This window comes from Tiliqua scincoides, chromosome 2 (genome assembly GCF_035046505.1).
Source record: "Tiliqua scincoides isolate rTilSci1 chromosome 2, rTilSci1.hap2, whole genome shotgun sequence".
Taxonomy (NCBI): Eukaryota; Metazoa; Chordata; class Lepidosauria; order Squamata; family Scincidae; genus Tiliqua; species Tiliqua scincoides.
Genome location: NC_089822.1, coordinates 156598608 through 156886965, shown reverse-complemented (window position 1 = coordinate 156886965; position 288358 = coordinate 156598608). Strand labels below are relative to the sequence as shown.

Sequence of the window (288358 nt, the reverse complement as noted above, 5' to 3'; positions counted from 1 at the left end):
TTGATAGGATTGGGTCCTGAAGCAGTTACCTCAGCCATAGATTGGTAGGACGCACCCATCTCTGTCCGCCATCTTGCCTCCACTACTTTTCTTTCCACTCCCTGATTGGAAATGGAAGGGGGGGGCAGAGAGGAGAAGGAAATGTGGAGAGAAGTCTTGAGAGGGAACATTGGAGAGTGGGAGGAGCAGAGGCTGGCACATCATTGGTTAAGGGGGGGCAGAGCTTGGCATTCCACCTCAGGCACCAGGAGGTCTTGAGCTGGCCACCTATTCTGGTGGGAATATTACAGGGCTTTGCACTGGAGTCCCTTAAATTAAGGCTCTGTCCTGGGTTACATGTATTAATGCAGAACATAACATTATTTATGTTGCTTTGGGCACAGCCCTTTTGTCCCAATAACCTACTGTTAACTAAGCAACTACATGTTGGTTAATGCTTCTTAATGCATAAAGAAGCAACTTAATGCTTCAGTGCTTGGTTTTATTTTCAGCAAACAGTTGGCAGATTGAATCAGAGCAGATAAGAGGGGGCCTTTAACCAAGACCCTCATTGACACTAATAAGATCCTTTTCCTTCTGCAAATTGCCACTGCACAGGGAGACAAAGTGGGTCAGGACTATGGGAGGAGGTTGGATTAGAGCCTCCAACCTTCTGCCATGGTTCGAAACCCTGGGGACCAATTTGACTGCTTTTCACTATTTTGAAAAGCACAGACTACTAAACCCTCACTTCTTGTAATGTGTGGTTTGACCTTAAGTCCAGGTACCAATATGTGACTTCAATAATCATTCGTTCATGCTCTGTTTACCCCAGCTTCTGTCCTTCTTCCTGTTGTCTCCCCTGTGTCAATGCCTAGGTTGTGAGCAATTCAAGGCAGGGACCTGCCCTCTCATCCCTTGTCAAACCAGCACCATGTACGTATGCAAAGTACTAGTCTGTCACCACTGCTGATTCTAGGTCAGAGAATGATTGCCATGCATCCTTGAATCCAGAATCTCACACTTTAGAAATGAAGATGGTATAAGAGGTTCAGTTCAGTAGTCCCAGGTGGCTTTGAGGGGTGACATCTGTCTTCTCTGCAAATAGGTTACAGGGTGATATGGGAATAGGACTGTACACAGTGATATATAACCCATGCCTTGCATGCGTCAGTTTGCCAGAGACTGAACCTGAATTTTCTGGTAGGTAAGTCTGAGAAAGTTTCCTGTCTGAAACCCAGCCAATGTTGACAATGCCGAACTAGATGGACCTATGGCTTGACTAAGGTAGGTGTTGTGTGGGTTCAGGTTCCTTGTTGAGGAGTCTAAACTTCTGGCAGTCAGACATCAAACTCCTTCCTCTGAGTAGCCTGAAGAATGATCTCCCAAAGACCAGATCCCAGACTGTGCCTTGAGATCTGCAGGTTCCTCAAGGCAGACTCCTGTAAAATCTCCTGCCCCCTCCTTCAGAATCACTGTCCAAGGCATCTGGGAATATGACACCAACATGGCCAGACACTAGAGAAGACCAGCTCTCTGTATGATGGTTGTGCCCCATACAGTGATTGTCACAATCAGGGAAAAGAGTCGCCATAATCGTAGTGAATGGTTGATGTTATGTGTTTCTCCTTCCTCAAATGGCCTAGCACTGAAATCAGCATTTTTCTTATTGCATTAGTCCTGTAGATATTGGCACATCAGATCCACAATTTGATTGCAACACAGTCTCAAAATGAATTATTTAATTTAACCTGTCTCAGTCATCAGATGAAAGAAGTGGCAATTGTTCCCATCGTTAGCAAATTACCTCGCGACTCAATTCATTTGTAGGACTATTGTGTTTGTGTCACAGCTCCACAGACAGGAGGTTATGAGTGGATATGTTGTGACTGTGGTTTTCCTTTCACAAATTAATGATTGCAAATTAGTTGTCTAATAGCGTGCTAGTTATGCATGGATGGAGGCAGGGGAGCGATGGGGATGTCAGCCTTGCTGGAAGTTTCCAGATGAATCCCATAATATAATTGCCTGAGGCAATCTAGCTTTCCTGCTGTATAACTGGAGACCCCAGGCATTAAATTGTAATCAAACAGTGCAGAGACAGTTTGGTACTGTGGTAGACAAATGGTGGGTAGGGAATTCCAGTGAGTCATTGTAAGTGAACTTTGAGATCTACTCTGTAGGTTTTGGGGTTTGACATTTATGTCCTGAAAAAAACAAAAAAACACAAAAAACCAACAGTTACAAGACAAACTGTTAAAAAAAAAACAACCTGTTAAAAGTCTGTATTCTGGGGTCCTGAGAAACTGCAGACCAATTTTCAATCTGCTTGGAGAGGGGGGCACTGTAGTTTTTCCAAAGATGGTTAGACAAAGCAGGTTTTCTGGCCCCATCTCAACCAGGTTTTAGGCCAGAAAATGCTTTTATAGCTGTAGTACGTAGGATTATCAATTTATATTTCTTCTAAGGGGTCTGCACCTGTACATGAACCCCTTCTTCAGCTGAGTGGCATGCAACTGGGTCATGATGCTGTCTCTGTATGTTCTGCAGTGGAATCATTTCAGTTGTGGAATATTTTCATAGATGATCAGTAGCTGTTGAGGGCTGTTTTACCAACTACTGATGAAAGCGCTGCTACAGAGGTTAGTTCTAAAGCTGGCGGATTTGCAGTCCAGTACAGACTTATATAGTATAGCACAGACTTCCTTACAAATGTTAAACTGGCAGACTTGCAGAATGGGCATACATTGACGTCAATGGGACTTACTCCCAGATAAGTGCGTATAGGATTGCAGCCCTAGTGTATAGCCTCCTTCAGTGACTTTGAAGCATACCTGATTATCACACGTAGCAATCTACATATATTTTGCATGCTTTCCCACACTTTCTTTTTGCTCATCCTTGTCTGTAGGAAACTCCATCAGCTTGAAACCAGAATGATTCTTTTTAAGTGCATTAGAATTTACTCACATTGCAGATTCTCCTACAGAAAGTATTTGTGGTTTTGCCCTACCCTTTCCCTTTTTCTCAAAAAAACAAAACAAAAACCAAAAAAAACCCTACACACACCATATTAGCTATACTGTTGTGACATAATGCATATCAGATTGAATTTGTCAGGCAAAGCTTCCCAAAGCACAGGGGCTGATTCACTCTGATTATCCTGATTGGGTATTAAGATGCAGCATTTACAGGAGAGAGCAGCAGACTTCGCACTGACCATCTGAAAGCAGCAGGGGGAAAAGGCACACAGTAGGAAGATATTGCTCATTACCAACCCACCAGAAAGATGTGTAATGGATTTCACTGGGAACAATGCCTCCTCTAACTGAAAAGGGGGACAAGATATCAATCCGAAACAAAGAGACACCTTATTTCACTGCCAGCATCCAATGCAGTGGTGAATATCAGAAAAGAATTATCATCATGACAGTAGTAGCTAGAATATGACAGTATAAGGGGATTTTAAAGGAACAGTAATGGATAAACATTTACTGGTAAGAAGGTAGATCGAGATGTCCAGTGGTTGTAAACTATCCTGACAGATTGATTAGCTCCATCATCAAACCTAGGTTTCTTAACGTCAAGGATGTTATGTATGATCTGGCTTGGTTCCCTCAGGGATTTTATCTGTGTGGTCAAGCTTTGGATTGTCTCCTAGAGATTGTGTGAGAGTGGTGACGGACTCTTTAGACTGCACTTAGAGTATGCACTGGATAAAGAACAGTGAAATTTAGAGGTATTAAGGAATTGTTTTGTTCTAGACTCAGTTTGTCTGTAACTGCCTGCTTGCACTTCTTTGAGGAGTCACATTGGGTACTGTCAACACTCAAGCAGTTTTCAAAGCCTGCCTGACCTTTCATACTTGCATTATCCAGACCCCACCCTCACCTCTAAAATCTTTATATGATGTAACTCTTTGCCTACCCTTTTACAGTTGGTTTAACTCAGAGCCTTGCTGTAGTTCTCCTAGAACCTGAATTACATGTTACACAGCATTAGAAGCATGGGAGAGAAGCTTCTGAAGATGGACTGTATCTGATTTTGTGTAGTGGTGCCCTAGTCTACAAATCTTGGCCCTGGCATAGGAGCAGAGCTGGAAAAAGGGGGCTCCCCTCACCCTATCACCACAAGAGCACAATTGGCATGAAGTGAAAATTACTTTCTTCCCTGAAGGTTTGATCCATAAACTTCTGCCCTATAGCCAGGCCCAATCCTGCAGGCAATATAATAAATGAATCTATGATCTCTTAGATTTGCAATCATACGCACCACCAGCTTCAATTCAAAGGGCTTCTGTGTCTTAATAATGGGCACAAAAGAAAGAGCTTTAGCATATTCCATTTTTACAAACATAAGCTTTCCTTAACGTTTTTTTTACAATGCTACGTTCTTGAATGCTACAATTCCAGCCTTGCTCCAGAGAAAATCCTCTCTTCTGTCCCCTGCAGTTTTCCTGCTCAAATAAGAGTAGAGTGATGGGTACAAAGTTAGACAGGACTCCTGTACTACTTTAAATGGCTGTGTAGATATAGAAGATGGAATTTCTGCTGGGGCAGCTTTTTTCTTTTTTAAAAAAAAAGTATTTTATTTATTTATTACAGATACAGGTAAGGAAAATGGGTTAGACTTTGGGCAGGTACTACACAGCTTACACATGAGGATATGGCCCTAGATTACAACATGCAAAAAGAAAAAAAGAAGAAAAAAGCAATCAAACAACTGAAAAAAAACACAATCTTCAGTACAAAAGCTTTCATATTTGCCATTATAAAAATTTAAATTTATCTGAACACTCAATATTGTGTAACTAAAATTATCTATCCAATCATAAAAAGGCTTCCACTATTTTCTACTCTCCCTAAATCTCTTTCTTTCATTCTTTCTGTTAAAACTTCCATTTCTGCTATTGCATAAATTTTGTCTATTAAATTTTCTCTTGTTGGCACATCTGTAGATTTCCAATTTTGCGCAAACAGTATTCTTGTCGCTGTAATAGTATGTACAATAAGGTATTTTCTATATTGGTCTTTAATTTCTGATGTCACATTTAGGAGGAATATTTCTGGTTTGAATGGTAATACACAATTCATGATCTCTTGCAAGAATTTATGTATCATTTTCCAGTATTTCTTTGCTTTTTCACATGTCCACCATGTATGATAAAAGGTTCCTTCAACCTCTTTACATTTCCAACACTTATTTGATGACCCAGAATACATTTTTGCTAATTTCTCTGGCGTTAAATACCATCTATAAAACATTTTTTATAAATTCTCTTTAAAAGACACTGCTTTAGTTATCTTAATATTTATATTCCAAATTTGTTTCAAGTTGTCCATCGATATATTATATCCAAAATTTTTTGCCCAGCGCACCATTGCATCTTTAACTATTTCATCCTCCATTCTTATCTCCAGGAGAAAATTGTACATTTTAAAAATATAATTTCCCTCATCAATCAAAAATATTTTATCAAAACTTATATCTTCTTCATAAAAACCTATTTTTTGTCTTCTCGTAATCTTGTTCTTATTTGCATTTCGTTCCACTAGTCCAATTTTATTCCTTTCTCTTCTAACTCAAACTTACTTAAGATCTCTCCTTTAATATTCAGCAGATAGTTGTATGATTTATTTTGGACTTTTTAAATCCAGTTCGGATTAGTTGCTATTTCAAGCGGTTTTATCCATCTGGGTAATTTAGAGTATATCTTGTATTTTATCTGTTCCCATATCCAAATTAAAAATCTTCTTAAAATGTGTTGTCTAAAATATCCATGCTGTTTGACTTTATCATAAAACAGGAATGCGTACCAGCCTATTTGTAAATCATGTGCTTCTAAAATTAAAATTTTGGAATTTGGTATGAATCCCCAATCTTTTATTCAGTTTAGGGCTGCCACTTGATAATATAATTCCCAGTCTGGTAATCCAAATCCTGCTCTTTTTTTATCCTCTTGAAGTAATTTCCGTCTTATTCTCGGTTTTTTACCTTGCAAGACGAATTTTGTAGTAATTTTATTCATTTCTTCAAAAAAAGTTCTCTTCAAAATGATCGGAATAGCCTGGAATAAAAACATTAATTTTGGTAATATTTTCATTTTCAATAGAGCTATTCTTCCCATTAGGGATAATTGGAGTTTATTATATTTCTCAAAATCTTTTTTTTATTTCTTTCTTTAATTTAATATAGTTGTCTTCCATTAATGTACTTGTCTTTTTGTTAATTATAATTCCTAGATATTTTACTTTGTTTGTTATTTGTAGTCTAAATTCTTTTAATCATTCTATATCATTGTCTTTTATATTTTTAAGTATCATTTTGGTCTTCTGGTAATTTATTTTTAAACCTGCCACTTCCCCATATTCTTTTAAGTCTTCTATCAAAATTCTATGGAGTTAAGTGGATCTTCCAAGATAAATACCAAATCATCTGCAAATGCTTGTAATTTGTATTCTTCACTTTTAATTTTAAGTGGTTTCATCCTGTTACCTTCTCTTATTACATTATTCAACATTTCTAGTGTCAAAATAAACAACAGTGGTGAAAGTGGACAACCTTGTCTTACTCCTTGTTAATCTCTCTCGTCAATTCTGCATTCACTCTTATCTTTGCTTTTTGATCTGTATATATTCCTTGTATCATCTTAATAAATTTTGGACCAAAATGTAATTCCTGAAGACAGTTAATCATAAAGTCCCAATGTAAATTGTCAAAGGCTTTCTGGGCGTCTAAGAACACTAGGGCTAATTTCTTATCTGGAAGTGCTTAAAAAAATTCCAATATGTTTGTTATAGTTCTCACATTGTTTTTCAATTGTCTTTTTGGTAAAAAAAAAATAAAAAATAAAACTAGTTTGATCTGGGGCAGCTTTTTTCACTGCTGTCTATCAAGCCACAGACACCAAGGCTAATGGAATCAAGGCAACTTTCAATCTACTTCCCAGGAGGACTCTATGTTGAAAGTGTAAATGCCTCCACCGAAAGAAGCCTATCATGTTTGAGGAGCAATGACCTCTTTATTGTGGTAGTCCTGTGACATCTATTCCAAATGTTACAATTATCACTTGATGATGCAGTTAGGAATCACCTTTCCCCATGTGAACCTTTGGAATGTCCTCTCTTGGAAACCCCCACCTGCTCAGACTTTTAATCGATCTATCTGCAGTTTTCAAATGTTTCTAGCTTTCACTGTATTTTTATTGTGGCACTCGGTATTGTTTTATTTTGTGATGTTAATTCAGTTTATTGTTTTTGTTTTAATTTTTGTGAGCTGTCTTGAGTTATTTTTGACTGGAAAGGTGGGAAACTAATTTTTTGAAGTAAGAGAAGTCCTGTAATTGTGCAGTGTTTCAAATGGTTCTTTTTGATGCTGCTTATTGATTGTCTGCAGGTTGCTTTGGATACAATTTATGATAGAAAATGGGGTACTAATTAAATGAATATATTCTGTCTCTGCCTCTGGAGTGGAGCAGTTCATGATCTCATTCAAGGAAGGAAGAACGTAGCTGGTTAACATGTGCCACCAGCAGCATTTTCATGCACTTTTTCTTATCTGCTATGCCATGTATGCTCTCGTGGTTCTTCTTGATGGCTAGCCATGCTTGGGGCTTTCTCAGCCTTCTTATTGGATGTTTTAGTCACACATTTCAATTGATAAAATCCACAGCACTGGCTCTGCCTTTTATGAGAGAAGCTCTTCAACAAATGTCAAGTACAGAGTAATATACTCAGGTAAAGGCACAGAACCAGATGAGGACCACATCCTCATTATGTCTGTACTGTAGCATATACAAAGCAGTTCAGCAAGAGGGACAAATGATAACATGGTTGTCTTGGTAACAGCTTCCAGAGGGAAAGGTGTATGAAGTCTGTAACAGCAAAATCAGCAAAGAGTCTTGGAGGATCTCCAAGGCTAATAAATGTATTGTGGCAGATGGTTTCCTAGGTTGAAGTCCACTATCTGGGTGCATGAAGTTAATCCTCAGCTGGTTGCATATGCACATGTGCATAAACACACACGCACAGAGTAAACCAGGAGTCAGGGTGGTGTGGTTTGGGAGGTGAACTTAGACCTGGATGATCCAGGTTCAAATCCCCTCTCAGCCACAAAGCTTCCTGGGTGACCTTGGGCCAGTCACTTTCTCTCAGTCTGACCTATCTCACAGGTTTGTTGTAAGAAGAAGGGGAGGAGCAGCTGTGTAAACAGCCCTGAGCTCTTTGGAGGAAGGGTGGCATAAAAATGTGAAAAATAAATAAATAAACCATGTGTGTGGGGAGTCAAAAAAGCTATGAAATCCGGGAGGTACTAGTCTGTAGTGATGTTGCATAAAACTTAAATGCTGAACTTTGCTGAAAGAGAAAGATGTACACACACAAGATAAACAGTGCCCATTCACAATGGCACTTGTAGGTACTAACACTATCTTCCCGGCTTTGTTGTGCTAGCTTATCTGTAGTGGGAGAGTAAACATCACACACACACTCCACTAAAATTGAGTGTTGGGAAAATGAGAACAGTCAAAAAATTATTTCTTTGCCCAGTATAAATAAATTAATCTGTGGAACTCCTTACCACAGTATGTGGTGATGGCATCTGGCCTAGCTGCCTTAAAAAGGGATTGGACAGATTTCTAGAAGAAAAGTCCATGGTGGGCCATGATGGGTATGTGCAACCTTCTGGTTTTCGAAGTAGTCTATCTGAAAGCAAAGGGAGTGGCACCAGGATGCAGGTATCTTGTTGGTTTAGGTGCTCCCTGAGGCATCTGGTGGGCCACTGTGAGATACAGGAAGCTGGACTAGCTCACCTTTGAACTGATCCAGCAGAGTTCTTTTGTTCTTGCCCTAGATGGGCTCAGTGATAAGAATGAGAAAATACTGGTAACTATAGTTCGACAGTTTCAGACTGGAGTTTTCCTTTGAAGTGCCTTTGCTGAAGAATAGAGCAGAAGGGTGTCATTCATGTCAGACTGGAAGGTGGTTCTGCTGACTTCTGAAAATTGCTGTTTGCAGGAGAGAGGATGATCTTTTTGATCATCTAGTCCAAGCTCCTTGCAGTGAGTCATTCAAGATGCATAATCAGCAGGAGGTGAATTGTCTTCTTTCAAAAACTGAGTGGGAAATAAATATGTAGCCACCTTCCTGAACACTTTATTCCAAGCTGGTATATTCTGGCCATTAAAGAAGAAAGGAGCTTTGTTGACCTATTGATCCTTTCTTACTTTCCAACCCTACTAATTGCTGAAAGAGTATGCCCAGGCTTAATTAGGTACCAATGCATAGCTGCTGCGCTTGCTGCAGATATATCCATTGGACGGGGGACGTGATATTCATGTTCCTTTATAGCAAATTCACCCACATCAATAGCTCCTTGTTTAAACAAGCTAAACCTGTCCCTTGGATTCCCACATCGCAATCAAAGAATGTAATCTGTAATCGTGTGTGTGTGTGTGTGTGTGTGTGCGTGCGTGTGCGTGTGCGTGTGCTGCTTCCCGTGATGCAGTTCATATGAATGTAAGAACTGCTTTGTTTGGTCATACAAAAAATCCATCTAGTCCAGTTTGCTCCCACACTGGCCAGCCAGGTGCCCCTGGAAATCTCACCATCTCCTGTTACTTGTCCCCCATAGCTGGTAATCACTGCACTGTAGTTAACAGACATATCATCCATGAATCTGGCTAATCCTTTACACTAGGGGCTATTATCACTTCTTGTGGCAATTGGTTCCATATGAAGTAGTACTAGTAGTAGTTTAGAGTGTGAAGCAGTGCTTCCTTTTCTTGTCACTCCTAAACCTACTGTCCAATCAATTTCTGTGAAAGATCTAGCATTTTAGTGTTTGAATTCATTGTTGGAAATGCAAAGTGGAAGACATAGTGGAAGGAGGAATTGGTAGCAGGGTGATGAACTAGTTGGGAAACAAATTTGGGGCCTATTTTGTATACTAGTAGACAATAAGCACCAGCAAGAAAAAGCAGCATATGTGGGATTTGCTTGAGCACACTATCAAAATGCCCCTGGGGACTGGGGGATAAGAATAGGCCCTCAGTTTGGCTGTACTTGTCGTAAGAGGCGACTAAACAGTCACCGGGTAGATGGGACTCGTTAGCCTGGGAAGGCAGCTCATCTGAGAGAAGGAAAACTCTGATCCCAAACTTCCACTGCCTTGAGGCTACATCCAGTTAAAGAAAAGGCTTCAGGAGTCAACCTCGAGGCAAAATCCAGAGCCGGAGTCCCTGAGGCAGTTCATGGCTGAACACAGTCACGTTCTGGCAACTCCTGTGACGCCGCTGGAACCAACTATATTGGCTTCTGCCTTTCCATTGGACCATTTCAACAATGTGGAGAGGGGGGATTTGCTGCATGGGAAACAGTCTGTCCTCCATACCTACTTTACCCAGGCTTCGCGCACTGGAGAGGACACTCTGTTCCAGAACCACTATTCAGAGCGCGATACCATAGTCTTCCGAGACTGAAGGATGCCAACAACTATCAAAAGCAGCCAGGTGATCATCTCCTTGCTCAGTCAAGCCTAGATATTTCAGCATTGGTAGACAGCTTATTGTGCCTGCAGCCAACCTTCTGCTGGGATGGAAATTGACCCTCAGACAGATGGTTCGTCTTGATGAGTGTGTATTCCAGGTGAAGCATCCTGTGATGAATCCCTCTGAGAACAAGTCACAGATCAGCCTCACATTTAGCTTGCCATCACCCAGCTCCTCTGGGAAACTTTATAGTGTCTGAGGACCCAATTCTAGCCAATATTCCAGTATTGATGTTCCTGTGTTGCAGGGGCAAGCATGACCTCCTCAAGGGAAGGGAATGTTTGTTCCTTTACCTTATAGCGACATTATGGCTGCACCGGTGCTGGAAAGTTGGATTGGATTGGACCCCAAGTCTCCTAAGCAGCATGCAGGCACAGATGACTGTGCCACTAATACTCAGTTTAGGCAAGTGCTGGTAACATGTTCTCTCTTTTGCATGGAAAAGCCCTAATATCACCTCTAAGATACAGTAGGACTGGAAGTGTAGCTGAGATGGCCAGAGCTCCATAGCATTTATGGAGGTAATGTACATTCTTATTTCAAAAAGGAATCTATCATAAGTCAATTTATATAGTGGTGGGAGGCAGTTAGTACTAAGGAGGAAATATACAGTACTTAGTAAGTAGGGCAATCCTGGCCTAAAGCCTGGCATCTTAATACTGAAATTATTCCTGTCTATTTGTATTGAACATGTGAGAACAGCAGCACACAACAGACATCTTTTAATCAACTCTTTTATTGCTAATAATTCACTGGTGCATGAAGCATAAGGCCCTGTGCATGAAAAGCCTGGTGCATGAAACATAAGGCCCAATCCTATCCAACAGTAGTGTTACCAAAAAGGCTGCTTTGTTTAGGGGAATTAGTATATTAGCCTTTTGGAAACTTTTGGGACCATAGGCTGGATACCAAGACAGCATTAAGCAAAGAGATCCCTTGCCTAGCTTAAAGAAGAGACTGGGAGGAAGGTAACTTTCAATCAAAGGATTATATTTTTATTGCAAAAACACACAAAGGTAAACATAATACACATGGATCATTGATAAGTATAGATTTCTAGTACTCAGGGCTTTTTTTCTAATGGAACGCGGGGGGACAGAGTTCCGGCACCTTTTTGCAGGTGCCCCTCCCCTCCGGAGGCATTCCAGGAGGGCAGGGAGCAAAACAGAGGCAGAATAGACAGGCACAGGATTGGACTCTAAGGCTGCCATCCTATCCACAGTAAGACCCATTCACTAAAGTGGACTTCTGAGTAGACATGCATAGGATTGGGCTCTTAGGCTGCAATCCTAGGCACTTTCCTGGGAGTAAGCTCCATTGACTAGAACAAGACTTACTTCAGAGTAGACATACTTAGGATTGGGCTCTTAATCCTGGCAGAGATATATATCTGCTAAGGGCAGGTGAAAAGGGATTCTACGTGTGTACAACATGCTGTCCAGCCTTGCAAGAGATCTTCCTCATCCTTCTCCCACAAGCACGCCCTCCGCCAGCCAGCATTTGCAGCTCCCCTCCAGCAATGCACAGCAGCTGCTCAGGGCAGCAGAGAACATACAATTGCATGCCAAGCGCCTTCCCAAAGACACAGAGTATTCTGATAACTGAATTAAACCATATTTAATCGCTTGTTTGCAAATGTAGCTGTTTCTATGTGCACCTAAGGACCCCTCTCATGTAAGAATTTCTTTTTTGTTCTTACTCCCACAGTTGCTTAGAGTAATTTTACTACATGGAACTCATGTAAGCCATTTTTTGGAATCCATTCACTGCTTCCTCTCCTCGAAGTAGTGCCACACGACATACTACATGCTACAAGTGCACCTGTACAGTATTTTTCCCCATGTGTAGAAAACATAGCTAGGGGGAAGGGGATGTGGAGATTGACAGCCCAATCCTATGCATGTCTACTCAGAAGTAAGTTCATCTTTAGGGGGAAGCACATAAAAATATTTTATTTCTCCAATAAAAAATGGTTTAAAAATAAATAAATAAATAAATAAATAAATAAATAAATAAATAAATAAATAAATAAATAAATAAAAGATTAACAAGTTGTGAGTTCCTGCATCTTTTTTTCCACAAAAAAAGCACTGCTAGTACTTATGTATAGTGTACCTAGCTAGTGGTGGCTGCATGTGCTATGTATTTGGGTGCATCCGAAAAGGAATCAGAAATGGATAGGGTGTAGGGAAGTATTTAGGGGTTCCTTAATCTGCTAAACCTAGTTGCTGACTAAAGATGGGGGAGAAGGGAGGAATAGATAGGGAAGAAGGGAGGGAGTGTAGACGCCAGATATATTACCTGGGGGGGGCAGTTGGAGGAAGAGTCCCATGTAGGACCACTCTCGCAGGAGAGCAATCAGAGAGAGAGAGAGCATGTGCTCTGAGTTCTCTCTTATAAGAGTTTTCTTTGACCTGGAAGTTGACCTAAACTGACCGGAAGTATCCCAGAGCTTTGCACATGCTCAGTTCACACACGATGGTACACGTGGAGTATGTGATGAACCAGAAGGAAGTCAGCCTACCAGCCAGGCTGACCTTCTGGGGGGAGGGAGGCAATCTGCATAAGGTGCTTAAGAGTACAACAACAGAACAATAGACCTTTTCCTCTGGTGCAGGCTTGTTTTGCAAAATCAGGAGACACAGTGATTAGGTTATACATTGACCTGCAAGGAATTGGGGGTTTGTGTAATTCATGTGTTTGTAGCTTGGCCATGGCCCTTAGAAACATGTGCTGGGGGAGGAGTGGCCTGCTTGCTTGGTTTGTATGATCCAAAATAACATAACCAGATATAAAAATCACAACTTGGAAGGGAAAAGGGGATTTTCACGTAACAGGAGTGCCAATGGAATGCACATTCTGCCAGCACAAGCTACCACAAAACAGCCATAAAGCACTTTGCAGTAGTGCAAGCAGCTGGTGCACTGGTGAAAAGGCTGGAGCTTTCCTATGTGCGCAAGCAGACATCAGGAGGCCCGCTGGATCAGGTAAGCCTGGCGCACAAGGTGGGGAGGGGCAGAACAGAGTGGGGGAGGACAGAAAGGGGAGAAGATGGGTCAGGGGATGGGCAGATTGGATCTGGGAGGGGGCGGGTTCAGCAGTAGCAGCACCTGCCAAATCCAAACCCTCTTCCCAGGCCTGATCCACTTCACAGGTCAGCACTAACTTGTGCTAGCACTAGTGATATCGCTGGTGCAGGTCCGTGTTGACCCATAGCAGCTGCTGGGGCTTACCCCGGAGCAAGGGGACAAACGTCCCTTGACCCTGAGTAGACCTCCAGCAGCCAAAATTCCCCCCACAGAATATGATACAGCAGAGTCTGCACCAGTACCACTGCATTGCTCCATGGGGTTTTTGGGTAGGATTGGGCTGCCCAATTAGTTGGAAAAATCAAGCAGCACAATTTATCTGCAGATTGTCTGTAGTTCCTGAACCATCTGAGCCTCGGATTGTTGAGGCTTCTGAGAGAACCCAACTATTTACCTACTGGAACTCTTCCCCCAGTTCTCTTACAGGGCATGCTCATCCTGCGCCCTTCTGGGCTTGCCTCTTAAAGAGCGGAGGGCAAATGAAAATGTGTGTGGATGAAAGTGTTTGGAGAGGTCATGAAAAGAAAAGATGGATTCTGGGGAAAAAATGGCTACATACGTTTATTCTTTGTATATTCAAGACATAAAATCTCATTGATAAATTCCCATTTTCACTATGATTACATTGGCAAACAACATTTAACACAACATACTTATATAACTGCATGCTTTTTTCCTGTATTTATTCAGTTCACGTCTTCCCTGTGAGTCCTGAATTCTGTTCAGACAGAAAAGACACTTGAGCATGTTCCCAAAATCACCACCCTTAAGAGCTGTGCTTAAGTCTCATTTGGAGAGTTGTTGATGAGTACTGGATCACAGCTTCGTAGGAATGTCTTTGTTTCAGTTTGCTTCGACTGTGTAATGTTGAATTATGCATATCCACCTGAAGTTTAACATCTAAATATACACTTGGGAAAAGGAAATTAAACAGGTCCCAGACCCAAACCTCTTTTTAGATTGCTTCTAGGTGACAGCTTCCTTCACTATGCTGGTTGCACAGTTAAAATGTGGGACGGGCATTCCTTGAGTGCCAGAAGATACTTGCTGCCCAACCATCATTTCTCCAGGCTTGGGACACTACTGTGACATGGGTTTGCTTTCCCAGAAGGCCTTGAAAAATGAGCAGAGTCTTTTTACTTCTTCAGATTCATTCATGGAGGGCACAATCCTAACCTTCTTTCCAGCACTGACATAAGGGCAATGTAACTCTGAGGTAAGAGAACAAGCATTGTCTTACTTTGAGAAGGCCTCCGTGACTGCTCCCCAACTGCAGGACGCAGCACATGCCTCACTGGCACAACTATGCCAGTGCTGAAAAGTTGGTTAGAATTTGGACTTTAAGATCCTTACAAATTCAGCAGCCAGAAATGCATCTATAAACAGACAAGGAAGTGTGGAACATATTTATTATCATTTATTATACATGAGTTGCAACTGCTCTTTAAACACCGAGTACTGTTGTGATGATTCAGCTCCCCTTTCTCTCTTCTTTTCCCCATAAGGAAAGGCCTCAGTTTAAACTATGCTCAGAAAAATGCTTCTCTGGTGGCTTGTGAAATCAGAGTCGTCACAGAAAGACCCCATGGTCAAACAGGCAGGTAATTTTGGGCATTTTCTCTATTCTTCACCTGGTTTCCTCAAAACAGTCTGCTGGAATTGGCATGTCGCAGCTGATTAGGCATCTATACCCCAATGATCAGGTCAGAGGGCAGGTAAGGATGCCCAAGGTAGTTGTAAAGTATTCTAACAGATAAACCAGTGACATAATCAACTCTAGATTTCTTAAGGCCAGGCCTGCGGATACTGTGTTTGTTCTCTTAGTTTGGCTCCCTCAGAGGTCACATCTGTGTGGGGCCACACTCTCATCTGCCTCCTGGGAATTAGCGTGATGTGCTGGACTCCTCAAATGGACCTTTGGAATAAGTGAGATTTTGATGCGTTGTTTTGCATAAGTTTGCCTGCAACCCTCTACCCACCTATGGTTGGTTGAACTCATTGAGCCAGACTTCCTTGACCTTAGGTTCTATGCTACAGTGTAGATTTATGGGGGAGAATGTTCAACAGAACTGGGTGGGAAGCTTCCAAAGAATCTCTCTCTCTCTCTCTCTCTCTCTCTCTCTCTCTCTCTCTCTCTGGCTTTGACTTTGTAGTGGCAAGGCACTACTTCCATTATCAAACATTGTTGGCACTATATACACTTTTGATGGTAGCCATTGTAGCTGTACAGTTGGAAGAATATTGAACATATCTGGTAGTATCCTACTGGGACACACTTGTTCCATCCAGCCCAATGTGGTCTACACTAACTGGTAGCAACTCTCCAGGGCTCAGGCATTCCCTGCCCTGCCATCTGAGACCCTTTCTGTAATTGCCAAGGATTTGAACATGGGACCTTATGCAGGTAAAGCACATGCTCCAAGGTCTGTTCCTTTCCCTGACATTCAGAGTGGAGAGAAATATGTATAATTTACCTGGTAATATAGAGTGAATTGGGCTGCCATATGAGGGAGTGGAAAGGACATGGGGTTAGGTTAGTTAGTGGTTGCATCTTTCTTTTCTTCCTTTGTCATTTGCCTTCATAAACATTTTGTTGTTGAATCTGCAGGCATGCAAGACTAAGGGCGTAATCCTAACCTCTTATGTCAGTGCTTTCCAGCACTGGCATAGCAGTGCCAAAGGGGTATGTGCTGCATCCTGCAGTTGGGCGTCACTCACGGAGGCCTCCTCAAAGTAAGGGAATGATTGTTCCCTTACCTCAGAGCTGCATTGCCCTTATGTCAGTGCTGGAAAGCAGGGACATAAGGGGTTAGGATTGCGCCGTTAGCTCTATAATGGCAGATAATACCAGGACAATCATGGTACCAATGATGAGATGCTACCAAGTGAAGTAGGGCCTGTTCTGTCATGAGGCAGCTGCCTCGAGGTCAGAATCTGGACACCATTCCAAGGTGCCAAAGTGCTAGCTAATGAAGTATTATAATTAGTCTTTACAGGTTGATCCTCATTATTTGCGTGGGTTCCGTTCCAAGCACTCACATGGATGGCAAAAACCACACTATAGCAAATCCATTTAAAAAACAAAGTTTCTTTGCTCCAGTGTTTTAAAAACAGCTGCATCATATTGGCTCCTGTGCTTAGAAAATGTAGAAGAACTTCTGGGACTCCAAGTTCTTCGGAGTGCATGTCACAAGTTGCCACACAGAGGGTCTCCACACTCCAAGAGCATCCTATACAACTGCATGCTCTGGGAGGATAGCTCACTGTTTAACACATTCCTTGTTTGTTCTAAGACTGACTCTAGCAAATATCTCAAGAGCTGAACACACATATGGAAATCAGCCTATATAAACATCCTCAAGCGTGCCTCAGTGGTTTTCCCCACAATAATGGATTTACAGCCCAGGTCAGGTTTCTCTAGAGACCTAGAGAAAGTGTCTCTCCTCCCACCTCACCACTCTCAGGCCTGGAAATACTGAGAAAAGAGGTACACCTCTGCTGCAATTACTGCACCTATTCCAGGCAACCAACCATTTAAACTATACCACCTGTTTTGATCCCTGCTAATCTAGTATGTTGGTTGGACTAAGGGTCGTAGGCAGAGTCACCATGAAACTTGTTATGGATGTCACTTGTTGCAGGCTGCCAACTTCTCAATCAGCTCCTGTTCCTGTGCTTTTAACAATAGTAAAAAGCTTCCCCTGTTTATTCCTGAGCATCAAGTTGCTGTTAAGACACACCTGCAAGTGCCTGTTCAAGAAATGACTGCAGTCAAGTGCATGGAATCACTCTGTCTGACTCCAAAACACATCCTTTTGATGCTGGAAGTAGCCTTATTTCCACCAATTCCTTTGCTGAATTTTTTGAAACTGTGTGGCCTTGTAAACAAGCCCAGCCTAGTTTCGCCCCCAGCTGCTCAATTGTGTGCCACTTCTTTTCCTCTCCTCTCCTCAGTTGTTCTATAGCAGCTGATTGAATCCTTCACATCCTTTTGAGATGATGTAGGGCAGGGAAGCCAATCTCTCCCCATGTAATCATTGTATATATGAGAACATTTTGGTAGGTACAACTTGTACCAATTGCATTGTCATGTGACAAGCTTTAACTGGCTAAAGTTCCCCCCTCATCTGCGCAATTTATTAAAGTTGCAGGAGCCATAATTTTGAAAAATTGGCCACCCCCACTACATAAACGTCAATTTTAAAAAAATCAGTATACACATGGAGTAGTATAATTACTGCTGTGGAAATATAAAGCTGTCCTACTGAGGCAGAAGCAGTCACTATTGTCTGGCTGGCAACTGACAGAGCATTGCAAAGTTTTCAGTGGAACTCCTTCCCAGCACTGCTACTTAAAAACCTTCAACTGGAGATGCCAGAGACTGAATCTTCGATCTTTCGCATGCAAAGCGGGCGCTGTCCCACTGAGCTGCCGCCCTCCATCTGTTTATGAACAGAGGCTCTCAAACAGCTGTATGACAGGCAAACCTCGAGGCATCTCCTTGCTGGGGAAAGCATTTCCAATTGAGTGGCAGCTTCCACTGTTCAGGGCTTGAAAGTCACAGCTTTCAACAAGTCCTAACCAGGCTCTAAAGTGGAAGCCTGTCACTTGTGTGCTTCGGGGAGGAACCATTAATGATCTTTCTTGAAACCCTAACTCCTCTTCTTACTTGAGCGTCTTTCATTATGTTCATCCAAGTCATCATGTTCACAATGTCCATGATTTACATCTCCAAATAATGGACATTGTCGGAGGTGTTACATTGCTGAGTTGCAGTTCATATCCCTAGCCACAACGAGTAATGACATTCATAAATCTGTACTCATTTTACTGTGTGCTTGATTGGTTAATCCTCTCAAGGCAGAGGCTTGCACTAGACAGAAGCAACTTGGTTCTGTGGAAGCCAGAAAGCTGTCATTTCCCATTGTTTCATGGCCATTTACATATCTGTACCCCTAGACTGTTTGATGTTTGAACGATGCTTTCCACAGCGGTGGCAAGCAAGGCAGCTTCAGCGTGACTTGCGCTTGCTCAGCATTCACGTTCGGCTCTCAACTCAGTTGCTTGGTTCTATGCTCAGACATCCTGAGCAATACAGCGTTATGCACTATACCTCCATGCTCAGCAGTGTTTGCAACCTCTCACCATGTATGAGACAAAGTAATGATCTAGCAATGAAACATTTCAGACCTCCGTTAAACACTTTGTCCTGCCCTGTGGCACTGCTGGCTTTGGTGATTGCACATGCCAACGCCAGACATTGCAGTATTCTGCAGGGAAAGCTTTTCATCATCTTGTGCTGGCAGAGAAGGACAACTAGTGAACAGCAACTGTCACAGGCAGTGAGTGAGGGGAGAAGTCCTCCAGAAACTGAGTCTGCTGAGTGGATTCTGGCACAAGCTTCAAGCACACACTGGCCTCTGTGGTGCTGTGGTTGTTATTGACCCGGAACTGCTCCTTGGCTGGATGGATAGCCACCATGAACTGACGCTTGAAGGTCTCACTCAGGGCAATGTATAGGAAAGGGTTGAGGCAGCTGTTGGCGTAGCCCAAGCTGATGGCAAAGTTGTAGGCATAGAAGAAGGCAACCGAAGGGGTGTCGATGCTGAGATGCACCAACTGGAGAATGTAGAAGGGAGCCCAGCAAAGAAAAAATGCAGAGCAGATGGCCACAGCCATCCGGGTGACCTTTTTGGTTCGCACCCGGAGACTCCTCTGCGGTAAAGGCACTACGGTGGTAGCCATGTGCTGGAGGATCTTAAAATAGACCACACATATGATAGACAGAGGGATAGCAAAAGCCAGCATGAACTGATAAATGGTGAACCAGTAGATATCAGTCTCTGGGTTGGGCAGCAAAAAAGCGCAGCGCACAGTCCCATCCTCCAGAGGCATCAGCCCTGCATACATCCAGACCGGGATGATGGTCAGGAAAGACAGGAGCCATACCAGGCCAATCACCAAAGCAGCTACACATGGTGTGCGGATATAGGTGGACTTCAGAGGGTAGACAGTGGCTAGGTACCTGTCTAAGGTCATCACTGTCAGGATATTGGTGCTGGTAATCTGGCTGTTGGTGTCCAGAGCCGTGATGATGGTACATAACGGGGCTCCAAAATACCAGGCACCGTTACCAAGGAGCTGGTGGATGAGGAAAGGCATGCCCAGCAGAAAGAGCAGGTCCACAATGGAGAGGTTGAAAATGAAGATATCGGGCACTGTCGGTTTGCACCTCAGTTTCTTCTTCTTGATAATGGTGTAGATCACAATGAGGTTCCCCACTATGCCAAGGAAACAAATGATGCCAAACAGGCTAGGCATGATCACATTGGTGTAGGGAGCCGATCTTTCCACAACTGCTAAAAGCAAGCAAAAAAAAGAGATAAGAGTGAATGCCTGTGCACACTGTGTCCAATTGAGTTGATGCCACTTGCACTTTCTGTGCTAGCAACTGCATGCCAGAGAGAAATCCATCTGGTAAAGCTTGGCTAGCTATCAAATGCAGGTTCCAAACAGGAAGGACAGATGTCATAAGACTATAATCTTCTACACAACCATTAAATATACAGGAGACCCTGTCTTCTTGGGCTCACTCCCTTAGAAAGTTGAAGCTGTAATAAGCAGAAAAGGGGTGTGTGGGGAGGGTTGAAGAAGATGCCCAAGGGGCTTTTCTTTCCAAGAACAACACTGGAAGAAGAGAGAATAAAGCCCATGTCTGGTATCATGGAGCCCCGTGTTTTCCTTACTAGAAACAGTTGTGCTGCTGACACCAGTCAAGGCGCAATGCTCAAGGAGCATTCTAGATTTGCAGGCCTGTTTTTTCCCCCTTATATTAAGCAATATTTTTTCCCCCTATATTTCCCTATATTGCTGGAAAATTGCTAGCGAGCTTGCTAAAGAAAAAAACCCTGAAAGAACACAGCCGGTTGCTTTGCTTACGCAAGGAGAAGGCAGGGGGGTTGCTAAAGAGCTGCATTCATAAAATCCAGCAAAGAGAGTTCCATGTTTCATCACCTATTGATTTGAAGATAAAAGTGTCTCAAAAGCAGGCGCTTTCAAGCTAACAGAGGCAATTTTGGAATGGGTGTTTCAGGGAATCTAGTTGTTTACATAATGTGTTCTCCTTCCAAGATAAAATAGAAAAATACATTTTTTTTTTCTGTTTCCTCTCTAGCTTGTTTCAGTTTATACCAAAACAGAAAAAGGAGCCCCATCTTGGCCCACGTCACTGCTGTGAGGATTAATTACCTGCTCAAGCTTAAGCAGGGCCCATACTTCAGTTGTGTGTGAACCGGAATCGCTCTCTTCCAACTAGTTATTCATCCAAAGGAAGTGCCCCAAGGCTTATTACAATGTTTTGATTAAATCTCGGTCATCCCAGGCCAAATAGAAAGAAACCTGTAGTTTCCTAGCTAGGGTTCTCAAGCCCACATAACCCCAGTCAAACTGTTCTGAATAGGCCTCCCTTGCTTTCTCAGTACCTGAAGGGCAAGGTGATTAACACACAGCTACCTTGTTCTCCATCCGCCCATACACGTACATACACACTCATACTGCCCACTGGGTACCAGTGTAGTTCTTCTGCTCCCCTCCCCAACTTCTAGGAATACTGAAGATTATAAGGAACATTTTATCAGCTGGAAACCAGAACACCTCTTCAAGCACAGCAATCTGTAATATTCCCTGCCAGCTTGAAGGCCCTTAATAAAGATTAAAGGAGTAAAGGCGCCTTCTGGCAGCCGTTGTTCAGTTACAATCTTTCCTCATGGAGAGTTTCAACTCCAGATGCTACCACTTGCTCTTTCTGTGCTAGCAACTGCTTGGCAGGGAGAAATCCAACAGGTAAAGCTTTCCCACTCCACTGTGTCAGGAAACCTTCACCTGCAGAATTTCCACCTGCCAATCAGTTGTTGAAAACATAGCATCCCTGCTAGAAAAAGAAGGCAGCAGCCCTCCCTCCATGACCTCCTCCCTAGTATGTTTGGTGGCTTCTTACTTGCCCTTTCTTCCAGACCCTTTAGCGATGGCTGGCACTGAAGGACAAAGTGGCTTTAACAGCTGCACAGAAACTTAACAGTGATGGAAGGTCACTCCTGCTGTGTTGTTCAGAGATCTGGACTAAGGTGGCATCAGTATAATGAGGATGCCCAGCTCTGCTTTTCTATTTCATAGGATCCTGGAGATGGCAGTGATGACTGGGCTCAGTGATGGACTGGATGCAAGCTGACAAAATGAGGCAATCAGCATATTCTCAATTTGGGGGTGGTCCTGGATCCAAAGATAAGGCCAGATCTAGATGTGAATATGATCTTTCAGAGGTAGGAAGTACTACTCCATCCAGAACAGGCTGTACACCCCAGTCTCCACTCAGGTAGTGGCTGTGGTTAGGAGTGCCTGGGCAAAGCTCCAGTTGGTGTGCTAAGTGTGTCTCTTTCTGAGGAAGGCAGATCTAGCCTGTGTAACACATCCCCTAATCACAGCTAGACTAGATAAAGTGCAATGCACTTTATGAGGGGCTACTCTTAGAACAGCGTTTGGAAATGTCCACTGGTCACAGAATTCAGCTGCAGGAGTTCTGATTGAGGTTCAGGCCTGGGAGCATAGAAATCCCATTTTGTACAATCTGTACAGTGACTGGAAGGTTTCCAGGCTCAATTTCAGACATTGGTCTTTTATATATATCCTAGCCTGAAAGTTCTTAATGAGTCCAGCATTCTTAAAAGACGGTCTCTCCCAGGGATGCAACTGGCATCTGATGGTTGGATCCATTGCTTGACGCCACCATTGCCAACTCCCCTCCCCCCAAACCCTAGAAAGTTAAAGAAAATGCAGCCTTGCTCCTTCCCACACAATCCTTTTTGACAAAACAGGAAGTGCTGGACATACTGGGAACTCCCAGCATGAAAACGTTTCACACTTTCTGTTTTATTTAAAAGGCACATGAGTGTGATGAATGCCCTCTTTCAGAGATTTTCAACATTTTCCAGCTCATGGCACACTAACAAGTCACTAAATTGTTGAGGCACACTACCAGTTTTTTTTTTAAATTACATTAAATTAATACATTACAATTAGTGAGTTCAATTAATTAATTAAATTCAAAGGAATTGAATGGACTTTAAGCAGCTTGTGTGCAATGTTTACCCTTGCTAATTGGGTAAGAGGCACTTTTTCAAGTGGGTGCTCCTTTTTTTAGCAGGGGGAGAGTAACTGGCCCATCTCACCCCAGCAGTGTCTGTTCTAGTGGCTGTCTGCTGGTGTTCTTTTTGCGTCTTTTTAGATTGTGAGCCCTTTTGGGACAGGGAGCCATTTGGTTATTTGATTTTTCTCTGTAAACCGCTTTGTGAACTTCTTGTTGAAAAGCGGTATATAAATACTGTTAATAATAATAATTAATAATGTTACAGGTATTGAGGCAGGTTGTGCCCAGAAGGTCTGCCAACTTCTGAGTAGCTCTGTCTTTAAAGCTAAGCGGGTTTAAAGCTGTGTTCCTCGTGCAGTGCAATTCTAAGCACGTTTGCGCCTCCTTGTGAGTTGGCAAGGCTGGCATGTAGAGTCGCACCGGCCTGCAGAGGCTGGAATAAGGCCGATGCAAGACTCTGGGGTGGGCAGAGAGGAGGCAGGGAGGAGATGGGAGGGAGGCATTCCTAGGTGAGGGAGGGCGGGCAGCCCTGGGGGTAGGCAGGTAGGCAGGTCAGGAGCAAGAGGTGGGGCTGGGACCCAGCAGTTATGCCAAATCCCAACCCCCATTTCCCTGGGAGTTCGGAGCGACTTCAAGCTGCTCTGCTGTCCTCTGACTTGTGCCACCTCAGGAGGTGGCACAAGTCTGAGGAGACCCATAGATGCAAGGGTGACTTACCAGGAGATAAGGGGAAAAGTTTCCCCTTACCTCTGGTTGAGCCACTTTGGGCCCCTATCCTGCGCTGGATATAGTGCAAACCTCTTGGCTTGCCTGTTCCAGCGCAGGGTAGAACTGCGCCCTTAATGTTTCCAGAAACACAATGTGCTCCAGCAACGATCTCCTCCCTGTGGGAGTCTCCCACTCACATCCCCCCAGGAAGCACTTCTTTGGCCAACGTTACTCCCTGCCCTTTTCCTTTCATCAGGTTTACAGCTCTACCGCATTTACTGAGCACATGCTGCTGTTCAGCTCTTTGTCAACTGAACCAAAGAAGCAAATGATCATGCTTTCGTTTTTGCCATCCCTCCAACAACTCATTACCAAACGAGACCTGCACCCCACCTGACAAGTGGTCACAACAGCAAGAAGGGAGGCAGGAAACAAAAGCTCCAACCGGTTTTCTCAACTCAGCTTCGGTAACCGAAGAGCATAAAACCGAAGAGCATTAAAAAAAAACACAAGAAGTTTAGAGCTCTCACTCTTTCTCCCTTCCTCTTCCCTCTCCCATTTCAGGTGTGGGGAGAGGAGAACCTTCTCCCCCCCCCCATTGGAGAGGGGGATGAGGAGGAGGAATAGGTTTCAAGCCCAAGAAACTGGCTCAAAGTTTGTGAGTGAGATGCCTTTGCCAAAGCTGTGGCTCTGAGCCTGCAGTCCCTCTGCGTTCTCAGCTGGAGTGCACCTGAGTGAGCGAGAATCTGTGGCTTTGGAGAAGGCATCTCACTCACCCCCTGAGCTGAGTTCTCAGGCTCGAGAACTACAGCTCCCATCACAGTCACCTCCATGATGCAGCCCCATTCACAAAATGGAGGCACTGGGTACTCCCATTTATTTTCGACTCACTGAGAGGGAGTAGCTGCTGGAACACAATGGGCAAGTCAGGATGGCCAGGCTGTCAACCCCAGGAAGCATGATGTCTGTCTCCTCTGGCCCCATGGCACACCTGAGGCCCATTCTCAGCACACCAGTGTGCCACAGCACAGCAATTGAAAACCGCTATGCTATTTGATTCCCCCATTTATTTTTTTGCATATGTTTTCTGTATTTGGGGATGCTTTTAACTCCCCAGCAGCTCCTGCAGAGGATCTGCATTTTTAGAGTTGTTGGCAGGTCCTCCTGCAGCATCCCTGTCCTTTCTTTGGAAGCTCCTTTATTCCCCAGCTATCCTGGATGGGAATGCAGGGCCCGTCTTCCTGCCTGGGGCAGCTGTCTTGCTTAGAAATAGAGCTATCAGGGTAGCAACCTGTTTGTTTAGATCCAAGGGGTGGGACAGAGAAGCCAGGAGAGTTCCACTACTCTGATCAGGTAACATGATGACATCATCCCAGCAAGATGGTATATTCACCAACACACAGGAAACTTGTTCTCTGCCAGTGGCTAAGTGACTCATTTGTTGGGAGCTCAGAGAGGAGCTCTTGCTCACCTGCAAGTGCAAGGACTGGGGCTTCTTTGAGCAATGTAAGTGGCTTAAGGTAGCTAGAATGCAACTAGAATGTATTACAGAATTACTTTATTTACTTGGTTGCTACTGACTCCAGCCAGCATGCAAATTTCCCAGGCATAGGGAATGGGGTTTGTGGGTCGAGTTCTTTTAGGTTATATCACAGCTCCATCTCCTGGGCATTACTGATTACTGGATCCATTTGATGGCACCTTTTCTTTATCCTTTGTGGCCAAGCTCAAGCACTTTCCATCAGCCTGCTTGTGCTTTTACTACTCACCTTTCTTGCCCCGTATTGTTCAAATCCCTTTTTGTTTCAAGTTTTAATAAACTAGTTATGTTTGCACATGTTGATGCCTAGTTAACGCTCACCAGTAATTCAGTGAATTGTCATGTCTCTTGGTCCTTAAAATAGAACTTTGGATTTGATTTTTAATAAGAATCCCTGGGGTTCAGGGCTGGGAGGGGTTTTTCCCAGATGGCATTCCTCTTCCCAATCTCTTTAGTCTGGGATGGTGGCAGCAGAGACAAAGTTCTTCCCCATTCAGGTGCTGATCCAGTAAAAGGAAAGTGAGGAGCAAGAAGGGGTGTGTTCACACTAATCACTAGGCACTACTCCCCTTGGCCCTCCCTTCTCCCAGGACCCATTCTTCCCTTGCCCTGTTTGGGTAGGTAATGTGATAAAACCTTCTTAACAGCAGTCCTCACGTTATGAAATTCCATTTTGAGACTTATCTGGCTCCCTCATTGTTAGTTTTCTGCCATTCGGTGAATACCTTTTATTTTGGCAGATGTTTCACTTAAGTTGATGTTCCCTGTGCTGTGTGTTGGCTTTTTTCCCTGCACTCTTCATTATTTTTATTTGCTAGGTTTCTTATTTTGAATTCTTCTAGTTTCGTCATACGTTTTCATTTCTGATTATTTTTAAGACTACTATATTTTTTTTGTGCCCTGAACATAATGCAAGCTGCCTTGAGCACCCTTCAGGAACAGACAGATGAGTCACAGATGGTAAATAAATTTCTCCAATCATAAAACTGTTAAAAGCATAGGTGCCCCTTGAGAAGACAGCTGTACAAGCATGTGAAATGCACTTTTGTTCACGCAAACACTGCAAGTTGAGCATGTTCCAAAAAGAAAACTAGAAAGAATGAAAGAAAGAAGATCCACTCAGGAGTATGTCTGCTAGGAGAGCTAGTTGTTAATGAGAATTAAAACCATCACCTTTGTATAGCAGAGTTCCTAGGTTTTTAACAGCTGCTTGATAGGGAAGCATTTCACCTCACTGTACTGTATTTCCAAACAGAGACAAGCTGCAACTCTGAAACTCTGCCTATTGCATAGTATTTAAAAACATATAGCTCTCGCCAGAAAAGTATTAATCAAAATCCCCATTTTGTCATAATTTTTTTAGAACATAAAAGAGCACTGCTGGGGCATACCAAAGGTCTGACTAGTCCAGTGTCCTGCTTTCCTGCAGCGGCCAACCAGTTGCCTCCAGGAAGCCCAGAAGTTGGATCTGTATGTAAATAGGGCTCTCCCAGCAACTGGTATTCAGAGGCATCCTTCCCCTGAACCTGGATAGCCTGTAGTCATCATGACTAGTTGCCACTTATAGATCCGGCATTTGTTTAATCCCTTTAAGGTCTTCTAAGCCAGTTGTCATTGCCACTTGGGATAGTTAATTCCATAAATTAATTGTGTATTCTGTGTGTCTGTGTACCCACTAATGGCCCAATAGTGTTTGGGACTTATGCCACCAGAATGATCATTCCACCTGCCTAAGTCCCTTTACAGCTGTCACAGAACACAAGGCACTCAGCATGGCATGGCCACCACTGCAAGCAGCGAGTGGCTGGGTCAGTGCCAGCAGGCTGGGGATGCCTGCTGGTGCCGGAAAAGGGGGTGGGGGGGAGGTGGGGAAGGCTAGAACGAGGTAGGGAGGTGGACTGGGGAGGAAATGGGGCAGATGGAGGATGACAGATCAGGGCTGGGAAGTTGCAGCGGTGGTAGTGCACATTGCTATCCTATCCCCCTTCCCAACCTGAGTCCATGCAGATTTGCATCAGCAACAGAACTGCTGCAGGTCTAAGTAGACCCAGCGGGCCAGAGCAGGCTTATCCCAGGGCAAGGGAACCTGAATGTTGGCAACCTTCAGTCTCAAAAGACTCTGGTATCGCGCTCTGAAAGGTGGTTCTGGCACAGCGTCTAGTGTGGCTGAAAAGGCCAATCCGGGAGTGACAATCCCTTCCACACCGGGAGCAAGTGCAGTCTGTCCCTGGTCTGTCTCCCTGGCTATGGGCCTTCCTTCTTTGCCTCTTAGCCTCAGACTGTTGGCCAAGTGTCTCTTCAAACTGGGAAAGGCCAGGCTGCACAGCCTGCCTCCAAGCGGGCCGCTCAGAGGCCAGAGTTTCCCACTTGTTGAGGTCCATCCCTAAGGGCTTCAGATCCCTCTTGCAGATGTCCTTGTATCGCAGTTGCAAGGGAACCAATGTTCCCTTATTCCAAAGAGGCCCTGGAAGCTGAAACGCCTGCATGGGATACAGTGGGTGCCATCTTGGCACAGTTGTATCACTTGCATGGAGAGTTAAGTAGGATTGGGCTGCCCATCATGCTTTTTTTTTCCGAACTAAAAGGCCTCCAAATGTTGTCACCTTTCCATGTAAGGAAAGTGCTCCTGCTTTCTGAACATTTTACTTGAGCTCCTTTGCACCTTTTCCATCAGTTCAATATCCTTTTTGAAGTGACCAGCAATGTATGCTATACTCCAGCAGTGGCTGCATAGTTGTAGGGGGGTATTGTGACATTGGCAGAATTATTTTTGATTTCTTTCTTTGTGAGCTGTAAGAATAGCCTTGTGGAATCAATCGAAGGTCTATCTAGTCCAGTATCCTGAAGGAATCCCACAAGCAAGGCCTGGAGACAACAGCTCTCTCTCTCTCTCTCTCTCTCTCTCTCTGCACTTTGCTTCTGAGCAACTGATATTCAGCAGCACATTGCCATTCCCAAACCGCATGCATTAAAGTGTGCATGACTTGGAAACATCCGTATACCACTCCTGAACCATCCCAGTTCTGAACATAACAGAATAGCTAATGGACATTAATGTCTAGAGCAGCAATTTTCAATTTTTTCAACACGTGGCACACCGACAAGGCACTAAAATTGTTGGTGTGCCACATGACAATTGTCAAGGCACACCATCAGTTTTTGGACAATTGACAAGTTACTCCATGCAGCTGGCAGGGGGCTCACACCTCCAATGGCCCTATAATAAATGGCTCTCCCCCAACTCCCACAGCACACCTGCAGACCATTTGTGGCACACCAATGTGCCATAGCAGTAGTGGTTGAAAAGAGCTGGTCTGGAGTTTGAGCATGCTTGTGTCAGGAAGAAAGTGGGCATTGTGAGATGCTTGTGTTCCAGATGCATACAGATCTTTCCTGTCTCGTCCCACAAATTCCTTTTTCATATGTTACACTTTCACATCCACTCCATTTTCCTTTTTGTAATGTACAACTAAACCCTCAAGCAGCTGTGGCTGCAGCACGGGCTCTGTAAGATTACCAGGCATAAAAGAACAAGGTTCCCTTAGTAGCTGAGCTGATTGGGGGAATATTCCAGGCTTCTCATGGGAAAGCTGCCTTTCCTGAAATTCCCTCTTCTTCACACATTGGTGTGGACCAGGGGGCTGATTTACTCTCTATGGTCCCTAATGGCAGGACTAAAATGGGTTGAAACTACAAGGAAGTAGATTTAGGCTAAATATTAAGAATGTTCTAACTATAAGAGCTCTCTCCCACTGGAACAGTCTGTGTCATCCAGTGGTGGACTCTCCCTTGCTGGAGGTTTATCAGCAGAGGCTGGCCAACCACCAGTCAAGGTTGCTTTCACAATCGTGTGCATTGAATAGGTGATTGAACGAGATGACCTCCAATGTCCCCTCCAACTCTAACCATCTATGGTTCTACGATCTGAGTGCAAATCCTGTTCCTCTCTAAAAATCTAAATCCCAAAAAATTTTATTCACCTACTAAATGTTTGTATGTTGGGTGACTGTTGAAGGCATGGGAGCAGTGTCAAGTTGGCAAATGGGCAGCAGCTTGATACCGATGACAGCATGTCATGTTTTATGCATCTGTGAGTTTCATAAAATGGCACACATCAAAAGCACAGTCATCAAACACTTCTTCACCTTCCCTCAGTTCCATCTGTAGTACAGAAGGTGTGCTTAGGGCAAATGCTGGTAGATTTGGTCACAGACCCAAGTGCCATTAAATGTGCACAGGTGCACATGCACAGAGCTGGACTTTTGTTCCTCGCACACGTTTAGCTAATGCAAATAGTTATTTAACCAGAAAGAAATGTTAAATTTTAGCACTCTCCCAACAAAACTAATAGCCCAATCCTACCCAAGGCTTACCCAGAGTGTGCAGCACTGCTCAAGGAGTGTACTCTCAATGCTACAGGCTGACCCTGCACCAGACAGCCTGGGAGACATAAGTAGAGAAAAAAAATTTCTTACTTCTCCATAGGCTGCTTGGTCCCCAATGGGTCTTCTCAGACCTACACTAGCTCTCTGGCTGAGGAGCTGGTGTAAGTCTGTGGAGCTGCTAGGGGCAGGTTCAGGAAGAGGGGATAATATCTAATGTGTGAAGCTGCCTCCAAGATCCTCAAACTACCCATGATCTACCCCTGCCACAACCTTACCTGCTTCAGTGGAGGTTCAGTGACCTGCTGCTGCCAGGTTGGGGCTTACTGGCTTCTTCACCATCATTAGTGGGCGACACAACAATAGAGTGGCAGTATCTGGTTAAGATTAGGCCATTAATTGCGCTCTCTGTCTAATCTCAGTAAACCTGCCAGTTCCACTTTTTATGCTACTAAAGGAAATGAAGTGGACCAGGAGCCACAACTTATTCTATCCACGGAGAGAAGTATAATGGACTTATTCAGGGTGCTTCCTGATGGAGGGATTTGGGGAGGTATAATGTATATTCATTCATCAGATCACAAACCAGAGCAAGGTTGTGATTATTAATCTGATCCCTGTATTGCAATTTCCTTGTCTGTCTGGGCTAGCAGAATTCACACTGGTGGCCCAGTCAAAATGAGTGATCATCATAACAAAATTCCATGGTCAAAATCTCTAAGAGCTGCTTCTCACACTACATTTTCTGCCACACTACTCTGTTTTTTATACCTCTGACACTGTTTCAATTTTACCAAGTCCTTTGTTTCATAGGCAGCATGATCATAATCATATCTACCCAGTTGCAATCAATGAAGTTAACCCTAAATTAGTCTACTCAGAAGGAAATTTCAATGGTACTTTCCCCCTCCTAACAGCCCAATCTTATCCACACTTTCCTGGGAGTAAGCCCCATAGACTCTAATGGGACTACTCTAATGAGTAGACATGCATAGGATTGGGCTCTGAGTCTGTTTAGGATTGCAGCCTTACTCCTAAATGAGTTTAGGATTGTAGCTTTATGCCCTCAGTTTTCCCATCCATAAATCAGACACAATATCGATCATTTCAACTGCAGAAAAAAGTCACTTGTACACATTATGTTGGTGGCATCATGATCAAAGTCATAGTTGGCAAATTTGATGTTGAAAAAAAAAATCTAAACCATTATTAGGTGTGAGTCATTTAATTCCTTAACCTCCCATTTAAAGCTCATTTTAAAAATCTTTTTTTTTTTTTAATGTCACCCCCTTTGCTCCAGGAAAAGGTTTTTGAGTTCATTGCCTTATTGCAAATTATTGACGCTTATCTTTGGCTCAGGCAATATTCTAAAGATGATTTCATGAACAATAAATGGGTCGCCTTTGCTAATCTCTTGCTGTAGTTGGTATAAATTGCTTTTAAACAGGTGATTGTCTCAGAAACATTACCTGTGGCACAAGATTCAATTGTATATGTAATCGGGTTAAGAGGAAGCCTGTAAGCAGATTGGAAAAGTTTAATAAGTTGAAGGCCCTACTAATTTTAAACATGATCAACTGGAGGCTAAAGACGGTAACTGACGGTTCTCCGTTAACACAAACCCCTGGAAGTTATTAAATAGGTGGTCCTGTCGCTGCTGCCCGGCTGTGCTCCGCACTCCGTCTTCCATACAAAGCGCCCTCCAGCAGAGGAGCTCATCTCAGGAGCTGTCCGCGGCTCGTGGTGCTGAAGTGAGACCGTGGAGGCAACTTGTTGCACGTGCAAAGCGGGGGCGACAGGGGCAGGTGTGGGTGGACCAGGCGGTACGTGCGTGATTATTCCTAAAAGCCGGGCTCGAATGAAAGTCTCTGAGCTATTCTTTAAGGCATACTAGGAAGTCGAATAGTGTGTGTGTGTGAGAGAGAGAGAGAGAGAGAGAGAGGGAGAGAGAGCACTTGTGCCTCTTTCATCAAATGGGGAGAGGCTGAGAAATGGGATGCTGAATTTGGATTGAAATTGCAGAATGGTTGTTTTCAGCTTTTGATTGATTGATTGACTGACAGACAGACAGACAGACACCAATCTCCTCGCAACTGGGCAACAGGTCTCATGTGGGAACAAAAGAGGGGATGACCCAAGATTGCTCACCCCTTTTCAGAAAAGTTCTCCCCTTGTCAGTTTCAGCGAACGCCCCCCCCCCCCCCAATCCATCCCCGACTTACTCGATCCGTTCCTGGCTGGGTAGTCAGAGGCATTCCTGGGGAAAGAAGCTCCGGAGCAGTTCTCCACGACCATTTCTTCCCTTCAGTGTGTGCCCCAGGAGGGCAGCCCAGTCTGCCTGTTGCAGGGCTTGGGAGCTCTACCTGATCTCCAGCATCGGCTCCAGCTTTTCCTCTCTCGCTGTGGAAAGCCCTGCGGAGCCCTGGATTGGGGGGGGGGGCGGGACTGGGGAGACGTTCCGAGGAGAGGCGGGTGTCTCCCCAATGCTGGCGGTGGGACTGGGCTATCTGGCCTTGGAATCCCACCATCGCATCTTGGCCCCGGCACGCCTGCTGATCTTGCGCTGAGCCGTGTCAATCGGGAGAGCTGCTCAGCCGGGCTGACCAGGCGCGAGGGGTGGGCGGCTCGCACTCCACCTGCGGCAGGTGAACAGGCAGGCTGCAGCCGGCAGGGAGGAGGCTGGCACCTGCAGCCCCTCGAGTCAGCCCCTGGCAGTCCTGTCTCCGTGCAGCAGGTACTGACAGCGAGGAGCAGCTGACTCCATCCGACACGTCACTGGCGCCTGGGCAAAAGAAGGGGGTGGGCAGCAGGGGGGGGCACAAAAGGTGGCGGGGGGAGCGTGTGTCCTGACTGGCAATGGGGCAGAGCGGATTGGAGGCTGCTGGGGGGGGCTGTTTGCAGAACAAACCCCCGGAGTTTATGAAGGACCATTAGCAAGGAAAGCGCCCTCTGGTCTGAGTGGTCTGTCTGCACCGACAAGCCTCATCGGGAGCCCTTGGAGACCTTCTCTCGCAAGGAAAAAAATGGGCAGCCTGAGGACGAGCGAAGAGCCCGATCTATGCATGTCTGCTCAGAAGTAAGCCCCGTTAGAGTCAATGGGGCTTACTTGCGGGCAAGTGTGGCTAGGACTGCAGCCAAGACTCCTTCATGCTCGACACACTTCAGAGATTAATGCAGCGGAAATGTCCCAAGCAGTTCCCCTGACTGCCCCTCTCCGTTTTAATTGCTTCCAGTGGCCAGCTTCCAGCACCTGGCAAGGAGGCCAATGGAGCTTCTATTACCGTGATTGTTCTCAGAACTAAAGTCTCCTCCTCCTCACCACCACCACCAGGGACAAATATCCCTGCCCAAAACCCATTGCCCCACCCTCCAACTCTACCATCCTCAGGACTATAAACGTCTGGCTCCCTTGAAAGACTCCACTCATTCCCTCTTGTTATCCCTGATTCCTGGGGCTCCTTCCCCAAACAGAGACATAGTTCCATTTCTGTCTCAACTTTCAAATCCCTTCTCAAAACGCTTCAATTGTTGAAGCCTTTGGTTTACTCAGCATGTGGTTGGTCTGTGGAACTCCTTGCCACAGGATGTGGTGATGGCGTCTAGCCTGGACGCCTTTAAAAGGGGAATGGACAAGTTTCTGGAGGAAAAATCCATTACGGGTTACAAGCCATGTTGTGTATGTGCAACCTCCTGATTTTAGAAATGGGCTATGTCAGAATGCCAATGCAAGGGAGGGCACCAGGATGAGGTCTCTTGTTATCTGGTGTGCTCCCTGGAGCATTTGGTGGGCCGCTGTGAGATACAGGAAGCTGGACTAGATGGGCCTATGGCCTGATCCAGTGGGGCTGTTCTTATGTTCTTAGACTTCACCATCAGCTAAAACAAAGCATAAGTACATTCTGCTGTATTTGCTCACATTCATTTTCTTAATCATTCCCTCTTTATCAATGCCTTCTCTCATCTCTCTGTTGCAGTTCTCACTGTTGAATTTTAATTTCTAAACTCCTTGCGAGTAGGGATCTTCTTTTATTTTTTGCTTCTGTTAAGGACAGTGTTATTATTTATTTTGCTATCATAGTATTTTAAGAGATGTTATTGCTATTGCCTAAACAATATATTATTTATTCTATTATATTGGTACCCTGTTCTCCAGTCCCCAACAGAATTCCCAAACCAGTAAAAGTGTTTAAGGTTCCAATCCTATCCAACTTTCGAGCACTGATGCAGTAGCAATGCAGCCCTGAGATTCCTTTATCTGGAGAAGGCCTCTGTGATTGTCCTCCCACCACATGATACAGCTCATTGGCATGGCTGCTTCATTGCTGGAAAATTGGATAGGACTGGGCCCTGAGTCCTGTATTTATGCCTCTGCAACACCTTCTGTACAGATGGCAAAAGCAAAGAATGAATTACAGCCCAATCCCGTCCACACTTTCCTGGGAGTAAGCCCCACTGATTCTAATGGGACATACTTCTGAGTAGACATGCATAGTATTGGGCTGTGAGACATCTACATTTATTTAGAATCATAGACTATAAAAGTTGGGAGGGATTTGTTCTGCCAAATTCCCTTTCCAAACTTGGCCTAAAGAACTTGTGCCCACTTTAAGCTAATCAGTTCACCTCTTCACTTGAAATAGTCCTAATTCTGCAGAAAACGGTGCTGGGTACTGCCCCACCACTAGGGTAGCTCACCTGTTCAATCTGCAGAGGTCCTTCTTCCTTCTCTCTCTGACCAGCAGCTTCTCTAGGCACAGTAGCACCCCCTCAGCTCTTGGGCATAGCAACCACACAGTAGTCTCCAGTGGTCACATTTCCAGTGGTCCACACTTGCCCGTTCTCCAGTAAGTTAGCAGGTCTGTTAAACAGCCAGCAGATCCATCAGTCAGTCCATTAGTTTGTTGGCCAGGTCGGTCGGTCGGTCGGTCGTTCAGCCAGCCAGTCCTCCAACCTTCTGCTCCTTCTACTACCCACAGCTTCTCCCTTCTCCAGGTTCTGCTTTAATCCTTGAAGACCTTGATGCCTCTAGTGGCCACAGCTGTGCAGCATACCCACTGCTAAAAGCAAAGTTTTCAACCCCATGTTTCCCAGATTGGTCAGAGCAAGGGGCTACTGTTGACACCACATAACACCTATCCCCTCAGGTATCTTGTGCATTTCCATTACAGGATTTTGGAGTCATTTAGTCGAACCCCCTGTTCATTGCAGGTGACTGCTACCAAATCCCTAACAGGTGGCTGTCCAGCCTCTGCTTGAAAACCCCCCATCAAGGAACAGCCTACTATTACCTTAAGCTGTTAAAACACTAGAGAGTTCTTACAATTAGGATAGTCTTCCTCATGACCAGCCCAAGGCACCAATCCTATCCAACTTCCCAGGGCCAATTCAGCCATGTCAATGGATTGAATTCTACATTCTACAGTCTCGGAGGCCCCTTCAAGGTAAAGGAACATTTATTCCCTTACCTTGGAGCTGCATTACTGGAAAGTTGGGTAGGATTGGCCCTCGGTCTACTGTAGTTTCCACCCACTGGTTCCAGTCCTGCTTTCAGGAGCCACAGATTATACATTTATTCCTTCTTCTATGACTATCATATCTTCCTTCAGTGTTCACTTCACCAGGCTGAAAATAACAAGCCCTTTTAACTGTTCCTCAGAGGACTTTGTTTCCAGATTCCTTACCTTCTTTGATGCCTTCCTCTGAATCCATAGCAGCTTATAAATCTTCTTCAAATACGATACCCAAAACCAGAAGCAGTATTTCAAGTGAGGTCTGACTAGTACAGAATACAGCAGTAGTATTACTTCTCATGATCTGGACTTGATGCCTCTGTTAAAGCAACCCAACATTGCATTCGCTTGTTTTGCAGCTGCATCACATGGCTGGCTCATGCTCCGCTTGTGACCCACTAAAATGCTAGCACCCATTTTATATGCACTGCTGCCAAGCCAGGTCTCCTCCCTCTTGTACTCTGATCCTTTGTAATCATGTGCAGGCTTTTACATTTGTCTCCATTGAACTTCATTTTGTTGGCATAGGCCAAGTGATTGAGCCTGTCAAAATCATTTTGAATCCTAATTTACGTCTTTCAGGGTACTGTTTTAGCTGTTCCCCCCTGTCACTCCATTTCATGTCATCTGCAAATTTCAGAAGCATTCCCTTTAGTCCTTCATCCAGTTCATTTATTAAACTGTATAAATCATGGATGTCGGCAAGATTTTGATCTAAAGAACTCCATGTTGAGAAAGGCCAAGTTCTATACACCTTTGCTTTCATTAATCATTTTCTGACAACCGACATAAAGAGGGGGGGGGGAGAGAATTGGCTAGAGAAGCAGTCATTTCATTCTCTGGATTGCAGCATATTTGTCTCCTTCTCTTTCACACACAGAGAGAGAGAGAGAGAGAGAGAGAGAGAGAGAGAGAGAGAGAGATCAAAACTGGCTTGGCATAAGCTTATTGATCAGGTTGTAAAGAATATGCCTGCAACGTTAGGACAGCCGACAAATTACCCACTTAAAAAATTGTGCACACATGGGCTCCTTCGCCTGTTTACTTTCAGCCTTCTGACTCATGCTCAGGGGCTCTCCGATTCTGAGGTAATTCTTGTTAGCGCCACCACATTCATTCCTGACGTGATCGCTGACGTCCCCTCTGATAGTTCCTTCCTACCCAAGCACAAGTAAGACATCGCCTTACACACGGCAACCACGCACAATGTGTCGATACTGATGCTAAGAGCAAGAATTTTTTCTACCTGAGTGGATCACATGCACCATCTGCTCCCTGAAGAGCCTCTGAACTGCAGTCCAAATCTGGAAACACTGTTGGGTGAGGGCTGCTGAATTGGAGTTCATCAGCAGCTTTGACACAGTTGTATCAGGCCTTAATTATCTTGGATCACATCTGTCCTGAGGCAAACAAAGCTAATGGTCTGCAACACTTGATATCATTTTGCACAACTACCCCCCTCCTGGGTACAAACACAGAGGCAATATAGGTATGTGTTAGACTTTTTCTTTATTTTTGGCATACGTATCACCCTGTTCCTCAGATCATTTTCCTATTACCCAGGCACAGGAATCAACCATAGGAGCCAACTTGCATTTGAAAGGCAACATTAAAACTAGTGCCTGGTCTACACAATGAAATAAGGTGGTCAAATCTGAAGTGGCAGACTCAGGAGGAGGAGGAGCCAACAGTGGATGAACAGACACGTCCCCAGGAGCTCCTGGGAGACAGTTTGTTTTCCCCCAAATACTGCAGGTCTGAAGAGGACCTGAAGATCTTTGTTAGGAGAGACAAGATCTTCATCCTGCAGATATCTAGGAAACTGAAAGCCCGACTTGGGGGGGGGGGTGCTTTCTTCTCAGAGGAATCTAACCGTTTGTGACAGTATTGGGGGAGGTGCAGTGATCTGCAATCCAGCTGCTGGCTCTGTGCTGAGATGCCATATGGAGAAAAAGTGAAGTGAAGTGTAAAGTTTAAGCTGGAAATTTAAGATAAGCAAGTGTTAATATTGTCCCCGGCTCTGATTGACTGATTTGGCTAAAAGCCCTGGATATTTTGGAGGCGTTAACGAGAGACTTTTTAAGGAGGTTGAAAGTGCTCTTTTTCTCTGTCGTGGAATAAATTGGTGGTGGATTATAATTACAACTATAACTTGGCTGTGAACTAAAATCCAGAATTATTCTTGGACATAATTGGATATGAACATAATTCTCATTAGATTTGAAAGAGCTTTGTTTTCTCTGCACCAGAGGCAGTGAGATTGTTTTCTTTCATTTTGTTTTTCTCTCCCTTAACTGCACTGGACTGTTATCTGCAAGAGGTATGTAAGGAATGCGGATGGCAGAGTAGTAATGATGTGGTAGAAGTGAGGAGGATAATATGTTGTAGACATCTAGTGGACTAGAGAGAAATTGCAAAATGGACACTGTTCCAGAAATGTGGATACAGAAAATCTTGATTAATACGGAGAGATGAGAACTTCCATGTCGGGCTTTACCTCCTAACAGGGAGGATAGGATTTGGCAGAGCAGGGATCCCACCCCCTCCTGGGTTGGTCACAGGGTGCCATAAACATGCTTTGCAGCTCGTTTACAGCACCCAGCACTGCCAGGCCACAGGAGTGGGCCCTGAGTGTGGCATACTATTATTTTTTTATGTTCCTCCAAGTAAATACAGTCATCCCAGGCCAAAACAAAAACCAATAACCTACCACATCACAAAGAAATGTTCCATCCTAGTTTGCTCCTGGCTGTGCTACTTTTCTACTTGCAGGGAGATTTTTACTTATAGTGAATAATTTTAAAACAGGATCTCTCACCTGCAGTGTGAAATTTTACAGTTCATTCTACCACCTCAGGACTCTGCTGCCACTTTACCACCTCATTCTGCTGCATGTGTAGAACAGAGTTAAACTACATGTTGCGCAGGAGATATGTGGTAAGCTCTCTGGGTGCCTTTTTCTGTTCTTAGTAACAGCTAAGTCTGGGACTTGGTGTGTGATTTGGATTAAGGCTCTTTTTCACATCATGTAAATCACAAACATCAGCAGATTTAAGAGTAATTTCTGGGTTTAATTTCAGATTTAAGAGTAATTTTGGATAACTCTTACTGAGGTTCTACTGCGCCAGTGGCCACTCCAGAGTTGAGCAGAGGTTTGTCCCTGGGTTTCCCAAAGCAAAGCCCAGATCTCTATCACTGCATTGATCCACACTGCTCCAGGCTATTTTCAAATAACCAGTTATCTGCCCATGACAAAATAAGGCAAATTGTGCAGCCAGAACTGTGTGGGTGATTATCTGCTTTCTAATCCTGGAAGGGCAAACCCAGCTATCCTCCCTCCCCCCCCCCCCAAAAAAAAAACTTAATTCACTCTCTTTTAAGTGTCCTGGTTCATAACCATATTATTGTCATTATTAATTCTCATTATTGTAGTATAATGCTGTGCCATCGAAGCAAATCTAATTGTGTTGATGCAAGTGAAGAATGGAGCTCAACATCAATGTAAGTCCAGCTGGCACCCAAGTCATGGAAAATTGTTCAGTAGCAGCTAAAGGAAAAGTTGCTTTTCTGTGGTTTTCCAAAGAGCATTTTGACAGTCCTGGCCCAGCTGCAGAGTCTTACTCACTTTACCCTGGAGGAGGAAAGTGATAATTTTTAGAAACAGATACCAGTTTTGCTGGGGGGGAAAAAAGAAGTCTGACATTTAAAACTCTGCAAGATTCTTAGGCCAAGCCTTATGTTTGCATTTACATTCCTGAAGTTATTATTCATCACAGCTACAGCATTAAAGGAAATGAATTATTGCCACAACTCAGATATTGGGGTCAAGATAGGTTATTGAACATCTATTCCAAAATGGGGATGCCGTAGTTTTCAATTACAATATCTGCATTTTGCTAGTATTTAATACAGCTCTTTAACAGCCTAATTACCTAATTTCCCTCTTGGTGATGCAGCATCATCGTGGGAGAATTTTGGCTGCTGGAGATCTCCTGGGAATAAAGGGACATTTATCCCCTTGCCCTAGGGCAGGGGTGCCCAAACCCTGACCCGGGGGCCTCTTGTGGCCCTTGGGAGCTCCCAACCAAGCCCTCAGTCTCCAATGAACCTCCAATGAACCTCTGGCCCTCCAGAGACTTGCTGGAGCCCATGCTGGCCCGATGTAAGTTCTCCCAGCATGAGGACGACTGTTTGACCTCTCACCTGAGCTGTGGGACGAGGGGTCCCTCCACTACTTGCTGTTTCACGTCTGTGATACAGCAGTGGCAGTGAAGGAAAGGCTGACCTTACTTTGTGCAAGGCCTTTTATAGGCCTTGAGCTACTGCAAGACCTTCCTTCATTCATAAAAGTTCCATCTCTAATAAATTCATTTATGTAAATTTATTCAAATTTTAAATGTAAATTAATTCTTTTTTCCTGGCCTCTGACACAGTGTCAGAGAGATGATGTGGCCCTTCTGCCAAAATGTTTGGAGACCCCTGCCCTAGGGTATACCCCAGCAGCCACAATGGGTTAACTCAGACCTGCACCAACACAGGTAGATTGGATCCGGAAAGGGGGAAAGGGGGGAAGTTCAAGCTGGCACCACCAATCCTGTCCTCTTCCTTGGCCCAATCCATCCACCCCATCATCACCCTCCCCTCACCTCGTACTACCCCCTCCCTGCTCTCCCCCCACCCCTGTGCTGGACTTACCTAGTTTAGTAGGCTTCCCTTCAAGCGCTGTTGTGCCCAGGAAAGCTTCGGCCTTCTCACCGGTTCGCTGACTAGAAGAGCTGTTGCAAAGTGCTTTATGGTGCTTTTGAGACAGTACACACTGGTGGAATACGAATTCGGCCAGGCAGTGCCAGCACTACTATGGATTAGGATTGGACCGAACTTGGAGATCCTCAACATGCATGCCTATGTTCAACAAACATCAACGTGCATGCCATGCCTCCCAAACACAGGGACATATGCTTCTGAGCTGCCTGAATCCCCCTCTCCAAATGTTGCTTCTGCAGAGATTCACGCACTCTCCATGGATGAGGGGGTGGGTGGGTATGCCAACCCCTCCCCTCCTTTTATTTACAAAGAGAGTGGCATGCAGCCTCCTTCCTCCACATTGCTTCTCTTCCAAATGAATGGGAGCAGGGAATGCTGGGAACCCAGCATCCTCTGCTCTGGTTCATTACAAACAGAGTGGCATGATATGGCAAGGATGCTCACTGTGTTCTTCATATGTAAAGGGAAGGGGAGAAGGGGAAGGGGGACAGGCGCCAGATAGCCTGTCCTTACCTCCTTGGTGCTTTGCAAACCCCAAGTATGTGGGTAGAGGTGATCTGTAGTCACAGCAGCTTTTCCCCTCTTTCTCCTGAGCTGAAAGGAGAACGCGGAGGCTCCTGCCACCATCATCTTCCAACTTGCCATTCAGAAAAGGATCGCCCACTGGAGTGGAGCTTGAAGAGAGCAATGGACAGATGGGCTGGGGAGCTTATCTGTTCATCACCCCTCCAAGGGTGCCTAGAGGGTCTGTTCACCACTCCTCCAAGCACCATTGCAGGTCATCTCAGAGCAAAGCCAGCCCTACCCAAACCTATTCTTTTCCAAGTCTCATCATGCATCCACCATCTGCTGAAAGAAGAGAAGTTTCAATTTTGTCCCATAGGAGACACAGGCAGGTCCCAGTGAGGAATAGTGCAAGAAACTCAGCAGCAGCAATTTCTCCCACAGTGCATATATTTCTTGTAATTAGAGGTGCAATCTGTGGGCTGCAACTTGGCAACCGTATGGCTGAAGAGTTGCCAGGAAGTTTCCACACTTGTCTTCTAGGCATGAAAATGCCACAAAATATGTAAAGCAATAGTACCTATTTATTGATTATATTTGTAATTTATTTTGTGTTATATGGTATTTATTATTTTAATAATGTAAGCTGCCTTAAGTGTTTTTGGTTTTTGTTGCTTGTTGAATGGAAGCAGTGGCAGTTAGAGGTAACCATTTGATGTGAAACAGATGGGGAAGGCAATTGCAGTAATAGTCTCAGGAGACAGCTGAACAATTGTGAAATGACATCACTGAGTATCACACACAGGGTCTGAACAACATGAGCCAAGTCAATCTGTTGCATGATAAGCAAATGCAGCAGGCCACAGGGGACAGATTGTTCTTGTAGAATATTTGTGACCTAGTACTAAAAGATGTCTCCCCCAAGTACCTCCTCTTCTGAGATAAATGGTATCGGCTGTGGCAAGTCAGAAGCCTCTAGGGGAGAGATATTGTGAATACTCAAAAGCTCTCACTTTTTGAACTATATACAAGGGAGAAAATAAACTCAGCTAATGCTTGTTATGAAAGAGTAAGAATCCTAGTACTAAAGACATCTAAAGCAGGTCTATCCAGGTGCACGGGATGACCACATCAGGTGACACCCCCAGGGAGGGGGTGACACCACTAGTGGCCTAAATTTGGAAATCTTTTAGAAAATTTGTATTTATGAATAATACCATTCATGTTATATATCATTGGAAAGGTAACGTCATGCAGAATGTAATGAAAAAAATCATGTTGAATGATCTGTATCCTATTAAACATTATGGCCAATTAACCAGAAAAAGAAAACACAGTTGCCTCATGTAACAAAAAGTGGATTTCCTTAACTCAAAACTGACCAATGAGTCTGATTGTTCAGAGGGCCAATGAGGCATGATTATGACACAGCAGGGAACCAATAAGGTGTTAGTATGAGTCAACATTTCCATGTATCAGAGCTCATACTAGAACTCGTATTCAGTTGTGTGAGTGCCATCAAGTTGGCCACTGGTTTTTTGCTGATTACTGATTGGTTGGGTGACCTGTACGCTTATATTTTCAATTAAATAAATAAATAAATAAATAAATAAATAACATGTTATACTGTTATAATATAATATTATAATTTATTCTGTATGGTCTGGTCCTGGAGGAGGTCCATCATAGGGGTGACACAATGACATACTTGTGGTGGTGCAAACCCTAGTGACACTTCTGGGCCCACCTTCTTTGAATCCCAGCTCAAATTATGTTACATGAGTGGATGGAGAGCTAAGGAGCCCCTGGAAATCCAAGATGACTCTGGGGGCGCTTCCTCCTCAGGTGTGGCTTTCAGTTCAGTGCTAGTTCATATGCTCAGTTACAGCAATTCTAACTCTGCAGCTGCTTTCCCTGTTCTGAGTCTGGAGCCGTTTCTCTCCCATCTGCCCACTTATGAATGATTTTGCCAGTCTGATGAAAAGAAGTGCAACAACCCTGCATTGAAATCATAAAAATGCGTCCTGAAGGAGACGTGGAATGTGAGAAACACACCATGTCTCCTAAATTACAAAGAAAATTGAGTTATTAGCCACATTGAAAAACTTGCTGCAAATGAAAAGATGTAATACTATAATTAACAATCAAGCAGAGTGCTGCCATCTTGACAGCCTAATGAAGTAGGGTAAAGAACACTAAGAAAGATAACAGATAAAGAAAGCAAAAGGAACTTACCTGAATGCGGGGGGGGGGGGGGAAGAGGGGGGAAGATTTCCAAAGATGCTGGGCAGCAAATGTTATCTCTGGGAAAACAATCTGTTCAGTTTGACACAGGTTTAACTGCAACAAAATAAATAAATGCCTCCCTTTCTCTTGCATTTAAGTGGTGTGCTGATAGCTGCATTCGAAATAGCCAGACATGAGATCCTGTTTGATACTCCAGATCAGGACTAAAACAAAAACTGTGTCATGCACTGCAGAAAGCAGGAGAAAGGCCCTCAGAACAGTTTATTAAGGCATATCAATATCACACCCTCCCCCACCCCACCTCCCCCATGATAAACCACATGGCACTTTGTCATGATGTGTTTCTTTTAAGCCATTTATACAAATGTTGTTTTGCTGTTTTGATAGCAAGCAACAAAGTCCCATTAAGTCCGCAGTCCTGATAAGTCACCATCAGAAACCTTAAACAATGGCAATGCTGCTGTCATGAAGAACTGAGAAAGAACACAACAGCATGGTTTGATTTCTAGGCTGCTACACTTGATAACAATCATTATTGTTAATAACAGGAAACTGGTGTAGTGCAGTAAGTAAGAGACTGAACTATCAGTTGGGATGTCCCAGGTTCCAGTTTTACCTCTGCTATGAATTCTCCCTAGATGGCCCTAGGTCAGTGATGGCAAACCTTTTAGAGACCGAGTGCCCAAACTGCAACCCAAAACCTACTTTCTTATTGCAAAGTGCCAACACGGCATTTTAACCCGAATACTAAGGTTTTAGTTTAGAAAAAACAACTCATACATTAACATCTTTTACCTACTATTACTTATAACCCATAATGAACTTTTCCTCTAGAAATGTGTCCAATCCCTTCTTAAAGGCATCTAGGCAAGTTGTCATCGCTGCTTCCTGTGGCGAGGAGTTCCACAGACTAATTACATGCTGGGTAAAGAAATATTGGCAGGGAGGGGGTGGCTGCAAGACCTTGCCACTGCTCATTTTCTCAAACAATAAAATATATATTTTTTTAAAACCCCACCCACAGAAGTGGGCTCTAAGGCTGCAATCCTAGCCACTCTTTCCTGGGAGTAAGCCTCATTTACTCTAATGCGGCTTACTTCTGAGTAGACATGCACAGGAGCAGGCTCTAATCTCAGTCACTCTTTCCTGGGAGTAAGCCTCATCCACTGTAATGGGGCTCACTTCTGGGTAGACACGCAGGATTTGTCTCTGGCTGTGCTGCTCACCCCCAGCTGCGCCTGTGCTGTGGAGGAAAAGCCTCTCCTGGCGCTGAGTGGGGAGCTGCTCACGGAAAGGCGGGCTGCAAAGGCTTGCAATGGCTGAGGAGGAGGGCAGCTCAGCATTGGCTGGTGGTCAGCCAGTGAAGGGCCCTGAGCCATTCCAAAGGAAAAAGCCAGGAGCCTGCTGGATGCTGATTGGCTGAGCCTGCTGGAGAGTTGGGGAAGGGAAAAACAGGGACCTTAAGCCTGCAGAGCGGGCAAAATTGAAAAGGGTAAAAAACTCGGCGCAGGTGGGGGCAACGGAGTGAAGGGAGAGGAGGTTAGTGAGCTCAGGGGTGGAGGGAAGCAGCCCGCCCTCCCCACACAGGGTGTCTCGGAGAGAGCCTCCATTTTCTTTAGAGCGACAGCAGTTTCAGCGCCCCTCTCCAGGCTGCCTGGCTCAGCGCGCGTGCCCACAGAGATGGCTCGGAGTGCCCTCTCTGGCACGCGTGCCATAGGTTCGCCAACACTGCCCTAGGTGATACACTTAGGTGATACTCTTAGATAGCCTTAGGTGATACACAGAGTGGATAGAGAGATGCTCTTTACGCTCTCACACAACACCAGAACTAGGGGACATCCACTAAAATTGAGTCTTGGGAGAGTTAGGACAGACAAAAGAAAATATTTCTTTACTCAGCATGTGGTTGGTTTGTGGAACTCCTTGCCACGGCATGTGGTGATGGCATCTGGCATAGATGCCTTTAAAAGGGGAATGGATAAGTTTCTGAAATAAAAAGGCATCACAGGTTACAAGCCATGATGTGTATTTGCAACCTCCTGATTTTAGAAATGAGCTATGTTAGAATGCCAGATGCAAGGGGGGCACCAGGATGCAGGTCTCTTGCTGTCTTGTGTCCTCCCTGTTGCATTTGGTGGGCCTCTGTGTTATACAGGAAGCTGGACAAGATGGGCCTATGGCCTGATCCAGCGGGGCTCTTCTTATGTTCTTACTTCCCAGCCTCAAACTTCCCCATATGTGGAATGACCATCATAATACTTGCTTATCCTACAGGGTTGTTGTAATGGCAACATCAAGACATAAAGCACTTTGCACACAAATGCTAACAGCCCAATCCCAACTAACCACTGCGCAGATGGTGTAAGGACGCTGGTGCAGCACAAGTCAAATCCCATGCTGGCAGCTCTGCCATACCCCAAGGGAAAGAAGGCATAAATCAGGGGCCGCAAACGCGAGCAGATGGGGAAGGCGCAAAAGAAGCAAGGCGCAGAGGATAAGAGAGCACCACCGGCACAGTGACAAAGCCACGCACCCACAGAGGCAGCTGCACAGACACCGAGCAGGCAACTGAGCGGCGTGTGGATTCCATGGGGCTGCTCTCAGGGAAGTGCACATAGGTCTGCAGCCTGGGAGCGAGTTAGGCAGCACTGATGAGGGGTGGGAGACAGTGACTGCCTGCCCGGTGTCTGTGAGGGAGGACGATGCCTGCAGTAGTGTTTTAGTAGAGTTGTGGGCACGACTGCCAGAGTCCTTACTTGCCCCCCTGGGGTGGGGGCTGCAGTTACCCTGTGTGGAGACCACCCCTTGACTCACTTGCGTGGCACTGCTGGGAAGGACAGCCTGCAAAGAGAGATCTGAGAAGACAAGCAGTAACAGTCTGTCTCTGTGTGCATGCGGCCTGTGTTTTGTGCAGAATTATGAGTGTGGTTGTTGGTTTAAAGTGGGTGTGTTATTCCCCCATGTCGCATGCCCTGTGTTCTGAAAGTGTGGGTGCGGGTGCTGGGCTTATATGGTGAGGTGGGTGTGGCTTGATTGGCTGCCAGAGTTATGCTGTATTCTGTGCTCCATGGGGTGGGGGATGGTTTGGGAGGTTGGTGGGTGTTGTGCTTTTTGGGTGCTTGTAATGCAAGCACCATCCACCGGGTAGATGGGACTCGTCAGCCTAGGAAGGCAGCTCATCTAAGAGAAGGAAACTCTGACCTCAAACCTCCACTGCCTTGTGGCTACATCCAGTTCTGGAAAAGGCTTCAGGAGTCAACCTCGAGGCAAAATCAGGAGCCGGAGTCCCTTAGGCAGTTCATGGCTGAACACAGTCACGTTCTGGCAACTCCTGCGACGCCGCTGGAACCAACCGTATTGGCTTCTGCCTTTCCATTGGACCATTCCAGCGGCGTGGAGAGGGGGGATTTGCTGCATGGGTAACAGCCTATCCTCCATACCTTCTTTACCCAGGCTTCGCGCACTGGAGAGGACACTCCAACTTCGCCATACGGCGTCGGCACAACACGGGAAGCAGCAGTTTACCGGTTATAAGTCTTTGCTCGATTGGCGTAGAGCATGACGCCAGGGGCTGCTTCCGACGGTGGGAGAGATCATTGCATCTCATTGGGCAGCTACCGCCCGCCTTAAGCTGGGCAGTCCCCAGCCAGTAAGGTGTTGCCTCGCCACGGTCCGTTAACCTCATGGGGTGCGTGGGGTTTAGGGTGAAAACCGACAAGCGGATCGACAACTCTGCACCATGCAACAGAAAACAGAAAACTACTGCCCTAAAGCTGGGCACCTGGAACGTTAGGACAATGACACCTGGCTTCTCTGATGACCTGCAAGAAATAGACGACGCACGCAAAACAGCTGTCATCGACATGGAGCTGAGCAGACTGCAGATGGACATCGTCGCCCTTCAAGAGACTAGGCTGCCAGATTCCGGATCTGTCAAGGAGAGAAATTTCTCATTTTTCTGGCAGGGAAAACCACCAAACGAAACCAGGGAACATGGCGTTGGCTTTGCGGTCAGAAATACCCTGCTGAAATCCATCATCCCACCTACTGTGGGAAGTGAAAGAATTTTGTCCCTGCAGCTCCAGTCATCAGCAGGATCTATCACTCTCATCAGTGCTTATGCACCGACTCTGTCGTCTCCAGCAGAAGCCAAAGACAAATTCTATGATGACCTGGCCACCACTGTCAAGAAAATCCCTGTAAAAGAGCCATTGTTCATCCTCGGCGATTTCAATGCTAGAGTTGGTGCTGATAACAGTTCATGGCCCACTTGCTTAGGTCAGTTTGGCACTGGGAGGATGAACGAAAATGGCCAACGCCTGCTAGAGTTTTGCTGTCATCACGGTCTCTGTGTCAGCAACACGTTCTTCAACACAAAGCCCCAACATAGAGTCTCTTGGAGACATCCAAGATCAAAGCACTGGCACCAGCTCGACCTGATCCTCACCAGACGCTCCAGCCTTCCCAGCATCAAGATCACACGCAGTTATCATGGTGCTGCCTGCGACACTGACCACTCCCTGGTGTGCAGCAGAGTGAAACTGCAAACAAAGCGACTGTATCACACGAAAAAGGAAGGAAGACCTCGCATTGATACCAGCAAGACCCGGGATCAGAGAAAAGTGGAGGAATTTGCACAAGCGCTTGAGGAATCTCTTCCAGGCCCGGCCGACGCAAACGCATCCAACAGATGGGAACATTTCAAGAATACCGTTTACAACACCGCCTTGTCCATATTCGGCAAGAAGACCAACAAGGCGGCAGACTGGTTTGAAGCCCACTCTGAGGAGTTGACACCAGTCATTGAGGAAAAGAGGAGAGCTCAAGCAGCATACAAGGCCTGTCCCAGTGAGCGCAACCTGCAGGTCCTCCGAACTGCTCGCAGCAAAGTCCAACAGACTGCCAGGAGATGTGCTAACGACTACTGGCTCCAGCTCTGTTCCGAGATACAGATAGCAGCTGACACGGGCAACATCAAGGGGATGTATGATGGTATCAAGCAGGCCCTAGGTCCAACACAGAAGAAAATTGCCCCTCTGAAGTCTGCCACAGGCGAGGTCATCCAGGATCGGGCGCAGCAGATGGAACGCTGGGTGCAGCACTACTCTGAGCTATATTCCAGAGAAAATGTAGTCACCGAAGAAGCACTGAACAACATTGAGTGCCTGCCTGTGCTGGAAGAGCTTGACAGTGAACCAACCCTAGAAGAACTTCACGTGGCCCTGGACTCCCTTGCCTTTGGCAAGGCACCTGGAAAAGACAGCATCCCTGCTGAAGTCCTAAAATGCTGCAAAGAGATCATCGTCACTGAGCTGCATGAAATCCTCTGTCTCTGCTGGAGAGAAGGTGGAGTACCTCAAGACATGAGGGATGCAAACATCATCACGCTGTACAAGAACAAAGGTGACAGGGGTGACTGCAACAACTACCGCGGCATCTCTCTCCTTAGCGTTGTAGGAAAGCTGTTTGCCCGAGTTGTACTAAAGAGGCTCCAGGTACTTGCAGAGAGCGTCTATCCAGAATCGCAGTGTGGATTCCGAGCCAACAGGTCCACCACTGATATGGTATTCTCCCTTAGACAACTGCAGGAGAAATGCAGGGAACAACGACAGCCACTCTTTATAGCCTTCATAGATCTCACAAAGGCTTTCGACCTGGTCAGCAGAGACGGCCTCTTCAAGATTCTCCCCAAGATTGGATGTCCACCCAGGCTCCTCAGCATCATCAGATCTTTCCACAAGGACATGAAGGGCACTGTTGTCTTCGATGGCTCCACATCAGACCCTTTTGACATCCGAAGCGGAGTGAAGCAGGGCTGTGTTCTTGCACCAACCTTGTTTGGGATTTTCTTCGCTGTCCTGCTGAAGCAGGCCTTTGGAACTGCAACAGAAGGCATCTATCTCCGGACCAGATCAGACGGAAAGCTCTTCAACCTCTCCAGACTGAGAGCAAAATCCAAAGTCCAGCTGAAATGTCTGCGTGACTTCCTCTTTGCCGACGATGCAGCTGTCACTACCCACTCTGCCAAAGATCTCCAGCAGCTCATGGATCGTTTTAGCAAGGCCTGCCAAGATTTTGGACTGACAATCAGCCTGAAGAAAACACAGGTCATGGTTCAGGATGTGGACTCACCTCCCTGCATTACAATCTCTGAGCATGAACTGGAGGTTGTCCATGACTTTGTGTACCTTGGCTCAACGATCTCCGACACTCATTCTCTCGATACCGAGCTAAACAAGCGCATCGGTAAAGCAGCTACCACGTTTTCCAGACTCACAAAGAGAGTCTGGTCCAACAAGAAGCTGACGGAACATACCAAGATCCAGGTCTACAGAGCTTGCGTCCTGAGTACACTTCTGTACTGCAGCGAGTCATGGACTCTTCACTCACAACAGGAGAGGAAACTGAGCGCTTTCCACATGCGCTGCCTCCGACGCATCCTCGGCATCACCTGGCAGGACAAAGTTCCAAACAACACAGTCCTGGAACGTGCTGGAATCCCTAGCGTGTATTCACTGCTGAAACAGAGACGCCTGCGTTGGCTTGGTCATGTCGTGAGAATGGATGATGGCCGGATCCCAAAGGATCTCCTCTATGGAGAACTCGTGCAAGGAAAGCGCCCTACAGGCAGACCACAGCTGCGATACAAGGACATCTGCAAGAGGGATCTGAAGGCCTTAGGGATGGACCTCAACAAGTGGGAAACCCTGGCCTCTGAGCGGCCCGCTTGGAGGCAGGCTGTGCAGCATGGCCTTTCCCAGTTTGAAGAGACACTTTGCCAACAGTCTGAGGCTAAGAGGCAAAGAAGGAAGGCCCATAGTCAGGGAGACAGACCAGGGACAGACTGCACTTGCTCCTGGTGTGGAAGGGATTGTCACTCCCGGATTGGCCTTTTCAGCCACACTAGACGCTGTGCCAGAACCACCATTCAGAGCGCGATACCATAGTCTTTCGAGACTGAAGGTTGCCAATACATACATATCAATATCACAAACCAACATTGGTTTATACCACTTTAATTACTATGACTTCCCGCAAAGAATCTTGAGAATTTTCAGCTTGAGATACCTAGTCCCCTTCAGGTATTACAATTCCCAGGATACCCTGGGGAGAGGAAGTGACAAAGCACCTTGAGGACACAATCCTATGCACACTTCCCTGAGAATCAACCTCTTTGAACTCAATGGGACTTATTCCAGAGTATACTTAGTACATAAGATTGCTCAGTGATTGCATAGAGTAAAATATATCCATTAGGACTGAGTCATGACTAACTTTCTTACAGCCCAATCCTACCGAGAACCTAAGGCAGCAGATCTCCCAGTCCTCTTATGGTGGCAGAACTGTTTATGCCACTGTTGTGCATGTCAGAGCCACTGCGGAAACAGCTGGAAGCTCCACATGCTCCCCCAGCATAGACCCAGACTGCATTGCAGCAGGTAAGGTGCTGGTGGGGCTGGGTTATGGGCAGGTCATGGGCAATTTGGGGGAGGTTCAGGGCAAGGACTGGGAGGAGTAAAGAGCAGTTGGGGCTGGAGGCAGTGGATCCCAGTGGCAGCACATAACACCAGAACCAGGGGACGTCCGCTAAAATTGAGTGTTGGGAGAGTTAGAACAGACAAAAGAAAATATTTCTTTACTCAGCGTGTGGTCGGTCTGTGGAACTCCTTGCCACAGGATGTGGTGATGGCGTCTGGCCTAGACGCCTTTAAAAGGGGATTGGACACGTTCCTGGAGGAAAAATCCATTACGGGGTACAAGCCATGATGTGTATGCGCAACCTCCTGATTTTAGAAATGGGTTATGTCAGAATGCCAGATGCAAGGGAGGGCACCAGGATGCAGGTCTCTTGTTATCAGGTGTGCTCCCTGGGGCATTTGGTAGGTCACTGTGAGATAAAGGAAGCTGGACTAGATGGGCCTATGGCCTGATCCAGTGGGGCTGTTCTTATGTTCTTAGCAGTGTGTGCTGGGATGCTATCCTCATTTTTCTGGCCCGATGCACCCCCTGCCTCTCCTCAAGCCAGCAAAGTAACTGGCATGGCTCCAATGAGAACAGTTTTTACGCTCTTCTCACAGGCCATCTTATCCCACCATTGTATGCAGCATGTGCTTCATCAATTCAGTTGCATTGTGGAAGGTGGTGGAGGCTAGAATTGGGCTCAGGTGATGATTAACTAAATGTAGCATACAACCCTTAAGTTTTGTGCTGGAAATGCACCTGAAAAGTAGGCAAATATTTAACGAGCTTTGCCAGGGGTGGGCAAACATTTCAGCAGGAGGACCACCTCATCTCTCTGACACTGTGTCGGGGAGCCAGGGTAACAAAACATTAATTTATATGTCAATTTTGAATACATAAATGAATATATTAGAGCAGTGGTTCTCACACATTTAGCACTGGGACCCACTTTTTACAATGAGAATCTGTCAAGACCCACTGGAAGTGATGTCATGACCGGAAGTGACATCATCAAGCAGGAACATTTTTAACAATCCTAGGCTGCTATCCTACCCACACTTACCCAGGAATAAGTCCCATTGATTGTCATTGTTAAAAGGATATACATAGTAGCTTGTTAAAAGTACAGGTCAGTAACATTTCCCCAAATGCAGTCACATGCCACGGTAGTATCAAGTCTAATATATTAAAAATAAAATTTTGAAATGAATGGGGACCCACCTGAAATTGGTTCATAACCCACCTAGTGGATCCCGACCCACAGTTTGAGAAACACTGCATTAGAGACTGAACTTATAATAATAAATGGATTTTGCTGAGCTTATTTATAATACACATGAGAACTATAATACAGGCATGTAGAACCACATGTGAACTAATAACTGTTTGCCACACACCTCTTGGACAGTGTAAACATACAGACCAAGCCAGACCAAGCCAGAAACACATGGAGACATAAGCAGTTGCGGGCTAGTGCAGGCACCCACAGTCTCTGATGGGACAGAGGCTCACTGGAGACTGGGGGTTCTCTGTGGGCCGGATTGGAAGTCACTGAGGGCCACAAATGATCCCCAGGTTGGGGTTTGCCCACCCCTGAGCTGTACTATTGAATGGTGCTCAATAGTGAGCAGCTAGCTGCATTCTGACTATTTTATTATTTAGTTAATCAGTTGCTATTCTCTCTGTGAGAAACCTGCACAGCTTTGAGAGCAGCCCTAGAATTCTGTCAACCGCTGCTGCGTTGTCTGCTTGCATAGTTCAGTTAATTGTCCTATGTATACCATTTGCATTGATACAAAGGAAACCAAACCACAGCTCTTGATTGCACTAATTTTGCATTATTCTCTGAGGACTGATGATCTGAAATACTAAACTCAGCAAAGCATACAGGACAAAGCTTGTGTGCACCGAGCCTACAGGAGACAGAAAGACAACTATGGCTCCACTATGCCATCTTCAAGTCTCTCAAAAATCTGAAGTCACTCTTACCTTCCTTAGCTTCCAGCAGCACATGGTCTGCTGCACCCTGTGCTGATTTTCTGGAGCTATGAGGACTAGAGTCCAGCTCTGTGCATAGATGCCCTGTGAGATGAGTCACAAGGGTCACAGGTTGAGGCATCTCCCCAGACTGTGAAGGCCTCCCAAATACTGCCCACTCAGGCTGATGACCCCTCAGGTCCATGGCCTTGAGACACTGCCACAGTGACAGGAACCCTCTGATGATGTGAGGTGCTTCTCTACATTGGTCAGATGCAATTGATCACCCACCCACGGGCCAAATGCATGCCTCAGTTCCACTTTCATTAACCTCTAGCCAGCCAGTAGATGGTGGCTGACTGCCTAATGTACAAATGGAAGAAAATACAGCAGGGTAAGGCAGGGCCATGCCTGGGCACCCATTGCCCAAGGCTGCCAGGAAGAATGCATGCCACCCTGGCATGCAACATAGACACTCACCAGGATGAGCAGCAGCAGCAGCAGCAAGGCACTTGCCAGTGGCATCACTACCAACCGCTTCGGGGAGCTATTTCAAGCCAATCAGACCCAGGGGCAGGAGGGAGGGAAGGCTGTCCAGTGGTAATGCTTCACTCGTTGTACTATCCTCATGATGCCTTGGCATGGAAGATTTCATGCTGGATCATCAGCTACAGAGTGAGGCGCTGGAGTGGCTGCAGGCGATCCACTCACCACCCCAGTGCGGGGTCCCTCCAGGTGCGGGGCCCCATTTGGCCAAATTGATTAAATTGCCCTAAGGCTGGCCCTGCCAATGGCAAATACACCCACACACCTGGGTGCAGTGCCACTGTGAGTTTCCCCAACTGCCTGGCCACTGTCACAACAGGTCCCACCCCTGCAGCCTCAGCCATTGAACCACTGTGGTGCCAATACAGTGACTGGCGGTGGCGCTAGGGTGGCATTGTGTTTTCTGGGAATGCCAGTGAGTTGCAGGACACCCTGTGCCAGCAGAACATGTCTCAGGCTCTGCTATCTCCCTTCCTCTTCACCCTTGCTGGTTGAGCTTAGGATATGCGGGGGGGGGGGAATAGGATTGGGCCTCTAGCTTTCTTTACCAATGAATCATTGGTGGCCCTCAGTGACTTCCAATCCGGCCCACAGAGAACCCCCAGTCTCCAGTGAGCCTCTGTCCCATCAGAGACTGTGGGTGCCTGCACTAGCCCGCAACTGCTTATGTCTCCATGTGTTTCTGGCTTGGTCTGGCTTGGTCTGTATGTTTACACTGTCCAAGAGGTGTGTGGCAAACAGTTATTAGTTCACATGTGGTTCTACATGCCTGTATTATAGTTCTCATGTGTATTATAAATAAGCTCAGCAAAATCCATTTATTATTATAAGTTCAGTCTCTAATGCAGTGTTTCTCAAACTGTGGGTCGGGATCCACTAGGTGGGTTATGAACCAATTTCAGGTGGGTCCCCATTCATTTCAAAATTTTATTTTTAATATATTAGACTTGATACTACAGGACTTTCTTTACTACAGGACTGCCAATGCAAAGGTGCTCTGAGACAACCTAGCAAATTAATCCCCTCTCAACTTCTCATTATCTGAGCCGACTGTCTGGTTAATTAACTCTAATGGTCCATTCAAAGTGGACCCAGATAATTACCTCCTCTGTCTTGACAGCCATCATTCCAGCAGCGTAAGCCTGGAATGGGGAAGGCTGAAAGCTGACTTGGCACCTCTGTGCTAATTTGCCTCCAGTCGATCATTTGAGGCACTTTCTCTTTATCCTTGGCTTTCCCATGGTTCATTAGAGCGAGCCAAAGGCCACAAGAAAAGCCTCCCACAGCTTTGTTTTCCCATGCTCAGCTTAGACCCAACAACAAAGTAGCAGGGAGGTCCATCTCTTGATTATAAAGTCAGGGGGAGATGGCTGGGCGGGTTACCAACATTGTTTCTTTTTATAATTAAAAAGAAATATCAATTAACAGCTCATACATGCATTTAAAACTTACCTTTAAAAATATCCATGATTAACAAGCATACTTTAAACAAAGAAATAGCAAAAGAGGAGCCCAAAGAAGTCGCAATCACAATTTTTTTTTTTTAAAGAGTTCAGGGATATGTTCAACTTTCCTGCTGCAGTATACAGTAATCTTTCATCAGTGTTCCATAAATCCTGTCAGATCACATCTCCTCCCGTCAACCATAGCTTGCAGAAAATGCCAGCTTTTCCCATTTAATGCCCTGACAAATTTTAAGCAGCCAAATCCAGGATAATTACCGCCTTCCAATATCTGGCATGGCTAATTTGTACAGCTCCCAATGAAGTCATTAAAAGCATTCCTTCTTGTACAGTTAGCCTTCATATAAATCCCATCAAGATTACCGAGGGTTGTTTTCTAATTCTGTAATCTCACTAATTCACTCTACAATCACAGCCCAGTTAATCTGTCACAGATTCAGAGGATCCCACCAAGCGCAATCTCTAAAGCTAACTGGGCAAAGAGGCACCTTTCAAAGTTGTGGTTCTCTCATATTTTGGAGGAGGAGAACAACCGTCCCTATTTACCAGAGCACAGTGTCTTTTCCAGGGGTTGTTTGTTGGTGTGGTTAGTGTCTCTTTTGCATCTTTTGGCAGATTGGGAACCCTTTGGGGGGCAGGGAACCATTTTACTCAACACACATACGCACAAACACATATGTCCTTGAAATGTCTGAAACCTTTCCCATCCCCCAGAAGTGGATTATCTATTTTCTGCCATTCTTTTAACATGTTCCTACTCATCAGAAAATAATTTAAGCTGCTCCTTTACATGGGAATCTGAGTGGACATGCATAGGCATGCACTGTTAATAATAATAATAATAATAATAATAATAATAATAATAATAATAATAATACAGGTATTTATATACCACTTTTTTGGTCTTTATTCAAGGCGGTTTACATAGGCAGGCTTATTTAAATCCCTTATTAAATAGGGATTTTTACAATTTGAAAGAAGGTTCTTTCTTTCAAGAACCACTACATTCAGGTGTTTCATTCCGATCTGGCTTCACATTCTGGCCTCCATCCTCCCACGCTCAGAGCAGATGGAATAGCTCGGCTTCAGCTTGCCAGCTGCTTCAAGGTCGCACGGTGCCGGTGGCCTCGAACTGGCAACCTCGTGGATGTTATCTTCAGCCAAATGGAGGCTCTACCCTCTAGACCAGACCTCCTGCCCACTGTTAGACTCCAGTCCTTTGTGATAGTTTCTGTAATGGCCCAATCCTAACTTTTCAGGGTCAATGCAGCCACAGTACAGTCCTGAAGTTAGGGAACAAACATTCCCCTACCTTGAGAAGGCCTCTGTGACTACCTCCCCTACTGCAGGATGCAGCCTACACCCTGTTGGCAAGGTTGCACCAGTGCAGGAAAGCTGGGTAGGACTGGGGCCTGAGTCTCATTGAATTCCACGGGACTTACTTTTGAGTAGTCAGTCATAGGATTGGGTTGCAAAAGAAGATTTGAACTACCAAACCAAGGGCAAGGAAGCTTCCTTCTGTAAATAAGAAGTCTTGCCCTAATGAGGAGGGGAAAAGGAACATAAACTGTGGCAAAAGAAGTGTAGGAAGGTGATATGGGTGGCCAAGAGAGACTATGAGGAACACATGGCCAGCAGCATTAAGGGGAATAATAAAAGCTTCTTCAAATATGTCAGAAGCAGGAAACCCACCAGAGAAGAGGTTGGCCCTCTGGATGGTGAGGGAGGGAAAGGAGAGATAAAAGGAGACTTAGAGATGGCAGAGAAATTAAATGAGTTCTTTGCATCTGTCTTCACGGCAGAAGACCTCAGGCAGATCAAAAAAGACATAGTGGAAATGGAAAAGGTGCAAAAGAGAGAGACTAAGATGATTACAGGGCTGGGGCACCTTCCTTATGAGGAAAGGCTACGGCGTTTGGGCCTCTTCAGCCTAGAAAAGAGACGCCTGAGGGGGGACATGATTGAGACATACAAAATTATGCAGGGGATGGACAGAGTGGATAGGGAGATGCTCTTTACACTCTCACATAATACCAGAACCAGGGGACATCCACTAAAATTGAGTGTTGGGCGGGTTAGGACAGACAAAAGAAAATATTTCTTTACTCAGCGTGTGGTCAGTCTGTGGAACTCCTTGCCACAGGATGTGGTGATGGCGTCTAGCCTAGATGCCTTTAAAAGGGGATTGGACAAGTTTCTGGAGGAAAAATCCATTATGGGGTACAAGCCATGATGTGTATGTGCAACCTCCTGATTTTAGAAATGGGTTATGTCAGAATGCCAGATGCAAGGGAGGGCACCAGGATGAGGTCTCTTGTTATCTGGTGTGCTCCCTGGGGCATTTGGTGGGTCGCTGTGAGATACAGGAAGCTGGACTAGATGGGCCTATGGCCTGATCCAGTGGGGCTGTTCTTATGTTCTTATGTTCAGATACTGTCCCTCCTAACCAAGAACGGCCCCTCCTAACCAAGGAATTAAGTCAGACAGAGGTTAAAAAAGATGTTTCAGACCTCATTGATAAATTAAAGATCAATAAGTTACCGGGCCCTGATGGCATCCACCCAAAAGTTATTAAGGAATTGAAGAATGAAGTTGCTGATCTCTTGACTAAAATATGCAACTTGTCCCTCAAAATGGCCACAGTTCCAGAGAATTGGAGGACAGCAAATGTCACTCTGATTTTTAAAATGGGAAGGAGGGAGGACCCGGGAAACTATAGGCTGGTCAACCTAACAACTATACCAGGTAAGATGGTGGAATGCCTCATCAAAGATAGAATCTCAAAACACATAGACAAACAAGCCTTGCTGAGGGAGAATCAACATAGCTTCTGTAAGAGTAAGTCTTGCCTCACAAACTTTTTAGAATTCTTTGAAAAGGTCAACAGGCATGTGGATGTGGGAGAACCCGTGGACAATATAAATCTGGACTTTCAGAAGGCGTTTGACACGGTCCCTCACCAAAGGCTACTGAAGAAACTCCACAGTCAGGGAATTAGAGGACAGGTCCTCTCCTGGACTGAGACCTGATTGAAGACCAGGAAACAGAGAGTGGGTGTCAATGGGCAATTTTCACAATGGAGAGAGGTGAAAAGTGGTGTACCCCAAAGACCGGTGCTTTTCAACCTCTTCATAAAGGACCTGGAGACAGGGTTGAGCAGTGAGGTGGCAAAGTTTGCAGATGACACCAAACTTTTCCGAGTGGTGAAGAACAGAAGTGATTGTGAGGAGCTCCAGAATGTTCTCTCCAAACTGCAGAATGGGCAGCAAAATGGCAGATGCGCTTCAGTGTCAGTAAGTGTAAAGTCATGCACATTGGGGCAAAAAATCAAAACTTTAGATATAGGCTGATGGGTTCTGAGCTGTCTGTGACAGATCAGGAGAGAGATCTTGGGGTGGTGGTGGACAGGTCGATGAAAGTGTCGACCCAATGTGCGGCAGCAGTGAAGAAGGCCAATTCTATGCTTGGGATCATTAGAAAAGTTATTGAGAACAAAATGGCTAATATTATAATGCCATTGTACAAATCAATGGTAAGGCCACACCTGGAGTATTGCGTCCAGTTCTGGTCGTCGCATATCAAAAAGGACATAGTGGAAATAGAAAAGGTGCAAAAGAGAGAGACTAAGATGATTACAGGGCTGGGGCACCTTTCTTATGAGGAAAGGCTCCGGCGTTTCGGCCTCTTCAGCCTAGAAAAGAGGCACCTGAGGGGGAACATGACTGAGACATACAAAATTATGCAGGGGATGGACAGTGTGGATAGGGAGATGCTCTTTACACTCTCACATAACACCAGAACCAGGGGACATCCACTAAAATTGAGTGTTTGGAGAGTTAGGACAGACAAAAGACAATATTTCTTTAACTCAGCGTGTGGTCGGTCTGTGGAACTCCTTGCCGCATAATGTGGTGACGGCATCTGGTCTGGATGCCTTTAAAAGGGGTTTGGACAGGTTTTTGGAGGAAAAATCCATTATGGGTTGCAAGCCCTGATGCATATGTGCAACCTCCTGATTTTAGGAGGTTGCACATACCTCCTAAATGGGCTATGTCAGATGCAAGGGAGGGCACCAGGATGAGGTCTCTTGTTATCTGGTGTGCTCCCTGGGGCATTTGGTGGGCCGCTGTGAGATACAGGAAGCTGGACTAGATGGGCCTATGGCCTGATCCAGTGGGGCTGTTCTTATGTTAAACCACTTGGAGCTAACAGGGACAAAATCTGGGCCTGTGTGTGTGCCAAGCATGTACACTACCACTAAGCTACAGTTTACCATATGAGGCAGTTCAGGAGCAAGGGTGAGATTGTCTATGGATCAAACTACCCATTACATGGCAGGTGTGAGTAACAATCTTCATCTCTCCATCTCCATTTTTGTTTTTTAATAAAAAGTAGTTATGGAGAACTGTCCAACTTAGCAGAGGAATTTTTTTTTTTTAGCCCTTTCACCTCCAGCCATTTTTCCACTCTTCCCAGCCAAATTGCCTTCCATTCCACTGAAGCTGTCAGGAGACTTAGGGCCCAATCCTATCCAATTTTCCAGCACCGGTGGAGCCACAATGCAGCCCCAAAGTAAAGGAACATATGTCCCCTACCTTGAGGAGGCATCTGTGCCTGTCCCCCAATTGCAAGATGCACCACATGACCATTGGCATGGCTGTACCAGCCCTGGAAAGTTGGATAGGATTGGGCCCTGAGTCAGCTGCCAGGTACTGTCTAATGGGACCCTAAAAGAACAGGAGACATTCAGCAGTGGAGGGTGGTAGAGTTGGAAGAGTGACAGTAGCACAGAGGGACATACCATCATTTCCTGTTGCCTGTGACTTTCTTATATCATCTCTGTAACCAACAGTGTTCAGGCTACACAGCCAATTACAAACCAGAGCCCGCAAGCACGCAGGGTTCTGTTGTGGCTGAATTGCTGTACCGACAGTTCTGCTGGCCATGGCAAATTCCTCTGGCTGTGGGTCTCAGCAAGAGGGCATTATGTAAATCTATTTCTCTTTCTTTTCTGGAGGTCGAAAGCTCTAAGAGGCAACAGAGAAAATGATTTCCATCTGCTTACTGTAGAAAGAGAATTCCCCCATGAATGAAGGGAAATGTAGAGAGCTCTGGCTTTTACAGCACACCAGGGAATGAATGAGTTGAGGAATGCAAGTTCAGCTCTTTTCGCATCTTTAGAAACAGTCACTCTGCAGTTAAACACAATTGTAGGTAATTAAACCCAGCTCCTGGTAAAGAACATTGGGAGGGTGCTCTGAGTACCTCCCCCCTTAATTCTGTTTACTTCTCTCATTCCCTGAAATGCCTTCTTATCCCTTCACTGCCTGAGCATCTTGGTCATGAAAGAGACAAAAAATAATTTGCAGCACACAGCTTACTGCAAAACCCACATTCTGGGCAGCTGAAAAGAGGAAATGTAGTTCTAATGAAGCCTCACTCTCTGGGGTAGATTGGAGAGGAATCTGGAGGCTTTCCAGGTAGCCTTGTTAGTCTGCAGGATCCGCTTTGTACATGTTCAGTCTGGGGCCTGGGCACAGTGAGCGCCTTGGGCAAAACTATTCAATCAGGGCCCAGTTCCGAGATGCTGTCCTGGCAGAACAAGCTCTTCAAGCAGTGCCAACAAAGAAATTGCTCCGGTTACAGGCAACGCAGGACCTGCTTAAGGCTCCTCATTGCCGAACACGCAGTCTGGCTCTTCATCCGAACCATTTGAGAGACACCTTGACACAAATCTCAGCTTCCTATTTTGTGAACAAAGCCATTGTGAGCAGAACATGCAGTCCAGCTTCCCTGTACTCACAATGATTGTAACCAAGCAAGGCCTCCAGAACAGGTGCAGGAAAATCCCAACTGCCATGCAGTAATGATGCTCCCACGTAGATGACCAGCTACAATGGAAGACAGAATGCCTGCACCTTTAACCATTGTATGGAAGAGGGAATTTTGGCAGATGCAGCTCAACATAGAAGGGTTTCAAAAGCTGCACCTGCCAAAATTCCCTCTTCCATACAATGGTTAAAAGTATAAGCACTCTGTCCCCCTTTGTATCTGGTAACCCTGCTCCCATGAGCCTGCTGGCAGACACACTCTCTGCTCCAGGGCATGGCTAGGGTGGGTTATTTGTCCTCTGAGGAGTGTAGCATCACACCAGCACAAGCAAAGGTTTGTTAATTGTGATTGTCCTCACTCCTACGCCCTTCCCACACTCCTCCACACTCCTGTGAGCCATCTGAGGAGTTCCACTGCTCTGCTGCCCAAGAGCCCAAGCCTATGCATGTCTACTTAGAGTAAGCCCCATTACAGTCAATGGGGCTTACTCCCATGTAAATGTAGCTCGGATCGTAGTCCAAATTCCTCCTGCTGATGCAACCTGAAACCAGCACAGCTGGATTGGTGCAAATGGTTATTTTGCGCCTGCTCATTTCTCTCCATTGTCAGAGAAGCAGGTTGTTCCTTGAAGTTTTTTTTCATCCATAGGACGCCTATAATAAGGCAGAGGATTTCACATCTCCCTTGGCTGGTTTCTGTGGCTCCCCAGGGAGCCACTACTATAAGGCTAAAAGAAAGGATAGAAAAAAAGAAAGAAAAAACCTCATTGATTCAAAATTAGGGAAAGCCTCAAGGCTCCACCCAGCCCAGGCATGGCTGGCAGCAGTATAAAGGTATATTGCATGAGAGCACTCCCTTCCTACCCATAACAATCCATTTCCAGGGTTTTGTTAACTAAGAAAAAAGCGAAAGCTTTGCATAAGTAACATACACCCATCATTCAGCCCAACTGATATGTATGAGAGACTGATCTGTTAAGACCTCACAGGCCTTCTCGGGAAGTAATCTGCTTCCCTCTAGATTGATAGATGGAACTCATTTCAAGACCTAATCAAATCTGCATATTTTCTCTGACAGAATGGAAGATGACAGTGACCAGAACTTGACAGGTGCATTACTGGAGTCCTCTTAATGTGGGTGGAACCACCTCCCATAGATTCCCGTGTTCTTCTTCCTTGGTTTCAGGCTGTTTAGTGCATGCACCTGATCTTTTTCCACTCCAAGGCCATTTTTGCAAGTGGCATATGCAACGCAGATGCTCAGCATGTTTACTCAGTAGTAAATAGATCTTTGCTCTTTCTACAGTTGTAAATCAAATTCAAAATATCTGCATTTTCATGTCAGTGACTGGTGTCCAAAAGCCAGTTGTGCATGCCCTCCTATATCTCTATTGTGCTTTGTTTATGATTCAGTTAACTGGTTCTGTCATGTTACTAGTCTTCCTTTGTCTTTTTAGTAAGTATAATTTAATGTTTGTATCTTTTGCTGTAAGTATCTTTTGCTTTTGTTTGCACTTCATTCAAGCTGTATGTCTTTGAACTTTCTTGAAAAAAAATTCATAGCTAAAAGGAAAAAACAATAGTTGCCTGGAGAATACATTTTTAAAAATGTTTTCTAACACTTTCAGTCTAAAACTTGCATTTTATGAAGTTCTTGATTAATTGTACACAGTTTCAGTTGGTTGGTTGACTGATCATGTATTCTTTGGCTTGTAATTATTCACCAAAGGATCTCCTCTATGGAGAACTCGTGCAAGGAAAGCGCCCTACAGGTAGACCACAGCTGCGATACAAGGACATCTGCAAGAGGGATCTGAAGGCCTTAGGGATGGACCTCAACAAGTGGGAAACCCTGGCCTCTGAGTGGCCCGCTTGGAGGCAGGCTGTGCAGCATGGCCTTTCCCAGTTTGAAGAGACACTTTGCCAACAGTCTGAGGCTAAGAAGCAAAGAAGGAAGGCCCATAGCCAGGGAGACAGACCAGGGACAGACTGCACTTGCTCCCGGTGTGGAGGGGATTGTCACTCCCGGATTGGCCTTTTCAGCCACACTAGACGCTGTGCCAGAACCACCTTTCAGAGCGCAATACCATAGTCTTTCGAGACTGAAGGCTGCCAATACAAAATTATTCACTAGCATTTGAATATTTCATGAGTCATTTGATTTAATTGGATGAATCAAATTTATTAATGGTAGGACATGACTAGCTACTAAAGTCCCAGCTTGCAGTGTAGCCTTTCTGGACCTGAAAGCCCTATACAGGGCAACTTGATTCTGTACCAGTGATGTCACTGGTCCAGATCTGAGTATCCACATTGGGCAGGCTGGGGCTTGACACAAGGTATGGAAACAAAATCCTTAGGAGGAGGAGGTCTGGTCTAGAGGGTAGAGCCTCCATTTGCCTGAAGATAACATCCACAAGGTCAGCAGTTCGAGGCCACCGGCACCGTGTGACCTTGAAGCAGCTGACAAGCTGAGCTGAGTGATTCCATCTGCTCTGAGCATGGGAGGATGGAGGCCAGAATGTGAAGCCAGATCGGAATGAAACACCTTGAATGTAGTGGTTCTTGAAAGAAAGAACCTTCTTTGAAATTGTAAAAATCCCTATTTAATAGGGATTTAATAAAGCCTGCCTATGTAAACCGCCTTGAATAAAGTCTTGAATAATGACTAAGAAAGGTGGTATATAAATACCTGTATTATTATTATTATTATTATTATTATTATTATTATTATTATTATTTTTATTATTATTATTATTATTATTATTATTATATGTTCCCTTACTTTGAGGAGACTGCCAGCTGCCTCCCTGCCCCTGCAGCATACAGCAGCAGCCATTTCTGCGCTGCTGTACCATGAAACAGGCAGGATTGGGCTGCAAACCTCTGATTCAAAGGATAGAGACACCTCCACATGTATCGGTCCCATTCACACAATCACTCTCCCCTTTTTCACAGTAGATGAATGGTGAGGGTCCTATGTGCAGTAGGTAAAGGTGTGGAGACCAAAGCTCTTTCTCACACCCCATTGTGTGTAGGACTTACTGCCAAGGTTGTGCATGCCAGTTGTGTTAAAGCTTTTAAAGATGTCTTGAAGCAACTTGTATTCAATATAGAGAGGAGCAGGAACCAATATGTGGAGGGGTAATATAAAGGGAAAAGAGCTAAGAAAAGAGAGATGAAGTGTATGCCTAACAGAGATGAAAAATAAGAGGTTTGAGATGGCAGGAAGACCAGAGCATAAGAATGGAAGAAGCAAGTGTCACTGCCTCAAGTGTACCTGTAATGTCCGTGGCTGGGCTGGCACCCATGTCCATGTGCCAGCTGCAAGCTCAACCCTTGGAAAGAGGTTGCTGCCATCAGTTTTGAGCTAGCCCTCTTGTGCAGGATTTGATGGGGGCTCTTTCTCCATCCCCACTATACCTGTGTTTGCATGTGATGCCATCCTGGAACAACTTCAGGTCAGTTTCTGGAAGACAGAGGAGCAGGGCTGCTCAAAGCCTGAAGTCAGCCCTGCAAGTGACAACACAAATGTGCATCATTTAAAACATTGCCAGAAGCTACTTGTGGCAAGTGGATAACCCAGCCCTTGGGGACCCTCCTCCCATGGCTGCCTGGGAAAAGTCACTTTGTCTTCCAGTCACTGCCACTGACTTGTCTGACACCTTTGCAAAACGCCTGCGACAGTTCACATCACATTACTGGTGCCCTCAAGCAGACTAATTGCCGAATGAGAGAAGCCATTATATGCAGTCCATGTACAGTATAATGATAGGTTTTGAGAGCTGCAGGCAGCCTTGTCTGGGCCAGCGATCTGACGCAAAACACCCAGGAGCTGCTGAGATTTCTCTGGGTTTCCTTTTATTGTGTCAACAGCACTGTTTAGGGCCAATTCCCACTTTACACAACTGACTATTCCCATTAAAGGGTTCGCCCGCTGTATGGACCCCTTCACTTGCTGCCTGGTAGCTCCTTAGCATTTCCGGATGATGACATCAGACATTATCACCAGACTTCCAGGAAGGTCAGGCTCTGAGCTGCATGGAATTTAGTTTTGATGGCTTTTGAGCTGGGCAGCCGCCTGGCTTCATAGCTTAAAGGTAACAATGATGACCAGAATGCTTCTATGTACAGTAGTGTAAGGGAAAGATGGATGGCAAGATGGGGCACAGTATCTAGCGGCTAGCAACTAGCACTCCACTCCCTGTTCTCTGCTTTACTCTCTTTTATTTGGAAAATTGGGAATCAACTGGGAAGGTAATTCCCTGCCACCACCCAAAGTCAGAAAGACCAGGCAGAGGAAGACTTCCTTGGGAAGTATAGGAGAAAACCCCCAAATCTACTGTGTGCCCTGAAAAACAGCCAGTAGATAAAGTCACCCATTCCCTCCTGACTAATCTGAGACCAGGTTGGTAAATCATAACAGTAAAAGAAGCTTGATAAAAGGCAGAAAATCCAAACCAATGAAGGGAAAAAATGCAATGGATAAAAACAAGAAACTGATTGAGGAGAAAAGTGGTGGGGGGGACGGGGACTGAGGTTGGCAAAGGCAATTAAAATTGACGCAGTGTTTCCCTAACCCTAGTTCTTCACGCTGTCCAAGGTCCTGGTTCCAGAATGCACACTTGCAGCAAGATGAGCAGGCAAGCCCTGAGAAGCATCAGCTGCTTCGGATGTCAGACCTGGGCAAACATGCAAAGGGATGTGTGTGACCTCACTTGTTCTGACCTGTTGGCCGTTTATAACCTGTTTCTCCTGCAGGGTTGGGTTACTGGAGTGGGGATCACCTGGGCTCCTGAATTTCCTGCTCCTGAGAATCTAGAGAAGTAGGTTTGACTGTTCCCTGCACAGGCTCAAAACCCTTTGTTTATTGGTAAGCTGAGGAAGAAGATGCTCATCAATGAACAACATAATTAACAGTGAGAAGATTCTCTCTCCCAACGCGTAGGTACTACACATATAGAGGACCTGTCCTGGGAGCAGCAGATGGCTTCAGGCTATATCATGTCCTTCTGGACAGTGCAGAAGACTGTAGTTGTGATTGGCAGCCTGGTTCCAAGGAAAGGCTGATCCTAGAGACAGATATCAAAGGCATTAATTGCAGACATGGTAGTGGGAAGCTGGCAGGGGCAGCCAAGGTCAAGTGCCAGTCCTCCTAGGAACATCAAGTAGCTCAGCACCCACTGCCATTCTGACCTTTTGTATGCAGGATAGAAATGAAACCTCTCTCAAAATGTTGCCCTTTACCTGTTCACCTCCAACCTACTAGTACAGGGCTCTATCCTATCCATCTTTCCAGTTCTGATGCAGCTGCGCCAACAGGGTATGCGCTGCATCCTGCATTGCGGGAGGGGCAGTTACAGAAGCCTCCTCAAGGAAAGGAAATATTTGTTCCCTTATCTCAGGGCTACATTGTGGCTGCATCAGTGCTGAAAAGTTGGATAAGATTGGGCTCACAGTATAACTAGCACTATATTCCTTGATATACCCTTCCTCTAAGGTTATCAGAATGCCAAACTTTTCCTAGTGGCGAAGACCAGAAGTGATTGTGCGGAGCTCCAGAAGGATCTCTCCAATCTGGCAGAATGGGCAGCAAAATGGCAGATGTGTTTCAATGTAAGTAAGTGTAAAGTCATGCACATTGGGGCAAAAAATCAAAACTTCACATATAGGCTAATGGGTTCTGAGCTGTCTGTGACAGATCAGAAGAGAGTTCTTGGGGTGGTGGTGGACAAGTTGATGAAAATGTTGACCCAATGTGCGGCGGCAGTAAAGAAGGCCAATTCTATGCTTGGGATCATTAAAAAACGTATTGAGAACAAAACAGCTAATATTATAATGCTGTTGTACAAATCGATGGTAAGGCCACACCTGGAGTATTGTGTCCAGTTCTGGTCACCACATCTCAAAAAGGATATAGTGGAAATGGAAAAGGTGCAAAAGTGGGCAACTAAGATGATTGCTGGGCTGGGGCACCTTCCTTATGAGGAAAGGCTACGGCGTTTCGGCCTCTTCAGCCTAGAAAAGAGACACCTGAGGGGGGACATGATTGAGACATATGAAATTATGCATGGGAAGGATAGAGTGGATAGAGAGATGCTCTTTACACTCTCATATAACACCAGAACCAGGGAACATCCACTAAAATTGAGTGTTGGGAGAGTTAGGATAGACAAAAGAAAACATTTCTTTACTCAGTGTGTGGTTGGTCTGTAGAACTCCTTGCCACAGGATGGGGTGCCAGCATCTGGTCTGGATGCCTTTAAAAGGGGATTGGACAAGTTTCTGGTGGAAAAATGCATTATGGGTTACAAGCCATGATGTGCATGTTCAACCTCCTGATTTTAGAAATGGGCTATGTCAGATGCAAGGGAGGGCACCAGAATGAGGTCTCTTGTTATCAGGTGTGCTCCCTGGGGCATTTGGTGGGCCTCTGTGACATACAGGAAGCTGGACGAGTTGGGCCTATGGCCTGATCCAGTGGGGCTGTTCTTATGTTCATAAATTGCTCTTCCCACCCTCCACCATTTTATCCTGTGAGGTAGTTTACCAGCCCATGAGGTATAGGTGAGAGAGAGAGAGATCAAGAGAGATGGAACAAATTTACCCAGTAAGCTTCATTTCATGGCTGAATAGGAATTTGAACCAGGTCTCCCCAGTCATGGTCTGTGATGACTATACTGGTTCCCTTCCTCCCCCTTTCTTCCCACCATCAAGTTTATGGTTGTCATGACCCACAATCTGAGAATTTATCACATTATGTGATCCAACATGGCGCAATGTGGCCAATGACTTGGGTTGCATGCTGGTATGACCAGGAAGTGCTTTCCATGTTGTGCCCCATAATGCAAAATCTTGTTGAAGTGTGTTTGTTCCTCTGTCACTTTCTGTGAGCATCACCCAGGGGATGATACATGATATCAGCATATTGCTCTGAGCAGTCAGCCAGGCAGGATCCCTCCAGACTTTTGTTCCCTACAGGGATGCATGGACCTGTGCTGTCTATTGAACATACTGGTGGGATGTTTACTCCTTGCTGTGTGGCAGCTTGTATGATATAATATCAGCCATCTGAGAAGTTTTTTTGTTTTAAATGATGAATTACTTCTCTTCATAGAAGCTAGTCAATGAGCTTTCAAAGAAGATCATAGGGGAGGAGAGGAGGGGGAGGAGAAGGGATGTGGCAGGGTTGCCGGCAGTGAACAGAAGAGTCACGATTTTGGAACTCAAGGGGACCTCTACATGGTGTGTTCCCCCTCCCATTGAAATCCAAGTGAAAGAAAAGTAGCCAAAGTTATTGTCTGAATTTCCAATAAATGCTTCTGACCTTTGCTTTGACGACTGGTTGAAGCGGATGTGTAGAACCTGTGGGGCTTGTTAACAGGCAGTTCTCCCCACACACACACATACACATACACTTTGCCTCAAGTGCAAAGCCCAACTGACATCAAAGCAACAGAATGTCTAATCCTGTTTTGAATCAGTGCTGGTTCATGCAGAGAATGTTAAACAGGGAAGCCAGCAGCAAAGGGGGGATTATCTTTAATTTCCGGAGAGAGTGGGCTTGCCCAGAGGAGGCAGAGCAAGAAAGAAAAGAGTGAGACTTGGAGGAAAAAGGACATGGCTTTTTGCGCAGGCACATGAGTGGTGACAGAAGAGGGAAATCGGAAAGGCACAGAAAGAGAAGGCAACATTGGATGGGAAGGTGAGTGACAGCATCTCAAACAAAGAGGGAGCAAGAGCAGGGTCCTGGAAGCTCCGATTCCAGCACTAGAGGGAGTCTTTCGGAGCTGCCCACCAGCCTTCTTCACTTTGGGTCAAAGCTCTGTTCTACATCACCCTGCTAATGGAGCAGGGGCCCCCAGTAATGGTGTCATTAGAGGGGTGCATGGGGGGTGTGCAGATCGTACCAGGTGGCACTCTCAGGGAGGTGACACCACTAGAGGCCAAAATTTTGGAAACCTTTTGGAAAATGTGTATTGATGAAGAATAGCATTGTGTTACTGTTGGAAAGGTAATGTCACGCAGAATGTAATGAAACAAACCATGTTGAATTATCTGTATTTATCAAACTGTATGACCAATTAACCAGAAAAAGAAAACACAACTGCCTTATGCAACAAATAGTGGATTTTAACTCAAAAATAACCAATGAGATGATTGTTCTGAGAGCCGATGAACTGTGATTATGACACAGCAGAGAACCAATGAGGTGTTAGTAAAACACAGGTCTCATTTCCATGTATCAGAGCTCACAGACTCTTATTCAGTTGTGGGAGTGTCATCAGGTTGGCCACTGGTTTTTTGTTGGTTACTGATTGGTTGGGTGACCTGTACTGTTATATATTAAAACAAAGTTAATGGGGGTTACATTAACCTAGTGATGCCACTGCATTTATTATTATTATTAACAGTATTTATATACCGCTTTTCAACTAGAAGTTCACAAAGCGGTTTACAGAGAAAAATCAAATAACTAAATGGCTCCCTGTCCCAAAGGGCTCACAATCTAAAAAATTTAGACTGTGTGTATGCTATTGTAATCTGGATAGTCCGGCATTCACTTACTTACTTATTTGCATCCTGCCTTTCCTGTGCTGGAACAGATGCCCAAGTGACTTCCAATTGTGTTTTGTTTTTTTTTTTACACTTTTCAGAGGCTTGAGGAGCCCTGTGGGGGCATCCCTGGGCTCCCCGCACACCCAGGACGCCTTCCCTGGCACAGTTAAGTAGAAACAAAGCCGCTTCATTGTAGCGGTGCAATTCTGAGGATTGTATTGCTGCCATCTGCAGGACACTCCCCTTAAGAGGGAATGTCTTGCTTCTGGTTCCCCTGATGGGTCATGACCCACCAGTTTGGGAACCACTGACCTAAGGCATTTTGGTGCCTGAGACACATCTAAACCATGTGTCCCCCACCCCAATGGTAAAACTTAGAATCATAAATCCAATAACTGACAAGTTATTGCTCTTTTATGATACCCCAGAACTGGTTATGTGGGGTGGGCTGCCTCATTCACTCTATGGTAGGACACAACCTGAGCTCAGTTGAGCCTGGCTTTGCTACAGTAGGGACTAACAGGTCAGTGCTTTGCAGGGTCCCAGATATTTCATCTCCAGGCCAAATAAAATGTGTGTACAAATGTATGAGCAAGAGGCAGGCTTCCAAATGAGGAAATCGACACTTCTGGAGAAAATCACAAATTGGAGGGGGGGGGGGTTCTGAAGGAAAACAGAGGATGGGTGAAAGAATGAACTACCTCATGCTCCCATTTCCAACTGAGATTGCCCCCCCCCCAACTTGGCTACTTTGAAGGGAAAAAGGTTTTTTCAGTTGGAAGCCTTCCTCTTGCATCCACATCTGTGCACATGTCTAGTTTGGTCCTGTCATCTTGCTTTCCATGGTTTAAAAGCACTCCTGCCCCAATCCTGTCCCTCACCATTAGCACCAATGCAGCTATGCCATGGAGATGCGGACTGCATCCAATGGTGGGGGAGGGATCAGGAGGCCTCCTCAGAATAAAGGAACTGTTGGGGGAGATGATGCGCAATTACTATTTTCAGTTAGTTAAGAGTCCACATGAAGTAGACCAGGTATTTTCAACCACTATGCCTTGGCACACTGATGTGCTGTGAATGGTCTGCTGGTGTGCTGCAGAAGTTTGGGGGAGGGTCATATGTTAGTAGGGCCATTGGAGGATGTGAGCCTCCAGCCAGCAGTGTCAATTGTCAAAAAACCAATGGTGTGCCTTGACAAATTTAGCGCCTTCTCAGTGTGCCATGAAATGAAGAAGTTTGAAAACGGTTGAACTAAGTGACCCTTCTCATGTAGCCAGATCAAACCTTAAATGCTTTGGGAAGATGTAGTGTCTGTTCTATTCAGTGCCACATCTCAGAAATAAATTGCATCTAAATGTTGTTTTGTGGCGCCACGGTAATGTCTGGGATATGGGGCCTACTCTGAGAATTAGGATCATCTGGCTCACAGCATGTGCTCCTTCAGTGTTGGCTGGTTTCCTCTCACTCAGTCGACATACTCACTCATTCAGGATCTCTGTTTGCCCAGTTGGTAGCTGAACTGTATTGGAAAAGCAAGTAGGAGGATGTGGTAACCTGGGGTGTGTCAAAGCCTGAATGGACACTATCAAATTGCCCAGTACAAAATTCAGTTTTGGAACAGCAGGTGCTAACACAGGTGCAATTCCGGAAAAATGAAATGTTTTGCACCAGCTGGTTTCGAACCTTCAGATTTGGAGGGAAAGAATCAGCAGGAAAAACAAGCATATAAATAAAAAGGAGCCTGAGCAGTGTTTCATGGTCAGAGGAAGCAAGATCTCCATGTGTTTCTGCTTTTCCATAGAATGTGTGGGGCTTTCCCTTCCCCATATGTGCTCGTATTGTTCCCATGTTCATTCTCTTCCATTGCGCCCATCTCTACCAAACAACAACCAACAACTCCAGATTCTGCAGGAATCCAAATTGTGCAACTGATATTATTTCACCAAAATAGATGTACAAGTCTGTCTTCTGCCAATTGTCTGCTCTGGCACAGATCTCGAGTCATCCGGAGGCTCTGAAAGCCAAATCTGAATCTATAAGAACTGAATCTATAAAGTTGATTTCTCATAAATAGAAGTGACTTTTCTGTACGCTGTGCACTAAGGGCTTATTGCTACAGGTCCAGCTGGCTCAGCCAAATAAATAAGTGTCGAAATAAAACAGCTGTTTCCTGCCCTCTGTAGACCTGTCTTGACAGGCACATCTGCATATCTCGATTCAGGCACAGCCAAGACTAGAATGCCCTTGATTTTGAGAGATGAATGATGGCCCTTCTGCGCTGAGATTTTCGGTGATGCCTCTAGATTTAGCTCTTACCAAACACACACCATCTAGACTGCATTGATGTCATCCATACAATAATAACAGTACTAACATTACTTGCTTAAAAAAATTATATGTACAGCATATATAAACTGGCCATTTAAGAAAAAGTTTCTTATTATTTTGTCATCAAGGGATTTAGTATCTGACAAAGCAATATCTATTGGATTGCTAATCAAAACGTAAGTGTGCTTGAAGCAATACAATTCTCCCTAATGAAGAGCATGAGACCCTGGTCGCTTTGTTACTCAAGTGCTTGCCTGCTCTTATGAGCCCAAACAGAATCTGAAGGAAGATATTGCTCCTACCCCTTGGAGAGTGTTTTACCACAGTGAAGCTTTTCATCACAAGGAGCTACACATGAGCACCTGCTAGTTGCTGTGCATCAGCCATGCTTGAAGTGACAGCTTACAGGACTACTCCGAAAGCTGCTAACTCTAGCCCTCTACACCCATTCCCACACCCAGGCATTAGAAACTCAGCCATTCCTCAGCTAACTTAGCCTACTCAACCATTCCTCCAGATTCTAATATTTCCCCAGATGTTTCCACGGTTTTTTTAAACCTATCTTGACAACCATAAGGTCTTGAAACTTGATGAGTGTGTGTGTGTTTACAACAAAAGATGGAATGGTCTTGGGAAGTTGAATTCTGTACTTCTATATCGTATTCCCTGATTTTCCTGTATTTGCGTATAATGACTAAATGCATGCAGTCATACTCATAAGGGCCTACATGCTGTGAGGATCAAAGCAGCTTTCCAACATCAAGCCGCTAGTAGGGTTATCATCAACTTTTGAATGCACACACCTGAAACTATCCCTTTAATGGCAGCAAACAACAGTTGATCATGTTTAGTGAAGTGGCCTAAAAAGCTTCACCTGCTGATCACTGCACATTAACCCTTGTTCAGGATAGAAGCAGGATAGACTGGATGTTTTTTTCTGGCCAGTTGGCCACCCTAATCTATGGCAGCCTTGCAGGCAAGGAACAATTGACCAGATCCAATTGATAGCCACTCACCACTGCATTGGTAGGGTTATCAGATACAGAGTGCCTATAACTATTGTATAGAGGAGGGAATTTTGGCTGGATCAGCTTAACATGGAAGGGTCTCAAAAGTTGCACCTGCCAAAATTCCTGCTTCTATATCATGGTTAAAGGTATAGGGACTCCATCCCCCTTTGTATCTGGTAAGCCTATGCATTGGCAAAATTGCACATGTGGTATAATGGACATCCTTGCCACTGATTTTGGGAGGGTTGCCAAATATGTCCAGTAAAAGAAAAGAGGAAGTGGTTTCTTAGTTTTGGAGGCCAACCTGTCAACAATATTCTAACCCAACAAGCCAGCAAAACCACTTACAGGTTGAGACTAATTATTCCTGTGGGTTCTGGATACAAAATCAATTTAAAAAACAAACTTTCTTTGCTCCAGTGATTGAAAAACAGCCTTGCTGACCTTTTGACTCTAAGAGTCATTAAGAAGACAATCCATCAGCACTTCACTCAGCCCCTCCCTTCACCAATGCAAAATGATCACCTTTCTTTCACCTGCTGGGGGAAGGGAGGGGTCGGAGAGAGAAGGATTGATGGGTTGTTATCCTGCTGCCCTCTCTCTCTCTCTCTCTCTCTCTCTCATTAAGGAGGCTGTTGTTAAAGGACTGTTCAGTTTTTTAAACTGATTTTAAATTGATGCATTTTTCCCCTTCTCCAGGGATCAGCACATTCTTTCTCATTTGCACAGGCCATTCGTGTTATGTAAAATCCATGTATAAAAAATCTGTGTACAAATAGGCTGGACCTGTACTCAGTTTGTGGGGAAGAGGGCCTCATCAGATGATTTCTGAGAAGTTATCTCTGGCTACCATCAGTAGTTCACATTTTCAAAAATCCCAGACCTTCCATTGAGGTGAATGACAAACCCAAACCCCCTGATTTGCAGTGCAGCTTGCTTGTGTGCTGAGGGTAATCTCCTGTGCAGAATTATCTCTGTCACCCTCCTTGCTCTCATTCCTTTCCATAATGTAAGCAGCCTTCTTATGCTATGTTATCTTAAAGTGAGTGCTTTTCAGTGCAGAGTTGGGAACAGGATCAGCATTTCTTGCCAGTGTCCTTAATCTGTCAAATGGCTGAGTGGTACTTCTGGTTGTAGTCATAAGAAAGCAGTTTTTATTTCAGTGGGGGAAGGCTTCCTCATCCCTTTCTCCAATGCAGCCCATGCCTTCCTCGGGAATCACTGCATTTCTGTACAGGAGTGGGAGGGATGGCATATATATATATATGAAAAAGGTTGAAAGTCATTGGGATAGATAAACCATGTCCAAATATTGGCAGCATATCACTGGGCATAGTTGCCATTTTTTAAAACTTTCCTGTGCACTTTACAGCAGGCTGGCACACTCAGAAATCAAGGTGAAGCTTTCACCATCATTTTATCTCCACTTCAGGGAAAGCTTCAGCTGTTCAATTTCTGTGTGCCAGGCTATAGTTTATAAACCATAAACTATACCAAAGGAGGGAAATTAAAAAGAAACCCTGTGACACTGGAGATGTAGTCAGAAGTTGGTTTCAGTCAATGCAGAGATATCCCACTGAGTAGCATATTCAGCATAGAAGAACTGGGTTCAAATCTTGTCTCTGTTGGGGACACAGCTTTCTATCTATACAGCAGGAATAACTGGAAGATACACCAGAGGGAGGCAAGCAGAGATAGTGCCAAGTGTGTGAATGAGAGAAATTCCCTGGGATATACATCTAAGGCCACAATCCTAATCAATTTTCCAGCACTGACATAAGGGCAATGCAACTCTGAAGTAAGGGAACAAATATTGCCCTAGCTTGAGGAAGCCTCCATGACTGCCCCCCAACTGCAGGTTGCAGCACATACCCCAGTGGCACAGCTATGCCTGTGCTGGAAAATTGGTTAGGATTGCACCCTAATTTAAGGAATGCAGTTGTGACAAAATAAAAGAGTTCAGTCCCCAAATGAGGCATTGCCAGGGAACATGGATGAGGCATTTCAGGACAAATGTTGCTGCCAAGTCACCAGCCTTCATGCCCATCGGTTCACTCCTCCAGCAAATTTCAACAACGCAAAAACAGGCAGCTCAGAGACTGAACTGCAGCTCTAGGACCCACTTACACGTTCTTTCAAAGCATATTTAATAGGCGTTGGACTTCATATTATCACCAGTATTTGCCATCAACCATTTCTTACCAGGGAGTTGGTGCGAAGGCTCCTCAGGCTTTACAACGATCCATTTCACACCCAAGATGTTGTTTTAAAGAGAGTGGTTCATTATTTGCTTCTTTGACAAAATCCCCAGTCACACCTTCCTGTTGGTTAGGAACAGTGCCTTTTTTTTTTCTTCATTTCAACTGCATCTCATGTCCTCAAAGATGGTGGGCATGGCTTATCACAAGCTTTGTATTAGGGTGACTATCTTTTTGTGTGTGTGGAAAATAAGAAAAACAACCACGTTTTTGAAACTTAGTGAAAAACCACTATGGGCTACCAGTTTATCCAGAGTTAGGGAACCCTGTGCCAGATCAGGTTGATTTTAGGAACTACACAAGAGATCTGAATTTCAGGAGAATTCCTAAGCTTTTCCCCCAAATGTTCCCAGTTCAACTAGCTGAGGGAATGGAAACCCAGTAGCTCACACTAGCAATGCAGCCAAGAGTAACTCTGGTTCCCGATCTTGATCACACTCTGCAGTTAATACTAGCAATTAATGTTTTGCTAAATCATCTGTGGACCTAAAGCTCAGTGACAGATCACACGCTTTGTGAACAGATGGTCCCTGGGTCAATCCTTGGCATCTCCAGCTAGGGCTGGGAAAGACCCCAGCCAGAAAGCTCCCACCATAGACAGCTCTGACCTAGATAGACCAGCGGAAGGATGTCTATATTGTTCTGCCTGATATACTGTACCATACAGGCAAGAGCAGAATGCTGGCTGTCTGAGAACTCTCAGAGCAGTAATGTCAAGCAAGTCACACATTATTTCCCACTAGGTATATTTCAAAGTTTGGGAGTAAAACTTTACTGACAGTGACATTGCTGGTAATGTGCAGAAATGCAAGTGTGCTATGGATATTCACCTCTAGATGGCAACAGTGACCCATCAAGATAGCATCTCAGTGCCTAGCACCATAGAGCCATTCTGCATAAGAAAGTCTTCCTAGACAGTTGAAGGGCAGGGGGCGGGCGGGAGGAATGCATACATCAGCAAATGCTGTCATGTGTGAAAATTGCATGAGTGCATATTTTGCAAAATAGAATCTGAGCTACTCCCTCCCTCACGTTCATGCTCAAAGGTACTGAGGCTCCACATCTCCGCCTCACTGACAGCTGCAGGTGAATCTGGTGTCAGCAAGACTCAGGAGAGTGGAGGTGACGAGTGTTATCTCACAAGGCGCTTTCCTTACAGTACTTCCTCTGTTTCTTTCTCCTTTAAGAAACTTTAAGAGAGACAACTTCCTTGTGATCACAGACTACTGAGTTTTACATAGCTGAGTGATTAGGGTTACCAGGCCCTCAAGTGGAGATGGTGCTTCTTTTCAAAATGTTCTGACTTACTGAACAGGACATAGCTGCTGCATCTCCATCTTGTTCCACCCTTGTCCCCTTCTTTCTCCTCCAATGGCCAGGATTCTCATTTTGCTAGAGAAGAAGGGTGGTTAAAGAAGACAAGTGGAGGGTGGAAAGCACTGCTACAGTGCGGAGTGCACAGGAGCAAAAATGTCAGCGCCATCTTTGGGCAAGGACCTGGCAGCCCTATGACTAGAGATGTCCTGCTTCTCTAGATACAGTAATAAGCTCAGACAGGCCTCTGGATTAACTTTGCTCCGATTCTGTTCTTGCTGGGAAGCAGAGGATTGAATGATCACATTCAGCAAAGAGAATCAAACCTTGCGTCACAACATGAGTGAAGTCCTCCTATGCTGGAACCACAGCCTGCGATGTGATGCATTGGGGTCTGGGTATGAGTGGGATCAATACTACAGTTTGGTCTGAAGAGGCACCAAAGTACCTACAAGTATTCATACAAGTGGAGACTGATGCTGGCACCCTTCTGCTCAGACTGTATTCCTGTTCTTGGGAGATGAAGCTGCTACAGCTGACATTTCCTGGCCCTTTCTTCACTTGTGATGTTTTGTGTTGCTGTTTATTATTCTTTTGAGGAGTGTAATTTGTGAAATGAGTCAGACATCATGTTCCATTATCATTTATATGGCATTCTGTATCAGTGGTGCATCTATAAAGTACTCATTGTGTGAACTCCAGGACTCTTGTTAGACAGAATTCTGAGAATTTCATCTTTCCACACAGTAGCGCATTTACTGGGGCTGCCAAAAAAAAAAAAGGCCCTTTATTCTAAAACACTAAAAGGTATTAGAACATACTAGATGGCTTGTACCGCAGCGTACTTCTGCTCCATAAAACCACACCACAATTTTCTGGTCATGTTTAAAATATTTGATCTGGAAACTTGTATTGTTACAGCATTCACTTTGCTGCCCAGGCCTCCACCCCCCAGGTCTTGTGGACTGCTGTTTTCATTCCTCTGTTTCTTTATGTACATGGATGGATACCCCTGGATTTTGCATGGTGCAGTGCAGAAATATTGCCGCTGACCATCAAAGGGGACATGGTCACCTCACATTTCCCTTCAAAATACTCCCTCACAGGGACCATGAAGATCAAGGCTGGAACAAAGGAGTTATTGTTTCTGATCACAGATAAGAGGAATGAATCAATTTATAAATGTGTGCTTATGGGTTTGAGGGTCACACAAGCCTGTCAGATTATCAAGCCAGAATGTTCATCAACGTAGTTCATAAGCATCTCATAGACATGAATGTAGCCAGCCACATTCATTTAAATGGAACAACATACTGCAGGGGTGTCAAACATAAGGTCCATGGGATGGATCTGGCCTGAAGAAGCTTTGTCTAGCCAATGTGATAGGTGGTATTTCCCAGCACCATCATCAGCTGCTTTCAGTTGCTGAGCTGTGAAGTGATGCATGGGCAAAAGTGAGGTGTCACTGCAGAAAGGGTTGCTCTCAAGATGACTGGGCTCTCCCAATGCCACCCTTTCAGCAGCACCACTTCTGCCAAAGAGCTGAGAGTGAGAGATGGAAGAGGTTTAAGAAGGCACGGAATGGTATGGGGGACCAAGAGAGATGAGAAAGGGAAAAGCTGCTGATGTGCTGGAAGAGCCCCAGTTATCACACAAGCTGCCCTTTCAGCAGTGCTGCTTCTGCCGAGGCGTCACTTTGCAGGCCACCTCTTATTTGCCGAGCTGCAAAGTGATCCTCGGCAGAAGCAGCACTGCTGAGAAGGAAGCCTGTGTGATGATTGGGCTCTCTCATATCTTGAAAATATGATCAAGAGTTGCATATTTTCTCTTCTGTCAATTGCAGCTAATGAGTTTCTAAATGAGAAAAAAACAGCTTACTTCTGGCCATCACCTGCATCAGTTCCTGCTTCATGACATCACTTATGGCCCTCAGCAGGTGCCATGAATGCTGTTTGGCTTGCTGTATGCAACAGGTTTGACATCCCTGACATACTGGGTCAGATCAACACTGGCTTCTATCTGGTCTCTGGCAATGGTCAGTCAATATTATAAAGGAAATTGCAAGACAGGTATGTGGGGGGGGAGGTGCAATCATAAAGTACTCTGATTGCTCATTCCCATTTTACCACAGGTCAACTTTCAGGGACAGTCTAGAGTCCACATCACACATTATGTAGCAGCAAACATGCATCTGGTACAACACGTACACACAGTGAAGAGTCAAGGCCAATCCAGGCTGCTTAATACATGAATAATACAAATCTCTGGTGAGTGAATGCATGCATTATATTTTTGTGTAACCAAAATATGTAAACTGTGAAACAGACTTGAGGATATATCTATGAGGGGGGTAGAGAAGAAGGGTCGTACTCTACCCATTGAGAATATATCTATAAAGACATTCCTGAAATGGTTATTCCCCTCTCCCAACATTTACTGTCAAGATAATTCTAGAGAAGTGCTTTCTGTATCCACAGTTCTATTCAGAAAGGCATATTTTATATTAGAGCAACTGCCCAATTAAGTTTTGCCTTTGAAGTCGTGCAGGTGCCAGGCTGCTATAGGTCCTGGAGCAAAGCCTGCACTGATCCCCCTTTTGAAACTCCACCTGCTCCCATTAAGTCACACTGGGCACTTCCACTATCCCCACTACTGAGGGTTCAAAGGTTGGCCCAGCTAAGTGGCCCCTCTGATGGGAGGTGAGCCCTTGGCCAGTGCCTGACCTGGATGACCTTCTAATACCACCTAAACTTCCAAGTCGCCTTGTCTTGTCACTGTTCCCTGTTGATTCATCCACCCACCCACTCACAAGTCTCCCATGATCCACTGGAGGGTTCCAAGCCATTATTTGAGAACCACTACTCCATGGAATATGACTAAATATTTTTTGGAAAGAATTTTCTCATCACCATGTTTTGTTGACACCCTCACTATGATAATACAAAAACCAAAAGAAAAAAAATGACAATAAAACATTCCTACCAAACAAGCTAAGCGTATAACGACAAGTCTTATTTTAGAACAGACAAAAGAAAATATTTCTTTACCCAGCATGTAATTAATCTGTGGAACTCTTTGCCACAGGATATAGTGATGGTATTGGGCCTAGATGCCTTTAAAAGGGAATTGGACAGTTTTCTGGAAGAAAAGTCCATCACAAGTTACTAGCTGTGATGGGTATGTGTAACCTCCTGGTTTTAGAAGGTTACTTCAGATGCAAGGGAGAGCACCAGGATGCAGGTCTCTTGTTGACCTGTGTGCTCCCCAAGGCATCTGGTGGGCCAGTGTGAGATATAGGAAGCTGGACTAGATGGGCCTTAGGGCTCTTCTTATGTTCTTATTGTCCTGAATGGCCAGTCTGCTTGGGCAACATGTCTTAATTCTCAGAGACAAAAGGGCAGAACTACACGTTATGCAGCATACACCAGGTTCCCAAAATGTGTTTCCCCAGCAATGGTCATGCACAGACCAAGGATGTTGAGAATGGATACATAAGTATTTTCAGGATTTTCGTCAAAATTATCATTGTCAATCACATTCCTTTACAAACCAGGCCAGTTGTCAAGGTGTCTCCCTTTGAGATGTCCTGATTTTAATACTTGGCTGGCCTTGATTTTGATGCCTGCTTTCTCCACACCTCTTCAAAACAGGCTAATCTTCTCCTTGGGGAGCTGCAGAGTTTAATTAAGATCCTTAAAAGGACAAAGGGTGCCACATAAACTCAGAACATCATTATAAATGTCACTGCACTTTATATGCTCTGGCAAAGTCAGATAACAAATAACAAGACCTTTAACTTTGTGATGTTTCTAAGCAAGTCTACTTATAGATACAGCCCTTCAAAATAACAGCTATAAAATTGCTGACATTTATAATCAAACACGCATAATGATCTCTTTATTAAGAACTGCAAAAGGCTGGGTGTTCCTTAGAAACTGTGATCCTGTTCCTTCCTCACCCATTCATTTTTCCTTACAATTCAGATTTCTCAATAAACCCTAATTCAGAATAGCGTCTTAATATTTAGACTCAGAGAAGGGCTGATTGTTTCCCACTAAGACCAAAGTCGAAGTACTTGGCATTTCACAGAACTGGCCCTTATGGAGTAAAATCTGATCATAAGTGAGTCATTTGATTGTCTGTTGATATAATCTAGCAGTATCATGCAGTGAAAACTTCTCAATATTGTTAGGAAAACCCCTATCCTGAGACACTGCAAGGAAGAAGCTGTAGCTCGGGGACCTGGAAGGTACAATTTTCAACCTTCAGCCTTCTAACTGAGCTGGGATAGAATGCTACCTGAGAGTTACTACCAGCCAGGCTTGACAGTATTGGGAATGTGCAGGGATCTGTTGGAAGGATATAAGAGACAAATATTCAACCCTATAAATATTTCTGAGAGCCTAGTCCTATACATGTCTACTTAGAAGGAAGTTCCATTATAATCAATGAGGCTTACTCCCAGGTAAGTGTGGATAGGATTGCAGCCTAAGAAGTAGATAGCTTTCATTTGGAGATATATTAGGACTGTTCCACATGCTCACCAACCAGAGATCCTCCACACACAATACAGAGTGGGCATCACCCAGGTGCCACAGTATGGGACCCTCCAAGCAGTGAATATGTTGACCAGACCAATGGCCATTCTGTGTATGGAAAAGCAATTCATCATCACATAGCAGTACTACCTTTTGAAATACACATGATGAATTCACCAAAGCCATAGACCAATGAATGGGGACCCCAAAGGTAAATAATTCCTTTGCTTCAGAACATTGCTGGATAGCTTATGGCTAACAAACAGATCTCTTGCATGGTCCTGTAATGAGGTAAGCTCATAAGAACATAAGAACAGCCCCACTGGATCAGGCCATAGGCCCATCTAGTCCAGCTTCCTGTATCTCACAGCGGCCCACCAAATGCCCCAGGGAGCACCTCAGATAACAAGAGACCTCATCCTGGTGCCCTCCCTTGCACTGGCATTCTGACATAACCCATTTCTAAAATCATCATCATGAGCTTCTAAAAGCTCATCAAAGACAACTAAGGAGAGGCATTCCTAAGAAATGGACAATGTTCTTGCTTCAGCAAGGTGACGATAGGCACACTCAACCTGGAATACAAGTTGTAAACATTTACCAACAGACGTAATTAATCTTTGCCATTTTACATCAGCCACATAATAGGGAAACGATGATGATGTTATTTAATATTGTGCAGCACTTTCTGACATTAGTGTACAGGGGGGTACAGTACAGTACAACAATACACCATATCAACTGCCCCTCGACATCAGAGTCATTCCAGGTGGCGAGAACAAAGCGGGGTACAGTATATGCCTCCACTTTGCTATTTTTGCCTGGAATGACTCGACAGCAAGGAGGAGGGGCAGCTGACATGGCATGTTGATGCGCCCTGCCAAACTTAGTGCTGTGCTTCCTATAGCTATGCTACTGCTCTCTGAGACTGCAAAGTGTTTCACATGTATTATTTTAAAGGAATCTCTGCAAGAACCCTATAGGGCAGGTAAGTTTTTTATTGTCCCTATATTGCAGTTGAGCTTAGAGGGAGAGACTTGCCTAAGGCCATGGCAGTCAGTTCATGGCAGAGGCAGGATTCAAACTGGTTTGCAGCTCAGAGCACAAGCCTATGCATGTCTACTCAGAAGTGAGTTCCATTGATTCCATGGGATTTACTCCCAAGTAAATAGGATTCCAGACTCTTAGGGTGCAATCCTAACCCCTTAAGTCAGTGCTTTCCAGCACTGACATAAGGGCAATGCAGCTCTGAGTAAGGGAACAAACATTCCCTTACTTTGAGGAGGCCTCCGTAAGTGACACTCAACTGCAGGATGCAGCACATGTCCCATTGGCACCTCTATGCCAGTGCTGGAAAGCACTGACATAAGGGGTTAGGATTGTGCCCTTAGTGACCATGCTACACCAGCTCCCAAGCTAATTGTGGGAAATCTGTTATTGCAGAGGTTAAAGGTACAGTAGAAGTATTTTGGGCAGGGGCCATAGCGCAACATTAAGCACTTGCTTTGCATGCAGGATGTCCCAGTTTTAATTCCAACTAGGGCTGGAAGAAGACTCCTTTCGGAAACCATGTACAGTCACTGCCAGTCAGCATAGAAGACAGTAGTACTGCTAGATGGCAGAGCTAGATGCTAGAGCGAGTCACAAGACCACTGCGCAAATAAACACAGCCTGGATAAAGTGGCACATGATGACCAGTGTCCTCTGCAACAAGATCAGCGACTGTCTTAAATTGAAGATCTACTGGACAGTCATCCAGCCAGTCGCACTCTACGGAGTTGAATATTGGCTGGCGACAAAAGAAACTGAGCGTTGCCTTAGTATCATGAAGACAAAGATGCTGTGCTGGATCAGTTGTATTACTCACTTTGACCACATTTGCAATGATGACATCCAGCAGCAATATAGCATCACTCCAATCACCAACAAGATGAGACAAGCTTGGCTTCGATGTTAAAGCCACGTTCTGCACGCCGATGATGATATGCTGGCACAGAACGACTTCCAGTTGGAAGTCAATGGTAAACGACCAAAGTGCTGATGAAAGCAATGCTGGCTTGACACTTTGCATGGCTACATGAAAATCATCTGCCTATGCCCGGACCAAGCCCGCAACCAAGAGAAATAATGACTCTGATCCAGAATCGTGAACCCCACCACCATACAGGACAAACACTAAAGAAGATTACTGAGCTAGATGCACCAATGGTCTGTCTCACTAAAGGCAGGTTCACACACTGAACCTTCCATAGCCAAGGAATGGGGAAGGGAGCAAAGAACCACGTTGCTTTCACACATACACAGACCACCAATTAAAGGGTTAGGTTAATGGGCTCCTTTTCCTTTGCTCTTCTTTGCAGTTTGGTTGTTCAATGAAACAATGGAGTTCATTCATTTAATGCACAGTTAGCTCAATACATGGAAAATATACAAACATGTAAGCAAATCCTTATCTGAACATAGCTACATGTCACATACACATTAATATAACAATTGGAATAAAGCACTCACAAAGCACTTTTAAAAACATCTCTGAATAATCTCATAGAGGGAGAGATTTATAAAAAATAAAAAGTTCAAATATACTATTCAAATACAAGTACAGTATATAAATATTACAGAAGGATAAACAATGTGCAAAGTTATAAATTGTCCTGAAAGTTATTCCAATAATTAATAAACATATTGATTATCTTTCTATAAACTTCATTGAGGATACACTTTCTTTTGATCCTCAGCAATGAAGCTCACCATCAAAGCCATTTCCCAATTTCTTTTATACCAGCCCAGCATTGATGGGAGAACCAAAAATGCTCACAGGACACTTTTGAGATTGTGTTTCAAATGACATTAAAGGTCAAGATTTCTGGTTCTCCTATATATGCAGATATAAAACACACATTCATGATGTCCTCTTGAGAGGGGATGATCACAGGTCATGACCTTACCTTGGCCATTTAGATACAACTTACAGCACAAGTCTATGAATGTCTGCTCAGAAGTAAGTTCCTTCATGTTCAATGGGGCTTACTCCCAGGAAAATGTGCAGAGGATTGCAGCCTCAGACCTTTTGGATTTCACCAACTTCTTCATGACCATAGGAAGTCTATAAGCCTGCAGAGCTAACTAGTAAGAGTTAGATTGTAGACACATTTAACTGTCTAAACTCTGAAGTTTGAAAGTGTGTGATCTTGAACATTTGAAACAGCCTAAAGTGAAATGTCTATTTTACCACCTTGTTCTGTTGCATGTACAGATCTGTCCAAACACACTGAAGAGCAGGAGTTCTAAGAGGGGGCCTCTTGATTCCTCTGAAGGGAGACATCTGCTGAAGGAGAGGGAGGGAGGAAGAGAGAGAGAGAGAAGGAATAAAGGCAGGTGGGGCATAGGTTAGCTGCCTGACTTTCATAGTGCAACTTAACCTTGGCTGAAATATATGGATGACAGGATGTGATGACAAGAAGATGGGAAGCAGATACTCTAGGCATTTTGCTTGTTGATCCTGGCCACAGAATAAGGCAATGGGTTCTACCTCCTGCAGTGCAGAGAGGATACAAGTGTGCTCAAGTAGTGGTATATGCAAGGGCTCTGAAGAGCTCTGCCAAAAAAGGGGGGGAGAGGGTTGAAAAGGGTTACAAATGTCTTACAGCCCAATCCTAGTCATGTCTACTCAGAAAGTAAGTCCCATTAGTGTCAATGGGGCAGACTCCCAGGAAAGTGTGGATAGGATTGGGCTGTTAAGCATAATACCAATACATAAGTTTCGATTCAGTAAGTGGTACTCACTTTTAAGCATTAGATCAGAGAGAGTTTAAGGACACAATCCTAACCAGGTCTACTCAGAAGTGTGTCCAATTTTGTTCAATGGGGCTTACTCTCAGGAAAGTGTGGTTAGGATTGCAGCCTAAGGGCCCAATCCTATCCAATTTTCTGCTGCTGTGCCAATGGCGTATGCACTGCTTCCTGGGGTGGGGAGACAGTCACAGAGGCCACCAGCTGCACTGGTGCTGGAAAGTTGGATAGGATCGGGCCCTAAGTTGGTTAACAACATAAAAAAAAAATCTCAGGATAAAAGTCAACAGAGCCAATTTCTCAATAAAGAAAAACAGAGAGCAAGCAGGGAGGACTGCAAGCCCTAGTTCCTTTTGAGGGCCAAGGCAGCTGAGGATTTCTGGCTGGGGCTGGGCAAAACTCAATCCCGAGGCGACCGGGGGGGGGGGGGCAACGGCGAGGCACCTCTCCCGGAGACCTGTGAAGACCTCTGCCCTTCCTTTGAGAGATCCTTTGGCACCAGCCACGCCGCCTCTCCTTGCCAAGTCACTCTCATTCAACCCTCTCTGGAGAGAGACTCCAATGAATGAACCCTCCGGGCTAGTGCTTAAAAGGGGGGGGGGAAGAGGGAGGCAGATCAGAGTTCCCTTACTCCAGACAGAGATGCGCTCCTACCTGTGTGCACATGTTTCCCACCCGCGCCAAGGTCTCAGGTAACACCCCCCCCCCCACACACACCCCTCTTCTCTTTCTTTAACCCCTGATTGCACGGGGCTGAGTGGCAGCAGGCAACTCTCTCAGGCCCTGCCCAGCTCTCCTCGCCGTCCCCCCTTCGGCTTTTCCAATCAGGAGGGAAGAAGCGGAGCCTGGGAGGGATTTCCTGCAGAGAGAAAGAGCGATCCTGGTTGGGGGGAGGAGGAAGAGTAGGGGGGGATAGAGAAGAGGAGGTGGCGGCGGCGACTCTGCAGAAGAGTTCCCAGGCGCCCTCTGAAACTGAGTAGACCGGTCCATTGCCACGGGGGGCGGCGCTGCCCCCGGGAGGCGGGAGAATGCGAGGCCGGGCAAGGGCGGAGTGGGGCACGCGGGGGCCGGCTCGCCTCCCCGGGAGTTCTGCGCTCGCCTAGACTTCTCTGCGCGCAGAAGGAGCCGTCCACCCCTCCCCTCTCTCTCTCCCTCCCTCCCCGTCTCCCCACCACCACCACCGCGAAGAGATCAAAAGCATTTTGGGTGCCAGGAGCCTTGGAAGCGGAGCTCGGCAGTCCTCGCCTGGGACTTTGCTCGGTGGAAGTAGCGGGGGGGAGAGAGCCAGCCGGTGACAGACCAGCTCTGCTCCGGGCTTGCAACTTTGTAGCTTGGGGACGCCGGAATCTCCCCGATGAGGTGAGTCCTGCCGAAGAATACCGGGAGGGGTGTGTGTGTGCGCGCGCGCCTTCTGGGGACGGGGCAGGAATCGGTTTGGGCTCTTGGCTGCCTGCAAATGTTTATTTCTCGCCCCCCCGCGCCGCCCCTTAATTCTCCTTATTTGGTCACTTCTGGGGATCTGTGTGTGCTGCAGATTTCAAACTCTCCCAAACTCAGCTGCACTCCTTTGGATCTGGGGGGTGGGTTGGTTTGTGTTGTTTTGGAAGGCTGGTGTTGGTTTTTGAATAGGAACAAGAAACCGTCGTCACCAGGGCTGTGCGATCGAGAATGGGTCTGCTTTGTTCAGAAAGTCTCCCTTGGAACTGGTTCTCAGGTTGGGACTCTGCTGCTGCCGCCCCGCTCACGCTGCCTGACTCCTTCTCCTTCCAGCTCCACCGCTGCCCTGTAAGCCGCTCTCTTGGTGACCTGGGTGCACTGATGGAAGGAGGATGGAGGAATCCTTCCTCGTTTCACAGAAGAGGGGGGAGTGATGCTGTGCAGACCGGCAGGGTCTGAGAGCCCAATCCTAGGCATGTCTACTAATGTAAGTCCCATTAAAGTCAATGTGACTTACTCCCAGGAAAGTGGGGGTAGGACTGTAGCCTTAGAGCCCAAGCCTAGGCATGTTTATTCAGAAGTAAGTCCCATTAAAGTCAATGGGACTTACTCCCAGGAAAGTGTGAAGAGGGTTGCAGACTGAGGGCGAAATCCTACTTAGAAATAAGTCCCATTAAAGTAAATGGGACTTTTGCACAGGAAAGTGTGGATAGAGTTGCAGCCCTAGTGAGCAGTTTTCTCCCCCCCCCCCCCATGGTGTGCACTGCATGAAAAAGGATACAACTGAACGACTTGCTGTTGTAACTCAAAAATCTCCTCCATCCTCCTTGTAGTAACCTTTGTTCTGGACCTATTCCTGCTGAGGGAGATCTTCTCTTTCCTTCCCTACAGGGCTGGTATTTTTAATAAGTGCTGCTCAGCATCTGTCGCTTTCCTCTTACATAATCCCACTTTTCTCCCCTCCCTCCTTTCTCTTTTTCCCTGTCTCTCTCCCCCCCCCCCAAGTTCTTTGAGGAAAGAATCTGACAGATATTTTGACTTCTGCAGTTAGAGTCCTGAATGGAAAGATGAGACGTCCAAAGTGGGACTGGTGGTGACCATCACTGTCTACTCCAGGCCACATTCCAATGGGGCTGCCTCAAGAGACACTGAGGCAAGGTGGGATCATATCTTAGGGCAACATCTAACCTATCCAGATTCTGCACCAATTTAACCCTTTGTTATGGTTCATTCTTTGGACCTTGATGCAATACAAGCACCAGCACCCAATCCCTGTGCTGCTCATTCCAGCTGCTGGCTTTCACCTGCAATGTTGGGATTGCAAAATCCATAGAACTGGAAGTGATTCCAAACTCATCATGTTCAGTCCTTGTGCAGAGATAAGATCTTCCATACCTAAACCAATGGCCTCCTGAGATTACTTGTCAAGGCACACCATCAGGTTTTTCACAATTGACAAGGCACTACATGTTGCCAGTGGGGGGCTCACATCCCCCACTGACCCTACTAATAAATGACCTTGTCTCAAATTCCTGCAGCACAAACTGTGGATCACTTGCAGAACACCAAAGTGCCGTGGCACAGTGGTTGAAAATGGCTGCTCTAGAGGAAAACCCCTTATAGGGTTACTAGCCACTCTCACCTCATCTTAGTGGTTGGTTTCTAAAACTGGACCAGAGTTCAAGCCTACCTGCCTATTAGTTGCACTCTCCTAACTTGGAAGCTCTGCCTCCTAACCCAGAAGTGTGGGGTAGGCAGTGATAAGGAAAGAGTATGCTGTGCCTGAACGGAGTCACTCTGATTCTCGCATGTGTTTGGGGGCTGATTCTCAAACAAACTCCTTTTGGAGGTGGGAAGAAAGACCTTTTAGGTTAGGGACCGGGCCAGAGCTCAGTGCATCAGCACAGGTTTTAGATGCAGAAAGTTTCAACTTGGCGTCTCCAGGTAGTACTGGAAGAGATCCCTCTCTGGAACTTTGGAGAGCGACTGCCACTCAACATAGACAATATATGGAGCCAGATAGATAAACAGTCGAATTCAGGACAAACCAGCTTCCTACAAGCCCTGGTTTTACTGGCATTGTAGAAGCTGAGCAGCCCGAACCCATCCACAGAGATTCTTCCAAGAGAAGACGTTGGTACAACCCCCACGAATCTGACAGTTCCTGTTTTGTTAATTCTGAAAGGAAGAGGGGGACCCAATTACCAACCCAATATCTTGTGGATTTAAAAAAAAAGCAAAGCCACCCATGTCCACATTAGGTTGTTCCTGGAGTTCCAAAGGAGCACACTGGAATCTTTGTGTTGTATCTATCAGACGCCACATCCCTGCAAGACAGATAGACCTTCAGGCTTGTGCCATTACATTAGAGCAGTAATTTGTACTCCCCATCAAGAGCACTTAGTTGGCACTTTAAATCTTTGGATAAATCTTTGTGCTGGCAAGATGGAAAATGCATCCAGCTCCCTTTAAAAATTACAAGGTGCTATGTTTCCATGACTATGACAAAATGTTTGTCCACTAATGCTTCTCTTAATCACCTGCAGGTCAACTAAGTGACCCTGAACTGATTCCGCTCATGGCTTCTTCTTTTTTTTTAAGTGTTGCGCTTTAAAGTAAGATTTGGGAGGCACCATCCTACCTACAAGAAATATTTGATGGCAGAAGGTGCTGCAGATAAATGTTGCTAAGTGATTTAACTCTGGTGGCTGCCCCAAATCAGCATTGCCCCACCAACAAAATTGACTTTGCCCCTTGATTTTCCACTTCTGAGGCTTCGGTCCAGAGCAGACTAATTTTGTATTGGCAACCTTCAGTCTCGAAAGACTATGGTATCGCGCTCTGAAAGGTGGTTCTGGCACAGCGTCTAGTGTGGCTGAAAAGGCCAATCCGGGAGTGACAATCCCTTCCACACCGGGAGCAAGTGCAGTCTGTCCCTGGTCTGTCTCCCTGGCTATGGGCCTTCCTTCTTTGCCTCTTAGCCTCAGACTGTTGGCAAAGTGTCTCTTCAAACTGGGAAAGGCCATGCTGCACAGCCTGCCTCCAAGCGGGCCGCTCAGAGGCCAGGGTTTCCCACTTGTTGAGGTCCATCCCTAAGGCCTTCAGATCCCTCTTGCAGATGTCCTTGTATCGCAGCTGTGGTCTACCTGTAGGGCGCTTTCCTTGCACGAGTTCTCCATAGAGGAGATCCTTTGGGATCCGGCCATCATCCATTCTCACGACATGACCAAGCCAACGCAGGCGTCTCTGTTTCAGCAGTGAATACATGCTAGGGATTCCAGCACGTTCCAGGACTGTGTTGTTTGGAACTTTGTCCTGCCAGGTGATACCGAGGATGCGTCGGAGGCAGCGCATGTGGAAAGCGCTCAGTTTCCTCTCCTGTTGTGAGCGAAGAGTCCATGACTCGCTGCAGTACAGAAGTGTACTCAGGACGCAAGCTCTGTAGACCTGGATCTTGGTATGTTCCGTCAGCTTCTTGTTGGACCAGACTCTCTTTGTGAGTCTGGAAAACGTGGTAGCTGCTTTACCGATGCGCTTGTTTAGCTCGGTATCGAGAGAATGTGTGTCGGAGATCGTTGAGCCAAGGTACACAAAGTCATGGACAACCTCCAGTTCATGCTCAGAGATTGTAATGCAGGGAGGTGAGTCCACATCCTGAACCATGACCTGTGTTTTCTTCAGGCTAATTGTCAGTCCAAAATCTTGGCAGGCCTTGCTAAAACGATCCATGAGCTGCTGGAGATCTTTGGCAGAGTGGGTAGTGACAGCTGCATCGTCGGCAAAGAGGAAGTCACGCAGACATTTCAGCTGGACTTTGGATTTTGCTCTCAGTCTGGAGAGGTTGAAGAGCTTTCCGTCTGATCTGGTCCGGAGATAGATGCCTTCTGTTGCAGTTCCAAAGGCCTGCTTCAGCAGGACAGCGAAGAAAATCCCAAACAAGGTTGGTGCAAGAACACAGCCCTGCTTCACGCCACTTCGGATGTCAAAAGGGTCTGATGTGGAGCCATCGAAGACAACAGTGCCCTTCATGTCCTTGTGGAAAGATCTGATGATGCTGAGGAGCCTGGGTGGACATCCAATCTTGGGGAGAATCTTGAAGAGGCCGTCTCTGCTGACCAGGTCGAAAGCCTTTGTGAGATCTATGAAGGCTATAAAGAGTGGCTGTCGTTGTTCCCTGCATTTCTCCTGCAGTTGTCTAAGGGAGAATACCATATCAGTGGTGGACCTGTTGGCTCGGAATCCACACTGCGATTCTGGATAGACGCTCTCTGCAAGTACCTGGAGCCTCTTTAGTACAACTCGGGCAAACAGCTTTCCTACAACGCTAAGGAGAGAGATGCCGCGGTAGTTGTTGCAGTCACCCCTGTCACCTTTGTTCTTGTACAGCGTGATGATGTTTGCATCCCTCATGTCTTGAGGTACTCCACCTTCTCTCCAGCAGAGACAGAGGATTTCATGCAGCTCAGTGACGATGATCTCTTTGCAGCATTTTAGGACTTCAGCAGGGATGCTGTCTTTTCCAGGTGCCTTGCCAAAGGCAAGGGAGTCCAGGGCCACGTGAAGTTCTTCTAGGGTTGGTTCACTGTCAAGCTCTTCCAGCACAGGCAGGCACTCAATGTTGTTCAGTGCTTCTTCGGTGACTACATTTTCTCTGGAATATAGCTCAGAGTAGTGCTGCACCCAGCGTTCCATCTGCTGCGCCCGATCCTGGATGACCTCGCCTGTGGCAGACTTCAGAGGGGCAATTTTCTTCTGTGTTGGACCTAGGGCCTGCTTGATACCATCATACATCCCCTTGATGTTGCCCGTGTCAGCTGCTATCTGTATCTCGGAACAGAGCTGGAGCCAGTAGTCGTTAGCACATCTCCTGGCAGTCTGTTGGACTTTGCTGCGAGCAGTTCGGAGGACCTGCAGGTTGCGCTCACTGGGACAGGCCTTGTATGCTGCTTGAGCTCTCCTCTTTTCCTCAATGACTGGTGTCAACTCCTCAGAGTGGGCTTCAAACCAGTCTGCCGCCTTGTTGGTCTTCTTGCCGAATATGGACAAGGCGGTGTTGTAAACGGTATTCTTGAAATGTTCCCATCTGTTGGATGCGTTTGCGTCGGCCGGGCCTGGAAGAGATTCCTCAAGCGCTTGTGCAAATTCCTCCACTTTTCTCTGATCCCGGGTCTTGCTGGTATCAATGCGAGGTCTTCCTTCCTTTTTTGTGTGGTACAGTCGCTTTGTTTGCAGTTTCACTCTGCTGCACACCAGGGAGTGGTCAGTGTCGCAGGCAGCACCATGATAACTGCGTGTGATCTTGATGCTGGGAAGGCTGGAGCGTCTGGTGAGGATCAGGTCGAGCTGGTGCCAGTGCTTTGATCTTGGATGTCTCCAAGAGACTCTATGTTGGGGCTTTGTGTTGAAGAATGTGTTGCTGACACAGAGACCGTGATGACAGCAAAACTCTAGCAGGCGTTGGCCATTTTCGTTCATCCTCCCAGTGCCAAACTGACCTAAGCAAGTGGGCCATGAACTGTTATCAGCACCAACTCTAGCATTGAAATCGCCGAGGATGAACAATGGCTCTTTTACAGGGATTTTCTTGACAGTGGTGGCCAGGTCATCATAGAATTGCATCATAGCAGACTAATTACTCTTGTCTTAAAAGGCCATTGTGACTTTGAGCGTTTGACAGATCAACCTCAGCTCATTTGAAAGCCTGTGTAGCTCATTTGAAATCCATAGCCTACTTCATTTCATCTCTTCACAATATTGTGACCCTGCTCGTATTTATACCTGGCAGCCAGGTTTCACCTGGGTGAGCAATTCATTCCTCTTCTTGACAAGAACTGAGTGGTTGTCCTGGAGATGGACAATGCTAACAATCGAAGGAGTAAAGCCAAGCTTGCACAGCAAAGGCATCAGGTGTTCTTGTCTACTGCCACAGTCCACGAGTCTTGCATTTGATCTTTGGGGTGTCCATTTGTAAGGTACCTGCAGTGCACTGGAGCAGAGTAGGACCATGTGCTTTGGGAGCACTATTTGTGAACAAACCTTTACAAGCCAGAGGTGCCTTCCCATCTTTATATAACCTAGAGTTGTTCTATAGTTGAGCTGTGGCTTGTAGCCCTTTTTGTCTGGGGACTTTCTCTCTCTCTCTCTTATAAATGCATTAAACAACATAATTCTGAGCATCTTCAGAATGCACATCCATATAACTTTGAACTTTCCATCACAGCTTTCTTCCGTTCATCTTTCAGTACTTTCCCACTGTGCACAACCCTGCAAAGTGGCCAAGTTTGCAGATGATACCCAACTATTCAGGGTAATGGAAAGGCGATGGGAAGCTCAATCCTACCTAAGTTTCACACACACACACACACAACCAATGCAGTGGTGCCACTGTGGCTTCTGCTGTATCCTGCAGTGGAATTTTGGCTGCTGGAGATCTCTGTGGGGTAAGGGGACATTTGTCCCTTTTCCCAAGGGTAAGCCGTAGCAGCTACTTGGGTGCACGCTAGCGATATCACTGGTGCAAGTCCTCATTGCGCCATGTTGGTGGATGAGGCCCAGGAAGGAGGGTTAGGATACTGCGCATTCCAACAGTGCCAATCCTGCACCCCTCTTAGGCCTGATCCACCCACCTCCACCCCATTGCCGCCCTCCCCCTCCCCCACTCAGTGCGGTGCTCCTCTGCTCTGACAGATGCCACTCCTTGCACTGGCACCAGTGGGAACGCTGAAGTGCCAGTTGGTCTAGATAGCACAGCATGCTTTATGGCACATTTGCAACAGTGTGTGCTGGTGGACCATTTGCTCTGCTAGTCCAGGATTGTGCCCTGTGAAGGGCTCCGAAAGTACTTCTCCAAATTGGGTGAATGGGCAGCCAAATGGCAAATGCAGTTCCATGTCAATAAGTTTAAAGTGATGCACATTGGGGCAAAAAATCCTAACTCCACGTATATGTTGATATCACCTGAGCTGTTGGTGACAAACCAGGATGGAGATTGTGGGGTTGTGGTGAATTGCACCGTGAAAATGTTGATGCAATGCGCAGCAGCTGCGAAGGCAGCAAATTCCATGCTTGGGTCAATGGGAAAGGTGTCAAGAAGATTGCAAATATTGCCCCTCCATAAATCTAAGGTGTGGAGGATTTGGAATGTGGTGTGCAGTTCTGGTCTCCACACTTCAGGAAGGAGGATATTGTGGATCTGGAAAAGGTACAAAAGAAGGCAACCAAAATGTTCAGAGGCCTTCTTGATGAGGAAAGACGACAATGTTTGGGTCTTTCTAGGCCTATCAATGGCTACTAGTCACGATGGCTATGTGCTACCCCCAGATTCAGTGGCAGTATGACTCTGAAATAACAGCTGCAGGGGAGCAATGCTCTTGTGGGCTTCCCAGAGGCTGCTAGTGGGCCATTGTGGGAAAACATTATGCGGGACTAGATGGACCTCTGGCCTGATTGAGCTGGGCTTTTCGTGTGTTCTTATGTTCCTCCTGCTGGCAGTCCTCATTTCCCTTGGCTGAATCCCACCTTTCCTAACATTCCTAAATGTGGCCATTTCACTGGTGCTATATGTACTTCAAAAATTCAAATTCCAGTGAACTTGTGCAGCGGTGAACATTCCTCTTTTTCTCCCCTTTGACTCCCTCCCTGTTTCCTGAGTCAAGATCACTCTTAATTTACTATGGGCAGGAGGTTGATTTTATTCCCATCACAAAACCATTTGAACGTTCAATTCTTTTATTGTGGCTGATTAACATCTGAAAGGGCAAATGCCTTCATCTGTTAGCTCTTCTGCAGTTGATCCTTCAGATGCTTTGAGGAATTTCTTGTGTCCAGGACCTGTGTGTATTGGGAGGGTGAGATTATGTTTTGCCACTTGTCCATTGACAACTGAAGCCAACGCTGTTGCCTTTAGCTTGTATGTCTTGTAAGAAAAATTACCTTAGAACCAAGATCTCAAGGTAAATTTTCTAAGGATTCTCAGAAAATTATTTACGTGGCAGATTCTTAGGTTTGTCAGAACTTGAAGGAAATGGGAGATTTGGGAGGTACTGGCAGGTGGACAGGGTTAAATTAGAAACGGGGATTAGTCATTGTTGACTTATAGCAGTTTATTTGCCTCCAAGCTCTCCAACTCTCTGTGTTGTTGTTTTTTTTCCAAGAGAAGAGGGCCTTGTGAAATAGTAGAGATGGCAGGTTAAGTTGTGCACGGACAAGTGCCAATGACCACTTTGACAGTTCTCAGTTGAAGTCTGGGTCAAGACCAGTTATGTCTCTCTCTACACATCTGCTCTCAGATTCTGTCTGTCTCCCTGCTCCTATGAGCTCTCTCCAATTTAGGACAACAGTTTGCCAACAAATTTCAACCCCTGCAACAGAGCAGGATTGACAAGCATTTAGGTTTGTCCCTTGTTTTAAATGTGGCAACTTAGTAGAAGAGACTCCGGAAGTATTTGCTAAACACTGCTCTGGAATACCTGTTTCTATGGGCCTCATTCAATACTGTTCTTTCTCTTTCCTGTCCTCCTCATGTTTCTGGGCTTGGGGGAAGGGATATTAGAGAGGGGCATGATTCAAAAATTCTTCCAAAGGGGAAGGGGCAACTAGTCCAAATTTCTTAAATTAAAGTGAAGAGCTATCTATCTAATTGCATTTTTATGCCACTGTTTCTCCAAGGCAAGGGACAGGAAAAATATGAAGACAACTTCGCCCTTTCGAGGTTCAAATCCTGTAATGGATTGTCATAAATGCAGAGCTACTAAATTGCTATCAAAGTCTCCTGGCAAACCTTATTTTGAGCCACGGGTTACAAAGGTTTATCCAAAGAACTTATTTTCTGTGCCAGGGTTTAACCCTAAAATATGCATATAAATAATAAAGTGAGTGCCTCTGAGCACATGGAAAGTGTCTTCCCTTCATAAGTGAATAACTAATATTCATGTTCCTAAAAGGGTGCATGATTTCCAGAAAGGCTTCTATTCTAGCTGTTCTCCTTGCATAAATCAAGCCCTAAAACCTAGCAAAGGATTAGCTGGGGAACCTTTGGGATTTCCACTTTCCCAGTGTCTCAGAGTGCTTCCATTGCTTTTGCTCTGGCCTTTGAAACTCGCTCATTACCTGAATCAGCCTGGGAATGACCATATGCTAGTAACCTCCTTTAATCTGTCTAAAATCCCAACGCAGTGGCTCAGTCTAGTTAATTCCAAAGATATCTGTGTCTGTCAGGGGTAAAAAGACAGTGGAACAATGAGCACCAACTCCACTATAGTCATGGTCCTGTGAATTCTGCTATTCTGTTATGGCAGGAATTTGATTCTTTTTTTCTGTTCTTCCAGAATTCCAAAGTTCTCACAATCCATGTATTAAACATTCAGCAAGTTCACTTCTGCATGCAGAGCACTTAAGAGTGTAAGAGTTCTACTGGGTCTGGTCAAAGGCCCATCTAGTCCAGTCTGTGTTTCCCATGGTGACCAATTCGATGGTTCCAGGCAGCCCACAAACGCGGCACGTAGACAATAGCTACCCTCTGCTGCTTGCTCTCCCCACCCTTCTACCAGTAGGTTCTATTTAACAATCCTAGCTACTAGCTGTTAATAAGACTTATTTTTAATGAATTTATCTAATCTTTTCACATTGTCTCATCATTTGGTGACTCAGCCATTCTCATGTATTTTCTTGCATGGGTGGCAAAGTAGATGATGGGAAGGATGTTGAAAAGAGGGGGAAAGGGTTAAGTACTTCACCACTACCACCCCATGCTGTTCCTCTATTCTTGATCTTCTACATGCAACTCCCAGGTAATATCTAACCTGGCCCTCACAGCTGAAGATTACTGCCTCTGCTGACAATGGTTGTCTGTTGAGGTGATATGAAGCCTCTGTGGTTTTTATTCTGCAATGGCTCTTTGATACAGATCGGTCATCACTTGATGCTGCAGTTATCAGATGATGAACGTACCTATGTGAACAAGGCCAAAAAATGCCAGCAGTTATACTGGCAGCTGCTCCGGTCCTTCCCACTTGTGGTCCCTAATGTCTTAAGTTCCCCAGTGGTTTCCATTACACTGCTTATTGACAATTGAGCCCTTGCTGGAGAGAAAGACAAAGTGAATTCTTCAGCCACAATAATGCCCCATGAACATATTTGCATAGCCATACATGCAGAATGTAAAGTGTCCACGGACCTGCGAATCCTTTGGTGTGGAATTCACACAGCCCTGTCTGTGAACTGAACAGGCACAGATAAAGAGGTGAAATTCCAACATTGTGACACTTGCTAGCTGCAATACCTTGTCCTGGGTTGGGTAAGCACTAGAGAAATGTATTCGCTGTTTGGGGTAGGGGTGAGGTTCAGGCCAAGCTATCCGCTTTATTATGTAACCGCTCTCCTCGCAGCTGTATTTTTTTTTGGTATGGTGTGCAGTTCGAGAGTCTTGTAACATGAATAAGATTTGCCATGCCTGGAAACCTTATTTGATAAATGTATAAGCCATCTGGATACAGCCGGGGTAAAGCAAGGACACAGGGGGAGTGCTGTTTAGGGAGGGCAGTTGCATGTGTTTACCCCCCGCCCCGGGTTTCAGGCCATTTGCCTGGACAGCATCTACATCACTAGCTCCTGCTACCTCATTGTTTCTACACACCTCCTTCACACCAATCGTAGATGAAATAAAGACTCCTCCAGCACTGTATAACTTTAGACTAAAAGGGGGAGAGGTCTAATAGTCAAATGCTTTCCCATGACAATGACAGAAATATCACTGCACATTCATTTAACCGACTAGGATCAGCTTGTTTTTAATCTGCAGGAAGGTGTTGTTTTTTTTTGGTGGATAAGTATTTAGTTCTCACTCCCTCTGCCCCACAGTCTGAAATGGTATAGTTAAAGAATAGCTTCTCAGGTGTTGTTTATATGAACCAGGCCTTGGGCAGCTTTGGACATAATGCAGATTCAGTGGGGAAGAAGAGGTGGTAAGTCACACATGTTGTATCTGATCTCGGAAGCCAAGCAGGGTCAGGCCTGGTTAGTACTTGGATGGGAGACTGCTTGGGAATGATACCATAGTCTTTCGAGACTGAAGGTTGCCAACCATTTGTATTTGGGGCATGATGGAGAAATGCATAAACGCAAATGCTTATTGCACAGGGACACACTCATTCAACTTTGATTGTGGTCTGGAGGCTGAGCTATTGCTCTGCCTGAAGGTGCTAAGCGGGATCACCCTTGGATGGGCGATTGATAGTCACTGATGGAGCTCCCAGAAGAATGTGTGGAATGTGGTGGAGTCAGCTGACAAGAAACAGATAAAATCTTGAGAACTGGTCAAGGAGTGATCTGCGACTGCCTGTGGAGGCTTGGAAGGTGTCTGAGTGCAGCGAGATTGATGACCATACATTAAAGCGAGACATCTGGAGGAATTGAGGGTTCTATGAATTGTATTTAGAACAATCATTTTTTTTAAAAACCATTTGAAAAAAATGTGCTTTATGAGCAGCCTGCTTTGTAAACCGCTTTGTATCTTGAGAAATCTTGAAAAAAGCGGTATAAAAATTCCTTAAATAGTCATAGCAAAAACACTGCCCAAGCTCTCCTGCCACTACTACATCAAGCCAGTTTATCTTATCAATAATTTACGTGGCGAATGTGCTCATCCTGTCTCTTCTTCTTTCATGTGCCAGAGAAAGAGAGAGCTTTTGTTTTTGCTTTGGATTCAACCGCAGTTCTGGATTATGTCTGAACTTGGGGAACTGTGGTTTGTTTGCAAACCAGGATATCAAGCCACAGCTTAAACCTAGTTTGCCTCAACAAACTACAGTTAGAATCAGAGCTGATCCAAGGTGAAGTTAAGTGACTGCTTTGAAGGAGGAGGCAGTAGACTGATGACACATGCCCCACACTAGTCTGCTACTGCTCCAGGTCTGCCATCTATCTAGCTGTTTCATCATGTGCTTCAAAGGGAGGGAAAGCTGTTCATTTTATGTGGATATGAGCCCCCCACCCCCGTTTTTAGGTTGGAGAACCTCCTGAGCACACAGATATCCATATCAGCACAAAGTACTTTCTCTCAGTCTCCACTTCTGTCTTAGTAGCACAGCTTGTAGGCTGACCCTTCCATGGGGTACTGTTGGATGAAAGGGACTGCTTCAGATAGCAGGTTGTGGGCCAATTCTCAGGAGTAGCTCACTCAGTTCTTCCAATGTATGGTCTGAAGAGGAAGGATAGAGAAATGGCACCACAATATTTTTCCTCTTCCTGGAAGGAAGGAAGGAAGGAAGGAAGGAAGGAAATGGGACAGTGATTTTAATGGGGGGAAGTGTCTGTTGGTGCTCTTCTTCACCCTGGGTTGGCACTGTAGTAACTGACCTGGAGAGATGGTTGCCCCTGAGCAGTCTGGGGGTAAAAGGCTGAGGCCCTCTTCTAGGAGGTGCAGTTGGGCCGTAGGTTTGAACCAGTGTGTGCGCATGCAAGGATTCAAGCCATGTCACTTCAATAATACTCAGTGGGGCTCTGCATTCTCAGTCTTTCCTCTTTTCTCTTCTGAGGTTGTAGGTGAGCATTTGCAGGTGTAAAAGCGGGAAAATAAAACAGGGATGCTTGTTCAGCAGAGCAACTTTGCACATGCTCCAGCTATTCCTATATCTAGTACATATCTCTAGAACAGCATTGGTTTTTGTCCCACCTTTTACCTTTTGGGGAGACACCTTGTTAAAATACAGTTCTGATGAGTTGCTGCGTTGTCATATTTCAGGCTTAGTTTCCTTTTCCAGGGTCTCCTAGGAATTATGTTTTGGAGTGGGAATGGCTGCGTCAACATGTTCATGTGTTCATTCACATGAGCCCGAAGACGGCATGCAGTGTGCAGCCTCCCATTCCGCACACTGAAGCTCCTGAAGTCTGTTTTCCATTGTTGATGTATTGTAGGACAATCATATTTTTCCTAGGGTATCAGTAACTTAACCCAAAGTGTAATTGCTGTCATTGCTCAGTGGAGTTCACAGGCTATTTGCAGAGTGAACAAACACAGAATGTGGAGTAGCGCCCTTGGCAATGTGTAACAGTGAAGACCTGGGTTCTTGCAGGCAGGTTCCTGTTTTCATCTGTGAAACGTGGGAGGATTTGACTTTGTCCTGTTTGGTTTCAAGGTGGATAATATAAATGGGGGTGTGTGAGAGTTCGCACGTGCTCTGGTTATGATTATGTAAATGCCTAAACAAGGCTGGAGTCCTATCCAGGCTTTCCTGAGAGGGAGCTCTATTGAACTGGGACTTACTTCTGAGTAAACATACATAGGGTTGCGCTGTCAGTCTGGTAACTGACCACCATCTCTGCCAATGCAGTGGCCATAAATATTGTTTGTCCCTTACAGTAACCTGCTTTATCTGAGAATCTGTGAGCATTGTGTATGCATCAGTTCAAGCCCTCCCTAGCTCTAAGGAAGGGTGTTGTGGGGAGGAGGGGAGAGATATAAACTAAAATATACTACAGATAGGAGTAAAGTAAGCAGCAAACTGCAGTTGTGTAATTTCCCCATGGTTCTGTGTGCTAAAAATATGGTGCAATATCTTAAGTGTTAGTGTAATTTATATGCTGAAATAATTAGCGAGGGTAATGATGATGCATTTCTTGCCACCCAAAATCTTCCATTCTGCAGAAGGCGATCCACCTGCCATAAGAAAACCTCCCCCTGCCTTTCTCTGTGTTTCTGAACTATAAGAAGTACGTCAGCTATGTTCTGAGTACAAAGATCCCCTTGGCTCACTGCATTTGCATTGATTGCAGGAATTCTTGGCTAAAAAACATTTGTATTCTCCTTATGTTCCGCATTCTAGAGGGTTACTGTTTCAGGACAAAGAAACAAAGTGTAATGCTCTCCCAGGGCACTTTTTTGAGGTATTCTGCATATTGCCAAGGCTATGCTGTGATCAGAGCAGGGACCACCCTTGAATGTTAGTTGGAGATGCAGTTGGAGATAGGCCCCCAAAGGGCCTGTGGCGAGACAGAAGAGATGGCTTGCTCTGCTGTGTCCTTCAGTGAAGGCTGCTTTGTCATCAAGCTTCACTTGAAGTATTCTGTGTTTGTTTTGGTATTAACAGCATTGTATGCTGGACAAATTTCATCCACCTCAGTGCAGTATCCAGTTTTTGATACAGTATTAAGGGGCCCAGGTGAGGGCTGTGTTATGACTGCAAGGCCAGTGTCGTAATTCTTGTCACAGCTCTTCCCCGCACACCTGCCTTCACCCCAGTTCTCCACTTCCCCTTTGCTTGCCCCAAGGGTGATCTGACTTCTCTCTGTGTATTAAACTTTAGATTAAGTAGCCATTGTGCAGTATTTGAACAGCTGGAATAAACAAGTAATCTAGATGTCCATGACTGCAGTACTTTTCCGAATTTGGAAACTTTATTCTGATTTGTGGGTGAAAGCGAGTTTCTAGCCCTCAGTCTATAAGAAGGATGGAAACTGCAAATGCTTTAGGTGTTTATGTTAAAGTGTCTGAAAATGCTAGAAGATTAAACTAGATATGATTTTAGTAGTCCTATTCAAACAAAGAGCTATGCTGGTAGAGCATGTATTCTGCTGGCACAGGCTGCCACAAAGCGACCATAAAGTGCTTTTTGATAACACAAGCTGCCAGTGCACCAGCAGATGTCAGGACGCCCGTTGTCGTAGTGCAGGGGGAGGAACGGGGTGGGGAGGAACGGGGTGGGGAGAATGGAACAGGGAGGAGATGGGGTCAAGAATGGGCAAATTGGGCCTGGGAGGGTGTTGGGATTGGTGGCAGTAGTGCACGCAGAATCCCGAGCCTCTTCCCTGGCATGATCCACCTGCATAGAGCCATGTGGACTTGTGCTAGTGATTGAGCTAGTGCAGGTATGAATTGCCCCATAGTGGTTGCTGGGGCTTGCCTTGAGGCCAGGGAAGAAATGTCCCCTTACCCTGAGGTGATCTCCAACAGCCAAAAATTCCCCATGGGATGTAGCAGAAGCTGTGCCAGCATTGCCGCATGTTTATTTAGGTAGGATTGTGCTGCCTAAAGTGCTTCCATAGAGTTGCATGGACCCTGATCCAGATTGGGAGTGCAGCATGGAAGTAGGAGATGTGTAACCATTTACTTCTGTGCAGATTTGCCACCCCAAAATTCCCCCCTTGAATGGCTATTTAATCCTGAGAGTACCATTATAGATGCTTGTTGTAGTTGAAGGATTGGATATTTTAGCTCAATTCCCCCCTTGAATGGCTATTTAATCCTGAGAGTACCATTATAGATGCTTGTTGTAGTTGAAGGATTGGATATTTTAGCTCACTTGCTGTTCTTCTTTCCCTTGGTTGCTCTTTCTTGTTTCCCAATCTGTACCAACTCACTTGTTTCATGCAGCTGAACCTGCCTCCCATGGCAGGGTTGGCTGATCCATGAGGCCAACCATGCAGGTTGAGATTTGCAGGTTTGCCTAATTTAATATTGGAATTGGGATTTATCTTGGCACAGAATGCCATTGAACCAGCTGCCTCCTGAAATCTGATTCTTCTCTTCACGTTCGCAGGTATCTGAACAAGGGTTCAAGTCTTGGATGCAAAGAATCTGGATCTGCAAGACTGAAGACTCAAAGGCCACCTCTTATCTGCTATGGGACTGGGATCGCTCTAGGAAGAACTGGAGATTTGTTGGGACACTTGACTTCAGCAAGAAAAATGAAATATAACCCCCTATGTTTTCTGGACCTTTTAACAAACTATTAATCTCTCCTTCCTGACATCTCCAAACAGCTGGGATTCGGTCCCTAGGCACTGAATTATCATCTATTTAACTTGATTGCTTATTCTTTCACAAGGCTTCATCTCCAATCCATTCCCTTTAAAGGAGTGTAACTCCCAGTAGCATTTATCATCATTAACAGAAACTTTTTTATGCACAGTGGGATTTCTGAATATATTTTCATTTGTTGGGATTTTTTCCCCATCATCACTTTTCTGGAGTTTATCTTGACAAATTAACTTGTGCATGTGCGCATAGACACACACACAGAGCATGCTGATGGCTCTGTAAATCAGAGGAGCAGCTGCCCTTGTTCATGATGGGGCGAGAGCAGGAGCTGATTCAGGCTGTGAAAAATGGGGATGTATCTGGTGTGCAGAAGTTGGTGGCTAAAGTCAAGGCATCTAAAAGTAGTGAGTATCTCCCTATATATTCTTAATGCAGTGATTTTCCATTGTTGGTGACGTTCGCCTGTCAGGCCATACAAGTCTTGTGGATTTGTTACAAGGCTTCTGGCAAAGGTGTTTGAGCTAATACAGCAAAAGGATGGGGGGGGGGGAGAGAAACAGGAAATCTAAACAGGAAGTGGGAAATGTCCCTCTCTGCTTATGCCCTCCTGATGGCAGCTAAAGTTCATTCATTCTCCTTTTGCTTTCCCGCCTGGATGTGTAAAATGCCTGATTATCAATTTGGAAGCATTATAATCCATGGAAACTGCCTTCTCCTTCTTCCTGCCCTGCAGCGTGTTCCAACATCCTCATTTGAACCAGGGCAGCTTGTCAGAGCTCTGCTGTGATGCTCTTCTTCATGAACTCTGGCAGGTAGCCCCACCTGAATCCTATCTTGCCAGTCTTCCTTGGTGTGATTAGTGAATGGGATTTGTTGTTTGGCTGGAGAGCCCTAGACCTGAGTATTGGATGCCTTAAATCAAGGTTTTTAATCAAGGGAAATAATTTGGTGTGAGTAAGAGCAGCTTGAGGGGCAGGTCTTGTGTTCATTCGTAGGAAACAGCAGTGAGGATTAAGAAAAAAAGAGGAGATAAGATGCCTGAGTTAAAAGCTTTAAATCTTCCTCTGATTGGGAGAAGCATGCAGGGAATTTGCACTAGCACAGGGTTTAAGGACCAGATGCTTATATTGCCCCAAAAGCCCACAACTGGGGAGACATCCTCTACTCCCCTGATATAAGCAACCAGATTGCACTAGAAGATACCAGCGGGGGCTTTGGGTTCAAAGGGAAGGCAGTCTTGTAGCAGAAGTTAGGGATTTGAATGAGATTATTAAAATCTGCCATGAAAGAGATTTGGGTGTGTGTGGGGAAGGGTTAGTCAACTAAGATTTACAAAGATCAAAATGCAAGTGAAATTTCAGGAAGCATCTCTGACACCTGATTGACAAAAAACGGGAGATGAATGGGTTACTCCAGAGTTGCCTTCCTATATCCCATGCATCTTTAGATGTGTTGGCTATTGCCCACTGTTTGAGACAGGATGCTGCCTTGAGATAGGCCATTGCACATTGGCAAATTTGGCAGCTCTCATGGGGCAAAAATCCACCTAGTGGGGAATTCTGGGTCTACATAAGGGGGAAAGAAACCAGTGCCCCTGAAGAAAAAGGAAAGCCTAGCTGGGTCATGTATTTCAATCGTGATCCTCTTCCCTGGAAGACATAGGAATAAGCTTGGTTTCTACCTCCAAACTCTCATGTCAAAGTCCATAGGCTCTCCAGGGAAAATATGGGTGAAGGAGGCCCCAGGTTTGCTTTGTTTGACTGTCCTTTTCTACTGCTTGTTTTTGATCAGACAGTTCTACAGGTCCTTTGAGAGTGTGGGGTTCAGCCCCTTTCCTGATAACAGGCCTTCTGTTCCTGATCTCTTCTGAGTTTCACTCATCTCCAAGATGCTGTGCACGGAGCAGAATGTTTGCTGCATTTGCTGCTCATTAAAGCTCCTCTTTCCATATGACAGGCCGAGATGCGGAGTTTTTTAAAATCCCTCTAAGAGTCCTTCTGCTGTCTCAGTGGATTCGAAGCTGCGTCTCTCTGATTAGCCCTCGGGGAGCGCATGTGTCTAAAAAAAGTCACTGCACGTAACCAAGAATCAAGCGCCAGTCCCAGCAATGGGAACTTTGGGGACACGTAGTTTAATATTCAGCGGGCATATTCTCTGCCAGCACATGGCTTGGAAACTGGAGCGCCGCATATGGAGTCACAGCACCTGTTATTTGGAAGTCGTTGTAGGAATTATGGGGACGTTTTATTGGGGGATAGGATCTGTGATTCTACAGTCGTACTGGAGGCTGAGGACGCAAGATGTCTTCCCTCCTTTAGACTCCTCAACTGGAGGGGAAGGGGGCTCTTTTTCAAACCTTGCGCCTTCTCTGGGGAGAGCCCTTTTGCCCTGCTGAGTTACCATAGGAGCTCTCACCCGCAGCAGCAGCAGAGGCTTCTTGCTGTTCAAAATCCAAACTTCTTTCTCTGCCTCTGTCAGCCTTTGAATGCCCTGGACTTTAATTGAAATTGCTAAACGACCCGTCAGCGCATTGGCCTTTCTCCCTGATGATCAATCACTTTCTCGGCTGGACGCGCTTGTTAACAATGGGCCAGTTGGCTGGGTTGGGGTGAACGCAGTAGCCCCAGAGGAGAAGGGGAGAAAATGGGACTGAGCTTCAGATTCCTGGGGGTGGGGAGGAGGCCATTGTGGCCATTGTCCCTTGGAAAGGACAATGTCTAGCAAGCCTTTTTCGGAGGGGGAAGGGAGAGTTCAGTTCAGCTGGCTCATGAGAGCAGGGCTCTCTCTGAAGCTTGTCAAAGATTTCACTTGTGTTCTGACAACACTGTCGTTTTTGACGTGTTCCCCAGATGCCTATCAAAGCTCACACATACAAGGCACTGTTTAGAGAAAAAACAGCCAACTGTTTCCTAAGCTTTGCCCCAAAAACACAAGAAGGAAGAGTCGGGGTGACTTTTTAATCTCTCATGATTAGATTGTGACTGTCGCAGTGACTCTTGCAATGAATTGCTATCAGTTTTGCAAGTTCTCTTCATAGACAATGCACTTCTGAAAAAACACAATAGTTGTACTGCATTTCCTTCAGTCTGCCACACACACAGCCTGGTGACCACCAGTGGGGTGGGGGGATGCTACCACATTCAGCACATTTTGCATCTCTAGTTCTCTATAACCGATCACGGAGAAGTGGCTGAATGTGTTGCCACTTGAAGTCTGTTGTCAGTGATCAGAGGGGAGAGCGTCCTAATGGTTTTAGAGGTATCGTCCTTGAGTGTAATGCTAAAATTGTCTTCAGAGACAAAGCACCATGCTTTCAGCTTAGGCTCTGTTTGGCTATGGTGAACGAAGAAGTGATCTTTGAAACTTTCAGACAAAAGTAGGATCTGAGAGTGTCCTCAGGCTGCTAAATCAAACTCCTGTTGGAAACAAATTTAATATCTAGGCAGGGCGGGTTGAACTCCTAATTTTAAGATGGTGTGTTCTGCAGCTTAGGCCAAACAACTGTGTTGCTGGTAAGAGGTTGCCATGTTTCCAAATTAGGAACTGTAGGAGAAAGTGCCTTTTTGTGCTCTTCCTAGACTGTGATTTCTCTCTCACCACCTTCAGTGAATCATTTAGTGGCCTGATGCAGAGACTCTGGATTCTACACTGACCCTTGGGTCACCATAGAATCGAGTAAACCCATTGCAGGGCTACTTGCCTTACCCAGGAGAAGGGGACAAAAGTCCCCTTCTCCTGAGGAGCTGTCTGCACTGCCCAGTTAGTGCTCAGGCTGCTGCAGCAGCCATTTTTGGCACCGCTGCAGTCTCATGCTCCAGACAGCATAGGATTGGGCTGTTAGTCTTCTGGCCACACTTCCTAAGTTTAAGACTGGTAGAGAGGAAAGATGGTAGAGTCAGCGTTTAACACACAATTCACTTACCTTTCCCAGAGATGGCCTGTCTGAAACCTGAGTATGCTGGGTTTCGTGCAGCACAGTGAACACCACAAAGACACAGGTGGCCCTTGCCTCACCTTTGGCTCACAGAAGCACTTGGGCAGGCTGCCAATATTTATGGGGATTTGCAAGTGCGGGGTTACCTACAAGCTGAGGCATGGCCAGTGGGAGGCCCTAACTTACCTACACACTTTTTTTCCAGCCTTCAAACTGGTCGATGTGTGCAATGTCTGTCACTGATACAGCCTGTCAGACAAACAGGACAATAGTTATAACTCAGATAGGGACAGTATGACATCAGTAGTTTGCAGTCTTATCTCTGTCTCCAGAGTATATGACTTACATCATTATATGGCTTCATGGTAGCAGAAGTCAAGAGTTTTGAGTGCTTGACCTAAGTTCTAAAAAGAACAGTGTAGAGACTTAGGAAAGTGTCAGCTTATTCATGAATCTGAAGGAATAAGACAAAATCATGTACACCATTGCTAACACCTCCCCTGATTCTGCCACTTCATTTGAACAAGTTGTTGCATTCACATTTTACATTTTCATGCATACACTGGAAACATCATAGGGATCGATCAGATTACTCTCAGTCACCCAACTGACCCCACATGTTCAGGGTACAAGTGTGTCCTGTACACTCCCCTCAAATTCCATTGAGGCTGGGCCAGTTTCTTCAACTGCATGGCAGGGAGGGATAGTTCATCTGAACAGCCACTTCCTCCAAACCGCCCTCCCACGCTATTGAGTTAATTGGCCTGGAGTCACTAGGACGTGAGGAGAGGGACCAGGAAGTGGGGCCAGTTGGATGTTTTAAGTAGCATCTGAATCACCCCTTGGTTTTCATCCTTATCCCATTTCTTTCTTTTCCTCATATGTCTGTTTAGGTTGTACAACAGGCAGGGTCTTGTAATTGCCGATGTTATGTTTGTACAGTATCTTGGTTTTTAAGTGCTCAAGACAATAATAGCATTATGTATACCCTGGGGGGGGATTTCTGTTTTAGACTAGCAGCCATTAGCATAGGGACTTCCAACAATTCCCAGGTGAATTGCAGGTGTCAGGTGCACTGCTTTGGCATTTTCAACACCATTTATGCACCTTTCTATTTGGGAGCAAGCTAACTGGGCTGCAATCCTAGTATACACACTTGCCTGGGAGTAGTTTGCATTCAACTCAATAAGACTGTGTAAACATGCATAAGATTGTGCTGTTCATTTTCCTGGATTTCAGTTTCTGATTTGAAAATTGCACATTTCACTTCATAAGGCAGCCAGGTGTGTTGTGGGGACTCCTTAAAAAGATAAATTACACCTGCAGCACCTTATATTATAGGCTTCCTTGGTTCCATCTCAGCATGATCCTTCGGGTCTATTGATCATCATGATACCAATCCGGAGGCTTTTATACGCTCTACTCTGCTGTAGAAGAAATGTATCATGGGAGGCGCCTCTAGTTCAGAGGAGGGTCTTGCAGGGAGTATTGTTTGTTCTCAATTCCAAAGTTCTCAGAAGTGCTGCCTTCGTTAGAAGTGTGCCGCCATGTTGCTTGCATGCTCAACAGCAGAACATCTCAATGATGGTGTGAAATCATTGTTGCAATGAGACTGAGGAAAGAGAGCTCTATTTAGTTTGTTGTAAAACAAGTAGCAGGAAACAAACTGTCTTCAGGATGCCACAGTTCAGGAGAAAACTGCTGCTTCCGGAACCTTACGTAATCCTGTTGATTTTGTGCAAGAACAAGATAACTGGGGATTTTCCAGTTCGGGAAATGAATCCAGTCCACAAACACCAATGTAAATCAGCATTGATTTTAATGAGCAAATGATTTTAATGGAAATGAGAGCTGCTATAATTCATATTTCCGAGTGTTTCAATTATTTATTTTGGGATCATATTCAGCTCACTTGAGGATTTTGGGATTTGTTTTGTCTGCATTGACTTTATGAGTTCCACATCAATTTGGGTTTTGATATTATGTGGATAATCACTGGTCTGAGGAATATTTTTGTTCATTGGAACACTTTGTTCAGTTTGTGCCCATAATAACTTGTGGGATTGATGCATTCATTCATAATTTCAAATCATGGGTGGAACTCATCCAGCCAGACTTGATAGAGACCAACTTTGGTATGATTGTTAACATCAAGTTGATAATTTTAACCAAATTCCACTGCTTACCATTTGGGCTACAATCCTATTCATGCTTTCTTGGGAGTAAATTCCACTGAACACAGTGGAAAGTACTTCTGTGTAGACATGAATAGGATTGTGCTGTTAATCTACTGTTCTGTTTTTGTTTTTAAGTTCTTAGTACCCTCCAATGTTTTGCTATAGGGGGAAAACATATTGCATTAAGTGGGGGATCATCTCATGCTTAATGCAGCAGTTCCTTATCTAGAAAAAGGTCAATGCTTATTTGCATGTGGGATTTAAATATATGCACACTTAAATATCTTATTGGCTAACATTGTGGAAAGGTTCTGTAATAAAACAAAAACAGCCCAGAGGGAAAAACTGTTGGGACAGTTTAAAAACTGATTTGACTGCAATCATACTTACAGCATAATATAGTACACTGTTTAGCATACCAAATCATGAAGTTAAAAGCAAGTATGCTCATACAGAACAAAGCTTCTATCAGCATAGTAGTATATGGGCTAGCAACCCAGCAGTCTGGTCTCCAAGTTGCCAACAGCAAAAGCAAATGAGAGATATGGATGGTCAGTATCTAGATGTAAGGGACTTGAAATAGGCCATTTACAGCTGAGGGAAGGGGAGGTTGGGGCCTAACTCTGCTCACTATCCTTTACTCATAGTAGTAGTTGGCATCCTTCAGTCTCAGAAGACTATGGTGTCACGCTCTGAATGGTGGTTCTGGAACAGAGTGTCCTCTCCAGTGCGCGAAGCCTGGGTAAAGTAGGTATGGAGGATAGGCTGTTACCCATGCAGCAAATCCCCCCCTCTCCACGTCGCTGAAATGGTCCAATGGAAAGGCAGAGGCCAATACGGTTGGTTCCAGCGGCGTCGCAGGAGTTGCCAGAGCGTGACTGTGTTCAGCCATGAACTGCCTCAGGGACTCCGGCTCCGGATTTTGCCTCGAGGTTGACTCCTGAAGCCTTTTCCATAACTGGATGTAGCCACAAGGCAGTGGAGGTTTGGGATCAGAGTTTTCCAGATCCTCAGAGTGGTCCTCCAGGAAAACTAGTTCCTGACGAAGGATCTAGCTAGCACATCAAACAGATATTTAGAGCTAATGCCCAGCTCCCTTTACACAGATCACACTGGTGATCTTGGCCCCTGTGCCACCCAAGGCCAGAACTGCAGAATGCCATCACCCCCCCCCCTTTTACTGGTTATGCCTGGGGCCACACACGGCCTCCCTGGCTGTCCTGAGGCCTTCCAAGTGGAAGTGATGTTTAAGGCCCTCTGGAGGCCACAGAAGGCATCTGAAGGACCAAGGAGGCCACACAAACCTCCCTGGCTCTCAGAAGGCCTCTGGAGGGCGGCCAAGGAAGGCCGTGGTGTCTGAGGGGCATGTATGGTGATGGGGGATGGGGGGATTTGGGTGGCAGTGCTGGCCCCATAGGTGCGTCGAGGGCATTTGTCCCCTTTGACCCCCCCCAGGTATGCCAATGGTAGATCAGAAAACACCAGCTGGAGACAGATGTAGTGGTTTGAGACCACATTCTTTTGCCCAGGTGAACTGGGTTGGTGTATCCAGTTTCCTCATTATCTGAGTCTGATTCAGACTGACCCAGTGGTATTCTTGACATTTATTTTTTTTAAATGACAAAATCAACCTGGATGACAGAGATACGCAGGCCCTTTCCCAGAATACGTATCCAACCTGGTTCATTTGGTTACTGTTAGTTTTTTTCCTTCCTGTCCCTGTGCTAATCTTTGGGCATTCCCCATGCATCTGTGCTTCCTCATCTTGGAACTGTGAGCTCAGAAGTTTTTATTCCTAATACGTGCTGAACAGACAGTTGCTTCCATGTACACGTATGCACTCTGCTGTGAATAATAGAGGAAGCAAAGTGCCAGCACCACCTCCGTGTGGGACTCTCTGCAGCTGGTAGAGCAGAGAACGCAGTGCACCTTAAGCACAGAAGCAAAGAGGAGATATGGGAGGAAATCATGTGGTGGTTGCTTGGCTGCTGCCCCTGCTTCTTTTATTGCTTCCAGGTTGCAGTACGAGTGTGTGGTTGGTTGCTTAGCAACAACCCATGTAATCCCCTTCCCCTCACAGTTCACCTTTGTTTTCTCTAGCATGATTAGCATTCCTAAGTGCTGCCACAATGGAACTGCAGCTGAAGTTCTAGCAATGGCCCAAGCAAGGGAGATCTACTTAGGGCAGCAGTTTTCAAACTCTCAGGGAGGGTTTGAACCGCAGTAGGTTCTTGCGAGGGCAGGGGGAGCCCTGTGAGCCCTGGCCACTTTCCCCTTAAGGGGAAAAGTGAAAGTGCAGTGATCGCGCTCCACTTCCGCAAAACCGGAAGTGGAGAGCAATGGCTGCACTTTCACTTTTCAAGAGCTGGGGAGCCCTGCAGACCCTCGCACATGGCTCCACACAGCCGCGGGAGGCTGCTGCAGGGACTGGTAAGTAAATGCCAGTCCCTGCAGCCCCTTAGCAATGCGATCCAGGGGATCGTGTCACTGCCTTCCCCCTGCACCTTAAGGGGAAAGTGGTCTGGGCTCACAGGCTGGGGCGTTTGACCCCTTTCAGAGTGGTTGTGAATTCACCTGGAGAGCTGCAAGCTGCTTTCATGTTTCTTGCTAGTCTACAGCGACCTTTTTAAAAACCCACTACCAGGTTGTGTCATAGATCTCTCATCTCCAGCCTCAATATCGGGCAACAGGTATCTCAAAGCCCAGTTTAATGAATCAACATCTGGGAACGCACAACGGATAGTTCTTGTTTTGTCCCTGACTCAGCCACACAATACCAGCCCAGACCTATCCACCTCTCACAGCTAAATGGGAATGGGGGGTGGTGCTGACTCTCTTTAATAAGACTGTCTCACCTTTTTATAGCGTTTTGTTCCGTAATAGCATCTCTGTGGTGATGATACTTTTCCTTCCAAGAAAGGAACAGGCATTAAAGCATTTCCACAGCATCCCTCATGGGAGACCTGCTTGCTTCTGTCCTGGAACTGGGTGCCATTCTCAGCAACTCCCTAGAAGCCAGGGCTTCGGCCTCATGCAGCTTAAGGATGGGAGGAGTGTCTCCCTGCCAAAGCAGAAGCATGTGGGAAGTTTATTTGGAGAGAGTCTTACAGCACAACCTTTCCATGTCTACTCAGAACTAAGTTCCATTGTGGTCAATCAGACCACAGGAAAGTGTGTATTGCAGAGGCTCTCCATCAAAATGAGTGTAAAAGACAAGACATGCAAGAAGTTGCATTTTCTGGGTGAAACGGGCCTCTAAGACTTAGAAAAAAGTAAAAAAAAAAAAAAGGTTGCCAGGTCACCTTGTCCTTGAAACAATCTGGGCAGGTAAGGTATATACTGCATGTTTGATTTTGTCCAGACTGCTTGTGTTTAAAAATGCTCTCCTGTCCATAGGATTCTTAAGCACTGTGAATTAAGTTGTAGTGTGGCTGTGAGCCCCTCTATTTACATTAGGGATAAGGGCTAACCCGCCTGCGCAAAGCCATTAAATCTCTATTAATGTTCCATCTAGGGAGGCTAATCTTTAGCCCTAGGCATTTTACACACCCCTGGTGTGATTAAGTTTAACATTCCCACAACCAGCAAACAAATCCTCCATTGAAATCTAGGTGAGAGGAAGTTCAGGAAAGAGTCACAATAGTGTCTGGGATTGGTGGCAGCTGAATGGTGTCTTATCGCTCCACTTCCACCTGACCACTCTGTTTGTTCCCCAGTGAAGGGTTCTTATCCAACAGTTGCTGAGAAGCGTGCCAGCAGTCGTGTTCACTTGGCACTCTCTCTTATGTTGGGATCTCTGGAATTTCAAGTTGCGTCCTGTGGTAAGGATGGTTCTGCTGGCAGAGGGAATGTATTCATTACGCCTACTGCTCCCTGTCCAGCCAAGCTGGAAATCCAGCTAGGTGACAGAGGTTGGTTTTTAGACTCATGTGCAAACGTCCTTTTGCAAGCAAGATTGGGGTGGGGGATGACACAGGAGGCAGGGAAACAAGTTTGGAATGAGAAACCCTCTGCAGAGGAATCAAGTGAACTCAAAAGTCTGAAGAGTCTTTGTTTCTAAAGTGGTTCTTTGATGTTTGTTATGCAAGTATTTTTCTCTGCTCCCACCTACCCCAATTAAGCTTAGTGGGCTACCCATGGCACAGGCCAGACTTCCTGATAGGTCTAAAATCAGCAACACGATGTCCAGCAAAATAAGAAAAGCACCTATTTCACAGAGAATTTAAGAGGACTGACAGGGTGGGGGGGACGGTTTTCAGAAGTCAGCCAGGTGGGGCATTGCCTAAGGCCCCACACCCCTCAGAGGCCCCACCTGGCAAGACTAACCTTGACAGTGGTCATGTCCAAGGTGCACTTGGGGGCTCAAGTGGGGGCCTCTGCCCAAGGGCTCCCAGCAACCTGGTGCCAACCGTCTTTGTAAGGAGGCTTCTAGCAACCCTATAGGTTGTGGGGGCAGCAAGGGAGAAAAATGCCTTAAATTGCCTCAGTCTGAGTCGGCAGGACAATTCTTAAGTCCTTTTGTTCACATGGCAGAAGCATTATGGAGTTACCTGACCACGTGAACACTGAAGGGAAAAGTCTCCCTGGGATTTTTAATCCTCATGCCCGAAGGTACGATTTCCAGGAAAGTAGAGGTTCAGCTGCCCAAGGTTCCCCTTCTAGTCATAAGTAGACCCAGTAATGAGCTGAAAAGAAAGACACTTATGGAGTGCAGGAGAGAGAACTAAAACAGCAGTAAATGGGAAGGGGCAGGGCAGAGCAGAGCAGCTTGGAGACATTTCTGAGCTGCCATTCCAGTCGCAGTGTTGTCCAGCCTTTGGAACAATATGGCTGGTACACATTTGTCCATCTTCCCCTTGCGGTGGAGTCATGCTTTCAGGTCGGGGAGGTGGGGTAGATGGAGCCTGGTCCATTTCTTTCAGATCCGGATCTGTTAAAGCAACAGTTGCTATTTCCAGACCACATGTTGACAGCCCTGTGGCTCAGGCATGTTGTCTCTCTCACGCTTTGTATGTGCATTGAATGAAGATGAGGTGAGTGAACGAAGGAAGGCTGCTTCTCTGTACCTTTGCCTCTGGGAGGGCCTGTTGAGAGAAATGGGGTGGGGGGGTAGGGGAAAGTTCTTACATCAGGTTCAGTTTTATTACTGAATTGCATCTTCGTTGACAGCACCTCCTGAAGAAGATGGTTTCCATCTGGAATGGGCTTTCTGGAATGTTTGGTGCAGTGCAGACTAGTCCCCTGTCAGACTTTGCAAAAGAGTTAAATCTGCCAAGTTACTTTATATGTTCATTTTCTTGCAGTGTTTGTGTGTGTTTGCAAAAGCCCTCAGCCTGCTTTGGCAGTGGGCCAGAGCTGGAGTCGCTGCTAGTGAGATACATCATAGAAGTATGAAACTACAAAAATTCCCTCTTCCCCTGACTGCTAAAGTCAGACCAGGAACATAGGGGGCAACAGCCTCTCCTTCCCCCTCCCCCATAGCAGGCTGTCCAAATTGACTTCCCCACCCTGTTTTAGAGTTTAGTTTGGAGCCAGAGTTCTGAGGTCAGGAGTGGCACACGGTAGGTGTGAGCCCCACCTGCTTTAGTGAGCTTTCCAGCGACTTATAAGCCTGTCTGGAAATGCCCACTGCCTCCTGCTCTAGCTTAGCAATCTGATCTCCTGGCAGTGGTGTAGATGACATCACACCAATCAAGGGCTTAAAAGAAAGCCAGGAAACTGTACAACTCACGTGTCAAGGCAGGGGCATGTGTGCGGGAAGCCGTTAGCAGCCACTGATAAAGGATAGAGCTGCACACTGGCGCCATTTGACAAGCGATAAGGAACACCTTTTCTACCTCTTTACATGCCGCTGAAGGTAGCAGCTGAACAGCTAAAATGAGACTGCAGGTGCTGGAAGGCCAAGTGCACATGGCCCTTTGGCATTTGAAGCTGTCCAGTGTGATCCAGGGTCTGGCTTGTGCTTTCAGTTGTTGTCCTAGCAAAATGATGTACAGGTGCAGCCTATTTATCCACGGATTTTTAATCTTCGGATTCATCTTAACGAATGGGGTGAGGGAACTGAAAGTCACACACACCTTTGCCCTGCACTGGCATCTTGCTCCATTTCCAGGCAGCCCAAAACACTGCAAAAAGGCCTCTGCCTCGCCCAGGCAGGGAAATAGCCCTGGAAGAGGTTCCCCTTGCAAAGGTACAGTAACACTCCTGGAGCCCCTGAGCCAGCAAAGAGGCTGAAGAGGGGAAGGGGGAGGGCAAAAATCTCTGTAGCCAGAACACATGCAGCAAAGTGGAGCTCTCTCTCTCTCACTCTAACTCTCACTCACTCACACAGGGGCAGGTGTGGTAGCAACAGAGGGGATTGCTTTAAAAAACCCAGGGAGTGTTTGTCAAATTCCCCCCCCCCCCAATTGAGATGGTGCAGGCAATCACAGACACAAGCAAGCCTTCCCACCAAGCAAAGCATGAGATTTAGTCTACAGTCCTCTCCACACTTTCCCAGAGTAAGCTCCATTGACTGCAATGGAGCTTACTTCTGAGTAGAAACACATAGGGCTGGACTCTTAAAAGATCAGCATCCCATGTGAAAGAAGCCAGGCAGCTGGCAACTGGGAGGGGAAGGGATTGATAACAGCCTGCATTAGTTTCTTTCCATCCAGAAGTGTCAGGCTGCAGTGTATTTGCGTAACTCTGGAATTCAGCACAACGAGTTTTTTGTTAATCGCACGGAGTTACGGAATGGAACTAACAAGGATAAATAGGCTCCACCTGTAGTTATAAAGTGGAGTTGTCCATTCAGGGATGAGCAGCAGTTGCCGAAAAAAACACCAAGACATATATTGATGGCCTGACCCAACTACTCCACAGGGCAGGCCCCACCCATGGGTTATCTTTAAGGTCAAAGGGCTACCCATAGCTTTGCAGAGCTGCCCTTTGACTCTTCCATAGCAGACGTTGTTGCGAGATATTTCTGGGCCTTGCATCTGTCAGATAACTCATAGGACACCTCCTGAGGAGCTGTCTCTGTTGTGGACACAACAGGGGTAAAAAGAGACTGGCTGAGGTGCTGACCTCCCAGTTTACCACTTGCATTGCTAGAGCTGTGGGCAGCTGATCCAAGAGGTGAGCAGCAAAATGGGCAGCTTCAACACTTGGGTATCTTTTCTTTTGCACAGTCACAGTGCATCTCCTGGTGTATGGACTGTACAATTCACTTGCTCCATGAGTCCCCCTATGGTAAGGCTAGGCAGAGGGACCAGTCAGGCACCCAGTGCAGGATGGAGTCATGATCCTGGTTGAGTAAATACGCACTTGGAAGCCCCCCTTCAGAATGATCACTTGGATGCATCTTTGGTCTTCTTTCTGGCCTCCGCATATGCAAAGAATTTCTGTTTGGCATGATCCCATGGAATGCACACCATAAAGCAGCAGAAAGAAAAATATTTGAATAAATCAGCAACCTAGCAGAGCAATGAACTTACCTTCCCCTCTGCTGGGAAATGATTGTTCTGTAAGCTGAATGCTTACATCATCTTTCATGGGCCCAATAAACAGAGCTGCTCCAACCCAGGTTTTCATCTCGCCCTCTGGGGCTAGTGTTGCCAACAACCTCCTGTAACTATTTGAGCTAATAATTTTTCAAAAGTAAGGGACTTTATAAATCTGGACTGACTGCTTTGCGGAATTGTGTATCATTGGAAAAAAGCAGGTCTGTATTACAGAGAAACGCTTTACATCCACTAAAATTGAGTGTTGGGAGGGTTAGGGCAGACAAAAGAAAATATTTCTTTACTCAGCGTGTAGTTGGTCTGTGGAACTCCTTGCCACAGGATGTGGTGATGGCGACTGGCCTGGACGCCTTTAAAAGGGGATTGGACAAGTTTCTGGAGGAAAAATCCATTACGGGTTACAAGCCATGATGTGTATGCGCAACCTCCTGATTTTAGAAATGGGCTATGTCAGATGCCAGATGCAAGGGAGGGCACCAGGATGAGGTCTCTTGTTATCTGGTGTGCTCCCTGGGGCATTTGGTGGGCCGCTGTGAGATATAGGAAGATGGGCCTATGGCCTGATCCAGTGGGGCTGTTCTTTTGTTCTTAAGGGCAAGGTGGGCCTGTAGTAAATGTTTTGCATTTAGAATCAGTCAACTTAGGGTCAGTTCCCTGCATTTCTATGAAGCTCACTGGGTGAACTTTGGGTCAGTCAACATCTCTTGCCCTCTAGTCCACTTTACAGGCTTGTTGGGGAGATAAAATGAAATAAACCCTGTGTGTGTCATGCTGCGCTCCTTAGAAAATAGATAGGGTACATATGTGATACTCGGAATAACAGTGGACATCCAGCAGATCCACTAGCAAAACTTAATGAGGGGTTGGAGATTTAGTAAGGGGATAAATCATTCCAGCATTTCACAAGTGTGCTTTGTCCTGCTGTGGATCATATACACCCTTAGCCTAGTTTTCCACTATCTCATCTTCTGAAAATGCCTCTGATCCTAAAAGGAACAAGAGCTATAACCCTATAATAGATGCAAGGTTCTGTAACCAACTGAAGATGGAGGTGTACCTTCTGCCCTATTCAGTGGAGAAATAAAGTTCCTTCTCATGTGGGGCAAGCCACACAGGAAGGGGAACCCCACAATTGTGCTAAATAGTAAAGAGAAGTTATTTAGCCACACAGAGCACTAAGCATGACTCAGCTGCAAGGATGTCTCTGATGTCAGTGTGTTTGTGCTTTCAAGAAACACAGCTGCTGGAACACTCTCATTTATAGCATAATATTATACATGTTTACTCAGAAGTAATAACCATTTTGTCCAATGGAGCTTACTCCCAGGCAAGTGTGCAAGTGTGTTTAAGGCTGCAGCCTTAGGGCCCAATCCTATCCAATTTTCTAGCACCAGTGCAACCGCAATGCAGCCCCGAGATAAGGAAACAAATGTTTCCCTACCTTGATGAGACCCCTGTGACCACCTCCCCACCACAGGATGCAGTGCATGCCCCATTGGCACAGTTGCACCAGTACTGGAAAATTGGATAGGATTGGGCCATTAGTCCACCCTCTCAATCAGAAAAGCCTTTCAGCAGAACAGGGAATGCAGGAGAAGAGATTTCCCTGGTCGCCCTGTTACTGTAAAGGAGACAATTTCAATAGGGAAAGCTTGCGACCTTTATTCAACCCTCAGAATCTGGATTGCCTGGTTACATAATTTTGAATTTTTTGCTGCAGAAATTGAGTATTTTCATTATGTCATTTGTTTGCCACCATAGTAATTTCTTAAAAATTTTCTCCAAAGTGACTTACATTAACTGTTTTTTGAAATCTGTATACCATTTCGGAATTGGTATAAGAAACAGAAAGAGAGGCTGCAGAGATAGGAAAAGCTTTTAAAAACCATAGTCATTTAGAATTGTCACAAGCATCCTTCATTATTCATAGATCCCTCAAATCGTATATGAAATGATCTGTGCCAAGTATATTTTTCAATCCCCCTATTGCTGTATAGTTGCGCATTTTGCTCTAATGTTGAAAAAGAATCGAAATCTGTCCCCATATGGGCGCACACGCCCAGAGAGAGAGAGAGAGAGAGAGAGAGAGAGAGCTTTAAACCGATCACTAAATTAAGGGGGTTTTACTTCTACATATTGGGAGGGGAGGGATACACCTGGAGTGCGCCAACATACTTGATTAAAAATATGTAGACAACTGTCTTCAGGAGTTTGAGAGTCTCTGGATGAAATAATGTCATGAAAGACAGGAATTTTAACAACTTTTAGTTAAGGCAGTTGGGGCATGCCCAGATGTTTTTAAACTTTAGGCTGTTAGGCAGAAAAAAAAATGAATTACAGCAATTACTCAAATGCACTTTGATGCATTTCTTATAGCATATATAATTGGACACATTATGTTCTGCTTTATCCAGCATTGGGCTTCATTCTCACCCCTACCATCACTCTGGATCCACATCTGACATCTTGCCTTTTCATCCCCTTGCCTAGATCTATTTCCCTTCTCCCTTGACTCATCCACTGTTCAGAACACATGAGATACACCCAGCAAATTATTCTGTGGTTGAGAACATCTTGCTAACATCAGCATGACAAAAATAAACCAAGGGCATGATTTTATGGGCCTACCTTGGATCTAAAATATAGACCGCTTCCAAAATTACCTGTGCTACATGGATACATGTGCGCTGTATTGCTAGTCATCATGCAGATTAGAGTTCCTTCACACTTTAGTTAACTATTGCCACAGATGGGAGTTGCATAATCTCCAGGTCCTTGACCTTGGCTAATTAAGCTGGAAAAAGCCAGCTCTAAAAGATTGTTATAGTCTGTCAAAAACCAATCTATTAAACCTAGTTTCCAACAATTTTCCATATTGCTTACTTCTGAAATGTGGTTAATAAATGAGGCAATTCTTTAGTAATGTATCTATCTTTTATTTTTGTTTCTGCTTCTTTTTTTAAGCAAAAATCTAAGAATATGTTGAAAATGAGGCTTCATCCCCTGACTTCTGTGCAGTGGCATCACTAGGATTCGCGTCACCCGGTGTGGGAGGCCTGCGCGTCACCCCATGTAGTGGGCGGGGCAATGCCCCAGTTGGGCGTGGTGATGTACCATCACCCCGCCCCCACTATTTTTTTTGGCTGTACCTTTTGTTAGAACACAGACATTTCAATGTGGATTGTTTCATTGCATTCTGCATGAAATTACGCATTGATTGATATATAACATGATGGTTTTATTCCTCCAAATTCTAATTTTAGTGATTTTGAAAACTTGTAGATTCTCACACACACACCCCCCGTGTCAACTTACTAACAATTTATTGCAGCAGTTCTCAAACTTTTAGCACTCAGACCCACCTTTTAGAGTCTGGTGTCGTTGGATTTCTCTTAGCCTGCCCATTCCGACGGACTATGGCAAGTTCGCCTACTTGCGAGTAAACACGCGATACAGCTCACTTTCATTTTCCATAGGGCTCCATGCATTTTTTCCTTCTGGTTTTTTGGCTATAACCTTTGAATGAAAGGAGCGATTTCAATTCTGTTTTTTGCACTGCACTCCACTGGCTATTCCGCATCCAATGGTTTATAGCATGACACAGTAGCTCCTAACCCTGTGATGTTAGTGCGTCCTCCCCCCAGGGTGCGTCACCCCCCGGCGTGTCACCTGGTGCGGCCCGCACCCCCTAGCAACGCCAGTGCTTCTGTGGCTAATCACCACCAGTGAATCTGTTCCTCTGCAAATAAGTTTGTTTTGGTTTTGAAGTACACAGTGTTAATATTCAAAATACCATATACCAGCCATTTTCAACCACTGTGCCCCGGCACACTGGTGTGTCACGAGTGGTACTCAGGTGTGCCACAGGAATTTGGGGGAAGGTCATTTATTAATAGGGCCAGTGGGAGATGTGAGCCCCCACTGGCAGCATGGTGTGCCTTGTCAATTGTCAAAAACCTGATGGTGTGCCTTGATCATTTTAGTGCCTTGTCAGTGTGCCTTGTAGGTGAGATGAAAAAGGTTGCAAATCACTGGCATATACACTTGCGCCTTGGCAGGATCAGCTGTTTTTGAAAGACCTGCCATTTGTCAGTTTCATCTGCTGGCACTTTCCTAACATGAAAGGTTAAAGAAGAGTTCTTTTTTTGTCACTTTCTCTTCATATTCAAAATCTTATTCCTGTATACCCTGATCTCTCTCTCTCTCTCTCTCTCTCTCTCTCTCTCTCTCTCTCTCTCTGGGTTATTTCTGCAAAGCTCATATGTTGCTGGAGCCCTATACTATGTTTGCCTGAAGGTCTCCTTCCTACAAACAGGGCTGATCTTCTTGAGAAATATTTCTTTTGTCCTCTGGATCACACTCACTGAGGATTCCTTCCAGTTTCTCCATTGTCATGTGGATGAAACCGACCTGCTGCTTGTTATGCAAAAGCACCAGAGAAGGTGTTTATATATTGTCTCCCAGAGCATCACTTAAGGTGGTCCCTGCTGCTTACAAAGAACTATGAAATCACTCTAAGGCTTCATGCCATGTGTTATGTTAAACACATACTTTGGCACTGTATTTATTTTCATTAAAGTTAAATTGCAGCTGCAGCATGCAGGGAGGGGATATGTAACTCTTTTCTAGCATGCTGCAGTCCCAACAAAAATCACTTCCCCCTGAGCTGCTATTAATTCTGAGAGAGAAGGAGATTTTCACTGGGACTGCAGTACAGCAAGAAAGAGTGAAATACCCTTACTTTTTGCATGCCATAGTTCCAATCCTAATCATGGATCCCTGATATTTAACTTAAGAAAGTACAACCAAAACTGCAGACTGGATACAGTTCATTCGGACTGGATAAGTGATGGATACCATTTTAGCCAATTGGGCTAGGATAAAAATCTCAGTAGATGGGCAGCCCAATCCTGAGCTGCCGGGAGCTGCGGTACCCAGCAGCTCCACGGAGGGCTCCCACCGGATCCAGCGCTTCCCGCGCTACCGCAGGAGTCTCCTCGCGAGAAGGGGACATTGATCCCCTTCCCCCAAGTAAGGAAAGCAGTCCCGCAATGGGACTATTCACTTTAGTGGTGACTGTTTGGTCACCACTAAAGTGAAGGCACTTTTGTAGGGCGAGCAGCTCTGCCCGAGCGCCCTGGATCCTGCAGAGCTTAGCTCCGTGGACCCGCCTCTCCCCCTCCCCAACACACCTCCCCCACGCCCCGGCCATGCCTCCCTCTTCCCAGAACGCTCCCCCACGTCCCCAACCATGCTCCCATCTCCTGATCCGCAGCCTGGCGGTCATGGAGACTGTAGACCGCTGGGCTGTTGGACCTGGGTGCCTGCCGCGCACTGGCTCAGCACCGGCCAGAGCTGAACCAGCTCCGGCGGGAGCCCGGTGGTAAGCCCTGCAAACGTGCCTTGTGGCACATTTGCGACTGTGGTCCGCGCCACAGAGGCGCACCAAGGACCACAGGATCGGGCTGTAAGGCTGCAATCCTGACCACACTTTCCTGAGAGTAAGCCCCATTGAACAAAATAGGACTTACTTCTGAGTAAACCTGGTTAGGATTGTGCCCTAACTCTGCCTTGTTTCTGAGTGACTCCACATGCACATCCTCCCCAAAGTCTGCATTAAGAACTTGTGAACAGAATTGGAGGTAGTAAACAGCAGGGAAAGGTGTCATAAGGGTGAAAATTGAGCCATAGTGAATAGAAATCTTGGGTGGGTGACATTAATGGGGGGGGGGGGAAGAGACAGAAGCTATCTAAACTCAAGTCTGTATATCAGAACCAACCCAATACCTCCTGATGCCTGAGGCAGCATACCAGATGATGCACTGGCCTCTGCTCCTCCCACTCTCCAATGTTTTCGCTCAGCACTCTCTTTCCTCCTCTTCCTCTGAGTACTGCTTTTCCTTTTCCAGTCCAAGGAGTGGAAGGGGAAGGAGCAGCAGTGGAGGCAAGGAGGCGGACAGAAATGGCACTCCTCTGACCTGAGGCCTGAGGCAGCTGCTTCAGTTGACCTCATGGATGGGGCAACCATGCTGCATACACATAATTTTAACTGGAATTTTCTAGAAGTGCTAGTTATGGATACTGCTGCATTTAGGGAGAGGAGATCTAGGGGGAAATACACAGGGTATGAAAGTGCTGGCAAACAGATGCATAATGTTCTTTCCTTCCAATGACATTTTTGAATATTACTCAACAGTGAATTTGTACATTTGAAGATGGACTTAAAAAAATAATAATAAAGTTTCTTTTCTGACTTTTATCCCCACTCTTGATCCTGGGCTAATTTTCTTCATGACCATAAGGGCTAGAAACTTGCTTCTGAAACATTTGAAGTGGAATATTCAGGAGTTCCTATGCATCTGCGCCTGACTGCTTGCTCTCCACTGGACATACAGAATATTTAAAGTATAGCTCTGAATGAAGAGCAGGTATCCATTCTCAGTGAATCCCACACAGAAGATAATCCAAACATTTTTATGCCAATGCCTAATGTGATGCAAATGGAAGCATGTGTGTCAGTGGACTTGGTTACAATATAGTTGTCTCACACAGAACAGTTAAACCCAGCCTCAAGCAATGCCACATCCCAGGCTACTTATGTGGAAGGTCTACCGCTCCAGCAATATCTTTGTCTTGGTAAAATGGACAGCCCATCTGCTACTTCCTTGGCTAGACTCAATGCACAGACATCCAGCTGACCCAATTGCCGAAGCATGCACAACTCTGGTCCAGAGGCCTGGGCCGGATGGCCTCCCATTGCTGTCCGTTTGGCAACAAGTCACATTCCAGAGATGAAAACCACCAAGCAGATAGTTTAGTCAAGCATTCTGCTTCGTGGAAGTTCTTTGGAGGAGAGGAGCCAAACCGGCTGACTTGCACATGTAAGCTGCATGTGCCCAGCGTGGCTGTTCCTTCCAGTGCTCACTCAGCCCTAGGAAAGGTGCATATCCTCACACACGGCTGACAGTTCTCTGAGCAAATGCTCAGTTTCTCTCCCATAACCTCATAGCCCTGTGTCTTGAAGCATCTGTTTCCTTGTCTATATTTAGCAACATTTGCTGGCTCGCGCATGGAGCTCTGTTCTTAGGGTTGCTTTTTTTGTTTTCTTCAGTCCAAGCCTGGACCTTGGGTAAGGAAGGTTTGTAGAAAACCCTTTTCTCTTCCTCTGCTTGTCTGAACTCTCCTATCTCCTTGCTTAATCATAAACTACAAGGGCAGCCACCATCCTGAAGCTCAGAGGAGACAGGGCTAAGGTTATGCCCTGCTTCCTCCTATTAGATCTCTTCCCAGCAAAGGTTGCCTTCTTCCTCCTCAGGTGTTGGGAGCAGACAGACGGCCTCTGGCACCTTCTCATGTTGTCACTTTGCATTGGCTCTTCAGGCATTCAGGAAAGGAAGTAGAGAGGAAGTTCTGTTCTGCCTCCAACCAATTTTCTCTCTTGATTCCGGGCAGCCAAGTGAGTTTTTGAGTTCTGAAAGTTGCATGGGTCTTATTGTGTACCCTCTTCCTGCCGTGATTGATGTTTCATAAGCAAGAAAAGAAAATACAAGTCTCTGTTCTCAAGGAGCTTCCAATATAAAATCAACAGAGGGAGGGAAGAATGATTGATCATGGCTTGCTTCACAGTGTTTACGAGACAAATGCCCTACAAGTAACACATCAAGAAGAGGGCTAGTCATTTTTCTGATGTGCTACTTTTCTTCTTGCATGGCGGATGTGAGAGTTTTTCTTTTGTGAATGTGATCATTCAGCTGCAGCTTGAAGTGGTCTAGACCAGGAAGGACTGTACCACATGATTTTGCTGAATATGTAGCTTGGTTCTCATGCACATCCAAGTCAAGCTTTTATCTCTCCTTCCCCTTGCACAATCTGTAGTGCTGAAATGGGGCTAATGGAAATAAAATGCAGACAGCTGCCCTGCTCCTTCATAATACATCTGCCCTCTCCCAGTTGTATCAAACTTAGGCAACATTCACTGGGTAATAGATCTCTTTTCCATACCAGACTTCCCAGTCATGAGCTCTTTGTGGCTTAGGCTTGCAGTGACCATTCTTAAAGCATACCACTTTGACTCCCCCTAAATTGTAAACAGATCAAATTTCTGGCAGGGAATCTATTAAACCAGGCAAGTCTCTGCTTGAGCCCCACAACTCTTTTGGCTTGCAGCAAATGTAACTATAGGGCAGAGAAGCAGGAGGGTCATGGTGAGGTCAGAGCCCTTGGGTATTATTTTTATTCTCCTTGTAGATTGGTGGTAGATACTAGGATCCTGGGGACTCTGCTAAATTCCAGGTAGGTTGTGATTCTTCCTCTTCTGTCTAGTGACCCAGTTTACAATTCTGTTCATAGGATTTGGAGTGACCTTGCGACTGACTCATGTCAAACCAGTGGGAGAGACTTGAACTCCCTTGAGGGCATCAGTGGCGCCTCTGCTGCTGACACTGTGCACAATTTGAGAAGATTTACACAGTGGGCAGGCACAAGCACTCAAAAGGAACAAAAGAGCTCCCCCTAAATCCACATTAAAACATAAGAGGAGCCCTTTTCAGACACGCTAGACCAGCATCTTGCATCTGAAACAGATGGGGTGGGGTGTGCTGAAAAGTGAAGATGACTTGGCAGATGGAACAGGTGAATTCCTCCCTCAAGAGCTGAGCTGGGGAGGGGGAAGAAATTTCCAATGAAGTGGGAGACAGGGAAGAATGCTAGCCATTACTTCCATATGAAACTCCAGATCACCCAACCAGATGGGTTTGATGCGTTTTACCACCCAGTTCCTTTTCTAGGCAGTGACTAGTTTAGAACCCAATTGAACAGGTTAACGAAAATGATTGGATTCCTCCTTGGTATAGATTACAGCACAATCTTAGGCATGTCTACTCAAAAGTAAGTCCCATTGATTTCAGTGAAATTTACTCCCAGAGCGCAGGTGTTTTAGAAGGGATAAGAGGATAGCAATTGCAGGAGGCACCCCCCCCCAAAAAAAAAAAACAACTGAGGGACGCTTAGCCTTGGTCTAGATCAGGGGTGCTCACACTTTTTTGGCTCGAGAGCTACTTTGAAACCCAGCAAGGCCCGGAGATCTACCAGAGTTTTTTTTACAATGTTCCCGCCATCATAACATATAACATTTATGTGTACAATGTATGTTGGTGTACCTTGAGCCCCACTGAGTATAACAGGACTTACTCCTGAGTAGACATGCCTAGGACTAGGCTGTGAGGCTGCAATCCTAGCCACACTTACCTGGGAGTAAGCCCCATTGAGTACAACGGGCCTTACTCCTGGCGTTTCCTCCCAGAGGCACCTGAAGGGGTGGTTGGCACTCCACGATCTACTCATTTTGCCTCGTGATCTACCGGTAGATCGCGATCCACCTATTGAGCACCCCTGGTCTAGATGTGATTGGAGAACAAAATTCCACTTAGAGAAAACAAGTCCCAGTGCTATGGAGGATCACCATAGGGAAAACCCAAATTTTCCAGTGGGGACTTTGAAACAGTTCTAAAACCTTCCAAAGGGTGTTGTCCAGAGCTGTCAAAGTCATGGCATCCCTTTCCACCATCATCAAATTCAATGACAATGAGTACCAATGTACCAATGACAATGAGTTTTAGAACTTGGGCTGGGTCAACTCTATGGATTATAGAAAGTCTCTATGCTGGACTAAAAATCGCAGCTCTTAATAATGGCACTTTCTTTGATGCATGTGTATCCAGTCTGTCAGGTGTCTATGTTGAAGCAGGGTTTCCAGGTCTTACCATGAAGATGGTGCCTGTCACTTTAAACACCTTGCCATATCCAAAGGCTTCAGTAGCTGCACCTTCCATCCCATTGCTCAAGTCATCTGGTCAAGTTGCTGCAGAAAGCAGGAGAACAGTCTGAGTGAAGGGAGCAAGGAAGGAACAGGGCAGGCGGCACAACAGCTGCATCAGCACTCAGAGCTTTTAAAGGGACAGGCACCATTTCTTGGTGAAGATTCAGCAACTCTAATTGCTGGGGAATTCTGAGTTAGTCTTTTGTTCTTTTAGCTGCAAGCATGACTCAGTGGGGGCCTTCCAAATTCCTCTCACCTATCTGAGTGCATGAGGAACACTAAAACAGAAGTCTCTTTCCTTGCTTATCCATTCTTACTTATCCCAATGCTGCATATTTACACTGCATGAGAAGGTTTGGGGATTTATTACATATTTATGTAAACTATTGGGCTTGGTTCAATGTGCCTAATGTTCTTACAGCATAATCCCTAGGCATGTTTACTCAGAAATAATTTCCAGTTGTTTAAATAGGGCTTACTCCCAGGTAAGAATGATTGGATTGCAGCCTTAATCCCACAGTTACCTCATCCTAGATTGCAACCCCATCAAGAAAGATAAACTAACAGAGCAGTCCAAAAATTATTACCCCCAAATAATGAACATGGGCTCATTCAAAGTTTTAGAGTTCTCTGACACAGGATGCAGTGCTTCCATTGTTTAAAAGCCTAGCCCTTGTGTACACCACGGGATAATAAGCTCCCTTGTTAGCCAAAGCCAGTATCTTATTTGGCTTTGTGCTTTAGATCTATCATCAGCTCTCCCTAGCAATGTTTGAGGCAACCAGGGCAACAGGTTATCTGTGACGAAGCACTCTGCGGGTCTCAGTGAAGACATTTACGGTGCCTCCTTTGATGCGATGATGACACTGAGCATAGCTGTTCATAGTTTGCTACTGAGGAAGTTCCAGCCAGCCACAAATCCCAGAGGATATCCCACATTTGCACTTTGCGTTCCTGCAAAACCACAGAAGTGAGCCAGACAGCATCCACGTGTTTTGGCAGGGAGACAGACAGACAGCAGCCACACATTTTGGCAGGTCTGTCCACTGCTCCGTGATCACTTGGAGGACTGAGAACAGGAAGTTTGGTTTAAAAAGCCCCTTCCAGATGCATAAGCCAGCGTTGGTTAGGCAAGAAGGCAGACAACGTTGCAAAATCCTATCCATCTTTTCAGAAATTAATACCAGAGAATGATGGGAATGTGACGGCTGGAGGCTGCCAAACCTAGGGACATAATGCCTGAAAACATTCTCTGTGTCTTATACTGGTATTGCTTACAGCGAAAGGATATCGGTCCAGTGTGGGAAGGGAGGGCTACAAGATGTATGGTAGGAACACACTGCATCATGGACCCTCAGGGAAGTCTCCACAAGGCTTTTTTTGCAAACCATTTCTTAGATAATGCTCTGTTCCCTAGTCTCTATATCAGGAAAAATGAGGGTATCAGAGCACTGCAGTATCATTCAGGCCCTTTGAATTGAATGGGCAAGGTGTGGGCCCTGAGGGTTTTTTGCCCCACATTTCTGAGCTATGCCAGTTGTTTGGCTGATAAGCTTCTTATCCGAGTCAAAGTTTAAGACAGGCATCTGTGTAGCATTTTTAAATATCACTTGCCAATCCCAGCAAGAAGTCATGCTGGCTGGATGAGATCAGCAATCTGAGGCTTGCCTTTGTAATCCCAGACAATTTATTACACAGGCCAACACACATTCTGCTTCCTTAAATGTTACACCATTTCCTGGGTATATTTGGGGTGCCGATTCCAAAAATGGCATTCGTTTTGTCCTATCACGTCTAGTTTTGGAGACACAGCATAGTCTCTTTAGTGAATGGTTCAAGCAGCTTCCTCATGAGGAAGGCTACACCATGTCTTCCTCATGAGGAAGCTGCTTGAACCATTCATTAATGAGGCTATGCTGTATCTCCAAAACTAGACGTGGAAGGGCAAAACGGATGCAATTTTTGGAATCAGCACCCCAAATATACCCAGGAATTGGTGTAACGTTTAAGGAAGCAAAATGTGTGCTGGCCTGTGTAATTGGTGGAGAACTAATGAGTGCTTGACTATGTTTCATGGCCAGATCAATTGTCAGCATGTGAGGATTCTCATTCTTTCTGTATCACCTTACTAGATTCATAGTTGACCTGACACTTACAGGGCACTCCTATGCATGTCTTCTCAGAACTGAGCCCCATTGTGTTCAGTAGTGCTTGTTCTGAGGAAAGTATACATAGGATTCAGCCTTAGGCTGCAATCCTTTACATACTTGCCTGGAAGTCCAACTGAATGCAGTGATAGTCCTGAGCAGACATGCATCAGATTGTGCTATTAGATGGAGAAACTAGAGTCCTACTTTGCTGTACAGCCAGCTGTAACTTGCCTTGACTTTGCCCAATACTCAGGGATGATTATAGTTATGTGACTTTTGAGACAAATGTCCAAGAAGTGTAATGATTTTTAAGATTCAAGGCTACTGCAGGCAGTCTAGAGTAAAGGGCTTTCTGCAAACTCAGCATGTAAATGTTTATTTGTGTTAAGATCTATTTAAGATACTGAATTGCACTAGCTTGTATAATATATCACTATTTGCCAAATTCATTGGATGTTAATCTCATGTTAGTGTAATTCTGTGAGAATGACAGACAGATGTCACGGTCAGCAAAACCAAAGTGGCAGAGTTCTTTCTAGAGCAGGGGTGTCCAAACATTTTGGCAGGAGTGCCACATCATCTCTCTGACCCTGTTTACATTTCAAATTTGAATAAATTTATATAAATGAATTTATTAGAGATGGAACTTATATGAATGAATGATGGTCTTGCAGTAGCAAGGTCTTGCACAAAGCAAGGCCAGCCTTTCCTTCACTGCCACTGCTGCATCACAGACGTGAAACAGCAAGTAGTGGAGGGAGCCCACAGCTCAGGTGAGAGGGTCAGACAGTTGTCCTCAATCTGAGAGCAGTTGCGTCCAACCAGCACTGGCTCCAGCAAGTATCTGGAGGGCCAGAGACTCATTGGAGACTGGGGACTCCCCGAGGGCCTGATTGGTAGCCCCTGAGGGCCGCAAGTGGCTCCCGGTCCAGGGTTTGGGCACCCCTGTTCTACAATTTCATACTACAGATTGAAGATCATATTCTTTGATTTCCCCATGTAAATTTCCCTGCATGTAAAAAAACCTAGTGCACCAGGAAAAGGTTGTAGCCTAGTTCTTTTGTTAACATGCCATGTTTCTACATGCAGAGATATATTTTATGGCATGGGGCAAAATTGAAAAAAGCCAACCTCCATCTCCAGTGTAAATTGGTACAGCCCAGGAAAAAGTCTTGTCTTTGATTCTGCAGAAACTGTAAATCAGTTCTAATATGTCTTCTGTGTCAAATATTAAAAATTCAGACAGCTACGTAGTCCCTATCAGGTCTGGCCCTTCCTGGAGACTGGAGACTGACTAAGGCATGAACCGATGATCCATGTGAGTGACTACCTCAGGTGGCAAAGTGGTGGCGGGTGCCCACCTCTGCTTACTCATTCCCATGAGTTATCTTCTCCTGCTCCCTAGATTCAAAATGGGAGAAGGACACCGGAGAGTGCTGGGCTTTAGTATCCAATGCCTGATGCTCTGCCTGCCACTCTCCTCTCCTGCACACTTCACCCATTTTTGTTTCCTTTTTCTTTTCAAAACCAGGGAGCAGGAAGAGAAAGAGCAGTGGAGGTGGATTGTGCTGCTGTTTTTTTATTTTTGTTTTTTAGTGCCAGGCAAAGGGACATTTGGAGTCAGCACGGTGAGGGCATTCCATCCAACACTACCAACGCCACATAGCCTTCACTCACAGATATGTCAGCCTCTCACAAGACATTGTGTCTTATTCAGTGTTGTTTACTGGATTGGTTGTCCTTATACCAACCATATAGTTGTAGACTCTTCTTTTCGTGATGCTAAATTACTGTTTTAACCAAACTGGAGAACTGTGGTTTCTTTTCCTTCCTTTGGTGAGCAATTCTTCTCACCCCTTGATCCATTTTGTCACTTACTTCTGAAATTCCTCTCCTTTGCTAGTATATGTGTGTCAACAAGGCACCAAACGCTGGATGTGCAGGGACCAGGTTCTTAGACTCTTGCAGTCTAGGAGAGGAGCCATGACTAGAAATGCTCACAGGAATGTTGTAGAAAATTGGAAATGAGTTCAAAGAGTGGCCAGTACCAGAGTGCAAGTTAGTGTTAGCCAGAAGAGTCGAGGTATGAACGGAGTCCTGGCCATGTCCTGACGAGAGGGTGTGCCCCAATGTGCGTCACTGATTGCATGGGGGAAATTCTTCTCTCTCAAAGGTGTCCTATAAGGCACAGTTTTCTCATATCAGACTTCAGCCCAGTGCGTTAAGGGAATCAAAATGTGGAATGAAATTGCACAGCTTTGAGTTTGGTCTCAGAGTGAAACGACTGAGAGGGTCTAAACTGAAGGGACATAGAGCAACTGAACTGTCTAGAAAGAGGTGGCCTTCTCAGTCAGTGACTTTTTATAGTGTCAGACCATTTTGGGGGGGAGTGAAGGATTCTTAATTGGCAAGCCCACAGTCTCTCCCTGCTTGGTGTTATCAGAAATGGGGGGGGGGGGCAGAAAGGAGCTCACTATAGGGAGGAAGACATTTTGTATTATATGCATGCCCTGGGCAGTCTCTTTTCCGTCCCACTTTCCTTAAAAGGAAAGCAGTAGGAAAGGGAGAGACTGAAGTATACAGCAGGGGAATTCCTGCCTCGCTGTGGTGTAGCCTAGTGACATCTAATGTCCCTTCCCACCTGGTTTCCCTGTAGGAAAAGAGTGGATAGTAGCTACAAAGACTTGTGTGGCCTCTTAGGGTGCAATCCTAACCCCTTATGTCAGTGCTTCCCAGCACTGGCATAGCGGCGCCAATGGGACGTGTGCTGCATCCTGCAGCTGCGTATCGCTCACGGAGACCTCCTCAAAGTAAGGGAATGTTTGTTCCCTTACCTCAGAGCTGCATTGCCCTTACGTCAGTGCTGAAAAGCACTGACATAAGGGGTTAGGATTGCGCCCTTAGAAACTAACACATTTTGACACTTCTTATACCAGAAGGTTTCATGGACAAGAGACCTCTTGAAATGTTGCCCTCAGTTGGAAGAGGTACATACACACACCCATGCATGCACATGCATGTCACCTGCCTACACAGGTTCTTACAGGTCTCTGCAGTTTCTGAATTACAGTACTTCACAATCCACCTCCTGCCCAAGCCTCACTCAGTAGTGGTAAACAAGAGGTTTGTTTACCTCAAGTAGTGGTGAACATGGACATGCAAACCCACTTGCATAGCTCAAGGCGTGACAGTAGTTGGCTAAAGTGGGTGGCATTTGGCCTAGTTTGTGGTCCTCAGCACCTTTGTTGGGTGCTGCACATAAGCACATAGGAACAAATAGTCAAACAGATAATCTAACAGCCCGATCTGATCTGGGCTGTGTGCTGCCGCAACTCACACTCTGGCAGCACAATGCTTTTTGCAATGGTGCTAAAACTGGGATGCTGTCGCACTTCCAGACCACTGGTGCAATTGGCCAGAGATACAGCGTGTGCACTAGCTGCTCCCAGAGGTTGTGCCGGTGTCAGTAAGTTGGCAGTGGGGACAAGGAGTGGGAGGGTCGGGGCTGTTGCAGGGCAGGGAGAGGGGAGTGGGCTGAAAGGGGTGGATCTCAGCAACAAAGGGACATGGCAGACCTTATCCCTGATTTTTTAGTCTGTCTCACCCCCTTCCTCCTTGGCCATATGCCAGCAAAATAGCTGGCATGGGTCTGAGGAAACCTATAGGCAGCCAGAAGGCCTGCATAGAGGTAAGTAAACATTTTTACTTACCTATGGTTGGCCTTCTGATCACCTCCCCCACCATAGCCTGCAACATCTGCTCCATTGGCACAGCCTCATATTATAGCATGGCAGGGGATAGGATTGGGCTGTAAATCATTTAATCCTATTCAAATATCCACAAATGAGTTTTAATTCCATCTCCTCCCCCCAACTAGCTGGTCATCAGCTTGTGTGCCTCCCTGCCCTGAGCAGAAGAAGGGCTGCCCTTTTAAAATTATTTTTTTTCTGACCCTGTTCTTGGCTCAACACAAAGAAATTAAGTAGGTGAAACTTTTCTTAACATTGAGATAAAATAATTGGAAAAGCTTTTTCTATTTCATTTCTTTCCTCTAAGGCTGCTGTGAAAAAGCCTGGAAATACCACCAGGAAGAAAAGGTGGCAACCCTAAACACAGTCAGCAGGGAGCTCTCATGTCTCCCACCTTCACTTTTGAGGGAGGCTGTCTCTCTCTTGAGAATGATAGATTCGAAGGCATGGACCCTTCACTGTTTTGTTTGCCTTTTGACCATTTCCCCTTCATCACATGGCATGCTCCAAGCCGTGTGTCCATTCTTCCTCTGTGTTCTGTTTCCAAGGTCTCTCCCTTCTTTCAATATCCGCCCGGCAGATTATCTTTTTTCTCCAGATGCTGTAGCTTGCAATTTTCCCAAGTTGAATCTGCTTTTGTTTATTCTCTGCTCATTCTCCTAATCTCTCTAAGTCTTGATATATTATTTCTCTGCCCACATTGCTGTCCCCAAAAGTCCACAGTAGATCTGCAGCACTCTCAGTGGATTTCATTAACATGCCGTGTTTGTTCTGACTTCTCGTTCAGGGACACAAGACAGGCTGGCTACACTGCCAGTCCTCATCACGGGTTCTCACTTTCCCTTCCCTGACCTGAGGGAAACATCTTTGATGCTTCAAAAAAAATTTCCCTTTGGGGGGTCATTTAACCATCACCCAGCTCTCGCATTTCAGGCTGATCAGAAAGGACATGGCAGCTTTTTTAGGAGAGAAACCCAAATGCTTTGCTAAAGGCCAGTTCACATTCAGCATTAGTGCATATTTATAGGGCTCAACCATGGGGTAGTGACTGCAGTCATTGTGCCAGTCAGCTCCATTGTAACTGCTTGCAGTCTCATCCTTGCAGAAAGTCATGGTAGCATGGAAGAAATGTGAGATCACCACTTCCCACATGTATTCATCTTCTTTGTGCTTGGGCTGATCCTACATACATCATCCTCCCACCAAAAAAGGCTGTTTCAACAGGCTTTAGAACAACTTTTCAACTACTTGATGATGCCCCAGAATGCTTTGGGCTGGAAAGTATGTATTATTGGTAGCTTGGGCTCAACAAAGCTGCTTGGTTAGAACATAGTTAGAACCAGAACTCAGTTTCCTGGGAGAACCAGCCTCTCCAATCCTGAAAGGACTATGTGGATTACTTCTGATTGGAAGAACATGTGGGCTTCCCCCCAGATTAATCTGCGTCGCTGTATAGTGCTCACAATGATTTCTTCAGTTGCTTTTGGATGTATTGTACGTATCACTCCGCAGTTCACCCAAGCGTAACATTCCATCTTCCCTTTGCAGAATAAGACAAAATGGGGCATATGGTATACAGTGTTGGTCATCATGGATCAAGGTGCAGTGGTACACTATAGGCAAACTCCATGTGCAAACCTGACTATTGGTAGCCATGATCATTATCACATATCTCCATGTTGCTCAGTCAATGGCAATAATCAGCAGCATTTTTAGATCCAAGATACTGATTCACAATAAGGGAAACTCTAAGATATGTGCCGGGAATGGATCCTAGAACTATTATCCCTAAGGGGTGTGGGGATTTCTATTGCCTCTGTATTTCACCGAGAACGATGCTTGGCTTGGAGTAGCTGTGTAAAGGATGGAAGCATTTCAGAGCATACATCCCATGAAGTCTTCCATGATGAAAAAGAGGAGCCACTGTTGACAGCCCTGGGCTGATAGTCTGGCTGCTGAACCAAGCCATCTCTGCCATATCACATGCTTCTTATTCCCTCCTGGGAGGTGTCCTGTCCTTTCGGAAGGATGAAGGAAACGGACAAGACTCCACCTCTTCCTTTTCTAAATAAAACGCTGCTGAGCTCGCATCCTGAAGAGTGGAATAACCAAATCCCAGAAGAAATGGTGACTTCATAGGCCGGTAACTGATTTCCTTGCCAGTTGAGAAAGGAGCTTTCCATATCGCTGAAGAAACGGCCTGATTTTCTCTTCCCCACCCAATGACTTCCCCAGCTGTTTCCCTTTGGGGTGGGGAAGGAATAGATTTGATTTCTGGCTCCAGGAGGGATGCAAGTTTCCTCTGCTCATAATGAGATTCTACCTAGTAGCCAGGGATCTGTCTTTATGTAGAGAGCTCGCAATGTGCTTTCAAACACATTAAGACATAATGTCTCTTACAACATATTGTTAGTGAGGATAGGGTTATATAAACTGCCCTTGCAACTCTGATTTGTTAGCCTAAAGCTAAATTTCACATACTCTTTGACTGGGCACCACATGCACAGTGAAATGTAGCTTATGAGAAGACCATTTTTATCAACAGGCACAGTCAGTGCTGGGGACCCTGGAGTAAAGCCTTGTACTGTCCCCCCACACCCCCTGCTCCTCCCCTGGGCACTTCCACTGCCACCAATACAGAAGGGTCAGGGGTCAGCACAGCCAGGTGGGCCCTTTGATTGGTGGAGGAGACCTTTGACCAGTGCCCAAATTAGCTATCCCTTTATGACACTCTTGAGTATATTGCCTACCCCTCCACATGCTCAGTAGTGTGACCCTTGTACACATAAGTACTCACTGGAAGCATCTTCTTGTATGCAGAAGTTCCCAGGTTCACTCAGTCCCTAGCATCTTCAAGGAAAAATTCAGAAACTCCCTGTCTAAAGATCTAGAGAACCACTGCCCATCAGTTTATGTAATACTGGATCAATAGTCTGAGAAAGACAGTGCCATATTTTAAAGTGGAAAAACCCATGTAAAAGCAAGGTCTGGAAGTGCTTCAAAGAGGTCAAGGAGAGTGAACAAAGTCTGTAAGCTACAAAGTTTACCTGTTCTCCCAGTATTTTCTGATAAAAGAGTACCCTCATCCTCCTGTTCAACATCTTTCTGGATCAATGGCTTAGATACCTTCAGTCTGATAATGATACTCCACTTGTAAAGCCCTCTTCCATGACTGTTTCAGTTTCCCGTTACTGTCTCCTGCACACATGTGGCTAAATCCAGGATTACCTGAACAAACAGATTGTAGGTCGCCTGGTCTGATCTCGAGAAGAGGGAGATTCACTAGCTCCTCCTTGCTTATTCTAAATTAAATAACAACAAAGACTCTGGTTCTCTTTTCACACTAACTAGTGTTGACTGAAAATGATCACCCAACACTTTAGGGGTTATCTCAACATATTTTGCACATTTTATGTATATTAGAGAGCCTTTATTTGGGACTTAAAAAAAAAAAGATTTAGAACATTGTAATGAAATTATATACAGTACAGTGTGAACTATAGCTCTCTGACTTGTACGCAGGTGTTTAAGGATGGATGTCTCTTACAGCACAATCCTAGCATGTCCATTTGGAAGTAAGTACCCTTGTGTTCAGTGGGGTGTACTCTCAGGAAAGTATGTACTGTGTATAGCATTGCTGCCTTACCCACACTTTGCCTGTTTGAAGGAAACATTGGTGTTGCACTGATGTACTCATGGCGAGCACAATTACCGTGTAAAAGTGTACAGCCATTCTCATGAGGACAGAAACTCCTTTGGGTCTGAAGTAATGAAATAGCTTCCCCCTCCCCATGTGGCTGTGTTCGATGCGTCTGGCTTTCCTGCCCCAGGCCTTGCTTTCTGTCCACTGCAATTTATGCCCTCTGTCTTCCCTTCCTTTGAGGAGTGGGATCCTCTTTCCAGAACCAAGAATAGCACAGGCTTCAGTGGGGGGCAGGGTGTGTCGTTCCCTGTTCCTGGCTGAGTGGAGCCTGGACTTTCCAGGTCCCCTTTCCTTTCATTGTTCTCTTGTGTGTTGTAACTTTGTTTGAAATGACCACAATGTTCCTTCCTGCTCTGCTGTGGGACCTGCAGTGGTATAGCACTCCCTTACTCCAAAGAAAGAAGAACATGAGAGAAGGGTGGCGGAGATCCTAGGCCGCCTGAGAAGCTGCTGGTTCCCCCTATATTTCTGGTAACCATTGCAGTATTACACTGAAAATTCATCTTCTCTCTTCACCCCCCCCCCCCGCAACATGCTTTCTCCTTCACAATTAGGTTTTGCAGAAGGTGCTGATGGAGACTGAATTGCATAGAACAGCCTGCCGGCATCTGTCTGTTTTCTCCCTAATCTCTTTAAAAACTTGATTCAGTTTGACTGGTTCCCTCCCCCGCCCCGCTCCGCACCAAAAGCTAAAGGGGAAATAAGAATCACCCATTAACGTCCCGTCCGCCTTCAATCCTTCCCTCTTGTCAAGCAGGGAATGTTCTGTGTGCCGACTTCTCTGTTCCCCAGCCACTCCTCCTCCTCCTCCACCACCCCATTCCAAAGCCAGCTTGAGGAAAACAAGTTCTTCCACACTCAGAGAAGAGCCTGAAACATGCTAAGCACATTGTAGTATATACGGGAGCTGGCAAGGAGATTTGGGGTGCAGCACTGCAGTGTGTTGGCCACAAGAAAAAAAAAAACACCTGTCACATCATTGCTGTGCTAGTTTATGGGGCTGTTTATGGGCCAGTATGTATATATGCAAAAATATTCCCATCTGGGGGGAAAGGGGTGAAAAATAGAGATAGCTGCGATCTTTGCCCTACCTTGAAATATCACCATATAGGGTAACCTTCTTCTTTACCTGCCATATTCATAACCTGATAGGTGAATGAGGGAAATTTAGATATTAGCACAGCAAACCCAGAGTGTTTCCTCCTTGTGGAGATCACTATATCCTGGAACACGAGCAGAGTTTAATTTATGGGTGCACGTGTTCAGCAACCAACAAGTGTAAGCCGAACAAAAGCAGGAAACATTGGGTGAGTATTTCTAAAGGATTGAGCCATGATATAATTTCTTCTTCCGCCTCATTCTGGAGATTTTCCTGTCCAAAAATGGATGGCTTTTTATGCAGAACTTGATAATGAGTTTGGAACGGACCTGACAGTAGACACAATGAAAAGGGCAGGGGCAGTCCAAATTCTGCATTAGGCTACCCCAAATTCTCCACAAGAAAAATGGCATTCCGCTATTTGAAGACATTATACAAATTAAAAGGCCTACTCTAGTCCCCCACTGGCTCTTGAAATTTCAACAGGCGACCTACTTATGTTTATCGCTTGCTTAAAGCTTGCATAAGGACTGGGGGGACCCAAAACTGAATTTCCCAGAATGCTTAATTTCCTTCCCAGTACCAATTGTTCCTATCTCTTTAGGAAAATCTGCCTCCTGTTTGAGAATCATGGCAGCACAGCATCTGAATTTTCTGCACTTCAGAAGGTGCAAGACATATCTGCTCTGAAATCTAAATTATCGTATGAGAGAAATTGCTGGGGATGCTGAGAAGGTTGCTCTGGGCCTCTGTGGATGAGTCAATATCCTTCAACTCTGCCATGTATTCTCACTTCTGATGAGCCTGGCTAGTGGTATCTATAGTAGATTCCTGTCTGCTGTTGGAGCAGCACTTGACAGCTGTCTGATGCAAGGATTCTCCATAACTCCAGTAATTAGCTCTTGCCCCCTGATAGTGTAGCTTGAGAAATGTAGTGGATGGACCAGGGGAATCAGCGCTTTTATTAAATACGTGTGAGTGTTTTGCTGACCTGCTCAATACCTGCCATGTTCATGCCATCGTATGGAAAATATGTATAAGTTGTATGTGGAAAATTCTAGAACACTCCTGACAGAACTGGGGCCTCTCTCTCCTTGTTAGAGCATTTTTCTGCCAAGAACATGACCCAGACATCCCTTGCTCAGTCCTCTAATTGACTCTTCTAGAGCAGCAGCCAAAGAGGTCTCTGTTTCACTTTGCTGAGGGAAAGACTAATCTGATTCTATTTGTTAGGTTGCTGTGCATTGTTACTGTGTGGACTTCTTGTTTGGCGATGTTTTTCCCCACAGTTAAAATGGTGGGCTTGCTCTATAGCAGGGGTGTCCAAATATTTTGGCAGGAGGGCCACATAATCTCTCTGACACTGTGTCGGGGGCCGGGGGAAAAATAATAATGTACATTTAAAATTTGAATAAATTTACATAAATGAATATATTAGAGATGGAACTTACACGAATGAATGAAGGTCTTGCAGTAACTCAAGGCCTTGCACAAAGCAAGGCCAGCCTTTCCTTCGCTGCCACTGTTGCATCACAGACGTGTAACAGCAAGTAGCGGAGGGAGCCCTCGTCCCACAGCTCAGGTGAGAGGTCGAAACAGTCGTCCTTATGCTGAGAGTAGTTGGGTCAGGCCAGCATGGACTCCAGCAAGTCTCCGGAGGGCCAGAGGCTCATTGGAGACTGGGGGCTTTCCCCGGGCCGGATTGGGAGCCCCAGAGGGCCACAAGTGGCCCCCAGGCCAGGGTTTGGGCACCCCTGCTATATAGCAAAGGGTCTCCAAACTTTTCAGCCCCAGGGCTACATCATATATCTTAACATGGTGTTGAAGGCTGGATGAGGCCTACAGGCCAGGGTTTAGAGACCCTGTAGGGCTGTGAAGAGCCCCTGGAGAAGGTCTTAGTTGATGGGCAGATTTAGGGGGGAGAAAAGCATCCTTCAGAAGCCCAGGTCCCAAGCCATTTAGGGCTTTAAAGGCCAAGCAAGGACACCACTAAGAGTGATTCATAACATTATGGGGACAAAGTTGGCAACACTGATTGAAGAACAATAGGTGATTGCAAAATAAAATAAAATTACCCTGGAAGAAGAGGTTGCTGAAGCAAAACATAGAATGGAAGATAAACAATAGAAGTGAATCATGGTAGTCGTAGAAGCAAGTTGTGTGGAAAAAGAAAGCCAGCGTGAGTGCGCCCTTTCCAAAGTTTGGGATGTACGTACATCAAAGAAGTCTTTCTGGCTCTTGTATGAAATGCACCTGTTGTAGCTGAAGTTGGCAAGCTGGTCAGTGCAGTCCTCCAGCTCAGCAGAAAACCATATGGCATTCAGAAGATGGAGTGTGACCAAAGCCTATCTAGAGAAACAGAGCATACTTTGTATAGAAAGTAACCAAACAGGAGAGTCTTGAAACTGGGATTGAAATGATAAATTGTTCCTTTTCCAAGCAGCTTAGGCTCCTTGGTACTGCCCTTATTAAGGCACAAGATAGGTTTGGCTGAGATAGTGTAACATGCCTGAGGTCACCCAATGAGCTTTGTGATTTATGGAGTTTTGAATCTGGAACTCCCTGGTGGAGCCTAACACTTGACCTACTACACCAAACTTGGGTTAACCTAGACTCCTCTGCAGTGTTGCAAAGGATGCTAGTGCATTATATGGGGCCACACTGGGCACAGTGTACACTGACAGCTCTGCGCAAGCGCCCCCAGCCAGTTGAGCAGCAGCACAGGAGAACAGCAACTGGTGTCTTGCTGCTGAAGAGCCATGTCGTTGTCTCAGGATGCCTCTATCTGGCAGGACTGGTTCCCGGAGCTCGTTTGTTGGTTGGCTTTCCCTTTCTCCTTTCTCTGCCAAGTTTCTCTCTCCTTTCTCTGCCAGACCAGTGTGTGCCTCAGCCTGACTCAGCTCATAGATGGCATAGGAAGATGCTCTACACTCTAGGAGGAGGAGAATGACTAATGTGGTGAGGGTGCTGGCACGGGTGCAGCGAGGGTGCAGGCATGTGGGTGCGCATACTGGAAGGAGGTTGGGTGGCTGAGTTTGGACAGGGGCCAGAATTTGGCACCAGATCAACTCAAGCTGCCCCTCATTAACACAGAGTGAGTTAATCGCTCGTTTGATGGAAGCAGTTTACTTGTGCTGCTTTTCTTTGGTCAAATATTTGATTTGGTGGTGTCGATGTTGGAAAGCTTTTTTCCTTTCCTGGGTGCCGTCTTGCCTTTTCTATCATCAAGGTTTCATTAAGAGTGCTGGATGGAGTGCTGTTCTCTTGCCCCTCCCCACCGCATCGCTCTGTACTCTTTGGAACACCTGCAGCAACCTCTTAACTAAGTACTGTAATGAGATGTTTTACCATTCTACCTTGCCCTTAAGCAATTAATTGACATTGTAATTAAAGGAGGCATTATAGTATCACATCACAGATGATATTTTGCTACATTTAATTAATTGTTTCTCTTGCCTAAACATGGGCAGATTGCTCTATTATGGGAGTTGGGGGGGGGAAGAATCTTTAATGCCTTGCTGGATCAAACAAAATAGGAACGGCTTTACCATTCTGCCATCAGCAATGAACACCCCAAGAACACCCCAATTAAAGCCACCACTAAAATCTGTCTTATAAACTGACATGTTCAATCTACGTTTGTTGAACTGACTAAGCATACAGATTAATGGTGCGTTACTGTAGCCCTAAGGTGAGTAAGGTTCAGATTCCCTTGGAAGGCTGTGAGGTACTGGGGGAGAAGAATGAGATGCGCGCCCCCCCCCTCAGCTTTTGTTTTCATGCCTCTAACTATGGATGAGTGGCACGTAGCTGCAGGTGTGTCCTGGGCAAGAATGAAACTAACGCTAGCTGCCAGTTTTATTGGGTCTGCAGAACTGCCTCTCCTCCCCTTTGCCAAGAGCCTGTGTATGCGGGAGTGGTTTGTACTCATGAAGGTCATCAGCAAAGACACGTGCCCTTTCTCATTCCACCTTTGGATTAACTGCTTCATGACAGCTGCTGATGCTGTTGTTGCACCATAGACAGCTCAGATTATTCAAGGGCCTGTTTGCAAACAGAACTGCCTCCCCAAACCTTGGTACCATACTGAAAAGCAGCAGTGCACACTCCCATGTGCTGAGCCACAACGGCTGAGCCCTGGATACTCTCAGCTTCTAAACAGACTCGGGGCATATTTTTGCTTTTAACTGAAACATCAGAGGGAATATCAGCAGATGCATATTTTTTCACCTGTGGCGAGCTGTAATCCCTGCTTCTACATCACTCTGAGAGGTATAATAATTTTGTTCTCTTTTGCATCTGATCACATATAATGGTCACTTAGGTAAGGTGTATTCAAAATGCTTCATGATGACCCCTTCTTTGCATTCTGTTGGACAATCAGTATATCCTTGGTTGAAATGGTGTCAACAGTATTGTTTTTCTTAGCCAAAGTCTTGGTGAATCCCTTGGCAACCAAATCCTTACTTATACAGGTTGACAGTAAGATTCCCAACCCTCCAGGATTGGCACGGAGTCGCAAAGAATCAGCATCAATCTCCACCTGACCAATCCTGAAAGCAATCCTGGAGATTTTGACAAGGCCTCATTGGCTAAATGATATAGATCATCTTAAGGCAGGGGTGTCCAAAGTTTTTGGCAGGAGGGCCACATCATCTCTGTGACACTATGTCGGGGGCCGGAAGAAAAAATAATTAATTTACATTTCAAATTTGAATAAATTTACATAAGTTTACATAAATGAATATATTAAAGGTGAACTTATATGAATGAATGAGCTATTCTTACAATAGCTCAAGGCCTATAAAAGGTCTTGCACAAAGCCAGGCCAGCCTTTCCTTTGCTGCTGCTACTGCATCACGGACGTGAAACAGCAAGCAGTGGAGGGAGCCCTCGTCCCACAGCTCACGCAAGAGGTCAAACAGTCGCCCTCATGCTGAAAGCAGTTGCGTCAGGCCAGTGCGGGCTCCAACAAATCTCTGGAGGGCCAGATGCTCATTGGAGACTAAGGGCTCCCTGAGGGCCACATTGAGAGGCCTTGAGGGCCGCAAGTGGCCCCAGGGCCGGGGTTTGGGCACCCCTGTCTTAGGGGAAAGAAATCTCCAAGAATCATTTCATTCAGAATTGGTAACACTAGGAGACATGGTTCCCTGGATAAGCTTTAAGATCTTAAATGAAACATTTAGCATATAGGAAAAGAGTCTTGCCCCTTTGGTTCTAGCATGCAATAGCTTCACTAGATATGCAGCCTGCAAATGGATTTTGAGGGATTAGGAACTTGTCAACAATCTGCCTCCAGCCCAGGAATACACACACACAAATCCTGGAGAGATGAGGGAGAGGTTTATAACTCTACTCAGAATGATATGGTACCCTTCCGAATATTTAAACTATGTTTTCCTGGCAGGCTCTCTAGTCCCTTGGGAGTGCTTCCATGCTTGTCTCTGGAGTGTCTCGGCTCCATCAATTCACCTGAACTCTTCTCATAAGTCAAGTGTGGGCACATTCAGGCTGCCGGTTACTCTGCATCACGTCTGCAAGTTGCTGCCTGAGTTCTTCTAAGGGAGCCGAAACAACTGACTCTTTCCTAATCCCCCAGGTAGCATGCCAACTGTGGACAGGAGTTTTCAAAATGACAGAGCAAACTTTTTGCTCAAGTTTGAGGCCAACCCATGTACCTTGCCAGAATCCTCACTGTACCTGCTCCTAATCGGAAGGCACGGAGAAAGTGGAAGGCAGTACCAGGTGTCCTCCTCGGCACAGAATGATATTCCTTTAGTGCCAGCAATAATTTAAGGTGTGGCAACAAGATGAGAACTTAGCACAAAACCCTTTGCCTCAGTTTGTAATCAGATGTTTTTGGCGTGCGAGTGGACATGACTTTTTCACTTCCAGCTTTTAGAAACAATTGGTTGATGTTGATATTTAAAAAAAAATTAAGTTTGCTAACTGGCTGGTTTGGATTTTGTTTCTAAGTCCCCGTGCAGTGGTAACCAAGTCCCCCCCCCCACCTTGCTTGCCATACTTAAGAGTGTTGTGCGTGGGCTGTGTCAGGTTAACCTTTGGGGCAGTTGGCAGGAGTGGAGTGTGACTCATGTCATTAAACATGCCTGCACAGCAGCAACTGACAGCCCATTTTGCCCTGCCTTTGCCACGAGGATGAAGCAGACGCATGCCTGCCTTTGGCAACTGTGCTGTTCTGCAAAAGGAGGTAAATGAAAGTTCACCCTGGGAATGTGGGCAAAGGGCACGTGGCCTTGAATTCCCCTTTGCAATCTATGGGCAGCAGAACCCCACGCCCCAACTGCCAATATGTTCACACCTGGGCACAGCTGATAACTGGCGGAGGCACTTGACACCTGCCTTGCCATGGTGATCCACAAACATAAACGACTAATAAACCACAATGGCTCAACAAGGTGTAATCATCCAGGCATACAGCAAGAGGAAACTGAAGCACAGAAAGGGAGGCAGCTATAGACCAGGCTCTGTACTGTTGAGGAGTCCCTTGGCCCTGACGCAGTCCTGAAAATCACATCTCTAGCTGCTTTTGCAAACTTGTGAACAGAATGTGTGATTAACAATTTTTTAAAATTGAAATTAAAGACCCCTAGAAACATGGCTGCTCCATCTAAACAATCCAGCAGATATGGATTATCTTATTTATTTTAATTACAAATTTATACCCTGCTTATCTCCCTGATCTTGTTCTGTGAATTGATTCTATTTGATTCTGATAATCAAAGGGGTTTTTTTGTTACTCTTCTTGACCATAGAGGAAAAGCAACCATCTGCTTTCCTCTTGGCTTATAGAACACATTTATAGCTTCCCTTCCCTTCCATTGCCACTCCAGGTGGCATTTGTAAGATTCCCAGGTAGTCACCCATCCAAGTACTGACTAGACCAAGAGTGGCTGAACTTTAGCAAGCTCACTGCTCACAAAGGCTTTTGTCCAACGATCCTCTTTGACCCAATGAGAGCCAGGCCATGTCAAAACCTTCCCCAAGATGATGCAAACTTAAGATGCAAGGCAAAACTGTGCAGAGATCGGTTCCTGGAAAAAGAGAAGCTTAAGCAGAAACAATAGGCCTGATGGCCAATGGCCACAATCCCACACGGGGCAGATGGGGATGAAAGTCCCAAGTGAAAATTCACTACACCGTCACCTCCATCTCTGCAAAGTCTTCCAGTTCCAACATTTGTATAGTTGCAGCTGCAATTGGGATTAGAGAATTTAGGTTTGTAACAGAGAAACTGTAATAGGTTTGTAATAGCAAATCAGTGGTTCCCAGCATCCTAAGCATTTTAGGGCGCAATCCTAACCAACTTTCCAGCACTGGCATAGCTGTGCCAGTAGGGCATGTGCTGCATCCTGCACTTGGGGGGGCACTCACGGAGGCCTCCTCAAGGTAAGGGAATGTTTATTCCCTTACCTTGGAGCTGCATTGCCCTGATGTCGGTGCTGGAAAGTGAGTTAGGATTGTGCCCTTAGTCTTTGTCCTTAAAAAGGACAAGTATTTAGTCTCTGGAATTGCTGAAATGCACATTAGGAGTAGCTGAGGCAGGAAATGGGGACCTGGGTGGAAAGCCAAGAAGCCCCATTCCCAACCTCCCTCAGAATGGACCTGTGTTAATGTCCATTCCTTCAACTACTTCTCCTTCTGCATCTTCTTTCACCTCTGAGATGTCAACTGAGGGTTTCAGAAAGTAGCTTCTGTAGAGGCCACTTTGGTCAAGGGACTTCCAGTTACTGACCCCTCACCTATTCTTTCTGCAAATCTGCTCATCTGTTTTAAGTTGTTGAGAAGAAAATGTTGGCAATCAGAATAAAATAAGATGTGTACATTAAGCAAAATCTTGCTCATATTATTCATTCGTTCGTTGCCAGTTCTGGTTTTCTGATCCCATAACTGGCTTTTTTGCGAAGCTCTGTTGCCTTCAGAGATGAATAGCATTTTGCAGATGTCAGTGAAGCCCTGGTCACAGCAGTTGCAAGATAGTCCTCCACACAGTTTTTTTTCCCCTTTTCCCCTCCATCAGTGTCCCTGTTTGCCTCTCCTGTGTTGCTACTTGGTTGTTTCAACACAAGGCCCATTTACCCTGTGAAACTGGAAGGTTACTGCAAGCAGTATCCCCCACAGACAGACACTGAATACGTTAGGATTCCTGTTACATTTCTGGACTTTGGATGTGTATGATTTTTTTTCTGGCTCTGAGCCTGGTGCTTTCTGACCAAGAGGGAATCTGGCCTGGATAAGCTTCAGAGCTGGATAACTGGCTTTGGAAAGCTAGAGGCAACCAGCTGAGCCCTGTGACGTCCCTTGGAAAGGTCAGGCAACCACATCACAAAATGCTGTGGGTCAGTCACCGGAATATACACAACCCTCAAGCTCTGTAGCTCTTCCCAACAAGAGGCCTGCCTGGCCTTGTGGTCCTGGAGAACAGCACCACACCTCTCAAATAGCAGAGTCGGAGAGAACAATGTGCACAACAAAAAGCCCATACTGTGACTCCCTGCCCCACACTCCAAAATATCTCCGTGGGAATCGACAGGGCTGAGGAGGTCACCGGGAGGGTGAAAGTGAGCTTCTGCTGTTTGGGGGCCTTGTGTTGTTCAGAAAATGGAAGAAGGCACCCCAGAGTGTGCTGTAAACACAGAAGGAAGTGAGAAACTGTTAAGGTGTCCAGCCTAACCAAAAAGTACAGCAATAAATGAGGAAGAGAAGTTCAGCAGAAAGAGCATGCACGGCTACACAGCCGTTTTCTCATTAGATGAGAACTGAAATTCCTCTAGAATAAATGTTCTGTAAACTCTCACATTAGATTTTGTTTCACACTCACTCTCACACACCGTTTGAGTTACATGTTAATTATTAGAAAACTTATTAGAAAACTATTACACTAAAAACGCTATTAGCATTAGTGTGTGACAACATTTCCATTTCACAGACTGGGCAATTGAGTCTGAGCAGATTTTCGAATCCAGACTTCCCAGAAGCAAGCTTAACTGAGCTTTGGTATATCAGATAACCCAGTACTGAGATTAGAAAGAACTTCTGATGCATGGAAATGGGTCTCCTGCATCTTTGTCCCTTGCCAATTCCAGCTAAATTGTTTGGCTGAAAGAATGTGAGAGAACAAAGACTCCTTGCCTAGGAGTTTTGCAAGGAAGAAGCTGTGGCCTCCCTTCTTTCCTCCCCCAGCCTGCTATCCCACGTATTTGGAGCAGAGTGAGGAGGAGTGAGAGCTGGACTCATTGCCATGGGCCGAGCTTCATGGCCTTGCTATTGTTGCAGACTATGATATCACCGTCCTTGGAGTTCCTGGGGTTCCTCATCTGTGGTGAAGCAATGAAAGACAGATGAGTGGGAGGGAGGGAGGGAGGGAGGAGGGAAGGGACTGAGGTTTAGGGACCCAACAATGCTTTTATGCCCGTTATGAGCTTGGCCCCTTTAGTGGGGAAAAGGATCAAGCAGGCTACTACCTAGGCAGTCAGCCTGTTCACTCTCTATTCCAGATTTAAAATGTGTGGAGGACAGGCTGATCAACACCTGTTAGCTTTAATAGCTAAATGGAACCTCCAGGATCAGTGGTATTATACCTCTGAATAACTGCCACTGAGGATCAGACTTCAGGGAATAGCCAGCAGTATCATTCACAGGTTGTGTGTTTTCAAAGGCAACTGACTGGCTGCTGCTGGAAGCAGAAAATTGGAACAGACAGATGACTTGGTCTTGTCCAGGGCCAGGGGGCAATCCTTTTGCATTAGATCCAGGATTCCAAACTTCCTCTGCCACACTGAAACGCAATCAAGAGTTGCTGCAAAATTTTGAAGCTTTACTGCAGAAGACAAGGCCCACACATCACTACCTTATGATGGGTTGCCTCCCAAACCCCAGGAGTCCCCTGCCTTGGGCCATCCCTTCTGTATTGTATGGTACTGTATACTTACAGAAGAAAAGAATTTTCCCAACAATTTAGAATTTAGAAAAGGATTTTCCTTTCAGGGGTGTAGCTGAGGACTGAAATCCTTGAAAGCTTATACTGAAATAAATTTTGAATTGGTTAGCCTTTATGTGCCGCAGGACTTTTTGAAGGATTCCTTTAAAGCATAGGAATCCTTTAAGTGAAGAATGTGAGGGGGAGCTTACCTTGCATCTCATACCTTGTGTTTATCCTGAGGGTGCTGGGACAGGAAGGGGAAAGCCCGTGTGTGTTACCCAATTGCTCCTCCCTTCTCTGTGTTACCCAATTGCCCCTCCCTTCTCTCTCGCACCACACTTCCAGGAGGAATGCACATGATACATGGGTGTCAGAGGAATGCACACAAACAGACGCTTTGTATAAGGGATGGAGTCATCAAAGTATAACAACATTGAACGGAGAACTCTTCCTCATGCTTCAGGTTAGATGCGGCTGTCATCTGGATGGCATCTGCGAAATGTGTTGTCTCCTTTGTGCCTGTTTCCCATTCCTGTGCGGAACTCCCACAGCTTGCATAAAGCCTTGAAAGCAGGACACCTCCCTGCTGTGTTGCCCAAGGGGGAGCTTGTGCCATGTCTTTTTGGAATAGGGGTGTGGTGGTGCTTTCAGATTCCATAAGGACCAGGGTAGTTGTGCTGTTGATCGTTGTGTGCAGAAACAGCAATTTTGGAAGGCTACACTTCTCCCCACTTCCCAAGAACTATGAAGTGGTGCTAACCAAAATTTGCCCTTCTGTGTGCAATATAAAAAATGCACAGTCAGTCCACTAGCGAATCTGACAGTCTTTATTTCGGCTGCATCATTGTACGGCTGCAACATCACTCTGCTTGGTACACAGCTCTGTATGCAATGGTATGATGATGATATTTTCCTTTCATCTAAGAATCTCAACCACAGGCAACTGAGATGAGTTCTAAAGATGCAGCTATGAGAGAAGCATAAAAATTGGGGGTTAAAAATAAAAATGATACCAGAATTGACTGGGTTTTTGCCACCAGAGGGCACTCTTGTAATCTTGCAGGGAGAACACTTGTCTAATATTTCCTTGAATTGGGGTGCACTGACCCTGAAATGTGTGCCCATTCATTATTTAGAACTTTAGACCAGAAACCAGCCTTCTGCATTCAGCCTTCTTGGTTGCAGGCCAAGCTATTTAGACATCATTTTAATCTAAGTTAACAGTGTAGCACAAGAAGAAGTGGCAGCAAACATTGTTATTTTTAAAACAATGAGCCTTTCACAGTTGTAGTTGTCCATCTCTCCTGTATCAGTTGTGAAAAGCTTTTTAGGTGTTGTTTTTTCATTTATTGTGGGGCTGAGACTTTAACAGGCAGCTGTCCATTCTCTCCACATTGCTTCCTGGTCTTTTAGTCCCAGAGTTCCATGAGTTCCTGCCAATCCCTACCATAAATGGATGCAAGATCTCTAGTTCCTGGGCTGGTATATGGCAATACAGAGTGAGCATTTGCTATGTTCTGACCAGCACTGCACTTGAGTGTGGTAACTGATGTGAGTACCCACCAGTACCACATACAATGGCAGTTTGTGTGAATTTACATCATGCGCATAGAACTCTGCAAACAACTGGCTTTATGTCCTCCACAAACCTCAGCACCTGGTCCTTCCCCCATTTTAGTCCCCGCCCCCCCCCCTCCAGAGCTAAAAGTGATGGCCCAAAATGTTATCTCTCTTTGGCCTTCCCTATAATTCAAACACTGCCAGTGCCAACACTATTAAAAACCGTAGTATCTTACCAGCAACCTGCTAATAGTTTAACAGATGTTTCTGAAACAATGACATTGTTTCAGGATGACCATGTGATCATATGATGAACAATGACAAGTAAGATAGCATACTGTGCTTGCCAAGGCTGTTTGTTCCCACAAATTCAGTTATACAGTATTACATTTCATTTACTTAGACTTGCATACCATCACACAATTCCAAAGGTTCTTCAGGGTAGTTTCTAACGAACAACAGACCAATTTCAAAAGGATCCATCAAATAATAAGACTGAAATCAGAAAAATGCAAATATACAGATTAGTTTAAAAAGCAATTATACTCATCTTTGGAGAACCTTCTAAAAGAGAGATCCCTTGAATTCTTTCTGAAAGATGAGGAGGGAATTAGCCTAGCAGGAAAAGAGTGCCAGTCAGAATGTGCCAAGGCCCTGATTTAAGGGGAAAAGGGTATCCAGAACAAGGTATATCTCAAAGATTATAGTATGGGGTGGGGGTGAGGGGTTAATGAGTAGCTTGAACCCAAGGTTTTTAGGGCTTTATTGGTCAGAATTAATTATAATCTGAACTGTGCATGGAACCAAATCAGGAGCCAGGGCAGTTATCTTAGCCCAGGGGTAATGCTGTGTTCCCCTCAGCTCACTCCTGAAATAAACAGGGAAGCTATATTTTGGACTAAATGAAGTTTCCAACTATCTTCAAAAGGCAGCCCTGTGAAAGCACACTGCAGTCATCCAACCTAGAGGTTACCAAGGTGTGTATCATGGTGGCCAGATCATGGTCCACATCAAACTTTTACAAGAGTTCATGTGCAAGTCAGTGAAGAGTATCATTGACAGGACTAAACAAACCTTTGGAGCTGCTGCTCACCTCTAAAAACATTGCAGTACACTGTACTATATATTTTAATTTAGCTTTTGTTGTTGCTTTAGAAATGTGTGGTCTAAATTAATACAAATATTATAATACCTCCTGTAGGGTTTTTTGGTCTCAATGAGTGACTGTGGCGAGTATTGATTTCCATCTAAGCCTATCTCACATGACTGGTAGGAGAAAAAAAATTGTACAACTATTTGTAGGCTTTTATATATATATATATATCATCAGTGCATCTCAACACCAAGTGTTGCACTATAATTTGATTTAAAAATAAACACTACCCAGTAATCATATTTTTGTTATTTGTATATAGTTGGCATCCTTCAGTCTCGGAAGACTATGGTATTGCGCTCTGAATGGTGGTTCTGGAACAGAGTGTCCTCCAGAGCACAAAGCCTGGGTAGAGTAGATATGGAGAATAGTCTGTTACCCATGCAGCAAATCCCCCTTCTCCACGTCACTGAAATGGTTCAATGGAAAGGCAGAGGCCAATACGGTTGGTTCCAGCGGCGTCGCAGGAGTTGCCAGAACATGACTGTGTTCAGCCATGAACTGCCTCAGGGACTCCGGCTCCGGATTTTGCCTCGAGGTTGACTCCTGAAGCCTTTTCCATAACTGGATGTAGCCACAAGGCAGTGGAGGTTTGAGATCAGAGTTTTCCTTCTCTCAGATGAGCTGCCTTCCCAGGCTGACGAGTCCCATCTACCCGGTGGCTGTTTAGTCGCCTCTTACGACAAGTACAGCCAAACTGAGGGCCTATTCTTATCCCCCAGCCCCCAGGGGTCTGTTATTTGTATAAGGACACACATTCTTATTTATATAATTGGTTCTATTTTCTTAAAATCCTACCATGCCCTACCATACCTTCATTCTAAAATATCTCTCTCTCTCACCCTCGCTCTCTTACATAAGGTCCTTGGAGTCACAACATCTGGGTTTTGTCCTCAGATCCCCCTTAATAAACTTTTTGCTATGATATGGAAGAAACCATTTCATCTTTACTTCTGTCCCAATTTACCCACCAGTAAAATGAGGGCACATTCTGTGTCTCACTTTCCCAGGAGGGCTTTGCATTTTCACTCATTAAAAACTCGCGCTCTATCAAGGATTTTTAAAAGCCTTGATGGAAGGTCCCAGAAAAGCCAGGGCCCACATCCAAACAGTGCTTTTTGCTGACAAAAGTTATAACAAGCCTCTTGGCATGCCATTGACGTTGCTAATTCTTGTCAGGAGCACTACAATGCCCAAGCATTCGAACATCGTTCAGGGGTGGCAATGACACCCGTACTAGTTATGTGGCCTATAGATGGTACAGCAGCTCTACGCTGACCTGGGCCTCCCTCTCCTTCTTTGTCCTGTCAGGGCTCTGTGCCTATACTGGACAACTGGCAGCCAATAGGGAAATTTCACAATCTCACAGGCAGCTCATGCCAAAATGTAGAGCTACTGTTTTCTTTTCCTGACAGAGTTAAATGACACACAAGGAATTCAACAAGCGCAACACTTTCCATCACGGGGTTGAATCCTAACCATTTTGTGCAGCGCCAAAGGTCAGAATCCAACCCACGGCTTCGTTCTGTTGGTGCGCCTGCACCTGTTGAATTTCCACAGCCTTCCCCAAGCCTAGCATTACTTGAAATGAATCCATGGCTGTGAGGATTCATGCCTGACCACCCACTAAGATAGTCGCAGCCTCTCACTGCCTCAGGCTGCAGAGTTTCCTTGTCTCCAATTTGCCAGGCAACAGATCCATATGAGCTCTGTAGGGGGGGGGGCAGCCCCTCCTCCTGCTCTTTGCTCTCCTACTCCTCCCTTCCTATTGGATAAAGCACAAGAAATTGGTCTCAACAACTCATGCCACCCAGTCATCCTGCCTTTTTGTTCTTGGGAGGGCTCTCGTGCATTTGGCATCTGTGTGATAAGCAGCGATTCAGCCGATGAAGCTTTCCCCGGCATCAAGATTATCCTTGTGCCAATCCAACACGCTGATCTGCTAGATTCATAGGATCAGGCAGCTTAGCTGAAAGACAAACCTTCCCCAAATAAAAGTTCTTTAACATTTAGCTCCTGGTTCCATTGCAAAGAATAAGCGTCAGCTTTCTTTGCTGCTCTGGGTGTGCGTGAATAGCAAGAACAAAAATGTTTGTCTCACTCCTAGGGAACCTCTGGGAGCAGACCCACTGAAGAAGGACACGCCAGTTTTACTCAGTCATGTCTCCTGGCACATAAATGACTGCAGAGCACTTTGATGATGAAAAAGCCCTTAAAAGACCTAATTATTCTGATTCCGTTTAGACCTCCCCAGTTTCTGCTCCGCCAGGCTGACAATGTCAGCTGAGTTTGTCACGCACATTGTGCAATCAGCCCCTTGAAAGTGGTCTTGCATTAATACACCTATTTACAAAACATTTTGATTAACCCAAGGAAAACCACCATTACTTGGGTTTTCTTTACACACCGTATTTGCATATGTCAATGAGCCCACCTCTCATTCAGTCTCTCTGGGCTCTCCAGTGGGGGTCGTGTTGCTTCCCCTTCATGCATGGCATCCTTTATTCCAGCCTGCATCTTCCAGGCAACTGGAGCAGAGCAAGACAGAAGCTGAACTCCAAAGAACTGGAAGAAATTGGAATGCAGATCACACCAAATTCACAATAGTGAGCCTGGGAAAATCCAAGCTGAAACCTTATAAGTGGCAGTGAGGAGAAGGGATGAATCTCAGACATTTGCAATGCAGAAGCCTCAGGCCTCCTTTTATCACACCCCAATACTCTTCACCTCTGTTCAAACTCTGTTGCTAGGATTAGAATCTGCCTGTCTGGCTGCTTCCTGTGTTTTTCATTTGGTGCTAAACCAGACATGCAAGAAACTTTCATGGCACAGGCAGGTACAGCAATTCCTTGACTTTCATCCACTGGTTGTTCATCACTTTCAGCTGCTATCAATTATAACCAGATTTCAAATTCTGTCCACATGCTTTCCTCATTTGTCTGATTTCACCTAACCTTCCGTGGCATTCATCAACATTCTTATGTTTTTTCTTTATTCCGTTTATTTAGGTTTTGCATGCATCCACATAGTTATTTATGTATTTCGCTGGCCAAAATAAGGCTATGCTTTAACATGCATCCATTTTTGACTTTCATCCATACTCTGGTGCAAGTTATTGTTGCACTTTCTCTCCTGGGACTGTGCCACAGTCCACATCATCTCCACAGCACCCCCACCATCTACAATGTGGCTTACGATCAGACCTGCATAGGCTGAAGTCGTGGTGCAGATGGCCTACAGGGATTGCATGTCTTGAATGACTGCATCCAATAACCCAAATAAACTTTGTGCAGATGTGCCCTTATCTATCTTGCCCACTTCAGAATGTAAAAAATTGCCTTGCTGGATGAGTCAGGCCAAAGGCCAATATCATCTAGCATTCTCTCCCCAACATTGGCCAGCCAGATGCCCCTGAGAAGCTCACAAGCAAGCAGCATGAAATGATGACTGTCCTCAATTGTTTTTCCCAGCTATCTAGCAATCAGGGGTGTGCTTTCTGAATATGGAGGCCTTATTTTAAGCTTGCAGCAGGTCACATCTCTTCTAATTTTTGTTTTCTGGCTTCCCTTTGCAACTAATGAAAACTTGTTCTTATTCCTCACATTGCCCTGCTCCACCCAACTTTTAGCATCTCTCTCTCTCTCTCTCCCCTCTGTTATTTGCTCCATCTGCACCTCTGTCTTGCTACTTCAGCCATATCTCTATTCATTCTTCTCCACTGCACCTTCCCAATCGAAACTTCCTTTGAAAGCCAAAGGAAGTCTTTCCAGGGATTGCACAATGGCCATTCCCAGAAATGACTTTTAAAAGGGTTTGGTAGTTAATGCCTGGAGGATAGCTATCAACAGATCTATTGATCATGTTAGCCAAAGGTTATGAGGCAGCCTATGCCTTTGGCTACTGGATGCTGAAGTCCAGAGGCAGAGTCCTAAGCTTGATAAACCAGTGGTTCTCAAACTTTTTAGCAGTGGGACCCACTTTTTAGAATGACAATCTGTTGGGACCCACCAGAAGTGATGTCATGGCCAGAAGTGACATCATCAAGCAGGAAAATGTTTAATGCCTCCATATGACAAAATCAAATCAATTAAGTAAATTAATTGTCCAACAAAATCGACCAGTTGGCTGCCTCCTTTTACAGGCAGATTCTTGGGGTCCCCAATTATATCAAATTGTCTACTTTGTCCTTTGAGTTGGGTGTACATCTCCCCTCTACAATGGCCTGGAAATCTACCTTTAAATTTTGGTTATGCCTTTTTTTTTAAGATTGATCCTGACTCCCTTCTCGTCCACTTTCTTAAAGACCCGTTTCAATCTTCTTGGTCTGCGCACTGTTTATCCAAATTAGCCGCCATTGGTATTTCTTTAGATTCTCTTCTTAATAGTGATTTTAATCAGGCGTTATCCCTTATTTCTGAAAGACTCTGGGAGTCTGAACAGCTATTGCTATCATCTAATTTGAATCAGGTATGCTCCCCTATCTATTATGGAATCTTTCCCTCTTTCGCCAATGGCTATTCTTACTTTCGATTTCTTGTGAACCCCCTCGAGAGGGGGGCCTTTATGTTAGCCCGGTTAAATATTTTCCCCTCTGCAGTGCTGAATGGCCGTTATACTCGGGTTCCTTTCGACCAAAGGCGTTGTAATCGGTGTGGCATTGAGCCTGACTCTGTCACCCATTTTCTCTGTGTTTGCCCTGCGTTTAGTAAGCTCCGTTGCTCTATCTTGGGCCCTGTGCTTTCCAGTTATTCTGCCCCCCGCACACACACACCTTCTGGCAGCGTTCCTTTTACATGATTTCTCGCAAGAAATTACGATTCTTGTTGCTGAGTTTCTTGCAAAAGTTTTTATTTCTAACAGTTCTAGGCAGTCTTGACTGGTGTATCTGGGCGAGTAATTTCCCATGTGGTTTTGTTTATGTGTATGTTTATTCGTTGCTTTGTTTATGTGATTTTATTTATTATGTATGCTTTTTAGTATTCTTTATTGTATGCCAATAAAGGTTGCTGAAATTGAATTGAAGTAAATTAAAAGGTTACAATAAGTATAAGTTTAAAAATTTCTTTAAAATAAAGAACTCTCCTGACTCTCCCAAGCAGTTCCTGCTTGGGAGTGCCTCCTCTCTCCCCACCTCCCGCCTCCCCAGAATGCCTCCTCCCCACCCTCCGCCCGCCTCCCCGCTCTCCAGAACGCCTCCTCCCCATCTCCCCCCATGCCCCACTTTCCTCTCCACTGCTTAGCAGTCTCCAAGACCACCGAGCAGTGGAGGTTGACACCCACCCAGCGGTACTCTTGCGCCGTCCAGCACTGGGCTACCGCCGGCACTCGCCTGGCAGTAGGGCCTGCAAATGTGCCTTACGGCACAGTGAGCCAGCGTGCCAAGCCCAGGACAAAAACAAAACTGTCTTGAGTGCCCACTTAAAAGCAGCAGCAAGAGAACCAAACATACCTGTCCATAACCTGGGCACCACAATGGAACAGGCCCTCTCTATTTTCTCTCATGCTGTATTGAAGTGTGCATGCCACAGCATTTGCTTGCAGCCTTGAAGTGTTAACTGTAATCTTTTTTCTTCCCTTACCTGTGCATTATCTCTCCCTCTTGAAATTCTTTATCTTGCACTTTGCCTGCTAAAGTTTTCCCTTCTGCATAGCAAATAATATTGTAGTGTTGAAGGAGCCTCTTATCCTGCAACAACATGGACTACCTAGTGACTAAAATATCCTTTCAGTTACTTCATTTCTACCCATATTAACCAGTGTGACTGTTGTAACGCCTGTGTGCCCAGTTAGTTAATTTGTTGCAGAAGTTTGAGAGGTCAACTGATTGTAAGTTTTTAAAACCACTTTAGGCTACCATCCTGAACACACCAGAAAGTTATTCCCACCATCCTCAGTAGGCTTAATGGTGTGACACTTGTTTAAATAAATTGGCTCTACCACTCATCCCACAGAAACATCCTAAGACAGAGGTTCCCAAACTCTCCTGGAGTTTGGGAGCTGCAGTAAGTTGTTCCAGGGGAGGGGGGAATGCAGCGATGTGATCCCCAGGATTGTGCCAGTGCCAGGGGCTTTCTTTTACTTTCCAGATGGAGTAGCAGAAACAGGAAGTTGGTCATGATTGTTATTTTTAGATTATCCGTGGCTCTGAGAGCCCTGCGGAGGCTTCCGTGGGGCTTCCTGCACCCCTGAGAGGCTGCTGCTCCTTCCGGCAAGTGAAAGAAAGCCCCTTGTGCCCCTGACAGTGGCACAATTCTGGGGATCACGTTGCTGCATTCCCCCTTCCCCAGCCCTTAAAGGGGCAAAGGCAGAGGTGCTCGGGCTGGAGTGTTGTGATGCCCCAGTTTTTGAGTGCTTAGACTTTTTGTACTTTCTGGTGCAGCCATTTTCAACCACTGTGCCGTAGCACATTGGTGTGCCGCAAATGGTCCCCAGGTGTGCCATGGGACTTTGGGAGAGGGTCATTTATTAGTAGGGCCACTGGGGGATGTGAGCCCCCCATTGGCAGCACAGTGTGCCTTGTCAATTGTCAAAAAAAGATGGTGTGCCTTGACCATTTTCGTGCCTTGCTGTGAGATGAGAAAGGTTGAAAATCACGGCTCTAGTGTTTTAGAGGGGTTGTGACTGTACAATCACAGACAGCTGGAACAAGGCTGAGAGTGTCCCTGAAACTAGGCCTTGAGGGTGTTTTCTTTAGCTCAGGAGATGAGCATCTGAACTGGAGGCCTAAAGAAGCAGAAAGGCAGAATGTACTGGTTTATTGACCAGACAAGGTCAGGAAGCTATGTTGCTGAGTAGTTAGGTCAATTTGGAGTCTTCACATTGCTTCCCAGTCACAGTGCACACATCTGTTCATCTCTGCATTTGAGGAAGGCACGGTGACCTGAAAACACACAGCAGTTCACCAGATTATGTCCCAGCTCCATACCAGGAAGCCCCAGAATCCAATGTCAGGTTTGGGGGGCCCTGGACAAAGCCCCCTATAGCATCTCCTGCCTCTGTCTCTAATGGTACATTAGTGTTGCCACTGCCAACGGTGCTGAAAGGTCAAGCTTTGCCTGACATGGCCAGTCTCTAACACTACTCCTGCCAGACTCTCTGACACAGATGCCTTAAGAACATGAGAAGAACCCTGCTGAATCAGGCCGAAGGCCCATAAAGAATCCTGTATCTCACAGTGGCCCACCAGATGCCTCAGGAAGTGCACAAAACACGATAACCTGCATCCTGTTGCCACTCCCTGGTATCTGGCATTCAGATATAGTCTGCTTCTAGAACCAGGAGGTATACCCATCATGACTTGTAACCTGTGATGGAATTTTCCTTCATAAAATTGTCCAATCCACTTTTAAAACCATCTAGGCCAGACAACATCACAACACCCTGTAGCAAGAAGTTCCACAGATTAATCACATGCTGGGTAAAGATTTCCTTTTTTTCTGTTCTTACTCTCCCAACACACAGTTTTTGTGGCCTTCACACCAGTGTGGGGTTTATGCTGTGAGGATGCAGGTATCTGTCAACACCAATCCTTTCCTTATGCTCGCTTTTACTCTCTTCCTGGGCAATTGCTTTTTCTTCCCAGACTTTTTTCCTTGCAACTCTGAACCTACCAGCATGGACTGTTCATTCATTCCCAGTAAAGACTCCCAGGAGGAGGAATAGACTGAAGGTTACATGAGACTAGAAAACTGAATTTAAAACTATCATAAGACTGATAGTATCTGAGGAAATGCCTATGTAGTTTGTTTCAGTAATTAGTCAGAATTCTTGGCATAAATGAAAGGTGGTTTCCATATCCACAAGCATAGACCTCCCAGTTGCATTTGGGAATTTTGACTCTGTACCTTCTAACCTCTGCACTCCATCCTCAGCAGCCTAAGAGCAGCCGTAACTGTAGTCTTAAAAAAAAAAAATAATCATTTTTTGTGAGAGAGAAAAAATATACTGTAGTCAACCCATCCAACCAAGTATCCCAAGTGTGATTACTCAAAAGTCAATCTCACTAGTTGAATGGAATAATACAGACTCCTAATTATGTGTAGAAGTGTAGCTTTAATTATTTAATGACTTCAGTTTTAACAAGAAACAGAATGTAATATGGAACAGGGTCTGGATAATGAGTCTGCTTCGTTAGGGAAAGGGGGAAAGAACCATGCAAAGTAAAGACGGCTAGATTCAAAACTGAAAATTCAGTGGTGCAACCAGAACTGACAAATGCAAATGGCATTTGCAACACATCTACATTCAGAAAATAAGAAACACCCAGCTAGATCAGGCCTAGGTCCCTCTGTTTCAGCATTCTGTTTTCCAGAGTGGCCCAGTAGCTGTCGGAAGCCTTCAAGCAGGAGAAAGAGGCATATTTCTCTCCCGCCAGTGCTTCCCTACAATGAGTACTCACAGTCATACTGTTGCTGAACCTGGAGGTTACCATGACTAGTAGCCATTGATAGACCTGTCCACTGATGACTTTGTCCAGTTCTTTTAAAACTATCCAAGCTAGTGACCATCAATACATCTTGTGACAATGAATTCCACAGACTAATTTCATGTTGTGTGCAGTGTCTCCTTTTGTCTGTCTGATCTCTCCTGCCATTGGACCATTTCAACGACGTAGAGAGGGGGGATTTGCTGCATGGGAAACAGTCTATCCTCCATATCTACTTTACCCAGGCTTCGCGCACTGGAGAGGACACTGTTCCAGAACCACCAGTCAGAGCGCGATACCATAGTCTTCAGAGACTGAAGGATGCCAACTCATCATAAGAAAAGGCACTCCAGCCCTCTGATGATTTTGGTGGCCCTCTTTTTCACCTTTCCAGCTCTACAATATCCTTCTTAGAGGGTGTGGACCAGAACATTACACAATATTCCAAATGTGGTTGCACAATAGATTTACATCAGGGCCATATAATATTAGCAGTCTTGCTCTTGATCCCTTTCCTAGTGACTTTTAGCATGGAATTTGCTTTCTTTACGGCTGCTGCAGCAGCTGGGAACAGATTTTCACGGAGCTGTCTGTCCACCACAACCCCAAAGTTTCATTCTTGGTTCATAACTGACAACTCAAACTCCATCAGTGTATAAGTGAAGTCGGGATTTTTGTGCCCCGAGGTACAGGACTTTACACTTTTTGACACTGAATCACACTTGCCATTTGGTTGCTCATTCGTCCAATTTGCAGAGATTCTCCTGGGACACTTCAAAGTGTGCTTTGTCTTTTACCATCCAGAATAGTTTGGTGTCATCTGGCAACCTGGCCAACTCCTGGTTTATCCCAAACTCCAGATAATTTATGAACAAGTTTTAAAATCCCTGGTACCAATACAGATACTTGGGAATCCCTATTTCCCTTGATTGTGGAAATTGTCCATGTATTCCTACCCTCTGCTTCCTGTTCTTTAATCTCTTGCCTCATTGGTCATTTTTCCTTGCCCCATGCCTTACTTGGCAGTCTGGAACGCATGTTTGGTGGATTAGAGAGTGTTTGTTATTGTATGTCCGCAACACTTTGCAGAGTGGCTCTTCATTCTCATTGCATCTTTGGGCACGCCCTCAGTAAAAGTGACTTGTTGGAACTAGATCTGAACTAAAATGACTAACTTGTTTTCAAATTCGTTTTCACTGTTTGCAAAGACTGGGGGCCATGTTTGGCCTTTTTCCACAACCAGCCCTCTTATCCTGTTTGTTCATGTTGGTTTACAATTGGCTCTTTATAATTGTAGCCCATTGCATTAACACCCTTGACACCACCAGCCTATAATTCTGTCCTTATGTAGCACTAGCATATTTGGGGAGATTCTGCTGCCCCTCTTTGACCTCTGTGATTAATGTCAGATTCTTGGCATAGCATTTCATAGGCTGTGTTGTATCACATTATATTAGTAATTATTTTATTTGAGAAATTTTTATCCTGCCTTTCCCACGCTGAGGCAAATGCCCAAGGCGGCTTACAAAGCTTCATAATAAAGTACAAAGTATCATAACAGGTAAGGGAGAGAAAAAATCAAAGTATTAAAAACATTAATTTTAACATGAAACAGTGAAACATAAAAATGAAAACAAAGCAAGACCTAACACATAGCGTTGAGCTATTGGGGGAACAAATAAGTCCAGGGAGGCAGACAATTCACAGTAGTATTTCAGAGGCACAGAGGGCTAGTATCTACTCAGCAACCAAATACCACATGAAACAAGTATGTTTTAAGCCCTCACCAAAAAGCCACGAGGAAGGGAGTAGTTCTCAATTCCCCTGGAAGGGAGTTCTATAGCTGTAGCACCACTACAGAGAAGGCTTGCCCCTGAGCTGCCATCCATCTCACTTGGGACAGAGGCAGCACTTGTAGAAGAGCCTCCTCAGATGATTTAAGAGGGCGGGTTGGAATGTATGGAAAGAGGTAGCCTGGACCCAAATCAATTAAGCAATTACGTAAGAAGCCATGGAATGTTCAGTGGCTACAATGGCTCCTGGAGTAGCGACTGTAGCAGTGATGACATCTTCCCTCCCATCTACTCAGCGAGGATCTCATGCATGAAGCCAGCAGGTTGCTGATGAACCTGGACAAAGCTCTCCACTGGGGTCCCCATGATGCAACCTGATAGTACATTGGGTGCTTTCACTGGCCTTGAGACAGTGCCCGACCTGGCTAATCCCTGACACCACCCCTGGTTTAACACATATCCTAAAAGTGCAGCACATTTGATTGAAAAGTCATTTGTAAAACAGGGTGGGGTTGGGAGCATATTCAATTTTTAAAATAAGTATCCTTTAGAATGAGCTTTGAACATAAGAGTTTTAAAAATTTCACTCATCTGTGGTTAAGCCTAACTATGCTTGTGTTTCCCTCTCATAAGCAGCAGTTCCTTCTGTAGAATTTGTTATTTTGCAACCAGGTTCCCAATAAAAGGCCCCATTCTTATGTAGAAGAAAATAATGAACAGCCCAACCCTGAGTGCCTGGTGTACAGGGCTGCAGCAGTGCCAAAAATAGCTGCCGCTGCATCCAACACGCAACCTGGGCAGCGCCGGAGGCTCCTTGGGAGAAGGGGACTTTTGTCCCCTTTCCCCAGGGAAGGCAAGTAGCCCCACAATGGAGCTATGTGATTCTACTGTGACCCAAGGATTGCCGTAGCATTAAGAGCTTCTATGTCTGGCAGGCAGCCCAACGTGGAGGCTCAGGATCCATGGAGCTCCCTCCCGCCCTTCCCCAGCACGCCTCCTCCCTGCCCTCCCTCCACCTCCCTCCACCCTGGAATGCCACTTCCCCACCTCCCCCCCACTCCCCCACCTACCTCTCCACTGCCCAGCAGTGTGCATGACCACCGAGTAGCAGAGCACCGGTGCTCCACAGGCGCGAGCCCAGCACTGGCCAGAGCTAAGCTAGCACCGGCACTCCACCAGCGCTGAGGACTGCTAACGTGCCTTATGGCACATTTGCGACAGTGCGTGACGGCGGTGAGCCAAAGTGCACTGCATAGGATTGGGCCCTAAGTTGGCTTCACTTTAACGGAAAGGAAACCTAAGCTAACCCCTGCTATAAACCTATAAACCCCTGCTAACTGGGTAACTGGGTAACTCTAACTGGGTAAGAGGCACTTTTTTCCAAGTGGGTGCTCCTCTTTTATTTAGCAGGGGGAGAGTAACTGGCTCTTCTCACCCCAGCAGTGTCTTTTTAGTGGCTGTCTGCTGGGATTCATTTGCATCTTTTTAGATTGTGGGCCCTTTTGGGACAGGGAGCCATTAGTAATTTGATTTTTCTCTGTAAACCACTTTGTGAACTTTTCGTTGAAAAGCTGTATCATCATCATCATCATTATCATCATCATCATCATCATCTAGTTCAGCTTGCATCCATGGCTTAGAAGTGTGAACAGGAGCCCCTCTTCATTGTGAGGCGTCCTCAGAGCCCAAATTATTCAGAAAATGGAGATTGGAAGGGTGGGCAAGGTGAAGGGAATGTGAGACAGCTACAATAGATACATTCACAACCTTTGGATCCCCGCCCCACCACCCCCTGCCTGTGGAGCAAAAATGCCAGCCATTTGGTCTGTGGGTTTTTCACTGGCAGAGGGTAAGGCACTGAGAGGAGGGAACAAAATGTCTCAGCTTTGCACTTTTCTGGGCTCCAGGCTCTATAAATGGGAGCATTCCCTGGACAAAGTCGAAAGTAATGACCCACTGCCCAACAGCAATGGAATTAAGGAATTAAACAATGGAATTAACCTCCTGGTTCTATGGAGGTGGCATTGAGGAGATTCTGGTGATGGAAATTGCTTGGCAGCAGCTTGGCTAGAAAAGGAGGAATGAAGAATGTGCCAGGCTGGTGCCCATGGAGAAGAGTGTATGGAAGACACTGCTGAAGGGGTTGGGGAGAAGAAGAGGCTGAAGGGATGGGTCAGGCACTGTCCTGTGCACAGCAAGGTTAGTCTGGAGGCAATGTGAGATGGACCAGTCACTCCTTTGCTTCTATAAGCAGGTGGAATAGGGTGATTGAGAAGAGGAAGTCGTGCATTCCTGCACACAGAAGAGACTGAGCAGGACAGCCTGGGGCCACTGCAACCAGGATTCCTTTATAATGCATTGGAAGCTGAACCCATCTTGCAGGATAGCTGCTCAGGAACCTGCCTTAGCTGAGTCAGGATGAGTCAGGGCATCCGTTCATCCAGTTCAGTGCTATCAACAGGAGGCTATTCCAGCCCTCCCTAGAGGTGAAACCTGGGAGGAGGAATGCAAAGCAGGTGCTCTTCCACTGAGCTACTGCCTTTCCCACAATTGATCTTTCCCTCAGATCAATCCCCAAGGTTATCTGAGAAAGCAAGACTTGTGAATGCAGGCAACCAGAGAGGCCAGAAAAGGGTGTTTATTTAATAGGTCCCTGATCAACATGCATCTAATATTCTGCAGCTTATCCAGCCAATATGATGGAAATCATTCAATACCAGTTCTGGTTTTTGCAACCATCTTTTAATGCATTTGTTCCAAAGTATGATCAGAGACAGGATACTGGGCAAGAGGATCATGTCCTAACCCCTTCTAATAAATGACTATTCTGATATCGTTCACATTGTGTTCAAAGGCAACTTTCTAACTTGGAACAATTTTTGATGCCCAGAGGATTCCTCTCGAGAGTCCTCAAAGAGAGAGTTGCAGGTGCCATTCCTGTTGCAACCACTGCTGGTCATTTTATTTTAAAAAGGCAGATACAGAAACCATGCAGGTTCCATTCTTCATCATGATCCCAAACTGACCTGCTTCTCTCTCTCTCTCTCCCTCCCTCCCTCTAGAACTCCTGGGATCAACTAAACGGCTTAATGTGAACTACCAGGATGTGGATGGGTAAGTAGTAGTCTGATTATTTATTATTGCCATTATTAATAGTCATCATTTATTATTAATAATAATATATGTTTTAATAACAACACCAACAGTCAGTGACAAAATTCTTGGTGAGGGAGTGATGGTGAGCATAATACTGAGCAAAGGATAAAGGTTTTACTGTGGTTGGGCTGAGTCCCTACCCTGCTATATCTGCCATTGACTACCTATTTTAACTTTGAACCAGGTAGGTAAAGGGAAAAATCCCAAGCCAAGAATGGAGCAGAGAGCCCAGACCTCAAAGTGCTGGAAAATGGCACTCATGGCACCCCATGGCAATCAGGGAGTGGAATGGACTAGGGATTGTGGCTATAGGCACCTACCCAGGGATGAGATCTCTTCCTAGCTGATAAAAAAATATATTATCTTCTGACTCCACTCTTGAAAAAGTACAATAGCTTCCCAGAACACTGACAAGCAATCACTGTGGATTAAGGTCATTGCCTGCATTACATTTTAGCTTATGCTGCTATATGCCTGATGTCAATTTCTGTGTTTTGGTTCTAACAGCACTGAAGCTACTTTTCCCCTTTCTTAGAAGTATATACAGCAAAATGTTTCCTCGCCCACTTCTTCTCTTCCCACCCCATATGCTTCCTCAAGCCAAGATTAGTCACATGGACATTGTCTCTATATCCCACTAACATTCAAACGGGTGTTGAGGTGAATGTGACTTTGTTAAACTTCAGTCCTGTGACTCAGACCTAGAGGAAAGAGTATGGACAAGGGCAAGCTTCATACCATGTTGTGAGCCAAGGTGAGGACTGAGATAAACATCTGTATAATGGAGCTATGTAGGACATGTGGTCTAGGAGCTTGCCAGGATCTTGTATACTGATGTTTGCCCCCACAGTGCATAAACGCACCATTAATAACTGAGTGTAAAAAAAAGGTACTTATAATCATTGCATTGATCTGATTTTATTTTATTTTTTGAACTGTGGACAGTACTTTTTCTACCTTTGGTCAGAAATGGGTCAAATTTGTGTAGACCTGGAACAAGCAAACTGCAGAACAATTATGTAGAATCAGGCAAGCAAGATATGAAGATAATGGCAAACCAAAACAAGTAGCCAATTGTTTACTAAAATTGGGGAGCAAACGTCACAAAAAGTAGAGAGTGAGCAGACAGAAATTATGGTCATGATGGTGACTTTTGGATAACCCTCAACCTGGTGGCTGAGGGAGGCATGCTTAGACTGTAGGTTTCTGGAAAGAAGGAGGAGGGGTTGGTACTAGAGTTTCATCTGCCTGCATCTTAGAACTCTTCCAGACACTATGGACGGTGTCATTGTAAATTCTGAGATTTCAGGGTAGGGTTGCCTGTTCCAGTTTTTGCCTTTGAAAATCTACCTTCCCTTTTCCAACGTGTAAAAACTGAACTGACATCAGGGGCACAATTAGGAAGGGCAGGGAGAAACCCCCCTTCCAAGTTTGAGACCACATGTGATTATTTCCTCAGAAGCACTTGTATTTCAGGTTATTATAAAGTATAAAAAAACTACATCAAATGCTCTTAACTAAAGCCTCTTGGCTTACACTACACTGGAACCTGAAATTATGGACTTGTCCATCAGATAAAACAAAACTGTAAAAGCCAATAAGTTATTCATATGCTTTGATAACAGGAGCCAAATGTCAGTACGAGGTATATATGCACTGTGTGTGTGTGTGTGTGTGTGTGTGTGTGCGTGTGTGTGTGTGTGTGTGAGAGAGAGAGAGAGAGAGAGAGAGAGAGAGAGATCTGTTTTGTTCACATTAAAACTTCCCCATAGATGCTGAACAATGACTGGCTAGGCTGTTGGGTGAACTTTTCAGAAACAGCTGAGGAATGCCTGTGAGAATTACATTGATTGTCTACCCAGAGCTAACTCTCTTCTAAACTGCAATTATATAGGCAGTTCTGTAAATTATCCCCTGGCTCCAATTCCTTATTTGTATTCTGCAAGTAAAAAGGCAATTAAGATGGCAGTGGGGGCATTCCTAAGCAAACGCATTTCTGGAAGTACATTCCACTGGAATCAGCGGAACTGAATTGCAGCATCAATTGCTGAAGAGTGAATTTGTAATGGAAGGGTGAATTAACTTTGTATTTGACAGAACCAACAAACACGTTGCAGCAAAAGTACTCCAACAGTTAGGCAAAGCCAAAACCTCACACGGTGCATAAAAACATCAGTTCTGAAGAAATTCGTTTATCCTCATCAGTGCTTCAGACTGTTCTTACTGCCTTGGCCCCATAAAATAAGAGGCAGAGCAGATGACAGTGGCAACTGAGTTGAACCAGTTGGGTGAACCAAGTCTTCTCCCCATATTGCAGGTGTGGGGATGAAATGGAGAAACAGTGTTTCTCATGTAATGCCACCTAGTGAATTCATGGCTGAGGGAAGATTTGAAGTGGGGGGTCTCCTTGGCTTGCAGCTCACAATCTGAGCCATTACTTTCATTCTCAAACAACAATAAAAGAAAAACACACACATTTGAAATCAGTATTAGCGCACGCTGTAACAAAAGTAACACAAAACGCATTTGAAATAGGCATGTGCTCTTCTCAGTTAATTTGTACTTTATGCACAGGTATTGCAAAAGAACCCTGAAGATACCCTATCTTGCGCATAAGGACTTTGGACAAGTACTAAAAGTTACCTATAATGCCTCAAGGAGAGCTTTGTCTACTCTCAAAATACCAGGATGCGCTGCCTAAACTCTGCCCCTTAGTGGAAAGCAGGGCCCTGCCCCAAGAGGCTAGGCACTCCTTCAGGGTTTAGCTGCAGATGCTACAGAATTTCTTGCTCTGGAGTTCTTCATTTGGTTCTAGAGTTGTCAAACCCCAGATGCTGGCTCCCTGCTAGGAATTAGTCTGCCACTTTTATTTAGATTTTGTTGTGATTATGCCTCTGAAAGAATGGTATGGCATTTCCATTTAGTCAAGACTTTTAATTGATATTAAAAGGTTAAAATCTAATTTGATTAGACCAGCCATTTTCAACCTCTGGTGTGCTGCAAGTGGTCCACAGGTGTGCCACTGGAATTTGGGGGAAGGTCATTTATTAGTAGGGCCAATGGGGATGTGAGCCCCCCACTGGCAGCAGCCTGTGCCTTGTCAATTGTAAAAAACCTGATCGTGTGCCTTGACAATTTTAGTGGCCTTGTCAGTGTGCCATGAGATGAAAAAGGTTGAAAATCGCTAGATTAGACTGTCTCTACTAGCCATTCAGATACTGGACTGTTGTATGGTCTCGCCACCATTATCTCCAGCAGGAATTCTGAGTCTTTAACACCTGCTTTGGAAGTTTGGTGAGATTAGGAAAAGTTGACTCTGTTGAATTTCTGCCTGTTGCACAGCTGTTCCAGCTTCAGGAGCTCTGTCAGAAAGAAACAGTGTGGAGACCCAACTATAGTAGGCTGTGGGCCCTGAGAAATTTTCTTGCAGTCCACGGAGTACAAAGCTTCCTTTTAGATTGTTGTAATGAAACAGAGATGTTTAACCAGGGTTGGTAGGCTGCCCATAAGTGCTTTGCAGCCCACAGGTTGCCTCCCCCTGCTGGGCAAAGGCAAGGCAGCTTTCCAGCCCTATTCATCAGAGCTCTTCAGGTCTGCCTCTTGCATGGGCACAGTGCCCCCTCGGAGTCTCCTGGCTCAAGGACCCCTTCTTCCCACAGAGAGGTTACCGTGGCGATAATTGGAACATCCCAGCCTGCAGCAGAGACACAGCATGAGCTGACTGCTAGCTGGCTGCCTGGGGTTAAGGAAGAGACCTCCCCGGTGGGTACCACCATTATGCACTGGGATTTTTTCTCTTGTGTCTTGCACTGAAGTGGCTGCTATTCACACACATTCACACACTTGCATTCAGGCAGACTCCTAGGCCAACACAACAAGAGCTTTCAGTCTGCTATGGCAACCCCTCAGCGGCCAGCACTTCCAGGGGCTGGGCTACGTCTGCTTGCTCTCCACCGTCGTCTTTCAGCCGACCACCCTTCAGCTTTGAAGGCGCCAAGCTCGCCATTGCCATGGGGGCTTGGTTCCCGTGGGCTCCCAGCTGGCCTCGCTCCTTTTCAATGAATGAAATCAGTGCTCAGCGAGGGGAAAGCGGGAGTAGGTGGCAGTGGGGCGGGGGAGGACTGGATAAACAAGTCCCTTTCACAGACCAGAAACACAGGATCCATTCATTCTCACTGGCCTCACGCATTCACCAGTAGGAAAGCCATGCTGGGAGAGAGACTGCCATGATCAGGGAAGGCTTGGAGAGGTAGGAATGGAAGGAAGTACACTCCATGCCCAGAGATAGCCTGTCATTCCTCCCCAGGCCCAACATCCCAGTTTCTCTAGCTGCCTAGAAAACAAGGGCCACTGTGGTATAGCAGTTAGGTTCGGCTGGAGAGTTTCAGGTTGAGTCCCCATATACAGCCATGAAAGTCACTGGGTCTTCCTGGCAGCCTTACCTACCTCAGTCACCTGCTGGCAGCCTTACCTACCTCACAGGGTTGTTGTGAGGATAATAGTGTAGAGGGAGGGGAAGAGTGCCATGTATGCTACCCTGAGCTCTTCAGAGAAAGGGTGGGATAAAGATTTCACCAGTAGAGAGATACTCCCCCATGCCTTGCAAGTCATAACTCGTTAGACTGCCTCTAACAGGGCTTTTCACGCTATTCTTTCAGATGAAAGGAGAAATTTGACACATGTTGTTTTAGGATAAATATCTGAAATAAAATAATAAAGGCTGCACTTTCAGAAAAAAATGAAGAGACCTACCGAATCAGGCCAAGATCTATCTAGTACAGTGGTGCCTCGCATAACAAAATTAATTCGTTCCGCGAGTCCTTTCGTTATGCGAGTTTTTCGTTTTGCGAAGTGCGTTTTCCCATAGGAATGCATTGAAATTTAATTAATGCGTTCCTATGGGCAAGAAAAGTCAGAACAAAGTCAAATTTGGTTTACAAAGTGTTTATTAAGTGCTCTTTAAAGGCATACATAGTGTACTGAGGATTTCAAAAACGGGGGGGGGGGGATGCTGAGTGGGGAGCTTGAAGGCTGTAATCCTGTGCACACTTTCCTGGGAGCAAGCACAATGGAACTTACTTCTGAGGAGACACGCACAGGATTGTGCTCTAAGCTGGGGAGGAGCACAGAGCAGCTGCACTCAATTGCTTGCTTTTGCCGTGATCAGGGGGGGAAACATGAAGGAAATGGGGCAGTGAGAGGGTGAATGAGCGATGGGGGGGATGCTGAGTGGGGAGTTTGAAGGCTGTAATCCTGTGCACACTTTCCTGGGAGCAAGCACAATGGGACTTACTTACATAAACTGACATGAAGATCCTCCCCTTATTAGGGTGAACGGGATCATAAACTGGCATAAAGATCCCCCCTTTAAAACAAACCAAAACAAACCCCCCCAAAAAATTCGTCTTGCGAAGCACGGGTCATAAAAATTCGTTGTGCGAGTCACCAAAAATCGCAAAACGCTTTCGTTCTGCGACTTTTTCGGTGCACGAGGCATTTGTTATGCGAGGCACCACTGTACAATGGTGTTACAATGAATACCCTGTTTCAATGGTGGCCTATGAGGATGGTACCATGAAGCAGAGCGTGGAAGGCAAGAGCCTTCTTTGGTCTGATCCAGGAACCTCTCTCTGTATGGCAGTTATCAGTTTTAAACTAGACATCAGAAACTTTAACATGTCACTCCATGACTTCTCTTCAGATGTCTATGCCCAGTTAGAAACTGGGGCTGATGAAGCACAAAACGGTACCTTGCCCTCTGCCAACTGGAAATTGTTCTGTGCCCCTCCCCTTTCCAACCATGCAGCAGAACCTTCTGTAAAACCACCTGCAGGGCATACACAGTGAGGTTTTTGAAGAGAAAAGTAGTTTTGTGAGTGGCCGGTCTGTTGGGAAATTCAGAGAAAGGGAGATGTGTCACTCAGAGGGGTCCCTGGGGTGGGTGCCACCTGGTGCGGTGCTTATCTGGAGAAGCTCAGTGTTCTGGAAGTTTGGAGGTGAAATAATGATGTAATCATGTCACACACACACACACACACACCCCAAATATTCCAGGCTGTTGAATTGCTTTAAATGCCAAAAGCCTGTCTCCGACTGCCTCCATTTGGCAATCTTCAGCCCACTCCAGACCCAGTCACTTTCTGTTTTGACCTGCAAGTGGCAAAAACACAATCACTGGCGGGAGTGTGCCCCAGCTGGCCTTGGACTGGGCTGCAAAACACCAAACAGAGGCTTAGGCGGTGTGGAATCATCCCTCCTGAGGATGTCACCTGGTATTGCCTGTATCCGCTGCACCACCTTGTGACACTACTGGTATCACTAAGCTTTGGAGCTTGTCTGGCCCGCAATGGAAAGCTGTAAATAGCAACAGCTCACATAGACCTGAGATTGTCAGATGTCTCTTCTTTTAAGGCATGCCTCTTATTTTAAAAGGCTTTCCCTGAAATTGAAAAGTGACAGCTCCGTGAAGCATAGATGACTCCTGTTTCAGAATACCTCTGTTTCCTAGATATACCATAACAATAACAGCATGGTTTCTTTCATCTCAGTCTAATGAACCTGGAAAGATACAAAAGAGGCCATTATTCTGCTGCCTGCAGTTGATATTAAAATGATGCAAGCTTGAATTACACAGAGTGCTTCATCAAACAGAATGTCCTGTTGGACTCAAATGCTTACCCAGTTTTGTACAATAGAGGCTGGTCTTTATAAGAAATATCATCTTACCTGCTCTGTAGCTCTTATTCCCTCTGTCCAACACGGCAACAGCTGTCTATATGTCAAACCTTCGAAAGGGGAGGTGGACAGCTTCTTTGAAGTACATTGCTTTGAGAAGCAAATTAGGGGAATCAAGTCACCGGCTTAGTGCCTTTCAACTGGAAGGCATTTGATGAGGTGCAGTCTGAATCTGCAGCAGAACAATCCTGAATATGTCATGGCCTATAGCCCTTTTAAAACTCATCCCCCCTCTCCTCCTGCTTCCTCGTGATCCTCCTTCCAGGTTGGTAGCTTTCAAGCAGCAGGGAGTTCCAGCTGGGAGGCAGAAAAGGGTTAATGTTTTCCTCTTGCAATGAATAGGAGGGGGAGGCAGGAACGGGTCTCTGATAGGAAGGAAGGAACAAATGATCATTGGATGCAGGAGGATGAGTCCAAACGGGTTCTTGCCTTATGATTGGTTGCAGAACCTTACGATTGGCTGCAGAGAAAGGAGGCAGGGAAGTTGGGGGGGGGGAGGCAGTTTGTAGCAATCATGCTTTCTTAACTGCATTTCTTAACTCTCTTAACTTAAAAGAGAGCAACTAAGATGATCACGGGGCTGGGGCACCTTCCTTATGAGGAAAGGCTACGGCGTTTGGGCCTCTTCAGCCTAGAAAAGAGACGCTTGAGGGGGGACATGATTTACAAAATTATGCAGGGGATGGACAGAGTGGATAGGGAGATGCTCTTTACACTCTCACATAATACCAGAACCAGGGGACATCCACTCAAATTGAGTGTTGGGCGGGTTAGGACAGACAAAAGAAAATATTTCTTTACTCAGTGCGTGGTTGGTCTGTGGAACTCCTTGCCACAGGATGTGGTGCTGGCGTCTAGCCTAGACGCCTTTAAAAGGGGATTGGACGAGTTTCTGGAGGAAAAATCCATTATGGGGTACAAGCCATGATGTGTATGCGCAACCTCCTGATTTTAGGAATGGGTTAAGTCAGAATGCCAGATGTAGGGGAGAGCACCAGGATGAGGTCTCTTGTTATCTGGTGTGCTCCCTGGGGCATTTGGTGGGCCGCTGTGAGATACAGGAAGCTGGACTAGATGGGCCTATGGCCTGATCCAGTGGGGCTGTTCTTATGTTCTTATGTTTTTTTTTCCTCTGCATGGCTGTTACTTGAGCCTTGAAGAAGCCTTATTGAATGACTGGCTGCATAGGGACTACTACTGAATAGAGCTGCAATAGATTGGGTCATCCTGATAAGCCTTGCAGCTGCTGCATGTGACCCTCCACCCTCTTGCTGCCTCTGTTCCCACTCTCTCGCAGTCCCTCCCACCCCCTCCCGCCATATATACAGATGGGATGGGGCAGCAAGGGAGTCTTTAAAGTGAACTCACAGAGAGAGAGAGAGAGGCCGGCAGCAGCCCTGTTTTTTCCACAGCTGGCTTTTTTAAAGAGGGGGGGTTGACTCGACTCAAGTCCTTTAGAGTTGCAAAGGGGTGACTTGGCAACTCAGAAACTGCCCCTGATGTGACTTTTTCGAGTTGAGGCACGGGGGGCTGTGACTCTAAACTCAACTTGAGTAAAACCGCACTGGATTTTCCCATCCTATTTCATTGGCATCCGGGGGAACTTGAGACAAGTTTCCTACATGACACTGGCAACTGTAAGAAGACAGAGTTAAGCCCAGTTTTGCCACTATTTCATTTCCGTGAATGTCCAAGTGGAAATGGAAGGGTGATAGTGGTAGGCTTAACGTACAATTGGAGTCTCCAATGGGTTTTTTGGTGCTCTGCTGTGGGATTTTATGCCACCAGTGTGTGACTCCCAGTTGTCTGAATTGAGTCACAATAAATGGACAATTGGGCAGGCGTGCCTGAGCCTCAAATGGAGTGTCTGGCCAATATGGCTCCCAATAGAGAATATAGATAGGGTAGACTGGGCTGTAAGGTGGGAGGCACTGGTGCTTGCTGCAACTGCAAATATTTTTCTCTCTGTTCTCAGGTTTTCAGCACTGCACCATGCAGCCCTGGTTGGGAGCCTGGAGCTTATTTCCCTGCTGCTGGAGGCACAGGCCACAGTGGATATCAAGGACATCAATGGTAAGCAGATTCTTGGCCTCAGACTTCTGCCCACACCCCAGCCAGAGGAATAAAGTCCCTTCCTGTAGATGCTCCAGCACCTAGTGTGAGGGAATAATCTTATGCTACCTCTCACCTATGCTAGAAAAACATGCCTTCCTCTTCCCTTTCTACAATAGGAAAGAGTGTGGGATTAATATTTTGCTGCTATTAAGAGGAGGCTGCCATCTACCACCTACCACTCTCTCCTGCAACTAGTGTAATGCCCTTGCTTATGGACAAAGGTCTGAAGTGAGGCCTAGTCCCTCAGATGCTATTATGCACTTGGCTTTTCTGGCCTAGGCTCAAGTCCTCACCTGTGACTCTGTCATTCTCACATTTCATAACTCATCTCAGCACCTTCCTTTCTGACACTCTCTCCTTATAGGAATGCGCCCACTGCACTATGCAGCTTGGCAAGGGAAGGTGGAGCCAGTTCGTCTCCTACTACGGGCAGCTGCTTCAGTCAACATGGCCTCACTGGATGGACAGATCCCACTGCACCTTTCTGCACAGTATGGCCATTATGAAGTGGTGAGTGCAGGACCAGCTGGTGGAAGGGAGTGATTGAGGCTGCCCTTGGCAATTTGATCTACAACATGGACACCAATCCCTAAATTTTCTGGCGTCCCCACTCCACCCCACCCTAATTATTTTCTCCCATGCCCACCTCACATCTCAAAAAATAGCTAAGAATGGCACCACCATGTCAATCAGACTGTCCCAGCACACAGGACAGATGTAACTGTGAAGTAGCTGCTATATATGATACTGAGGGTGCAATCCAGACCCGATGTTGGGCCAGCACAAGTCCCTTGCACCAGCCCAGGTGTGTCGCAAAAGTACTGTAAAGCACTTTTGCGCCACTCTGAAGGGAGTAAGGCCAGCGCATGGACTTGCACTCCCCCCCCCCCGCCACCACGGGCCCTGGGAACAGGTAGGTTTGCGTCTGGGGCTGGGGGAGGGCAGGGAAAAGGTGGGAGGGAGGTGTTTCAGAGCGGGGAAAGGGTGGACTGCAGGCAGTCCCAGGGATGGGCAACTGGGGAGCAGGATGTAAGGAATATATATCCTATTTATGATTCTCCCTACTTGAGGCCAGCCATCCCGCTCCAGGAATATGGCGATTTCTAGGGAAATATGGGAGCCCAATGAGCTGATCTGAGCTGTGGGAAAGACTGGAAGAGTTGTTCTCAAATGTGAGAAGGCAGTCTAGAAAACAACATCTTGGTCTTGCTGGTCTGGATTAGAGTTTAGGGATGAAACTAGCAGGATGGAGAAGCAGCAGCTAGTAGGCCCACTACCACTGTCAAACAAGCTGTGTTTTGCAGTTGGTTTTTAGCAGGGCCTCAACTAAAGAAGAATTTTGAGTTTGCTATGCATAGATCACTGGGATATGAGATGTCTGATTGGATTTCCAATTTCACTTTGTTTTTTTTCCCCTCCTCCTGCAGTCAGAGATGCTGCTCCAGCACCAGTCCAACCCATGCCTAATTAACAAGGCTAAGAAAACCCCCTTGGACTTGGCATGTGAGTTTGGAAGACTGAAGGTAAGCATTGCCATAGCTGTTGTTAATTATTATTTTTCACACCACCCTTTCTCCAAGGAGCTCAGGGTGGTGTACATGGTTCCGTCCCTCCTTTTGTCCTCACAACAACCCTGTGAAGTAGGTGAGGCTGAGAGATAATGTCTGGAACAAGGTGATCTCAGGAAGCTTCATGGCTTCGTGGGGATGAGCTACTCTCTGAGCTAAGGCCTGCAACAAAGTTTGCACAGAGCAATGAAGTTTGCAGCTAAGAAAGATTCACAGGCTGAATTTTCAGGTGCCTGAATTGTCCCATTTATTACTGAAAAGTGCTCTGGCATGGCAGGAGGTCTACATGACTGCCAAGAACACATGAAGAGTGTATTGTATTTTTCCACCCTGTTCCGTGGAATTTTCCTGAGCCAGCTTCACGCTGCCCTTGAGGCTGCTGGCCTGGGAACGTTGCATGTGATATCGTGGAACAATGTTGTACACTGTTCTTTCTCCACCACCATCATGCCAAAGTGGTTTTCTGTAGCAACCATGCCAGATTAGGTGCCTGTGAACAGGCCAAAGAATCACTGAGGGCCGCAACTCATGCAAGACAATGATGCAACTTAGGATCTCTGGAACATAACCTGATCCAGGAGTCTTCACCTCTTGCTGCATCCTCAGATGACTAGAACCAGGGCCTTCACCACCACTCCCGTGAGAAACCAGACAGTGGCTGAGCCCCACTAATCCCTCCAGGCTGAGAAGGCAGAACCCAAAGCCAGCTGGGATCGCAGGCCTGAGATTCCAACCTGGCAGCACTGGGAGGTGGCTGTGGATTCCTGTCTCCCATACTCAGGACAGGTGCAGGGGCTGCTCAGAATTCCTGGGGGAGGGAAACTAAGAGAAGAACAGCAAGATCACTAATCTATGTGTGTTGGGGAATAGTAGCCCAAGGGATGGCACTGAAAGGAGGCATTGGAATGGCAACATACTATTCTCATCACAAGGCAGGGGGTGGCTTGCATGTCCATTTTTGTAACAAATGAGCTATAAATAGCATGATAAATAAATCTAGAGAGTCGCAGTGGCACACAAACAAGTACTCCCTGGGCCTCTGAGTACAGACTGCACTGTGTATGTTCCCTGTGGGTGCGGCCAGTTCAAACCCAAAGCTTGTTGGAAAAAGGCCCTTAGAGGAGAAATTGTTCCTCAGTGGAGCTTTCCCAATTTACTGCTCCCAGGTTCCACACTCATATCCTCTTTGTAGCCCCTTTCTGGAAGGAAGCTGCAAAGAATGCAAGACCTGTGAAGAGAGGTTGAAGGATGTGGACAGGTGCAGTCCAGAAAAGAGAGGACTGAGATAACTAGAGTTACCGTATTTCAAATGGCACAGAGTTTAAGAGTTTTCATACAAGGCAATGAACAGCAGGTGCCCAATTTTTCCTCCTTCCTGCAATGTTGTAATGCAAGGGATGGCATCTGTAGAGCATTTGTCTTCCTTGGGGATCTTAGAGAGACAGAAAGCAAATTCTTCATGGAATAGGGCCATGCTAGTGAACTATTTCTAATTGTGTAGAAGTTTGTTAGAGGTATGCTTTGGTCCAAGTAATTTTTCTTCTTCGTAATCCTTCCGTCCGTCTAGTCACATCTGGAGCAGTAAGTAACTACAGAAGAATTGCAGGGCTTGCTCGTTTTGTGATATTTTAATAAGTACTTATTAAAATAAGGTATTTTAATAAGCTGCAAATGAGAGGCGGAGGCAGAATGGACATCAGGAGGATGGTCTCTGGAGGCTATACAGACCGTTCCACTCTTCTTCTGTAGATGAGGGTAGAATAGCCAGGAATACATGTGGCACTCACTCTGCTCAGTGTGCAGATAAATACTCTTCCATGCCTCTCTGGTTTTTCTGCTTTTATTTTTTTAATTTATTTTTCACAAGTTTATACCACCATTCCTCCCAGGAGCTCAGCAATGTATACCTAGTTCCCTCCTGTTGTCCTCACAACAACCCTGTGAGCTAGGCTAGACTGAGAGACAGTGACTGGCCCAAGGTCACCCAGGAAGTTTCATGGCTGAGCAGGAATTTGAACCTGGTTCTTCTAGGTCTAAGTCCAACTCCTGAATCACGACACCATTCCAGCTTTCTTAACTACCCTGCCTTTGTCTGTCCTAGGTGGCCCAGCTGCTTCTGAACAGCCACATGTGTGTGGCTCTGCTGGAGGGACAATCCAAAGACATGAGTGATCCCAACTACACCACTCCCCTGCATTTGGCAGCCAAGAATGGGCACAAGGAGATCATCAGGTACCTCCTCTGGGCACTTTGCTATTGCAGGGATTGGAGTGGGGAGGGCATTATTCACATGTCCAGCTTAGATAGGCCTCTGACCTCACTCAGTGGCCCAGTTGTGCTAGCATCAGTGTGCTTAACACTGGGACTCTGCAGTGGCTTTGGCCACGAGGTGTGTGTTTATACTTGTCTTTCCAAACAACAGCTGTTTACTCTTACATGACCTTCAGCAATGAATTACTTCATTTCTGTGTGTTTCATGCTTGCTGTATAATAGAAATTCTGCAGTTCCTCTCTGCTCTGACACCATATTGGGAGAAAAGCAGCAGCATCCCATATTGCCACGCATAAAAGGAATACAGAAAATGCTGCCTTGCTATAGATATTCTACCTAAGAGGAGAGAAGTAGTCATTACCTGCTCCTGAACCACTGCATGCTTCCTCTTAAGCGTCTAAGTGGCTCCTGGATCTTTCAATAGTAGAAGGTTTTTTTCACTAAATTACCTCTGGTCAAGTAAGTCATAAACTACAAGACACTTATGTCCACAGTTTCCTTCCTCTACTTAACCCGCTGTGTTCCAGGAAGACAGATAACGCCCCTAATCATTTCCTTCTTGATTTCCTCCGTAGCCTTCGTACATGACATGCAGCAGGATTTGCGTAACCAAGCCTGAGACATTTGTCAATCTTCTGGTTACTGAGACTCAACCTGTCTATGTTTTGTCCCTCACAGGCAGCTTCTGAAAGCTGGAATTGAAATCAACCGACAGACCAAGACGGGCACTGCCCTGCATGAGGCCGCACTGTATGGGAAGACGGAAGTGGTACGCCTGCTGCTGCAGGTGAGCTTTAGTCAAGGACAGGAATGGTTGCCTGGTGACCAAAAGCCCTCAGAGGGACTACAGGCCTTGGGGCAGAGGCAGAGATCAGAAGCAAAGAGCAGGGAGTCCATGGAGAGAAATAACTATCTGTGGTCCGTTCTAGAATGCACAGTCTGTATGGACAAAAGAATAATGTGGTACTCGTGTTGGTGCCACTTCAGTCACTGAGAAGGAGACCCAATCCAGTTCTAGTATGACAGGAAGTTACTGCAGAACTTTCACAAAAGAGATATAGGGGGACCGCTTTAGCACTTTTAATGTACACAGTGTTTGTTTTACATCTTATTTGCCTCTGCAATATACTTGTGAAGGACTCTAGTGATATTCTTATGGGAAGTGGAGTCTGAGAGAATAGGACAAACCGAAGCCCCCCAACAGCCATCCCACTAACTTCAACCTTTCCTTCAGCTCAGCCTCTCCCAGAATGTGGATAGGCAGGCCCTAGAGATTGGATTGCTTTTTCCTACAATGAATTGTGACCTTGGAGGTGGCCCTGAATATCCATCCAGCACCGAGCACTGATTCTAGCTCAGTCAGATGCTCGTATGATGAAACTCAGTTCAGAACAAGAGCAGCTCTCTCAAGAAGACATCCCCTTCCGTGCCCTCCATTAACTTTCTCTCTGTGGGTAGGGTGGCATCGATGTCAACATTCGCAACACCTACAACCAGACAGCTCTAGATATTGTGAACCAATTCACCACTTCACATGCCAGCAAGGACATCAAGCAACTACTGCGAGGTGAGCAGGCCACTGTCTGGTCCTTATAGTCTCCAACATGAAGAAAGTCACCTGGCATCTTCTGGCCAGCATTTGGTGAAATGTGTATGCATTAGTAGTGAAATATTGGGGGGGGGGCAGGATGGGTACTTGGGCTTTTAACTCCACCATTCTCACTGAAGCCTGCTCTAAATAAATCCACCTAAGAATGGTTTCAGTCAGTGGGAGGATGGGCTGGCTATCAGGGGTGAAGCTGTGCATTCTGTGGGCATAGAAGGAACCAAGTGCAATGTAACATTGTCCTCTTCTTGCTAATTTTCCTTCCCATGTCCTTTCTCTTCTATTCCTTCTCCCCTTTTCTCGTCCTTCTTACCTTTGTCTTCAGAGGCATCAGGAATCCTGAAAGTCCGAGCTCTGAAGGATTTTTGGAACCTCCATGACCCAACAGCTCTCAACATCCGTGCTGGAGATATCATTACGGTCAGAGAGTGATGGAAACTATATATGTTCCTGGTGGCTGAAACTCACCGCAGGAAGTGCACTTGTCTTGTGCGATCGCATGCATGGACTAAGCTTGAAATGCAGTGGCAAAAAAGGGAAAATGGGGGCAGGCAAAAGTGGTTTTAGCTTGCAATAACAGAAACATCTGCAATCCCAGAGATGGGGCAACTGTTGTCATCAGATCTTCTTAGATAGTATGTCTGGTTATGGTCAGGATAGTTGAAGAAGGATGCACCCCTACCAAAGAAGATTCATGTAAAGTTACAGAAATGACACTGGATTGGAGAAATATGGCAAAGGAGCAGTGCTGTATTTATTTCACATTCCTGCAGGAACCCAGAAAAAAACATACAGTTAACACTTTCTGAGTGTGCAAAGGGTTTTGCATGTATTTTCTTTACATTATCTTTACAACATGCCTGTAAAGTCAGTCAGTATTATTATCCCCATATTGCAGGTGTGGGATGAGGCAGATACTTATATAGGGCCACCTAGTGAGTTTATGGCAGATGCAAGCTTCAAACCAGGAAAATCCTGATTTGAAGCTCAGTCTCTTAGTCACCAGCTTATATTCAGCAGTGAATTCAAGTTGTAGCAAAATTCATTTCAGTTGGATTCTGAGGACAACATTCTAAGTACACAGAAGTTTGAAAAAGGCAACTAATACTCAGGGAACTCGCAGAATCTTTGTCCCTGGAGCTTTTAAGAAAAAGCTGATAGACCTAATCTATTCCTGAGAAGTGCTCAGAAAAAAGAATCACACTTGACATTTATTCTTTGCTTTCCAAAGTGTCTGAAGCACTTCATGTACATTGCTCTTGTTTTCTTTTCATCAACCCTGTAATATAAATCAGTATTATTCTCCCACTGTTAGATAGGGGGGATTTAACTGCTGGCTTGCATAAAGTCATCTTGTGAGATCATGGAAGAGACAAGCTTTGAAACCAAGGACTTCGAGATTAGCAGCTCAATCTTTTAACCACAGTCAGCTCTAGAAACTCTTTTGCAGCCTGGGGGTATGGGGCTGGGAAGGGTTGTCACTGAAGGTCTCTTTCAATGTTATAACTCTAGAATCCGACATTTGTCTTGTCCCACTAATGGTAGGAACTTGTCTCTCTTATCAGGTCCTGGAACAGCATGCAGATGGACGCTGGAAGGGCCACATCCATGATTCTCAGAAAGGCACCGACCGAGTTGGCTACTTCCCTCCATCCATTGTAGAGGTCATCAGCAAGCGGACAGGTAAGCCCAGACGCATATTTGAGAGACTCTGGGGAGGCCAAAGGACGTGATCAGAGAGGGAGCAACATCTGTGACTCCATTGCCTGTTTGATTCCCATGTGTTCAGTGCCTTCTCATCCATCGTGTAAGAAGGATCCCTTTACCAATAGTCTCCCCTGCTACCCTAGTAGCTGATGACAGTGACCTGCCTGTCTTTGATTTCTGTGTAGCTGCATTAATGTGAATGAAGGCAAACAGCATTTGGTTCTTCCATGTCATGATTATGCAGGACAGGATGGCTTTCTTCAGTGCTGTTCACACATGCTTTTTGTACATGAGTTCGTTCCCTACCCTCCCTCACCTTCACACACGCTCTGTTTGACCTGCCTATTTTGTCTCTACATGCAGGCCTGACTCTTCCCCGCATGATGCCCTCACACCAGTGCCAGAGCCTTGCCAAGGGCCAGCAGGTTGCCATTGCCACCCCTCACTGTGGGCTGCAGCCATACACAGACGCCACTCCACCTGTTTCGCCGCTTGCACCCCTTGGCCTACCTGCAGCCTATGGCCACCTCGCCCTGACCAGGACAGCCCCAGCACCTGAGAGCCCAGGTCAGGGGCATTGCTGGGCTGGGCTGGGCAAGCACTTCCTGCACTTATGCTGCCTGGGAAGGAGTGAGGGCAAACTCTAGGGTGGGAAGAGGAAGAGGAGGGAAGCAGCAGAGGAGAGTGCATCTGGTTTTCAGGGGGAATAGGTATATCAGCTGTAGTTCATATTATTGCTCCAAGATAGGCCCCTGAAGACAGATTCTTACACACACACATACCCATTGATATAGTTCTTCTTTCTGAAAGTCACATAGTACTGCTATGGTCAAATAACACACATACTCACCTGTAAACCTAGCTATCAGTGTTATATACAGACTTAGCTGCACCTCTGTGCATTTCTGCCACAGTGTGCAATTCCCAGAATATGCAAAACACATACACACCCCACTGTCCACCATGAGTAAACCCTACAGCTGACACCTGTGGACACTTTCAGGCTTTCATGTTCTCAGCTGCCGCTGATATGCTAGAAGTAATCACTTCATTTCACATATACCTTAAATGTATATATTACTATTTATATGCATCAGGACACAGCTCCCAGAAGTATACATTCTCTGCCAAAATCCACACTCCCCAATGCTGTATGCCATGGCTCTTATATCCACCAGCATGTATATACCATTGAGAAATGCACCTTGCCAGTAGAAGAATGCAAGCTTTCCTTCCTACCATCTGTTGAAGTGCCGTCACCCCCCTCATCTCTTTCTGTCCCTGTCTGTCTCTTTTCCCTGTCAGTCTTGTGTGAGGGAGACTGCTGCTGGATGCTTCTTAAAAATTGAGTGATTGCTATCAGAAAGAAGCCCCATAGCTGAATTCTTCCATGAGACACTGGTCTTTGCTTGACAGCAAGGCGGGGATCCTACTCATGTGCTCTTTGGCAAAGCCTGCAGGGAAAGCCAAGGCCTCTGAACAGAGATCAAGGTGATCTCTGGGCTCCTGCTATCAGTAGATTCCCTCCCCCCCCCCACACACACACACACATTCCTTGGGCTACCTAGTGCCCAAGAGCCAGGATGGTGTAGTGGTTTGGGAGGTAGACTCAGACCTGGAAGATCCAGGTTCAAATCCCCCCTCAGCCATGAGGCACCCTGGGTGACCTTGGGCCAGTCACTTTCTCTCAGCCTCACCTACCTCACAGGGTTGTTGTGTGGAAAAAAGGGAACAGCCATGCACACCGCCCTGAGCTCTTTGGAGGAAGGGCGGTATAAAAATGTGATAAATAAATAAATGGGCTGTGGGAAATCCTTCCTCCATCACCACCACTACCACCCTTGCTGAAATCTCTCCTCCTCTCCCAAACAGCAGGAGACAGGAATAGTGTGGGCAGCGAGGGCAGCATTGGCAGCATCCGGAGTGCTGGCAGTGGGCAGAGCACTGAAGGCACCAATGGGCAAACCACTGGAATCCTCATTGAGAATATGAAGGTAAGGCTACATCACTTTCCTAACACCCAAGCATAGATGCCTCCCCCAATCAACCCTGACTCTGCTAGTAGTCCAAGTATAATGGATGAGAGAAGAGAGTTTGCTACCTTTGCGGTGGAAGGAAGGTATCTTTGCAACAGTTTCTTCCCACCCACCTTTCTCACCCAGGCCTTTCAAGTGCTGTGCAATCCAGCACATGACCTGGCATCCCTGTATTAATTTTGCTTCTCCACAGACTGAAAGAACAGCTTTTCTGCTGTTACCTCTAAGGACCAACCTACATGTGATTTAGGAGATCTGCGATTGGGTCTCTCAGTATCCACTCCTAAAGGCAACCATAGGGTGCACAATTTAGATGGGGGGGGGGGAGAGTTGTAGCATGGGGAGGGGGTGTTAATGCTTTACTCTGTGCTGATTCCAGAATGCAAATCCCCCCCTCCTCATCTCACCCTATGTTGCTATTAGCCATAGAAGGGAAACATATAGACACATGGTTTGCTCTCTATGGCTAAAAGCTATTTAGGGGAAGGTGAGATTTGCATTGGTCAATCAGCAAGGGGGGAAAAGCATTAACCCTGCATCCAACCACCCCCATCCCCCCACTGTTGTTAGGATGTCAGGAGATTAAATCATAGACTTCTTACATCATGTGTAATTTGCTCCAAAGATCTAGGAATACTAGAAATGAGCCACAGACACTCAGCGTGTCTGGAATTCAGTTATCTGGGTAGCAGAAATCAGTTTGAACTTCTGTAATGCAAACTGCTTCATATTAAGCATCACAAGCACTGTGTGGCGCTTCTCTTGCCAAGGATTTAGCCATAGCCAGCCTGGGAAGCTGTGGAGCCCGATGCAACACCCTTTGTCATGGGGAGGCCCAACCCCCATGGCCCCCCTATTCATCCAGATGAGCAGCAGGCACACTCACAGCCAAGGCCACCTGCTGCAATGCGTGGCACCACCTTGAAGCAGTTGGCAGTGACACGATGACATCACCACCAACTGCTTCCAAGAGGCCCATTTCAGGCCCAATGGACACAGGGGTAGGTGGGAGGGCTGAACAAGCAGAAATGCTTCACTCATCACACCTGCCTCTTGATAAGAGAGGTGCTGGCTGCGGCAGCAGGCACGCCACTCACTGCCCCAGTGCAGGGGGCCCTGAAACACAGAGCCCAGTTCCATGGAATTGGCTCCGTTGCCCTAGGGATTTAGCCACAAATGTGGCTATCACTGTATGCGAGAAGTTGCATATAAGGGGAAGTCACATTGTACCAAATCCATGCAGTTATCTTCCAGCCTCTCCGTTTCCTATTTACACAGCCACTTTCACCAACTGGTGAGGATCTACAGCACCTTGTGACTTCCAGTTCTTACAACAGCCAGACGAATCCTATAATAGGTAAGACTGCAGTGTCAAGGGGGCTAGTGGGAAGTAAAGAAACACATGTTGCAAAGGCAATAAGAGAAAGCAGGACAGCTTTAAAAATGGAAACAAATATGACCCACCCCTCACAGTGACAAGTGTCTGTAGGGGATAGCTGGGGGACCGGGTACTCATAATTTCAGACAGCAAAGGGTTGGAGAGAGACACTGCTTCCCAAGAGTCTAAGCCCAAATACCTTTTGGAAGAGCTATGAAACATTCCTGTTTGAACTAGCATTCTGTAGCCCGGTTAAGCTGGCAGGGATGAGGTGCAAGGCCACTTATATATCAATTGGATATTTTATTAGTTTTCTTTCTCTCTCTTTAAACTGTTCTTACCAACTCTGAGCCCATAAGAAGAGGCAGCATAGAAGTTAAACTAGCCTTTGCTTGTCTTTTAGTTTATTGCTCAGCTTCCATTCATTTCAATGCAGCTCATTTATTGTGTTGCCCACGCAAGCCCTATTGAAACAAATGAAGGTAGTGCAGCAGCAGGACTTCCTGGTCAACTGTGCCAGGATTATGGGGGAGGGGGATATGGAGCCCTAATTGAATTACTCAAACGCACTCCTGGACGTTCCTCAATTGTAGCCAAATCACACCCTCTATAACCTGCTAAAAACCTTTGCTGTGAGGACTAGCATGAAAGTAAAAGGGGCTGCCCCAGCTAGTAATTCAAGCACTGTGCCCTCTGTTGATTCTGCCAAAGGCCTGCTCTGACTTCACTTCACCTCTTTGCAGGAAACCTTGTAGCCCAAAATCTCTCCAACTGCAACACCAATGAGAGGATCTTCTCCCACCAGTACTTACGCCCAGAACACCTCCTGGAGGGGAAGGTATTGAAATCCACTGGGAATGCTCAGGCCAGGGCTCAAGTAATGGTTAAAAAATACACACGTGACCCATGAGGGTAATTGGACTGCTTGTTTTGAAAGGCAAACTCACTTCTGATGGCATTGGTTTAGTACAAACTGACCCCAATCCAGCACAATTGGACACATTTAGCCTATGGAAATGGCCGGGTTGTCTAATTTATGCTCAGTTGTGTGTTGTCCACTGCCCCTGCTTCTCTTATTTATTTTATCAAAAGAAGTGTCATTAATTTCATTAAATAACCTGTGTCTCAACTGTATTACCATACAAAGAGGCTTGTACTTCGGTTCAGGTCTGAACAACTTGTGACCCGAATCAAGCACACCCCATCAGCTGCAATTGTAGGCTCACCAGGGGCTTGGTCAACCTCCTGTTTTTGTTGCCAGCCTGTAACGTCACAATCAGGGAGTTATCAGGCTCTTGGCTGGCCACAATACATGGCCTGGTACTCACCATCTACATTCTGCTTGGTGGGTAAGCCTGCTTTAACCAGTTAACAGCCAAGTGAAGAATTTCATGCCTAATCCAGTGAATCAGTGTTGCCTCTGGAGCACGCAAGATCCAGCTTAAAGGTCACAGGGAGAGAGGAGGTTGCGTAGGACTGTGTTCCTTTTGGTAGGAGAAGAAACACCTGAAAATTCTTGTCTAGCAGGACATATCCAGCAGATGCTGCTCGTCTTCCCACGTATAGCGTCATAGTTGAGCTGCTAGCTGCACAATAATACTGGTCTGTTTACGGGCCTGTTGTAGGGGATTAACGAGAAATGCTCATTTAGGAAATGCTTCAAATAAATGTTTAGCAGTATTTTTGTTCCATTTGTTCAGTGCTGACAGAGCCAAATGAATGCAAACCCAGGAAGGAGCTGCCAGAAGGAAACATGGGGTTGGAGGAGGTTTGAATAGCACAATGGATTATAGATGAGCTCACCATAGGGCCAAGTATGGGATCGATAAATAGGTTCCAAATAAAGAATGCATTCCAGGGATGGTTGCTTTATTGAGACCAGGCTCTGTGCCCAGGGTGCCTCTCTGCTGAGCACAAAGACCAGGAAAGCATATCAGCCTTTGAATTCCCTGCTAGGAGCTCCTTTTACATTTAGCCCACTCACATTACAATAGAGGAGAAGTATGGGTCACGTAAGCTCCAATGCTCCATCACTACCTCTGTGAAGTGACGGCAGGAAACTGTTGGCTCTTTGCCTGGTCATTGCCTTCACAGGGGCTTGTCTGTCTCCCCTTATTAGGATGCTGAAGCCATTTACAACTGGTTGTGTGAATTTCAACTGGAGTGCTACACAGTCAACTTCCTGAATGCAGGCTATGATGTGCCGACCATCAGCCGCATGACTCCAGAGGTAAGGCAGGACAAGCAAAGTGGGCCAAGCGCAAGTAGCTGCTCTAGGGCTGAAAGGGGCTGAGGAGGAACCCTCTCCTTTTGGTGTCTGAACACTCAAGCCACCTACATCTTCCCTCAGTGTTTGCCTCTCTCTTCCCCTGGTGATATCACAGAACATGGCACTGTGAAGGATTTCCCAGGCTCTTCATCCTAGACACCTTGGTATGTTTTTCCTGATGGTAATGGTGGCATTAATGAAGGCATTTGTACCACTGTTTGTTCCAGGACCTCACCGCCATCGGGGTGACCAAGCCAGGTCACAGGAAGAAAATATCCACAGAGATTGGGCAGCTCAGTATTGCCGAGTGGCTCCCTCATTACATCCCTGTGAGTATGGAGTGTGGGTGGCAAGAGCCTAGGGAGCCACAGATCAGCTATGTGCCTGTCTAGCTGTCATCTGGAAGCAGGGTCTGCAGTGCTACAGCCAGGAGCTTGTAGACATTTGCAGGAATTCAGAACCATTTGTAGAGCAAACAAACATGTGGCTGCAAAATGCAGCTGACAAAGTGTCCTGGTTACAGAATTGGTCTCAGAAGAGCTGGATTCAAGTCCCACCTCTGTCATGGTCTTACAGGGTGGCCTTGGACAATTCTCTATATCCCTGCCTCTGAGTCCCATCTATGAAAGGGCATTGCGTGCAGCACTGCTGTGAAGCCTATTTCTATGATTAAATATGTAAATTAACAATATTAACAATAGAACATCATGCACCAAAACTTGTTAGAAGATTCGCTGCCCAGGCTTCCCCCGGCTATTCCAGGTTTCACAGTGTAGGCAGCTTGTGCAGAGATGGCTTTAATCTTTCCATAATAGAAGATATTTTTAAAATTAGTGTTGCAATCATTGTTATCACGTACATTTTCATCTTGCTTTTCTTCAAGAGCTCACATCAGCACATCTGGTTCCTCCTCTTCTGTCTTCACAGCAAACCTACAAGATAGGTCAGAGCAAGAGGAATGGCCAGTCCAAGGGCATCACATAAACTGTGTGGTTGAGTAGGGATTTGAACCCAAGTCTTCCTAGTAAACGAAGGTCTTACACCACATTGGCCCACTCCAAGAATGAGCAGATAGTTGCAAAGCGTATGGTTACAAAACATTTCTTTCCTTCACTTGGATGCTCTTAACTCTGATGACTCTAAGTTTTGCTCAGACAGAGAAAGGCATCAAAAGTGTTAAGTCTTCTTAGGACTGCACTCATATTGATGGCATCACTTTGCTGGGGCAATGTTCTGCAGTGGACTCGCATGGCAATCCATCACCCCTCTCTGATGGCATACTGAGTGCTACCTGGCAGTTTTCCCACCAGAAGCTGCCCCCCATTTGCTACCCCCCAACCTGGAAGTAATTGTGGTGAGGTCATCGTCACACGTCGTCATCGTCACCACAATTACTTCCGCTCTACCGCCTCCTCCTTTCAAGAGAACAGGGAAGGAAGGAGGCAGCCCAGGCTCAGCTGCTAAGTGATGTGAAAGGCTCCGTCTGAGCATTACTGCGCCACTGGAAGAAGCACCTAGGAGGCAAGTGCCACCCACCTGCTGGAAGCAGTGCTCACCTCCTGGGTGCTGCTTCCAGTGGTGCCAAAAAGCTCTGATGGAGCATTTTGCACTGCTTAGCAGTGGCATGAAAGAGGTAGAAGTGGCGCTTGCCTACTCAAAAATTGACAAAGATAAGCGCTGCTTCCACCAACCACTAGGCTATTCTGAGGGCCGCCCTCTTCTCCTCCCCTTTCTTAAAAGGGGAGGAGAGGAGGGCAGCCCTCAGATGCAGTGAGGAACTGCACTGACAGTGGCTGCAAGAGAGCCCTTTTAAAGAAAGGGATGGAGAAGGGTGGCCCTCAGATCAGTGCGGAATCACGCGCTGTGGCTGTGAGAGCGCAGTCACTGCTGGCACAGTTCCAGATCACGCCGACAAAACCAGTGGTGGGGGGAGTGGGTTGCAGTGCCGCCACCCCCAAGCCTGGCACCTGAGGAATTTGCCCCCATTGCACCCTCCCGGGTATGCCACTGTACCACTGCCCCTGATACAGAGGATTGAGGGCGTTGCCTGGCCAGATGGATGCTATGATGGACATGAGCCCTCAGCCAGTGCCCCACCTGGCCATTCTCTGAAGCCACTCTGCTTGTGCTGTTTTCCAGGATGACTTGATGGAGTGGCTCAGCGCCATTGGACTACCCCAGTATCACAAGAAGCTGGTAAGCAATGGCTACGACTCCATCAGCATTGTGACAGACCTGACGTGGGAGGATTTGCAGGAGATTGGTGTCAACAAGCTTGGTAAGAAGAAAGGAGATATACCGTAATGGTTCTTTTTGTATTAAGGACTGTTCAGCCTGCCCCACGCTGACGTGACTCTGCCTGTGGTGATGGTGAACTGCATCAAAAAGGAACTTCATACCAGATAGCCTTCCTTGCACCTCAGGCAAGGCTTAGTATCTAATGATGCTGCATTTACAGTGGTCCTTTCAGTTGTCCTGGGGTAATCCACAAATGATTACAATGTTTGGTCATCCATGCATGTCCATACTGTTGTCTAGGGCAGATTCCAGAGGGATAGTTTGTTAGTTAGAGTAAATGACCACAAAAAGTTCAGGAAATGCACAGCCAGCACATGAAGCCAGTAACCGTCTTCTGCTTTACCCTGCAACTGGTATTCAGTGGCACCCTGCCTCTGAAGCTGGAAGTTTCATGGACCTATCATGGCTAACAAACAGCCATGGAGAGGTCTCCTGTCCATGAATGCGTCTAATCCCCTTTTAAAGCTATTATGGCACAGCTAAGCTATTATGGCACAGAGCCCATTTGCTTTCAGACTGTTCTAGGAAACCATGGGCTCCACCAGGGGTTTATTGAGGGTTCTGTGATAAGAATGGTTGGACTGACTGGTGGACTGCCCAAAATCTGGTCCCTGCGACCCATTTTCCTTGGCACTATAAAGTCACAGTGTTGTGTTGGGCATATTCTGGGGTGCTTTCTCAGTTTGTGCAAGGCTTGTGGCACAAACTGAAAGATCACGCTACAAGTTGCCCCATAAGCCTCTGCAACACTTAGAATTTGTGGCTGATGGGAGACAGATTTCCTTAGGGTAGAATATTGTCAAATGTCACTGTTCTGGGGCGTGGGCCAGATGACAGCTTCCTCTGCTCCAGAACAAATGATCATTGGTAGCTGTGCAGACTACACATTCTTCACCAGTCTCAGTCATTTTAGTCTGGAACACACCCTCATACATGTCCCCTCTCAGTATTTGGAAGTTCTGATCATCTAACTGATTCCAGTCCTTGATAGAATAGCACTACATTCAGGGCAGGGTGATCCTCTGCCTTGCCCTACCCTTTGTGTCATTCTGAAGGTTACAACATTCACCTTGACCTTCCCTCCCACAGAAGACTGTGCTGCAAAATCCCTAGTGGCATAGAAAATAGCTGGTCTTAGGGCTGTCTCTTGGCATTTCCTTCCCACCTCTTTCCATGGCTTGATTTGAGGAAGTAAGACTTGTTACTGTGTTAGCCAGCTAAGCCTCCCCCTCTGCCCCACGACTTTAGACTGGCTCACTGCCAAATGCAGCCCTTACAGGGAGGGAGAGGAGCAGAAATCTTGCTCCCTTCTTTGGAGGTAATCATTAGTGTGGTATTTGGTTCTGAGCCAAATTCCCAGGGTAATTGGATGCCTGGTTGGCACTAGGGAAGACAACCCAGCCATGACCATTACCCAAATATGCCAACTGGCTTCATCTGCCACCTGCCGCACTTAGAAGTTAACAGGGGCACACAACAAGTAGCTGCTCCAATGACCCACTTCAAACAAATGGACTGCCTGATGCCTTCCTCCCATGTTCCATTCACTCTGTCCCATTTCCTAGACCCCGGTTCTTGGTCCACTCTCGTTCCTGTGTTTCACTCTGTTTGTCCCACATACTTTGTTCAAAATGTCAGCAAATGCAGCACAACTTCTGCAGGCAGGGTCACAAATCCAAACATTTCACATGCATCCCAAGAAGTAGCTCAAATGCATACAGGACATAGATTTTGTGGTGAAGACTGAGAGACAGCTGCTTGCCGATCTTGCACAGACGTCCCTGGACATTGTGCTGGAGGACCCTTGAAGGAAGTACTTGGCTCCTTGACAAAGCTCGAGGGATATGGTCTGCTTCACAATAATGTCTTTTAATGAACCCAAATTCAATCACCAGTATTATAAGCAAGTGTGTGTAGTTGCAACGGTTGTAGAATTGGGGGCGTCTGAGCATAGGATATGGAGCTGTCATAAACCTTCTGCTGTTCTCTTGTTTCATGCTCCAGCAGATTACATAGCAACAGAGGACATGCTTTTTTCATAAAGATTCACAAATTTACATAAGCTCTGCCTCTAAAACAGCAGCCTGCAGTGAAACAGGACTTAATACTGCCCCTTTGTTAATGCTAGACAGGTGAACTACAGGGTGGTGTAGTATTCAGCAGCCATTATCCTTGGGCTTAGTTTTTGCTTCTCTTGTGCCATCTTCAGGCCACCAAAAGAAGATCATGTTGGCTGTCAAGAAGTTGACAGACCTTCGCAAGAGCCTCAGTCAGGCAGACACCAGCACTCTAAGGCGGAAGATCCCCGGTGCCTTGGACATCGTCACCATTGAGGCTGTCGAGAATGGGGAGAGTCACTCTCCTCACACCCCCAAGATGACAACTTTCCAGGACAGTGAGCTGAGCTATGAGCTCCAGACAGCCATGTCCAACAGCTGCCAGGAGACCCTGACCATCAAAACCACCCAGGGCATGTCCAGAAGCCAAGAAAGCATTGGAGTGCGATCCAGGGGGTCAGGGCACTCTCAGGAGAACATGCTGTCCCAAAGTACTGCCTCAAGTCGATCTCAGGAGAGTTTGGGCAGTGGCGGAAGCAGCAGCGGTAGCAGTGGTGGGTGCTCTTCCACCCAACCCCACCCCATGGAAAACTCCATTCCTCAGAGTCGACCCAGTCCAGATAATGGTGGAAAATTTGTGCCACAGGTCAGCAACCCAGATGGCATCAACACTTATTCCAATGGTTGCCCAGAAAGCCCTTTAAGGGAGAGGAATCTGCCTGAGGGGATGGATCAGTACCAGAGACCAAGTGCTCTGAAAGGGGATTTCCTTCCTCACACAGCTCCTTCAGAGCCACCAAATTCATTACCGGCCACATCCCCCTGCCTGTCACCCCATCCAGCCATCAAAGGGACAGCCCCATATGTGTTCATGTACCCCCATGTGTCCCTGAAGTCCCAGCCAGTTCACTCGCCTCCTGTGCCTGAGCAGACCAAAGCTGCAGCTCAGTTGGGTGCCCAGAGGACCATCCTGCAGTCAACAGCCCAGAAAGCTTTCTCTTATCTTCATTCCCACTGCAGCCCCACTGAGTCACCCCACGTACCCCCAAAGCCTGGCGCTTCCTCCAACTCCCGTGAGCAACAAAATGGCGAGGGCGTTAAGCACAAGAAACGCTCACACAGCCTGAACCGCTATGCATTGTCTGATGGGGAGACTGAGGAAGAGGAGCCACCGACCAGTTCAGTGGGCTCTTACGCTACCCTAACCCGACGGACTGGGCGGAGTCAGCTGCCACGCACACAACCCTCTTCGGATGCCAAGGTCTTGCGCAGTCAGTCTTTTGCCATCCGCGCCAGGAGGAAAGGGCCTCCACCCCCCCCTCCCAAACGCCTCAGCTCTGTCTCCAGTGCACAGGCAGTGGATGCAGACTATGAACAGGGTCTAGAACTACAGAAAGGACCCTTACCTTCCCAAGATGGAGGTGATAATACTTGTGAGAAGGGTTGCCCTGTGAGAAGTGTAGCAGCCACGCCTGAGGGGCCTGTAGCTAATGGGAATCTCTCCCAGCCTTTTCAGTCCCCAGAGCCTCTAGATGCTGATCAGGTTGTTACCAAAAAAGGAGGCCAGCACAATTCCATTCAAGGAGACACCAGCAGCAATGAGTTCCTGTGTAGTGGCCGAAGCCAGGGCTTTGAAAGCAACACCCCCAGGAGACGAACGTTTAGCGAACCTGCTGTCACCATGACAGAGGCTTTGCGGCATAGCCATGAAGATGTCCGCTCAGACACCGAGGAAGAGGCACCAGTAGGGAAAGAGGACGGGGCCAAATCTCCTTGCTCTTCCCAGAACAGCTCCAGCGAGTGCATTCCCTTTGCTGAGGAAGGCAATCTGACCATCAAGCAGCGACCAAAGCCTGTTGGGCAGCTCAAGGCAGATGCTGCCACACCAGACTCCAATTCCACGCAGGCTCAGTCAGGTAAGGAAGAGCAAGGAGGCGGCCCAGAAAAAGAGACCCCAGTGCTGGAGTTCAACCTGACTGAATCAGACACAGTCAAGCGAAGACCCAGGTGCAAGGAAAGGGAGCCCCTTCAGAATGTGCTGAAGGCCTTTGGGGTGGCTGCTCCAGGCCCAGCCACAGTCCCACAATATGCCCAGGCTCAGACCGTCAGCATCAGTGGACCATCACTGCACGTATCAGAGCTGCAGTCTGTTGGAGATGCGTTTGATGATGACAGCATGGAATTCCAGATCGCTAAGATAGAGAAAAGCATCTTGTCTCTGGAAAGAGGGATCAAGAAGCCCCCTATCTCTCTGAAACCAACCAGCCCAGCGCCTTTGCAAATGGAAAGACACGGGGGAATGGTCCAGCCGCGGACACTGACCCCAGGGACAGGTATGCAACATTCTAAGCTGAAATGTGGCCATTTGTCAGAGGAGCCTAGCAGCCACCCCATGTGTTAGCTGGTGAGTGGCAGAATCTGTACTCCACTGCTACTGCTTCAGTACTCTTTCCTGGAGTCAGAAGGGTTTTTAAGTCAAACTAAAGGCAAGGGGTGAGCTGTGCAGCACTCTTCTGATGGAGAAAAATGAAATGCAGTGCTAGTCCAGCCTGATCCCCTAGTTGGCTAGAGCTGAGAGAGAAAACAACACAGCTCCTTCTGGCTGGGAAACAGCCCTGCAGACAGAAGAAGGCGCAGACAGATTTGGCAGGCAAGGGTGAGAACACAAGGCTGCCTTATGTTCCATCTAGCTGCGCAGGATTGTGTGCACTGACTCACCTGCATTCCAGAGGGAGGTCTTTCTCAGCCCTGCACCTGGGTGACAGCTCAGTAGTTAAGCACCTGCTTTGCACACAGAAAAGCTCAGGTTCAGTCCCTGGCATCTCCAGGTGCAGGGCTGAGAAAGACCTCCCTCTGGAGCAAGGAGGGCTTTTCAGCTGCTGCGAGCAGGTCTGCTTCTAGTCTCAGTGTGAATTGCTTACATAGCTCCACAAGCCAAGTTAACAGGCAGAGAGCAGATGGTAGGGGCCAGAAGATGCTTCCCTGCAGTGGGTCAAACAATTAGATCCACCCTGTTCTCAGCCTCTCATGTCAAGAACTGGCTTATATTCTAGCCGAGTTTCTCCCAAAAAGAAATAAGGTATGGGAAGCTTTGTAAACTGTAGCTCACATCCTGATCACTGAATGATCAGTTTGGTTACACTGAATGGTTAAAAAGGTATCTTGAAGGTCCAATCCTCTGCACCATTTACTCAGTGTAATTAAGTAGTTCACCCTGAAACAGAGGGAGAAATGCCATGCATAAAGGGGAACTTATTTTAAAAACCCAAATTAAATTCATAAGTAATATGCCCTAATTTTCTGAGTCCCTACAATCTCAAGACAAGTCATCCATCTAATTGTGAGTCCTGCTTCTGTGATAATGTAGACTAGGCTTGGTGTATTAGTATCAAAGAGATCTGCAGTTGCTGCATTGTGTAGCCAGAATGCTTGGGAAAGGAGGAGGGAGGTTGATCTCAGTTGTTTGCTTAACTCTGTGTGGTGGGCTGCATGTTGCCCACCAGCATCAGGCAGAACACTGAGCATCCGTTTCTTCTTTCAGACACCTCAGCCAATCTCACATCCATCGCTTCTACCAAGCTGGTATTTTCAGGGCCGAAAACCATCTACCAACAAGTCCTGCAGAACTCCCACAACGCAGTTGCCCCCTGGGCAGCCACTGAGATGGCGTCAGAAGGGACAGGGCCCTACCCCATGAAACTGGGGCTAAGCAGCAAGACACCTGTGAGCCTGGGAGTGCCCCTTTCAATGAGGCCTTTGAGTGCCTCTCCAGATATGATCCAGGCTCAACAAAGGTTGGAGCAAACCAGCTCTTCATTGGTCTCCACTCTTGAAGCTGGTGAAAAGAAGATCACTGCAGAAGAGTCAGACAGGTGAGTTGTGACTGGGACAGGAAGCCAGGGCAAACAAGAGGTGTATGCCCTTAGTCAGGCCTCTGCTGGATCACTTCTCATAGAAGCGTTGTTTTCTGGGACAAATGCCCAAAGCACAGGACACACTTACAGTATCCATTATGGAAGTGTGCGCGCACATTTCAGATTCACATTCGCCCCAATCCAGCTAACAGCCATATCCAGTGAGGCTAACACAAGTGTGTTCCTAGCTAGATGGAGAAGAGCATGTGCAAGGAGTGGGCTGCTTGGGCCACTGAATTTCATTTATTCCCTTTTCTTTAGCACTCAAAGGTGGCTTCCAATAAAATCAAAAAAGGAAAAATAAAACACAATAAATCAATAAGCATAATAGGGTCTACAGCAGCAGCAGCAGCAAAGAACACAGGGCCACAATGCCCTCTCATCAAAAATAAGCCTCTGGAAGTAGTAGGTTTTAAGTGCTCTCCAAATTACTTAGTGATTATTTTCCTTACAAGCGGTTTCTGGTGGGCCAAAAAGCAGGAGAGAAGTAAAAATATAAAATCCATCAGCATCTTTCTTTAAAATTATTGTTATCATCAACAGTATTTCTATACCACTTTTCAACAAAAAGTCCACAAAGCAGAAAATAAACAGAAGTAGGATATTACCTATACTTCCATTTAGTTTAAAAAGAAAAGCTATGTTCCAGAAGCACATCCGGATGCATGCGTGCGTTTTGTATTCTGGTATCCATCTTGCAAGAGAAAGTATTAGGGTGAAAACTGGCATGTGAGCAAACATTTCATTCATTCATTATGTTCAGCTGTATATGTTCTCTCTTCTCTCTCATGCATGGTCTCCTTCTATGACCAGTGTAATTGTTGAGGCAAAACTCACCGAAGCTCAGCTGCATCCACTTTTATAGACCAGGAAGCTTTAGAACAGTGGTTCCTAAACTGTGGGTCGGGACCCACTGGTGGGTCACAACCTGATTTTTGGTGGGTCGCCAAAGGGTGATGGAAAGATCAGATACCTAACTGCCTCAAGCCCGGAGGCTATTCAAAAATCAGATACTGTAGCTGCTAATTACCCTGCAAAGAGCTCAGCTCCTGCAGTTTGCAAGATAGCTGCTAATTGCCCTATAAGGAGCTGAGCTGCTAAGTTTGCAAGCATGTGTAAATATAGGGAGATAATGTTTGAGGGTCTTTTTTCTAGTTATTATTACAAATAAATATTCTTTCTAAATCTTTTTTTAAAACCTAGGTGGTAAACCTAGATGAGTCCCAACAGAGTGTCATTTTAAAAAGTAGATTCCTGTGCTAAAAAGTTTGGGAACTACTGCTCTAGAATATATTCAAAACAGCTCAAGCAAGGAAGCCGTTCATATGAAAGGGAAAGGAAGGAATACATTACTGCATGTCATGTGTGAATCGGATTCCGACAAAAAGGAGATAACTCAAAAAGGTTGCAGATCCCATTCTGATGTAAGAGGAACCATCAGTTTGTCTTTTAAGACCTTGCAATCAAACTGACCATTTCTTCTGCCTTTACCCTCTCAGCCTCTACAGGACCACACACTCAGCCAAGAACATCCTGGAAGACATCAGCAACATGTTTGATGACCTAGCTGAGCAGCTGGATGCCATGTTGGACTGAGGAAAAGCTCCTTTCTTAGGGTGCAGTGGTGCGGGTCCAGCCTCCTACCATGCCACTTAGGACAGTTGGACAACCTTGGGAAGGAGTCCTGCCTGTTTCTCATTTCCTCCTCCCGCACTTTACCACCTTGCTCACCTCACAGCTCCCAGGAGCTGCAACATCATAGCCAGCCTCTCATACTTCAGGGCCATTCCTTTGAAAGACCTGCAAGAAGATGGGGCAAGAGCACAAAGCACACAGACTCTGTTTCCATGTATACAGCAAAATCCTACCAGGCTCAACATGCACTACCCACATTATAGCCATGGAAAAGGGCTGACTGAAGGCCCACTACCTTGACTACTGGAAGAGGCAGATTGATGCCAAAGGCTACTGAGAGCCTTCCCTCAGCAGTGACCTCCTCCCACCCAATACCACAAGATACACGTTTCTCTTAAAGACCCTTTTCCCTATTTCTGCATTTCTGTCACTTCTTGGATGCCGATCATGTGTCTGCAGTGGAACTGAGCACTCAATGACAGCCACTGCTTCAGTTGCCAACTAGAGATTGAAGTCGCCTGGCAGCTTGCACAGCAAGGCTAGGCCTTGCTGCTTTTTTCCTCATGTCAAGAGAGGACACACCATGTAATGTGGGTGGATTTAAATCCCCTGCATTGCCCCTTCTTCCCCTGTGTGTCTCTCCAAAAGCAGCTGGCACAGCCTATAGCTCTCAGAGCTCCCAAAGGAGCAAAATGGGTTCAACATTTCAACAAGAAGCTTTTCAGGGGAACTGAAAACTACTTGACCTTCTTTCCTTGAGTACCCTGGACTCATTCATCACATATGGGGTAGGCGGGCAAGGGAGTGGGGGGGGGGACTTCCTTCTTTCTTTTCTCAATAGAATCTCAGAGGAAAATGCCTATTAGTGGGTTAAAGTGTATAGTACCCCCTGGTGGCAAAGATTGTAAAAGGATGCCTAACATGCCTATTTGCTCTTCATTGTAGCTATGTAGAAGGGAAAAAGTGACTTTTCTCTGTTGCAAATTCTCTTCCCCACCCTTTGCCCATCAGGAAACAAAAAAAAAATTGATAGTAAAAAGTTCGGCTGCCTTTTTTATACATGCGAAAAGTTGGCAGAATTTGGGCAACTGTCAACACTACCTTTTAAGCTGACCACTTTTACAGGCTCCATCACCACCCTGTCCAAAGGAAGCCTTCCACTCCACCACCTCCTTAAAACAGAGTGCAGCTGTCCATGGCCTGGTTGTAGCCATGTGCCAAGCCATCCCCTCCCACAGTCTAACCCACTTTGAACTTGTGTGTAAATATGCCCAAAATGGTGCCAACCTGGCACTACAGAAACAAGTTTGAGTAAGGGAGGTGAAAATAAATCAGCACAGTTCCTATTGTTGTGCCATGTGCTGTTTATAGAATTCAGTTCACTGATGCAGAGGTCCCCAAACAAGGCGCTGTGGCTCAGTGGGAAGCTCTCATCTAGCAGCTTCCTGCAGTGAGGACCCGATGCAAGACTGAAGACCGTGGTGCAGAGGCCCAGCTCAGCTGGCAGAGCTCTGTGTGTGAGGCATGGAAAAGCCCATCCACCCGCCCTGAGCCTCTTAGCACCATTTTCAGAGTTGTGTCAGGTACTCGTGCCCTGGAAGTGATTGACAGCGATGTCATTGCCACTTACTTCCAGGAGACACGCCCCATGCCTGTAGCACAGAGGGCATCACGATAGAGGCAAGTTTGGGGATCACTGCACTAAGGTTTTCTTTAAAGGCAGTTTAAAATTAGGAAGTCCAATCTTAAGACTTACCAATACTGGAGGCAAACATGGCAACTCGGAGGTTTAAGAGTAAGACAAAAGATCTTGTCATCGCTGGGTAGTCCTCTACAGACAGAAGCATGATGCTCTTCAGAGACCGATTCCTGGAGCAACAAGCATTGGAGCCCTGGAAGGAGGTGAAATTCACATGGGGAACTAGGGCTGGCAGGGTTTTAGTATCACAATGGAGCCTATTAACATGTCTTGGCTGCAGATAGTTTCTCTTTATTTTTTTGACTCTCTTTTTATCCATAGCGCCAAGTGGATTAGTCATCCTCTGGCTGATGACTAGTGCTAAAAGAATAATTAAAAAATATAGCTGCAGCCAGTGGCACTTTATAAAAGATTCTTTAAACCTTTAAAAAAAAAAAAGAGGTTTTGAATTTCACTCTAGCTGACTTAGGATGAGTCCATTTTTTCACTGTTGATAAAATGTAAATTTTTTTAAAAAAGAAATGTATATATTTTAAAAATGTGGTTTGTTATATATTTACTAACCAGAGTTCTGTTGTATTTTAGGGACTGGGGTGGAACCATATTACTGTCTGAGCCACTAGGGGGCAGTAAAATACTGTTCTTGTTATCACTAATGAGGGAAATCCTAGCGCTTCTTTTTTTGTCTTTCAGAAAATGCTTATTTTTTAAGAGCTAGTTCTTTATTTTAAAGATATTGTATGCTGTGTAAATTATGTATGGATGCGATTGTGGCTAAGGATGGTTAGACAAATCTGCTAAGTGCAACAGGACAGGGTAAGAAAATTAGTCCAGGCAAACACCAGCCAGGCAGTTTTTACACCATCTGGCCTGTTTGTGTTAATCATGAGTTCTTGTTTTTCACTAACATCAGTTTCAACTTAATAGTATTAAACATTGGGGATCATCTTCCCCTTCTGATGGCTGCACTCTCTTTTGCTTACTTATCCTGTTTTCCAACAGTTCCGTACAACATAACAGTTTTATAGTTGTTGATTTTTAAATAATAGAGCTGTAACCCCAGAGAAAAAAAATCATAAAAGCCACTTTACGGACTTCACTAAGTGCCAATTCTCAGGCATTGTGACTGAAGCACAAAAATGAGTCTCTCAAAAGGGGTGTGTGTGAGTATGTAAAGTGTAGTGTGTGCCCTTTTAAAATACTCAGAAGCAGCCCCAGAGAAAAGATCAGGCTCCTGGTATGTTAAAGCAAAAAACAAAAGAAAGACATATGCTCTGTCTTACATGTGCATGGATGAGAGGTATATACACAACACATGAAGTATCAGCCTTAACAGTCTATAGTTGGCAGAGCCAAAGTAATGTTAGGACTATAATATTACCCTATATTAAAACCCTCCAAACATAGCAGAATTAACTTCCAAGTCTTGCGGACACATGTAGAATTGAGCTGTGAATTTATTTTGCCTTTGTCTTCCTTCCCACCCCATACTCTGCACACAACCTTGAGCTGGTTGGAAGAAGAGAAAACAGCAGCATTTGATCAAGGAAGTATTGAGAGCGGGCATATTTTACGGAAGGGAAATGGGAAACAGTGCAATCTTGGTCAATATTGCACAGCAAAAAGTAAGGAGGAGAGAGTCACTAATTAAGATGTGGGACAGCTAAAAGTGTTAGCTACAAGCCATGGTAAGGAAGCCTCTGGCTCAAAGCCCACCTCAACCAAGAACTCATTATATGGCTGTAGGCCAGCCTCCCTTTCTCTCAGCCTCACCTCCCCATCCACAATCTGGTAATAATGATCTAACAGTCTGTTAAAAAGGATTACTGAAATAATTGACATTGCATGACACTTTGAAGATTTAAAAGTAATAAAGCTATAAATTCGCTTATCGCCAAAGGCTCTTAGAAGTACTTGACTTCCTTAATACTGGGGGGTCTAAGATGTGTGTCCAACCCCCAGGAGCCAATTACACAAGTGAACAGCACCCTGGATGGAACTTATGTATTCAAACGTGCATCCTGTATCAAGGCCCACCCAGCGTGTTCCATGAAGAACATGCCTTCTCCCAAAGAAGCACACAGTATCAGACAATCATTTATTGTCATTCATAGCGGGTGCTCTTAGTTTCTTTTTATACAATTTACAAGTTTTAATACAAATCTATTGTTTTTACATACATCCAAAATTTTTCTTAAAATATAAAATATACACCATTTAAAAACAGTTTGATGGAGCAAAATCATTCCCAAAGCCGTGCCCATGCTTTTCTGAAGACCTGGTTGGCTGGGGGGACGATGACAGGAAGTGAGGCGATAAGGTCTGTCATAGGACAGTCCTCCAAAAGGCTTCATGACTCACGCTTTGACTCAAACCAAGTACAAACAAGGAGGAAAAGGTGTGTCTGAAGGGCAGGGAGGAGAATCGTGTTCAAAGTGATCAGCTATCATGGGCAAAAAATCTACAGAAAGTGCATATTCTAGCAGCACAACTGTCTGGCTCATTGCTTTGTCTGCTGTTGCATTTTCAAATCACCCAAGAAAATGTCTTCAGTGACCAGCTTGAAGTGTCTAGACTCTGACTTGGAAAGAAAGAAGGCAAAAGGAATTGCTTAAAATGTTGCTGCAAAAATTCAGATAAATATCGATCTATTTCTGAGATCAAGCTGAAGACATCAGGCATCCCTACCTCAAAGCCAAGGATGCAAATCATGGCCAGCAGAAACCAACAGGGACTCTGACATTGGGAGAAGACTGTGACAGATTAGTAGACATTTGACTGAGAGCATATTCCTCACATGGTCATTGTCCCAGAGGCCCATTCAATATACATCACAATGTAAGAAGAGGATAGACATTTGGTGATACATCATGAACAACAATGAAAAGGGGAGGAGGGAGGGTGTTAACAAATGTCATTCCCAGACACAATCTGTTTAAAAATTTGGGTTAATAACATTCCCAGTCAAAACTCTATGGGAGCTGAATGTATACAATGCAACTCTGAAATGTGTAGAGGGCTTAAGGAATACACTCTGGCATTAGCAATGAACTACGAGGTTTAAAAATTCCCCAGCTATTGAAGGTCTCCTCTCCACCCTTAAAGAAACACCAACTACTCTACACTTAGGCCTCACCTGCTATCTTATCAGGCAAAGTCAAATGCCATCTTGCCCTTTGTGGAAGGACAAAGAATCAGCCAAATGGCAGAGGCCTCAGATTTATCCACAGACAAATGGATATTTAACATGACTCCAAGTGAAGTGAAGAGAGTTAGTATGTTTAGTATCTGCCATGCTAAGGTGGGGTAGCTTGAAAAACATATACTACTAAGTAAATTGGATTACCTGGGCCAAACCCCCAACAAGTAGAGCAACTATGTATGCCCAAATATTCAAAGGCAGTACCCAATGCATTCCCTGTTGACTAACCAGCTTTGGGGGGAGGGGAGATGGTTTAAGCGTTCTGCTGAGAAAAAAGCTGTTTTTCGTACAGCCTAGAGCAGTGTGGAAAAGAGATTGGCCAGAGGTAGCAGCAATTCCTTCCTGCCCCAGAAACATCCAGAATTTACCTATCAGGGGAAAAATTGGCAGATGAAAGAATGAATTGAGGAGGACACAGATTTCCACCATAGATATCTCCAGGCTGGCTCTCCACGTATTTATTGGGGAACAAGTTTTATGTCCCCTGCTTGACCAGCCAGGCTTGAGGAGGGAGATTCTTTAACAGGAGGTAAGTACAAGATGTGTGTAGAGTTCCTCTGCTACTAGGCCTTCCAGCTCCAGCCTACTGCAGTGTTGTATGACACAGAGTCTTAGCATCTATAGATCACCAGAGAGAGACCCTGGGAGTAAGGCAGGCTCTGCAATTGCAAGGGCTTTTGCCTTGCAGAACTGCAGGAAAAAAGGCAGGTTCCAAAAAGGATTTGGGGAACAGTGGCAACATCCATTATTTTGTCTTCATATTGAAACAAGGGGCAGAAGAAAGGCAACCATTGGGTTTCATGACATCATTCTGGAAACAAAAATAACAGAACCAACAGAACAGAACAGAATTTGCCTGATTTGGCTTGTGCTTTGGTGCTGAAAATCCCACTACTTCTACACTCCTGTCAACAGATAGGCTAGCAGACACTCCCAGTGTTCCCAGCCACTGCCGAGGGGCCCCCAGAAACCCAGGTTTTGCCTGCAGCAAGACTTGAGGGTTACAGCTGCACCAACGCCAAGCTGTTTTTTGAAAAAGGCCCCTGGGCTGGGCTGGGCTCAGCTGGCATTTGGGCCACAAGGAAGGTTGGGTGGTGAGTCAAGGGAAGAGGCCTATTTAGGAGTCACTGAGGAGGGTGCAGCACCCTCAAAGACACTGCTTCCTTGCAAGCAACCAAGGGGGTGGGGAAGGCAGGCCAGGATGCTGGTTAAGTAAAGAAGAAGTGCCCCTAAGCTCTGTAGCATCACAACTGGGGGCAAGAAGGAGCACCTGCTTCCTAAAAGAGTAGCATTTGCTGGGTAGATCTAAAAAGCAACAGTGCCCAGCCTGAGATGTCTCCAGCTCCATCTACCATTCCCCACTCAAAGCACTAAAGGAGAGGGCGAGGAGTGCACTCCTCGTCCTCTTGAAGAAAAGCACGGAACCAACGTCGGTCCAGACATGGCTCTGACCCTCTTCCGAGTGCATCCAAGCCCATATATCTTTATCATGTCCCTGTCCCATGATCACAAAAGTGCAACTATCCTACCCTTAGGACAAGCTCTTTCTACAGGGTGAAGGGCCTGGCCTATTCCCTCTATAATACCCACTTTGCACCCCCAAGGCATTCAGTAGGAGAGCCTGCCTCCACTCTCACAATCATACTCTCGGTTAGCACACCTCCTCCAAGCACTCCGCAGAGGCATGCTGCAGCCCTGCTCATTTTCCACAAGAGGGCAGCCTCATCTTCATGATAGGGAAAGGCCAGCTAGCAGGGAAGGCAGCCTCAATTCCCTTCTGGAGGAAATGTGTGACGCTCCCTAGAATTGTGTCACCATTCATGGACAGAGGAACTGACATGGAGATCAACAAGGCAAAAGGGGAGAAAAATATGTAAAACATCAAACTGTTATAGAAGGCCGAAAACCCAGGACAAACGAAAACTCCTTGCCTACAGCAGTCTTGGATCCACATCTGTCTGCTGGATTTCAAAGAACTTCAATGGAAGAGGTTCTAAAATAAATAAATGGCATAGTAGCAGCCTGTATGCCACTAATGCCATCATTCAGGCATCAAACCTTTGCCAGAGCTCCTGCAGGGAGCTGGTCTCTACTGATGCGCACCTGCCAGACGGATTCACATGTTGGGGGGGGGGGGGTACAGTTTTTCTTTCCCAGCAATGGGATTGTAAGGGAAAGGAACATGCAGCCCCAGCACACAACTGGGGCTTCTCCTACTGATGGGTATTAAAATGGGGAATTCATGCCCAACTTCGTTTCAAACTGCAGTTTCTGCCTCTTCTGGTACCGCACTCGAACCCTGCACAGAAAGGAAGAAAAGAGCAATAGGTTATAGAAAGAGGCCAGAGCAGGCACAGGTGTGGCCCCCAAGAGCCAACCCCCATGGACATTTCTCAGAGAACAAGTACAATCATGCAGTGGTTTAAAATTCAGCTGTTCTCAATCAGTGTTCCAGGGAACTCTGAGACTCCATGAATGCCAGAAGTTCCTCAAGGACACAAAAGTCAGTCAGTTGCCAGTTGATTCCTAGGGTGCATTGGGTGCATTTCAAGGGTGCAGTGTCACTTTAGGCAGAGGCCGAATCAATACCCCAAAAGGAACTGAGTGTGCAATCTAGGATGTCCACAGAACCCTCTTAACATGCTGCTGTTCCACAGCAGGCAAATGTGTGTGAAAAAGGGATGTCTGAAAGATAGACGGCTAAACCAGTAGTTTCTCAAACCACTAACTGGGCTGTACATATTCAGGGCGCTTCCTGTGCACTTGCATACTGGCCAGTGCAGAATCTCATGAGAAGTATAGCTCTGAATATCCCATTTGTGTCTGTTTGATTCCATCAGAGTTACAGAGGCAGGTTAATGGGCTCCATCTTCTGACAGAAGCCTTGACTTCCTCAATGGCTCTCAGTTCCTGCCACCTGCTTCTTACTCTTCCTAGCTGCTTAGTACCCCATGTCAAAATATTTCTAATGCTGTAGTGTTACAACAAGAATAAATCCCATCAGATAAATGATACACGTTCTCATGATTTTTTGTTGTTGTAGCAAGTGAGGATTAAGGTTTCCTTGGCCCAGCACTTGATGTTGTTTTTCTGGCACAGAGTACACTAAAGTGATTCAGTGATTGCTGACAGAAAGATACCCAATGCCTGCTTCCCTGCGGCAGAGACAGGAGATCCTAAGCTCTTTTTCACTAAAAACCTGCACAGAGAAGGAAGATTCTTTTGCCCAGTGTCAGGTTTCCTGAAAGTGATTCTTAAATTTACTGACAAGAAAACCTCTTCTTTCAGTTCTCCACCTACAGATAGCTTAAAATATATGGAAGAAGCCAAAGGGAGGGAGCAGGGAGAAAAGGTGCCTATACTGTAGCTGCAGAACAGGAAACCTAGGCTATTCTTTTGCCTCCACCCCCCAAGTCTCTTCCCCCCCCCACACACACACACACATTTCAACATGATCAAAAAAGTTCCTTCTGTATTTCAGACCACATTTGTAAAAACATCTAATTCTACAGCAAATCAATACAACGTCAGAAGCCAGAGTTATACAAAATGAACAGGTGCATGTTTATCTTATCAACTTGCACTTTGATCTCAAAATGGCCAGCAGGGAAAGTATTCCTTACCCATGGCCCTCCTTGTCTACTCTGCCATACCCCTCAGCCCTTTAACAACCAAAGGCCAGAATACAAGGTAATAACGCTGGAGTATGCTTCAGAGTTGTCATGCATTTCACTGAAGCAGCTGCTCCACCAGCAATGAGGGAATAAGAACACTGGGCTACTTTGCAGCCTTCACCAGCCCCACTTTCTCAGCAGTGGTGGCCCCCTTGCACCCAACTTGCAATATGAGATGACTATGATGGGTTGGGTTTTCCTTTGCAGGAAAAACTTCTAAAAATGTTTAAAAATTAAAAAAACCCACATTGTTCACTTGAAGACCTGAGTGAGAAAAAGTGCAAACTCTTGTTTTTCCTCCTAAATTTTATTTTTTTTGTGTAGCCATGCTGCAGCCTAATCCCAACTAAGCTAAAACCCTGGATTTCTCCACTGTTTACTAAGATCAACAGTCTCTTCTCCCCCAGGGGAGCATCATGCCTCCAAATAAAAAAAACAGTTGTAAGAAGTTAACCAGGCAGCTGGACCGCATATGGAAATCTAGCCTTTTGTAAGTCTATTCCTGAAAAGTGGGAACAACTTCCTTCCTTACAGGTACTGGTCTTTCTTACAGTGCTGTTGAATGGATGACTGAGGTCACATGCAGGAGGTGCTCTAAGAATGAAACGTTTGGCTCCCCAACCACTCCCACAGTTTCTTACCTAATTTCATGGAGCTTGACCGTCTCATTGATGATCACCACAAGAACAAGGGAGAGCAAACCCAGGAGCCAAGAGGCCATGGGAATGTCATCCATTTTGTAGGTCACTGGAGAATCAAGGTTTACCCAGAGGTTCAGGTCCAAGAGGGTCTGGACAATCTGGCCCAGCAACCTGCCATTAAAAAACAGTACTTGGATTTTGAAACAGCATAGCCCCTGAAAGGAAAACATTTGAACTTCCCTCCCAGTTCTTTCTCCCTTGCTCTGCACCCATCAGCAGCAGCCAAAGTGGAACCGGCCAATGGTGAATACATCTGCTAAAGCAGTGAACAACCATTACACCAACACAGCAATGGGACATTACGCACAAGCGGACAAGACCCCTCCAAACAAGTCCATTTCCTAGCTATAAAATGAAGAACTTTGCAGAGCAGGTTCCTGGTTAAGTGCAAGAAAAGAGAGTCAAGTGGCATGATCTGAGGCTGTGTAAACCATGAAGCCAGAGGCAGGCAAGCAGGCAGAGTCAGTCAGCACTGCTATAGTACATGCAGAAAAATGATCAAAGCACAAAGTGCTGCATATTGGAAGGAAGAACAGAGAGTGGACTAAGGAAGAGCTGTCTTGGATGTACCAAAGACAAAGAAAATGGGCCGATAAGTTGCAGCATGTGGTTGATGGGAAGCAGTTCCAGCAATTTAGAATACCCCAAACAGGATACTCACACAACCACCACTGTCAGGGTCCACCAGATGTTAGTGAAGGGACTTTTCTTCCACAGTGGTTTGGTGCGATGGACGTGGGTCACAGATATAAACACTGGGAAGAAAAAGCAATATGCTTTTACCTGCAACAATACCATAGACAGAGAAAAATGCCAAGAGAGAGTAGCAGCTTTTTAGCAATCTTATATCCAAGAGAACAAATCACTACATAACTCTGATCTGCTTCCGACTCATAAGCCCAGAGATGCTGCGTCCCAACACAGGGTACCCCATTACTGCTCAACTCCGACAGTCCCTAACTAGATTGAAAAACCACATCACACTCAATCCTAAAAGAGAAATACACTGTTGATAATCATCTAATATCCCTCTGTATTCCTTGCCATTTCGTATGCAAGTAGATTGAGCAGTTAGTGTCATTTTTACTTCCACTGAACTGGTCAGCGATAATTTTCATGGCTGTACTGGCAAAGACTTAAACAAGACACTTTGGTCTTACTGCTGCCCTGAACAGCAGAACTGACAAGGCAATTCAAAGTGGTGCCTTCTTTTGCACAAGGCTCCTTTGCTTCCGATGGAGCTGGCACAGAAGATGTTTCCCAGGAGGGAATGCCTATAAAACACCTACCCAGTAAAGTATCAGATGGGGGACATCTACAGCCAAGTCTGTAGAGACACACTTCCCTCCGCTATCCTCTCACCCTCATCCTCGTCACCAGCAGTAATCTGTGATTTAGCAAGTGGCAGATGCCAATTCCAAGGAAAGTCTACAGCATCTAAAGTTGTGGGATCCCCTTCCCAGAGACAAAAAACTGGATTACCAATTGCTGGCCATTTGCATCATTCAGGGCTAAGCTATTGCAAAGGATCAGATTAGGTAATGCTCAAATTTTCCTCTAGTTCCATGATAGACTGTTTTGCAGCAGGGCAAATGTGTATTCTGGACACACAAAAAGCATGTGGGGCGTTCCCCTCTGGCATTCACCTGGATGGTGAACTTTACTTGCACTGATAGTTGTGTAGAAGTACAGGGCCCACTCAAGACCAACTCTGGGTTTTATGTATGCAAGTCTTCAGGTTCTTGCTCAGCATAGTTAAGAAATAAGTAATAAGGAAGATAAATCACTTACCAGTATGTAAGACAATCATTCCAGCAGTGAATTTCTGAGATAGGAGGAGAATGTTGGAAAACGATTTAAACCAATCAGGAAAACCTTCTGTACTACTGGAAGAGAGAAAGAGAGCAAGAGATTCAAAGTTTGAGACATAGATAAGCTAAGTTCCATCTCTAATATATTCATTTATGTAAATTTATTCAAATTTGATATGTAAATTAATTCTTTTCTTTCCTGGCCCCTGACACAGTGTCAGAGAGATGATGTGGTCCTCCTGCCAAAAAGTTTGGACAGCCCTGTATTGGATTAACTTCTTATGCTGAAGAAATATAACTGGAAAGCATGTCTTCTTCCCTACCACCAATGAAAAGGATCTTGTTGCAGAAGAGTGGTTAACTTTGCACCATTACCCTAAAGGAGAAAAACACTTAAAAACTGCTACAGACTTTGGGACTGGAGTTTGTGAAGAAAGCAGTAGCCTTTTTTTCCTCAAAAAAAGAAAGAAAAGCTCCTAGTCCTTATTACTGCAGAAAAACATGAGAACAGCTAGAAAGCTTCCACCACAGGATTAGAAAGGGGCTAGAAGGAGCTTGTTGTTTCTGTACACTTCATAGCTCCCTTCCAGTGTCTCCAAGGTACCAGCTACTCTACTCCAACTAACATAACCCAGTAGATTATAACTTCCAACCTTCTCACTCCCCAATCCTTGGGAAAATACTGTGGCATAATGAGAAGAAATTCCATAGCAAAATTCAAATTGTGCAACTTCAGAATAAGATATCGGAAGAAGCCATACTAAAGAATAGAAATTGCAGAGCTAATCCCTTTGAAACACATTTGGGAGCTTTGGTGCAGAGTTACAATCTGATGGACTGCTCTTTACCTGTGCAACATGATGGAGGAGCAGCCTGTGCCATTGAAGGTAGACGAGTTGAAGTTTGCACAATAATCTTGCAGCATGTAGCCAAAGCAAGCCAAGCAGGAACAGATGGTGAGGCTGAATTTCAGCAGAAAGCAGAAGAGGAAGTAGTTCTGGGTCTGCAAACATTGCCAGGAACACCAAGTTACTTGCGCAATCTGAGGCAATGACCCAGCCCCACTGCTCCTGCCCAGGCCTCGCTACCGTCTCAGGAAAGAAGATTGCCTACTGACAAGCAGCACGGCTACCAGGTACCCAAGGAGGCTCTCTCAGGCCTGATTCTTATACTGCTGACGCATATCTCCCTTGTCTTGCAAGAGCATCAGCTTGGAACCCTTGTATAAGAGATTCCAAAATCTGGAATGTTGTTCAGAAATGTTTTCAGGGAGTTGGAAAAGGGACTCCAATCACAGCCTCCTCTTCCTATCAAAGCAGCTTCATAAAACCACTTTGTGAGAGGGCTGGGGAGCTATGCAGCTGTCATGCTCTCAGAAATCTCCCCTTCTGACCTCAGGCAGCATGGCAAAAATGTCAGACCAGTGGGCAAGCTGTGCACTGTATTAACAGTAAGAGTCCACAGGTCCACTTCCCTCATTCTTCCGAGGCATCCCCTCCCTCCCCAACAGTGGTAACATCCAGCCTATCTGTGCTGTGTGGAAGAAATCTTTCTCCACACAGTCCTTTCTCAGGACTTCTCTTTCCCAGCCATGAGGTGCAGGTCAGCCTTGAATTACTGAGAGGGTGTGCTCTGTTTGCTGCAGGAAAGAAGAGTGAACATAACTTCTGACCTACTAGCAAAAAAACTGAGCTGACACCCTTGCAATGAGCAGAAGGCAGCACTAGACAGTGCTGGTTCACAGGAGGTTAAAACCCAGGCAAGGCTAAGACCGAGCCGGCTAAAGATTTGGTGATTAAAGGAACTGTAAACATGATCTCTCGTGAAGCTTCTAGCCCATCATACTACTGATTTGGCAGGTGGTAAAACAACTAAGATCTGACTGCATCACACCTCTATCAATCCAATCCATCCAGTTAAAAATAATAACTTAGTTTTTACCTTTTTAGGAATGGAGGTCAGATTCTTCCCAGTAGCCATAGACATGATTGAACTATGAGGGGGCTTGCCTAGGAGAGAAATGCTGAAAGGCAAGAGTCAAAGTTAGCATGGAAAAGTAGGAGTCTATATGATGAGAATGTGACCGCAGTACTCCTCGGTCGCTTGGGTTGTCAGCAAGCCAACTTGCTTTGAGAAATTGCCTCAACCCAGGTCATTTCATTCTCAACTAGGGGATAGGCCTTTACCACATAATTTCTTCCTCTACTGCCAAGTCAATTTAGCCAAGTGACAGGCATCACTCCCCAAACACCTTGCCTGGTTCTCTCCATGTTCAGCCCCCCCCCCACATACCCAAAGGGTCACAAAAGTCAAGAGGCCAATACAGCTGCCCTTCAAGTATAATCTTGTAGCATGAAAGGCAGATATAGACCTAAGAAGTCGAGTGAATTCTCCTGACATCTCAATGCAATTCAAACTCTGCTGCTGTAAGGTGAACAAGATGAAATGCAACACCACACCAGAACAATGCTTTCCTTGAATCAGATAGTTTGTGAAATCTAGACAAAAAAGTGGAGGGGAGGGGGAGAAGAGGCCGTCAGTTCCTTAATCTAAATTCCTTGTACCGGATGAAGCATCTGGAAGAAGCTCCATTTACCAGCAGCCCCATCACTACATAGCAAAGGAGGACAGTTTCAGGCCCAGGCCTTAGGTCCACACTGGATGTTACAAGGAAGCATAACTACTGGTGACCCACATGATCCAACCTATTCTTCCCCACTAGTAGCTACAGTTTTGACAGATTATCAGTTTGGATAAAAACAGTACAAGCTCAAATAATTAAGCAATAAACACAGTCCAAAACAGTTACATGGCGGCATTCACACAGAAACACGGAATAGGAACACCTCCAACAGCTTCTGCCATCGTGGCTGTAACATGGCAAAAAGAAATGTGACTTGAGTCTCCCAACCTCACGCTTAGGAAGGCAAGACAGTGCCTACAAACCGCCCCCACATGCAGCGTACCTATGGATTACAGAAGGAAACGCATGCTGCAATCCTATCCACATGAGAGTAAGTCCCATTGATTTCAGTGGGGCTTACCACTGAGCAGACATGCATAGGATTGTGCTGTCACTCACCTTAGTAGTGGGTAGCAGAAGCAGGAGAGCCACAGAATGTCCGTAGTACTGAGAATAGGGGGTAGCTGCACCAGGCAAGAGAGGAACTGAAGAAACACAGTGAAAGCTTGATCAGCAGCAGGACTGAAAGATCAAGCAGATCCCCTAGCAAGCCTTCCCACCCATTCTGTAGCTAAAAGAACCAAGTGGCAAGATGGCAGCTGCTGCTACATCCAGAACAATAAAATGCACCAGCTATATTAAGCCATGCAGGCTCAGAGCTAGAAAAAAACTCTGAAAAGAAGCTCTCTCTTCTTCCCCCTCTCCTTCAGTCAAATGCAGAAAGGTTGCAGCCATGAGTTCATCTTTGCAACAGAGGCTTAGGAGATAACAAAATGTCCAGGAGAGTCAGGAAGCTGCCTAGCAGCAAGCGTTTCAGTGACTCAGAAAATTCTGGCTACAGTGTAGGGTTTCAAGGCATGGGCAGATTCCCAACAACCATGGCTTTAAAAAAATAAATATTCTAGCCATCATTGCTGTTTACATGTCTGAGAAGTCTGCCTAAAAAATAAAAAAGTGAGAGCAGCATCTGTGAAAAGTTTAGAGAAGAAACAGCAACTCCTTCACCCAGAAGATGCTGGGTGAGTCTTCTAAAAAGCTCACCTATAGGATTGTTTTAATCCTGTGCAGCTTCCTGTCTCTGCATCCTATAATCCAAGTTCCCTGACCCTTTCCTTGTGTGATAAGCCTTCTCCAGCCATTCCCTTTACATCACCTTAGGCCCAGCTATTAAAAATATTCAGGCTCTGGAAAACCTTTATTCTGAAACTCAGGGAACCAGGTCTTTCTGAGCCGCCTGCCATTACATAGAACATCACCCACCACTGGCAAGCATCTGAGCTACACACTGTCTTTTGGTTGGTGCCTGTCCCTCATAGCCAAACCTCCTTTCCTCCAAGCTAACCAGCCCTCTTTGTTCCCACCTCATGCTGTTGAGAGCCACTCACCTGGATGATGACCAGAGCCAGCTGACATTGAAGCAAGAAGAGGAAGCACTTGCGAATACCATATGTTGCGTGCCGGGCCTAAAAAGAAGCACATTTTGTTGGAACAGAATACCAGATAGGAGCAAATTGAAACTTTTAGTATCTACAACACAAAGAAAGTGCTGTGAGGGCATAAGCCTGGCCCAGGGAACCAAATTTGATCACTGGGAGCCATCTACAACTGCTGCTTTACAAATCAATCTGAAAATGCAAGGCTTATCAGCAGTCACACAGGTCTAACAATGCACACTTTTGTAGAGCTTCTGATGCACCTCCACATCCCAGACAAGCTGGCACTGCCTGAATCCAGGGGAGAGAGAGAGTGCACACACTGCTTTCAACATGTCAGAAGAGAGCTCTCCTCAGGATTTGGCTCCAAAAGGGTTAACAGCAGTTCACAAAAGAGTGGCTCCACCCCAACTGGCTCACCTGTGAAGAGCTGGAACAAGACCAACTATACAGTAGCAGAGACCACATCAGCCCTAGACTGAGCAAGTCAACAAGGGCAAGGGAGAGAGATCAGAGCTAAAAGCCTTCCTCATTTGCTTTGCTCAGTCAGAGAGGACAAAGCTATCTTGACTGGCTGGTTGAAAAGAAAAGCCCAAGAAATCCAGAAGCCCCCATCCAGAACATCATCATCTCTGAAGCAGATCAGGTCCAGAGAGGATCCATGGAGGCAGGCTACTGAAAGGTTTCTACCAGCCCTTTGCCAACATGAAGGGAATGGTTGTTCCCAATGTAAGCTTAGCTAGTAGTCTATCTTAGGTAGATGAAACAACAATTTACTGTCACTTAAAAAGGAGGACTCACCTGCTCTATGAGTCTGATGATCCCAATGGTTTCCTCGGGATAAATAGACAGGGAGCAGGATAAGCTGTACAGCTGGCCAGACAGCTGCAGAGGCGTGAGTTCTTCGGAGACACAGGTCATGTTAGTGCTGGTGGCGTAACCAAAGGTCTCCCAGGAGCAGCGGGAAGGATAAAGAGGATCCAGGGCTATGCTGTACAGAGACCATATTACATAGGTTAGAGCAGGGGTGTCCAAAGTTTTTGGCAGGAGGGCCACATCGTCTCTCAGACACTGTGTCGGGGGCCAGGGGAAAAAAGAATTAATTTACATTAAAATTTGAATAAATTTACATAAGTTTGCATAAATGAATATATTAAAGATGAACTTATATGAATGAATGAAGGTCTTGCAATAGCTCAAGGCCTATAAAAGGCCTTGCACAAAGCAAGGCTGGCCTTTCCTTTGCTGCTGCTACTGCATCACAGATGTGAAACAACAAGCAGTGGAGGGAGCCCTCATCCCACAGCTCACGCGAGAGGTCAAGCAGTCACCCTCACACTGAGAGCAGTTGCATCAGGCCAGTGCGGGCTCCAACAAATCTCCGGAGGGCCAGAGGCTCATTGGAGATTGGGGGCTCCCTGAGGGCTACACTGAGAGACCTCGAGGGCCACAAGTGGCCCCAGGGCCGGGGTTTGGACACCCCTGGGTTAGAGGAATGCATGTCTGAAAGGAGACTAGACAGGTTTATCCAGTCTAGCGCACCCAGGAAGTACAACATTGATCCAAAGAATTGAAATACTTAAAAAAGGAACGCAGTTTTTCTCAGCTTGTGACCTGCAGGCCAGTGATGGACATAATAATAATAATAATAATAATAATAATAATAATAATAATAAGCAGCGACTGTGGAGAAAACATACCAAGATGCTCCCCATTGTCATCAGGGCACAATCTCAAAAAGTTTTGCGAACTACTTTAAACAACTGCAGCTTACTGAAATGACACCATCAGATCTGCAAAAACAGCGCTTTTAGGAACATCATACATACTGCACCAACACCTAATTGATACTTAGGTTTCAGGCTGAGACTTGTATCAATTGCTCAACGCCAATTTACAACTGTGTTTCATGGAATTTGGATAATAATATACTGCTTTTCAACAAAAAAAAGGCAACAAAGCAATTTACCAAGAAAATCAAATTAAATGACTCCCTTCACAAAATGGCTTACAATCTAAAAAGATGCAGAAGAAACACCAGCATGCAGCCACTATTTTTTAAAAAGAAACCACACTGGAGTGAAAAAGGACAGTTACTCCCCTTGCTAAATGTAAGAGCACAACTTGAAAAAGTGCCTCTTTGCAACACAGTACATTCTCATTGTTCAAAGCTAGGAGATACCCAGCTCAGCAAACTGCTGCTGAGCAGAAAATATAATGCTCTCCTTTCTCCACAAAGAAAATCAGACAGAATATATTTGTTCAAACTCCACCAGAAAAATGAGAGTTACTCTTTCCATGATGAGAGGGACACAGCCTGACCAAACTATTTTATCCCACCGTGTTCCATGCAGTTGATTCTCAAGCAAGTGAGTTTAGGATTGGAGAATGAGACCTGAGCCTACCTCTGGATCCAAAAGGAGCAAACTTCTCAGAACTGGTCCATTTCCTATAGACTGGGAACCACTGTCCTAGAGAGAGTCTCCTCCCACATCATGCCTAAAGGTCCATACAAGACTACCAACAATGCAAGTCCAAACTTGAACCAGGTAGTAGGTAAACAGTTATACTTTAGAAGCTGTAACCTTCTTCACACACTCTTCACTCTCTCTCTCTCTCTCTCTCTCTCACACACACACACACACACACACACACACACACACACACACACACACTCTTACTAACTGGATATTAGATAATGGCGTTTTTCCTCAGCATGAAATGTACATCCAAAGGCAAATCAAAACAGAGATTATAGTGGAACTGTCTATATTGTCTCAGTGTAACTTTGGGCACGTGGATGCAACAGGGATGAAAATAGCCAACGCAACAGCTGTGAGACGTAGAAACTGACATTTTAAAAGTAGCACATGTGACAACAGCTTGGGGTTGTGCAGTCCTCCAAGTCAGAGAACCAGAGTCTGGGCCCTGGTGCATCGTACCTGATGTCACTCTGAAGGAAGAGGCAGTTATTGCGGAAGTTGGCAGAGCTGCCCAGGCAGCAAGTCACCTCCCCGTATTCTTGCATGATCTTGATCATCTCACACATGGCTGCAAGAGAATAGGAGAGAGGCCTAATCATCTAGATATTCTCCAGAACCTCCCCAAAGGCCAAGAACCTCTGCACAGGAAAATATATACAATAAATTCCTCATTTGAGTACTAGTAGCTTACTTTCTGGGGTGCAATCTGTAAACAGAGGAACGAGCAAAGGCACATTGTCAATGTTCTGCAAGTGGGGCCTCACTTGATGAATTCCCCGGGGAAGTTTGGCCTGAAGTGAAAGAAAAAAGTAAATTGAAATGAGGAATGGAGGCTGTACATTGGAACTAAGGCCGTCAGTGAGACTCAGATCCTGAAGTTAGGTTCCTGCAGATTGGGTGAACTGAAGAGCCATGATATTGCCCTAGCTCCTATCCATTACCTGTTAAACTAGAGACGAGGAGAAAATACAAAGTGACTCCTGCAAGAACGTATTATGTTTCAGTTAGCCATCACTTTGTTCATACTGCCATGTGTCAAAAAAAAAAGCCACTGCCTGCCCTTTTCAGGTGTCACATAGCCAGCACTAAAACTAACTCTGAGCATCCACTAGTCCACAAACTGCACTGGAAAGCAAGTTTGCAATCATTTTAGGGCCCAATCCTATTCCATTTTCCAGCACTGGTGTAGCCGGAATGCAGCCCCAAGATAAGGGAACAAACGTTCCCATACCTTAAGAGGACCTCTGTGACTGCTGCCCCATGACAAGATGCAGTGCATGCCCCATTGGAACAGCAGCACCAGCACTGGAAAATTGGATAGGATTGGGCCCTTATTTACTTAGGGCGCAATCCTAACCCCTTATGTCAGTGCTTTCCAGCACTGGCATAGCAGTGCCAGTGGGACGTGTGCTGCATCCTACAGTTGGGTGTCACTCACGGAGGCCTCCTCAAAGTTGGGGAATGTTTGTTCCCTTACCTCAGTGCTGCATTGCCCTTAAGTCAGTGCTGAAAAGCACTGACATAAGGGGTTAGGATTGCGCCCTTATTTTTTTAAAAGCAACCTAATACTTAAATACTATTCACAGCTGTTCATTCCCCATAAAAAGCTTGACTGTGGAGTTTTGTTTCTAGGACGGAGCTAACTGGCCATCTTTGATGTCAGCAAAGAATTTTCTTCTTCACTTTTTAAAAGTAACCTTGATAATGTGTGACCATGGCCTACTTGCTCATATTTAGTGCAGTACACAAAATGCACTGGCTGTCCCATGGGCTTCTCAGAAATAGGCAAATTTTTAGCTCTGCCTGCTTAAACTGTGTTGTTAGGCCACTGGGGGTGAACTGGGAGATCAAATCTTTAGACTAACATCTTCTCAGGTTTAACATTTTAGGATTCTGCAATTGTGAAAAAACTAAGCCACACACTTGACAGTAAATTACCCCCTGCAGGTTTTGGTTACAAAAACCACAAGATGAATTACTGGGAGACAAGTCAACTACTCAGGTTTCCAACCAGAGTATCCTCATAGTAGCAACGTCAGTCTCACCCTATTGCAATCCTCCAGAAAGCTGGGAATGTCACTGTCGGTTGGCTGAAAGCTAATAAGATCCGAGTGTCCTTCTTCTTCCATCAGCAGAAGCCCCTCTGCATCATCTCGAGAGACTGATGAGCAGGGAGAGAACAGAGCATTAAAAATAAACATAAGGCCTGCCAAGGCAGCACTGCTCTGAGCCACAAGCATCCAACGCAAGGCACCCACGCAGCCTTCTCACGTGGCACTGCAGCAGCCTGGAAGCTCAAGCTCCGATATTCTGTGTTATCGGCACACGGATCCCACTCAATTTTCTCCTAAAATAAAGGTGTCTCAAATGATTCATCTACCAAGAGTCAAAAGCATCAGCAAAGATTTACCAAGTCGTTAGCTACATCTGATCCGCCTCCACTCTCCTGGCTCACAAAGGCCATGAACAGAACATATATGTGGGTTTTAAATTACAGCAGATCATCTCTCCACAGTAACAAACATTCAAGCAGATATGACAGGCAGCTGCAAAAACTTGGATGCCAAATTAGACAGAAGGTGCACAGTTTTGGCACACAACTTGGCTTGCCTTACAGTTTCCTGGCAGGACTCCTACACCTGCCTTTTACAACTGCACAACAGGAAGAAGATCAAAAGATGAAGTTTTTCCCACCATTGCATGTCACTGGAAAGAGCTACATCTGTAGAACCTCTGCCCATCACACAGCTACAGGCTACAAACAACATCAGACCAGTCGGAAACACAAATGGAGGAGAACAAGCGCAAACATCAAGATGAAAGCTCATTGGAGGGCTACAATAACTGCAACTATATTGTACAACCCAGTATTTTCTCTTTATTTTTGCTCTTGCTGCCTTAATGTGGTGACTAAAGTCTGCTTGAATTCTCAGGGACCAAACAAAAATTGGCCTGGACACAGGATTAGCAAAGTGGCCTATCTCCAGCAAAATTTTATTACAAATAATCTCAAATAGTTCTGTTCAGGGATGGGATCCCTTGCCATGGGCAACAACAACAGGGACATCTTCCAGAAGCCAGCTCTGACAGCAGAAGCAACAAGATGTACCTCAAGCCCACACCTGGGCTTCTTTAAATCATCCCCTTTAGTAAGAGAGGCACAGAAAAGCAGATGTCGAAACACTGGCAACCAGGCTGTTGCCATGATGATGGTTTAACATGCACGGTTGAGGAGAACCAAGATGTCTTGTGGGAGCAGAGGGATGGAAACCACAGGTACACACTATGAACCTCTATATTTAGCCAATAGGGAAGGGGTAGAGGATGACAGGCAGCGCTAGGTATGCTGCCAGGAAAGGAGGTGGCCAAGAGTCAGCTGCCAGGAGGAACCAGGCACTGTCACAAAGAACCTTTCATGTGTGAGGCTCAGGGAACCCAGGGGCCTATATTTTTTCAACTAAGCACAGATCAATGAGAACTGGTATTCATTTGGGACCCACCTAGTGATTACAACTCCCAATTCCAACAAGACATTTTACTTCACACAGCATTCATTTTTGACTTACATAGAAATGCATGTTTGAGGCAGACTGGTAATCCAACCCCAAAATATCTGCTGATCATTTCTGCACTTGAATCAATACAAGAAAACAGATACTGAACTGTTAATTTATTTAACAGGTTCTGGCACCTTCTCCTGCTTTGTTCAACAGGATTATGATGAGAAGTTTACAGAAACCAAGTGAGATTGCGTCACAGGAGCAGCAGATTTGGCCGTGCTCTAACGAGGGTGCCTGTCTTGCTTATTACATGTACATCAAATGGATTTGCTCCACTCACACACTTGCACTGCAGCTAACGCTCCCCCAGGGCCATTCCCTCACCCTGATGCAGGTCATCATGCAAGGAGCCTGCATGGCTGGGACTGGAGGGAGGGATTTCAGAGCCAGGCACATCTCCATTGGGTGTCAGGGATATGTGGCAGTTCCAGCCAGTCTCAAGGCCCATCTTCTCAGCAAACACCTGCAGAAGAGGATGAAGTACAAGTCTTTAAAAAGAAGATCGATTCAAAGCACTGTAATCCACATATCCAGATTCATTCTCAAGAGCAGATGCTGGAATTATTTTATATTTCTAGTCATTTTGATCAAAAGTCATGAAAGCTGCACTCAGAATTAAACAGCACATGTACATGATTTGCCTAATATGTTTTAGATGCAATATCCAACCATTGGGGGACAGGGATTGTGATCGTACATTTTTTTAAAAGTACATGGAAAATGAAGGGATGATTACTCCCTTTACTTTGGCATTTCAAGAGCAACACACACCGAGAAGTGGTAAAACAAGAACAGGACAACCTACCTTGCTTTTAAGCTCATCTTCCAGGGAGAAGTAAACAAAACGAATGCAGGCATTGACCAGTCCCTCAATGAGGCGAACAACATCCGATCGGGCCTGATACTGAGATGAGACCATTCCCATGAAGATCTGGCCACTCAGAGCCTGGATACAGTCCTCCTTTTCCATCACTTCCCCGATCCCTTCTTTGAGCATGCAAACAAGAGGCAAGAGTGTGGAGGCAGGCATGCCACGCACAGACAGACACACAGGTGGAGGTGGTGTCATCACAAGGAAACATACACACATGTAAGGCACGACAGAAGGAAGAGATAACAGGGTGCCAAAGTTAACCCAGACACCCCAAAGAACACAACATTACACACACACACACACGGAGAGAAAGAGAGAGAATAAGAACAAAAGATGCTCATCAGTTAGAAAGAACGGGACATGCATGTGCTACCAAATGCTTCAGAACAGAGTTTCTCGACATTTGCCCCCAACCCCCACTATACCACTTCACACGGTTCACCTATATCCACTGGCAGTACCACTAGATGATGTCATCACCAGTTACTTCTGGTTGGGAGGTCGGACATGATGCAACAAACACTGGTAAGAGGCTCAGGGTGGATGGAAGGGCTCTTTTGAGTGCATGAAAAGTGCGTGCTGGAGCACTGCCTGCTGACCCAAGCCTCCTATCACTAATTGTTGCATTGCATTGCTAGTCTCGCTGCCAAGTAGCATGGGTCTAGGGTTCCACACATACCATTGGACACCACCTCCAGTAGCACCGTGGTACAAGTTTGAGAAATGGTTGAGAAATGCCACTTTAGAATACTCAGGCCTGGTCTGCACATGCTGCTGAACAAGGTGGTAGAATGGACCATAACACCAGAATGTAGGGGAGGAGAGGAAAAGTGCCATTTTCAAATGCCCTCCCACACAACACATTCCTTGCATGTCAAAAATGATCACAACAGAGGCAAAGGCTCTGGCCCAGCCCCTGTTGTACTAGTTTTCCACTTCCAGGGAGAAATGTGATCCACTACTTGCAATCTGAAGTGGCACAGCCCATCCTAGCCCCTCAGCAGCCTCCCACCTCATTCTGCTGCATTTGTAGACCAGCCTGAGATCTCTCTCTGTTGTCCTCAACCAGACTTCATTCTAATCCCTGCTTTCATTCACTTCACAGTAGCTCCCTGAAGCAGGATAGGACAACTAATAGCACAGAAGGTAAACACAGACACAGAGGGACTTATTCATTATCTAAGGCAGTGGTTCCCAGACTGCAAGTCACTTTTCAGTGAACACGCTGGGGCATAGCAGGACACTCACCGCCCAAGCCACTGGGTAGCAAGAAAACAACGCAGAAGATCACAGAGCAGGGGCTTGGCTCAGTGGGCAGAGCTCCATGTGCAAGATGTTTGCTGCACAACAAGGCCACCCACTGCACTGAGCCTCTTACCACCATTTTCAGGGTTACTTTGTGTTCTCACAATTCAGAAGTAATTGGCAGTGACATCATGGTGTCCTCACATCATTGCCAATTACTTCCAGGTGCCAAGTTCCACATCTGCAGCATGAATGATGTGGCAACATTGATAAGTTTGGGGACCACTGATCTAAGCTGTTGTTTATTTTTAAATGAGGTTATTTAACAGATTCCACTCTCCACCTCACCATACAGCGCTCACAAGAGTTTCCAAGGAGATGTACCGAAAGTTAGTGGAGTCATATTAGTCATAGCCAGAATCAGCAAAGCTCACAGTAGAGCCCCTTGGAAAGGCAGAATATTTTCAAGGACACTAACAATAAGTCAGTCAGCAGTGAAAGGCAGGCTTATTAACATAAGTCCAGGGACACCTGGGATCTGCCACCAGGTTTATGATCTAGTCAAGCAGTTGCCAAATTTGCAACAGCTGTGTTGCACTAAACAGGTCCCTGTTCGGACTGGCACTGACCGTTCCACCACGCTCAAAAGAATCTCCTCCATCTTCATTGCATGATACTCTGGGTAGTCACTTCTGTAGCCCACTGTCCCAGCAGGCATCGCAACCGGATTTCCGGGCAAATGTGATTGCCCGAATGGTCACACAATGAAAATGGAGGGGCTTTTTGTGAGCAGTGCAGCGGAAAGGTAAGCGATGCTCACAGTGGGGAGGGACGCAGCGTCATGCCGGATCTGGTCTGTGGGCCATGGTTTGGATGATGTTGGTCTTGTCTGAAGCTTTTTGGGGTTTGTGTCAGTGCTGCCGACTCTGTTGATGTTGTTTTGTGCTTTGATTTTAAATAATAATTGTTTCATTATATTTGATTTTCTGCTATTGTACATTTTTGTTGCTTTTTTTGTGCACTGTGGCTTGAGTGCTATCCAATATACAAATTGTATAATAAAAAATACCCAAATGTGTCCTTCATGATCTGCGCAAGGAGACTCAAGAAACTTGCTTAGCTGAAACAAACTCAGGCTGAGGAGAAGGTGAACTGGAGGAACAGGATCAAATGAACCTTCTTTGTGATGATGAAGCAGTTTGCCCAAATGATGTGTCAAGAATTTAAGACTAGCAGGATACTTCCACAACTGCCAGATCATCCAGGGATGAGGGGAGACCTTAAAGCAGAATTAAAACACAGAATCCTGGGGCAGTGCAAACCATGCTAAGTTGAGTCTTGTTTAGCCACTGCACCTCCCATCGGAGGACAACTGTGTACACTAAGAGAAAGTGTTGCGTTATATTCATTCTTTTGTTTTGTAAATGGAGAATTTTCCATTAGGCAACTTCCTTAATGGTTCTAAATTATTTTGTTGATCTTATTATCAAGTAGAGTAGACCAATTTAGGGGAGGGGGGGAAATTTCAGTAGTTCTTTTTAAAACGTTTGCATCCATCAGCCTTTGTATTTGTTTATGTTTGTTTTGTTTTTAACCTCTTTTCAGTTGCTCTGGGCTTGCTTTTTTGGTGGGTACAAAGTTTTTTTGGTGGGTACATACCATCAGAACTCCAGCTGTTCCTCCGGCTGCTCTGCTTGATGGGCGTGGTCCCAGGGAGGTCACAGGATGTGAAGATGGCATTTTGTCCAGGGACCTGCACCAGTTCTATGCACTTGCCATTGAGTTGGGAGGACAAGGCACAGTGCATGGGCTTGTAGGAGAAGGCAGAGCAATAACCCGAAAGACAGGCACGCTGGTAGAAATCCAAGACTTTCTTCCTGAGAGCAGAAAGGCGGTGACAAAGGCGACTGAGACACGTTTTGCATTCCCCCTAAATGCACCCTATATAGATGAGGGGGGAGGGCAGGTGGGTGAATGAGCGGGCACGCACCCATCCCTTATCCCCTTACTTACGTAGGAGAACCATGCTGGGAACCCAACTTCCCCTATGCTGCTTGTTGCATACAGAAGCAGTGCAGAGCAGGGAGGCTGCACACATACTCTTGTAAGTAAACAGGGAGGGGGGTGGGTTCCAAATCTCCTACTCCAAACTGCTTCATAAGCACCAGGTGGAGAGAAGTAATCTGCAGCCACAGCAGTTTTGTTTTTTTTCTTTTTGTCTTCTCTCTCCAGCAGCACTGGAGGGAGAAGGGGGCTGTCGCTGCTGTGAGTTGCTATGAGAAAGTCAGGAGAGCCCCAGTGGAATGGCAGGGTGGCGGACAGATGGGCTGGGGGTTTGTCCATTCACCACCATGCCAGAGGGATCCAAGGATCCCAACTCCACATGAATATTTCAGGTTGCTTCATGGCAAGGCTGGCCCTGAGAAAGCAACTCCTGTCAGGAAATGGGAATCATGAGTCCACGTGCAATGGTATCAGCACAGATCACAGCTCTGAGAGTAAATTTTGACTGTTTGGGTACAGCTTGAAGTGTTTATTTGATTCATTCTCTGTGTGTGTGTGTGTGTGTGTGTGTTCTTTTTTACTGAAAAACAGTATACTATACAAATATTCTTAATAATAAATAATAATAATTACAAAAACCTACAAAGCCAATTGACCCCAAATACTGACACAAGAGGACCAAAAAAAGGGCAGGATTGTACCAAGAGCAAAGACAGCTCCACAATATCATTCCCAAGAGGCTGAAAAGCTATTTCATACACAGCCTAAACCTTCCTCTGCAGGGAACCTCTGCAAGCAGGGGCTTCATCACTCTCATTTGTACACAGCCATGAGCTGTCTTTGGAGAAAAACAAACAATGCCTCAAGCACATAAGTCAAGCAGAAATCTCTCCAGCAATTCATTTTATAAGGCCTGGGCCGGCGAAGAGTAAAGCTGCCTACCTGTCAGAGCCAGACAGCGGATAGATATCGGAGCCATCCCAGAAGTCTGTGCAGGCCTCAAGGATGATGTCAGCTGTCCCATGGGAAAGCATCTGCTCAGTGCCTGGTGGAGAAAATTGGGCCCATATCTCAAACCTGAAAGCGGCTTGCTGACAGGTTCATTTATTTCACAGATTTCTAACACTCCACGTCGCCTGCAGGCCATCCTGAAACATTTCACAATATGAAGATAAAAATATTTGAGGGAGGAGCTAAAACCATCCCTTCATCTATCAAGCCTGCTGTCACAGAAGGATGCAACGATCTGGGGGGGAGGGACAAAACCAGCCCTCCGGTCCTGCAGTGGATTATTAGGTCTTTGGCACATCTGTTCTTTGTTTGTTTTTACCTTCCATGGTCCCTATAATGATACTATTTGCAAAATGCCTTTGTTATGCTAGGTAATGATAGGAGAGGCCTAAAATATACTGAAGGGTTTCTGCTGGCCACAGTGAAATTCAGTTGTGCACTGTTACCTCAATAGCCTGTTTTCTCTCTCCCTCTGACACATCTCAGCTAGCTAACCACAGCACTAGGCACTGTCCGGAGATGAGCTACCCAGGAAAGAGTTAACTCTCTTTCTCCCACTTCAGTAAATTGGAGGAGATCCCCAACCTATTGCCTGACTGGATCCAGACCACAATTTTGCAATTCCTTAATGGCTTGCTCCAGTGAACAGACTGGGAAACCAAACGCTTGCCTCAAGAAGCTCCTGATACCAACCTGGTCTGAGATGGCCAGGCAGAGCTGGCACTTACGGCAGGGGTTCTGAAAGTGTGGGTTAGGCCCCCAGGAGGTAACAAGTAGCTTGGAAGAGCATCACAAACCTCCAAAGAACTAGGTTCAATCCCTGGAATTTCCAAGTAGGGCTGAAGTCCCAGAAAGCCAGTGCCGGTAAGCGTGGGCAATACGAGCCAGGAAAACCATTTGTCTTACCCCAAGGGACCTCAAAATGTGGTTGAAGACTAGCTGCAACATGGGGAGGCCATGTAAATGTATATATTATTTTGGGGGAGGAGGTTGCAGTAACAAAGTTTGAGAACCCTGGTTTATAAAAACTTCCTAATTCAGGCTTCCCTGAGCAGGAATTTTGTTCTGCCAAATTAGAAGGTAGGACTTTTAAAGACTAGTTTAAGGTTTGCTTGTTTAAGGCCAGACCAAATATGCGGTTATTCCCTGGGACAATGTGCTTCTGCCCACTCTCGTCCAGGGCGTCCTTGAGTGGAAAAGGTCACCCCAGTCCCTTCTCTGGCTCTACCAATCATCCTTCGGCAGACTCCCTGTGTCTGCACATCCCTCAGCAGCACTTGCTAGGTAAAAGTGTTAGGAGCTTCCCCCTGAGGGTTTGGTCTTCTGAGGGCAGTAAAGGTTCTGGTCATGCAGGGGGATACGGCAGGTTAGGGCAGGGCAACGGGATTCATGTGTTTTTTGTTTACTGGGTGCCCCAGGCATTCAGGTAGCAGTCCTCAGCATGTCCACAGAGATTACTTGGACATGAATGCCTGTAAGCACACTCAGCATTGAGCAGGAGTTCTGGTTTCTTCCCTTGCAGCTGCATAGAAGGGCTGACCTACTTGTGTGAGAACATGCCCCAAGCAGGTTCTTGGGGCTTGCTTAGGGAAAGTACCCCAAAACAGGCACAGGCAGCGGCCCCACACTGCTTCACGTTCATGCTCAGAAAAGCAGACAAAGAGGTTTCAATTCAAAAATAATATTTTTATGTAACAAGAATGTAAGAAGAGATTAAGCTGACTCCACACGGCACTGGAGAGACTTGGCGATTACCTGTCAGCATCCTCCTCTGCCATCTCAATCTTGCTCGTGCCCCACCCTTCTAGGAGTAAGCCCCACTGAAACCATGTGATTTATTTCTGAGTGGACATGCACAGGATTGTGTCATTGACCACGTCACATGGAGAGGGGCTTCTCCCTGCCTTTGAGGTGCCACTGGTACCTCAAAGCACTAACAAAGGGGCTACCAGTACATAAGTGGCAGGATGGAGGAGGGGGACGCTTAACAGTTTGGGACCCCTTCCAAGACTCCATTAGCACAAAGGGGGCTGCCACTGCCCCAATCCTCTCCTCTTTCACTCTTAGCTATCCTGAAGGGCTTCGCCCTTCTGCTGTCCCCCCTCCCCACCGATTCCAACCAGATTCACAGAACAAAAGATCAAGCAGAAGCCAGTTTTGCTTCTTTCTCTCCTACTTTCTACAAGGCAAGGGAGCGGAGGCAGCTGTCCTTTAAAAGCTAAATGCAAGGGGAGGACAAGTTATGGCAAAAGAGGGCACACTGCCGGGAGACAGTATAGGGCGACGTCACCTCCTCTAAGGTATCAAAACCCTTTGGAATTCAACACTAGGTGAAGACTTCTCTCTGGTTCACCTTAGGAGGCAATGCCCTCCTTCTTTGACCAGTCCTGTTTTCCTAACCCAGGGGTCTCCAAACCCCGGCCTGGGGGCCAGATGCAGCCCACAGCAAGTCTCTTTCTGGCCCGCGGCCAACCTCTTGTCCCCTGAAAGCCACCGGCCCACTCAACTGAACATGACCAGAACTGTGCTCTGATTGTGTCTGGAGGGTGTTCTGAGGGCCAGAGGGGTTGAATGAATGAGCCCATTCATTCATTTATTCACTCATCTAAGTTCCATCTCTAATTTATTTATTTAAATTTTATATTTAAATTTTTTTCCCAGCCCTCCACACCACACCAGATATTTGATGCGGCCCTCTGGCCAAAAAGTCTGGAGACCCCTGTCCGAAACTATCTGAATGTTCCCTTTTAAATTCTCAGGAGCCCTACAAAATCCCTGGCTTTTACAGCCAAAGCATATGCCTCCCTCACAGGTTTCACACACTGGTGCAGCATTAAGCACCCCAAGCTGAATCACTGCTAAAATCAGTTTTTGAGCTGAAATCACTAGATCTAGTGAGGACTCCCTCCTCCCCTGTCCTTTTTCCTAAGCTGAAATCAAGGTGTTCATGCCTGGTCACCCTTATCTAGTATCTGTTACAAGATCCAGGACATGTGTCAATCCTGATCCTCTCCAGAAAGGACTTTGTGGGATTGTGTTGGTTCTTCTCCATGAGAAATCACTGCCTTGTCAAGACCGGCCATCACTGGGAATTCAACTTAGCAATCCTCAAGGTGTCCAATGCTTCCTTGAATCAACTCTGGTCCCTGTTCACCAGACTAAGGACAGGTATACTTTGCTCTTACTCCATCTTCAGTTTCTCACATGTGGTAACACAAGCCTTGAAACTGTTTCTCTCCCCCCCCCCACCCTGCCTGGTGATGTCCCTATTCCACCTCCTCTTGTTTTCTCCCTGCCCATCTCCACCACCCCATAGGCTCTTATCCTTACCAATAGGCTGTCCTCTAATCCTTCCACATAAGAACATAAGAACAGCCCCACTGGATCAGGCCATAGGCCCATCTAGTCCAGCTTCCTGTATCTCACAGCGGCCCACCAAATGCCCCAGGGAGCACACCAGATAACAAGAAACCTCATCCTGGTGCCCTCCCTTGCATCTGGCATTCTGACATAACCCATTTCTAAAATCAGGAGGTTGCACATACACATCATGGCTTGTACCCCATATTGGATTTTTCCTCCAGAAACTTGTCCAATCCCCTTTTAAAGGCGTCTAGGCTAGATGCCAGCACCACATCCTGTGGCAAGGAGTTCCACAGACCAACCACACGCTGAGTAAAGAAATATTTTCTTTTGTCTGTCCTAACCCGCCCAACGCTCAATTTTAGTGGATGTCCCCTGGTTCTGGTATTATGTGAGAGTGTAAAGAGCATCTCCCTATCCACTCTGTCCATCCCCTGCATAATTTTGTATGTCTCAATCATGTCCCCCCTCAGGCGTCTCTTTTCTAGGCTGAAGAGGCCCAAATGCCGTAGCCTTTCCTCATAAGGAAGGTGCCCCAGCCCCATAATCATCTTAGTCGCTCTCTTTTGCACCTTTTCCATTTCCACTACGTCTTTTTTGAGATGCAGCGACCAGAACTGGACACAATACTCCAGGTGTGGCCTTACCATAGATTTGTACAACGGCATTATAATACTAGCCGTTTTGTTCTCAATACCCTTCCTAATGATCCCAAGCATAGAATTGGCCTTCTTCACTGCCGCCACACATTAGGTCGACACTTTCATCGACCTGTCCACCACCACCCCAAGATCTCTCTCCTGATCTGTCACAGACAGCTCAGAACCCATCAGCCTATATCTAAAGTTTTGATTTTTTGCTTACTGACATTGAAGCGCATCTGCCATTTTGCTGCCCATTCTGCCAGTCTGGAGAGATCCTTCTGGAGCTCCTCACAATCACTTCTAGTCTTTACCACTCGGAAAAGTTTGGTGTCGTCTGCAAACTTAGCCACTTCACTGCTCAACCCTGTCTCCAGATCATTTATGAAGAGGTTGAAAAGCACCGGTCCCAGGACAGATCCTTGGGGCACACCACTTTTCACCTCTCTCCATTGTGAAAATTGCCCATTGACACCCACTCTCTGCTTCCTGGCCTCCAACCAGTTCTCAATCCATGAGAGGACCTGTCCTCTAATTCCCTGACTGTGGAGTTTTTTCAGTAGCCTTTGGTGAGGGACCGTGTCAAACGCCTTCTGAAAGTCCAGATATATAATGTCCACGGGTTCTCCCGCATCCACATGCCTGTTGACCTTTTCAAAGAATTTTATAAGGTTCGTGAGGCGAGACTTACCCTTACAGAAGCCATGCTGACTCTCCCTCAGCAAGGCCTGTTCGTCTATGTGTTTTGAGATCCTATCTTTGATGAGGCATTCCACCATCTTACCCGGTATGGATGTTAGGCTGACCGGCCTATAATTTCCCGGGTCCCCCCTCTTTCCCTTTTTAAAAATAGGCGTGACATTTGCTATCCTCCAATCTTCTGGCACCGTGGCCGTTTTGAGGGACAAGTTGCATACCTTAGTCAAGAGATCTGCAACTTCATTCTTCAATTCCTTAATAACTCTTGGGTGGATGCCATCAGGGCCCGGTGACTTATTGATCTTTAATTTATCAATGAGGTCTGAAACATCTTCTCTTTTAACCTCTATCTGACTTAACTCCTCGGTCAGGAGGGGCCGTTCGGGCAGCAGTATCTCCCCGAGGTCCTCTGCCATGAAGACAGATGCAAAGAACTCATTTAATTTCTCTGCCATCTCTAAGTCTCCTTTTATCTCCCCTTTCCCTTCCTCACCATCCAGAGGGCCAACCGCTTCTCTGGCGGGTTTCCTGCTTCTAACATATTTGAAGAAGCTTTTATTATTCCCCTTAATGTTGCTGGCCATGCGTTCCTCATAGTCTCACTTGGCCTCCCGTATCACCTTCTTACATTTCTTTTGCCACAGTTTATGTTCCTTTTTATTCTCCTCATTAGGGCAAGACTTCCATTTACGGAAGGAAGCTTCCTTGCCCTTCACAGCCTCTCTAACTTGGCTGGTTCCTGGATTTAGTGGAACCCTTCTTTCTTTGCGGTATACACCTCTGCTGGGCCTCTATTACTGTTGTTTTAAGCAGCCTCCATGCACTCTGGAGAGATTGGACTCTTTTTACCCTCCCTTTCAACCTCCTTCTAACCAGCCTCCTCATTTGAGGAAAATCCGCCCGTCGGAAGTCAAGGGTTTTTGTTAGAGATTTGCCTGGTATTCTTCCCCCAACATGCATGTCGAAACGGCTCGCAGCATGATCACTGTTCCCCAATGGCTCAGTAACGTTTACATCTCTAACCAGGTCCTGCATACCGCACAATATTAAATCCAGAGTCAACTGTCCTCTGGTGGGCTCCGTGACTAGCTGCTCTAAGCCACAGTCATTTAGCACGTCAAGAAATCCGGTTTCCTTATCGTGACCAGAACACAAATTGACCCAGTCAATATGAGGATAATTGAAGTCCCCCATGATTACAACCCTGTCCCTCCTTGTCACCTCCCTGATCTGTTTCCTCATTTCAAGGTCCCCATCCGATTTCTGGTCTGGAGGACGATAGCACGCCCCCAGTATTACATCGCTGCACAAGCCTGGTAATTTAACCCACAGAGATTCTACGGTGGAGTCGGACCCACCTTCAATCTCTACTTTGCTGGATTCTATCCCTTCCTTAACATAAATGGCCACCCCACCTCCAACACGCCCCTGCCTGTCCCTCCTGTAGAGTTTATAGCCCGGGATTGCGGTATCCCACTGATTCTCCGCATTCCACCAGGTTTCCGTTATGCCCACTATGTCAATGTTTTCCCTTGTCACCAGACATTCCAGTTCTCCCACCTTTGCTCGTAGACTTCGGGCATTCGCATAAAAGCATTTGTACACGGAATGCCCCAGGATGCGCTGCTTATTCGCTCCTTTGTCCCCACATCCTCTCATTGTGCCAAACTGTCTATCACATCCCATCACGCTACCTTTCCCAATTTCTTCTCCTACTCTGCCTTTGTCTTGTTGTTCTCTAACCTCCCCATCCTCATCCCATAGGGATGAGGAGTCCCGAACCAGATGCCCCTCGGCTCCTGTCAGCCTTCCCCCAGGGATCAGTTTAAAAGCTGCTCTGCCACCTTTTTAATGTTATGCGCCAGCAGTCTGGTTCCATTCTGGTTCAAGTGGAGCCCGTCCCTCTTGTACAGGCCCCGCTTGTCCCAAAAAGTTCCCCAGTGCCTAACGAATCTAAACCCCTCCTCCCTACACCACCATCTCATCCACGCATTGAGACCCCACCCCACCCCATAGTGAATCAGACTGACTGGCTTATTTAGCTCTCTCTACCCACAGCAGTCCATACATGGCACCATTGTGTGACTGTATATAGTTTGCAAGGGTGAGGGGAAATAATTAAACAATTAATATCCTGTTATATTTCCCCTCACTCTTGCCAACTGTATTTTCCTCTCAAACTCTTTGTTGTTCAGCATTTCAAGTATGAAGTCTTTCACTATCCCCCTTCTTTGTTCCTAGCTGCATGCACTATGATCAATGGTCAGGTACAAAAAACACATATATTGGGAGAGCACATATATACCGGCGTACACATGTTCCCAGAGCATCCATGGGAACAGCACTTGAGTTTATTCTTTGAGACATCTTGGAGACAAAATTCCTTACATTCAGAGTCAGGTAAAGAAAGCCCATACATCAACAGAGCCCATAAGACTGCCTCTTCACTACATCAATGGCAGCTGTCAGACAATGCTGATGCTGAGGTAAGGAAAGGATGCCTAAACCCAGCCCAGAGGAAGTCTCATTGTTATTCCTCAAACATGGTCACTGCCTTCAGATAGAGGTCCCCATGCTCCTAAGGGAAGAAGACAAGCAGTAGCTTTCTAGGACCAGAAAGTGTATTCCTGTTAACTCTGCCTACCTGCATAACCCCACCCATCTATGGGTCATGCTGTTATGCGATCGGGACACACTGCAATTGTACCTACATCGTCACTGTTCAATCACTCTCAGTTCAGGGGCGCAACTCTTAGAAACAAATAGTAATAAAACTACAATGAAGTGAACTCCATCATCCTAAGTATTTCCCACATCTGGTCACTTCCTTCACATAGCCTGGAAAAATGGCAAGGCAACCGTAGAACTCTCTCACACAGAATTGGGTGTTTTAACCAAGAAGCAGAAAGAACTGTAATGAATCAGCCAATGCAACACGTTCCCCCAGAAAGCAGACCCGCAATGCATGCAACAGCTTGGAATGCCATGGGCTCTAGACATCAAATGGAACAATCCCCAGAATTCCGTAACAGCCAAGTAACTATTGAGAAGCAGCACCTCTCCTAGGGTACTTCACTTGGGCCATTATTGGTTTTATTCTAAGAACAAAGTCTCTTTTGTTTTTTAGAACCCACACTCCTAGTTCACCCTTTAGGGAGTGCATATAAAGGCCTTCAATCTTTATACATACACATATAAAGAACATATAAAGACCTCTTTCAACCAGTAGGTAGCTAGCCAAACTAGTCACAGAGACTGTACTCGATACAAACACCTCCAATCATGCACTAGACAAATGCCAGTCAAATCAGTACCCTTACTGGTAGTGGTGTCTTTAACAAAAAGGCAGATCATATGACTCAAGGGTGGCCTCCTCTTGGTGATGAATGAGAGTTTTCCGAGCAGCATCTCTTTCACCATCTCATCTGACGGCAGACGGTAAAGGGCTAGGTAGTTTTCCTGCTTGAAAAGTTCTTTGGCACCAGGTGTAAAGCCTGGAAAAAATGTTTTAATAGTTTTATTTACTCACAAACTTATATCCCGCTATATTCCCACTAGGCCTCCTTGCCGATCCACCATCCTCCTATAGCTGTTGGCATCCTAAAACCACCTCACAACTGAACATATGGCACTACACCCTGTCCATGGTTTTTTTCTTATAGCTGTTACATACTCAGCAACCCCCATGAAAATATCAAGGAATGTCACTCAAAAGAAAACTTTCAAAGGAAACATTCAGGCTTGTTAGCAGAAGGCGAGGAAAGCTTTTTGAATATTCAGTATCTAAATGACGCACTGAGTTTACAATGGAATGCAATCCCTTCTTTCCAAGCAGACCCGTCAGTCTTTAAGCCTTCTTACCTATAAGCCGAGCAAGCTCACAGAGCCCCCAAGGCACGTGGACAGGCAATACAGCATTGTGCGTCTCCTGCAAGGCGATGTTGCAGAGGTGGTCCGAGAAGCGGCACAGGCGCTCCGTCACACTTGCATTGCACAGGTTGAGCAGCACATTCAAGCCCAGGGGCTTCAGAGAGGTTAAATGCATCTGCCAGTTGGAATCATCAAACTGGATGCAGGAGGGATTCTGCTGGTTCTGTGACAGGCTAAGCATTTCCAAGTGATAATCGCACACAAAGTCTTCGGCCTCACAGGCCAGCCCCTCGCTGTCACCCTCAACCTGGCTCAACATAAAAGAAATGTCAGGTTAAGTCTACTGAGATCCAGGGGAATATACAGCGGGTAGTGACTGCAGCTCATTATTCTAGCTACATGAGTGCAGTGCTAGAATGTAGAGCTGAGATGCTAGCCACTCTCTCTCTTAAGTAGGAGTGAGGGGAAGAGTTCATAAATCAGGGATGCTTAACATAAAACCCATTAGCTACATACAGCCCTTAAAAAGCTCTGGGCAGCCACTGGAATAATGAGTAACCTGAAGCATCTTTCCTTACATTTTACAAAGTAATTTCCTAGCTCTTGAAATTACTGAAAACTATTTGAAAACGTGACAAAAAATAGAAGGTGCAGAAAATTAAAAAGGGGGGGAATTAATTGTTTTCACATCGCATGGTTGCACCAGCCGATTCCTTTATTTCGCTAAGCAGAAGGCTCTGCTAGTGTCCTGTTTCTCTAGAAAAGCAAAGCATTAAATTGGGTGCAAAGGCATGGGGAGAAACTGCTTCTAGATTATATTAAAATAGATTTTAAAAACCTATAGTAACTGGTACAGTTTTGTTTAAAGAATGCAATCAACCAGTGACTGCCAATTGGTAGTTTTCAACTGAAAACTATGCAAGTTTTCTATTTGGCAGCCACTGTTAACTATCTGTAAAAACAGTACGGAAAAAGAGTTGTGGTCCTGTGGTTTGGGTCCTTGTGCTTGTAGAACATGCAACTCACAGTAAATTTCATACTACCATATGTCAGAGAATTACATTTTATAAAACCACAGGAGCTTAAAGCTCTCGTCAGGGGCTCTAAACCCAGGCATGTTGTATTCAGATAGGAGGGAAGAGGCCAGTTAGCCATGCCCCCCCTCACTGTAACTCACACTGGCTTTAAGTTCCAGTTCTTGCTGTCCTATAAGGATAGTCCAGGACTGAACTGAGTAATTAGTAATTCAAGGGCTGCTGCTATTGGCTCCCCTTGTTATTTGCAATTCTGTCCATATCCTACCTGCATTGAGTCTTCCTCTCCTCCCTCAGTGTCCTTACTGAAGCTTACGTTGGATCCCGAAGGGTGCTTACTGCGCCCAGTAGCTTTCTTGTGGATATGAGGGTCAGAAGACTTTGGGGTATTGCTGGCAGACCACTCGGTCCTATCTTGCTCATTGGCGATGCGAACCATGTCTGACAAAGGCCCCGAGAGCAAAGCATCCCTTTCGTGGGGCTGTAAAACACCATAAGAACAGGTAAGGAGAGAAACACGAGCTGAAAGGAAAGAGAACTGTGTTCTTTACCAGCCTCATGGCAACAGAAACAACTATGTTTTCCCAGGGAAAAAGGAAGTTCTTTTTTCCCTACCCACTATAGAAAGTCCTTTTTAAATGAAAAGTTCACAACTCTCTCCCCATCCCACCCATAAAAAAACTCTGCATATGCTTTTAAATCCAAGCAGACTCTACCAAACAAAAAACAAACCCATAACCTATTGTCTAGCTAGCAGTTCTTAAGGTAGGTTCATTTTTAAATCAGAACCAAGGATTTTTCTTCTACTGCCAGCATTAACAGCAAAGCTGCACAGCAAAGTAAGGAAGGTGGGGTCATCACCACCGGTCCCACCATTTATGATTTATTTCCTCTGTCAGTACAAAGGGTTACACTTCATGCATTGAATGAAGTGATCCCAAAGACTCTAGTGCACAAAAACTTGTGCCACAAAATGACAAGTTTCTCTATAAAGTGTCAGAGAACTCTTGTTATTCTAGCTGCAGATATTTGAAGCATCTACTGGCAGTATTTTCTTAGCTTTTTCTTGCACCAGAAACGAGGGCGGGGGTGGGGGCTAGATTAGGAGAGAATTCCGAGAGTCTTCACAAAGCATCCTATGACCCAAGGGATTGACTCTCACCTCTTCATCCATTTCTGGGTGGCAGAAGGAGCGCGTGGAGAGATCATCTGTCAGGTCTTCATGGCTGCTATGAGGAGGTTCCATCTTGCCGCTAAAGAACAAAACTGTTTCTGGACTGGGATTAGGCCAGGACAGAATTCCTTGCTTATCCACACAGCAAAGCACCTAAACAGGCCCAAGACATCCCACAACACCCCAGAGATATATAATGAACTACTGGCAAGATAGATGAACATCAGGCATCTCACCTCAACTACGAAGCACGAACAGAAGGCAGAAGAGGTTTTTAACCCAAACAGTCTTCACATCTCTAGGGAGATCTCTACCTTACTGCAACTACAGAGCTAACCTTCACAATGTCTTTGGCTCCAATGGCAGGTTAATACACAAGTATTACTGTAAGACATTTTTAAACTAAGAGACTCATTGTTAGGTGGCAAGCATTACCCAAAACTAAGGGAAAGAGGAACTATGGTTGAAGGAAGCAGAATATGACTTTTAGGCATCCTATATAACCCACCCCCATGGACTTTCCCAGGCTGTTCCTTAAACATCAGTCTCCAGAAGACGGCAAAAACCTATTGAAGCCCACTGCAGATTTGCAATAATAGGTATGCGAGGGGTGGGGTGGGTGAGATGTGCCGCAAATAATAGGCAGAATGCCAGCTCCTGCAGTAGATACTTGGGAGAGTAAGTCTCAGGGTGTCCCAAGAGTGTAAAGAAGTCATCCAGTATTGTTAGTTGCTTGGATTTAGCAATCCATCCATCCAGCTTCCTGCACTGTAGATGGCAGATCAGTCTGAACACATTACTTAAGTCACCTAGGGAAGCAGGAGGCTCATTATTAGATCTCTCCTTAAAATCATACTTACTGTGACAGAACCCAGGCTGTGAAGCAAACTAGAGGTGAAGGTGAGAGTTGGCGACCTGCCCTTCAGAACCCGCAAAAAGTGGCTCCAGATACACCTTATCATTTCCTGCCAGAAAAAGTCAAAGAAATTGACAAATAGGGACACACCAAGTGAAGAAGAAGAGGCACAGAGTAGTTCAGGTGAATGTAATATGGCAAGGTGAGAGAGCAGAGATAAAGTTCATTACTGACAGTTCCAAAAAAAGGAAGAGAGTACAGCCCACTTGATGCAAACAAGAAATTTAGGAAAATGATCCACTTGCTAGGATCATTATAACTTTCTGAAAAATGCAAGTGGGGCAGGATGTGATTTATTAAGGTATAATTAATGGATTTTATTGTGGTTTCATTGGTAGGAGGAGTATAAAAAAAGTTAACAACCAAACTTGTGAATGAAATGTACCTTCCTTTCTGTTTTTTGTTGGTTTGTTTTAAGTAGATGTTGGAAGTAGATTTACTGGTCTGGGATTGTAAGAAATGCAGAGGAGAGTGGACAATTCTGATTTAATTTAAAGAAAGAAATTGCAGGCAAGAAGCACACCAAACAATTCACCAAGGTCAACTTAATGCATTGGTTATTGAGTTGGTCTCTAGTATAAGAAAGGACTGGTTGAGTCAAAGAGTTGGCAACCGAGTGACTGGTCACTCTCTTGTGCACCAAAAACCACAGAAAATGGCTCACATTTCACTTCAGACCAATGGGCCATGTATTTTATTTACTAATAAGCAGCAGAAGCAAGGCTAAGAAACAATTCTGAATGGAAAACACAGCACAAATGGACTCCCCCATTTGCTTCCCACAGGGTAAAGGATCCTGGTATGGCAAAGTGATCGAAAGTTAACATAGAATAACTCATTTAAATATTGGATCCCAACACCAGCAACTAGTGATAATTTGTTACCCCATCATTTATCTACACAACTCTTGCATTTAAACACTGGAGGACAGAGACAGGATACCACCAGCCCACAGAAGGGACTGAGACGTTCTTGCTTTAAGAAACTGAAAAAGTTCCAGTAGTTCCAAAAGGGAAAAGACCCTGTAGAAAGTCATGTTTAGACATAATAGAAGATGTAGAGGAACCACTCTGTTTTGATTGAATATACAAATATTTTATACTCACATATTTTAGAAGAAGGTGACAAAATACTGTTGAATGCCTGGCATTGGCAAGCTCTCCATTGCTTCAGTAGTTTGGGATAAAGTAATCAGGATCAACTTCACCAGCATAATTTTGTACCTCATCCTTTGTGCAAACACTACAGGCTTAAATGGGCAACCCATAAGGCTTCTTGATCCTGATCATAGAAAGCCAAAAGCGCTGCTGGGCATTTATTTGTCTCTATGTGTTTTTTTTAACAGGGGCAGGGGATGCAAAAAAAACTTGTCTTCTTGACTTTAAGTCAAGACTTTATGTGACTTTATTCTTGACTGTTAAGAATTATGATGAAGTCTAAGAGAGAGTGACTGCAAAGAAGGGTATCATCTGCAGGCAAAATAAAGGGGTTATCCGCAGATAACTAGTGAGACAGGCTTTTTACAACAGACTCCTGGAGAGATGCAGACATTTCCTGTTTTCCTCTGTGATTTCAAAGAAGCACACAAACACAATCTTCTTTTTCTCAAAGTTCCTAGTTGTCATAATTTGATTTTGATATCTTAAACTAAAATATTGCATTCTAGTCCAACCCCCCAGTACTTACCAATCTCTTAGCCAGTTATTGCAAAACAGAAAGACAAGCAGCAATATCTAATCTGAAATAGTGTTCACTTAAACGAACAAGAAAAAAAAGTCTAGGTAACCACAGTGTTAAAGTTACATGCTTCTTCAGTTCACAGCTCAGATAATCAAAAGGAAACAGAGTACTGTGAACATCCTTGACAAGGAAGAACATTGAGAAAGTTGTGCAACTGGCATGCGGAGCATAACAGAGCAGCAAAGGATAGCGCCAACAGCCAAGAGACACCAGCAAAATAAGCATGAGGGGCAAGCAGATCACAAAGATAGAGGAGGAGAGGATCTTATGGCATTGTGCAACGACACCAGAACAGGACATAAGACTGGTTAATAAAATAGTACCTGGGAAGATACCATCTCTGTGTAGCTGCTGAGTGTGTCCTCTGAGAACTTAGCCAGCTGCAGCAAGAGAACAGATTGGTTACTATAAAAGTGTTTAGAAATGATGCATGAGGAACACCCCTCTGAAAAATACACTGTTCATTAGTGGGAGACATGGATGAGAAAGGGACTCTGCACTCCTGCACCTGTACCTGATCAGAATCCAGAGTGCCACCTTGGATACTGGTTGGCAACTCAAGAACTAGAACACAAATGGAACCAGCGTCCTAATTTTGAATGTTTTACAGAGACAGAATCCATGAAAGAAACTTGAATCCTTCTTGGATTGATATCTAGATGTAGAAGAAAACAACTTTTGACCAGAAATAGGTACTTTACCTAAACTTAAATGATTCTTTAAAATGGCCAATTCAGAAAGTGGGGGGTGGGGGAAACATCAAGCACAAAGGTGGCCAGAGGAAGGTGCGAGAAGGAATCTTGGAAGGAAAGGCAAAACGAACATGAGGGGTTTGAGGAGGGGAATCATGCAGAGTGAGATAATAAATGATCAAAACTGGATCAAAGATGAACGGAAAGTTAGGCAAAGACCAGGTTACAAGCAATATGATCCAAAAAGCCAGAAGAGACTATCATAACTGGTGTATTCCCAACTGGATCTGGAGGAAAAGGGAGGCAATAGAGGATGCTACTCTAATCAAGATGGTACTGGCCAAAAACACAAACGTACATGTTTGGCAGCAAAAACAAAGATGCAGAACCACACCTGAGGTACAACCTTTTCTAAGCATGGAGCAAGAACTGGCAGGATTTTGTGGGCATTAAGATAAAGAAAGCAAAAGTGAAAACGAATGAGAATATGAGCTTGGGTGAAAGGGAGGGTAGAGGTGTTGGTAATAAGGATCACAAGGGAGTACAGAAATTAACCACCACATACTTACAGCAAGCAAGGAAGGGAAAGTGAAGGAGAAGAGGACAGGCAACAACTGGACCAACCATTGTGACAAGAATAAACTGACAGATGGCATTGTCTGCCTTCCCCCCTTCTACCACAGGACAAAAAGCAATTCCTATTATTCTTGGGCCCCACAGATTCTAAGATAACACATTTACAGATTTTTGATTACTGTTGCAAAACATTTCCAGTAGACTCAGAAGATAGAGTCCAAATGCTACTGGTGGGTAGCACTTTACTTACTGGGTAGTACTTTACCAAAGGCTTTACTTAAGCCTTTAGAAAAGCTCATAACAGCTGAAGTACAAGACTGACACCTGAAGCACTAGATTCTTATATCATTCCTATTTTGCACATTATCATACTCCACTATCATGATCTGCTTTAGTTTTGTTTCCTACCTCCTCACCCCTGCCAGCAATTTCTGTATCCACGACTGATCCAATTACAAAAGATTCACAGGGGAAATGATTGAAAAAAAGTTGTAGAAGGTACTTGTTGATTTCTTTCCTGAGCCAATGGTCCACAGTGCTTTCCTCTGTTCAGACCATCCTCTCTCCCCATCTCCTCCAGCCAATACCTTATTGCTGAATACCTACCAGAGAGGTGGGTGAAGTCTTGCTCATCTGGGCCAGGACTCTGGCTTCACCAAAGGCAGTTGCAAGAATCCACAGAACAGGAAAGAGCAGTGGGAGAATGGGCAGGACGCCATTGACCTGTAAAGCCATACCCATTCATCAGTTAGTACAAACACTATGCGCAACTGAAAATGTTGTGCGGCCTCCTTACACAGGTACAAAAAAAGAAGGGGAAAAAGATCAGTGGGAATCAAAAAAGCAGAGCAAGGACAACATATGTTTTGTCCCTGCAGCCAGTGTTCAAAAGATTTTGACATTCTGCACTAGCTGAAGGATTCAAATTACCATCAAGTACATCCAACTAGAGTGCACTTCAGGAATTTTCCTTGCAGTTCACACAGGCATGGACATCTGAGGGTATCTGAACAGGCTTTTGGGTTCTGAGGTTGTATTTCATATTTTTTAGATTTTTTTTTCATGATTCTTGACTATCATTGCACTTTATATTTCAATCCTGTTCTTGCATTTTATAGCTTTTTCTCTACATTATAGGCTGCCTTGAGTGTTCCCTTCATTCAGAGGGAAGGGTGGGCCATTTAAATAAACAAATATTGGCAAGAGCACATGAACAGAAAGGATCTCATTGAAGAGACACCTCCTATGGGGGGGGGGTGGTTAGAGGAAAGACAAAGAGGTAGAAGATGGTAACCACAGCTATTTCCATGCAATGGTTGCTCTGCTTCATGGATCAACCCACCTATTCTGTTTAGAAAGGAACGGCAATCCCATCTCTACCATGATCCCAGCCCCAAGCATATGGGTTACATGTCATCAGGGCTACAGATCAGGTTCTAAATTAGAGTGCTGACTACCTACAAACCCAGTCAGGTGCTTTTAAATGAAAGAAAAAAAGTTGCCTATAATTTCCATATTAATGGAAAATGGAAAAGGACACTTCTCACCACAACCGTCATCTGGACGTCAAAGAGCAGCTACGATTCTGGAAATAGGCCAACTCTGAACACCTCGGTAGCAGAGGATAATTGTGACTATAACCCAAAAAAGGAGCTAAGATTCTGACTCACACTGAACAGCTTTAAAGACAGACCACATATGTTTCTTGGTGGGTGAGCATTAAATTAGTAAATGTCACATGCATACTACAGACCGTAGTTGTTTTTCTGTATGAATTTGCATAAAGCACATATAACAAAATACAGTCTTCATAGCAAATGACAGAAGGTATGTGAGTTTTCCAATAAAGAACTAACTTCAATCAGAAAAAAACAGCAAGGATTAAAAGTAGGGGTGGGCTTTACCTGAAGCTGAAGAAGAGTATATTGCCAAGACACTACTCCAGGAGCTTTGAAAATAAAACGCATGGCATTGGTGACCAGGAAGCCAATCTGCCATTTAAGTAGAGACAACAGTATTAGAAAGCTGCCTAACATAACTAGTCCTTGAAAAGTTAAAAAACAACAACGTAACGTTATAGAGCTCCACAATTAGCAGAATGCTATAAAGAAGCAATTGCAACCCAATATGCGATCACAAAACCGGAAGTAGATTGTAATAACCTTTTTTTAGCATTCTGTGCCTTAGGTACCTGTAGGATTCCCATACCCCCCCTCTCCCGGAGGCCAGCACTGCTCCTGGTAAGTTGAAAACACGCCCTTCAGTCTACAGCAGCGGTGTAAAGCTGTCAATTGCATTGCTGCCTTATCTCCACTCTGCCCCTTAAGGGGGCAGACAGAGGGCCTTCCCCATCTGATGGGTCACGACCCACCAGTTTAGGAACCACTGAGTGATCAAAACTGAATGTTTCAAGTGTACAAAAAACATAGAGCTGATGAAGTCCCTTTATCACCTTCCCACAACAGGACTTACAAGCACAATAGGAACAGCAAACTTGAGCATCACTGACTGTACTGTGAATCTCTCATTATCAAGAGCAGTCACAGGACGCAACAAAGCCCTGTCCAAACACAACCTGAAACACAGGAAGAAAAATTGTTAAGGTGCACATGCAATATCTACGCAACAACAAACATTCCACCTTCTAATCCTCAGGTAATCACAAAGGGTGTGGTTATAATGGTGATTGGGTAGCAGTGTTCCTCCCCCCCCTTAACAACTTGTTTAACCCTTGCTACACATAGCCTATTCAACCCTCAGTTTCACAAACCACCAAAAACTTGGTCATGGCCCACTGGTGGGTCCCGGACCTACAGTTTGAGAACTGATGTTATATAGCACTTGCCAATGGTCTTACATTTTGTCAAGGTGTTGACTATCCTTTTATCTTACTTCCCAGTTCTGTACACCAAATGTATAACAGCAGCAAACCTATTGCATGAAAGAATTGGCACACTCCATTCCAAGGTTAATCCGTCAGCTTACCACTAGCAGAGAGCTGAGACTATACGGCAGAAAGTTTATGGTAATAATGTACAGTATTCCCATGGTCACCCTGACCACAGAATGGTCTGGATGGATTCCCCATCCATTCTACTACAATAAGCCTACTGTACATTCTGATAAAAGGCTGCCCTACCATTGAGAGTAGTATAGAACTTACTTGACATTGTCAATCACTGGAGTCCTCGTCACACAAAAGAGTCGATACTGCTGGGGATTCTGAGGCACCTTCTTCACCTCCTCACTTGGGGAGGGTGGAGGAGAAAAGGGAGGAAACAGATCCCCTGGCTCCAGGACAATATGCTCATCATCCTGTTTAGGAAAAAAAAAAACACTTTCCAATAACAAAAGTAACAAGCAGCTCAAAGAGACTTCTAAAAGTTCATACTTCTTAACACAATAGATATGCTTACAGCTAGACATTCCATTTCCAATACTGCTGCAGCAATTCCAAGTACACCTAATGCACTATTTTGTAAGACCCAGTTTGCACTGAGAATATTTCTGAACACTAACTGCTTGCCATCTCAATGGTAAGTTCATCCAAACATATTTGCTACTGCAGGATGAACTACTCCACTCAAAATGGAAGATCAGTCTTCCTCCCCCCCCCCACCCCAACATCCCTAGAAAACACCTCTCTTCACCAAAGAGAATACAGAGAGCACAACACATGGGACAAGAAACAGAGAACACTCCTTCAATTCAAGGGAACTATCAAAAATATAGCTGTATACATGGTTTCTTCAGAGTTTAATGAGATGGACATAGTATGCAAAACAGTTTGTAATGAGATGAGAGAACAGTTTGTAGAGATGAAGCATCAGGTTACTTTTTTAATACTTTAGCTGTAACTAAGCCGCAACTTCTGCTCGGAGTAAACAATGTATACAAGTCAGTTCATAAAACAACAATTTCTCACAGCAATGAGTACGCATTCCGCTCTTCCCTATATGCTAGTTCAATTTCCACACCTGAAATTTTGTTAGTAAGATAGTTTGATACACACTGCTTGTTACACATGACCATCGAAGGCATACTTATACTGCACACATCAGTTTAATTGCCTTCTCCCCAAATCCTGGGAACTGCAGCTTAATGAGAGTGCCAAGAATTAACTGCTGGAGACCCCAGAACTACAGTTCCCAGAACTCCCTGGGAGAGGAAATAATCATTAAATCAGTTTAAGGCTGTGTTCATTTTTCTACTGGAAAATAGCCAGTAGTGAAAGCATGCCTCAAGCATGCTAGAAATCACAATTCATTAAAAAACAGAAGGAAAATGGTGTCAAACATATTTCAGGGTGTTTTCTCGATGTTTCATCATTGCCTTCTAGTTATTAAAGTTATCTTAAAGTTATTGACTTCTGTATAATGCTTTAAAATCTTGAGAACTGATCACTCCTTTTGTCCACATTCAAAAGCCCCTCCTCCATCACCTCCCCTACTGTCCATACAAGATGGTTGCACCTAGTTGTGACCTCAGAACAGGGCAACTGATAACGTTCATTGAGGCAGCCATGTTTTCTAGCCCCAAGTTCACAGGAAAGATAGTTAGCATGGCAAGCGTGCTAGAATCTGAAAAAAGAATGTGATCCTAGTGTACTAGAAGAGGGGGGGGAAGAGCCAACATTTCTGGTGCTGGAAGCAGAAAAACAAAAGCAGCCTAAGTTTGTGGTATACCTAGGCTGTTAAATTGACATGCTGGTAGCACTCACGGTTGAAGCTAATAACACAGGCCAACACACATTTTGCTTCCTTAAACATTACACCAATTCCTGGGTATATTTGGGGTGCTGATTCCAAAAATGGCATTCATTTTGCCCTATCACGTCTAGTTTTGGAGAAATAGTATAGCCTCATTAGTGAATAGTTCAAGCAGCTTCCTCATAAGGAAGCCACGGTGTAGGCTTTCTCATGAGGAAGCTGCTTGAAGCATTCACTAAAGAGGCTATGCCGTGTCTCCAAAACTAGATGTGATAGGGCAAAAAGAATGCAATTTTTGGAATCGGCACCCCAAATTCATATCAAACCACCATAAAGTTTGGGGAAGTTTCTGACCCTCAATTTTGTAGGCCTGTGTTATCAATCACATCTGTCAAGTGTCTGGATAAGGGTTACCTTAATCCCTCTGAGAGAAGTGAAGGACTCCTGTCCTGGTCTGAGGGCTACAATATCACCCTCTACCAACAAGCTGACTGGAAGGTTGACAAGATGACCATCTCTATAGGCCCAATGGAGTGACCAGGATGGAGCAAAGGGCATATGGAGATCAGGGTACATAGAATTTGTCCAGTTCAGCTCTCTGCCATCTTTCAAGGCATCTGAAAGGCAATGAAATGACAATTGTATGAGAAATCACACTCACTGTCACAGGAATCCATGCTTTACTCATCTCACACATACCTTGAGAGACAAACATGAGATCACAAGTACAATAGAGGCCTCCATCTCTAGTTAACGTTGGAAAGCAGTAAAGGGGAAGGAATGTAGCTCAGCAGCAGAACACTCTGTTTCACATGTAAAAGGTCCCATGTTTGATCCCTGGCATTTCCAGGTAAGCCAGTGCTGATTTAGATCAATGGTACGACACAGTAAAAAGCAGTTTTGTACGCCCATTAATTGGCCTATGGGAAATTGCTAGCTAAACAAAGCTAGTGATTGAGAGAAGCAGTCCCCAATGACAGAATGGAAGCTACCAAGCAAAGCTATTGAGATGGGAATCCGGAAGAGGAGAGCACATATAGCTGGCTACTGGAAGATGGAATATGACAGGAGGGAGAGTAGAGAAACTAGCTTAGGTCTGGATTAACTGTGTACAGACAGTAGTCAAAGCCAGGGTTGGGGATGGTGGAGAGGGAAAACGGACAGTTGTGAAACTTAAGGAAGTCAAGGAAAGGACTGGTACATACATTTATGTGTATGATGGGCAACCCTTTAGTGCCACCTCCATTTAGGAGCAGAAGCTGCTGCTGCTGAAAAACATGCCTTGTCAGACTTGATATAAAGAAGCCATATAGTAAGAAAAATGAAGGCAGAATAGGCACCAAGACATAGAACTGCCTTTTGAAAGGACGCCACTGCACACAGGTGCAAAATAACAAAGGGGACAGAGGAAGGGGCAACCTCACCATTTATCTTGCTGATGATGGTCTGCAGCCTCCTCTCAACTTCCCGTCGCTTCAGCCTCTCTTGTCGTCCAATTAGGAAGAGATTGAGTAGCAGCAGGAGGAAGAGGGCCAAGGCATTGACAATTTCAGAACCTTCACTGTTCAAAGGAAAACACCAGAAATGGCAGGCGGATTAGAGGCTTGACATACAGTATGTTCCACTGCATGCATGCCTGTTTGCTGTCCCAGGGGACTCAAGTTCTGACTGAAGTCAAAGGAGGGCAGCTTCTAGTTTAGCAGTAGAAGCCAGAGGAGTGCAACAACAAGAACACGGGCAACCAGTTTGTCTTTTACTCTCTTGAGTCCCTGGAAATTTAGAAACTGAGGGGAAGGATTAGTAGCCCATACCAATGATGACGGCTCCACAGTCCAAGCGCAAAGGGATTTTGTGACTACAACTGGACCACAGCTACGTATGTGTGGTAAATTGTTTAAATCTGTCTGACTGAAAAAGCCTGCCCTTTAAAATGCATCTTGCTAGCTCACAAAATATAACCCTACCACCTTCAACAGTGCATTCTCTCAGAAACTGACATGTAGGACCACTGGAAACTGTACCCAAACACCAAATTCATTCTTCCTGGCAGAACATTTAGAAGAGCATCTCACACAGACGGAACAATAAACATATCTCAGAAAGACTTTGGTGCAAAAATACAATGCTTGCTTTGTATATCAGAACCGGTTAGGATTCAGAAAAAAATCAAAGGCAACAAATGTAAAGGCACCTGGAATGCATTGCTCTCTTCAGTTCTCTGGATCGATAAACGCCTTTCAAATTCTCTGAGGGAGGTGAATCAAGGCTGACATTGCCTTTTGGATTTACAAACCTCAACAAAACCGAAGTGCAACTTGCTCATCTGTTGTGTCTTGACACCCAATACAGTCATAAAAGTAAAATATTTTCCTCAAATTCACCCAAAACTGCAAATTAGCTCCAGCCCTCTGACTCATGACATAATTTCACACAATAGGGTTGGCAAAGCCAGAGCTCCTAAACCATTAATAGCTGTGTCAGTATGAAATGCAGCAGGTGAAATGTCTCCATGCTTTTTGCTGCAGCAATAGGAGATGCCTGCCAAACATCTCCTTTGGCTAGGCAGCTATTTAAAGGCCAATGAGAACTTTCCAAGACCGCACGTTGGCAGCCCTAGCCTTTTGTGCAGAACTGAATGTCTGGCCCAAGTTTAGAAGGCAGATGAACAAGTTTTCCAAAGGAGACCTCGCAAAAAAATTCAAGAGGATTATGGAGACAAAGCATAGAAATGAATAGATCACAAGATCACAGAGAGACTAAGCAATAACACATGTGCCCCAAAAACTCTACTGGTTTAAATCAATGGCTTCCCTCTTTCCTTAAGAACCAACAGAGGTGCTGTTTCATGTTCCATTGCCAGATGAGATTACAAGGGTGGGGGGGAGGCGGATCAAAAGGGCAGAGTCTTCTTGGTGGTGGCACTCACCTTGTGGACATCTTTGTTTTGGAGTATCCACTTGGTTCTCTATCTCCCAAAATCAGGTCAAAATGTTGATATTCCAATGACCTGTGCTGAGTGGAAACCAATTATTGGTTTCAATCCCCTTCTGAAGCATGGAATTTTGTTTTCTCAGGGTGAATTGCGTTGAATTTTGCTGATTGATGCTTTCATATGTCACAATGATAGTACAAATTTGCATCCGGTTTTTTTGTATTTTTATGATTGGTTGTTGAGAGTCACGTACAAATAGAAAAGAAAATATATGTTAATAAATAAATGGGCAACTTACCTTCCTTGTGGCTGGCTCCCATAGCAGCATAACAGCAGCAACCCAGTCAGCAGCATCAGGGATGCCCCTGGCCAATGGAAACAGGAACAACGGTTGCCATGGTAGAGAAAACTGGTCTTCCAAAACTTCTAGAAAAAGGAATAGGGAAAGAAACTACAGCAACAACATGGAACCCTGGCCTTTTTCTACACTGATTAAAAATAGCAGGAATGATAGTGACAGAAGTTAATTTTACTGGGGAGCAAACATCGTCCTCACTAGATGATTTCTATACCCTGTTTAATCACACTGAACATTGGAAAATGCAAGGAACAAAGGAGCCACAAATCTACCAATGGCTCTCCAGGCTGGTTGTCACATGATTGCCACTGCCACTGTAGAGACGGCTTGTCATCCCAACTCTGCACCTCAAGTGTAGAAGACTAGCAACAAAACCCAACAACAAAACCCAGCCCACCTATGCCCCAAGCAGAACAGGAGTGGGGACAAACCAGATTGTTTGAGGTCATACAGCAACTTCAACCTCTCTCCTGAACTTGCTCCCAGCCCATCTCAGCTTGGAGGACTGGAGCCACAACTGCCCCAACCCTTCACATATACTGGTGAAACCCAGAAGCGGACCTAGCGTTGTGCAAATGCGGGCTGAGCCTGCACAACTCTAGGACTGCGCGGGAAGCCTTACTGGGGCTCCCGACATGGTTGGAAACTGTACTTCCAGTTTTCCGGAAATACAGTTTAAGACTGCGGGGAAGCCTCAGAAGGCTTCCCCAGTCAGTCTTCGAGTCATGCAAGGCTCCATCATGCTTTGAAGGTAGGGGTGGCATCACAGACCTTTGCCCTGGGAACGGCAAGGGGTAAGTCCGCCACTGGTGGACCACGAAGGAAAATGCTATCTTCCACCTTACAGTGGTGTTAAAAAATAGCAGTTTCCCCAGTTCTCTATTCTGTATATCCCCATATAATTCTCTCTCATCCCATCCAAAGAAATACGCATCATGTTCCCAAACAACTCACAAGCACGCAACCAAGCAGCATAGACCACCTTAGCATTACCTTCCATGAAATCACCTTCTTCCTTTCCTTTTGATGCCCCTCCAGCAGTGCAGATAGCTGGTCTCTCAGGATAGTCAGGGCCTTTGTTGTGGTCAGACCCAGATTTGCAGTCATCTCATCCTAGAGGACAGCAAGGAGGAGAGGCTATGGCTCAGTGGCAGAGCACATGCTTTGGATGCAGAAAGTCCCAGGCTCTTTGATGAAGTCCTATTAAATCCTGGCATCTCCAGGAAAGGTAGAGAAAAAAATTCCTGTCCTGGGAAGCCAATATTAAGCTAGCTAGATAAATGGCCTGGTTCAGGATAAGGTGAATTCCTATATTCTTAAAGAGCAGATGAAATAATTCCATAAATCTTTCCTTGCAGTTTCTGAGTTATCCTAACCTCTAAGTGGCCTAGAGCACTGAGAATTGAGTGGGTGAGTGCAGAAATTGACTTGCCTCAGCTGAGGGTCCAGAACAATACGCTAATCTTGAGTTCTCAATTCTCTGCTTCAGATTCTATTCACCCTTTGGGACATGAACGGTGAGAAAAATCTCCTGGTTTACTTCCTGTATCTCTTCTCCCTTACATTTTCCCACATTCCCAAGTTTCCAAAGGCAAAAAAAATAAAAACAGTGATTAATAATGAAATGTCATCTCGGTGACAATGCCTCCCCATTTCCAGATTACTAGCCAATGGATTGTCTAACTTCCCCCTGCATATAGAATTTAACCTTTGAAAAATTTCACAGTGCTAACTTCCCCCTGCATATAGAATTTTACCTTTGAAAAATTTCACAGTGCTACTGCCTGTTTCATGCTTGCCTAACTGCTTTGCAAAAGTCAAAGATTATGCCAACCTTAAGAGCAGCTCTGCTCAGCCAACTGCAGGCTGCTTTAAGGTTTCAGCTAGATGTTCCAGCACAGAAGAAATGTAATGCAGGTGAGTTTCACAGTGAATTGCATCCCACATTGATGAGCGGGGGGTGGGGAGAAGTGCGATTTTGACATTCTACCTCAAGGACCAAAACATCATGGGCAGAATCTGCTTTCAGTCCTTTTCTTACCCCAAGGACATGAAAAACAGACAGAGGACCTCCAAGGGTACTAAAAAGCAGTGCTAGAATAAGGATGAGTCTCTGATAACTGACCATTACAACGGCACTAGAAACAGTACCCTCTCACCCAAACATTTTCCCCCAACACTAATCTGCCAGCTGCTAGAGATGGAGCAGACACAAAGACTGAGAGCTCAACACCATCCAGCACTCAAAATCTCACACAGCTTAAGACTGGCCTTGATCAAAAAATCAAGCCACTCTGTTTGAGGCTGCCATTTAAGTGGACTCTTCTCTGGCCGTTTCTTGAACTTTAAAGTATATGAAGATGCAAATCCCTCTGCCGCAAAATGAGCGGTTAAAACGAGCCAAGTCTCACGAAGCACCGGCAAGTCATGATAACTGCATCTCTGGCAAAACTAATAATAAAACCTGACGTAATTCTCCTTCTGCTAGGTTGATTTTAAGAAATAGAAGAAAACAGCTCCCTTGTTTCTGTTGGACAAGGACCAGATTACATCAGCTCATGGCAAAACACACATTTCGCCCCAGCCACCTCAATCACCATCACCAAACAAAGATACAAGCAGCGTTCTTGGCAGTCCATGTTAATTCAATTGCAGTCCTTGCAAGTTCCAAGACAGCAGGCATCTTTGCAGAATTAACAGGATTCTTGAGAGGTGCCTTTTTCCTTCCCTGGAAGGCTGAATCCCTCTCCTTGGGAGGTTTTCATGGAAAAGTTAGACAAGTATTTGTCAACAATTGTAGTAAAAAGATCTCCTGAAGATCTTAGGACATGGACTATCCACAGAGTCCCATTCAACTTAAGGATTTTAGCTTTGGCAAAGAATGTACTACATGGGAATTCAACAGCTGCTTCTAGTCAAGGACTCCAGAATGGTTACCACAGGACCAAGTATCTGAACATTATGGCAGATTCCATGCAGGTGCAATTCACACCAACTCCTATTCTCCCTGCACCATATGCACGCACCCACCTGGGTCCCACCATGGCCATGTAGCTTTTGACCATATGGTAACATCAACAGGAGACCAACCTCAAGTTTTCTTGACTTGTTCAAGTAGTGGTTAAAACACAAAAGGAGTGGTTACACACACACACACACACACACACACACACAGTGCATCATGTGTGCACTATAAAGAACCTCTGCCTGCCCACGCATCACCAATCTCTGGCACCATATTTATTGCACCACCCACGTCCTAGACTGTTGGCAAGTTGGAGAAATTGATTAGCCACTATGTAAGGGCACTCTCCAGGGTGTGATGCCATGCTCAGTACAGTCAGCTGACTGCTGGAGTCTGTCAGACTCCTGTTTCTAGGATGAAACAGTAGTCTGAACACCTCACCAGAATGACCATGCAGACTCTTTCACCCCAGCTCACCCACATCTCACTGGGACCCTTCTACCATGGCTGGTCACATAATCAAAAAGTGACATGCGTGTACATGCAAATGTCTGTAACATGGGAAACAATGCGTATATGAGGTGCTGAGGCAATTTTCTCTTTTTTCTGCCATTACAATTCTCTCAGATTGCCTCTGCAGATTTCTTTAACCAGACAAATTGACAATCAGCTTCTTGTATCTGTACCACCAGTGAAGGAGAGCATCAGCATTTTTCATTTAATTCTTCTCTTCTCTATTACCAGAGTCCACTGCTTCCCTTGCTAAACAACAAAAATTAGTTCTTTTAATTCCTGAGAAATTATTAGGTACCAATCAGATTCTACCCTCCACTCACAGAAAGTATTTTACTTGGACAGTATAATGCAGTGGTTCTCAAGCATTTAGTATCCAGACCCACTTTTTAGAATGAGAACCTGTCAGGACCCACTGGAAGTTATGTCATGACCAAAAGTGACATCATCGAGCAGGAAAATTTTTAACAATCCTAGGCTGCAATCCTACCCACACTTATTCAGGAGTGACTATCATTGTTAAAAGCATATATATAGTAGCCTGTTAAAAATACAGATCTATAATATTTCCCCAATTGCAGTCACATACCAGTCTAATATATTAAAAATAAAATAATGAAATGAATGGGGACCCACCTGAAATTGGTTCGTGACCCACCTAGCGGGTTCCGACCCACAGTTTGAGAAACACCAGTATAATGAGACATTTCAAGGAGTAAACATGAACACCGCCTGAGCAATTAACTCAGAGGCTGCTTTATATGTTACTTTCCTAATTTTCATGATCCCGCAGTACCACATTATGGGCCTGACCCAGACATGTAAAAATGTATGCATGCAGGCATCCTGTGCTTTTGGTCTTCCTTTTCCTACTCAAATCTTTACAATGTAAGCATGGAAGAATGTCTGAAGCAGCTCCGACTCTTAACCACTTGTAAAACATTTTTATATCCACAAAGTCCTTGCTGCAATAAACCAGTTAGTCCCCAGGTTAGTCTTTATCTTCTTTGCAAACGTAATTTATTACACTACCCTTCTGTGATTTGGCTTGGTAGCTAAATTCCTCAGAGCCAAGCTACTGCAGCAACCTTTCTGCTACACAAAAATGCAAGGCAGCAAGGATTATGACTGAAAAGCTAAGAGGCTAGACAGCTCAGGATTGGTTCCAACATGCATTCAATACGCTAGGAAGGCGATTGCTGAGTGGGACAATGTAATTGTGCTCTCAGCACTGGTGCCTGCTGTCTGTGTTTATTTTCCAACATGATAAGCAATTGCTCATTCCACAGCACTAACATTTGCCTGTTTCAATGCACAACTATTTCAAGATTAAATGAACCTACACTCCGATCCTAAAGAAATTCACTGCTGCAAGTGAATTTTGTCTGAACTAAGCTGCAAGAGAAGTAAATCCAGCCTGCTACATCATACCTCAACTGCTATCCCACTGCAGCAAGTCAGAATCAGGTAGTTTACATATGTATTTGCACGAATGCAGATCACTCCTAATAGCCAAGGCGCTATGGGATGGCATATAGACAAGTCACCCCGTCCTGCCTCTGACTATTTCAGTACCAAATAATTGTTTTACAATATCACACGTTGCCACGTAGGTAACAACAGAAGCTGATGGAATCATAACAATGATCCAACCTTCTAGTACCAGCACAGACTCTCATGCCTGGTCACAGCTCACAGTCTGCTCACAGTATAAAACCACAGGTTGTGTTGGCTGGCACAGCTAAAGAGGAAAGAATAAAATGACAGGTGTGTGGACATATAACCCAGAGAGGGCACTGAAAGCCTCATCTGCTGGGTTCCCTTCTATACCTGAATACACCAACACTCTGAAGTTCCGAGACTCAGAAACGTCATTCCTGGGCGAGAGAAGGAGGCAGGAGGTCTGGCTCAGTTGGTAGAGCTGCCGCCTTGTATGCCTGAAGATCTGAGGCTGCCAGTTCGAAACAACCGGAAGTACCTGAGAACTGATGACATGCTGATATACTGATAAGCTGACCCTCGGTGGCAGAGAGGAGTTGCCGTCAAGTGGAGCGTGGAAGGCGAAGGGCCAGAGAGAGGCCAGACCAGGAAGGAATCCAGCTGGAACGAGGAGTTCTATGAAAGACTAGAACTATTCAATTGTAAAAATCCCTACGGGGTTTAGAACAGCCTGCCTATGTAAACAGCCTTGGATTAAAGTCTGAGGAGAAATCTGATGACCAAGAAAGGCGGTATATAAATACCTGAATAAATAAAAGGATGAATTTTAGCAACCAAAGCAGAAGTCTCAAGAGGAGAAAGGAAGATCAGACAGAGCAAAGAAGGAAAGATTATTAAAAGTTTCAATAGTGAAAGCAATTCCATTTCACATACTCTACCAGCAGACAAGCTACCACCACACACAAATGTTGTGTCCAGACCAGCAATCCTCTTACATTTCATTGCGAATCTATTGCTTGCTATCCCATAACACAAACTTGTGTGTCTCTGTACTTCTGCTCTTCCTCTGCCCTTAATTCTAAGCTCAATTTAAAAAAAAATTCTTAGTAATCACTGATTCAGCAGTGCAGAACTAATGCACCCTCTGATACTTCCAATATAGTTCCCTGGAATAAAGGGACATGACACGGACATAGCCAGAGATGGGAATCCCTAAGGCTGAAATGTGAACTAGCCAGTTCTACAAATAAATAGGGTTGGTACACAGCCTATCAGGTCACATGACTGATAGGGACCAACATAAGCTTTACAAGTCTACAAGACCGTTTTCCAGACTGAGGTCTAGACTGTTTCAGAGTAAAAAATATCACCTGCCTCTCACGTTCAGTTGTGTGCTCTGAGAGTTTTGGAGCGCTGTCCAAAACAAAATGCTGCTATCAGGACCACGGCCACTCTGAAAAGGATGGCACACAGATTGCCTCTCTTTCTACTGGTCTTGCACAAATGAAAGCCAGACTGAGAAAAAAATTAAAGAGGAATTTTCGCCTCCCATAACAGCTGCCTGAGACTTCCACACAAGACCCACCTCTCATTTTCTGAATCAGAGCTTTTGATTCAATTAAAGCAGGTAAGTGAATAAACGATTCTGCCTTCCTAAGACTGCACCACCATAGGAAACTAATGGGGATAATCATGGACTCAAATGCTCCACATGTGAAAACCTCCCTACACGTGCAAAATGGGTGCATCAACAGGGTGAGCAGATACAATTGAAGACAGAGTGCCTGTTCCTTTAATCATTGTATAGAAGAGAGAATTTTGGCAGGTGCCGTTCAATAAAGAAGGGCTTTCAAAGCGGCACCTGCCAAAATTCTCTCTTCTATACAATGTTTAAAGATATAGGCATTCTGTCCTCCATTGCATCTGGTCAACCTGTGCATCAAGTGCCTCTATCCCCCACCATATCAGCATTCCAAGTGCAAGGAAGTTTGACAAGAAACTGCATTGAGGCATAGAGTTTTCCACCCATGTTCTGAAGTGGCACATTCCCAGGAGTGCTGAAGGTTATTTTGCACTCAGAATTAAGAACATAAGAAACAGCTTTGCTGGATCAGACCAAAGGCCCATCTAGTCTGGCTTCCTGTATCTCACAGTGGCCCACCAAATGCCTCAGGGAGCACACAAGACAACAAGTGACCTGCATCCTGGTGCCCCCTTGCCTCTGGTATTCTGACATAGCCCATTTCTAAAATCAGGAGGTTGCACATATCCATACCCAACATGGCTTGTAACCTGTGGTGAATTTTTCCTCCAGAAATTTGTCCAATCCCCTCTTAAAGGCATCCAGGCCAGATGCCATCACCACATCATGCAGTCACTACATCATGTGGCAAGGAGTTCCACAGACTATTTACATGCTGGATGAAGAAATATTTTCTTTTGTCTGCCCTCACTCTCCCAACACTCAATTTTAGAACACTCCCCTGGTTCTGGGTTCTGGTGTTGTGTGAGAGGGAAAAGAATACTCCTCCAACCATTCTATCCATTCCCTGCATAATTCTGTATGTCTCAATCATGTCCCCCATCAGGCGCCTTTTTTCTAGACTGAAGAGCCCCAAACACTGAAGACTTTCGTCATAAGGGAGGTGCCCCAGCCCAGTAATCATTTTGGTTGCTCTCCTCTGCAGCTTTTCCATTTCCACTATATCCTTTTTGAGCTTGGCAACCAGAACTGGAAACAACTTCTGATGTGACCTTACCATCGATTTATACAATGGTATTATATGGTAATGGTAAAATATTAATCATTTTATTCTCAACATCTTTTCTAATGAGCCCAAGCATTGAATTGTCTATCAGATTCAGCTGCAGAATTTCAGATTCTTGTGGTATAAAAGTCTTTGCTGATAGTTTAAAACAAACAACTTTGCTGATAGTTTAAAATGATTTAAAAGGGGGGGAAAAGGAAAGGATATTATAACAAAGACCTTGAGGCAATGGAGACATGTTCAATACCTGCAATTTTGGCCCCCTTCCTCTTGCACCATGATAAAGAGTGATAGCAGCATCAGCGTTAACCTGGGTTCAGTATGAGTCATGATTTTTAGCCAGCTTGTTTCTAACCCTTTTGTAGCTACGATTAATGTGGCTGCTTGTGGTGTGCTAGCAACGCTAGCAAGGGAGATCTGCAGGCACAAGGAGAGGGGATGGGAAGAGGGAGAATGCAATCCTATGGTCAATCCTGATCCCCAAGCAGGACTGAAGAATTAAGAGGAGAAATGAAGACATGATCCAGATGTCATTTGGGAGTGTGCTCTTTGTCTCTCAGTTTACAAGTTTACAGTAGTGTTTTATTACCATCATCATTTTGTTCATCTGCCCAGACAAGTAGAGCAAATCACATGAAGAACAGACTATTTCGCCCATTTCTGAAGGTCTGTGTCTGCTGCCACTGAAGAAACTACTGATAATTGAGCATTGTTGTTTTGTGTTATATAAATCTAGTACATGGGTTAGGCCCTGCTGAGGCACAAGAGATACATGAGAGGGAGTTACTTTGACAACTAACTCCCTCTACAGTGACAATTTATATAACCATCATGGATGGGGGGGAAGCAGACACAGTGAATAACCAGATGTTTCCCCACTGTAGGATCAAATAATGTCACATTTATCATCCCATGACATCTCTCATGGGATTCAAGTCATATTAGAAACTATAGTGAAGACAGGGTTTTATTTTGGTTAAGACTTAAAATATTTTTTCCAATTCTAAGGCACCAGAATCATTTCTTAAACTAGCAACACTAAAGATTTCAGGGAGCAGAGTTTGTGGTAGTCATTTATTTTAAATTATCATCATTTCCAAATACCTGGAATTTTTTTACCTATTCTTGGTTTTTGTTGAGAGTGTGTGAAGAGGTGGGGGCACCGCTGGCTTGGTTCCCAGGGTCCCCAGTCTAGATTCAGGTTTACTTGGCCCCACACCATTCAGTAACCCCGCAAGGCCAGCAGGAGCTGCATGTTGGCTGAGGAATAGGACCAGTGCAGCAGGTCATCAGCTGAGTCCACTGAGCTCAGATGGGCTCAGCTAGAAAGGGTTAGGCAGTCAGGTCAGAAGGGAGGTCCATGGTTGCCCTTGTCCTTTGCTCAACTAGGATCCAATTTGGGCAACATTGACCAAGAACCCAGGAATCATCTCTAGGAACCTTCTGCTTCTGTTGGGGTTCATCCTTCCTGGGAAAAGCACTTTCTGGACCAGTCCCCAGGAAGCCAGGGGTGGTGATTCTAGCACTGCAGAGGGAGCATTAGAATATTATACTGGCATATTAAATGCCAGCACACGCAGACCCTCCATGTAGCTCAAGCCAGGAGGACTGCCCAGACCCAGCTAGCAAGTAGAAATCATCTGGGAAGATGCACCTACAGAGCATCATAGAAACTTGGGGAGAAGCAATCCACCCAGGTTCCCAAGTGTATTTGGGTCTACAATACATGCTACAAGCCAAAGTCAACTGCCATTAAACCTTCAGTCTCTTTGCAACTCAGGACAGTAACGAGGGGGGGAGTCACCCTCATAACTGGGAAGGTGTACCCATCGTTCTTGGCAATCTGATGGAGAAAGGTTTGGACTTAATAGGTTTCTGATTCATACCAACTTGAGGCATCTCCACGTGGGAGCTTCTTGAAGAAGTAGAAATTATGGAACACTGGTGGCAAGAATCTGCACATTGTTTTGTCACGTCAACTGAGGTCCATTCTGGCATCAATCCTACACACATACACCCTACTGCATGAACTTCCAGGGACCCAGATTAAATCCAAGACTCAGAGAGGTGATGGCGGGGAAATACCAAATGCTTCTAATGTGATTTGACTAGTAACGGTAGCTATCCTTTCCTCTATGGTGCTCCATTCCCAGTCAGAAACAAATACAAAATAATCCAATATTCAGAAAAACGGTATGACAATAAATAGCAAATAAATACAGTTGCTGTTAAAACAGCACTGGACAAATTAATCATTGAGTGCCTGCTGGAAGAAAAAAAGTCTATCTAAAAATGAGAAGACAGGAAGTCTGCAGGTTCTTTCCTGGGAGAGTATTCTGAAACTATGGCACCATCACTAAGAAGATCCCACCTGAAGTAGCAGCCAACTATATCTCTAAGAGCAGCAAGCCAGACAACAGGGCCTTCAGTGCTGATTAAACCCATTATGCTCTTATGCTCTTAAACCCATTTCTGCCCAGCCCACAGATGTACACATTTGATCCCTGTTGCATATATGCAACGTTGGACAGAAATGGCTTTAACAATGCAGTACGCCGACTACCCCACCTGAGCAAACTAAAAGCAGAGGTCATAGTGAGCTGCAAATGTACTGTAGCATGATCTAGAGTGGAACTCTCTCATATTATGGATTTTACTTGTGCCACTTGTGGTTGGTGGAGAAACCCACAGGAGATTGCGCTCTGACTCCAAGTCAGTGATTTTTAACCTTTTTCATCGCATGGCACATTGGCAAGGCACTACAATGGTCAAGGCACACCATCTGTTTTTTGACCATTGTCAAGGCACACTGTGCTACCAATGAGGGAATCACATACCCCCATAGCCCTACTAATAAATTACCCTCTCCCAAATTCCCACAGCACACCTGGGGACCATTCACGGCACACAGTGTGCCATGGCACAGTGGTTGAAAATGGCTACTCTGAGTGCTTACATGGACCATATCAGCAAACCTGCTCAAAAATACAACTTTGGTCTCTGTCCCAGTTTCAGAAGTAAGCTACAGAGGTAAAATGGACATCCTATTTCTCCCTCGGAAGGAAGCCACATCTGCTAAGAAGTCATGTGAAGCCAGAAGTTCCATGTCACGCAATAGTTCAAGTCTCTCTGCCTCTTAGAATGTCAGAACCTTTACATTTGGTGATTCCAGTTCAGCAATGCAAATAAGGTCTTACAAATCTACACATCTAGATTAGTTCACTGTCACCAGTCATGAATCCTAGTATGAACAAGTCTGCTTTCTTCTGGATAACCCCAGACTGTCCTGTCATTAGGACTGCACAAAAGCAGAGAGCTGGGTATCAATTTCCAGAATAAGCATAAAGCAAACCTCAGCTTTTGCTTGCTCTCCAATTCCTTTTTCTTCATTTTATAGAAGTGAGGGAAGAGACCGACGTTGCAGGCTATAGCACACCGTGCAACTTCTCCAGTTTGTCCCTGTGGCTCTCTCTGTACTTGCAGATCAATCACCCTGGGGCTGGATCTCTATGTATCAACACATGTGCCATGGGGACTGGTGTTTGTGCTATTATTTTTTAAGACATATTACATAATGTGATCTAGAGCATATATTATTCTACACATTTCCCTAATTCTGAAGGATGACATGAGTACCACTGGGACAGGGACACACACACACACACACACACACACACACACACACACACACATACACACACACACACAGAGCTGAGTGAGAGCCTATATTTATTAATCTGCAATGATAGATCACTGCCACAGTTCCTTCTCCTGAACATACTGGTAATCTTCTAAGAAATTTGGCACACACACTCCTTGGTTGTTTATACCACTGCTTAAACCTCCCCCATCAAGAATACCTGTGAGAGGGGGTATTTCATGCTACAGTGCTCAAACATGTAGATGCAGTAGGCAGATCAGAGCCACTGAACAGAAAAGATATCAAAGAAGGCTCCAATAGCTCAAAACCATGACCGAGTCATGCACTAGGAGATAAAACCCGCAATTTAATAGAACAGCACCACAAAAATAGAAAGAAATCCGAGCCCACATCATATATAAGCTGGCATTTAATGTAGCCTCACCTGCCTTCAGCTTCCCTCCCCCCCAACAGGCAGACAACCTTAGAAGCCCTTTGCACATCAGCAGCTGAGGAAATGATGCAGAAAAGGGATGGGGGAAAGCCATATTGAATTCAAACCTTAGAATGAGAGGACAGTGCAAAAGGTAAACTTACTTTGCCACTTTTGGCTTGCTGGGACATCCACAAATCTGTCTGTTTAAAAAGCATCTGGGCTAAGGTAGCTACTGCACCACTTGGAACCTTGAACAGCAACTTGCAAGGCTGCTACCCACAGAGAAGCAGAGAGCAACTGAGAGTGAGACTGTGCGCAGAGCACAACGCTGCAGAGAAAGAGAGAGAGACAGGAGCAGCGGAGTGAAGCACCAAGCCTCTGATTAAGTCAGCCTGTTGCCAGTCACACTGCTGCATGTTGGAAATGGAGAAGAGAAGGGGAGGGATGAGAAAGGGAAGATGAGGAAGTTCTTCCAGCTCACACCCCACAGGTTCCAGAGAAGGAGACATTCAAAGCCAGACATCCTATTAAATACCTATAGATAAGGCAGAGGTATAGGCTCGAGCAAGGGGTCTTGCCAACAGTGAATATATTTAAAATAGAAAAAGCTCCTAGAAAATGTGCAGCAAGGAAAAGCCATCATCAGTCACAGAAGAGGCAAGAGAGGTAGACTAAATAAGAATGCCTGGGGTGGTCATGTGAGACAATGATGTACATACATCATTCAATGCCTCCGATGGAAAGCTGCGTACTTCTACAGCTAATTAATTAAGGACAGATACCATAGGCCAGGGGTGCTCAATAGGTGGATCGCGATCTACCGGTAGGTCGCGAGGCAAAATGAGTAGATCGCGGAGCCCTGTCTCTCCAAACTGTTAATATGTCAGTTTCATCTAGTGACTAGACGAAACTGACATATTTAGCTGACACTAAACTGACACTGAAACTGACACTTTAGCTGCTCTTCAGGCATGCAGCAACAAAACTGACGAAACTGACTAGACTCCAGCAGGGGCTCCATACATTAAAGGGGGTGTCTGTCAGACACTTCCTTCCCCCCGGTAGATCTCCGGGCCTTGCTGGGTTTCAAAGTAGCTCTCGAGCCAAAAAAGTGTGAGCACCCCTGCCATAGGCCTTCACACTGCTGAGCTAAGTTGGTCTTTCTTGCCCCTTCCTGTGCAACCTCTGGCTCCCAGCAGGAGATCCCAGCATGAATCAGGACAGAGAGCAGTGGCAAGTCCCCCTGCAGGCATCAAATATTCACAGCATCCCAGGAGGAGAACCCAGCAGAAGGTGCAGTGCATGCTATTAATAGCAGCTTATTGTGTCTGGAATGTGCCACTTACCAAGGTCTGGGCAGCAGCAATTCAGAGGCAAGCAGAGAACACTGGACCATTCAAGACAAACTGACAGAGGGCACACCAAGACCCAAAAGAGGGGCAAAGGTCACAAATGGAGAGTCACAATAGCGACAGGTGCCAAACCCATTCCTTGCCACAGCCTACTTGAATTCAAGCCTATTCAAGCAATGCACCTACATCCCTGCAGCACGTTTTAGCATCGTCTCTGCTTGGGGGCATGTTAACTTCTGTTGATATTAAGGTCCAAGACATTAATCCAGTCCAAAAACCACTTGTAAAGGGTATGACAAGGCCATCTTAACTGTCCTTGATTTAAAACAGTGCTCTAAACAAGCAATTTGCACAAATGGGCTTAGGCAGCCATCTACGGAATGAAAAGCTTTTCCCTCAAGCTCTAGGACAATGTTTCCTGCCAAACGATCTGCATGTCTGTAGGAAAAATCATGCAATTATCCAATCGGCTGTCTGCACTGCTTCTGCTCATCTGAAGAAAAGCAGCAAAAGCTTTCTGCTGTTTTCCAGGGTTGAATTTTTAGATAGAGGAATGTGGGAAGAGTTGAGTGGAAAAAGTGACCTAGAAGGACACAGATAGCCCACTCCCAAGGCCTCAGAGAACATGCATCAGCGTACATATGAACACTCCAAACTGCCTTACACCACATATGGTCATTGGTCTATCTAGCCCAATATTATCTACTCTGGCTGGCAGCAGCTCAGGTAGCCATCAGGTAGCTCAGCCTCAGGTAGCTATCTTCCCCATGCCAAAGACTGAATCAACACTCTACCATTGAGCTACAGCGCCTCCCCAAAGACCCTCTCCAACCCTCCTGTAGATCTGAACAGTGACAGCCTAAGATAGTTTCCTCCTCAAGAAGATCCCTTCCCTCCTCTGCCAAATTTTCTCTGCTTACTTTCACCTCCAAGTGCTTCTGAGCCACCACATTCTAGAAGAGCTGTGTCCCAAATCCAGCAATGAAAGTGGGGATTCTCAATCATATCCCAAGGATTCACTCCTAACCAAAATTCACAATCAGAAGCAGCCTCAGAGGAGTCCAAAAGAATACACACATGAGAACCTCCTCCTCAAATCAGCATTGCACTATCATGGGGCAGCTCAGATCCTTCTGTTGCTCAGAGATATAGTTATTTCCCAGCAAACAAACCCACCCTTGTTGGTGAACTGAACACTGTAAGGGAAGGTGGCCCATCCTAGTAGAGGCTTTCAAATCACCTCCAATGGACAATTTTTTTAAAAGATCTTTTCCTATAACATAATTTTCCATATCAATCACCCACAGCAAACAACACATTTTAGACTTTTTTTAACTAATCAGAAAACACAATACCACTTTATGACTTCTTAAACCAAGCCAATTAGCTATGTCTTAACTATTCTTTCACTTCACATCAATAAGCATTCAACCCCAGTTAATCATGAAAAATACTGCATAGCCTTCCATGCTCTGGACTAGGGGTGCCCAAACCCCGGCCCGGGGGCCACTTGCGGCCCTCGGAGGCTCCCAATCAGGCCCTCAGGGAGCCCCCAGTCTCCAATGAGCCTCTGGCCCTCCTTAGACTTGCTGGAGCCTGTGCTGGCCCAACGCAACTGCTCTCAGCATGAGGACAACTGTTCAACCTCTCATCTGAGTTGTGGGACGAGGTCTCCCTCCACTACTTGCTGTTTCATGTCTGTGATGCAGCAGTGGTAGTGAAGGAAAGGCTGGCCTTGCTTTGTGCAAGGCCTTTTATAAGCCTTGAGCTATTCCAAAACCTTCATTCATTCGTACAAGTTTCCTCTCTAATATATTCATTTATGTAAATTTATTCAAATTTTAAATTGTAAATGAATTCTCTCTTTCCTGACCCAGCCCCTGACACAGTGTCAGAGAGATGATGTGGCCCTCCTGCCAAAATGTTTGGACACCCCTGCTCTGGACCAAGGGTGCCCAAACCCTGGCGCGGGGGCCACTTGCGGCCCTCAGGGACTCCCAATCTGACCCGCGGGGAGCCCCAGGTCTCCAATGAGCCTCTGGCCCTCCAGAGATTTGCTGGAGCCCATGCTGGCCCGACACAACTGCTCTCAGCGTGAGGGTGGCTGTTTGACCTCTCATGTGAGCTGTGCAACAAGGGCTGCTTGCTGTTTGACATCTGTGATGCAGTAGCAGCAGTGAAGGAAACACCTGTCTTATTTTGTGCAAGGTCTTTTATAGGCCTTGTGCTATTGCAAGACCATTCATTCATTCATATAAGTTCCATCTCTAATATATTCATTTATGTAAATTTATTCAAATTTTATTCCTGGCCACCACTACAGTGTAAGAGAGATGATGTGGCCCTCCTGCCAAAAAGTTTGGACAGCCCTGCTCTGGACCATTGTAGTCACGCAGATGAGAAGACCAAGGACATTTTACCTCCTTCCATTTGTCAAGCTAACCATGACCATTAACAACAGCAACTCACAGGTGAACCTGTGCAACATAAGCAGTAGCAGGAAAAGGGGTAAAAATGAGGGGTCCATAACTGAGAATGGGGAAACTCTACACAAACTGGAAAGATCGGTCCATGACAGAGCACATGCTCTGCTTACATAAAATCCCAAGTTCAGTTTTTGCATCACTGGTTCAAAGGACTTAAAATCCGATAGCAGGATAAGAAAATCTCTCTGCTTGGATATAGTTGGGACCCTGCTGGCCAGGAAGGACAATACAGTGCCAGATGAACAAAAGTCCTGACTTCATGTCAGGCAGCTCCTCTTAATACAGGCATTGTGAAAGGTAGAATGGTTCAGAGCTTCTAGATCAGTAACATGGTCAAAAATCCACCACCATTTCCGAAATGAATGTTTCCGCACATAAGACTCTAAGGGCAAAGTTCAAGAAAATCAGAGCATCTGTAGTGCTGGTTGCAAGAAAGAACTTGGCAGGGAAGGAAGGGGAGGAAAAGGAAAGAGAGACAGCATCTTTCTCCAGGGCATTGTGTTTCCTAGACGACACACTCTTTAACTGCACAAAGGAACAAAGTGTCTTGCACAGCAGACGCGTTCTCCCCCTTCGCCATCCCCCTTTCCTGAACACAGTTGTTCGTGAGTAATTGGGCAAATAAAACAGAGCTACCTACTGTAACTGGGATACCACCAAGGGAAATAAGACTCCAGGAATCAGAACTGGGAATCTTTCATAACACACACACACACACACACACACACACACACACCCCATTCAGCAGGTGGACTTTCTATGCTATCAGTCTTTTTTTTTTTTTGCTCCTACTGTCTTGCTGGCACCTTAGACTGTAAAGTCACAGGACGTTCTCAGAAAAGAACATCTTTTGCTTCACAGTACAGAGCAGCTTTATTTCAGAGACCACAAGCATTTTCAACTCTCTTTTGAAAGTCAGCTTAACAGAAGTTCCTCCGAGATTTGACGACCCTCACCTGACTTAAAAAGTCAAGGACTATGACTTCAGTTACTAGCAAACATCATGCAGGATAATCACTTCACAATACAAAAAGCACTCTGGGATTGTGAGGATACTAGAAAAACAAAAAAACAGCAAGGGGGGATGAGAGATGCAAGTTCAGAAGAAGAAAGTCAGGCTGATAGTTCTCAAGTGGCAGCTATCTGAACTGGACAGGACAATGATAAAAATAAGAGATGAAAGGATGGGAAGAAGGGCTGTCTGGAGAGTTTAACTCATCTCTCCTCACACTGCAAGCAGCACACATTAGGTACAAGCAAATGTCAGAAAGCCAGATGCTAAGTCAGAATGCCAGATGCAAGGGAGGGCACCAGGATGAGGTCTCTTGTTATCTGGTGTGCTCCCTGGGGCATTTGGTGGGCCGCTGTGAGATACAGGAAGCTGGACTAGATGGGCCTATGGCCTGATCCAGTGGGGCTGTTCTTATGTTCACATTGCAAATCAAACAAATAAGGCATGAACTCAAACATGAGGCAAATCCTTATATTGCTTTACATCTGTTCATGACTGAAGTATGTGCTCCTGCTAAGTGCATTACAGCAAATATTCTCCTAAGTTACCTTCACACAAAAGTGACTTTCCTCAGCAGGCATTTAGGTGAGCCTGCAAAATAAGCACAATAAGGTTGGGGAAAGCAGTACAGTGCATGAAATTGGGAGTGACTAGTCAAGTGCAAGGTGACTAGAGCTGAACTGTAGGGCAAAGAACAATGAAGTAAGCCAGGGGTGCCCAAACCCCGGCCCGGGGGCCACTTGTGGCCCTCGAGGCCTCTCAATGCGGCCCTCAGGGAGTCCCCAGTCTCTAGTGAGCCTCTGGCCCTCTGGAGATTTGTTGAAGCCCGCACTGCCCAGTGATACTTCTTTCAGCGTGAGGGCAACTGTTTGACCTCTCGTGTGAGCTGTGGGATGAGAGTTCCCTCCACTGCTTGCTCTTTCACATCTGTGATGCAGCAGCGGCAGCAAAGGAAAGGCCAGCCTTGCTTTGTGCAAGGCCTTTTATAGGCATTGAGCTATTGCAAGACCTTCATTCATTCATATAAGTTCATCTTTAATATATTCATTTATGTAAACTTATGTAAATTTATTCAAATTTTAAATGTAAATTAATTCTTTTTTTCCCCCGGCCCCCGACACAGTGTCAGAGAGCTGATGTGGCCCTCTTGCCAAAAACTTTGGACACCCCTGAAGTAAGCAAGCAAAGCTATGCAGCTGACACAACTCAGTTCAGTACAAGCTAGATTGTGTGGTGGGGTGCTCAGAGGGGAACAAAGTGCAAATGGGTCCATCTGTCCCAATGCCTACACGCAAAAGGACCTTTCCAACCAGTGAAAACAACAGGGATAATGCAAATCTCTTAATGCACCCCTGGTGGTGCTATGTTACCATCCATATAATAGGAGAGAGCAGAGGTGGTCATCCATTAGAACAGTGTTTCTCAAACTGTAGGTCGGACCCACTAGGTGGGTCACAAATCAATGTCAGGTAAGTCCCCATTCATTTCAATATTTCATTCTTAATATACCGCAGACACTAACCCATAAGCTGATCTCATGGATAAGTCGAGGGCAGGTATTGAGCCAAAAAATCATGGAAGTTTCTATGACCCTCAGATAAGTCAGGGGTTAAACTGAGGGGGTGTCTGACTATAGTTCTTTTGATTTTACCCGAGGCCAGATCCTGAAAAATAACCTTCCAGTAATTGTTACCCTAAGAACTGTTGTTGTTGGCATCCTTCAGTCTCGGAAGACTATGGTGTCACGCTCTGAATGGTGGTTCTGGAACAGAGTGTCCTCTCCAGTGCGCGAAGCCTGGGTAACGTAGGTATGGAGGATAGGCTGTTACCCATGCAGCAAATCCCCCCTCTCCATGTCGCTGAAATGGTCCAATGGAAAGGCAGAGACCAATATGGTTGGTTCCAGTGGCGTTGCAGGAGTTGCTAGAACGTGACTGTGTTCAGCCATGAACTGCCTCAGGGACTCCGGCTCCGGATTTTGCCTCGAGGTTGACTCCTGAAGCCTTTTCCATAACTGGATGTAGCCACAAGGCAGTGGAGGTTTGGGATCAGAGTTTTCCTTCTCTCAGATGAGCTGCCTTCCCAGGCTGACGAGTCCCATCTACCCGGTAGCTGTTTGGTCACCTCTTATGACAAGTACAGCCAAACTGAGGGCCTATTCTTATCCCCAGCCCCCTGTACAGGCTGAGAACTGTACAGTCTCTAATATATTAAAAATTTAGTAAAAGATCCCAAGATACATTTTATTCCTTAACTTTTTTAATTCTGGTCTTCACCACCTTTTTGTAAACACTATCAGAGTAAGCACACTGTAAACAACATACCAGTAGAACCATTAATCAAATCCTTCTGTAAGGTGCCTGGTGTGTGAAGCCAGAGGCTGGCTCTACATATAACATACAATTTATAACACACAACTGGGAGTGTGCAATTCGGTTCACAGCAGAGAGACAAGCAACAAGGAATGAGCAGGAGCAAACAGAGCAACACATAGTTATTATTATTATTAACAGTATTTATATACCGCTTTTCAACAAAAAGTTCACAAAGCGGTTTACAGAGAAAAATCAAATAACTAATGGCTCCCTGTCCCAAAAGGGCTCACAATCTAAAAAGATGCAAAAGAACACCAGCAGACAGCCACTAGAAAAAACACTGCTGGGGTGAGGAGGGCCAGTTACTCTCCCCCTGCTAAAAAAAGAGGAGCACCCACTTGAAAAAGTGCCTCTTACTCAGTTAGCAGAGGTTGCAACCCAGTTTACTCAGAAGTAGCCCTATTGCTTTCCATGGGCATTATTCTTAAGCAATGGTGCACTGAATAGTAGCCTGGGACTTAGTTTCAAATGGAAATGAGGATTGCATCCTAGTGTTTTAAAAAAAAGATCCCTAAACTTGGGAGGGGGGGTGTAAAATTCTTTGAAAATGACTTGCCAGGAATGTTCTGAGGCAGCAGCAAAAAGGGGGAAAAAAGGAAGAATTTTATCTTCCTCTCCAAACTGGATGGGAGTTAAAGGTGCTTGAGGGAGTTGCAAGGAGGCTTTGTGAGAAGTAAGTGCTATACTTCCATCGCTGCAACCCTCATATAGACTATAATTTCCATAAGTGCCTTCACTTCACTTCCTATCTGGAGAAGAAGCTAAAACCACTGCCTCTGAATGCTGTAATTACTAATAAAAATTCTCCCTTTTTCTCCACCCATGTGTGCTGTTTCTCAGCCCAGTCCCTCCTCCCACTTCACCAGACAGTTGCTCAGCTTCCCAGAAGCTCCCAGAGGCTTCTGCTTTATTTATTGTATTGACCAGTGTATAAGTCAACCCAAGTGTTTAGGCTCAATTTTTAGGCATGAATTTTTCAACTTATAGGTGAGTACATATGGTATTGGGCTTGATGCTGCCTTGGTATGTGACTGCATTTGGGGAAATGTTGCACATTTGTACTTTTAACAGGCTACTATGTTTATTCTTTTAGCAATGATAGTAAATGGGACTTACTCTGGGGTAAGTGTGGATAGGATTGCAGCCTAGGATTGTTCAAAATTTCCTGCTTGATGATGTCACTGCCAGTCATGACATCACTTCCAGTGGATCCTGACAGATTCTCATTCTAAAAAGTGGGTCCCAGTGCTAAAAGTTTGAGAAGCACTGCATGAGAAAGTTTTTACCACATGTTGTGGGGCACGTGCATTCAAGCACCAAAGAGCAGGAGTGCACAGTCTCCTAACAAGAGATACAAAGCTGGAAAAGGCAAAGGTATTGGGTGGTAGAAACACACACCTGTGTTGCCCATCTGAAACATGAGTCAACCATGGCACTGATGCAACCCTAGGATCACCTGCTCACAAAACTCAGAAATACAGCGATGGAGTTTGTTGTGGAGAATACTACCCCAGTATTTCAATATTAGTGTTTCAATGTGGCTTCTCCAAATGGTGGTATTAGCCAAGATAATTTCATTTGGATTCCCCACAACACATTAGTGAGGTCAATGCTCCCTCTTGAAAAGCAGACATCCCTGAAAGACCCTGAGAAAATACAAATAGTCATACAAGCATAAGGGCAGAAACTAAATTCTCATCTCACTTAAACTGAGACAAGGCCATGAAAGCAAATGTTTATGCTATGTTATGGGTGTTTATAGCTAAATTAGTTTAAAAAAAATTATTAGTTTATATGTTTAGGAAATAGGGAAAAGTGTTTATATGCTTAGCATGCTCACAAACACATTAGTTTAGCAGCTTAATGAGAAAATGATGCTTAAAACATATGACATCCACTACATTTGTCTGAAGAAGTCTGAAACTGCAAACAGCAGACAGTCTGTTAAATTAGTCTCAAGGAATGTCTCTTGGCAAACTGCCAAAGCATTAGATAAGGTGAATGCTTTATGAAAAGGGAGTATGAAGCTGGAATTTCCATCTCAAGCTCAATTGCTAGTATGGCAAATGAGAACAAAGTGCCAATGTTTGCATGCATTCTTCAATATTTTAATAGTTATTGCTTAAAAGTGTAAATTAATGTTAGTAGCAATATACGGTAGTTTAAAGTGAATTTTAGCTGTTAGAATAGTTTGATCAAAGCATAAAATACACAGAAAGGTGAAAAAGCTACTAAAAGGCTTAAAGCCACAAGTCTGAAAATGTAACCTTGAGAGGCAGATGTCTAGCAAAAGTTAATTAAAAGAGTCTAACAAGGAGACTTTGGAATGTGGTATAAAGTTACTCCTCACAGATAAGACTCTTATCTTAGGCAAAAGCATTCCTAACTCTGTATCTCCTCTGTAGACTCAAGGTCCTGCCTGATACTTTTAATTGGAACTAGGGAGTTACAACACAAAGAGAGATTTGGATAACAAATAGGGAGTAGCCAGGAAGCAGAGTGCACTTGCAACAATTAATTGGGAAAAGTTTTATCTCTTGGCACCAAGAAGCAAGAAAAGTAAAGGTTATACACAGGTTAGAAACATTTTAATGAGGAAAACTAGCAACATTAGATAGAAAGGACAGTTTATCTGTTGCTAATTAAAATAGCATTTTCTGAGATACAGACACCTGCAAACACCAGCTAGACAGAAGATAACAGAGATAACATCTATGGGAAAGTCCCCTGATCAGCAAAACATCATGAGAGCCTCTAAGCTGACAGAAGGAGCTGGATTTAGTTAAAATGAATGAGAAAGGTCTCTTAAAATCCTTTTTACAATAAGAGGTTAGTCTGTCTTGTATTAAATATATGTGTTGAGGTCTGAACCCAGGAAATCACTCAGGTCCTGTGCACAGGAGGAAATGTGACAGGCACTATGTTTGAATAGCCTGTCTGTAGCATGTAGCAAATAGCAGCTGTTACTGATTGCTAACTCTGTGCACCTGATTGTGGGCGTGCCTTGTGCATAAAACAAGCCTGCAGACAAATGCTCTCTGTCTGTCTGTGGGGGGAGACATAGGAATCGAGAAGCCATATGTATGTTGCTGTATGTTCGACCATGTTATGGTAAATATCCTTTGTATATAATATACCTTGGTGATGGAACCCAGCTTTTCGCGTCGAGTGCCTCTTTGCACTTTACAAAGCCTCCTGAGGGACTGCCTTGGACATTAGCCTCAAGTTTCTGCTGCGCTGCTGTTTGTTTTTCACTCTGCTAGAAACTCCTACACCCTCCCACAGCAATATGTTTATACCACTATACATCACAGTAACAGGTCACATATAGAGAATCACACATGGAATAGAGGGAAAGACCAAAGGGCTTAGTTTAAACAGGTTGGCAGAAAGCCCACAGTGTTTGATGGGACCAGAGAGAAAGGAATTTAGAAAAATAGCACTGGTGGCTCAACCAAGGTCAAACCAGTAGCAGAAATAAGAACAAAGACAGACCAAAGGCCAATAAATGAGTAAACAGTGCCACTTAGTGGTTGATGGAATCTTTAAATTCTACATGTCTCAATGTATGTTTTTGCCTTTTTTGGAATCTGTAACTTGAAACCAACCAATCAAATGCTTGTAAAGTTATCGGTGGCCAACCCTGAGAAAGCCCCCATCTCTGATGTCACACACCAGCCAATGAGAAGTGTAAGACTCCTCAAACAAAGGAGCCAGAATCAAATATAAGTGACAGGCTCACACTAGAAAATTGCTCTCTCTGAGGGCTCTGAGAGTTCCCACATGGCTCTCTTCGCTTTGGACAGGAGTCCCTGAGAAGCCCGTTGCTGGCAACGAAATAGAGCTTGCAGACGATCACCACTCTTGCCTACTGCGTTTGCTTTTGACCTTGCAACAAAACTAGAAGAAAGGAAGATCAGCACAACAGGTCTTGCTAACTACTTTGCACTCACTTTGCATACCCCAGAAAGACGGTTCAGGCTCTCATTGCCAACAGTGGATTAATTTCAAAACAATGGAAGAGAAAAAAAAACCATGAGAGAAAATAGGAGGGGAAAATCAGCAAAGATTACTAGCCTGTTACGCTGAATTTCAAAGATTTCTGAGTGACCTTTTTGGATGTTTGCTCTCATGTTCTGTAATGCCTGGTTTTTTGCCAGAAATGGATGCCAGGCCAAACCACATCTGAAAAGCGTTTACTCTCAGCCATTGTTGAAAATGGAACTTTGTGAATCAAATAAACTAGAGAACAAATCCCTTGGGAGTCTTACAATGCAGCCATGCAGAGCAAGGTTCTTGAGTCCCAACAATTTACCCTGCACAATATTTTATTCCCAAACCTAGTCAACCCTTAAAACATTTTTTGCTAGCTTTCTTCAAAATATACTTGGTGACGTATAGTAATGAATAGTCATGATGAATTCTAAATTTGAAATGTTGGAGGAGGAGCAGATCCCCCCCCCAATCTCTCTCTGCATCAGGTGGGAGCAGAAACCACAGCTAATCAGGCCTAGTTCTCACTGAAGTGGTAAACCTGTGCCTGACCAGTATCATTTCAACAGGAAGCTCATATGAAGGAACACTTCCCATATCAAAGGGTTACTTGCACATTGAAAACTAGCATGAGAGGGAGAAGACTAGGTTAGATCCCTTCTCCCCACTGTAATGTTCAGGCACTTTCCTTTTTGGTTTGCATGGAAGATAATCCAGTCATAAAGGCCACCTCCTGCAGCCCAGACATAGGTTTATCACTACAATGAGAACTATAGGCCTAAAACAACTTCTGTATACCTAATGAGGAGCTCAGAATGAGTACAGAGGACCAAGGCAAGGCAATAGGAAATCCGAGAGCACACCAAGCAAGAGAGTAGAAGAAAATAAGCAAGGAGCCAGCTTTGGATTAACACAGTAGGTGGATGGCAATCAAGAACAGATGGCAACTAAGAGCACAATGAAGAGGGTCAGAAGTCAGTAGGCTGCATCTCTCTCTCTCTCTCTCTCTCTCTCTCACACACACACACACACACACACACACACCCCCACACACACCTAGTTTCAAGTCCTCATAAGAGAGAACCATGGTCAGCTTCAGTGCAGGGATGACAACCAACCACAGCCAAGGCCACTGAAGAAAGGATAGGGGGAGTGAAGGATACCACAGTCTCCTCCTGGTTCCTTAGCAGTAGTCAGGAGCAGGCAGCCTGTCATCTGCACCTGTTCCAAGGGTTGACAGCTAGTTATTTTCATGGAATAGTACAAATCCATTTTGGCCAAAATGTGAATGAAAGCACAGTATTGAGTTGTCAGTAGGACACCTTAAGGGACCGGGATATTGGCCAGTGACACTGCCAATTTTACATTGTTTTAATAAGTAATTGTAAGCAACAAGCCAGCCCAGGTTACTTGCCACAACCAAGCTCAATAACATGCTAAAAGCAATTGCACTTTAGGGACAGACAGTTCTCCTTCAACATCCATGTGCGCACACTGGGGAGCCATGGCTCAATCAGCACTCCCATGTATGTGCACTTGAGTGTTTAAAGAACACAAACTTGTCATTCATTCATTCATCCAACATACTTGCTGCAGGAAACATATTGCCACATAATATACCATACAGGGCAGTCTTTTGAGCACCACTTCATGAAAATTGCTACTGAAAACCTTCCCCCCCCCCTTTATTTGTGAATAGAAATAACAGAACAGTAACAATAATACTGAAAACCCAAGTTAACACCACAGAGGACTTCTAAAGGATGCTTACTCCAAAAAAGGGAAGAGAGAGTGGCCTGCAATAGCACAAAATGGGTTTCTGTACTTCAGTTGTTCCAAGACAACAGCATCACTGACCAAGGTCATGAAAACATTGCTATAAGAAGCTGTAATTGCTGCATGTGTCATACTAATCAATACCAAAGTGGGTCACAGAGACATTATTAGCCAATATTATTTAATGGCATGTAGCATCCATTACTGGTGGGTCAGTAGGACACAAGAACTGCAGAATGTATCTATTATCCAAACAGAGATACTGCACTATTGGCATGCTCCCATCCCCCAAGACCACAAATAAAGACCACGCAGCTGTGTGTATTCCATTCGCACGTTATAAAGAACTTGTTTTTACATATGGAGCAGATCCTGAACCCACACAATTATCTCAGGAAAAGCTCCCAGACATTTGGGGCAGTTTGGCCATCTGTATAACCTTACAAACCGTCGAAGAGGCTTGTACCACAATTTAGGTGTAGATTGGTTTTTTGTGTGTTTTTTAAAGTGTTGTGGAATGTAAAGTAAAATGCTAATTATTCTGTATTCACTGTCTGAAAAAAGTGAATCTCTTCATGTGGCTATGCACTTGTCTCGAGTTTAACACCCAACTAGGGGCCCAATCCTATCCAACTTTCCAGTGCTGGTGCAGCTGTGCCAACAGGATGTGTGCTGCATCCTCTTGTGGGGGACCAGTCATGGAGGCCTTCTCAAGATAAGAGAATGTTTGTTCCCTTAAATACAGGCTGCATTGCGGCTGCACTGGTGCCGAAAAGTTGGATAGGATTGGAACTTAGATCAAGCAGATTCATCTAATAAGAGGATGTCTCACCTTTATGTTGCTAGCCACAGAGACAGCCCAGGCCTTGCAACAACAACCCTAGAAACTGGGGGTCTCAATCCATACAAAACAGGCCCATGGTCCTAAAGGTGCAGTTTTGGGAACGTTTAGCCCAGCGGAAGGAAAGTTAAGAGGGAAAATTTTGTAACTCCCGTTTTCTACCTCCATTCCAGGTAAGCTAATATCTCTGAAATGATGCAGGTTAAAAGCCATGAAGACAGCACAAACAGGACAGTTTACTCCTAAATGCAGGCTTAGACATGCCTCTGTGACCTCCAGATTCCTAGCATCGAAAGGCAGTTCATTCCTCATGTTCTTTCTTTGCAACTAATATATCTCAAAGATATCTGAAATGAAAGTTTGAATTTGCTCACACATTCATTCCGCTCACTTAATCAACTCTTTCTCATATCCCCATTTTCCCCTTATAGCTTCTTGCTGGATTATGTTGCACAGTGCGATTGGCTCCACAGCAGCAGCAACTTCCTATATACCAGGGGTGCAAACCCCAGCCCAGGGGCCATTTGCAGCCCTCAGTGACCCCCAATCCGGCCCGCAGGAAGCTCCCAGTCTTCAATTTATCTCTGGCCCACCAGACACTTGTTGGAGCCCATGCTGGCCCAACACAACTGCTCTCAGTGCGAGGGCCAACTGTTCAACCTCTTACATAAGCTGCGGGCCGAGGGCTCCCTCCATCATTGGGATCCTTCAGTCTCGGAAGACTATGGTATCGTGCTCTGAAAAGTGGTTCTGGAACAGCGTCTAGTGTGGCTGAAAAGGCTCCCTCCACTGCTTGCTGTTTCATGTCTGTTAAGCAGCAGCGGCAGCAAAGGAAAGACCAGCCTTGCTTTGCACAAGGCCTTTTATAGGCCTTGAGCTATTGCGAGATCTTCATTTGTTCCAAAAGTTCCATCTCTAATATACTCATTTGTGTAAATTTATTCAAATTTTAAATGTAAATGCTTTTTTCTCAGCTCCTGATTCAGTGTCAGAGAAATGATGTGGCCCTACTGCCAAGAAGTTTGGACACTCTTGCTATATACCAACATCCTTCAGCTCATACTTCCCTGCATTCACATGAGCTTGAATTAGTGAGTGAACCTAAGTATACACATTCCTGTCATGTGCTGTCATTCCTATAACAGTCCCTCTTCCAAAATTAACAGTCACAATTACAGCAATCAGCATTTGCAGGGAAATGTACCTCCTGTTCGCTCAATGACACATGCAGGAAATTCCATGACTCCACTGCATGTGTGAACTGTCCCCTAGTCACACTAGTCCCCTAGAATGCAGCCTTGTTCCTGGATCCTATCTTTCTAGCTTACCCAATTCCTGAAAGCTGAAAAGAATAAATTACAAAGGATGTTTCTAGTTGAATGCTTGCAAATATGTGACAACCATGTATCTACAGAAGGCTCAAAAGGCAGGATGCAACTTTTTGAAATTTCAAAGCTCATCTTATATAGTTGACCACCTTTGAGCCTGGTTGCCAGAGAAGCAAAAAGGTGGGTTAAATGGGTCTCCTACTGCAAAGTTAAAGATTGGTCATGACTCTGAGAAACCTGACTTTTGATTTAGACCAGAGGTGCTCACACTTTTTTGGCTTGAGAGCTACTTTGAAACCCAGCAAGGCCTGGAGATCTACCAGAGTTTTTTTACAATGTTCACACCATCATAACATATAGATAGCCAGACCTGACCACAAAAGTCTACGCATCATTCATCCTGCAGAATACAGAAAATATCATGCCCTCCTTCCAAGTCATGCACCCATTCAAACACTATCACCACAATGACATCCATGTTTCACACTGACCCAATCTTAGGGTTGAAATTTTCCCCTCCCCTTTGGGCTGCCTGGACTTTTAAGATCTGAACAGGCCAAAATTCAACAAATGCAGCTTTTGTTGACATGGATGTGAATCCAATAAGGGAAGACACACCTGATGAATTTCTACCTTTTGTAAGCCATTAAAGCCCTGCCAGCAAAGAAAAGGGAAAAAAAACAGTGGAAACTTAAAATTTATGGGGAAAGGTCCAGAGCAGATGACATTTCCCTTCTGAACTAAAGTTCAACTTTGTGAGATCCAACACTCTTATGCCCATTTTCAAGACTGAAAACTAAGGTTGCAATCCTAACCACACTTCCCTGAGAGCAAGTTCCATTGAACAAAATAGGACTTACTTCTGAGTAGACCTGCATAGGATTGTTCCCTAAGGCAGCAATCCTATCCACACTTCCCTGGGAGTAAGCCCCATTGGGACACAATGGGACTTACTTCTGAGTAGGCATGCCTAGGATTGTAAGTTCCAGTGTGCTCCAGGCTTTCCAAGCATCCACCCCTTAAAAACCCACTCCAAATGGCCCAAACCCAAGCGGTCTACTCGGGAGTCAGGAAGTCCCAGGCGGCGGCTGCTGCCCTTGCTCATGAGGACTTGCACCCTCCACCTTGCCCCCTTTCCCAGCAGCTTCCCGAGAAGGCATTTCCTCTGCAGGAAGGGCCGTGCCCTGCCTCTCCTCCAGCCAGCTAGAGTCACCTGGGGAGAAGCTGGGAGGGCTGGGAAGAAGCTGGGCTGGGAAGGGGAGAGAAAGTTAGCCAACTTGGGGGACGATCCGGAGGGAGAAAGGCGGCTGATCGCCCCCAAAGTCGAGGCAGGGGGAGGTGGGGGAAAGAGCCCCCCTCAGTGGGGGGAGAAGCCCCCTCCTCTTCCCCCCCAGCCCCCCTTCAGGTCCTCCCCCCACTGCCTCCTCCACTCTTGCACGTGGGAACAAAGCGGATGCCTCGCATTCCTTCCCAGCCCCAAGTCGGGCAGACAGGGATGCGGCGCTGCCCCCCATGGCCCCAGCCCCCCACAGAGCCACTCATCGGTCTCTCCGCCACCTGGAGCCACGATCGGGCCGGGGAGGGAGGGAGGCAGGCAGGAGCCCAGCAAGCAGGAGTCTCCCCTGGGGCGGCAGCAGGGGATCAACAGGGGAGGCCCCTCCTCGGCCCCGCGCCACCTTCCCGGCCTCCGCACCTGTGGGCGTGCACAGCAGCGGTCAGCACGGCCCGAGCAGGGGCCTCCCCAGCAGGCCCGAGCGCGCTGTGCGCCGCCTTCCCGGCCTGCCGCTGGCCAATCACCGACACGTCACCCGCCAACGAGACAGGGAGCACCGCCCCCCTGCCGCCCAGGGGCATGCCTTGGCTCAGGCGGGGCTTCCCGTCCTCCCCCCACAGCCGCCCGCCGTCAGGGGCCGCCCCGCCGCCTGGGACCGGCCACAGCGGCCCTGAGCGCCCCCACCTGCGCTGACGCCGCAGCCAGGCAGCCCCCTCAGCCCCGCCCAGCGCGCGATCGACTCACTGTTGCCTCGCGATCGACCGGTCGATTGCGAGCGACGTTTTGAGCACCCCTGATTTAGACAATATACTGCCCAGGATCAGCCCAACCACAAAGGCAAACAAAAAAACTACCTGGGATGCCAGAATTTCAGAAGCATCTTAGAGAAGAAGACACAGCCTGAATTTCTGGAGCAGGTGCACAAAACAAGGCTTATAAGTTTGTCAGATGGGCAATACCAGCTGCAGCTCCGAGGGCACAATCCAGAACTTTCGACCCTCCATGACTCTGACACATTTATAAAGTACTTCCAAAACTGACAAACGTTAAAAAATGATATCCTGACAAACTCTTGATAATTTAATGTGTTATTGTTATGCTGCTCAGCATGCAAGACTGCACGTGTACAATTAGCTAGATGTGGCAAATAAGAAAAAAAAACACACCTAGGGCTGGAGCCTGGTTGTTCCTGAAAGAAAGCCTAGCAAGGCTCAACAGATTCTCACTAACGCTGGTCTGATGAAAAAGAACACTTAACCTCTTGTTTCCCTGTGACCAAAGTCAACCTGAAGTACATCCCATAGAGTGGTTTACTTCTGGTGAATGATAGGATAACCCGAGTCTGACTAAACACAATAGGCTTACATCTGAGTAAAATAAGTAACACCATTTTCAAACATCTCTACAGACTCTCTAAGGATTACCACAAGACAGACACGATCAGGATGCCTACCTGATACTTCTCCTTTGGGTCCATGGTTGCTCAATGCATGAAGCATAACCAGAAGACCATAAGTACCACTCTAGACGAGGTCTTCTTTCAGATAAAGTACAAAGTTCAGTTAGCGTAGTGAACAGACAACATCTGTGAAAATAAAAAGGACAAGAGTTGGTCTTTTTCCTGCAGACGTCTTCTGGAAAGCTCTTAGGAGAATTAAGAGCACAACAGATCTAGGCATTAAGGAAAGCAAGAGGAGTGTGTGTGTGGGTGGGTGTGTGTGAGCTCCTCCACTCCACCATCAAGGATGGATCATCTTTCTAGCTGCTGAAAAAGCCAGTGCCACTGGAAGAATTAATTCTCTGGAGGGCAGAACACAATTAATGGCTCAGCCCATGACACATATTCTTGACACATCTAGGAGAACTGCCAAACTCATCCCTAAGCAAGAAGCCAAATGTCATCAGGTGCTGCAAAGATGGCAGGTTGAAATACCAGTCAGGAGATGTGAGTTAGAGATGGCTGTCACTAATGGTCATTCTAATAACTAATGTTATTTTTATCTCTAACCAGGTCCCTGCTCAGATAATCTCCGGTGGAGCCTGTGGTAATGACTCTTCCATTTTGTGAAACAACACATTAAATCCTCTTTGACAAGGTGGTTGCATTGTAGGGCAGAGTGCAAGTCTGACCCGTCACTGACTAAGCCAGAGGGTCTGAAGAAAGGAGCCAGATCACCAGCACATCACAGCTGAGTACGGTCAAGATTAACAGAGTCTAGCCCACTAGCTGCTTCTCCCATTAGTCTTGTACAGCTTGCACTTTTTGACCTTTGGGTCAAACACCAGTCAAAATCTGTGGCTTAACTCTAGATTTGCTAGATGTCACAGTCTGACTCAGAACTTTGACCAGATATTAGAATCAGAGTTACCACCATGCAACACCATCTAATACAATGGTGGAAATTGGTGGAACCTGGTCTGTCCTTGGGGCTGAAATGGGCCACAATTTAGCAGATTGTCCTGTTTGCATAGCTGCAACCCAACCAATGACAAGTGTTTTGTAAGCAGATTAAGTGCTTTTTTTGTTAATTATCCAATGCAACTTAAAAATTAACAAACAATATAACGCTATCATAATGAAAACAGTAAACAGTATAATATGCATAACATTGTCAGCTAAGAACCATAATAGCAGCACTATCATCTCACAGCAGTGGGTGGGTAAAAACAAGTTCTGACAGACGCAAAAGCAAAATCTACTGTTATTCATGCTCATCTTTCAATTTGCTTTGGAAAAACAAGAGAAAAAGGGAGTGTTGGGCAGAATTTCTAGTGGCCAGTGAGCAAGACATCAGTCCCGCAACACCCTTTGCCCTCTCCAACAGAACAAAACAGGTTCAAAACAAAACAGGCACATTAATTGATGATGCTGAGTTTTGCTGTTCATTATGTAGACTTTATATACACAGTGCTATTCAGTACATCTGTTCTAGGAATGGCATGCTCACAAGGAGGCTGTTCCTAGCAATCCCTGTTTAGCTCTCTGCCTTTTGATCTGGCACATCCTTGCCTTCAGCTTGAACTTTGTCCTCGATTTCCAATCTCTGACCCTTGCAGATGAGAGAGCAGGGCAGAAAAGATCCCAACGGTTGCATCTACCCTGCCAGCCTAGTTAGGGAACATAATGAAGAAGATCAGAGAATGTTATTGAGCACAACGGACAGGAAGAGCTATGGCACGAATAGCAGCGCTTCTGCTTTAGTTTAATAGTCTTATACTGTGCAAGGATAACATAATGGAAAGAAAGGAAGAACTGTGTTTTTAAAAGGAAAATTAGAAAGAACCTAGGGTTCTACTTTGAAGCAACTGAAATGGGAAATGCACAGCTTTGACAATACCACCATCAAAATAACAAACAATAAAAGACAGCAAATCCTTGCAGTCAAAAAACCAAAAAACAAAGGCATATGTTGGAGATCCAGAAAGCATTAATCCTAATACAGGATCAGGTGCCTTTTGTAGCACCTTGTCAGAATGGGGTCTGGAGGCATAGTGTTACGATGACTCCAGCACTTCCTGGAAAGTTGAACCCAAAAGGTGGGGCTGAGGCAGTGGTTTTCAAACTGGGGCGTTGCGACGTCCCAGCCTGAAGGGCCTGGCCTCTGCCCCCTTAAGGGGTGGGGACAGCAAGGAGGCAGGGTGGAGCCTTGCTAACGGAGCTATAGGGACTGGGATGCACTCACCAGTCCCTGCAGCAGCTGCCCTAGGGTGCAGGGAGCCCTGTGTGAGCGTCTGCAGGGCCCCCCAAGCTTCTAAAAGTGAAAGTGGAGCGATCGTGCTCCACCTCCACAAAACCGGAAGTGAAGCACGACTGCTCCACTTTCAGTTTTGACGACCTGGGGAGCCCTGCACGAGCATCTGCAGGACACATCTGCTGCCTTCCCCACCAAGACTTACTTCAGTTCAAACTTTCCCTGAGAGTTTGAAAACCGCTGGACTGAAGAATTGCTGTTCCACCCCGCAATCTTTGGCCTATGGTTTGTCTCCAGATTCCATCTTGTCCCCTGTGCTTTTTAATATCTACATTAAGCCACCAGATGGGGTTGTGATAGAAAGTCATGTCCACACATTGGGTATGCCCCTGGAACCAGAGTTATCCATGGAAATTCAAGTGACATCAGTAGCCAGGAAAGCCTTGTACTAGCTTCAGCTGATTCACCAATGGCAGCCATACTGGAGAAAGTGGACCTGACCATGCTGACAAAGTAGCACTGATCACATCCAGTTTGGATTACTGCTCTCTCTGAGGAGCTGCCTTTACAAATTCTGTTCAAAAGGACTGCCTTTATAAGTTAGCACAGCATTCCTCAAACTATGTGTTGGAACCCACTAGATGGGTCACAAGCCAATTTCAGGCGGGTCACATAGCACCTAGCTCAGACACCATTGAAAATACAGGGAACTGAGCTGCTGGGCAGGGCAGGCTCCCAGTGAGAGAGAGGCATGGTGCATTGCCCTGAATAGGGAGAAAGATGGGATGCGGGAAAGGGCAGGAGGGCTGTGTAGTTGCAGAAGTATCCAAGCCTGTGTTCTGCAGAAGTATTCAAGTCTGTGTTCCAAGCTGCAATGTTTGAATTCTGAGTTATGCAGAATAACAGTATGAGCACCTTTGGCTGATTATGGCTTAAGTTTGAATCCTAAATTGATATCACTTCCAGCTTAATGACAACACTTCCAGTGGGTCCTGACAGATGGTCCTTCTAAAAAGTGGGTCCTGGCGCTTAAAAGTTTGAGAACCATTAACACATATTAGATGGTTCAGAAAGTAGCTGATATGAACTAGAAAGTACATATTACATCAATTCTGTCTGGGCTCATTTTAGACAGTGGTTTTAACCTTTACAGTCTTACAATAGTGTGAGACCATGTAATCCTAAGAACTGCCTTTGCTCATGCAAGCCTATTAAAGTTTTTAAATCTCTAACACAGACTTTGCTCTCTGGTTCACCATCAAATCGTAATCAACTAGAGAGACATCGAATGAGAGACGGGGCAGAGCCACAGCTGTGAAACTCCCTCCTGGGGAAATCTGCCAAGCTCCTTCACTGCCTGTTTTTAAACAAAATCGGACTCACACTTTTATTCTGCCAGGCTGTTTATGGCAGATTTTATCCTTTGCTGGCTCTCACAATGCAGTGCTACAGTATTTCACTGTTTCATACTCTAATCCCCACCTACAGGTTAGTTTCCAGGGATCCAGGGATAAGTCAAACCATAAAGTCACAACATCTGGTTCTTGATGGCTCTGTACTATCGTACCCATACAAAAGCACCCCTGAAGGACACACTGTGGCTACATGAAAGCACCAACATAGCCACTGTATCTTGGACATCTGTAACTCCCGGAGCTGGTATATTTTATAATTTCTTGTATGATTGCACTGCGTTTTAATTTCGTTGGCCACTTACCTTTTCAAAACACATTTTAAAAAGTAGGGCATAAACAACAGGAGCCTTAGCTGTTAGCAACGGTGGCTCAGTTCTGCTCTTCTTGATCCAGTACTGAAAAAGAAGGTCAGGAGGAGGCAAGACAGCTGTGCAGGACAGGAACATAGCCTGCACTACACTGTGACATTCTGTCCACTGAAATACGATCTTGGAAGCAAAGCATGCTATCTGACCATTAACATTTGAACCACAGCACCTGACACTTTACCTCTAACACCTCAGGTAAAGAACAAGCAGTCCCTCTCACCCTCACTTTGCAGCTACCCAGTTCCTAGCCAAAGGTCCATTCTATACAACATTATGCTACCTAACAGCACCCAGTTAAGTAGTCGGAGGACACCATGTGATGAATCTCATAGAGCTGGCCCACACTCTGGAAACATTGCTTTGTTCAGTCGTGGTTGTCTTTTTTTACAAATGCATTTGGTTTTAGCCAGCTACGTCTTGGGGTTAAAATGGGATAACTGGGCTAAGGCAAAATGTACAGGACAGATATGCTCACACATCATTCTCCTCAATATTTACAGTAAAAAAAAACACTATAGAAAAGAAGCACCATTGTATAGCTCAGTGGTTCTCAAACTTTTTAGCACGGGACCCACTTTTTAAAAGCACACTATCAGGACCCATCTAGGTTTACCAGACTTTTAAAAAAGGAGATCTAGAAAGAAATAGATTTTATTCATTTATTTATAAGTAATAATAACTAGAAAAAAAGACTCACAAACCTCATCTCCCTATATTAGCATGTGATTGCAAACAGCAGGAGCTGAGCTCTTTGCAGGGTAATTAGTAGCTACACTATCTGATTTTTGAATGGCCTCAGGCCTTGAGACAATTAGTTATCTGATCTTTCCATGATCCTTTGTCAACCCACCAGAAATCAGGTCTCAACCCACAGATTGGAAACCACTGCTGTAGATTCACAGGCCAAAACAGCACAATTGCCCTAAATCAGAGACACTGATGACCTGGAGGCTAGATTCAGCCTCCAAGGCAATTTTATCTAGGCTTAGCCTGCCACATTAAACGCTAATCAAGGATTTCCCCAGCATTTTATTCCTCGTACAAAAAAGGAATAAAGGATTTCAAATTGTAACCAATAAAGATACACCATACTTTACTGCAACATCTCTCTTCTGAACTTTGTATCCAAGATGTAGGTAATACAACATGTGAAAGTACACATCTGTAAGGAAAGGTAGGACTGAGCTCCACAATAGTAAAGTCCTTATTGCTAGATAGTGGCAGCTTGAAAGTAGGAAGTCGATTTGGGTGTGTGGTTCTGGGCCCCAAATATCTGTCTAAATAACAGAGTAGCCTCCAAGAATACACAAGTTAGCACCGCATTAATATGCAAATTTGCACTACTATACACAAAAGAACCTGCAAACCAGAAAATAGAGTCACTGGAATTAACAAGACAAAGGACAAAGGTGGGACAGGGGAGGGTGGGAGAGAGACCAGGATTTTTAGACTCAGCCCACCCAGGATGGATTCAGACCTGCTCACATGACCTTTCTGCATAAAGCTATCATCTTTTTCTAAAATTCAGATTATACTGTTCAAAAAGCAAACACATTGTCTGAATGGTTCATCACAACAGCAAGCTAAGATTTGGCATGCCACCATTCAGTCCATATCAGAAAGGTTTATAATTTATATGGATCCCTGCTCTCCCAATGAAAGGTGACAATATACTTCAAAAGCACTGGTTCTGACCTGCTAAGATTTTTAAAGAGAACAATTGTTTCCTAACACGCAAGACCCGTTACTGTAGCAAAAACCCAGTGGCTCAACTGGAAACTACAGTAGCAATACCAGTTCTTAGAAAAGCTGAAGCAAACATTTATTTAAATTACTGTATATACTCGCAGCAAATGCTTCAGGATGGCTAATGTCAGATCTTAAGATCATCCAAACATTGATCTTCAAGAAGACAAAAACAAGTCTTTTAAAGAAGCTGTTACCCCATTAGGTAGAAGATCCACTAAAACACTGGATTGGATATTTTAATATTGGCTCAACCTGAGCCAATATTATAATTTATCATAAGCCAATATTATAATTTATCATGTATTTCAGGACTCGCAACCCTGAGTGATCATGGAGGATTCTATTTGTACAACTTTCTGCATATTGGAGTATTTTTCTGTCTGGGTAATTCTTCATTATTTCTGAATTCTGGGACTCACACTGGAGATACTGTGGTTTATCTGTCTTTACTATATGTACAGGACTGAACAATACTTGAGGATCTGTCTGTAATTTTCATCAATATGGGAAAATTTCTTCCTTTCGCAACTCTTTAGCATTACTTGCAAGATTGTGTGCAATGGGTGGGGGGTTATTTATACAAGCCTCTCTTCATTATTTGTAAATTGACAATGAGGAATTAGTTTGTTTCTATAAATCTTTTTCTTTCTTTCCTTTCCTGGATGTGAACTACTTTTTTTGCATTATGATATTGACTAGACTCGTATAATTACCATAACACTCATATGATAATTCTTTGGAAATTATCTTACTTTATCACTTTTTACTTTCTGTGTCAATATGTTTTTTCTATCTTTTTAATTAAAAAAAAGACAGGAATGTAACAAGTGGTTGGGCACAGAGGCCCTGACTGGAATGGGATGGTACTTCACTTCCTTTCTCAACCAAGCCAGAGACCAAACGCAAGCTTGTGAAAAAACCAGGCAAGAAATCATGCCACTCCAGCAGCTGCCTACATCTTCTTAGATGGTTCAGCTCAGGGAGTCATGATATCATGCCAATGGAGGGATTTTTTTTCTCTTCCAAATAGCAAAAGTGGAGGACAATCAGGGTCCAAATTGCAACAGGGCAAAATTCTGTCTTAGAGCAATGGTTCCAAAACCGGTGGGTCATGACCTGATTTTTGGTGGGTCACGTAAGGGTAATGGAAAGATCGGATAACTAATTGCCTCAAGCCCTATTATTCAAAAATTTGTCGCTGCCAATTACCCTGCAAAGCAGGCAGCTCCTGAAGTTTGCAAGTATGTATAAATATAGGGAGATAAATGTAAATAAATACATAATATCATTTCTTTCTAGATCGCCTTTTTAAAAAAAAAAAAAAGTCTGGTAAACTCAGGGCCCAATCCTATCCAATTTTCCAGCACTGGTGCAGCCACTATGAAGCCCCAAGATAAGGCAACAAATGCTCCCATACCTTAAGGAGACCTCTGTGACTGCTGCCCCACCACAAGATGCAGTGCATGCCTCATTGGCACAGCTACATCAGCACTGGAAAATTTGATAGGATTGGGTCCTCATGTGGGTTCCGATAGAGTGCCATTTAAAAAAGTGAGTCCTGGTGTGAAAATGTTTGGGAACTACTAATCTAGAGCTTTCCTACACCCCTACCACTTAGAAACAAAAAACCCTATGTCAAATTACACAGTCCCTGTAACATGTAGTTTGGCCCCCAGATGTACTTGCACTTTAAACATTTCATCCACATCTAAGTATGCTGATTGGTCAAAAGCAAATAATCTGGCAAATGGACAAAACTCTGCTCAATTATAGTTGGCAAGAGCATCAGTTCAAAGGGTTTAGAAGCTACCAGGAATAAACTATTGTAGATTTGCCTACTCATGATCACCTAAGGATGCACACGTGTGCGTTTTCAAAACCCAAACAATACTACTACCGCAGAATGCAACAATGCCAAGGGTGTGGGGCATCAGCATAAGGATAGCATTTTTCTGCATGTACAATAGGAGGACAGCAGGTGACTGAAGGAAGATTTTGGAATAAGGCTTCAAGGGGAATCCCTATTCCATCAGGACCAATATAAAATAAGGGCAAATAATACACAGACTTTGGCAGAATGCCACCTCACAGTAAACATGAACCTTAACTCAAAATGCTGCATTTGAAAGCACATTTCATACAGTATTTAATGTCATGATTAAATAAAGAAACTCCCAGTGAGAAAGCAGACACAAAAGTATGACTAGTAAGTAATTAGGGCTGCATCAACAGATACCCCAGGAGGAGAAAGCATTTCCTTGGAAGATTAAAAGAGAACCAGAATCAACAGCAAATTCCAATGCATGCTCATTGAGGACTGTGTTAAATGGAGCTTAGTCCCAGGTAAATGTACAAAGGATTGCAGCCCAACAGCACAAACCTATGCAAGCCTATTTAGAAGTCGAGCAGAAATTAATGAAACTTCTTCCTAGGCAAGTAAGCATAAGATTGCAGTCAAAGAGGAAACTTGATCTGAAAAAACAATCACATTATATACATTCTATAAGAACAGGTGACTGGGATAAGTATTTTGGATCTCATTATACTAAAGAATATTCTCACTAAGACTAGCACACAATTTTCACCACTGAACTCGGACCTGGAAATGAATGCATGATATTCAGTGGCTCTCCAAGGAAGTGAGCAAATAAGAATACCAAAATTAATTGAATAGCATTAGCTTGGTATTGAGTACGAGTTTTGCTCTCTGTACATAATATTGTGGTTGCAACCAATCACAATGCACCACTCTAAATTATAAATTGATGCACCACTAATCACTCCTATTAACCAATTCATTAATCACAGGTTTATAATATGGCTTGCAAATTTGAACCCCACGGGGGGAGGGAAGTTTCGTATTGTTGGCCTTGTTGAGAACAACTGATTCATTCTAATATGTCAGAAGTGACTCTGAACCAGTTTTTTGCATTATTTAATAAAAAAAAACTTGATTGAATGTGTTCTACTGTAAAAATATACTATAATATTTTAAACTATTGAATTGCTTAAGCACAAGCATGTTCCTTAATTTAAAATAAACCCTTTTTAAGACAGTTGACAGCACACAAGCACAAAGTACCCAAGGACACACTTGCACTATAGCGTATCTTACTGTAAAAGCATGGCTCTCATATGAATGTCAAAAAGGGCCAGTATTCCAGAGTGACTGCACAACACTTTTGGTAGTACTGCTGAAAGTGAGTGACTATCTCAGCAGCTTTCAACCAGTGTACCATGGCACACTGGTGTGCTGTGAATGGTTCACAAGTGTGCAGCGGGATTTGGGGGGGGGGTCATTTATTAGTAGGGTCATTGGATGTGTGTATGAGTCCTCACGCCCATGGTGTGCCCTGTCAATTGTCAGAACACTGATGGTGTGCCTTGACAATTTTAGTTCCCTGTCAGTGTGTCCTGAGATGGAAAAGGCTGAAAATCACGGGACTATCTGATGGCCCCTGACATCAGCTCCCCATCTTGCTCCTGATGCAACACACTATCAGGACTAGAAAACTGAAGTGATTCCTGAAGACATGTGAGACACTCACCTGAAAGAAAGGTGTGCGAGGATAGGAAGGACCACCAACACATTAAGGTTACAATCCTATCCTCATTTACTTGGGAGTAAGTTCCATTGACTACAGTTGGATTTACTTCTACTCTATGGAGAACTCGTGCAAGGAAAGCGCCCTACAGGTAGACCACAGCTGCAATACAAGGACATCTGCAAGAGGGATCTGAAGGCCTTAGGGATGGACCTCAACAAGTGGGAAACCCTGGCCTTTGAGCGACCCGCTTGGAGGCAGGCTGTGCAGCATGGCCTTTCCCAGTTTGAAGAGACACTTTGCCAACAGTCTGAGGCAAAGAGGCAAAGAAGGAAGGCCCACAGCCAGGGAGACAGACCAGGGACAGACTGCACTTGCTCCTGGTGTGGAAGGGATTGTCACTCCCGGATTGGCCTTTTCAGCCACACTAGACGCTGTGCCAGAACCACCTTTCAGAGCGCGATACCATAGTCTTTTGAGACTGAAGGTTGCCAATACAATACATACAAGACATGCATAGGCCTGGGCTCCTGGGCAGCTGAAACTCCAGCACTGTCTGACTGCATTGACAGCGTCACAGGGCTCAGCCTCCAACCCAGACAGAATGAAACAGCATGGAACAAGCATCACCACGACAGCAGCATTGACTAGTAACCAGAGAGAAAGAGGGAGATGCATGCCTTGCAAGATTTGCAGGCGCCTGCAGGAGCAAGAGACTGCATAATCCAAGAAACTTCCTACTGCAAAAAAAGTGTGATCACTACTCACTCAGAGCCCAATCTTATGCAGGTCTACTCAGCAGTAAGTCCCATTGTAGTTCATGGGGCTTACTCCTAGGAAAGTGTGAGTAGAATTGTCGCCTCAGAGCCCAAGCCTATGCTTGTCTACTCAGAAGTAAGTCCCATTATAGTCAGTGGGTCTTACTCCCAGGAAAGCATGGGTAGGATTGTTGCCTCTGAGCCCAATCCTATGCTTGTCTACTCAGGAGTAAGTCCCATTGTTTTCAGTGGGGCTCACTCTCAGGCAAGTGTGGATAAGATTGCAAGAAGAAGTTCCCAGCCCCAGAGAGCCAGCTGCCAGGTTCACCTATTTGGAAAGGAGAAACATGCAGGGAAGAGCTGCAAGGCAGATAAACCTGAACTTGTCCTTCCAGCCCCCCCCCTTCCGATCAGCAGCTCCCTCTTGATCCTCCTACCTCATTAATGCAACCTCATAAAGGGAAGGGGGAGACCAGAGGAATGTATAGAACTGGGTACAAGTTTCTCCACCTTGTCCCCAAAACTCCCTGCAAAATCACAGGGCAGTGATGACAGAGCCCTTCCCCTGTGGACTACTCACCAGAATGCTCTTGCAGCCTTCCTCTCAAGGGAAGCACAACAGAGATCCTCAGGCCTTTCCCCACCAACTCGAGGACGCCCCCAGCCTCCCCTTCACTCCATCTCCCCCAACACCTCCACATCCGCCATCCTTGCTACTGGCAGCAACCCGCGAAACTCCCCAGGACCACAACACATGGGACTTCAGGACGACTAAAGAAGCTGGGTGGGGATTGGCTGCATTCGACTCATCTTTCAGTACGTGTGCTGTGATAGGTTGGACGACGATAAGCCGTGACGCCACACTGCCGCCCTTCCCCCCGCTACAAACAGCGAGGGCTTCAGGTTGAAATCGGAGCTGTCTGTATAACGTTGACAGCGGGGGTTCCCTTTCGGGGTCACGTGATCCGCCGCCAGCCCTGGCTGGCTAGTTTGCTGAGCTGCTAAAACCACGATGATCCTCATGGGAGAAGCTTTGCCTGCTAAAGGGATGCCGAATTCTTAGAGCACCAGTTCCCTACTGGCACGTTTGAAATAATCGGCAGCCCCACCCTATGCATGTCTACTCAGAAGTAAGTCCCATTAGAGTCAATGGGGCTTACTCCCAGGAAAGTGTGAGTAGGACTGGGCTGTGGGAGAGTTAGGACAGCCAAAAAAAAAAAATATTTCTTTACCCAGTGTGTCATTAGTCTGTGGAACTCCTTGCCACCGCAAATCCTTGCAGTGATGGCATCTGGCCTAGCTGCCTTTTAAAAAGGGGATTGGACAAATTCCTGTCCAACACAGGTTACAAGTCGTGATGGGTATATCCAACCTCCTGATTCTCGAAGTGGGCTACCTCAGAATGCCAGATCATGGGAGGGATGGCACCAGGATGCAAGTCTGTTGTTGTCTTGTGTGCTCCCTGAGGCATCTGGTGGGCCACTGTGAGGTACAGGAAGCTGAACTAGATGGGTCATTGGCCTGATCCAGCAGGGTTCTTCTTATGTTCCTATGTTCTTAATTTTATTGTATTTATATCCCACCTTTCTCATGTCCAAGCAAATGCCCAAGGCAACTTAGGGCCCAATCCTATTCAGTTTTCCAGTGCTGGTATGTCAGTGGGGTGTGTGCTGCATCCTGTGGTTGAGGGGCAGTCACTGGGGGCTTCTCAAGGTATGGGAACATGTATTCCCTTACTATGGGGCTGCATTGTAGCTACACTCAAGCTGGAAAGTTGGATAGGATTGGGCCTTTACAAAGCTCCATAATAAATGTACAAAGTATCACAACAGGTAGAAATGAAAACATTAAGCAAAGCATTAAAACATTAATTTTAACATTAGACAGTGAAACACTTTTTTAAAAAACTATTTTTATTTATTGGATATATCTGGTTTCAGCATCTGTATTTATAATACCTAGATTTTCATAGTCACCCAGAGGAAGTTATCTTTTCAAGACACTGAGATTCTATGTGCAATTCTATGCCAAATTTGCATAGTTGTTGCTGCTATGTCCACATAACATCAGTCCTATTCTAAATTCGTTCAGTGCAATGGAGGAGGGGGAAACAAGGGCCAAGGTGATTCCATGCTGGTGCAGCCCTCTAAGTAATGCCTGCCAGTATCCACAGAAACCCTGATGCAACCCACCAATTGCTTACCAGGTAGCAGCTGCTATCCAGCTACAGCCTCACGTCACCCCAACGTGCAAGGAGCCAACTGGCACACAGCACTGCAAATACCCCCATATCCACATGTCACAAAAGTGATGGTGAAGCCTGCTACCCTGCCAGGACCATAGAAGCCCTGACACAGCCCACCAATCCTAGGGTGGTGCTGTCAGCTTGATGATGGTTTGACATTGGTCTGACGTACAAGGAGGCAATCACTGCAAACTACGCAGCCCCACTGCAGACAGCCAGAGAAACACTGACAGGATGCATCAAATGGGGCAGGCGCAGGCCCAATGAGTTCCACTGCTTGGACAATACTCCACTCCCCAGCCAGGGTCACTACTAACCTATATGGTGCTTTTGTGCCAGAAATTTATTTATTTATTTATTTAGCATATGGCATATAATACATGGACTTATATATCAGTTAGACTAGATCAAATGTCAGTGTCCAGTTCATGCAGCCATTCAAGGACAGAGTTACCTTCATAGAAAAATTCAATTAGAAAAAGGCACCTTTTCATGCCACCCCTTCCCCACTGCCACTGCCATTCACCTTGCACAGGGGGACATAATTCTCCCTACCAATCAGCAGCCAGCAGCAATCAGCGTCACAGTGCTTGCCAATGGATATGAGGTTCCACCAGCGTCCTTCTCCTTTCCTCCATTCAGTTGTCTGAATGGTGCCCCTGAGATGTGGCACACTTGTGCAATGCACAACTGTACATGGCTGCCCTCTTCTTAGCAGCCTCTAGAAATGAGTAACACAGCAATAGCCATGGCTACCACTCATGGGGAGATGCCCCCCAATGAAAACATACATGCACATACACCACAGCACCCCCACTTGCATATACTGGTGCAGGCGGCAAAGATGCAAAGTAGGGAACTACTAGGAATCCCACCATCTGAGGGTTCAAGTTTCCATCAGCATCTCACATAAACACACACATCCAAGAAATATCTTTTTGACTACACCAGATCAACCAAAGGAAGGTAGCTCCCTTAGGAGAAGCCAACCCTTGTGAAGTAAACACACAAGTCTCTCCATGGCAACACTTCAAACACCTGTGGGGTTATTCATCTGTTGGAAGAAACTCTTTTCCCAAGGAGGGACTGAGACTAGTCACAAGGGAAGCCTCAACAGCATTCACATAAAGCAGGGTGCTGGTAGCCCACTAAGCAGAGATACAGGCCAGGAGCCAGGCAAGACAGGTTTGAGCAGAGCCAAGGGACTTGCCATAATCAACAGCACACTCATTTTTTGCATGACTGGCCAGAAACACCCATGGCAGGGTCAAAGGAAAAGGCAGAGACTGGTCTAGAACCCAAACTGGTCAGTACACAAAGCTGCTCTCTAACTCTTCAGACATGGCAGAAAACCAGCCCAGAGCACCTCATGGAACAGTTAGCATCACACCTCACCACAAACAGGCACATCTGACTGGTGGGAAGACTATAGCACATGGACCAAATCAAAGGAAGTACTGCGTGGCAGGGCCTCGGAGAGGGGGGTAAAGGGGGTAATTTGTACCCAGGCCCAGGGTCAGAAGGGGGGCCCAGGAGCCAAAGGAGGGGGCCCAGAAATTTCCTGGGATCTTACATTTTTCAATCTCACCCAGACTTACTGCCCACATGGGATGCACATGGCAGCAACTACTGCTAAAAGCCACACACATCAGGCCCAGGAATTCACATATTCCTTAACAGCGTCACATCTGGGAGGAAGCTGGCCTGCTCCAGGAGCTCTTTGACTTGTGGATCTGCTTACAATGAAGGAGTGGATGGGACAGCTGCTGAGCTACAGCTGGTGCAGAAGTGGTGCTGACCTCAGTTGCCCCCTCACTCTTTTTCACTCCCTCCCACTTTGGGAAGGGGCCCCAAAGAAACTTTGTAGCCCTTGATAGAATTCCTCTTGGACACCCTGCTGCATGGACCAGTCCTTAGGCTTGCATGGTGCATAGGGCCTGATATGCATGAGACACCTGAGATGGGAATGCAGCATGAATAGATTGTGGCATGGAATTCCCTCCTCTCTGTTTGTTTATCAATGAGCGGTGGTGGAGTGGAGGTTCTACTTGGATATTGGGGCAGGGTACCTGCAATAAAAATTCTGAGAAGACAAGTGTTAGCAAAGTATCTTGCCATGTCTGTTGTGTGAGTGCAGCAGGTTTTTTGTGCAAAGTGCTCAATTTGTGTTCAAAGTGTCCTTTCTTCATAGTTCCTTCACCAGCTTTGACAATGGTGTAGCATTTTGCTGACTTTGGGGTAACTGACTTGGGGCATGTCATCATCTGAAGGGAGTTTAGGATATGGCATACATCAATGTTTCAGCCATACCTGCCCACATCTCCACCCTAATTGAAGAATGTGCTGGTAGTAGTTGTGCTATTGTGGAAGGCACATTTTATTTACTTATTTTCTGCATTATTACACTGTTCTTCCTCCAAGGTTCCTTCCCTCTTTCTGTTCTCACAACAATCCTGTGAGAGGTTAGGCTGAGAGACAGTGACAGCCCAAGGTCACCCAAGAAGCATCTTGGCCAAGTGGGGATTTGAACCTGGATTTTCCAGATTTATGTCCAACACCAGAACTATTACCATCCTGGCTCTCAGCATAGCATTGCACCAGTGTGCATCAGCAGAACTGGGACTATGGTATTGGGTTTGGCATTGCAGTGATATAGTGTGGTTGTTCCAGCTTCTGTGGGTATACACCATAGCCTACGCCACTCACATTCACATTTCAGAAGAATAAGATTGTACTATTTATCTGGTAACTACTAATTGCAATTTTGTGATTTCTCCCCCCCCCCAAATTTAATTTGCTTATTTGGCAATAACAGTCTCCAGACAGCTTGTCCGAATATTACCTAAACTACAACAACTGATTGTAAATGTTGCCATTTCTCCTCCCTCCACCTGAAATCAATATCTGAATTGATTTTTACAAATGGAAAACACATTTTGAGAGATAGTTATATATGTCTCTTATTCACACAACTTATAGGATTATTTTAAGGACTTCATCAAGCTAATACAACTGCAGTGCTCTGCACACTCTGAAAGTGCTACATAAATGCTAAGTATTATTAAATTCCAGATTATATATAGCATGAACAACAAAATGAAGTATATAGTATATAGTCTGCAGTATACTGGAAAGCAGGAGGTGTGGAAAGTACGATGTCATAAGTGCCTGCAGAGCAAAGAATACTTAGTGAATTTAAATCAAAATAGTGAATTTAAATTCAGATGGCTTTAAAAAACACTTCATGCCCACTACAAGAGTAGGTGGATTTCCTGTAACTGCAAGCCAATCTCTCCTATAATAATGTAGAAATACAGTTATTTCCCTGCTTCTCATACAGCAGTCAAACTCTTGAGTGTGAAACCAAATCTAATCAATCTACTTTGCCTTTCCAAGGTAAAATATCATTAGCCTTCCTGCTGCACTAACAGACCAATCCTATGCATATCTACTCATTGTTCAGTGGGACCTACTCCCTGGAAAACATCTATAGGACTGCAACCGGAATTAAAGGAATTATGGCTTTTTCTCTCATTATCAAAGAAAGGTTAGTGACTGATGACAAATGAACACTGCAGTTAATAGTAAAATACAATTGAAATATGAAGAAAACAGCAGTTGTCCCAGACACTCTTCTTTCCTTGGCTGCAGAATTTTTCCTAAATATCAGATCCCTTCATATGTTATACAGCATAAAATGTGTGTTTGCCAATCCCAGTGCCCTGGCATGATGATACATACAACCAGAAACAGGTGCCTGCAGATAACTCATCCATCGGCTTTACAGAAACACATTAAAATACCCTGATGGAATTTGAGTTGTTGGTGTCAAACCAGGAAAGCGATCTTGGGGTTGCAGCTGACAGCTCAATGAAAACAGGGACCCAGTGTGCATCAGCTGTGAAAAAGGAAAATGCCATGCTAGGGGTCATTAGAGATGGGATGGAGAATAGCAGCCCAATCCAAACCTCAGCTGGCTCCTGAGTGTGCAAACCTGCTATATGGAATATTTGCACTGATTCGGAAGTCAGCTGCGCCAGCACAGATGCCCGTTCTGGTTTGCCAGGGCCAGATCAAGCCCCTGTGCTGATCAGATGGGGTAAGTTTGTGCCACATGGCACAGGAAGTGGGAGATGGTGATTGGAGGACATTCTGGAGTGGTGTGGGGTGTCTTCAGGCAGGGAAGGGCATAACAGGAGGCACATGGGGCCCAGGAGGAGGGTAGGATTGGTGCCAGCAGTGCATGCGAGATCCTATGCTTCATGCCTGGGCCAGGCAGCCTTACACGGATTGCTTGGATTTGCATCAGCTAAAATAGCTGGCACAGATCCAAGTAGTCCCTTAGGACAGGCTGGGACTCAACACAGGGTAAGAGGAAAAATATCCCCTTAACCTGAGGTGACCTCCAGCCTGCTCCTAACCTGTGCTGGATACAGTGCAGGTCACAGTCTGGCTATACCAGCACAGATTAGGATTGTACCCTAAGAGTGCTAACACAAATCTATGATGCAACCACATGTGGAATACTGCATACAGTTCTGGTTGCCACACCTCAAGAAGGGTACTGTAGAGCTGGAAAATGGGCACAAGAGAGTCAGCAAACTGAGCAGAGGTTTGGAGTGCCCTTTATGAGGAAAGGCTAAAATATTTAGAGCTTTTTATGCTGGAAAAGAATGAGGTTAAGGGTAGAAGTGACTAAGATTTATACATTATGTGCACAGTGTGGAGGAAGACATGTGTTTCTCCCTCTCTCACAATCCTAGGGGCAATTTGTTGAAACTGATTGCCAGGAGATTGTAGGACAAACAAAAGGAGACATTCTTCACACAGCAAATTATTGGTCTGTGGAATTTGTTGCCACAGGATATGAT

At 45.4% G+C, this 288358-nt stretch overlaps 3 protein-coding genes across 8 annotated transcripts; 1 reads left to right on the top strand and 2 right to left on the bottom strand.

Moving 5' to 3' along the window:
* Positions 1 to 18930: 18930 nt before the first annotated feature.
* On the bottom strand, positions 18931 to 19965 carry LOC136641950 (melanin-concentrating hormone receptor 1-like). Its single transcript, XM_066618079.1, has one exon. The coding sequence runs from the start codon at positions 19933 to 19935 to the stop codon at positions 18931 to 18933; it is 1005 nt and encodes a 334-aa protein (XP_066474176.1). The 5' UTR covers positions 19936 to 19965.
* A 64451-nt stretch (positions 19966 to 84416) lies between these two features.
* On the top strand, positions 84417 to 195100 carry CASKIN2 (CASK interacting protein 2). Of its 4 annotated transcripts, none has more exons than XM_066617310.1 (21): positions 84417 to 84847; positions 100459 to 101083; positions 160750 to 160801; positions 169554 to 169651; positions 170058 to 170203; positions 171121 to 171216; positions 173363 to 173493; positions 174212 to 174320; positions 174992 to 175100; positions 175474 to 175559; positions 176705 to 176822; positions 177210 to 177413; positions 178719 to 178840; positions 180161 to 180239; positions 181004 to 181098; positions 182380 to 182490; positions 182757 to 182858; positions 184669 to 184807; positions 187037 to 189217; positions 190426 to 190756; positions 192298 to 195100. In XM_066617310.1, the coding sequence occupies exons 2-21, from the start codon at positions 100987 to 100989 to the stop codon at positions 192392 to 192394; spliced, it is 4503 nt and encodes a 1500-aa protein (XP_066473407.1). In that variant the 5' UTR covers positions 84417 to 84847; positions 100459 to 100986; the 3' UTR covers positions 192395 to 195100. The 4 variants fall into 4 exon arrangements, with proteins under 4 accessions (XP_066473407.1, XP_066473405.1, XP_066473408.1 ...); XM_066617308.1 differs by having other exon boundaries at positions 175465 to 175559; XM_066617309.1 differs by lacking the exon at positions 84417 to 84847 and adding an exon at positions 85221 to 85273 and having other exon boundaries at positions 175465 to 175559.
* A 1116-nt stretch (positions 195101 to 196216) lies between these two features.
* Positions 196217 to 281906, bottom strand: TMEM94 (transmembrane protein 94). 3 transcript variants are annotated; one of them, XM_066617314.1, is made up of 32 exons: positions 281823 to 281906; positions 271169 to 271300; positions 242511 to 242630; positions 241458 to 241585; positions 239652 to 239788; positions 238642 to 238844; positions 236682 to 236833; positions 235991 to 236093; positions 235423 to 235509; positions 234125 to 234241; positions 232574 to 232630; positions 230455 to 230559; positions 229583 to 229747; positions 228689 to 228901; positions 227378 to 227693; positions 226837 to 227010; positions 218745 to 218847; positions 217458 to 217675; positions 214485 to 214666; positions 214004 to 214142; positions 212165 to 212280; positions 210811 to 210910; positions 210579 to 210687; positions 208438 to 208627; positions 207589 to 207666; positions 206603 to 206688; positions 205462 to 205543; positions 204369 to 204523; positions 203501 to 203595; positions 202371 to 202464; positions 201650 to 201820; positions 196217 to 199633 (listed from the first exon to the last, which is right to left on the bottom strand). In XM_066617314.1, the coding sequence occupies exons 2-32, from the start codon at positions 271190 to 271192 to the stop codon at positions 199561 to 199563; spliced, it is 4092 nt and encodes a 1363-aa protein (XP_066473411.1). In that variant the 5' UTR covers positions 271193 to 271300; positions 281823 to 281906; the 3' UTR covers positions 196217 to 199560. The 3 variants fall into 3 exon arrangements, with proteins under 3 accessions (XP_066473411.1, XP_066473409.1, XP_066473412.1); XM_066617312.1 differs by lacking the exons at positions 271169 to 271300; positions 281823 to 281906 and adding an exon at positions 253441 to 253492; XM_066617315.1 differs by lacking the exons at positions 271169 to 271300; positions 281823 to 281906 and adding an exon at positions 253441 to 253492 and having other exon boundaries at positions 203501 to 203592.
* Between the last annotated feature and the right edge of the window lie 6452 nt (positions 281907 to 288358).

Excerpts from the sequence above, each read along its gene's own strand:
- LOC136641950 (XM_066618079.1), bottom strand. The coding sequence starts at position 19,935 with ATGCCTAGCCTGTTTGGCATCATTTGTTTCCTTGGCATAGTGGGGAAC.
- CASKIN2 (XM_066617308.1), top strand. The coding sequence starts at position 100,987 with ATGATGGGGCGAGAGCAGGAGCTGATTCAGGCTGTGAAAAATGGGGAT. Across the intron at positions 171,217-173,362 it reads GTGAGTTTGGAAGACTGAAG|GTGGCCCAGCTGCTTCTGAA; the intron begins GTAAGCATTGCC and ends TGTCTGTCCTAG. Across the intron at positions 177,414-178,718 it reads CCCAGCACCTGAGAGCCCAG|CAGGAGACAGGAATAGTGTG; the intron begins GTCAGGGGCATT and ends TCTCCCAAACAG.
- TMEM94 (XM_066617312.1), bottom strand. The coding sequence starts at position 253,467 with ATGTCCCAGCAAGCCAAAAGTGGCAAA. Across the intron at positions 242,631-253,440 it reads AGCAAGCCAAAAGTGGCAAA|GATGAGATGACTGCAAATCT; the intron begins GTAAGTTTACCT and ends GCTGTCCTCTAG. Across the intron at positions 202,465-203,500 it reads AATGATTGTCTTACATACTG|TGTTTATATCTGTGACCCAC; the intron begins GTAAGTGATTTA and ends TTTTCTTCCCAG.